Below are 288,358 nucleotides of genomic sequence, written 5' to 3'. Positions count from 1 at the left end.
TGCTGCACCGCTCTCTCTCTCACCTGGAAAAGCCTGGCAGCTCTGTGAGGATCCTGTTCTTCGATGTTTCCAGCGCCTTCAACACCATCCAGCCGCTGCTCCTGAGGGACAAGCTGGAGACTGCTGGTGTGGAGTATGACCTGGCAGAGTGGATCCTGGACTACCTCACAGACCGACCCCAGTTTGTGAGAGCCCGGAACTGTGTGTCTGACACTCGGACCTGCAGTGTGGGGGCGCCCCAGGGCACTGTCCTCGCGCCCTTTCTCTTCACCCTTTACACTGCAGACTTCAGACAAGACACGGACAGCTGTGTCCTGCAGAAGTTCTCTGACGACTCTGCCATCATCGGACTCATCACGGACGACGATGATGCAGAGTACAGGGGACTGGCGCAGGACTTTGTGGACTGGTGTCAGCAGAACCACCTCCTCATCAACGCGGGGAAGACCAAAGAGATGGTGGTGTACTTCTGCAGACGCCACCCCACTGCCCCCTCACCAGTGAACATCCAGGGACGGGACATTGAGAGAGTGGACTCATACAAGTACCTGGGTGTTCATCTGAACCACAAACTGGACTGGACTCATAACACAGACGCACTGTACAGGAAGAGCCAGAGTCGGCTTACCTCCTGAGGAGACTCAGGTCTTTTGGAGTGACAGGGCCACTCCTGAAGACCTTCTACGACTCTGTGGTGGCATCAGCTCCTGTACGGTGTGGCCTGCTGGAGCAGCATCACAGAGAGGGAGAGGAAGAGGCCGGACAGAGTCATCAAGAAGTCCAGCTCCGTCCTGGGCTGTGCTCTGGACTCGGTGGGGGACAGGAGGGTCCTGGCTAGATTCACATCTATGCTGGACCATGAGTGTCACCCCCTGCAGGACACTCTGTCCGCTCTGGAGAGCAGCTTCAGTGAGAGACTGATCCACCCTCGCTGTGTGAAGGAAAGGTTCCGTAGGTCTTTCCTTCCTGCTGCTGTCAGACTTTATAACAAACACTGTTAGTACTGAACACTCGCAATACTGACCTAACCATGTGCAATTCTGTCATATGTGCAATTGCTGTTGGAATTCATGTGCAATTCATGTGCAATTACTGTGAAATTCATGTGCAATCTATGTGCTGTCGTGACACATATTCATGTGCAATTACTGTCGTGATCACATGCAATGGTATTTATGTATTTATTTATTTATTTATTTGTCTATAGGAGTTTTTTTTTTTTTTTTTATTTATAGGAGATCTTCTACTGAAAGTGTTTTTCAGACTTCCTATAAGTGATCTGTTCTTCTGTATCTACCTCTGTATCTACCTGTGTTGCACCAATGAAATTTCCCCATGTGGGACAATAAAGGAATATCTTATCTTATCTTATGTTTCTGAACGCATGCTCTGTATGGCACGCAGGGAATAATAAGCAGCATTTATTATAATATATCAGCCACCCATATTATGTTTTCTCTGTATTTTGTTTTGGAGCGGGGCATAGTTTTCATATATTTTTGGTTCTTTTTTGCCGTCGTTTCATCATGTTTTTGTGTGTTGTTTCAGGGACGCTCCTCACTCACTGTCCCAGATTCCCGTCAGCAGAAGTCACACTCCAAACAGCACATCCAATTCCGGAAACTATGGCAACCTACACTACATTCACATTTACCATCCTGGGCCACTGTCTCGCCAGGGAGTGAATCAACACTGGGTTAAGATCACACATAATCTGAAGTCATTTCAGCAGCAAAAGCAACACATGCCAGTGAGATTATAACACCCATAACAGACTACTGTGAATAATTGTAAAAGGTTCTCAAATCACATAAAAACCTCTATGGCTTGAGGATTGATCGCATCAAAGTGATAGCAAATAAAAGTGCACTCATTGATTCTATATATCAGGCAGAAATGTCTGCTAAAAATGAAACATAATGCTTCCTTTTATCAATTTTTGAACACTCAAGCACACATTCATGCACAGCCCTCAATTAATTGTCCAATCAAATGATTGTCGGTTGTTGTTGGAAAAAGTGATGTCCTTCTGAACCACATTTACTGTATTGAGAAGCAGTTCATTTGAAATAAAAGGAAATATCTGCAACTGTCAATTAAAGAAATAAATATTACGCAAATAATGGCTTCTGTCTGTGTCAATTTAAGAATATATTAATACTATATTTTTGTCACAGCGACTGTCATTGTAAGAGAAAAGTAGTGCTGTAAAGCTTTTCCTTGGAGAGCCTCATGTAAGAAAGCGGTGGCGCTCTGAGAGACTGAGTGAAGTGCGAAGCAAAGAGAGAAGATTTATAGAGGAAGCCGCGCCTTGGTCCTGTCTGATAATCTGAAGGCAGTGGGTGGTGAGACAGCACAAACGTTATATTGATGGCACTGTTTACAGCGCGCTGCAGAAAAATGTCTGAAACACAGTCTGTAGGCTCCTGCTGCCTGCTCAGAGAGGCCTTTGTGCTCAGAGATGCAGGTGAAACTTTCAACTGACAGATGTCATTGTGAAACTACACAGATAAGTTATTGTTGTGAAACATTTGGAATTTATTAAATTGTTTTGGTTAACTTTAGTGGAATTGAGTAACACTCAACACAAAATTAATACAATTGTGCTTCACACCACGTTTACTCGAGTAATATATTTTGCAGTGAGAGCACTCTCTTATAGTCTCCTTGAAGATGTTTCATGCTTTGCCTGAAATATTCCACAATATTGCATCAAACCTAACCTACCTAGCTTTTATTTCATGTTGTTTTTATTGCTCAAAAAAAACTTGAAAAACAGGCTTTCTTACTGGGAGCGGGGTCTCCTCTCTACAGATCTGACTTGTAACTTGGCCTGGATGTGTCTCATGCGTAAAGATAGATTTATTTAATTATTATTGTGAAACATTCCAGACCGAGCAATAACATTATTATTTTTTAAGTACCAATGTACTGAACTGCGGTGAAAAAATCCTCCTCGACCCAGAAAGCATTTTCCCATCGAGTGCAATGTATAAACAAACTGCTCGTGTTCGGCTGACAGGGCAACTACAGCTTTAACAAAGGTCCTACAGGTTTCAAATCTTTAGCTTCAGCTCACTCTGCTTCCCTCTAGCAGCTCTCACTCTTATTGGTCAGAACAGTCATGTGTTACGTGAGCTGCTTCACATGACGTTACTTCCTGGCCAGACATCTACCGGATGTAGTTGCTAAAGGCTAAAGTGGTGTCATGCCCCAGCAGGCTCACCCCATTGACTTGAATGGACCGCCATCTTGCTCTCTAGGGGCTTGATCTGATATAAAAGATTTCATTTCGGGCAGAGTTTAAGAGCAAGAAATAAAGAGGAGTGGACAACAGTGGATGTGGATAGTGAAACTAGGGTTGCTTTAGCTTTTTTACTGCTATTTGTATTAGGAAATATGAGTGTCTGAAATCCTAGGTCCCAAGGCCACAGTTCGCCACTGTACTATACTGTACAATGCTGTACTATACTATACTATACTATACTATACTATACTATACTATACTATACAATGCTGTACTATACTATACTGTACAATGCTGTACTATACTATACTATACTATACAATGCTGTACTATACTATACTCCACAATGCTATACTATACTATATTATACTATACTATACTGTACAATGCTGTACTATACTATACTATACTATACTCTACAATGCTGTACTATACTATACTATACTATACTATACTATACTATAATGTACAATGCTATACTATACTATACTATACTATACTATACTATACTATACAATACTCTATTTATTTAATAAAATATACATTAAAAAAGACAAACTGAGGGACTCTCAAACACTTATGCCGATGTCGTATCAACATGTTTTGACGTATAACAGTACTACTGAATTCCTTTGCTGTATTTAAATTAATCATCACATGGAGACTTAAATCTGTACACACAGTCATGTCATGGTTTTGTTTTGTGAGGACCAAAAATCAAGTTTCAATAGCAGGTACATTCTTAAATCTATTAGGTTATGGTTTGAGTTCATAGGTTAAGGTTAGGCAAGAAATAATTATGAAGATTAGAATAAGCCTCTAGGAAATAAAATTATGTCTTTGCAATCTCCAAAAAAACGGAAACCTAATAAATGAGCAGTTGCCTCAAAAAACATATTTTACCAGCTATTTCCACATGTATTCAGTTCTATACTGGGTGGCTCTCAGTGTTCCCTGTTCACCTCCAAATGAAGTATTTAAATAATAGAAGTCTTTGTCATGAATAAATGCAGGTACACCCTTTTTACCAGTGAATGTTGGGTTAAATATAACGGTGATTATCTCTAATGTCTCCAGATCATTACTCTGTGAAGGTCAATGGCAGCACTTGACCTGGACCCACCTGTTACTGAGTACAGCACGCAAACGCAGCTGTGGATTTCCATTTGTTCAGCACCAAGAACCAAGAAGTGAAATTGGATTTTACAAAACAGCAATGCATGGAATTCAGGCCTATCCATCAAACTGAGACATGCGCTAGTTAACATACTGGGAGAACTGGAGGTCAAAGTAGCCACCAAGATCCTATCAACATCGCATTGTTTAAGAAAACAAGCATTTTTATTTCTTGTCAGATTGTTCAGAGATGGATCATTGAGGAAGAGAGCAAGCTCAGACTGAAAGCATTCCACAATAGTATGCTGAACAGGATAATAGTGGTTCCATAAGGGTTTATGTATCCAAAGCACTAAAAAAGATGTATGTGCCCCACACCATCACCAAAAGATATATTGGCAAAGAGTTAATTACAAAAAAGATTCCAAAAGTCATACTTTATTGACTAGAAACCAAAAGGGAAGAAACGGAAGGAGAAGTAAATGGGTAAAAGAAGACTTTTTTTTTTCTTTTTTTTGAAACACTACCTGGCCCAGGTAAACTCACACCTGTGCACACTCCCCCTGGCCCAGGTAAAGTCACACCTGTGCACACTCCACCTGGCCCAGGTAAACTCACACCTGTGCACACTCCCCCTGGCCCAGGTAAAGTCACACCTGTGCACACTCCACCTGGCCCAGGTAAACTCACACCTGTGCACACTCCCCCTGGCCCAGGTAAAGTCACACCTGTGCACACTCCACCTGGCCCAGGTAAAGTCACACCTGTGCACACTCCACCTGGCCCAGGTAAACTCACACCTGTGCACACTCCCCCTGGCCCAGGTAAAGTCACACCTGTGCACACTCCACCTGGCCCAGGTAAACTCACACCTGTGCACACTCCCCCTGGCCCAGGTAAAGTCACACCTGTGCACACTCCACCTGGCCCAGGTAAACTCACACCTGTGCACACTCCCCCTGGCCCAGGTAAAGTCACACCTGTGCACACTCCACCTGGCCCAGGTAAAGTCACACCTGTGCACACTCCCCCTGGCCCAGGTAAAGTCACACCTGTGCACACTCCACCTGGCCCAGGTAAACTCACACCTGTGCACACTCCACCTGGCCCAGGTAAACTCACACCTGTGCACACTCCCCCTGGCCCAGGTAAAGTCACACCTGTGCACACTCCCCCTGGCCCAGGTAAACTCACACCTGTGCACACTCCCCCTGGCCCAGGTAAAGTCACACCTGTGCACACTCCACCTGGCCCAGGTAAAGTCACACCTGTGCACACTCCCCCTGGCCCAGGTAAACTCACACCTGTGCACACTCCCCCTGGCCCAGGTAAAGTCACACCTTTGCACACTCCACCTGGCCCAGGTAAACTCACACCTGTGCACACTCCACCTGGCCCAGGTAAACTCACACCTTTGCACACTCCACCTGGCCCAGGTAAACTCACACCTGTGCACACTCCACCTGGCCCAGGTAAACTCACACCTGTGCACACTCCACCTGGCCCAGGTAAACTCACACCTTTGCACACTCCCCCTGGCCCAGGTAAAGTCACACCTGTGCACACTCCACCTGGCCCAGGTAAACTCACACCTTTGCACACTCCACCTGGCCCAGGTAAAGTCACACCTGTGCACACTCCACCTGGCCCAGGTAAACTCACACCTTTGCACACTCCCCCTGGCCCAGGTAAAGTCACACCTGTGCACACTCCACCTGGCCCAGGTAAACTCACACCTTTGCACACTCCCCCTGGCCCAGGTAAAGTCACACCTGTGCACACTCCACCTGGCCCAGGTAAAGTCACACCTGTGCACACTCCCCTGGCCCAGGTAAACTCACACCTTTGCACACTCCCCCTGGCCCAGGTAAAGTCACACCTGTGCACACTCCACCTGGCCCAGGTAAACTCACACCTTTGCACACTCCCCCTGGCCCAGGTAAAGTCACACCTGTGCACACTCCACCTGGCCCAGGTAAACTCACACCTGTGCACACTCCCCCTGGCCCAGGTAAACTCACACCTGTGCACACTCCACCTGGCCCAGGTAAACTCACACCTGTGCACACTCCCCCTGGCCCAGGTAAAGTCACACCTGTGCACACTCCACCTGGCCCAGGTAAACTCACACCTGTGCACACTCCCCCTGGCCCAGGTAAAGTCACACCTGTGCACACTCCACCTGGCCCAGGTAAACTCACACCTGTGCACACTCCCCCTGGCCCAGGTAAAGTCACACCTGTGCACACTCCACCTGGCCCAGGTAAACTCACACCTGTGCACACTCCCCCTGGCCCAGGTAAACTCACACCTGTGCACACTCCACCTGGCCCAGGTAAACTCACACCTGTGCACACTCCCCCTGGCCCAGGTAAAGTCACACCTGTGCACACTCCCCCTGGCCCAGGTAAACTCACACCTTTGCACACACACTGTAGTGGTATAGTAAGTGAAATAGTATCAGTTGTAGTAGTAGTTGCAGTAGCAGTACTAAAAGACTTCTTCGTTGTCATAGAGACAATATAAAATGTAATAACTGGGTCTGTATTTCACTGTAAAAAAATCTGTGCCAAAGTGTCTTTTTGTTGGTGTAGTAATTGTGGTAGTAGGAGTATCAGTGTAGTACTAATGTATTCAAGTACACTTTTGCTCACATTCTACACTTTGCTGAGACTCAAAGGTTGTCCTCCTTGGTAACTATAACCTTGTTCACTCTGGTGCCTCTGTGAACTCCTTCAGCCTGATTCAAAGCCCTGTTGAGCATCTGCCGCCTCGCGATTAAAGCTACCATTCAAGTCATGGCTAAATACTGGCTCTTGTCAAGGTCACAGCCACAATTTCAGAGACAAACTGAATTCTCGATAGGAATGTGAAATTAATCTGTGTATACATTTAAGCAAGACCGGCACTACTCTGCTGACAAGCTGTTCTTCTGTGAGTGAAGATAAAAGACTCAAAGACAATGCTTTTAAAGCTTTACACAGTGGACTTAGCAGTGTAATTGGCTCTCCGCTGCACGCTGGGGCTGGTGTACCTTTCTGCACCTCTTTAAAATGCAGCGCTTTGTTAATGTCTTTTTTATTTCTGGGCCAAATGTCCAAGTTTCTCCTCTCCCAGTTATAACACCTGAAGCAAGAGCATATCAAAGGAGGATATCAGAGAGAAAAAAAGTCGGCTTTTCTAATCGAAAGTACATTCCATGGAGTTTATTTTTAAAAAGGAACACGTTCAAAATGTCGGTCAAATATTGTAGATATTTGGGTTTTGGATTTTTTAAAAATTTGATTCAGCAGTTCAAAAATCATAATTTATTTCGATTTTTACCAAAAGATTTCATATTTTACCATCATACATGGTCTTCAGCTGGATCTCCATTTATCCGAACTGGGACATGAATTCCAGTTGGTATGTTTATTCATGTTGGTCGGGACAGAGCATGTTAATGAACGTACATGACACACATGCTGTAAACACACTGGATTATAGCCATGGGCTCATTCCACCTGTTGTCCCACATTCACTCTCACACTCTCATTCACACACCAACATATTATGGTACATGTTTTTAGTGGAAGGAGAAACCGGCGCAGACATGAGGAGAACACGCAAACTCTACACAAAAAAGTCCCACGCCGCCTGGGAGTCGAACCCACAACCTTCTTGGTGTGAGGGGAGAGCGCTTTTTCTTCTATATCAAACAAAATACCCAAAAAATTAAAATACAAATACAAGATCAACATTCTTTAACTTATGAATTCCAGTGGCTTTTCATTAATGTAATAATTTACAGTGAAACAATTATACACTCAAATAAACGGTTTGAAATCTGTAAAAAAAACTTGCTTTTGAGTGGAGCTGTGATTTCAAATGTTTTTTTTTTAAATAATATAATCTGAAAGCTGCATTGTATAAACCTTTAAAATCTCTTTCAAACTTTTCCCTATGCACTTTGAGTGACGTGTGAAGTGTAGAATGAAGTGATCCTTCTTTACACAGCAAATTCCAATGAAGAACGACACATTTAATCCTTGAGACTGGATCAACAAACATATCTTTTATGAATATAGTGAACCTCCAATACCTTATATGTAAATAGAACTCTCCTGCAAATTAAACTACAATTTCTACATTGTATTATTTTGCACACATCAGAATTCATAGGCCCGTGCCTTTAAACTCCAGCTTGAAACAGTCATTTAGCTGAGCGAACAGAAGCGTAGATTACCAAGACCCTTCATCATCTCTACACTGTTCCATAATTGATGGCGATGGTCCGCTTTGCCCAGAAATAACAAGCCGAAAGTGGTTTTGGGTTTGAAAATGAAAGGCGCCTGGTTTGTTCACATCAATGAGAGATTTCCAGGTGAGAAGTAAAAGCTGCACATTTAATGAAAGACAAGGAAATCGCCTGGTGTAAAAAGTCAAACTCTTTCTCTCGTTCATCAGACAGGAGCGACTTGGACACAGCGGGAGCCACCTATAAGTGATGCAAGTACTGTCTGCCTTGTTATCATCATAGGCATAGATCTTATCCTCCAAGGAGCAAAGGCAAAAATAATTACACAAAATGTCCAGCTGAAGGCTTCAGTTAAAGGATAAAGCTATAAAGCTTTAACTTGTAAAGAATTTGTATAACATTATCTGAGTTATTCAAACTACAATGGCTGCTGTTCTTAAAAAAAATAGGCTCGGTAACAGTCTGGTGTAACCTTGGATAAAAATTAAGTTTTGTGATGCAGATGTGAGGTTATTGGCTGCTGAAAGATGAAGATGACCAGCATTTTGCCCCCAAGCTCCTGTGTTATGGACTCAGCTCCTGTCCATGTTAAAGAGGTTGACACATTTAAAACGTTCCTCTTTGAAATAGCTTATGGACAGGCCAGTTAGGTACAGAAATAAAACCTAGTTTCCCAACTAAGATGCCCTTAGAGCAACTATGCTGGGGGAAGTATGGCAGCTTGAGCACTATCCACTGATTCTTCCTACTTTCCTAAGCAATATTTCATATTATATTCTGCTCATTGCTGTTCACATGTTTTTCTCCAGTGGGGACTATACCTTGGATCTCATGACCCTGATCTGTAGACCTGGATGCTCCTCTGCCTGGAGGGACACTCTCTACTCTAGATGAATGGCTCCTCATCTGCCTGGATAAACTCTATATTAGACGAACCACCCTCTCTCTCCTGAGTGGTTCTGACTCCACAGTCTCTATCTGCAAAAGGATGTCAGTCCTGGACCCTCTGCAGCCTGTCGGTGAGTTGGAGTAGGAACTCTCCTTGTGGTTCTCCCAGAGTTTTTTGTAGGGTCTAAGGAGGATCTAAGGACAGAAGATGCTGGAACAGTTATGCATTTGCTAAATTCTTGTGAACATTATTTAACCAGCTTCTCTATTATTCACCAATGGGCAACAATCGATCAATGCTGTTGTGATTTGGAGCATTATAAAAATGAATTGAATTGTACCTTCATGTGGCGCAACGTTGGGAGTTTGATTCCAGCAATGACAATTTGCTGAATGTCCTTTTCCAATCTCCTCCCCATTTCACGTTACACTGTCCAATAGGGCAACATTGGTCTGCTTTTCCTTGGATGTTTATTAGCTATTACGCTAGTCTGATACAAGCATCTCTTCTTGATGCTTAATATAATGACAATGTCCTAATAAATAAATAAAGATATAAATAAATGAAAAGTGTATATTTTTTCAGAAAACATTTATAAAAAAATGTCTATCAAATGTGAATTAAATCTGTTTAAATCCAATGCTATAATGAGGATTTACCATAACATTTGATATACGGGTAATGTAGATTCTTAAGCCAAATATCTAATCACATAGAGAGAGTGAGCTCCTCATGTTTTTGACTGAAATCAGTTTGCATTAACCTAGAAAGAGCTCTCTGATATCACGTGTCCTCAATATATGATCGCTAATGACGCCAGCATGCTACAGCTATTTACCTTTGACATAAAACTATCAAATTACTTAAACAGGTCCAGGACTAAACTATTATGTCTGAATCATTTTACACATGCAATTGCACACCACAAAACTGCAAAAACAGATAACAAAATATGTAACTGTAGGAGAGCTTCTTATTCAAAAGAATATTTCAAGCAATATAAATAAATGGAAACTACACTTTTTAGCGCTCTTGCATACAATTTATTACACACTCCACCAGTATTATAGTTGCATTAAAATCCTCTTTACACTGGTTCCATTAAGTGAAAATAGATTCTGTGGAGACACTGCTCATTAAATGTTCACACCTTGACATATTATAGTTAATTCTTTTTTATTTTTTTACTGTGTGTATGCCGATGGCCTATGGTGAAATTTAATGCCAAAGGATCACGGTTATAGACTTGGCTGCTTCTCAATTATTTTTCAGCGCTGAGAGGCAAACACTGCTATTCTGGTCGCAGGTATAAGCACTTCTTCCCTGTCTCAGTCATTGACCAGACATGCACGGCATATGTGAGAGCAAATCATTTCCTCCTCCTTCTTCTCCAGCTGAGGTGCAGTTGGAGCAATTGGATTCTCGAGCGGACCGGCTATCAGGTCCGATGCCAGGACTGTATGAAGGCCGAGGACGATTGAGTTTGAAACATGATAATAGAGTCCAGAGGGAAAAACCAATACATTTGTGCAGAAGGAAGGTGCAGATATTCTCCGGCTCACACTGGCAGACACAGCAGGACCAGCGGCGTGTGTCTTCTCTCAGCTGGAGCAGGGCAGGACCATTTAGGACAGGGAAGTACAGTCATTAAAGAGACTCAAAGGATAAAGCAGCACATACCGGTCAAATAAACAGGACATATTTTAAGTTAAGTTAGACAGACTCTTTTTTACAGATATAAAAATTACAATAGACAAGTCAATAATTTGATAATTTCCATCCATCCATCCATTTTCTACCGCTTGTTCCCTTTCAGGGTCGCGGGTGACTGGAGCCTATCCCAGTGACTTCGGGCCTTAGGCGGGGTACACCCTGGACAGTGGCCAACTTGTCGCAGTATTTGATAATTTGCGGTATTTTAAAAATATGGAGACATATTGGGTAAACTAGGGCTAAAACAAGTTAATCAATTAATTGCAACTAAACAATTATAGAAATAAACATCAACATTGTATAAAAAAAACAAAAAGGTACATGAACGTCACAAAGCTAGCAATTTTGTTCTATATATTTGTATCAATATAATATATGGAATAAGTCAGCTGGCTTTCAGGTAACATGTGGTTAAACTAAAAAGAGGGAGTGTCATATCCACCTGTTCATAATACAAGAACTTATAGTTGTCCCGAAACAGTAAACAAATATTTATATTAATTTAGCCTGTACAAAGTAGGTTAATAAAATTGGCTGAAACATTACAGTGTAATAACAGTGCTTTATGTACAGATCATATATTACAAGTTTAAAACCTGTTAAATTAATAACAAACTGAGCTTTTCAGTCTTCTAACATGTGTTATACGCACATATAAATCTCACTTTTCTGGCTGAACTTTTCTGAGGTCAAATAAAAAAACATTATTTACGCAACAGTCCATCTATGAAGGGCCCTCACTGTCTCTGTCAATCAAGCATTTAATGTCCAAATGTGCTTGAAAAGCAGAGTATGATGATGGCAAAAGGCAGTTTTTACAAAGCCAGGAGTGTGTGTAAACAGGGCAGTAGGAGCACCCAGAGGGGCCCCGTCAGTGCTGGACTCCTGGACGAGCTCTTCACGCCCAGGTCTTTGGCAGATGGGGAATGGTGATGACGCCCATGATGAGGGTCGTGATCGCTGGAAACATCTGGATTCACTGAGGAGAGAGAAGGATAGAGAAGGAGAGAGAGAGAGAGAGAGAAAGAGAGTGTGAGAGAGAGAGAGAGAGAGAGAGAGAGAGAGAGTGAGAGAGAGAGAGAGAGTGAGAGAGAGAGAGAGAGAGAGAGAGTGAGAGAGAGAGAGAGTGAGAGAGAGAGAGAGAGAGTGAGAGAGAGAGAGTGAGAGAGAGAGTGAGAGAGAGAGAGAGTGAGAGAGAGAGAGAGAGAGTGAGAGAGAGAGAGAGAGAGTGAGAGAGAGAGTGAGAGAGAGAGAGAGAGTGAGAGAGAGAGTGAGAGAGTGAGAGAGAGAAAGAGAGAGTAGTTATTAACATGTATAAAGCCACACGTCCTGCTCTGATGTGATGACAGAGGACACAGAGGACACAGAGGACACAGAGGAAAGACAGCTGTCTCAGGAGCAGAACAAGTGCAGGAGATCAGCAGCTAATGCTGGAGGAGACAATAAGATTCTGTGCATTAGAAGTGCAGCGTGTTCTAGAGGCTCTGCCACCTGCTTGTCCCAGCTCACAGTGACAATCTATGTTATTCATGTTGTAAAAATATAGTGCAATTCAAACACACTGTATCTCATATCATATGTTTATTTTCATTAACAACTTTTGTATATTTGATCAGCTCTGACAAAAAGAACAAGTCAAGGATTTGAATAAACACGTTCACACTGAATCAATAAAATGGCTAAATTAAAATACTAAAATTATGTTTTTATAATCGTGGTAACATCACCATGTGATGATTCCCGATTTAAAGTTTTAAATCAGTTTAAAACAGTTGCTGATCCTCCACTTCTAAAAGGAGACTGGGGTCTTTAAATGTAACATGCAATGTTATGTATAAAATAAGTTAGAGTTGAATTTAAATGCTCTATACATAACACACAAAAATGAAGAGCCTCCAAATCTTCTCCCTTTCCAATAGCAGCCTGTTGTTCCCAATTGCAGGTGTCTCTCATATATAAACACAACTTTTTGTTTTCATCTTAACCTTCACGTCTCAAACCCATATTTTCTGGACTCGAGCACCACTTGGGTCCGACACCTTTGAAATTACACTGTGACTGAAACTGCAACAACTGCACGGGGCCAAACTGTCAACATCCATCTTACTTCTTACATCAGTCTGAGCTGAAAGAAACAACACACCTCTTTGTGAGTGAGGCAGAGTTCACTTAAGCCCTGGTTCCTCAGAGACGCTTTTCACTGAGGGACGCATTTTGAAACATATACAGAGCAGAGGGCCCCAGAAGACTATATTTTGCATTTGATGTAGTTTTCATGAGCCAACACACCCTTATTTTAGGTCTGTATCACAATAAAATCAACATGATGTTTTTTAGGTTATTTCTTCAATTTTATAGTAAAAAGTACTACTTTTGGTTATTTTGGCCAATTTAGCAGGAATCCTGAGTGCCCCCCCCCCTAAAAAGAAAAAGAAATGAAATGGGGCTAAAAGAAATGAGTCTGAGAGGTGCATTTGGCCCCCGGCGCTTACCGTAGGACACGCCTGCTTTAGAATGACCTCATCCATGGTTCAGTCTCATTCTAAACTACACAGAAAGCCAAATATTAAGTTGGTGTAAAAGCTTGAGAACCACTGCCATAAGGTATTCAGACACAACTAAGTAATAAGCACTGGAGTAGTTTAAATTTAACTTAATAAATTGGCTAAAAATAAAGCAAGATCCACTAATGATTTTAGAAGAAATTAAAAAGTTCTATTTCCTATATATTCTGACCACAGCAGACTTGAAACATCTCACTAGAGTTTTGGAGATGATCAGGGTAAACGTCCATTAAATAAGTCAATCCTTCCTTCTCTTTAACACATAAAATACTAATACTTTGTCATTCACTTTACCAACGATCATTATGGTTTATTTGATTGATTGATTGATTGATTGACTTACAAAAGTGTGAACTGCACTGAAGCCTGAGCCCTTAGTCAACATTTAAGTATTCTCTAAGTCCCTCAAATAAGTATAAATAGACACAGTGTTGTACAAATAGATCAGAGCTTTTTTCTGAATCTATTGAGAAAAGTGCAACCAGAAAATAGAGTATTGATGTTTAGCTGAGAAGACCCCAGGACATCTATTGAAGACATACAGCTCACATATGGACTGTTGACCCAGGACTGAACTCTACCGCTTCAATACATCGAATACAGCGCTTTCATTCAAATACCAAGAGCTGCGAAGGGCCACAGCAGCAGACAGGAAGAAATGGCACACTACGAAATATAATTCTTACAGTATTGATCAATGTCCTCTGGCATGGGTTAAATCATTTAAAGGTGCACGATGTAACTTTTCCTCCATGGATACGTCATTGCTTTGCCTCTAATGTAGCCACAGTATGGAATTAAACGGTTTGTCAGCTTTGTAAAGTCTCACATTATTTTTACAAGGACGCACATGCATAATGGGTAAGTTTAATGCTATACTGTGGAACATTCCAGGCAGACCAGCAGGTAGAGTACCTCCACCAGAAAAGTTACAAAGTGCACCTTTAACAGTAGATATGGTATAGTACCTGCTTTTCAAACCACGAAAGGACAAAGTAGTTATATTCGATCTGTCAAACCCTCTGGCACATTGCTAGTATTCAAATTGTTCTAATTTTAGTCTCTAGCGCATAGGGATGGGACCATTCTCAAAATAGGTGGTGTTTCAAGCCGACTTTGACGTGTTGGGTTTGATTGTCACATGATTGTGGTGCAGTAGGAAAGGGTTAAGCTTGCTGTACTTTCACAGACACAGAAAGACAAACGATCCACACTTACACACAGGCTTTAGCAGAGGTTTGTTCCGTCACGTTTTGAATGACTAAAATACTCTAAGACTAATTTTGTATTTTTGTGTCATTAATTAAAGGTGCTCGAAGTTTTACTTAAAATACAACCTATTTGGACATTAATGCTTCTTGTGATTTGTTTAGTGGCAGTACAGAGGAGAGGAGACGGCTTTCTATTGTTTTTTTATTGATCAAGGTCAGATCAGAGGAGGGACGGCCACTGCTGGGGTCAAGACAAAAGAGCAGATACGAGAGAGTCAGGAGGAGGAGAGGTTTTGGTCCAATAAATTATCACAATTAATCAACGTGAAATGCACAAAATAAAGGTCAAACAGAAAGGGCTGACTGTGAGCCTCTGAGTAGCATATAGGGACAACTGCCTTTTTCAATGGTTAAAAATTCAGCACTTTAGCCTAAATTAAACCAAATAAACAATAAACTCCTGATTATCATATATTGAAAATTTTGGATTTTTTGCAACAGTTTTTGTTTGTCTGAGCATGGATCTTCCTCACAAGTTTGAAATAGATAAAAATGTTTTCTAATTAGATGAAAGCACAACGTTCTGCTTTTACAATACTGGAGAGAAAAACTGAATGTACTACTTAATGAGAAAAAAAGTTTGGTATTTCAGCTTTAAAACAGGCACGAATAGTACATTAGTTCCATCTCTGACCCTTTCGTTGAGATAAACTCTTCTTTTAATTGTACAGTACACAATCTTTTTGGAGTTGTTTCTAAACATTTTCTTGCTGAGCCTGTCTTCACAGCAAAAAACCCCAAACTAATTATAAAGAAGGACAACAACAAAGCAAACAATTTGACAAAGTATGGCTGTGTCTTCTTATTTAAACTTGTTCTATGTTTTTTTAATCATAAAGTTTGATTTCATAAAACTGTCACATACTAGGGTGACTAGGGGTCTTGTCAGTCTCCCTTTGGTATAATACTGACCTAACCTAATAGATGTTCATTTTAATTATTTTCAATCAAAGAGCAAAGAGCCACTGCACCAGGCTTTAACATAATATATGCAGAGGTGGATAAAACAATGCATTATAGGTAAATATGACGTAATAAATGCACATTGGCTTAAAGAACCCAATAAAAACGTGTATAAACTTAGCAGTTAGCTTGATGCTAATGTGTATTGCAAATGCTAATAGTGCTTTATATTTTATTGCAAATTTCACATGAACAACTTTTAGATGCTCAAATTGGTATACAAAAAATATGTTACCTCCTAACATTACAATACTTACAGACAGATATTTGGAAGTACCAAATGAGTTTAAAGGGCTCAAACAATCTAGCAAGTGACCGTAGACAAGCCTAGAACAATGTGGAAACTACTCTAATGTTTAACTAATGGAGATTTTAAGATATAAAATAATAATCTTAGTATTCATTTAAAAACATGCACCTTTTCAGCTGGCTACTAACCGCCATTAAAAGTAACAGAAGAAGCAAAAGAAGTATTTTGACACTATAATGTGATGAAACCATTTACCAGTGACCCTGCAATTGATCAGATCTGGAGGGCGAAGCAGGAAGGAATACTTTGAGGATCTCCTCAATCCCGCTGTCGCAGAGACTGAGCACTCGGAGGGCGACTCGTCCATCACCCAGGCTAAAGTCATTGAGGTTGTTCCTCTGTGACAAGGCTCCACGTGGAGGAGAGCCGTTCTGTGCCTTAAGTCTCTGGATGTTGTGGGACTGTCTTGGCTGACACATTTCTCCAACATTGCGTGGTGGTCGGACAGACTTGGACTAGAGGAGATATATAAAGACGACCCTGCACCTGAGGCGATCTCTGGTCTAGAAAAGATCTCCGGACTAACTCTTTGGAGTTAATGAGACGGCCCTGACCAGTAGATCCGGACGCTCCTCAGCTGCTAAGAGTAACACTCTCTAGTACTCTAGATGAATGCCTCTTCCTCTGCCTGGATGAACTGCCTCGCTAGATGAACTACCCTCTCTACTCCTGAGTGGTTCATGCTCCACAGTCTATCTACAAATGGAAGCGTGTCAGTCCTGGACCATCTGCAGACAGTCCGTCCGTGGGAGCAGGATCTCTCCTTCAGTGTTTGTGCCTGGGGTTTGTCTCTGAGGTTTTGTAGTTTTTTCATGCCAAGAAGGAAAGTCTAAGGACAGAGGATGCTGGGACAGTTATCATTTGCTATTTCCCTGTAAAAACTGTTTCATTTGCTTCTCTTCTTCACTGTCGTCCTTTGAAGCAACTGCTGTTGTGAGTTTGGGCATCCAAAAATGAATCTAATTGAATTGAGGTGATCTCTGGACTAGAGGAGATCTCTTTAAAAATGAAGTATGTGCTTATCTTGAATCTTGTTTCAAAAAACTAATAATAAATACCAATGCCCCTGTGTTATGGAATCAGCTCCTTACCCATGTTAAAGAGACGTTAAAGAGCGGACACAGTCTCTTCATTTAAGACCAGGCTTAAAAAAATTAGCTTTGAAATAGCTTTTGGTCGAACTTAAGAAAAGAAATAAGAACCACTATCCACTGCTTCCTCCTACTTTCCCTTTAAACAATGTTTAATATTGTAGTCTGTTCACATTCTTCTTCCACTGCTGTTTCAGGCACCGCTGATGCTCGCCTGTGGATCCAGATGCTTCCCAACTGCCTAGAGAAATGGTCTCTACTCCAGATGAACGGCTCTTCATCTGCCAAACAGCTCTTCATCTGCCTCGATGAACTGCCTCTCCTCCTGAGTGGTTCTGGCTCCATAGTCGTCCATGGGAGTCGTCCATGGGAGTCATGATCTCTCCTTCACTCTGGGTCTTCTGGAGGTCTCTCCTTTTCCCAAAGAGGTTCAGACGTTTACAGGGGAAGTTGGGATGTATGCAAATTGCCTATGAACATTGTTTTATCTGCTTTTCACTGTCACCCTTTGAGGCAACTGTTGTTGTGATTTTGTTCTACAAAAATATATTTAATTTAATTATTAGATGGTGTATAATGTGATTGTTAGTCACACAAGTAGTCAAACTATTATTCATATTATAAATTGAGGTTGATAGAAATTGTTTAGTATATTGTTTGATAAGTTACAATTTATAATTTGCTTTTTGTTGACATAATTGGGCCTTTGTCTTCGCAATGATAACAATCATTTATTTCAATGATTTATAGTGATTCTTTTGACGCTCAAAGGCATTACATTTACACTGCATTATTCATTTACACTACATTATTAATTTACACCACACACATGTTAGACAATGTGAATAAAAGAAAACTAAGTGTTTCACAGTTGATATGTCTTGGTGTCAATTGTGTCATCCCAATTGTGATATTTCTTCCCACAATAATCGTAACAGTAAAATGAGATATTGTGACTTCCCTGAACAAGTGAGAGTTCTGTTACAGCATAGCAGGTCACATGGTGTGTCATGGCTGCACTTCTTTTAGCTGTGATTGACAGGTGCTTTGGTCTCAATCGTTTCCTGGAGGAAGGAACGAGTCCATTTACCCAGAGAAATGTCTATTGACAAAGTGTTTACCTGTTGTCTGGGTCAAACGGGGGAAGGGTGAACGCAACACGGGCACCACTCACAACAGTTTTAGACGCGCTGATTGTCTAGACATTATTAAGCTTGATAAAGTCTACAGGTACATATTATTGATATAATATAAGTAAAGGACATCAGCATTATCATACAGTCTGTATTTTTAGCTGCAGGTTATTTTTTGCAGCATAAAATAGTGTTAACTAATAAACCCAATTATCCTAAATAATAGTGCTTGGAAAATACTTTGTTTTGCAAATGTTTGATTTTGAACAGCCAAGGACAAAATAATGCACTTTAGGTGAAGATTGACAGGAATAAAAATAATAATAATTTGGAAGGCTTTTAAGATAGTATGTACCATTTTGGAGGCAAGCAAAGCCGAAGAGTACAAAACAGAAACGGTGTTATTTTGATCTGTAATGAGAAATGTAATGAAAGACTCTTTCCTATGTTGTAACGTCATGATAGTTCATGTCAATGTATCGCTCTCGCACCTCACAGTCCGGCATTGTTGTGGCTGACTGTACAACTGAAGAGATAAGCCTATAACTAACTCTGATTCTGGGTGTATTTGGTCATTCGCAGAGTCCTTGAACAGGCAGTATTATTTCTTTATTGTAATTTAGTAGTTACATATCTGGTTATTATTAGTTACTTACATTACTCAATAACGCAGCGACTAAGGCAAGGCAAGGCAAGGCAAGGCAAGGCAAGTTTATTTGTAGAGCACATTTCATACACAAGGCAATTCAAAGTGCTTCACAGCAGGAAGAATGCATTCAAATCACAAAGAAATTACAGAAACAGAAATACAATAAAATTAACTAAATTAAAAATTATCAATCCAACTGATTTTCTAAACTAATAAAATCACAAACAAAAGAGAAGAGTGCAAAGAAAAAATCCTTTCAGTCATATGCGCAGCTAAACAAAACTGTTTTTAGCTTAGATTTGAACATTGTCAGAGTAGAAGCCTGTCTCACATCTTCAGGAAGACTGTTCCAGATTTTAGCTGCATAAAACTGAAACGCAGATTCCCCATGTTTTGTCCTGACTCTGGGCACCAGCAAGAGGCCGGTCCCTGAGGTCCTCAGAGTCTGAGATGGTTCATATGGCACTAACATATCCAAGATGTACTTTGGTGCTAGGCCATGGAGAGACTTGTACACAAGCAGAGCTGCTTTAAAGTCTATTCTCTGAGCCACAGGGAGCCAGTGCAGAGACCTGAGAACAGGACTAATGTGATGGTACTTCCTGGTTCTAGTCAGGACCCGAGCAGCAGCGTTCTGGATGTACTGCAGCTGTTTTACAACTCGTTTGGAGAGACCAGTGAGCAGGCCGTTACAGTAGTCTAATCTACTGGAGACAAACGCATGGATAAGTCTCTCTAAATCTGGTTTTGACATTTTTGATTTTGGCAATGTTTTTTAGATGGTAAAAAGCTGCTGATGTTATTGATTTGACGTGGCTATTAAAGTTCAAGTCTGAGTCCATTATTACCCCCAGATTTCTAATTTGGTTTGTAGGTTTTAGAGCGAGACTCTGGAGGTGACCGCTAACACTTTCTCTTTGTTTCTGTGGGCCAAAAACGATTATTTCAGTCTTGTCTGAGTTCAGCTGGAGAAAGTTGTTTTGCATCCACAAACTGATCTGTTGGATGCAGTGACAGAGTGAATCTACTGGTCCATAGTCACCTGCCGATAGTGAAACATAGATCTGAGTGTCGTCTGCATAATTGTGATAGGACACATTTTCACTGCGTATCAACTGACCCAACGGCAGCATGTAGAGGTTGAACAGAAGGGGACCCAGGACTGACCCTTGGGGCACTCCACAGGTCAGGGTCATGTGGTCTGAGACACAGCTACCAATTTCAACAAAGTACTTCCTGTCTTCCAGATAGGACCTTAACCAGTTTAGGGCAGTGCCAGTGATGCCCACCCAGTCCTCTAGTCTCTGTAAGAGGATCCCATGATGGACAGTGTCAAAAGCAGCACTCAGATCTAACAGAATTAAGACTGAGGCTTTGCCCGTGTCAGTGTTCAGGCGGATGTCATTTGTCACCTTGACAAGAGCAGTCTCAGTGCTGTGATGAGGTCTAAAACCTGACTGAAAAACATCAAATGAGTTGTTTATTAAGAGGAAATCTGTGAGCTGTTGGTAAACAACCTTTTCAAGGACTTTGCCCAAAAATGGCAGATTAGAGATGGGCCGGTAATGACTCAGTACTGCGGCATCGAGACTGCTCTTCTTTAGGAGAGGCTTTATGACCGCAGTTTTCAAAGACATTGGGAATGTTCCAGATTGAAGCGACATGTTAATTATGTGAGTGAATGGTGCTAACAAACTGTTCAGCACAGACTTTAGAAATCTGGTGGGTAACACATCAAGGCAGCATACAGATGAACTCAGACTGGTGATGATCTCATGGACAGTTTTGTCAGTTACTGGTGCAAAGTGAGTTAGCTCTAAGTGTCTTGGTGGTTTTAGGGTAATTTTTTGCATTGTGGGATTTATAGCATTTTTAATGCCCTGAACTTTGTCATTAAAGAATAATGCAAACTCATTACACTTGGATGTGGAAATGAGTTCTAACGGCAGCTGAGCTGGAGGGTTTGTTAATCTGTTTACTGTGGCAAACAGGACACGCGAGTTGTTACTGCAGCTTCCAATTATTTCAGAAAAATATCTTTCCCTAGTTCTACATAAGATTAGGTTGTACATGTTCAGCTTTTCTTTGTAAATCTCTTTTTGAACCTGGAGCTTTGACTTGCGCCATTTCCGTTCGGTCCTGCGGCACTCCCTTTTCTGTGCCCTGACCGAATCATCATTTCTCCACGGCGCCTTCTGCTTATTTTTAACCATTTTAGCTTTTATAGGGGCGATGGTGTCCAGAACATTCAAAACACTAGATGTAACAGAGTTCAACAAATCATTTACATTAGAACATGAGACATTTTCAAAGTTTATCATTTCCATAAACAGTGCACCTATGCCATCACTTATGTGTCTCCGCTGAACAACTGCAGGACCAACCGGAGGTTTGGGAGAAACAGACAGGTTAAAGAAGACACAGAAATGATCAGACAGAGCAACATCGATCACATTAACATTTGAAATATTTACCCCCTTTGTAATTATGAGATCTAGAGTGTGTCCTTTGCTGTGGGTGGGGCCTCTCACATGCTGAGTAAGACTGAAGGTTTCAAGGACAGCATTAAGCTCTTTAGCGTTTCTGTCACAAATATTATCAACATGCACATTGAAATCACCTGTAATGACCAAACCATCAAAGTCTGTGCATATGACTGAAAGCATCTCAGTAAAATCATCAATAAAACTTTGGCAGTGCTGGGGAGGCTTGTATAAAACAATGAAGAGAATGGATGGAGACCGTTTTAGCTCCATTTTAAAGGATACATACTCAAATGATGAAAACACCCCAAAAGACAACCTGCGGGTAATTATTTCATCTCTAAAGACAGCACAGACTCCACCCCCTTTTTTGTTTTCTCGTGTTTCAGATTCAAACTTAAAGTTGGGTGGAGCAGATTCTATTCTGGGCTTTATCTTTTCACAGGGAATATGAATCACATTTCTCAGATTGGGCCTGACTCGCATTTTGTTTTTCCATCTGTGTGATGATGTGACTACAGAAATAGCACTAGGGGGGGCTCTTTTTACATAGGGCCCCGGGTTGGTTTGATTTTTAATGTGACAATAAGTCCCGGCAACGCTGAGACCCAGTGCATCCTAGCTATGGGAGATACCAGGTAAAAGGCGAGGTTGGATGGGTGGTGGGGCTTTTGTAGCCAAGGAGAGTTTGGGACCAGGTGAGAGGCGAGGGGGGATGGGTGGTGGGGCTTTTGTTGGTGTAGTCGGCATAGCCCTTGCTATATTGGGCGTGAGTGGAGCCATCTTAATGCCTGATTTGATCAGACTTTCAAAATGGCTGGGAAGGCCCATGGGTGAGAGTGGAGATGAGAAGGAGAATGATGAATCTTTAGTGGGAGTAGATGTTGCAGGGGGAACCCAGGGCTGGTGTGAAGGCAGGGGCGATGACAGGGATGTTGTTGGGCTTGTCACAGATGGGTCCAAGGCCTTTGAAGATTGTTCCTTTGCTGGAGGCGGTGGAGGTGAATGTGGAGCAGCTGGAGCTGAATCCTTTGCTGGTGGTGGTGGAGCAGCTGCTGATGAATCCTTTGGTGGAGGCTGAGGTTGTGGTGCTTTTGATGTTGAAACATTGGCTCGGTCTTTGGCTGATGGAGCAGGAATTCTTCTCTCATTCCTCTCTTCTCTAACTATCTGCTCAGGACCCTGTCCAGGCCCAGTCCAATGCCTCAGAGCGTGGAGCAGGTTCTCTGTCAGCACCCTCACTCCACCTCTGCATAGGTGGGGGCCATTTCTCTTAAACAGGTCCTCTCGTTTCCAGAATAGATAGAAGTTCTCAATATAGTGTAGTCCTCTCGGGGAACACTCTTTGGACAGCCATGTGTTCAGCTGAAGAAGCCGGCTAAACTTGTTTATCCTCCTGTCGATGTTTGGAAGAGGTCCACTTATGAAAGTTTTGATTTCCATTTTATCAAGCACGTCGAATAACTTCAAGAAGTCTTTTTTCAAAACTTCAGTCTGTTCCCGCCGCATGTCCACTGCACCCACGTGCACAATCAGCTGTTTAGCTCCTCCATGCTTAGCCATAATATTTGGAAGGAGTGACGTTATCTCAGAAACAGTGGCGCTTGGAAAAGAATGTGTGTTTATCTTTTCATGCGTCACGTGACTTATCGCCCCGTCTCCTATCAAAACAATCCGTGTGACCTTGGCTTTTGGCACAGTTCCTCCTCGCTGTATTTTGGCCACGTCATCGTTCCTTTTTTCATTTAATTCTATCTCTGAAAGTGGTAAAAATCTGTTGGTGAGCTGTATTTTAGGTGACTTCACGTTATCTTTGTATCTTTTAGGCTTTGCTCCAAGTTTGTTCCAAGAAACAGCCTGGTCTTTCTGGTTTTTAGACAGTTTTGGAAACGACACAGAGTCACTGCGGTTTAGGTTGAAAGTAGCAGTTTTTCTTGTAAAAAGTGTGCTCTTCTTACCGTCGGTTGACACAGGAATGGTATCGTGAAGAACTTTTTCAGATTCCAAAACAAATATCCGTGTTTTCAGCTCATTAATTTCTTGTTGATATTTCCGACAGCGTTCACAGTCTTTCTCACTTCTTCTCCCGGACATGTCGCTGGCGTCAGATATGTCGTTAAAACTGGAAAAAATTTCTTAAAATCCTTGGTTTACTTGAAAAAGTCTAAAGCAAAAATGTTTGGAAGACAAAAACTGATTAAAAAGCAAAATAAATAAGGAAAGCAGCGATAGCAAGCGGAGCGAGCAAAAAAGCGTGTGCACTCTTCGGAAGCAGGTACTAGACTAATACAATAACTTTTGGGGAGAAGTAGCAAGTAACTATAATCTATAATAATTCATAATATAATAATAAATAACTACTTTTTTGAGGAAACTTGTCCATGTCATTCTATAACTTGCAGCAGATAAGCGCTCATATTAAAACTACTCTAGAATGATGATAAGTGAGTCTATATGAAAATTATAATATATAAAGTCAAATAATGACATTAGTAATTGTGTGGCACCCCTGACAATCTGCTATCTCCAATTAATTATGTAACAAGTTGTGATCACATTATATACAACTTTGAGAATTCTGTTACTGTTCTGTTTGCTAAAAATGTATTTAATTAGTTTGATTATGATAATGATTATTATTAAACAGGGCATTTTGTGGTATTAGCCGTTCCTTTGTCAACTCTGAACGCTTTAAGACAAATGGTTTAATCTCTCAATTTCTTGACTTTTGGAGAGGAGATGAGTGTCACAGACTTGGAGAGCTGTTTCATTGAGCCTGTCTCAAGGAGGTCAAGGTGTTTGAAAAGGAGCAGAGTGAGTGGAGAGACATACAGTAGGTCTGAGGGAGAGGCTTAGAGCTGAAGTGAAATCAATACGAGCTGATTCCTGAGGACTTGGAGCGGCGCTGATCGATACCACACTAACTGTTCAAGGAAAGAGCCACAGCCAGGGAACTGATGGAAAGTTCCCATTGTGTGGACATAAAGGAGGACACACCAAAGCGTTGGGACTGCGGAGGAGGTCGCATAGGGGTGATAGGAACAAACTTTAGGGCAGCCAAAAGCAGACATTGGAAAAACACACAGACAAGCATTAGTGTCTTATTAAGTTACAAAATGTAACTAATAACCAGATAAAATATCTACTAACATACAAAAAATAAATAATAAAAATGAAAATAGATCCACTGCTGCCTGTAGCTCTACTCAGCCTTATTTGGCGAAATCACCTAATACACCCAGAACCAGTGTTAGTTATAGACGTATCTCCTCCACAGAGCTCAAAAGCACCAAATCAACACATGTAAAATTGTACAGTAAGTCAAAGTAACTATAACAGTGTTATAACAAATCAAATAGTAATTAATTAGATTACTTGTTATTCCCAACACTGGTCATAAATAGCACACTGCTCACTCATAGCGCTATTACATAGCTGTTTAAAATTATCTACATTTTCACTTAAAAGCACAAAAACAGGTGGACATTTGGATAAAAACATATCTAATGTAATGACAAATATCTCTAGATATATGATTAGTTGAGCTATGGAACATGTGCCTGCACTTGTGTCCTTAATAAAGATGAAATGATGAGTTTCAACATACATCTTTATGGTTAAATAAATTATAGTGAACTGAGGCTCCAGAACAGATGCCCGAGGTAGCTCATCTCAAAGTGGAGGAGCAGCGGCTCTACTCTGAGCTCCTCACATGTGATTGAGCTTCTCACCCTAGCTCTAAGGGAGCGCCCAGCCACCTAGCGGAGGAAACTCATTTCGACTGCTTGTATTCACCCGAAAATACATAAAAAACATTCTCACACCTCTCCACAGATCTGACCAGTAACATGGCCTGGTTTTGTTACTTGCCAAAATTCTAGGCATAGCAGAAACATTGAGAAAAGCAGGTGGCCAGAAAAGTTACATAGTGCACTTATAAAATACAATCCTTATATCAGAAGTATTTTTTTCCAGTTGCAAAAATCCTTGTTGTGTTGCTTGGCGGATAGTACCCATGCCAGGCTCCTTATGGAGTCGGCCACAGGGTCGCCAGTTCGAATCCAGCTCCAATTTTCCTGCATGACCTTCACTCTCATCTCCTTTCACACTACCTGTCCTGTCTAATAAGGCCTGAGGGCCAGAAATATAAGAAGAGAAAAAATACTTGTCATATTAAATATGTATTGATGAAGACATATCTGTGTCGAAACGCGTTGGCTTGTCCCATGTAAGAAATAAATGACTTTAACTTTTTTACTAAACTAGTGCCTCAAACCATTTTGGCCACTTTTTTACATTTCCAAAGTAATTTTCAAAACTATAACAAGCATGGCTGTATTCACTGTTTGCTACAATATGGAGCCTTGTCCTTCACCTGTTTAACATGTTACTATGAGTACCATATGGAGCACTCACTTGTGTTTTAATGTTACTTGTTAGGTTTCAAAAGAAGTCAGAGTTTTGAGTGCCATCCGGAAGTGCGACTTTGGTTTATCATTTTCATTGTCTAAGAGGCTCAGAGGCACAGAGTAATAACGACCCTGTATTTTCTGTGTCGTAAAGGTTGAGTATACATTCAAAACCTTAAATATTCTTAAATGAACTCCAATAAAGTGATTTTGCTCTTTTGCTTGTGTGAGGAAGACCAGTTAGAGGGATTATAGCAGCATTAGATTCAAAAAAAGGTGATACAATTTACAAATCCCTTTTTTCTTAACGTCTGTGTGCCATCTGAGTCGAGTTAAGAAGTTCAGTAAATACTCAAAGGACATGTGCGAGCAAATGCAGTGTAATCCTAATTAGGATTCAAAAAGGATGATGATGCTTGTTTTGAAGTTTCTGTACAATAAGACCATGACTGAACCATGTTGTAATCTGCCGTGGGGACCAGGCCCGGATTGGGACTCATTTTCAGCCTGAGAAGTCTTTGAAACAAGCCCTCGTTCTAATTCTAATTTAAGGATTTTTTTGGCCCGTAGGCTATGTGACAGGACAGTGCAGTATGAGATGGGAATGAGACTGGGGAAAGACATGCAGCAAATGACGAAGAGTTGGATTCGTATTCATGACGTTGCAGCCTGCCCCACACAGCATGTGCTACACACTTGACCAATAGCGACACACAAATTCAAATTTGAATTCTGATAAAAAATAATATGTTGATATTGTTGGAGAATCCTGATAATTATAGTCAGGCAAAATTATATCAATCTAACAAAACAACAAAAGACATGTCTTTGAACATATGAAGCCCTTTTCCGATAGCAGTATTACAAATTTAACCGAGTTTAAGGACCTCGGGTAAATTTGTAATAATTACGATCATTGTCTGTGTTTCTAGTCCAGAATCAGACAAAGGTTTATTGCCATTTGTAGTCCATGTCTGTGAAAATGTGAAAATGTCTGTATTCTGTGTTTTGCCGTAGCGTGCAGTGACTTTGGGCAAACAGATTTGGGGTGTTCATCAACATTTAGCGGCTAACATTTGCATGCTAAAGTAAGAAAACCTGCAAGGATGAGTTTTGAACCAGAGTCTGCCGCAGGATGTGGTCTGTTGAGAGCGAGGAGGCTCTGAGGGACTGCTTCAGCACCACTGTCTGGACTGAGCTTTATGACCCACATGGGGAGGACATCAACACCATCACAGAGTGCATCACGGACTACATCAACTTCTGTTTTGAGAACATTGTTCCCTCCCGGACGGTGCGGTGTTTTCCAAACAACAAGCCATGGATTAACCGTGAACTGAAGGCTCTGCTGAAGGAGAAGAAGAGAGCCTTCAGGTCAGGGAACAAGGAGGAGCTGAGGACTGTGCAGAAGGAGCTGAGGAGGAAGATCAGGCAGGCTGAGGCCGGCCACAAGAGGAGGATGGAGGAGCAGCTGCAGCAAAAGAACATTCAGGGAGTGTGGAGGAGCCTGAAAACCATCTCGGGCTTCAAAATCCCCCCTGCCCAGACAGAGGGGATCTACAGTGGGTGAATGATTTAAATGCTCACTTCTTGAGGTTTGATCGGTCACCCGCCCCTCCCCCTGCACAGCTGCATGCTCCCTCTTCCACAGCTGGACAATGCCCTGCATCTGTTCCTCTTCGCTTATCTGGCCCGGACCATCAGCTCCCCACTTCGCCTGGACTCACCCATCCCCCCAGCACACGGTCCCCCTGCCAACCACTGACTGTCACAGCAGCACAGGTGAGGAGTGAGCTGAAGAGGATTAAAGTGAGGAAGGCAGCAGGACCTGATGGCATCAGCCCCAGGCTCCTTAAGTCCTGCGCAGATGAGCTGTGTGGAGTTATGGAGCATGTCTTCAACATGAGCCTGAAGCTGAGGGTGGTACCACAGGTCTGGAAGACCTCCTGTCTGGTACCTGTGCCTAAGACACCGCGCCCCAAAGACCTCAACAGCTTCAGGCCAGTGGCTCTCACGTCCCACCTAATGAAGACACTGGAGCGGCTAGTCCTGGACCACCTCCGCTCCACTGTGAGCTCAGCCATGGACCCGCTGCAGTTTGCATATCGGCCTGGCATCGGAGTGGAGGACGCCGTCATCTCCCTGTTGCACCGCTCTCTCTCTCACCTGGAAAAGCCTGGCAGCTCTGTGAGGATTCTGTTCTTCGATCTTTCCAGCGCCTTCAACACCATCTAGCCGCTGCTCCTGAGGGACAAGCTGGAGACGGCTGGTGTGGAGTATGACCTGGCAGAGTGGATCCTGGACTACCTCACAGACCGACCCCAGTTTGTGAGAGCCCGGGACTGCGTGTCTGACACTCGGACCTGCAGTGTGGGGGCGCCCCAGGGCACTGTCCTCGCGCCCTTTCTCTTCACCCTTTACACTGCAGACTTCAGACAAGACACGGACAGCTGTGTCCTGCAGAAGTTCTCTGACGACTCTGCCATCATCGGACTCATCACGGACGACGATGACGCGGAGTACAGAGGACTGGCGCAGGACTTTGTGGACTGGTGTCAGCGGAACCACCTCCTCATCAATGCGGGGAAGACCAAGGAGATGGTGGTGGATTTCCGCAGACGCCACCCCACTGCCCCCTCACCAGTGAACATCCAGGGACGGGACATTGAGAGAGTGGACTCATACAAGTACCTGGGTGTTCATCTGAACCACAAACTGGACTGGACTCATAACACAGACGCACTGTACAGGAAGAGCCAGAGTCGGCTCTACCTCCTGAGGAGACTCAGGTCTTTTGGAGTGACAGGGCCACTCCTGAAGACCTTCTACGACTCTGTGGTGGCATCAGCCCTCCTGTATGGTGTGGCCTGCTGGAGCAGCAGCATCACAGAGAGGGAGAGGAGGAAGCTGGACAGAGTCATCAAGAAGTCCAGCTCCGTCCTGGGCTGTGCTCTGGACTCGGTGCAGGAGGTGGGGGACAGGAGGGTCCTGGCTAGATTCACATCTATGCTGGACCATGAGTGTCACCCCCTGCAGGACACTCTCTCCGCTCTGGAGAGCAGCTTCAGTGAGAGACTGATCCACCCTCGATGTGCGAAGGAAAGGTTCCGTAGGTCTTTCCTTCCTGCTGCTGTCAGACTTTATAACAAAAACTGTTAGTACTGAACACTCGCAATACTGACCTAACCTAATACTGATGTGCAATTCTGTCATATGTGCAATTGCTGTTGGAATTCATGTGCAATTCATGTGAAATTCATGTGCAATCTATGTGCTGTCGTGACACATATTCATGTGCAATTACTGTCGTGATCACATGCAATGGTATTTATGTATTTATTTATTTATTTGTCTATGGGAGTTTTTATTTATTTATAGGAGATCTTCTACTGAAAGTGTTTTTCAGACTTCCTATAAGTGATCTGTTCTTCTGTATCTACCTCTGTATCTACCTGTGTTGCACCAATGAAATTTCCCCATGTGGGACAATAAAGGATTATCTTATCTTATCTTATCTTAGGAAGGCCAAATGCCTTTCCTACTGACACCTTTAAAGCAAAAAGCAGGAATTTCAGCTCTTATAAAATCGTCTAACTTCATCTAACTTTGAGTATTACATTTTTATCAAAGGCCTAGTATTAAATATCTACACGGTCAGAGGTGAAGAGACCCTCGACAATGCCAGGCAGAACTGCAGCAAGGATGAAGAATCTAAAAATGCTATAACGTGGTGTCAAAAGGTGCAGATATTACACGTTCATGTACTCCATTAAACTGCATTAATTACCAATAATGACCTGCACCTTGACCTTCAGATCAATCAAGCAGCATGAGTGGGTGTTCAAGAGACAATGACCACTATTCTCATCCAAGCGCAGAGAAATATATGTGTCAGGGTGCTAATGGTAAAGGTCATCTATAAAGGTAATCTTCTACCAATATGGTTCCGGTCAAAGATGTTCAGTCATTTCTTAAGAGCAAAGACACTACTTGTAAGTATATTTCAGATAGAACTTGCAGCCTTTGCAAAGCCATTTAGGTTTTAAAGAATTGTGTAACTGTGGTCAGCAGGGGTGGGCAGAGAACTCTAGTCAAGGGTTTCAAGCTATGAAAATGGTCCAAATGGTAGTTTTTATGTGATGATGTCATCCGCCCAGAGTAAAAGGCAGTTTCCTTTTTAATTATATAGTACTATTCACAAATACTGAACCTGATAGCACAGACAAACAAATCTACATTTGACATTATAAAATTTAAATGGCTGATGTAATAAATATTATTTGAAACCCAGTAAGCAACATAATATAAAAAATCAGCCTGTAGCAGACCCTGATGAACGCTCAGAACAATATGAACACATCACGGACACCAGGTGCCATTCTCGCAAGGCTATTGATCACCATGGACCATAGAGAGGTGTATTAAAAGACAGCTGTGGCTCCTTAGGCCCTGTCCCAATCCTCACACGATGCACAACACACTTCACTTCAAGTGTGCATGAAGTGTGTGCACCCTGCAGGACGCAGGGTGCACACACTTCACTTCAAGTGTGCATGAAGTGTGTGCACCCTGCAGGACGCAGGGTGCACACACTTCACTTCAAGTGTGCATGAAGTGTGTGCACCCTGCAGGACGCAGGGTGCACACACTTCACTTCAAGTGTGCATGAAGTGTGTGCACCCTGCAGGACGCAGGGGTGGTAAATATTAGAACGGAGTCCATACTTGTGAACAGGATAAGGTATCCAGCAACATAAAACATATGTTCTACTGCTAAATTTCAATTGAATTCATTACCAAGCCACAACCAAGCTCAAAAGAATAAAGAATTAGGACACGCTGCATCTGAAGTGCTTAAGCGCGAGGATTGGGACAGGGCCTTTGAGTTGTTCACCACCAATCGAAAATATGACAATAAAATGTGTGAGTGAGTGACTGGTCTGAGAGAAGTTTGGCAGGGCAGCCACAGTGAATGTAATACATGAAATTGTTAAGTGATTTTGAAAGAGAGGAAAAGGCGCAATAGACAAGTGCATTACTATTATTGATAAAAATCTAGAGATAACTAAAATGTTTTTCATTACACAGTATAATTTATCCAACTCTGAACAAATGGCAGACAAGGGCTCTTCATTAGGAATAAATGTTCCAACACAAATGACTCATTACACCTGGAGAGAGAGAAAGAGAGAGAGAGAGAGAGAGAGAGAGGGAGAGACAGATCGCTGATGGAGCATGAACTGAAATAATGTCAGCGTAAACAATGGGGCGAAAGGTAGGAGACACGCAGGAGTTTTTCTTCTTCTTTATTAATAACTGTCATTCATTGTGGTGAATTGAAGGCAGAACATCAGCCATTCCAAACACGCCCCCACATTTCATTTTTATCACAGCGCCATAAAAACACCACGACACACGCTGGCCATGCATCCTGACAGCGGCGCGTGAGCTTGCATCTTAATTCCTGTTTTAATCAACACCTTATATCTAACAAAGCGCTAAACAGATGCAGCATGACTCGTTTCTTAAATAAAGATGACAAATGCATATTTTCACTCTGCGATTGTTTGTTTACACTAGGAACTAAATCAAGAGGAACCACCTGAGACCTCATGGAGAGAAAGCAGAGTGCTCCCATTCTCAAACACAACAATTGAAAAACGCTCGACATCCTGCATTCAATTAGCAGCAGACACACAAAGAAAACTGAATAAATTAACTCTTTATCTTAACAAATTGTCTGATTTTTTGCTCAATTGGGTTTATTCACTCCATCTGTATAATTACAGAGTTAAATAAAAACCCAATTTATGATGATTGACCCTTGGAAAATGCCTTTATTTCACACTGTTGACAAAAAAAAAACAAGAAATATTCAACTGCCAACTATTTTAATGAGCACTAAAAAGAAAGATTGTTTTTAAATCATTGCTAATAATACTTAAACCACTGGTTCAAAATAATAACGAATAAATCTGTTCCATGCTTCATAAATTCAGAGTGATTTTATTGAGTGCAGTTATCCAAGTTGGTGTTATTGTTTTACAGCAACACTTTGGATAAATACAAATTAATTCCAAGTGTCTGAGAAGAACATCAATAGCATTTTGTCACTTTTTCCACTGTGTGAACGTTAATTAGCCTTTGAGACTTCCTGGCAAATTAGCACTGATCTGTAGCAATGGAAACGCTTTCAACTGAGGAAGTAATGGCCTATTTAAATCAACATCAACCTGCATGACAAAACACAAATCGATTTTAAAATATGTGATGTGTAAGCGCCCTAATTAGTTTTCAAATAGCCAAGGCAAGGCAAGTTTTTTCGAAGAGCACAATTCATACTCAAGGCAATTCAAAGACCTTCACACACCAGATAGAAAGTATAGGCTCATTTGTTTGTTCTGTGCATGTGAGTGGTCAAAAGATTCAACATAAGGTTTTTAATATGATAACATTTCTTCTTCCGTCTGTTGTGGTGAGGAAGGCAAAACTTCCTTTTGCCTTCTTCACCACAGACGGAAGAAGAAATGTCACAACAGACGGAAGAAGAAATTAAGAAATGCAAAGGAGGCAAAGCTCTCAATTTAATGGTCAGGAGCTTTGGGTAATGACTGAAAAGACAAAAAGTCATGGACCAGCGATCGAAATGTATCCACAGGTGGCTGGGCGCTCCCTTACATATCTAGGGTGAGGAGATCAGTCACTCAGGAAGATCTAAGAGTAGTGTTGCTTCTCCTCCACATGGAGAGCCTCCTGGACGCCTCCCTGGGGAGGTGTTCTTGGCGTGTTCCAACAGGAGGAGGAGACCAGGGGAAGTCCCAGGACACGCCGGAGGAACTATATCTCAATGTGGCCCCCCAGAGGAGCTGGAAGAAGATGATTGTTTCTATTTGATCTGGACCTTCTAATTGATCTACTTCAATAATATTTTAAGTAACTAGATGAGTTGGTGTAATCCCTCATTTATCAAGGAGTTGTCCAGTAGAAATAGTTTCAAATGTCATCTGGACACTGTAATTGAACTCAAGACATTATAAAGTTATTTTCAATCTGAAGGTACTGTTCTGAGCTAGAATTAAACATGCCCTGCTAAATTACCTTTGCTAAAGGAGGATTTATAGCCTACAACTATGTTTACTTTGTTTACCTGTTAGCCTCATTTGTTGGGTCATTCTAACCCTAATTTTCAGGGCTAGCTCTAGCTTCTCAATCAAGTATATTCAGATTGAAAATTACTTTTTGGATGGGAGTCAAAATGTCTTTATTTCCAAAACAGTATTCAAATGACTACCTGAGAAATCTTTTTTACCATGAGGAGTAGAGCTATAAAAGGCATATTCAATTCCAATTCAAATCTATTTAATTTGATAACACCCAAAATCACAACAACAGTTTCCTCGAAGGGCGACAGTGAAATAGAGAAGCAGATTAAACAATGTTCACATGAATTCCCCTGCCCTTAGACCCTCCTTCTCTGCAATGAAACATTACACAAAAACATTACACAGGAGCTCTGAGAAAGGACAAGCAAAGAGAGACACAGAGAGAAGACACGGAGAGAAGACACGGGGAGAAGACACGGGGAGAGGACACGGAGAGAAGACATGGGGAGAAGACACGGGGAGAGGACACGGGGAGAGGACATGGGGAGAAGACACGGGGAGAGGACACGGAGAGAAGACATGGGGAGAAGACACGGGGAGAGGACACGGGGAGAGGACATGGGGAGAAGACACGGGGAGAGGACACGGGGAGAGGACACGGGGAGAAGACATGGGGAGAAGACACGGGGAGAGGACACGGAGAGAAGACATGGGGAGAAGACACGGGGAGAGGACACGGGGAGAAGACATGGGGAGAAGACACGGGGAGAGGACACAGGGAGAAGACATGGGGAGAAGACACGGGGAGAGGACACGGGGAGAAGACATGGGGAGAAGACACGGGGAGAGGACACAGAGAGAAGACACGGGGAGAAGACACGGGGAGAGGACATGGGGAGAAGACACGGGGAGAGGACACGGAGAGAAGACATGGGGAGAAGACACGGGGAGAGGACACAGAGAGAAGACACGGGGAGAAGACACGGGGAGAGGACATGGGGAGAAGACACGGGGAGAGGACACGGAGAGAAGACATGGGGAGAAGACACGGGGAGAGGACACGGGGAGAAGACATGGGGAGAAGACACGGGGAGAGGACACGGAGAGAAGACATGGGGAGAAGACACGGGGAGAGGACACGGGGAGAAGACACGGGGAGAGGACATGGAGAGAAGACACGGGGAGAAGACATGGGGAGAAGACACGGGGAGAAGACACAGGGAGAAGACACAGGGAGAAGACACAGGGAGAGGACACAGAGAGAAGACACAGGGAGAAGACACAGGGAGAGGACACAGAGAGAAGACACGGGGAGAAGACACAGGGAGAAGACACAGGGAGAAGACACGGGGAGAGGACACAGAGAGAAGACACAGGAAGAAGACACAGGGAGACGACACAGGGAGAAGACACAGGGAGAGGACACAGAGAGAAGACACGGGGAGAAGACACAGGGAGAGGACACAGGGAGAAGACACAGGGAGAAGACACAGGGAGAAGACACGGGGAGAGGACACAGAGAGAAGACACAGGGAGAGGACACAGGGAGAAGACACAGGGAGAGGACACAGAGAGAAGACACAGGGAGAAGACACAGGGAGAAGACACAGGGAGAGGACACAGAGAGAAGACACAGGGAGAAGACACAGGGAGAAGACACAGGGAGAGGACACAGAGAGAAGACACAGGGAGAGGACACAGAGAGAAGACACAGGGAGAGGACATGGGGAGAAGACACAGGGAGAAGACACAGGGAGAAGACACAGGGAGAAGACACAGGGAGAGGACACAGAGAGAAGACACAGGGAGAGGACACAGAGAGAAGACACAGGGAGAGGACACAGAGAGAAGACACAGGGAGAGGACACAGAGAGAAGACACAGGGAGAGGACACAGAGAGAAGACACAGGGAGAAGACACAGGGAGAGGACACAGAGAGAAGACACAGGGAGAGGACACAGAGAGAAGACACAGGGAGAGGACACAGAGAGAAGACACAGGGAGAGGACACAGAGAGAAGACACAGGGAGAGGACACAGAGAGAAGACACAGGGAGAGGACACAGAGAGAAGACACAGGGAGAAGACACAGGGAGAGGACACAGAGAGAAGACACAGGGAGAGGACACAGAGAGAAGACACAGGGAGAGGACACAGAGAGAAGACACAGGGAGAGGACACAGAGAGAAGACACAGGGAGAGGACACAGAGAGAAGACACAGGGAGAGGACACAGAGAGAAGACACGGGGAGAAGACACAGGGAGAAGACACAGGGAGAGGACACAGAGAGAAGACACAGGGAGAAGACACAGGGAGAGGACACAGAGAGAAGACACAGGGAGAGGACACAGAGAGAAGACACAGGGAGAGGACACAGAGAGAAGACACAGGGAGAAGACACAGGGAGAGGACACAGAGAGAAGACACAGGGAGAGGACACAGAGAGAAGACACAGGGAGAGGACACAGAGAGAAGACACCAGTTGAACACGTATTCTCCACCAACTGGAACATATAAAGAAATAAAACATCCCGATGTAAAATGGCTAATGCACGCATGAGAACGGTATGTTTGAGTTTTTAATTAAGTTTGATAATATCTAACAATTCAAACAATGCTTTGTTCCCATGTACTCTCAAACATGAATAATCTATAGGACTTCAAGCATAAATCGAATGAAAAACCCTTAAGCAAATCATTAAACATAAAAAAGACGAGCAACTTGTCAAAGCTTCTCCAGGAAATGAAAGAAAAACATTGGTTATTTAGCCTCATCTATATGATTATTTATGATATTTAGCCTCATTCATATATATTAATTTATTTCTAAATATATATCGTATTCATGGGTTTCAGGAAAAAAATGTCCCATTCAAAAGATATAATATTTTGATTTAAATGTCATTGCTATAACAAAGACTGTTACTATAACAATTGTCTTCAAATCAGGAAGTGATCTTTGGCCTGAAACCATAAACAGCCTCCTCATTCCTATTGATAGAGGCAAATATTGCCCTGGGTTATTTCATAAAATGTCTGAAAATGACACACAGAAGTATGCCAACGCTCAGAGAAGGTTTTATTATCATTGTCCACAGAGTACTTATCCATCTCCATGGAGGCACGCAGGTGGCAATGCCAGGCCAAGTCACAGGTCAGATCTGTGCATAGGCAAACCTACTCAAAGTAAGAATGCATCATTTCCAGGTATATTTTGATACCTTGAAAGAAAAAAGAAATCAAAATTGAGGCTAAACTATAAACCTGGATAAAACCAGGACTCGGCCATGACCAAACCAAGTCTGCATCTGTGATAAACTAGACTCAAACCAGGACACACCCTAAAACACCCACAACAAGCTAAAACCCCTTTTCGTCCAATCCGTGTTCCTCTTTGTATCCTGAGTTAAGTAATGTAAATGTCTGCTGTGACCCTTAATAAAGCCAGCGTCCATCCTGTTTGTGCAATTTTAGAGCCAGGCACGATCAATGGAATGTAATTTAAGTCCAGGGCATTATTCTAAAACAGAGCAGCCAGTGATTCTTTCAGCAGGCCGCCAGCTCAATGATTAAGTGGCACGAGTCCATCCTCTGAATACCACACAACCAGCCCAAATGGTGCCAAATCAAGAGCAAGCATTTGTTATACTGACTTATCAAACATGTAAAAACGCCTATGTGTCTATAAACATGAAACAGAAACTGACACAAGGTTTATTATCTTTAGTCACAAAAATAACAACCTAAGAAGAATATTTCGCAACAATAATCAGAAATGTGTTAAAACATGCTTATAAATGTCTTCATCGCAAAAACTGTTGAATTGAACAATTAAACGCATTTTTGTTTTCTCATTATATACTCTCTCAATTCTACTTTTGATAGTTTTCTTATTTTATACTGTCTTAACTAATTGCATTTTGCCTTTTTTGTTGTAAAATGTGCAATAGAAATAAAGTGGATTGCAAAAGACATACTTGGTTCTATTGTGGACACCTTCAAAACAACAATAGTAGTGGCAACAGTTTTCAGCACAAAGACCATTAAACCATAAGATTAAAGGTGAAACAATGACTCATCCTGCTCTCATATAGACTCAAGATATACCATATTTTCTTAATTATAAGTCGCACCAGCCAAAAAAATCACTAGAGAAGGAAAAAACATATATAAGTTGCACTGGAGTATGAAATACAGGTTGCAAGTGTGAAAATAACAAATAATATCACATATAAGTCGCTCCGGAGTATAAGTACCTGTATAAGTATAATATAAATATAAGTTTAAGTTGCACCCCGGCCAAAACTATGAAAAATGGAGCGACTTGTAGTCCGGAGAATACGGTATGTGGATTGTCTATTATTTCTCTGAATAACAATACCTTGTCTATACATCTGCACTGACTACTGCCCTCCATCTGAGTTTTTGACATTATCAGATTCTAAAATGTGGGCGCACCTATTCAAACCCACGGAAAGAGAGAGAGAGAGAAAAAGGGGAAGGGAAAAGAGATTCATGTCCAGTATCCCATCAGCCCCTGGCCTATTACATCCACACAGCAGCAGTCAATACAGGGCTCCCTCCGCCACTCACTCAGCTCCGCTCAGGTTCCAGCACGCACACAAGCAGAATACAAATCAGACAGGACATCTCACAGCACTGACCCCAGCGTGTCCACACTTTTCTCTTTTTTTTTTAGCTCTGCCAGTAAAGGACCTCTTCAACCACACGCTAAATTGGACAGTCACTTCCAAGAGAAAAGCCTTAATCAAGATGCAGGCGACAGCATGGACAATTACAGTACAGTATGTGTTTTTAAAAGGTGCTGTAATTAGGGCTTGAATGCATAAGCACAGATAAAAGTCATATTATAAGATGATAAGATAATCCTTTATCTTATTATCTTATAATATGACTTTTATCTGTACTTATGCAGATAAAAGTCATACCCAACACACCTTTGAAATATTGTACATCTTCGGTTACAAAAATGTAATTGTTATTTTGGAAAACAGCTTTCAAAACACTTTAAATGTTAAATGTGCTTTAACCATAACCATATACATTATTTTCCTTGTATGTGAATTTGAAACTGGGTAAATAGATATATCCAAATAATCTCTACATAAGGTTGTAAAAAGGTGCTTTTCGACTTGTTTGCTATTGACAAGAGAGAACGCGGACTCAAAAAGCAGAAATTAATAAAAAATCCTCACCAAATGCTCATTTGATCTTGTTATAAACCCATGTTAGGTGTTAAGCTGACAATCTTTGCAAGAAAAAGCTAGCACATGTTAGCATCAGCTTATCGACGCACGGCATTCGTGTAAAGACACAAAATATTATATTTTAAGTGCATAATACATCTAATATTATCCAAAACCAACACAATTTCATTAAGAGATGTGACAACACAGCATATAGACACGGAGTGGACAAAATATGGAAAGATGTATACATAATCATTTAAAGGCGCAATGGACGATTTTTCGGCGATTTGAGAACGCAGGCGGAAGTGCGCATGCGCACTCCCCCGTGCGGACTGATACAACACACACGTGCGTTTGTTTATTAGCGCAACGGAGCGCATCACATCTCTCGTCTCCCGTAGATTTCTGTCCACTTCTGCGTCAGCTCGAACTGTCTTTCTCCGTCTTCATTTTGCCCCGTACACTGAGGGAACTATATTATGATAGATCCATGCGCTTAGGCACACGGAAACGTGGGGACGAACCGCACGCGGCTGCAGGTGAGCGATAGGTGCGTTTTATGACTGATACGTGGCAGGACAAATGATTTATCCACGCCACGAGAAAATATGATAAAAAATTTGCTGAAAATAATCGTCCATACCACCTTTAAAATGTAAATAATTACAATGATAAATCAAATTTGTCTACGGAATATTTTTTTCTTTTCCTTTAGAATTAAAAATAATAATCAAAACATAACAATAATAAACATTGGCCTGATTATTCATATTTTTCCATGTTAAATAAGTGACTAAATTCAACTACTGTTTAGTATGCTATGTAGTACACTGTAATGTGTGGGCATGCAGGGATTATTATTAATCTTGGTTATTTCAGATTAGCATGACTAATACGGGATTATGCCATCATATCTATTAAATTAGTTGTAATATATTTGGGTATGAAATAAATTGAAGGCAAACAAATGTTTAATCTGAGTGTTTGTTTACTGTAAGTGAGCAGCACATAAATAAGTCAAGAGCATAAAGGTGGGGAAGCGCAGCTAATATGCTCCACACAGAAATAAAGTCTTTGATGTATGTAGAAATATTTAAACTTGCCAAAAACAAATAAAAACACATTTCCAGTTTTTGGCAGGCGATAAAGACGAGTCCAAAACAAGTGAATTAATATTATATCAAATCAACAGTGTTAAGAAAAGAAGGGAAGTGTTCAATATTTCATATGTTTCCTTTTTTTCCACAGAGAAACAGCACACAGGCCTGATCAAACGAACATGTGGTGTTCAATCCAAAAGTATCATTGCTGCTTATCTCCTATGGGGACTTCATATCAGAGAGTTCACCCGATGGCCTCAAACACAATATAAGATATTTAGGGGTTTTAATGAAAACGAAACACAGTGCTTTTCAAAGCATCAATCGTGTGAGGGAGACGTACATTTTTAACTGTTCTGACTCAGAGTTGTTTTTAAGATATTTTTATAATGCAATGTTAAAGAGGAAGGGGCTTCTGGGTTTACTGAGCGATACATTATTGACTTTACTGCGCACCTTTGTACAGTGTGTTAAAATGTTCTTCTGCAGATGTGCTGTGTTCAAATTTTAAGAAATGTATGAAAGAATATGAGTGCATTAGACAATTACATGGGACCTTTTATGGACCACCTGCACCTGCACTGTGTTAACCTGCTGCCACTTTGCCTCTGCCCAAGGACTACACATGAACAATTGTTGCTATTTTTGTCTGTGCAGTATATTGATTGCACAATGCCAGGTCAAATAAATAAATAAATAAATGAATAAATAAATCCATAAATAATAAAATAAATAAATACATACATAAATAAATACTTAAATAATAAAATAAATAAATACATACATAAATACATAAATAAATACATAAATAGGCGTCAGTTCCAATGTACAGTATTTTCCTTCTCAACAGTCCTCTTGATGGATAACAATAGCCTTCAGCAGTTTGGACTTGCCAGTTGTGACTTGGATTTGAGTCAGATTTGAGTCATTATTTTTATTACTTGAGAATTGTCATGATCAAATGGACTCGAGACTTGACCAAAAACCCAGTGACTCAGGACATGACTTATTGAGTCTCGTCAAAAAATAGATGAGAAAAAAACTTTGCCGATACTAGAGGTGCTATATTTTATATGAAAATAATTGAACATTTCCCACCACAGTTCTCTTTTTTGACCTGGACATTGTTAGAAGGACAATTTACCAAAATCAAAGAAATGTGTGAGCTGTATTCTGTAGTTGTAGTTGACTTGACTGGACCTGCCTGATGAAAACTCAATACTACAACACAAAATAGATTCAAATCGCCCCTTTTTGAAGCCGGGAATAATACAAGCACTCGTGCTCCTGTTTACAGTAGGTGTTTAATTTTCAATATAAATGGTGACAAACGGAAATGTATTTGAGACTTTCACTGACCGATCAGTTCTTTTAGGTTCCAGACGTTATGTAATTTATTTCATGTTGAGGGAACAGAACATTAAAATATATCTTTACCAGTCTCAACACTTGGTACTTAGTATTTGAGAGGAACGTGCTCATCTGCTGTAGCCCCAACTAAGTCAGTATTTTATGGTCAATTTTATTTTAAAACTTAGGAGTAACAGAGCTTCACGACAGAGCAGTGCCTCCTGTTAGCTTCACATCCCCGAGGAATCCCTTGAAAGGTGTGTCATTTCAAGTCTTGCTTATCATAATAAATATTAATGCACGTTTTAGTCCAGGTTTGTGCAAATATCCCTCTTGCAACTCAATCGTTCATGCTGGAACCTTATGCATAGACTCCAGCCACGGCCTAGTAGTAAAACAGAGATAGATAAATGAATAAAATGTGTGAGTGATAACAGACAATCCAATTTCCCAACAGCATAGTAGTATCTATTTACTTGTCCTCCATAAATAGTCCCTATAATCCCTTCTGTTTCTCACTATGACTACAGATGCTGAGCTCGGCGTGACGTTTACTGCATCAGCGCCCAATTGAAACGCGGTGGCCTGGCTTTTGATGGAGTCGATATGAAACCACACAGCAGATAATGTTGTGCAAGAGTTAATTAAAAAGGGAGGCTCCTCTCTGCACTTGTGTAGGTCATAATGGAACCGCGCTATCCAGAGTATTATCAGAGTTTGACTAAAACGTCTGATAAATAATGAGATCTGCGCTCAAAATCTCAAAGGCGGTCCAATTTTTAACTCATTTACAGAAGCACTGCTCATTACCACCATTCTTTTAACGAAGCCTGATTTGCATAATAACATTTATAAATTTGCGGATTCTCTGTGTTATTAACCTTCCATTAACCTTTAGATAAACATAGGCAGCTCAGAGCAGTATTCCCTGGGATCTGGACGCACCACAAGGATTGGCCCAAATTCGCGGGACCAGCTGTGGAATCACTTCTGGACGATTAGGCCCAAGATAACGGCTCGCCTCACTGACTGTGCAGCTCTCGTCACAGGCTCAATCCAGCCAGTGCTTCCCGTGCATCCGCTCAGGTAAATGTGGGGATTTGGAGATGATCAGGAAGTCAATATGAGGGGGATACTCACTTGTGACACTTGTGAATAGAGGAACAGAAGTAGGACGGAACTATAATAAAACATGTGGTACTCAACCATGGATCCAGATTCATTCTTGATCAAGTAAATAATGTTGCATACAGCACATAACAGTCTTTCAGTGTACAAGAAATTAACTCTACAGCAAGAAAAAAGATAGATAATGCCCATGTACCCAGTTAATGCCCACTGCCCTTGATCAGGGACGGCTTGGGCCTTTGTCCCCTTAACTTCAAAGGAGAAAGAGTTTTATTAAGCTACAGAGACATGCTATATATTGTTGGAAAGCTTAACGGCAGCCATTTTAACCTCGATTAATTGCAGGCTTCAATTGCAATTCATCTTGATTAATCACATGTTTGAAAAGGTCAATAAAGATGTCCCTAAGACAATAGTTTAAAAAACACCTCAAATCAAACCTTTTTACTGCATTAGAAACATGACATCATTCATCATCAGCTATGAGCATTTGTCTGCAGTCCAAGTCTTCAGCATGTTGAACCTTCACACATGTTCCTAGTTCACCTCGCTTGTTTAGGTCACTTTTAATGTGGACACTACTGACAATGTTCTCGCCAAACCTGCCTCAATGAAATCTATCCTGAAAAAAATGATTACCGTAGATTCTGATCAACTAGATTCATTCTACATTGAAATTGAACTTTCATTAAAGTCCGTTTGACGTGTAGTTTATAAAGTTAAACCCGCAGCTCTAGACCACATCGCTAACCATTAAAGAAGCTGCTGTTACATTTAGAGTAGAAGGATTGACAAGGTGCCATTTTGGGATGAGATGTGTATGAAGCTTTGGGTCCCAGTGGAGATGGTTCAACCTTCTCCTTCAGTTCAAACCAGACTCTCCCTGCGCGTGCTTTGTGATCCATTAAGTGGCTTCATCCCCAGAGCGGGAAAAGTGCCCTCCGGCCTGGCCCCGAAGGATTATGGGAATCCCTACAACATCATGAAAGGGCCCACAAGGTGAACCACTGTGTCTGACTTCTGTAAGATGAAGGAAGTTGGAGAAATGAATGCAGACTTTCTGCACAAAAACATGACCTAAATAAAAAGCCAAGAAGAAAGAAAGAAATGCAATAAAATCTGCCAGTGACTTGTATGCCTTTAAATGGTAAAGGAAACCATGTGTTAAACTAAAATGAATGGATTTAGAACACATTCAGATCTAAAGATCTAAAGACAAAAACATCAGCCCATTTTTTTTCATCTGTATTCAACATGCATTAACTTCTCTAATAAAATATTTTGATCGGGGCAGGGCATATTAAAGAACATCTGTAACAGTTTAAATATCCAGATTATAGCACAGATGCTAATTTCCATCTGTTGTGCCTGGGCACACAGAACAGAAGGCAATTACATAACAATACAAAAAGATAACATATGTATAAAAGTAAAAAGCCAGAGTTAAAAGTGCCCACAGACTTGGTTTGGTCCTATTTACAATATGTTTTCATAAATATAGAGAAACGTTGAATGACGGTTAATTGTAATAGAAAAGCTAGAAAAGTGACTGAATACCATTAAAGCATGTAATATTTATTATTTATTACACACACATCCATTTATTCTCTGGAATTCAAACTGTAAAGAATTCAGTCAAGCCATCATTAAACCACCTTCAATTCAACAGGCTCACCACAGTGTCAGCCCAAACAGCCACCACTGACTTCCATCTGTAAGATAAGATAAGCCTTTATTTGTCCCACAATGGGGACATTTCAGTGTTGCAACACAAAGTAGGTACAGAAGTAAATAATAAAAAAAAAAAACAGAGTTCAGTGCTTTATAGTTCAGTGCTTTAGAGTTTAGTGCTTCAGAGTTCAGTGCTTCAGAGTTCAGTGCTTCAGAGTTCAGTGCTTCAGAGTTCAGTGCTTCAGAGTTTAGTGCTTCAGAGTTCAGTGCTTCAGAGTTTAGTGCTTCAGAGTTTAGTGCTTCAGAGTTCAGTGCTTCAGAGTTTAGTGCTTCAGAGTTCAGTGCTTTAGAGTTTAGTGCTTCAGAGTTTAGTGCTTCAGAGTTCAGTGCTTCAGAGTTCAGTGCTTCAGAGTTCAGTGCTTCAGAGTTCAGTGCTTCAGAGTTCAGTGCTTCAGAGTTCAGTGCTTCAGAGTTTAGTGCTTCAGAGTTCAGTGCTTCAGAGTTCAGTGCTTCAGAGTTCAGTGCTTCAGAGTTTAGTGCTTCAGAGTTCAGTGCTTCAGAGTTTAGTGCTTCAGAGTTCAGTGCTTTAGAGTTTAGTGCTTCAGAGTTTAGTGCTTCAGAGTTCAGTGCTTCAGAGTTTAGTGCTTCAGAGTTCAGTGCTTCAGAGTTTAGTGCTTCAGAGTTCAGTGCTTCAGAGTTCAGTGCTTTATAGTTCAGTGCTTCAGAGTTCAGTGCTTCAGAGTTTAGTGCTTCAGAGTTCAGTGCTTCAGAGTTTAGTGCTTCAGAGTTCAGTGCTTCAGAGTTTAGTGCTTCAGAGTTCAGTGCTTCAGAGTTTAGTGCTTCAGAGTTCAGTGCTTCAGAGTTCAGTGCTTCAGAGTTTAGTGCTTCAGAGTTCAGTGCTTCAGAGTTTAGTGCTTCAGAGTTCAGTGCTTCAGAGTTCAGTGCTTCAGAGTTTAGTGCTTCAGAGTTCAGTGCTTCAGAGTTCAGTGCTTTAGAGTTTAGTGCTTCAGAGTTTAGTGCTTCAGAGTTTAGTGCTTCAGAGTTCAGTGCTTTAGAGTTTAGTGCTTCAGAGTTCAGTGCTTCAGAGTTCAGTGCTTCAGAGTTCAGTGCTTCAGAGTTTAGTGCTTCAGAGTTTAGTGCTTCAGAGTTTAGTGCTTCAGAGTTTAGTGCTTCAGAGTTCAGTGCTTCAGAGTTTAGTGCTTCAGAGTTTAGTGCTTCAGAGTTCAGTGCTTCAGAGTTTAGTGCTTCAGAGTTTAGTGCTTCAGAGTTCAGTGCTTCAGAGTTCAGTGCTTCAGAGTTCAGTGCTTCAGAGTTTAGTGCTTCAGAGTTTAGTGCTTCAGAGTTTAGTGCTTCAGAGTTTAGTGCTTCAGAGTTTAGTGCTTCAGAGTTCAGTGCTTCAGAGTTTAGTGCTTCAGAGTTCAGTGCTTCAGAGTTTAGTGCTTCAGAGTTCAGTGCTTCAGAGTTCAGTGCTTCAGAGTTTAGTGCTTCAGAGTTCAGTGCTTCAGAGTTCAGTGCTTCAGAGTTTAGTGCTTCAGAGTTCAGTGCTTCAGAGTTCAGTGCTTCAGAGTTCAGTGCTTCAGAGTTCAGTGCTTCAGAGTTCAGTGCTTCAGAGTTCAGTGCTTCAGAGTTCAGTGCTTCAGAGTTTAGTGCTTCAGAGTTCAGTGCTTCAGAGTTTAGTGCTTCAGAGTTCAGTGCTTCAGAGTTCAGTGCTTCACAGTTTAGTGCTTCAGAGTTCAGTGCTTCAGAGTTCAGTGCTTCAGAGTTTAGTGCTTCAGAGTTTAGTGCTTCAGAGTTCAGTGCTTCAGAGTTCAGTGCTTCAGAGTTTAGTGCTTCAGAGTTCAGTGCTTCAGAGTTCAGTGCTTCACAGTTTAGTGCTTCAGAGTTCAGTGCTTCAGAGTTTAGTGCTTCAGAGTTCAGTGCTTCAGAGTTCAGTGCTTCACAGTTTAGTGCTTCAGAGTTCAGTGCTTCAGAGTTTAGTGCTTCAGACATGAATGGATCATGCGTTTCGCTGATTGGTTAATGGACCTGGCCTGTCAAACCACCATTTGAAATTGGGGAAACGGGATATGATTCCAGACCAAAACGTCTTTGTAAAGTATTGCGTGTGGTCTTGGCTAGTCAGACCAAATATTATTTTTCCAATTATCTCTCTATTTTCATGGGCTTGGGACTGGCACCAAAACCTCTGGTTGTAACAACTGTATAATAATTGTACTACAAAAATAACAATATAATAAAAAGGTTAGTTGAGGTCAGCTGAACAAAGTTTTGAGATTTAAGTTTTGTCTCTTATCCAAGAGAAACTTTCATATCATTTATCAAGTCTTCAGTCAGGAAATGTAGCAACTCGTCTGTTGTTCCATGGCTTTTTAATGTGACACGAGTATTGACTACAGTAAGGTCTTTTAACGCAATCAAACCATTCAGTGTTTGCCTAAAGCCACATATTGTCTCTAATCATCAGCATAACTAAGTAAATCACTTATCACGTCCATATTATATTCCCATTGAGCCTGTTTATGACATGTCATATGTTATATGTCGGCACGTTCCGAGTACAAACCACCGGCTTCATCCAGAGTTTGAGCCGTCGCACTGGAGCCAGTTCTACGGCTTCCATTTTAACATCTCCTCCACAAACCCAGGCAAGGTGTGAATGTGGCATGAAATGAGGTTCGGAAAGCGAGGCCAATTGATATTTAATTAATGCTGGGCAGGACTGCAGGGCCCCCAACTCATCTGCCGCGTGTCTCATCCAATATGCATGATTTACAAGCGGGCAACTCGCCATCGCAAACTTTCCATGCAATAAGGGGGCTATGTAAATGTAGTGTGGAGCGCGTGCCAACATGTGATACCGCCAATGCATAAGATTGAAATAAACAGAGCGTCAAGTTGTCCAATCTCCGTGCATCAGGATATAGATTTGTCTTTGAAGGCCTTTATAATTTTATTTTAAATATTTATGAGAAAAGTATAAACAGTTTGTGGTGTTTTGGTGGAGAGCGGGTTGCAGAGGACACCTTCCTTTTAAGCCCTGCTGTTTTATTAATGACTGCGGACTGGAGATGAATCTTTGTTACCTGAAAGAAAATTGGATTGTACCAACTGTCTGTTTGAGGGAAAGGCTCCTTGAACTGTTTGTCTTCGCTTTAAAGAAAATGCATGGCAAGTCTGAAAGACTCAAGTGCAAAGTTTAAACAATGAAAAATGGTTGTTCTGCACAAGGATATTTGGGATATGGTGCGTTTGCTGTGAATAATGATTTTGGGATGTTTAGTTGCTAAAAAGTCTGTTCAACTTTTCCTGATGACACCTAGAAATATGACTTATGTAACACTAACATAGCATTGTACAGAAAAATACATTTTAAAGATGAAAATTATGTAAAACATCTGAAATCTTTTACATACATACATACTACTACTACTACTAGTACTAGTAATAGTACAACTACTACTACTACTACTACTACTACTACTACTAGTACTACTACTACTACTACTAGTACTACTACTACTACTACTACTACTACTAGTACTAGTAATAGTACAACTACTACTACTACTACTACTACTACTACTACTAGTACTACTACTACTACTACTAGTACTACTACTACTACTACTACTACTACTAGTACTACTACTACTAGTAGTAGTACTACTAGTACTACTACTACTACTACTAGTGCTACTACTAGTACTATTACTACTACTATTACTACTACTACTACTAGTAGTTACCAGTAGTACTACTACTACTAGTAGTTACTAGTAGTAGTACTAATACTACTACTACTACTACTAGTTACTAGTAGTTACTAGTAGTACTACTACTACTACTACTACTAGTAGTTACTAGTAGTACTACTACTACTACTACTACTAGTAGTTACTAGTAGTACTACTGCTACTACTAGTAGTTACTAGTAGTACTACTACTACTACTACTACAACTACTACTGCTACTAGTACTACTACTACTAGTACTACTAGTACTACTACTACTACTACTACTACTACAACTACTACTAGTACTACTACTGCTACTAGTACTACTACTTCTAGTACTACTAGTACTACTACTACTACTACTACTACTACTACTACCACTTCTACAACTACTACTACAACTACTACTACTACTACTACTACTACTACTACTACTACTACTACTACTACTACTACTACTACTACTACTACTACTACTGGTACTAATACTACCACTACTACTACCACTACCACTACTACTACTACTACTACTGGATATTAAACAGTAATCAAGTGCTTTTTAATAGTATATATTGTGTACGCTTTGACTTTTGGCTGTGAATTGTTTAATTAACTCTATAGTTAGAGATATCTTTTCCATAACATTAAAAGTGCAAGATCCAAGTGACGCATTCCATTTGTAAACGAAAGAAAGTGAAAAACAATTAGAGAAGATTTAGAGTCAAATTATTTGTCGATGTGTTCTGAAACTAAACAAAAATCATTATTAGTGGAATTAAAATGTTATTTCTTACAGTTTTGAAGTTTGTCTAGTGCATATCTCCTTATTTAACTTTTGAAGAGGTTTGATTTTTAACTTCTGAGTAGAGGGAAGATCAAGAACGTCTATATTTTTCTAATATTGGAGAGTATAGTAGCCCAGAGCAGATATAAATGCAATGGCCGTCAAATGTAGAACTTATTTTGCTGAAAACTATAAAGCAGATGTTGTGCACACTGAGAAGAAAAGTTAAGGAGGGGATGTTAATAAGACCTCTGTTGTGGCATCTATTCTTCATTAAGACTTTTCTTCAATCTCATTAACTCAAATCGATGCATTGATTCTTAGTCAAATGTTGATTTTTGTCGTGCTGTCCGGTCGATCCATCGATCTTGCTCTGGCAGCACTAAAACACTGACCCTTTAAGTTTCCCAAAAGCATCTATCTTTATTCATAGGTAGTTTGAATGGCATTTCCTATCACGAAGGCCCGTTTTAGTGACACCCAGCACCAGATCATTGACACTATGTGACGTGTGAGTGACAGGAGCAGGATGAGAACAATGACTATGTCCCGACAAAAATGCATAAGGTTAGGCTATTTGCCATCCATCAAATAACTTACAAATGGCCATTAGCCAGCAAAATTAACACGGTGGTCTTCAAGTCTTCGAGTGCTCTGGGACATAGTCATAATCTACGAGTTTAATAATCAATAAGAAAATATGGTTCATTAATAGTATTCATTAAATGACCTTTAGCTATAGGTCAACGCAAAACAAATCCACTCATTATTCCTGACTCACTCTCAAATGTAGCCCTGCCTAGAATTGACACGAAAAATACTACTTGTTAGATGTTTCCTCAAACGTCTTTCTCTTGCTCATCACTCTGGTGTAATTTCTGTGTTTGTTTTGTAGTAGCTGTAGCGCTGCTGCCATTTGGCCAGGACCCACTAGTAAAATATATTCTCAATTTGTTTTTTTACTCTGGTTAAATAAAAGATTGATTGATTGAATGGATTAGAATGCAATCCTTTATATCCAGGTTAGTGTTAGCTTCACACATTTTGTACTGTTGTTCGGTTCATAGTGTACATTTTGCAGTTTATTTTAGTTCTAATATCGTATTTTGTGCATGCCTTTTATTTGATCTTATTTAACGTGTTACTATTGTGTATTCTTGTTTACCCATTGTTTTATGTTGCACTATTTCCTCGATGCACATTCCTAGTCTGTGAATTTTGTTGATTGACAATGGCAATAAAGCGTTTTATGATTCCGACAGTAAAAGTACTGTATTTTCCGGACTATAAGTCATAGTTTTGGCCGGGGTGCGACTTATACTTACATTTATACTTCTATACTTATACTCCGGAGCGACTTATATGTGATATTGTTTGTTATTTTCACACTTGCAACCGCATTTCATACTCCAGTGTTACTTATATATGTTTTTTCCTTCTTTATTATGCATTTTTTGGCTGGTGCCAACTTTTACTCCGGTGCGACTTATAGTCCAGAAAATACGAAAACAACCCTTTACATCTCAACTTGTCGTCACAACTACAGCACAGTTCATAGGTTTACATTCGTAGTCTTCTATCGGCCAGCACTGCACACTCCACTGGGACGATCCTCTCATTCGCGCATTCTGTAAAATTCCCATATTGCTGCCAGTTCAAAACAAAAACAGCTAAATCCCAACATGACGCACCTCATCCATATTCCACGGATTCAAAGATAATACGCAGCTATGGCGCATAGGCTTAAGCTGATTAATTATGCAGGGGTCTTCAGACAGAAACATGGACTTCCTGTCTCAAAGTCTCACGGTACGAAAGTTGTCTGCATTCCGTCTCCCAGTAGGCTTCAGTGTCAGCCTGTGGACAGCCCTGGAGATAACATTATAAACACTAACGGCAGCGCTTCATGCATATACAGTGCTTCGTATTGCTTCACTATGGTACATTTGGTGACTTTAAATTGTCCAGATCTCATGATTTATGCTCCATTTTCATATTTAAATAGATATGTGAAACTTGTTATCAGTTCATTTGTACGTTCAACCGATTCTAATGTAAATTTGATCTCTGTCAAATAATCACTGTCAGTAAGAAAATCTACCAAAATGGCAGGAAAAGAGTAACAAGAAAAACAAACATGGAGGCCCCTAAGGATGTTTTTAGATCACATAAGTAGGAAAAAGTGAGAAAAGCATGTATTTGTTTTGCAGCCTGTTCAAGACACTTTTTTAAAAGAGCTCATAATTGAACCAAGTGATCAGCACATGTAAGAAGTGATCAGCACATGTAAGGTTGCTACTCATCCGCAAGCTCTGAGAAGACATATGCACAGAACAACGCAGGAGACGGACAGAAGCTTCCATGCGTATTTGAATGTTTCAAGCGTAAAGCATAAATGAGCCTTTATCCAAAAAATAGCCTGTGCACTGGGGCTCCACAGAGGAATACACTGACATAAAACCATTCCCTCTCCTACACCACATTGGCCTAAGGTGATTAATTATGCAGTATTTTGCAGAAAGTAACATGGACAATCATCCTCGGAGCCTCGCAGTCAGACCCGTGTCTGCTCTGCGGCTCCCAGCAGGCCCCAGTGTCAGCCTGGGGACAGCCCGTGTGATAATGGATCGCTCTAATGGTCAAGCCTGGACCGCACATTAGGACACCCGCTCGATGCTCAGTATTGCACACAGGAAGCGCTGCCAGCAATCAATGCTTAGGCTAATGTGCGAAGAGGAGCAAGTTGAATGTCAGTGCAGCTGATCAATAACTATTCATTTTTGCCAACCACATTTCCACAAATAGGACACTTAATATTGCGAGATTGGATAATTACCATGCCCAATTAAGGTCCTCTGACACTAAGCAATGGATGGGCTTGGTGGGATGGATGGAAAACACAAGGTGCTAATGGAGACACATGCCAGACCCTGATCGACAGGCGGGAGATAGATGGTGATGTCTCCGAACTGTAGGACGCCAGCTGAACCTGAGGAGCCCGATAATCCGCGCTGCAGCTCCACACGTAATGGATGTCCGGCCACTCCCTGCTCTGACACAACACAGGCAAACAGGCGAGGTATGGGCCATGTTCTAATTGTTTGAGTGGAATAGAAAATGCTTGTGAAAGGGTGGTTCTTACAGGGGAATATTTAGAGATGATTAGATAAAGTGGGGCTGGGGAGTAAACGTTGTGATCTGAGCCCTGTGACAATCCGCTATTTGGGAGATATCTTCAGATTGTGATTCAGTGCTTGTTTTATACATCTCTATAGGCTCCATAACAGAGACACATATTTAATTTACAAATAAAAGTCTAATCAATTGCAATTGTGATCTAGAAAGTTGTGATATCACTTTTTTGGGAGGGGTGAAGTAACAATTTAGCCAATTTTGATGTCACGATGATGTTTAAAAGTACATTGTAGGTATCAGTGTGTTTGTAAGTGTATTTTATTTATTAGTAATCAGTATTAAAAACAAGTTTGGTCAGTTTCAATCTAAAGATTTGGAAATGTGATCTATGGTTTGTAAGTGTTTGAGGGAGGACATTTTTGTGATGTCTAAATGTGTGTTATGATGTGCAATTCCGTCATATGTGCAATTACTGTGAAATTCATGTGCAATCCATGTGCCGTCGTGACACATATTCATGTGCAATTACTGCAATTACTGTCGTGATCACATGCAATGGTATTTATGTATTTATTTATTTTTATCTTTATAATTTTTCCCCTCCATCCCTTGTTGGGTAATGGGAGGTTTTGTCTATGGGAGTTTTTGTTTATAGGAGATCTTCTACTGAAAGTGTTTTTCAAACTTCCTATAAGTGATCTGTTCTTCTGTATCTACCTCTGTATCTACCTGCGCTGCATCAATGAAATTTCCCCATGTGGGACAATAAAGGAATATCTTATCTTATCTTATGTGCATGTTATAATGATCTGCGCTGCTGTCTTGGTCAGGACTCCCTCGAAAAGGAGATTAGTGATCTCAATGGGACTTTCCTGGTTAGATAAAGGTTAAACAAACAAAAAAAGGCAGAGATGGAGTTTTAATTTTCATATGAGATTTCCCGAAGCCGTATAACAACTCATTCCGATCGCTCCCGGTCAAACTGCAGCCTTATCATTATGTACCTGCTGATAAAGTACTGAAGGTGTTTCATTCTATAAACTACATTCTATAAACACGTTTCCTCTGCTGCTTCAGGGAACACATGACATTCTCATGCACATGACAAGTGTGAGTACATTTTTTCCTTTTTTTTTAACAGGAATCCTCAGAGGTGTGAAGTGATGTTATCTGCAAAACTTAATGTCGAACCCTAACCATCTCTTCTGTGAATGTTCTCCAGCAAATCAGCAGGTTATTAATACAGTGTGTGATGCATAAATTATAAGAGTCACAATGCATTTAGTTACAACCGCAATTATAACTTTGATTGTGTAAATTGGCAAACTTAAATTTAATTCACAGCTCACCTACATTTTGTTAAACAGAGCAGGTGGTAAGAAGTAAAGTTGGGGTCTAATAATACATTCTGAACCTGAAATCATTTGCATTTCCTGAGCATGTTTTGAAAAGTTTTTTTGGACAAATCCTATACTGTGCAGGAAGTTTGAAGAGGTATTTTTCTGTTTGTACAAAAAGCTACAAAGAAACACGTTAAGGCATTTTAAAAACACATAACATTTTTCATTTCTTATACACAACTTTATATATATATATATAACAAACTTTTTTTTACAGCCTGACCGGTTTGAACGAGGACCAGCCTCCTGTCCCCAAAAAACGACCTCCTATAGAGTTTTCAGCGTAGTGTGGATTGAACGCAGATTGAATGAACATGTCGCTGGTTGTCATGTGAAAGAGTGACCAATCCGATAGCGATAGATACGTTTAATGCCAAACTGCGGGACATTCCAGACTGAGCCATTTCTGTGGTTTCTTCTGGTTTCCCCCATCAACCCAACAGGCACAACAGGAAAAATCCTAAATCCTGCCCACAGCTTGACAAGTCGCCGCAGAGGCACTGATCGAACCACGAGTCAAATGCAGAGAATGGATTTTCCTCACAGGGGATTAATAACGTTTACCTTACCATAAATGCCAATGCCACGATGCTGAGAAGTATTTCAAAAACCTCATGCTGTAAAGACAATGCTTGAGAAAATCATTAAGCATTCTGTACATAAAGAATCACTTTTTATACGTCTTATTTTAAGTAGAGACTTACTGTAAAGAGGGATCAGTTAATTGAAACAATATAAAGAAGAGGGATCAGTTAATTGAAACAATATAAAGAAGAGGGATCAGTTAATTGAAACAATATAAAGAAGAGGGATCAGTTAATTGAAACAATATAAAGAAACACCATCGATGCCATAACAATGCTCTGGTTTTGGCATTTGCACAATTCACACTTTCATTCAGTCAATGCAGTCATTCAAAGGCAAAATGCATGTTGGCAGGAGATGGGGGCATGTTCTTGAAAGACAAAAGGCAATTGCTTTAATAAGGCCCCTCCTGGCCCCTTCTGCTCAGTCTAAGCTATAGCTGCAGGCTTTGTACCTCATTATACGTTTTGTGTGTGCTGGAGGTAACAGGATGGTGCCAAAAATGCAGATAATCAATTTAAATGTAATCACTCTCCTCGTACATACTTATTGTTTTGTATACTTTCTTATGAATCAATACAATTCCTCCTTATACCAACTGTTCTAATTTATATAAAAGTATACTTTCATATACTAGGATACTTTCATAAGGGTCGGTTAAAGGCATAGGGCATTTTCATATTCTGGCTTTTTTACACATTTTGGAAACAAGCCCACGCAAAAGTGAAGCCGTATGAAAGTGATGGCACCCATAAATCACGGGTTAGTTCAACAAGGTGAGAAGCTACAGATAGTGTGCATACAATACTTAATGCTCAATTTTTATTTATGGCCGTTGTTTATCATTGCTGCTGGGCCATGGCAGCAGCATCGCCGTCTACAATGCATGGGTTTAAATTAAATATGAAGGTTGTAGATTTATTCTGAAACTTGCCTTCAAAACCTATGAATTGAACCTATGAAGTGCAGAGCCCCTCACACTCTGTATTCAAATCAGTACATCTAATCTCAGAAGCTACATTTGTATAATTACCATTGTTAAAAATGCATATGTTTCACAAGTTATGGAGCAATAATTTATGACATAGGTCTTGCCTGTTCCAGATCTGTTTGAAGGACAAATACATATGCAACACTAAACGCAACAATCGCAATTAACATCAAATGAAAATGTTACACACTGAAGAAGTACCAACCAAATTTATGATTGTTGTTAACAAACTCTAAATAGGGTGAAGGTTTTTTTTTAAGTAAAGGTGCAAGTTTAATACATTCACTGAAAATCAATAAAAGATGCAAGCTTTCTGAAAAGAAGTTGCGGCTTGAAATAAAAACACTGTAACTAACAAAGTGAGAAAGCGCACAAAGGAGAGAAAGGTCCATCCATCCATCCATTTTCTACCGCTTGTTCCCTTTCGGGGTCGTGGGTGACTGGAGCCTATCCCAGTGACTTCGGGCCTTAGGCGGGGTACACCCTGGACAGTGGCCAACTCATGGCAGGGCCAACACAGAGACATAGATATTACAGACAGCCATTCACTCACTAGGGCCAATTTAGAGTCACCAATTTTTGCCTAACACATGCATGTCTTTGGACGGTGGGAGGAAGTCGGAGAACCCGGAGAGAACCCACGAGAGAAAGGTATAAGACAAATTGAGTAAAAACATAAACATCTATATAGTATATAGAACAGTTTGGGATCATCAGTTAGCCTTATAAATTCTCCTAACTAATGGAGAATTTAATATGCTAAATACTAAATTCACCATTCATTCAAAAGTATTGTGATTAAAGGTGAAAGATAGCCCATATCGGATAACAGTTGTTGTCAAGTGTATAATCTATAATCATAACTATTATAAATGACCTGAGTACAAAGTGATATTTCAGCACATTTGTGGTTTCTTTTATGGTTCATTCACGTTTTGTGCAATACTACCACATTTACAGGCACATTCAGCACATCCCACCTCCACCCTGCCATACAAACCTCCCTCTGAGCAGCACCATCTGCTACGGTCAGCTTTTAAATGATTACATGGGATTAATGAGGGTCTGTTTATAATCACAATTCATTTTTGTGAGATTTGCAATTAATTACTTTTTTATTTTGTATATATTCTTATTGATTCCCAGCCCTAGTATTTACCAGGAGAGACCCGGGTTGTTCTGTAGCGCCTTTGTTCAGTAAACGTACTATTGCACTGTAGCTCTATGGACGTTTTACTGCTGCCGAAAAACATGGCAGTCAATAACAGTCCCCTTTTGGCATTAAATTCTGAGCTCTATACAGTTCTGTTATGACTTCAGCAATGTGTTTTTCTTCAATGTAAAGCGCCCAGTGGAGGTAGAAAAGTGCTATGTAAAGTGACACTTTTTACAACAATTAACTTTTAAGCATCAAGGACATGCCAGTCTCTTTATCATCACAGAGAATCCAGTCCAATAGCTGCTGCCCATATTGACACCACACAGACGTTGGCTTATCTGCTCCCCGGACGGCTCTAGTGCACATTCTACATACAGAGAGATACAGATCTGAATGACAGAGAGAAAGAGAGAGGAGAGAGCGAGGGACACAGTGGTGACATTCAATCAGGCTGCCGTGGAAGCAGAAGAAACAGCAGCGTCCCCAAAGGCTGAGCAGATCCTGACACATCTCGTCTGATAGGCCTGATATGAGCGTGTGCTTACAATGCTGTTGACATCTCTACAGTCTCACTTCCAGATGCTTATCACTGCCAGTGCATTCTGAGGAGCCACCTTTGCCTCATTGCCACTGCGTTTGATTTGTCCTTGCCTTTCTATTCACGCTGTGTATTAGAGGAGCTGGAGGCTGTATTAAATGGAGAGCTATAAAAGTCGGCTCTAGTTTTGCACAATCTGAGTTATGACCTGAAATGCAAAACCAACAGTTAAATTAAAGTGACACTATGATGTTAGGATCAAATACCTGAATTATTGTTTTGATTTTTGTACTGAGGGAATTACAGCTACTAATTCAAGTCACTAATGTATAATATGACTACAATTAGATTTCTCAAATGGCAAAAAATAAGGACACCCCAAAAACACACTATTTAAGAATCCCAGCCTTTACAATTTGCAAATGTCGTGAACTTTATCTCACAGTGGAGCAGTATGGGGGTAAGGTTACTGTCTATCAAGACGTGCCATGGGAAAATGAGTTGCATAGTTATCCATATTTGTGCATGACATTCATTTAGCATATTTAGATCTAAAGAATACAAATTCAAAAGACAAAGAATTTCACTTTTACGAATAGAAAAATGCACAAATATGGCCACGTTCACACTGCAAGGTATGAGGCAATACAGATCTTTTTGTTTAAATCTGATTTTTTTATGTGGCCGTTCACATCACACACAAAAAATGCGACCAGCGTTTGTGTGTGAACAGGAAGCAGTTTGACGTGGTCCACAAGCGCACAGAAGAACACGTCACACATAGCGCAAGTAAAAACGGCACATTACCCGCTCCTTTCATTGATGTCCTTAGCTTCTTTAAATTTAGCTTGAAGGCTTTTTATTTCTATTGTCATTACAGCCAGGAGAAATACAAATGTATATTTTAAGCTTGAGGTTTCTTCACTGAGAATACGAGTGATCAAACTGTCAATAGGACGTCACTGCTCAGAGACATTAAGGGTCGTGCTCAGACTCATGAATAGGGCTGACCGACTGAGGAAGAAAGATTCTACTTTAGTGAGGAAAATACAGTCAATTTATGCTCTGACCGGACAGTGGCTCACCATTGCTTCTCAGGCGTGTATCGCGTTGAGCTCCATCACCCGATTCAGACAAAGGCCTACGATCTCTGTCTGTGGTTGAAACCAGAGCCACAGCCCTGCGTACATGTGAGGCTGATGAGGCACAGTGACGGCCTATGGCAACGTGCATAGTATAAATTGGCGGTAATCTCTTCTCAAAATATGAATTTGCTAGAATGTAATGATGTTATTATAAATGCATGGTTATCAGCAGGTAAAAAAACAAAAACATCTCTGGTCTTGAATCCGGGTCCTCAGCACCAAAGCCTGAAACTTACTGTACTCTAATTAGTGTTTAGAGTATAATCACTATTACAGCATGAACTACACTCTAAATAGGGATTTCACTACTTCAGATTTTAGTCGTTATTATTGTGAGATTTCACGTTACAAAACGTTGATTTTACATATTTTTTGGGGTTTCAACTTGCAGATATTCCTGGGAGCCAACCATTTAATACAGCAAATTAATTTGAAAATAAAATATAAGGGCCACAAATGGATTAAATAATATAAATTCATGATTATTGGCACCACATTGTAGCTATATTAAAGGTGCCATAACGTGTTTTTTTTCACGTTTCGTAGTCTAAGTGTATAATTGATCATAATAAGGGTTGTGCAACACCCTTAACATAATAGTTAAGAAATATCACCCATACCTTGGACCCCCTCACCAACCCGGAAATGCAGACAGCTTGGTTTGATATTCGCCCCCACCCTTGCGAAGAGCGATCAGGCTCCCCCGCCCAACCCGTGACGTAGTCTCAGAGCGCGTGTGTGCCCCGCCCACCCGTGACGTAGTGTGTGCCCCACAGCTGTCAGCTCCGCGATGTGCCGCTCCGCGCGACTGAGTGAGAAAGAGTCTACTTTGAGCCTAAATAAATCTGTTGTTTATTCTACAGCGTGCGCAGAACAGATATATCTATAGATCTATAGATCTATAGATATATCTATCTATCTATCTATCTATATATATATATATATATATATATATATATACATATATATATATATATATATATATATATATATATATATATATATATATATATATATATATATATATATATAAAAGTCTTATGTCCATCGCGCTCTTATTTCCTGGTTTTTCGGTATCAGATAGAACTTCTCTCCGTTTATTGTCCCGGTTGCTGCATTAACTGCCACATAAACCTTCACCATTGTGATAATAGTAAAGAGTGCGATATCATTAATTAAGTTTTGGGCCTCTTTGAACCGTGTTTCGTCGTAAATCGAAGCTGAAAAACTCCGGGGCTTGTATGGTGAGAAAACGGGAGCCTGAGCAGCGCGGAGCCGGGGGGAAGGGGGCGGGAGGCGGCACACGGTAGGCGGGTGGGGGGTGTAGAGGGGGAGGGGGGATGGTGATGTGTGCTTGCCCTTATGACGCGGTCTTGCACCCACCGCCCGTCAGTTTGGAGATTCGCGGAAAGGAGATAGTCTGTACTATAGCTAAAAACTGCGGGAATCAATCAAAAAAACACTCTGGGTACATATATGAAGCACAAATAGCAATGTAAGAAGGTTAAAAGCTCTGAAAAGTCGATTTAGCATGTTATGGTACCTTTAAGTAGTGTATGAGTTATTAGTAAGATAAGGGAGACTTTGAAAAAGTCAAAAGGCTTTCCTAAATGAATTTGTGGCGCATACTATATTTACTTATAAGTTCAGTCTAAAACTTAGACTGAACTGACTCTATAGTTTTAAAAAGTCTGTACAGTGAACCCTCGTTTATCGCGGGGGTTACGTTCCAAAACGAACCCGCAACAGGCGAAATCCGCGAAGTAGAAACCTTTATTTTTTTACAGTTATTATACAATGAAATACTCCATAAAACATTGAAGCTCTCACACGTGCTCTCACCGGGCTCTCACACGTGCTCTCACCGGGCCGGGCTCTCACACGTGCTCTCACCGGGCTCTCACACGTGCTCTCACCGGGCTCTCACCCGCGCTCTCACCGGGCTCTCACACGCGCGGCGCCGCTCTCACCGGCCTCGCAAACTTCAATTTGGCAAGCGGTTTTACGTACGTGTACATATCAATCCATAAAGTTATTGACACAGGTAGAGAAGACGCGGAGAGACTGTTTAGCCAATCAGAATGCAGAACACAATGCATGATGAAATCCGCGAAGCAGCGAGACCGCGAAAAGTGAACCGCGATATAGCGAGGGATCACTGTTGTTGAAACTGTTCTGTGTCTTTGAACTCAGAATAAAGACTTGGTCAAAGTTCACAGCCTGTTCTGTTAGAATGATGGCAGGGTTAACTCTTTCACTAGAGCGTGATACTCAATGACATGAATATTAGCCATTATCAATAGTGGGCCAATATATCGGTGCATCTCCAGTTTCTTCCTCAGTCAGAGTTAGCCCCATCCATGAGTCTGAGATTGACGGTTAATGTCTGTGAGCACGGACGTCATATTGACAGTTTGATCACTGCTGAAAGTTGTATTCTTAAAGAAGAAACCTCAAGCACAAACAAATATTTGTATCCATAAGTTAGAAACATGTGGTGAATGTGAAATTCTATGTTTTTATAATACATATTATTCTCTTGAATCCCTTGCACAAAGACAGCTAAATATGCACACATTTTAATTTGGCATGCACGTCTTTATTGACAGCCGTCCTACAGCATAGAGCAGACATTTTTTCATGTGTAATCCTTGACAAGCCTTTTCACCCAAATCTTGTGATTAAAACTTAGGGAACCAATAGCTCAGAAATTAAATTTCTCTGCTAAACCGTTGGCAGCGCGATACCTTTTCCTGCCAATATGTTTTTGGGCAGGACACTTCACCCTCCGTTCCCTCAGACATGACACTGTGAGTGATTGTCTTGCCACATACACAGAATACTCAGTATTAGGGCTGGATATAGAGGTCATTCACGTGATGTCACACGACCCCCACGCTCCTCCACCTCCCCCAGGCTCTTTTGGCCATGTTGGTCGCCCTCAGTGCGTGTCTACCTATGCAAGCCCATTCAATACTGCCGTCTGTCTGCTTCGATTTACGACGATTTACGCCTGCCTGCGCTGGAGCTCCGGAGAATTAACGCAGTAGAATTACTTATGTGTAGGTGTAGACTTATTTAGGTGTAGACCCTTTGTTCAAAATTGGGCTTGGAGAAATCTGGAAGAGCTGGTGATTTAGGCATAAAATATGGATCTGAGTTGATTGATCGCAGCTTTTCTAAATATCGACCTCTGTGTAGCTCATCCAGGAGTTTGTGGACTCTGAAAGCACTGGGGGCTCCATAATTTACGTTTTGAGATCACTCTCCGCGCTCTATCAGTGCATAGCTGATAGAACGCAACTCTGGACGGACAAGGGGGCGGCAACGTATGACAAGGGGGCGGCAACATATGACAAGGGGGCGGCAACGTATGACAAGGGGGCGGCAACATATGACAAGGGGGCGGCAACGTATGACAAGGGGGCGGCAACATATGACAAGGGGGCGGCAACGTATGACAAGGGGGCGGCAACATATGACAAGGGGGCGGCAACGTATGACAAGGGGGCGGCAACGTATGCGATCACGTGGTTTTGTGACGTCGGTGAATGAGCTCTATAGCCAAGACCTTCGTGATACAATACGTATCCCGATACAGGGGTCACGATACGATAAGTATCCCGATAAATTTTTAAAAAGGGTCAATTTATAATAATTAACGTTATTTAAAAGTATCAATACTGTCACTCAGTATCGAAACCGGTTTCGATTTATTTTTTTTATCATTTTTTTTTAACACAACCCTATTCAGTACTTTATCAAACAGAATGCCTCTGAATTAGAGCTGGGACATATAACAAAACAAATTAAGTTTTTCCCCCACACATTGATTATCACAATTTTAGATTCAATTATATTTCACATTAAACACAAATACAAGGCTCCTTAATATTAACCTCTCAATTTAGAAAAGATAACACAAATTCCAACACCCAAGCTGATCACTAACGATTAGAAATTGCCGAATCTCTATTAAAAGTAAATGTATTGCACCGCCCAACACTGAATATATATTTTTCCTGTACTTGCTAAGGAAAAACATATGGCTATTAGCCCTCGATTTGGAAAATTCACACTAACTGCTGCTCGTTAATATGCACTGTCAATGTCAACACACAAATGAACACATCCTAACAAAAATGTCCCTGTGAATATTATAGTTAGTAATATAGGAATAGATCCAAAATGTCTGTAAGATAACAAATCCAAGAGAAAGTAAATATCCAGTCATTTTAATAAATAGGGTTAGGGTGGACCATACGGAAACAAAATAAAACCCAGCCACTGACAACAAATAAATAGCCACATTTCAAGTCCGGAAACGATCCTAATTAGCTCCTGCAGACTTCACAAACTAGAGACATTTCCAAGCTGAAAAATATGTCCACATTTGTGCTTGAACCTTAAAAAAGACACGGTTATACAGCTCAAAGAATCCGCGCTGAGTTCACCTCCCGTTACCGATTACAACCACAACAAAGCCACAAAGAGCTGGAGGTCAATAAACCAACACGCAGCCTTGACCGCGTCCAATCTCCCCATCTGCTAGATTTGTGAAGCGTCAGGGCTTTTGTGAGAAATTTGTCATAAATAAATGATTAGTGAGGTGTCCTGTAGAAAACTGCTGAGGCGGGTGTGAAAAAGGAAACTTGTGTGTGTGTGTGTGTGTGTCTTTTTTTTTCTTGGTGCAAATTAGACGCCTTAAAACTAAGTGAAAATAAATGCTACACAGTAATTAGCCGATGTCCAGGAGCATCTCTTCATCACCACTGAGAACCTTTAAATAAGACTTATAACGAGCCCCCCAGGTCTGCACAGTCACTGCAGTTCAAAGCAGGTTAGCAACATGAAAGCGTAGCCAGAAAATGTTAAAGATACCAGTATTTAAGTGATACTATCAATTTAGCACGGAGCAAAATACGCTACAACTCCATCTGTGGCCTACATAGTTATGACCTTTCTTCTGAAATTTCATACCCACAGAACAGTGATACAGACTGGCCATACGCATTTAATGAGAACAATGACATAGAATAGGTGTTTGTGCATTATTATTATCATGATATATATCTTTTTTCAATTAGTGTGTGAATTATGCTGCTTTGAACGGCCTGTCCGTCAGGCTTTTGACATATGTGTTTAAAATTAAGAATGTACAGAGACGTTTTAAAACTTGCCTATGTTGACTGTTTGTCTAGAAGTGCATTAACACCTACCAGCCAGTATGGGAAGTGAATTAATAATGAAAAATGCTATATAATCATTTTGTTTAGCTAGCAGCCAGGTGCTTCTATAAAAAGCTGTTCATTATAATTACATTGTGCAATACTGTAAATTTCAACAATGTTTATAGAGGAAGAAGTTGTAAAGCGGACTGAACATGCCACTCTAAAAGAAAGCAAAAATAAAATCACTTTATTTCTTTCTTTAGTTTCTTTTTCTAAAACTGTATCCGCATGTTAAACTGTCTGTTCGTGACCACAATAAAAGTCAAGTTGCTGCACTTGTGATGTTTCCTGTGCCTGGATCAGGCTTTTCCATTATTTCCCATCCATTATCGCTGAAGGTCAACTCCTAACATCCGCCCAAGTATATTCAGGCACCGTGTTCCTGTTGGCCAGCTCCGATTTTCCCCCGCTTCACCTGACGTGTTACTCTGAAATGCTGCGGCTTGTATATGGCTGTAGGAGAGATAGAAGGAGAAAGAAAGAGGGTAAAAGAAAGAGAGAAAAAGAGTGCGTGAGAGGGAAAGGTGAACTCAGGTTGTACAGTAGATGGTAGTTTTATTCAGCCTGGCAGGACAGATGGAGCCCCAGGTTGATGTGGCGGCCTGTGGATGCACTTGTAAAGGTTGACCTTGAGCTCTGAAGCTGCACTGAGTGAAATTTTCAGAAGTCATAAAGAGGAAGGAGACCAGTGCTGTCCGTCATGTGTCGCCGCGGTGACAGAAGCAGGGTCAGACGCAGTGTGCAGCCATAGGCTGAGAGAGGGAAGAGGAAAACACACTGAGCCGAAGTTCACAATGACAATAAAGTTTGAGACAGCAGGAAATGAGAGATGTGGACGAAATGGGGAAGTTTGTTGTACATTTGTTGTTTTATTTATTATTGTAGAATTATTTCAGTTTTACAGACAATTATCTTCATTGTCTGCAAAGCTCTGCTGGTATACATGTATTGCTATTTGCAACTCAGCAAAATATGGAAATTGAATTTTGCAGAGTTCAAAAACACATAAAAGTATAACAAAATGGAACCATTGTGCTTCTTTATTAAAAAATAAAAAATGTCTGTTACAAAGATGCACATGAATGAATTGGTTCTGCTCATCACTAAACTGGGGATTTTGACATGACGTGGAACTTGAGGAGGATTTGTGGCTACACTTTTAATTAACAGTCCTGCGGCTAACTTTAAATACATCTTAACATTAATTACTCAACATTAGACGGAGCAGGAGCAGGTCAGATAGAAGAGCGTGGACCTCAGATAACAACTTAACTAATGGAACTCCTAATGTTTTGTTGTTCAGTGAGAGTGGTTTAGTGGTTTAATTCGGCATTTTTTAACACTTGCATGCTGATGTTCTGTCCTTGCCTAAGTATACATTTGGTGTCTGAATTGCAACAGTGTGGCGCTTTGAGAAGCTTGCAAACTACAAAATTATTTCAACGATGTTTACAGTGTTCCCTCTTCGTTAGTTTACTCAAAGTTGTATGTTGATTCATGCACGTTTGAGTAATCCTGTATTGTACTGCATTCAAAAGCACAGAAATGTTCTGTTTTCACCGACCCCCTATCCCCACCCATTTCCCCTGTACAGTGAATTATAATTAATATTTGCTTTTACTTTTGTACTGCCTTGATTTAAATTGGAAATAACTTTGATCACCTTGAGTGTTGTAACGCGCTCTATAAATAAAGTTTGATTGATGGATTGAAACGTTAAGACTCTAAAAAAAACTATTGCTATTATCATAGCAATTTCTTTTAATAAAAAATCCACAACTATAGACTAGACCAGGGGTGGGCAAACTACGGCCCGCGGGCCACATGTGGCCTGTTTGTCTTTATAATCCGGCCCGCCAAACATGCCAAGTAAAATAAAAACGTTTGCTCTCAAGCATCTGTCTGCACTTGTATCCTTGATAAATATGAGGTGAAATTAATTAAATAATAGATTCAATAGCATATATTTGACATAAAAGTGATATTTAATTTTTTTGATTTAATTTTTTTCACACCAATGATCGCGGGCCAGCCCTCCGCTACTTGCCTGGATTCGAATATGGCCCTTGGAGGAAAATAATTGCCCACCCCTGGACTAGACTATAGCATGAACATAATCAGAAGGGATAAACAATTTTTAAATGTGGGCAAACTAGGGGCCCCATAAAGCCTCCTGCACGGCCCCTACATTCCTTCAGACCCCACCAGGTCGCACACAGACTGGTGTTTGCTTGGCTGTGCAGCTGACTCGGGTTGATTATTAAAACAGTTTACAAACTAATGTGCGTTTGCCCTTTTCATGCTTCATTAACACAATGAGGTGTCCTTCTACATGCAAACTGCAGCTTATTACAGTGGCCATTAGTGTGTGAATGCGATGAGAAAATGATGGAAAATGGGACTGCTCTGCTGTAGATAATAACAACCTAGTCTTGTTAAAAGGCCTCGCTTTAAAACAAACACCTGGGAGACAAATGATAAATACAATTCAGCTTTTCTATTATCTGAATAAAAATGTCATTATATTTACTGTGGCAAATCAAAAATGAATGAGTTTTCATTTTGATCCTCACACAGATTGCAGGCAATGTTACGCAGGTGGATATTTTATCTGCAGATTAATCTAATCTGAGCTGTGACCATATGTTAATATATAGCCAGCGCTAATCTCTATGGCCTTATCAGACGCTTTGAGGCTTACTTATGGGAAAGGGTAAAGAGAAAAAGATTATATTCAAGCATAGGATAGATTCTGATAGTATAACCTTGAACTTAAATATCATACTATCAATATACTTGTATTTAAAGTTCCAAAAGACATTTAAAGTTAAAATGTAGAAAAATCCAATATTGGTTTGCATTGTAAAAAGGCAATTAAGGTAACATAAAAGTAAGTAACATATTAAAACAGAACTAAGTTACTTTAGCAATTGATCCCCCTGCAACACTGTCAGAGAACAGACCCAAAGGTGCTTTTTTCCCCACCCATTTCTTTTTCAAATTGTTATTTCAAAAATTGAAATAAAACTGTATAATCACATACAAATTAACGTTGCCAAATCTAAAAGAGAACCAGCATTTCCCAGGATTGTTGTCATTGGGTCAATGTCGGCAAATGTTGCAAAACTAGTTTTCTACCCACAGACAGAAGGGGGCGCAAAGGGCATTTCAAACACCCAGAAAATACATATTTAATCATCACAGGAACTTGCAAAGATATTTAATATCAAATATTGCTTAGTTCTCCTCTAAGTCAGCTTCTAGACCAGGGATATCCAAACTATGACCGGGGGCCCGAAATGGCCCTTAACAAAAAATCTCCTTCTGAATTGGCCCAAATTATAATAGGTTTTACTTTTTATTACATTATTTCTACCTCTATAACCTCAGTAACAGCTCCCATTGTAATTATATTGTATGTTATACAGACCTAAAACTATTGTCCCAGGCCGTATTAACTGTACAGCGGCTCTGACAAAGCCATGTTAATTGTATCTGTATTTACCATTATCCGCTGGGAAAATATTTCAATATGCGGACCTCGATGAAAAACGTTCTAGACAATACACTCATTGCTATTGAGAATTATGTGCAGATTTATTGGTTATAGTGTAAGGCTGTGGTTCTCAACCAGGGGTCAGGACCACCATGAGGATCGCTTAGATGATATGGGGATTAATTAAGAATTCATGCAATAGTCTATGGTTTCAAATGCAGTGGTGAATGTTGATATGTGTTTGTTGATACGTGTTACTACTACTTCTGAAAATCAAATCACACATAAGACACAAGGCTACTTTATGATTTTGCAAGTAACGGTAGTTTTTTGTGTGTGTTTGGGGTTCACGAATGCCAACACTTTTTTTTATAATAGGGGGCCGTGACTGAAAAATAATAACTTTTTGAATTGAAAAGAAAACAGTTACTGTTGTTTTACGCACACATCTGAAAAGACAAAATATCCAATATGAGCTCATAATATTAAAATATACAGTAAATCCTGCAACAAATGGGTCTAAAGAGAGTTTATACCTTGAGCAAATTCCAAATGAATGGAGAGGGCTCATTAAAAACTGTACCTATCCACATGAAAAGCAATGTAGACACTTCGTTTTTGAGTATTACTGTATAATTTAAATCATCTGAAAGAAGATTTAAAGAAAGCAGCACTGCACAATTATATGGGCTGGATGCGCTCAGTGAAAACGGAGGAGGCATTCATGATGAGTCACAAGAGACTGATTATATAAAGTAATCCCACAGTGAAGCTCAAACCGGAACAATCTGCAACGAGTGGGAAGCAACGGGGTTAATATAGTGTTCAGGATCATTTAGTCATATATATGGGGCAATTCAAGGTAACCTACTTCTATTGGAAAACAACATCAAGGAGAAAAACGAACCCGATTGCATTTGAATATGTTTACCATAGAGACCCGCACACATACATGACTGTGGTAACATTAAAATGAAAAAAGGAGACATTTCTTGGTGTAAGAGACAAGAGTGGAGCGACTGAGGCCAAGAAAATAAATAGCCTGTTCTCCATAGAGCCATCAGGGTTTACTCACAGCTCCCAGGGCCCAACAGACAAGGACAGAGCCACCTCCAGCTCGCTCTAAACAATACTGAAGGACAGGGAGGAGACGAGACAATCTGCTGATGCCAAGTGACTGTCCCCAGACCAGAGCGCAGAGGCAGCCCACAACAGCAGAGTAATTAGCTGTCCTCAAATGACAGCAATGAAGACACTAACACAGCTACAAATGAACTATGCTGGTTTATAATTAGCATTGTACTGACCAAGACCAATGATCTCGATCCAGTGGAGTGTGTTTTATAACAAATATTGTTATCTGAAACCAAATCAAACGCGTCGTCAATTTTTTGTTAATGCAGTATGAGTAGAACAACTTAGACTAGAACCCAAAGAAATTACATACATGCAATATAAATGTTTTTGTTTGAATAAGATGACATGATACTCACACAACTAAAACATCCAACAATTTAAACAAACACTTTTTTTTATAGCATATTCTTAATTGCAATGTTGAGTATTGAGAAGCATCGTATGTATGTATGTCATAATGCATCAATCCGGCCGGTTTTTCAAATGTGAATGTGGAGATTTGACAGACATGGTTTGGCACAGTCGCATTCAACCACCTCCATTTGGCTGCTCGGATGCCAGAAGTGGGCAAGAAATCCAGGGCAGCTTTCCTCCACAGTTTCTTCAATAGAAAGCCTCCTTTGTGCTGGATAAGTGACTGAAAGTTAAAAGAAGGTGAATCACAATGGCCCTACTACAGCTATAGCAAAGCCTCTTTGTGGGGGCATTATTTCCGCGTTGAAGCTCTGCAGATGTTTGATGCATTTTTGTGTTTTAAAGTCTAACCACTGTACATTTAGGTAGTATCTCGCCTTCTGTTTTCATGTAGACTCATCAACTTTATATGTGCATATGCGTTACTCACATTTATGATCATTTATATGATATATATGATGGGCTATTTAAAATAATATTACTTTAACCGTTAGTGTGCATATGTAATGTATGTGACTTTCCAGAGTAAACAAAACCTGAACCCTGAAAGCATCTGTGCTCAGAAAGACAAGTTTTTGTTTTGTCGGACTGTACCTTTGATATTTAATGTCCGTACGTACATTTTTCCATGTATAGTTTTGTAAATGAGACCCCTGTCCTGTAACTTGGCCATGCAACAGTAACATAGTTTTACCCCTTTTATGCAAAGCAATAACATCTCCATGGAGACAAGCAGGCGATGGACCCGCCACCAAAAAAGGTACATATTGCATGTTCCACAAATTATAGCCAATATAAGCATAGTGTTATAGATGTATGTCAGTACTGCCATTACAATGAAAGAAGGCGCACCCAGAACATCATAAAGAATTCTCTTGGGATTCTGCGTTGATCGCCCGGGGCGACGCAGTAAACTGAAGAGCAGGGGAAGTATCATTGAAGACCACTAGATGTATCAGCAGCAAATTGACATCAAGAAGTCAGCGTGTGGAAAAGACAGGCCATGTCTTCTGATCACATCCAAAGGCCTGAGAGCAGAGGGACCCACGGGACACTGCACTGCATCAGCCCAGCTCATGTGATGCACAACCACAGTAATGAAGTGACTGGGAGACTGGGCGAGTGCAGGCACAAGTCCACTGGAGCAGCATCGCTCATGTCTGATATAAGACAGGAGCCTTTTATGTCAAGTTCAAAAGGAAGACATCCACATTATTAACTGCATGTGATTCCACGATGCTAACACTTAAAACTATATTTCAATATAAAAAAAAAATACTTCTTACAATCTATATACCAGTAGTTACTAGTTTCTATACAGTCTATATATTCTATACTTCTATACACTATAAATCACACTTTACATTGAAAAACATGAATACATTGCCAGAATATTCTGTATCCTGTGTATAATGAAGGGGTATCTTTATTTCATTGAAATGCAGCAGATGATTCCTGTTGCACTGTGATTGTTCCACCTACTTTAAAATCCAATTCAAACTGTGCAGCATTTCTTTGTTTTGAAGAGGCAAATAGAGGGCTGCCCAGTGGTCGAGTGGTCGGGGCACGGCAATGCAGTTGGGTTTGAATCCCGACTCGGACATTTGCTGCATGTCCTCCCTTCTCTCTCATCCCTCATTTCACACTTTGAAGTTTGACCGACTGGGCTTCAATATCCCTTCAGTGCTGAAATAGAAACACTATAGACAAGGCAGATATTATGAGGATTTAATGATTTGCTTTTCAAAAATCATTTTTGAAAACATTAAACTTAAACATTTTTGACAATGGAAATTTTTGTACAATCTTTGTACAAATCAGCACCTATCCTGACTTTGTAAAAAAAAAATGCAGTTTCGGGAATACATTCATATTAGACAGCACAAAACCATCCAGTGGGACTAGTCCCAAACTGTGACCAGCTGACACATACATCCAACATCAGCAGATTTTACCATCATCATAAGGAAAACTGGAGGTCAAAATGACCGTCACATTCATAGAGCAATCCTAATGGAAGGTTTCAGGGGGTAAAATGCTGATTAATCCTGTCCATATCCTATCTTTGGGTCCATGCGTTCCCCTCTCTTCATGGCAGATGGTGGCACTCGTGTCATCTATCTGCACAGCAGCCATTTTAATAATGTACTCATGAATACTTCCTGTTTCCCAGAGTCCTTGGCAGTCACCTCCACTGTCTCTGCTGTGGCTCAGGGTGATCGACTCCAGCAAAAATCAGTACTGGGTAAGTGATTTTAGATCTTTGGGATCAAGAGTTTCCATATCTTTTTAAAAATGACCTGTCCAAGTGAAAACTACAGCATTGGTTTTATAAATAAATAAATATATTTATATATACATCCAAACCTATTCAGGTCCACAAAGTGGTTCAACTATATATATACATATACATATACATATACATATACATATATATATATATATATATATATATATATATATGTATATATATGTATACATATACATATACATATATATATATATATATATACATATATATATATATATATATATATATATATATATATATACATATATATACATATATATACATATACATATATATATATATATATATATATATATATATATATATATATATATATATATATATATATACATATATATATATATATATATATATATATATATATATATATATATATATATATATATATATATATATATATGTATGTATGTATGTATATATATATAGTTGAACCACTTTGTGGACCTGAATAGGTTTGGATGGACTTGATCTAACACAATTGAGGATACAAGGGTTTCACCTGATTCCCAGCCGTGTTTGTTGATCCTGGTTAAGTCCTAGTTTATTAGTTTATTACTGCGCTAGAATTTGCTTTAGTCCTGGTGTTTTGTTCTAGTTTAATCCTGACATGACATGGCTTTGTTTTAGACATTCCTAGTTTTGGTTCACACTTAAGTGTTGTCACAATTTGATTAGAAAACTCTATCTAAGGAAAAGACTTGATATGCATTACAAATTACAATACCACAGTGATAATTAAAAACACCTATTTTTACAATAGAATGTCATTTATAACAAACCTTTTTTATAAAAAGCCGCACATTTATTTAACAATATTGTGTAGCTTCAGGAAAAGTCCAACTTTGTCACATACATTTTCAGTATCAATACCTGTTATTTGATTCTAGTATTCATTAGTAACTGGGTATCAATTTTGACAACACTAGTTCAAACTTGTAACTAGTTTGTTCGAGCGCTTACACACGCTTCATCATGGGTTAGTTCAAAATTGGATCTTATTTGTACTTGTATAATTTATACTTGTAGAACACATTTGCCCATTGTTGTCTTTATTTATGGGTTAGTCATGATATAACCAATATTTTAGAGCCACTCTGAGTCTTGGTGTGATGAGAACCATTGCTATAGATGGTCAGTAATGTCTCTTGCTCACTCAAGCCCTTCAGACACAATTATCCAACACTCATTTCCTCCAAAGTGATATTTCTCTGCTGCCAATGGCTCAGAGTGGCATTTCTGCACATTCTTGTCACTGGGCTTGATGAGAGTAGCCCAATATGGATTTCTGGGGACAGTTACGATATAAAGGAAGTTGGACATGCCAATTGCCATTATAACTGTCAATATACTGTATTTAGTGATAAAGTAATATATTGTTTATAGTAAGCTGATTAAAAGTGTACGTTTTTAAGTGTGGATTCTTTAGGCCAGTGATTGTTAACTATAAGGCCGGGGCCAAGAGTATGGCCAGGAGCACCTCCTTGAGGGCCGCACAATCAGTAAAATATAATACATTTATGTGTGATTGGGGCCTAGGTTACTTTGTCCAGAAAAGGTCAGGCCTTCAGGTCAAAAAGGCTAAGAATCCATGCTTTAGGCTATATTTACTGTTTGTCTGCAGTCCCTTTTAAAGACAGTAAGCATTTTTGCATAACATGTCTACCATGAAGTTGATTTATTAATGTGAGTCTAGTAAACACGGATACAGCCATAATAATTTTACAGCAGGCCAAAGTGAGAAGAAACAGGCAAGGTTTACTTGGAGCAGCCTTTTACTTTCACTTTTACCTTTCACTTGTCTAAGAGCCAACTAAAAAAAGAAAGAAAAGTAGAGCCAAACGGACACTCACGGCACAGACTGGCTACCTCTGATCCCAGTTCTTCACTTATGTTACGTTCACAGCAGTAGCAGGGTGTTGTGCTGCACTTATGGCAACAAGCCTCTCTCTTCTCCACACCGACACTGATCACACATATCAGGACAAACCAATCGGCCCAACTCTTAAATGTCTTCCCACATGAAAAACTTGAGTTAAGGCTTGGCCAATAGCAAACGAACAACATTCACTTGGTATACAGAGTGAAGTGAAAATTATCATGATCATTTAGTGGCTCTGCGTATTGATTTATCCATTACGTTTATGATGAATTGCAAGTATTCTGTGCCTGTGGGATGTATATCTGCTACTCAAAGAAATATGAATGCTATGTTAATATATTTTCAAGGCCAAAGAATTAACAGATAATGAGATTAAAGGGGGCATATTACCAGTACGTTAAATCAAGTTTCACGAGCTTTTAAGCATGTTATAATGGTGTTCCCTCAGTATTAGCTTAGCTGTATTACTACTTCAGTGCTTAGAGATGTTTTTTTCATCTCCACCCACAACCCTGTACTTCAAAAAGAAAAATATGTAGATAAGTTGCTTATAAAGCCATTTAAAATGCAATATAATGTATGTTCTAATGCATGATAACACTAAATACTAGGGCTGAACAATTTGGAGAAATAATCAAATTGCGATTTTCCCCTCCAATATTGCGATTTAATGTGCGATTTTTCAGGGGCTAGCTGCCGCAGGGCTAGCTAGCTCTGCCGGGGATAGCTCCGCAGGGCTAGCTCCGCCGGGTCTAGCTGCCGCAGGGCTAGCTCCGCCGGGACTAGCTGCCGCAGGGCTAGCTCTGCCGGGGCTAGCTGCCGCGGGGCTAGATAATATAATACATCCATGGGCTAGCTCTGCACTAGCTGCCGCGGGGCTAGCTCATGGGGCTAGTTCCGCGCTAGCAGCCCCGGGGCTAGCGCCCACGTTCTACCACATGACCACATTCTAATTGCGTAGGTTGCGATTAGCAAATCGCGTTTGATCACATCGCGATTTAATCGCAAATGCAATTAATCGTTCAGCCCTACTAAATACCCCAAGTTAACTGCAAGTGTAAAAAGTATTAGATAATCAATCAAGATAATCATACAAAAAATACATTACAAAACAATGAATATTTGTATTTTCCAATTATAGATTAAATTAAGCATAATAAGACTCTGTGACACAAAAAAAACTTTAATTAATTGCTTACTTATTCATTATTTTGAGGGTTAATGGGGCAATTATGGTCGACCTAGGAGTCCACTCAAGGTACAGCTTACTGGACAAAGGCGCTGGAGTCTCAGTGCTGTAAATGAGTTTGATCCTATTATTTGAGCACACGGGAGGCCGAGACACAGCAGGTGACCTCGTTTGATCTGACTGTGCAACCAGGATAAAGATCTGTATAATAACACCGTATTATTAGCGCCACTGTTTTGTAAATGGTTCCCAGTGAAAGGCTTGTTAGCAGGTTCCCAAACCAAACTAATGCAACTGTTTTCATGTTTGAAAGTACTCGTTTAGACGGCGGACAAAAAAAAAATCATAGCATCTGGAAAATTTGGCTGGCTGGTCGACAGAAGGCCCTTTGTGGATTAAAAGCCAATTACCAATGAATTTACTACAAAGACTTCTGTTCTGAAGGATGTACGGTACATTCTGTATTCTAACTTAACTGGTGAGAAGCTGTCTGTAAAGCCTAAGAAAATGACCGAATGCTTTACCATACTCTTCAATAGCAGTCGCACAGCAAAGTGGGGCTGTGTTTTTTTTTACTGTTTTCTACCAACATAAACATGACACATACACATTTCACTGAAACGTAGCAAACATGACTACGTGACAAGTTTATGATTGTACTTCATGGTTGGACATGGGCAGCAGATGTGATATTATACAGTAGGCGCGCTGCGTTCATGTGGTCCTCAGGAAACATACACATGACCACTAGCACAAGCCGTGAAAAGAACTTGGGAAATTGGGTCAAAACTGGACATCATATATCTGGACGTGAGAAGGACGAACATCAGCAGATTTGTCTACACATTTGTCAGGTTATCGTTATTTCACGATTGTCACATTCACTCCTGGGAATGAATATCTGCCTATTATATTGCTTTCAATCTAATTTTATTCTTGGCCATCTTGTTATTCTTATAAATCTAAAGTGTTGGTACATACACCATTTTGCAAGTTCATTTCCCATCAGTGTAATAGTAAACCGATGGAACCAAAAGTATTCTGACACAATTATGTGATAAATCCATTTACTGGTTGTGAACCAGCATTTTATTTTGCTCTGGCTGATGCACATGTTTTGCCTGCTTACAATAAAAACATTTAGGAAATTAAGCTAATGTTAATCTAATTATCAGCTTGGAGATTTTAAATCATCAGGTTTACAGTCAATTCTATGGCAGTTGAACAATGTGGGAAGAGGGTTAAGACTTTTGAACTAAATGTATCTTTATAAGACTGGAGAGGAGTCTAACAGTATGCAGCCGCTTATTGTCAGAGTTCATTTTAAAGACATGCAAGTTCACAGCTCAGATAACCTTCTAACACTCTCCTGCTGAGACACTATTAATTAATAAGAGGCTAACGTATCTTTACCTCTCTCACTTTGTGCTTACTCTGCTTGGATCGATCGCTGTCCTTTCTGCTGCCTCTGTGTCTGACATGTGTCTTTGCTCAGTCCACAGCTCCCAACGGCTCAACCTGCTCCACACAAGATGCCCCGAGCTGCCTTTTGGGGTTAGTCTGCTTTTAAAGTTTGTTGTTCTTTGCTGCTGGCACTGTGGACAGATGTACCATTGCATAAAGGACAGTTGAGCAAAACAACCCAGACTGCTGCTTGCATAATAAGATAAGATAAGATAATCCTTTATTGTCCACACATGGGGAAATTTCATTGTTGCAACGCAGGTAGCAATAACTACTATTTTCTATTAAATACATTTGTATTTGATGGAGAGCGGAGAGAGCGGAGAGAGAGGAAAGAGGCAACACAAAGACGAGCTGCACCGTGATACATCAGGGACAGCTATTCTCCAGAGAGGCATCATTTAAACTGTAACAGGCCCAGATCGTAATAATGTTCTCCTACCAACTATTAAATATAATGACCATTATTATGGCTTCAGGAGAGGAGCGAGCACAAAGTCCAGTAAAATCTGGTGTAATAGCAAAGTACCTTCAAATGCATTTACTTTCTGATTATTTACTGTTGGTAAATTAGTAACAAAAATTCTCAGCAATGTCTTTACAAATGTGATACTTCCATGTTTGTGCTCAATAATTGGTCCTAATTTTCAGAGTTCTCGAATCAGTTACAATATCTTAAATAAATAGTGTAGAGTAGCTATAAGTATATTGCTGAAGAAAATATAGACGATAAACGATAATATAGAAACAAATTTATGCCACAGATACAATTGCCCTTAAAATGGATCATCCCAAAATATTCTAAATATAGAATAGAATAATGAAATAATGTAGTACTTAGTTTGTATCTATAATGTCATACAAATTAGTAATTCAACCTTTCCTTAATGTAAAGCGATTTGAATGCGCAAAAGAAGGAAAAGCATGAAAGACATTGACTAGTTACCATTTTAGACAAACTAAAATCAGGGCGAATGCGGCTGGAGTTTTCCAGAAGAACAACAGATTTTTCTACAAAATAGAAAAAGTTCTAAAAAAAGCAAATAATCTCCTTAGAATGACAGTATAGGGCTCTATCTGACACTCTAGTGAAAATGTAGATATTGTTACTGAGTAAACATCTGCACATGTTATTTTGTGATATCACACACAATCATACACAATAGAAGATTTTTTAGGCTTTGATGCTGATGTTTTAGGTTTCATTTCCTCGTTCCATTGTGCTTGGTGAGTGACCAGAACTTTAAACCCAAAAATGTAATAAAATTACTTGAAAACGACTTACTTTTGGAGACTCTGGAGCCTGTCCTCTTGACTTCGCCTCCTCCTGATCCACCACAGCCGTCTTCGTCGTCACAGTCACCACTGTACCGCCCCTCCGTGTCACCACTTCCTGTTTCGATCTGGTCCAACGTGCCCAGTCCAACGTGCCGAGTCTTATTTCCTCGTGGCGTGGACTGCCGATTAGTCCTGCCACGTATCAATCATTAAACGCACCTACCGCTCACCTGCAGCCGTGTTTGGCTCGTCCCATGTTTCCGTGTGTCTAAGCGCATTGATCTATCATAATATATTATATATATACTAAGTTCCCTTAGTGTACAGGACAAAATGAAGACGGAAAAAGACAGTTCGAGCTGACTCAGAAGAAGACGGAAATCTACGGGAGACGAGAGATGCGATGTGATCCGTCGCGCTAATAAACAAACGCACGTGTGTGTTGTATCAGTCTGCACGGGGAGTGCGCATGCGCACTTCCACCTGCGTTCTCAAATCGCCGAAAAATTGTCCATTGCGCCTTTAAGGTTGACAGAAAATCAATACTAATTAATGCGAAAACTAGTATCAATACTATTTATTGATACTGGAAGAAAAATGACAATTTTGACCGCCCCGGTATAATTTAAGGATGGTCTTGATCTGTAAGGTTTACAATGACACAAGTAACATCAAATAAACTATTGTCATTTTGTGTTATAAATTACATTATTTTTGCAATTGCTTGAGAAAATGCAACTACACATCCATGCATTTGACTCCAGTAGATTAGACTGTAACGGCCTGCTCACTGGCCTCTCCAAACCAGCTGTAAAACAGCTGCAGTACATCCAGAACCTGACTAGAACCAGGAAGTACCATCACACTCCTAATCTCAGACTCTGAGGACCTCAGGGACCGGCCTCCTGCTGGTGCCCAGAGTCAGGACTAAACATGAACCGGCCTCCTGCTGGTGCCAGAGTCAGGACTAAACATGGACTGGCCTCCTGCTGGTGCCTCAGAGTCAGGACTAAACATGGACTGGCCTCCTGCTGGTGCCAGAGTCAGGACTAAACATGGACCGGCCTCCTGCTGGTGCCCAGAGTCAGGACTAAACATGAACCGGCCTCCTGCTGGTGCCAGAGTCAGGACTAAACATGGACTGGCCTCCTGCTGGTGCCCAGAGTCAGGACTAAACATGAACCGGCCTCCTGCTGGTGCCAGAGTCAGGACTAAACATGGACTGGCCTCCTGCTGGTGCCTCAGAGTCAGGACTAAACATGGACTGGCCTCCTGCTGGTGCCAGAGTCAGGACTAAACATGGACCGGCCTCCTGCTGGTGCCAGAGTCAGGACTAAACATGGACCGGCCTCCTGCTGGTGCCAGAGTCAGGACTAAACATGGACCGGCCTCCTGCTGGTGCCAGAGTCAGGACTAAACATGGACCGGCCTCCTGCTGGTGCCAGAATCAGGACTAAACATGAGGAATCTGCGTTTCAGTTTTATGCAGCTAAAATCTGGAACATTCTCCCTGAAGATGTGAGACAGGCTTCTACTCTAACAATGTCCAAATCTAAGCTCTAAAGAGTTTTGTTTAGCAGTGCATGTGACTGAAATGTTCTTCTTTGCACTCTTCTCTTTTATGTCTTGAACCGTTTTGTGATTTCTGTCATGTCTTTGTGATTTTAATGTATTTTTTTCCTGTTGTGTGAAGCAATTTGAATTTCCTCGTGAACGAATTGTGCTCTACAAATAAACTTGCTTTCTATGTAAAATGCTACAAATTACACATTGATTAAATGTTATTTCCGAACATGTGACGCACAAACATGTTGACAGCTCCTTCAGGAATCTGCTCTCTGAATATGGTAACTGCATGTCGACAGGGTAAATGGAATAAGGGTCTCTCAGATCTGGTACAAATACCTGTGTCTCATCTTACTGATCCAGGTTAATGAGGATGCTTCAATCACACTATGGAGCGCTCTTCTGTTTATTTATACCATTTACTGATCTGGAGTCAGTGCGGCTGTTGCACACCCAAGACTCATATGAGGATTATAATATAATTGAACAGTGGCTATATAACATTTTCATTAAACAAATTAATCAGTCCGCCAAAATGATCACAGTATAAAATATGTTTCAGTTAAGTGAATGAAGTGTATGAACTTTTGTAGTGCAAAATCCCTGTCAATACCAAGAGAAAATATAGTTTTTATTCGTTTGTTATGGCTGTATTGATTTAAAGATATGTAACTTTCCTGGCGTCTCCACGAAGATGTTAATGTTTTGCCTAGAATGTTTCACTCTATGGCATCAAACAGCGCAAAGTTACAGGTCAGATCTGCGAGGAGGTTACCCTGCTAACAGTTAGAACGCTTTTATATATATATGTATCATTATGTATAATTTGTGGTAAAGCATGTACTATATCTGAAGGTAAAATTAAAAACTCTGTTTATAATGACTATGTCATAATCTCCAATTAAAGGAATACAAATGTAAAAGTCTTCAAACCAGGCTGTGATATCGCTCACATGTATTTAAGTGGTTTTCTTGTGTCATATTTTGTGAGAATCAGAATCAGAATCAGAAAAGGTTTATTGCTATTGTCAGTGAACAGAATTCACAGACTAGGATCTTGCTTTGGTGATTCGGCACAACAGCAAACTATATCAAATAAGGCACGCGTCGAAGAAAAACAATATAAATGGATAAAAGATTAAAGATAAAAATAGACTTAGTATGTACACAAAGTTACAGTTAAATTTACAAAGTAGTGCAGAAGTGAACAGTGCAATGAGCGGTTGTTGATTAAATTATATTTTCTGAGGTTTAGTTCTGAGGCCCAGTTTCTCCTTTGAAATCACATAATGTTCCACTTTACTTTTGACTCATAATGTTATATAGTTAAGAAACTTTAAAAGGGTCTATGCAAGTGGGACATTCCAGACTCCATGGAGACAAGTGGGTAGCAAACCAGTAAAAATACCTTTAGGTATATTTCACTTCAGACCAAATCAAAATAACTATTTCAAGGTTACGTTTATTTGATTCATACTTTTGTCTGTCTTAATTATATGCATAATGAAAAAAACAAAATGATATCTGAATGAGAGTATAAAACTGTTTAGAAACCATTCCACAACCGCCTATTGCATTTGCTGAGATGTTGCAACATCTGCTCAGGCTTTTCTCATGGCATTTTTCATTGTCACAGCTAACTATGCTCTGGTGAATTTGAACCTGTTTGATAATGATTTGGTGTTGCGTCCTTTCTATTTTGACAGCATGACTATCAGCCTCCTTGATTAATGCCTTACCTCTGTGCCCCTGTGAGTCATCCACGTGGTAGCCAGTGTGGAGAGGTGCGGCTGATGCAACAGTCAGGCAAAAACTAGACAAAATTACTTTTCAGACAGGGGCAAAAACTGTGGAAGTGTTTGTACAACAGTGTGTCAAAAGTTGTAGCATACATCACTGTACTGCTACTCTTCAGTGTTTAATTAAAGCCAACGAAAAAGCAATCCATTTCACCGAAGAATTATTATGAAATAGCAATTAGTTACTACTGCTCATTAAGTCAAAAGCATTTAATTGCACCACTAGAGAGAAGTTTTCAGCATCTTTTGTTAATTAAATTGTCTCCGAAGTAAATGTATCCGATCCATACAAGGCGTTTGTGCACACCTTTGCTCTGCCTATAGGAGACACGTAGTTTATAATGAAGTGGAATTTAATCCCAGCGCTTACATGCTGCTCTGGACTTTGTTAAATTGAAACTGAATATGCTTAATTATACACGTTGTCAGCATACAGTTACCATCAGATTTTGCATGTTATGAAAGGTAGCAATGTCTTAATTATATGTTGTAAAACAGGATACATTTTTATAGACGATGTCTATAATAACATATACATGACCAACTGATATAATTGTCCTTGTACTGAAAGTTTTCTGAATTTGAAGTGTTTTTCAGCTCTGCAGGGAGAAAACAAGCCTGCGGAACAATTTGTATGTAATGAAAAGAAAATATCACTCAAAAATGTAATTGTAAGCCTAACAAAAGTCTGCCTTTTTTGTTCAAATAATACGGACATGTCTGGAGTGGACAGAGGGCCAGTCTGGGTCATGTTTAGTCCAGTGTAAATCTGTGCTCCTCTGGGTCCAGTCTGCAGCAGGTGGTGCCCTCTCTCTCTCGCGCTCTCTGTGTGAAGGGTCAGGCACCAGGGGACAGATGTAACACAGAGGTCAGCATAGACAGAGGGTCATAAATACCGCAGACAGCCCCATCTGAACTGTGACAGCGAGAGCGCCGCCCTGCTGTAATGGATAATAAATGTCACCGACTCCCTACAGCAGGAGATGAGCGATTGTTAAGCGGCTTCCCAAAGCAAAACGCAGCTAAAGCCCGGAGACAAACTGACAACAGCCGAGGAAACATTTATGTGGAGAGAAGGGCTTGTTTGGATGACCCTTCCTCCCTGTCCTCTCTCGCCTCTCTGTTGCTAAAGGCCGAGCGAGATAGCAGTGATTAATCAGGTTGTTAGCATGTGTGATGGAGAGCGGAGAGAGCGGAGAGAGAGGAAAGAGGCAACACAAAGACGAGCTGCACCGTGATACATCAGGGACAGCTATTCTCCAGAGAGGCATCATTTAAACTGTAACAGGCCCAGATCGTAATAATGTTCTCCTACCAACTATTAAATATAATGACCATTATTATGGCTTCAGGAGAGGAGCGAGCACAAAGTCCAGTAAAATCTGGTGTAATAGCAAAGTACCTTCAAATGCATTTACTTTCTGATTATTTACTGTTGGTAAATTAGTAACAAAAATTCTCAGCAATGTTTTTACAAATGTGATACTTCCATGTTTGTGCTCAATAATTGGTCCTAATTTTCAGAGTTCTCGAATCAGTTACAATATCTTAAATAAATAGTGTAGAGTAGCTATAAGTATATTGCTGAAGAAAATATAGACGATAAACGATAATATAGAAACAAATTTATGCCACAGATACAATTGCCCTTAAAATGGATCATCCAAAAATATTCTAAATATAGAATAGAATAATGAAATAATGTAGTACTTAGTTTGTATCTATAATGTCATACAAATTAGTAATTCAACCTTTCCTCAATGTAAAGCAATTTGAATGTGCAAAAGAAGGAAAAGCATGAAAGACATTGACTAGTTACCATTTTAGACAAACTAAAATCAGGGCGAATGCGGCTGGAGTTTTCCAGAAGAACAACAGATTTTTCTACAAAATAGAAAAAGTTCTAAAAAAAGCAAATAATCTCCTTAGAATGACAGTATAGGGCTCTATCTGACACTCTAGTGAAAATGTAGATATTGTTACTGAGTAAACATCTGCACATGTTATTTTGTGATATCACACACAATCATACACAATAGAAGATTTTTTAGGCTTTGATGCTGATGTTTTAGGTTTCATTTCCTCGTTCCATTGTGCTTGGTGAGTGACCAGAACTTTAAACCCAAAAATGTAATAAAATTACTTGAAAACGACTTACTTTTGGAGACTCTGGAGCCTGTCCTCTTGACTTCGCCTCCTCCTGATCCACCACAGCCGTCTTCGTCGTCACAGTCACCACTGTACCGCCCCTCCGTGTCACCACTTCCTGTTTCGATCTGGTCCAACGTGCCCAGTTTAGGGATGGATTTGCCTTGCAGCAGCTGGAGATGAATATAATATAGTCACATGCCAGAGACACTAAAGGGCGAATGCTGCGTTCATGTGGTTTTTGGGAACTCTGGAAAATGTGTTTCCGAGTTGAAAAATACACATGAACTCTTGCACCAGTTGGGAAAACAACTCGGCAACTCTGATCAAAAGTTGCTGCTCGACTTCAACACTTGACGTTAAATCAGCTGATTTGTCTATTTATCTTAAACATTTGAGCCCTCTGACTGAACATATTGAGGGGTTTACAGTCTCAGATCAAGAAGAACAGATTTGCACAATGCTACCAATAAGACCACGTTAAACGTTTGTTTACTCTAGCTAGCTAATGTTACATCGGTTATAAACCACTAGTATCTGGTCTTTCTTGTGCAAATCTGTAGTTCTTGATATAATATAATATATAAAATTACATATTTTATATATAATACAACACAATAATTCAAGTTTGATGCCACAGTGGGGATCATTAGAGACAAAACAATCAGATCTCTTAAAGGTGGTATGGACGATTTTTTTCAGCAAATTTTTTATCATATTTCCTCGTGGCGTGGATAAATCATTAGTCCTGCACAGACAGAAATCTACGGGAGACGAGAGATGCGATGCGCTCCGTTGCGCTAATAAACAAACGCACGTGTGTGTTGTATCAGTCCGCACAGGGGAGTGCGCATGCGCTCTTCCGCCTGCGTTCTCAAATCGCCGAAAAATTGTCCATACTGCCTTTAAGATAAGATAAGATAATCCTTTATTGTCCACATATAGGGAAATTTCATTGTTGCAACGCAGGTAGATACAGAGGTAGATACAGAGGAAAAGAACAGATCACTTAAACAATCAGATGGTGGTGTAGGTATACACTGAGAATGAATAATGAGTGTGGTGTCATTGGCGAGGAGCGGGACCCCGGACGTATAAAGTACCTACACCGGAAATTACATCAGAAAAGTTACAGTTATGTTTTTATTATTATGATACAGACTGAGCAATTATCTATAACATGCTAGTGTTGCAGCTTTAATCATACACTGTACAAGCTTGCAAATACATCCTCCTGTAACTGAGCCAAGGGGCCTTATCTTTTCAAATCATGGAACACATTTTGAACAAAGAAGATCATTTAACTAATGCAGAGAAGGCCAAACAAGTGTGGAGATAATTTGATCAGATCTGTACTGAGAAATGTGTGCGCACAAAGTGAATACATTCTTGGCTTACATAAAGTGAAGGGGTTCAATTAAAGGGTGAAGTTGTGACTCATTGTCTGATTCATTTTGTAACCTAAATACAAGCACTGACAAGAAATAAGTCAAAATGTGTTGATGAAGACAGCACATGAGGTAGAGTTCAGTTATTTAAAGTATACAAAAGGTCAGTGGTCCCAAACCATTACTCAATACTCAATTTAAGCCTTCTTTTAAAATCTGAAATAAACATCACTATGTATTCTTAAGAGCAATACACACTGTATCTTGTGAGTCCTGTTTTGAACCAGGCTGGCAAGAGACAGAAAATGTTCGAGGACTTTCCAACATCACATGAGACCAATTATTAAGAACTTGCATTGAACTGGTTTGTCTTACTTTGATTCAACCAAGAATTGGAGCCCTTCCACAGCTGGAGGGAGTTTTAAAAAGTGTACATTTGAGGATTGAGAAAGTAAAAGTTTTTCAAAATACAACACCAGAGGGAGGACACTGTAGTGTGCTCGATTCATAAATGATTTTAGAAGTTTTTAGCACTAGATAATGTAACCCAGCATGCACTTTAAGACCTCTCTTCACTCCCCCTTGCAATAATAAAGATAGATTAGACAGTACTATATTGGATTAAAATGTAAATATTTTCGGTTATACGGTCTTTACATTGCTTTTTGCATATTATCCTAACAAATCACCCTGATGACAAAACTAGCCATTCCTTCATTAGTGTGCCAGCTCAGTTCAACCTCTGCACTCTATAACTTTCTGCACCATCATCTGAATTAAAACAACCAGTTAACATTACACCTAGCTAAGGATTAGACTACAGGGCCAGGGACACTTTGGGCTTTATTTCCGCACTGCAAAGTCTCAATCAGAGCTCCTGTGAACTCGATACCGCGGGAGAAGCGCACCCTAATTGGCTCATTTAAATTCAGAGAGCGTCATTGGCAACAAGAAAGAAAGCTTTGTGTTGATCAGAAAGGTAGTGCCTATGCGAATTAGCTGGTGTGGTGGTTGAGTGCAGGGGAGCAGCAGTATCAGGGCTGTGGCTGAACAGGACACTACTAAGATTATAATGAGTTTGTCCATCTGTGGGCACAGCTCCTCAGCAAAGACTCAGAGAAAGAATAGTTTGGTTTCTATTTGTGCAATTGCAATGATTTTCAATTTCCATTTATGCCCAAATCCAGACCTCATTTACGGCGTGTTACCTGGAATAATGAATTTCTAAAGATGGGTAATTGAATCAAAGTTTGTGCTCACAGCTAAGTTCAAGCAAGTGAAAATGGGAGATGGAAAAAGCATCTGAAAGAGGAGTTTTATAGTCGTAATAATAAACAGCAATGAAAATATTTTTATTTCCTCTAAGACCAGTGTTTGTTTGTTTGTTGCCAAACCTTGACATGTTTCGACTGCTTGTCTGCAATCGCCCTCAGAAGAGTCACACGATGTTGCTGTAATGTGTCATGGTATGAAAACAAAACACTGGTATGATAGATGAAATAAAAGTATCTAAAATGAAAGATGACGAAATTAATCTTTTTGTATTAGAAATCAAAATCTTGGTGATTCTTTTTAAATGCTTGAAGTTTAATTAAAGGCAGTTTAATTAAGTTCCCAAACGTCACTATCTAAAACAATTAATGAATACACGTCATAAATTGACTGTTTTGCAGAAGTGACGACGAGAAAAGTCTTACTCTCATTGGACAGATTGGGTCTAACTTTTAGGCAAACACCACCAACTATTGGTCTGACATGTTTATGATCGCGCGAGTGCAATAATACATGTTTGTGTGGATGGATTTATAAAATACCCGCCTACGTGTGTACATGGCCTAAATAAAGTGTTATTCATATTTATCACAGGTTATATTTTGTATTCACTTAATACAGATACATTTAACTAAAAAAAAAAAAAAAAGCCACTTCCACAGAAATATTTTAAAACAGAAAATATGCACACTAAATATTATAAATGAGATCTTGTGTAAAGACAAATTCATTGAGATGTTCAACAGGTAAAATAGGATTTATTTAAATTGAGCAAATCCTGGTCTGTTTTATTCCATGCGTTTACTTAATCTGTAATCTTCCACATTCACTTCACACCTTCACAAGGCAGCATAAATTGCCATTTTCCACTGCATTTGTCCTTATGAGTGACAAAAATTGGATTATGAAAGCAAGAGTTGAAAGGAGGAACATATGATTTGTGTGGGTAAAAGAATTTAAGATCACATTAGACCATGACAGTTCAGGAGCCCACAATTGTTCCACTTTTAAAAGGACAGCAAAGTACTGTGTTACGGTGTGTTGAAAAGATATAGTTCTTTCTGACACATGAAAGGGGCCTCAACGGTTATTAACCCGTGGTGAATGACGTAGGTCTTTGTCTAATATTGAGTGAGAAAAGCCACAAAGCGAAAGGAGGTGGACGCCAGATTGTCAGGGCAAGGTTAAAAAAACAGTTTGACGCTAAATATTAACCTTGTTTAAAATAACTTGCATGATTTAAACCCACTAGACTTTAGATCTTATTATCACAGAGGGGAAATTCTTGCACTCAGCAGGGTCTGTTGGACCAGGAATGTGATGGCCGAGGGACCCTCCCGCTCTTGAGCCTTCTGTACTTCTGTCCTGAGGGCCGAGGGGTGAGGTGTAACTCTGTCCTGAGGGCCGAGCCTGAGGGCCGAGGGGTGAGGTGTAACTCTGTCCTGAGGGCCGAGCCTGAGGGCCGAGGGGTGAGGTGTAACTCTGTCCTGAGGGCCGAGCCTGAGGGCCGAGGGGTGAGGTGTAACTCTGTCCTGAGGGCCGAGCCTGAGGGCCGAGGGGTGAGGTGTAACTCTGTCCTGAGGGCCGAGCCTGAGGGCCGAGGGGTGAGGTGTAACTCTGTCCTGAGGGCCGAGCCTGAGGGCCGAGGGGTGAGGTGTAACTCTGTCCTGAGGGCCGAGCCTGAGGGCCGAGGGGTGAGGTGTAACTCTGTCCTGAGGGCCGAGCCTGAGGGCCGAGGGGTGAGGTGTAACTCTGTCCTGAGGGCAGAGCCTGAGCGCCGAGGGGTGAGGTGTAACTCTGTCCTGAGGGCAGAGCCTGAGGGCCGAGGGGTGAGGTGTAACTCTGTCCTGAGGGCCGAGCCTGAGGGCCGAGGGGTGAGGTGTAACTCTGTCCTGAGGGCCGAGCCTGAGGGCCGAGGGGTGAGGTGTAACTCTGTCCTGAGGGCAGAGCCTGAGGGCCGAGGGGTGAGGTGTAACTCTGTCCTGAGGGCAGAGCCTGAGCGCCGAGGGGTGAGGTGTAACTCTGTCCTGAGGGCAGAGCCTGAGCGCCGAGGGGTGAGGTGTAACTCTGTCCTGAGGGCCGAGCCTGAGGGCCGAGGGGTGAGGTGTAACTCTGTCCTGAGGGCAGAGCCTGAGGGCCGAGGGGTGAGGTGTAACTCTGTCCTGAGGGCAGAGCCTGAGGGCCGAGGGGTGAGGTGTAACTCTGTCCTGAGGGCAGAGCCTGAGCGCCGAGGGGTGAGGTGTAACTCTGTCCTGAGGGCCGAGCCTGAGGGCCGAGGGGTGAGGTGTAACTCTGTCCTGAGGGCCGAGCCTGAGGGCCGAGGGGTGAGGTGTAACTCTGTCCTGAGGGCAGAGCCTGAGGGCCGAGGGGTGAGGTGTAACTCTGTCCTGAGGGCAGAGCCTGAGCGCCGAGGGGTGAGGTGTAACTCTGTCCTGAGGGCCGAGCCTGAGGGCCGAGGGGTGAGGTGTAACTCTGTCCTGAGGGCCGAGCCTGAGGGCCGAGGGGTGAGGTGTAACTCTGTCCTGAGGGCAGAGCCTGAGGGCCGAGGGGTGAGGTGTAACTCTGTCCTGAGGGCAGAGCCTGAGGGCCGAGGGGTGAGGTGTAACTCTGTCCTGAGGGCAGAGCCTGAGCGCCTGACACAACAGGAGTAGAAAATGAGGAGCAACATAGTCCTTTTAATTTCCAGATTATAGCTGGCTTCTATTATGAATGTCTGTGACGTGCTGATCAAATGTAAGTGATGTATCTAATGTTACCCCGAAATATTTAAAAAAAAATTATTTTTCGGCGATTTGAGAACTCAGGTGGAAGTGCGCATGCGCACTCCCCCGTGCGGACTGATACAACACACACGTTTGTTTATTAGCGCGACGGAGCGCATCACATCTCTCGTCTCCCGTAGATTTCTGTCCACTTCTGCGTCAGCTCAAACTGTCTTTCTCCTTCTTCATTTTGTCCCGTACACTGAGGGAACTATATTATGATAGATCCATGCACTTAGACACGCGGAAACATGCTGCTCTCGGGGGACGAACCGCACGCGGCTGCAGGTGAGCGGTAGGTGCGTTTTATGATTGATACGTGGCAGGACTAATCGGCCGTCCACGCCACGAGGAAATGAGACTCAGATTTGGGTAAAAAAAATCATCCATTCAACCTTTAAGTCTGGTTGTTTATGACAATTGGTTTCTGAGGGGGACTGAATATGAGTTATTTTGTTTTACTGACGTTGAAGTGCAGGTGGTTGTCATCACATTTGTGAACTTTATTACTGTGTTGTAGTATTCCACAATCGAGTTATTGTTTTCCAGTAGAGCAAGGAGCGAGCAGTGTCAGAGAATTTGAGGAATTTTATGTTTGTGGTGATACTGATATTGTCGTTCATGTAGAGTGTATAAAGAAAATGGTTAAGCACACAACACTGCGGTGTATCGGTGTTAATGGTGAGGGTAGAGGATGTGGTCAACCCCAACCATACAGCCTGCTGCCTGTTACTGAGGAATGTACTCTGAGAGTAAAATCAATATGTACAAAGTTGTTTCCTCAGTATGAAATGAGAATTTATATCATGGTTCATTAAGATGAAATGAGATGGTCTAATACACTGGACACGGCTTTAGCTAATTTAGAAGAGCATTTAACACGGTACAAAACCCAGAACTAAATCCAAAACTAAACTCGGATCTAAATCAGGACTAGAACAGGATTAAACCAGGACTAAAACAGGAGAACTGGACCCAAACCTTGACCAAACCAGTTGTCGGACAGAGCCATGTAAGTTATTATACAATGCCGGTATCATGGACTTGAACCACAAACCTTGACATTTGTGGATTCTACACCAATAGAATCTTTGATCCTGGTATTCTTTGCCTTTGGGGCCCAAGATAACATGCAAGGCCATTTGGGTGGTCAAAAGCAGTTTGGTATTCACAAACTTTGTCTGTGAACTTAGTGGTTGTCTTCTTTTACTGCTAAATCAGTAGATGTTGTAGAATGTAGAACATTTCAACATTCAACAAGATTCAGGGGTAAACGTGTCAGCCATCTTTTCCTGTCTGCCTGTTATCAGCTGCTGTTTAGTGTTTGATCAATGAAGGGCTCAGAGGGAGTCCACACAGCTGCCTACAGAGAGGAATAATTAAAGCTGTGTATGTTTGGTAATGAGAACATGGGCACATCTGTAAAGAGCTGTAGGCTAACACACTAGCATGTTTACAGAGGTGTGCAGCGGCAGGTGTGGATGTTTACTATGATAGCCATCTTGGAGGAGCATGAGAATGATGCTAATGAGCAGCAGTCAAGCAATTATCCCAGTAATTACGGTGTATCCTACGGGGCACATGTGTCTGCCAGAAAATCCATGGCAGATTATAAACTTTAAGAGATGAAGATGTATAAAAGTTTCATCATAATAAACCAATCTCAAAACAATCTAGTCTACCCCAAGATTTGTGTTTCAACCTTACAATATTGTAGGAAAAATGATTGATGTAATTCTATCAACATTTTAAAAGTGGCCTGTTTTATGACCCTTTGTTTAAGTAAGAAATGGCAAACGACAAGGTGAAACTTCTTTGCCATCCTCTGGGATGATGCTAAAGCAGTCTAGAGAGGTAAAATTATAGCCATTGCCTCTGCAATAAAGAAACAAAGGGAGAAAAAGCTAAATAATCTACAAGGGAAAAAATGTAAATCATGCCAAGCAAGAAAATCCTCAAGTACTAGAGGAAATTAAAAAGATAAGAGGATAAATTAATTACTTGACCTCACAGGAAATAGTTAAGAAAATGCTCTTTACCAAACGGTAAAGTGAGAGTGGATTAAAAAAGTCTAAATCATTAGCCTCGAAACTTAGAAAACACTTTGTTGTTTTTTAATACAAGATGAGCAGAATAATGTAATTTTGACCGAACAAGACCAAATTCAATCATAATTGGAATCCTTCTACACATATAATTTCAGGAAATCAATTTTTTATTATGACCGAAGAGCAAAATGAAAAAATAGGAGCTGAAATAACAGTGTTGGGAATACAGGGTGCAATCAAGAGATTAAAGAACAATAAATCTATGGGTACTGATGGGTTCACCTCAGAGCTTTAAAATAAACACTTACTCTTTTATTTTTCTAAGAAAAATAATAATAATAAACATAACATTTTTCTCCCTGGTCGTGTTCTGTTCTGTGTTATATTATAACACAGAACAGAACACGACCAGAGAGAAAAATACAAATAGACATCAACTAAACATCAAAATAAACACATTCATGGCACATTTAATATAGGATAAAGGTCCCATTTGGTCCAAAAAAAAATCACGTTTTTGTTGTCGTCCAGTCCTTGATTGTTGGTGTGGTTTGTGTCACGCATTTCCTTGTGATGGCCTTTCTTCTCGCCGCCAAAAGTACCTTACTGAAGTATCCATTTATTGTCCGTGGCAGGAGTTTTGAGGCCCAAGTACATAGTTCTAAAACTGAAATTGGGATAGTGATGTCAAAAATAGTCGGCAGTGCATTGTCAATTACAATCCAATATTTTTACGCAACAGGACAATCCCAAAACAGCATTTTCTTGTGAATAATACTTTCTGCTTTTAACAATTTTTAACTGTTTTTTTTTAAAAAACAGTTAAATGCTTAACTTCATATGTGTAATACCTAAGAAGGGACGGACAGGCTTGATTATGCCTCATATAGACCCATTTCTATTTTGAATATGAACAATAGTATATACACCTCAATTATGGCCAAAAGATTGAAAAAAATACTCAAAATTTAGACAGGAAATCGACAAACACAAGATAACATAAGATGTTAGTATGGATGCTGAGAAAACATTTGACTCTGTTAGGTAGCTGTAGTTATTTAAAGAGCTGAACAAATGTCCAAAAGATAACTTAATCATAAAAGAATATTGGAGCTATTTACGATGGTTCCACTATCAAAAACAATTCATGGTGTTACAATTGACGGGACAGAACACAACATTACCTGCTGCGCAGATGAAGTTTTATTGTATTTGACCTAACATGAAATGTCCATACCTAATGTGATGCATTTCCTTCATAATATTGGTCCAATGTCTGGATACTAACTGAATGTACAAAAAAACAGAAATTCTATCTTACTGGCAACCTCCCTTGACTTTTAGAAAGACCTAATCAGAATATCTAAAATATTTAGGTGTAGCTCCCCATAAAGGACTGTCAACAATCTATAGCTCTCTTTTCTCCAACATAAAGAACGATCTTGAAAAATGTACTCTTTTCCCATACGTAAGTCTAAGTCAAAGGGAATAAGAAAGATTAATGTTTTGCCTAGATGTTTCTATCTATTCCAGACCCTCCGAATTTCCATCCCGAACCAGCTGTTGAGTGGAATGAAACAATTTCAAGATTTGTATGGCAAGGCAAAAAACCTTTTATCTGATTCAAAACTCTATAACTATTCAAAGAAAAAATAGGTTTGGGTTTTGAAATAAGTTTACCGTGTCTGAACTTTTCAGACACGGTAAACTTATTTCACCTCAAATCAGAGCATTGCTGTTCTGGTGTAAGGTTGTGCCAGTTCCTGTACAGGCTTTACTGGCAGATGACAAATGTTTTGTGTTCTTTATACATTCTAGAATAAAATTGTGTAGAACAACAGCAGAAAATAGAGGGTATGGAGTGCAGCAGCAGAAGATTTGGGAGTGTATCATGTGTTTAATCATCTTTTTACATATAAATACATGTTAACCCTTTGATTTTCAATAACTGTCACTGTTACAACTGTGATACTGTATGCACCTTTTCTGAGAGTTGGTCCAAAAACCCTCTTGTCTCAATGGAGATGCAACAGTAATGCTCTGCCTGGAAGTATAGCATTACATTTAAATTCAATTCAACTGAATTCCAAATCTTGGTCCATTTTAAGATGGACATAGAAACAGTTGAACATTAAAGAGATCCATCTTGCATTTATTCAATTACCAGTGTGTTTATTGCTCAAAAATACCCTTCTGTGAGCGGTGTCACTTCTCAGCAGTTGTGCCCTGTAACTTTGCCTGCTTGTATCCTTGGAGAAAAGTAACATAGTGCACCGAGCTATTTTTTTTATGCTGTTTAGGAACAAACTGAAAAATAGTCATGTGTTTCTTCTGCATTAATACTGACTTTGTTCTGTGCATTTATAAAACTTCCCATAAAAAAACTAAAATGTTAAAACAGCAAAAAACAGTGGATATATTATTATTAATTCAGCTTTTAGGAACTCAACCATCGGCTTCACCATGAATCACAGTTTGCAGGGAATATTTGACAGAGCACAATCTTGTTTGACACACAGACACAGACACACTCAAATAGACACAGACACAGACAGACACACAGACATACAGACACACACACACACACACACAGACACAGACACAGACACACACACACACACACACACACACACAGACACAGACACAGACACACACACACACACACACACACAGACAGACAGACACACTGACACACACACAGACACACACACACGGACAGACACACTGACACACACACAGAGACACACAGACACAGACAGATACACAGACACACAGACACATAGACGCAGGCAGACACACAGACAGACACACACACACACACACACACACACACGCAGACACGCAGACACACACACACACGCAGACACACAGACAGACACACACACACACACACGCAGACACGCAGACACACACACACACACACAGACACGCAGACACAGACACAGACACAGAGACACACACACAGACAGACACACACACAGACAGACACACACGCAGACACGCAGACACACAGACACACACACACACACACAGACAGACAGACAGACAGACAGACACACAGACACACAGACACACACACACACAGACACACACACAGACACGCAGACACGCAGACACGCAGACACACAGACACACACACACACACACACACACACACAGACAGACAGACAGACACACTGACACACACACAGACACACACACACGGACAGACACACTGACACAGACAGATACACAGACACACAGACACATAGACGCAGACACACACACACACACAGACACGCAGACGCAGACACAGACACAGACACAGAGACACACACAACACACACACAGACAGACACACACACAGACACACAGACACACACACACACACACACAGAGACACACACACAAACAAACATAAAATACACTGCTTCAGAAACTGCCTGGCAGAGCGGCAATGTGTCTGTGATATCTCCATTATGGCTGTGCATAAGGGACAGCCCAGAGCATCAAGGACAGCAGTGATCCGCCCACACACTGTTCTCCGCAAGCCATCTGCAAACAGGCACCAGTCTTAAATCACTGCGCAGACAGGAGCTTCCCACAGGTAGACACTTTAATGAATAGGCCCCGCAAATGCAAACACACAGATGTGAATCGCATATTTAATCTGCCGTACCATGGAGCCCCAATTTATTGTGAATAATGCACATTTCTGTGATATTTTTTTTGTTGGGTTAGTGATTGACTACTATGTGACAGGTGTATGTACAAATCTTACCGGTACTTTGGTTTTTTGACCAAGTCCCAGTTTAAATCAAGTTTAGTTCTGGTCAGTCGAAGTTTGAATCTGATCAAGTCATGGAACAAGACGTATAATCCCGGTAAATCGAGATTCTCAGACCATCTCATCAGATTGAAAATGACGAAATGAAGTCGAAATGTCTTGGTTGAATTTAATCAAACTCAGAATTACTTTACGGTTAAATATTTGCTGAAATGTTACCTCTCCTTAATGTGTATAAAATGTGCAATGAGAAGTGAATCCCATTTTGAAATCATAAACGCTACAAAATCACATTTCTTTACTGATCCCTCACTCTCCAACCTTAAGATCCTAATTCGTTTTGACAGCACAGCAGTTTTCCTCTCTCATATGTCTGATTTATTATTAAAATGTACATTTACTTCTGTTGAAAATGAACCATAAGAATACTCAAATATTGCCATTAGATTCTCTTTTCACGACACTGCCTTCACTAACATACTTTTTTCAGTGCCGCCCTATACATCTCTTCGGCCTCTTATCTGTAATATCTTTCCACTTATGTGTCACTTGCAATTAGCGACCTCTTTCCATTTCTCTTCTCTCTGTTCTTTCAAGCTCTGTTTGAACAAAATGATTGCTGTTCCTTCACTGTACCTCCATTTGTGCTGCCGACATGGCTCAAGTGACAAGAAACAGTATACAATTATAAGCAATTAAACCGGTGCTGCAATGAAAAGCCATTAAAAGGTATAGGCGCGATAGTGGGGTAATGCATTGTCTGGCTTTTAAGTCTCGTTATAGATTCCCTTTGAGGCTCTCTGCAGTAAATAGGGGTTAAGGCTGAGATCTTGCAGTCATCATATTTGCCAGTCAGAGGAGGGAAGTGTCAGGATGTGAATGTGCTCCCAGGACGCAGGCTGTCACTCTACATTTGGCTCATGGCAGCTACGGCTCTGACAGCACTCTTATACGGATCAGGGGGCACAGAGAGAGGCAGAAAGGCACGCAGACAAGGGCCAAGGCAGAAATGATAAATTGGATGTCTTTATTCGTGCATTTATAGAGATGAAAATAAAGATCTTGTCCAAGCATTAGTCTGCGGAAGTTAGATAAAGGTCGCGTCCGGATGTCCACACACTTGTCCTTAAAAGCTTTTTGATATGGTGTCCTAATGCACAGCGGGTTAAAAAAGTGTGCACTCAAAATATTCTATGAGGCATTTGGAAAGGCAATGGGTAGGGAAGCGTTCACTACGGATCACAGTGTTCTGCGAGATTCGCGGTGAGCAGCTGAACAGCGACAGGTCTTTGAGTGAAGGAAAGCAGAGTTTTACTGCACAATTGACTTGTGATTATGAATAAACCACTATTAAATAAAGCGTTACAAGGTAAAGTTGCTCGTGTTAGTTGCTCACCTAAGTTTTAGCAGTTAAAAGATCAATAGCTTCCACTTCCATTCAAAGGAAGGGATCTCAAGATTAGTCAGTTAAAGGCGAAATGGACATTTTTTTTGGCCCAAATCTGAGTCTCATTTCCTCGTGGCGTGGACGGCCAATTAGTCCTGCCACGTATCAATCATAAAACGCACCTACCGCTCACCTGCAGCCGCGTTTGGCTCGTCCCATAAGAGCAGCACGTTTCTGCGTGTCTAAGTGCATGGATCTATCATAATATAGTTCCCTCAGTGTACGGGACAAAATGAAGACGGAGAAAGACAGTTCGAGTTGTCTCAGAAGAGACGGAAATCTACGGGAGACGAGAGATGTGATGCGATCCGTCGCGCTAATAAACAAACGCACGTGTGTGTTGTATCAGTCCGCACGGGGGAGTGCGCATGCGCACTTCCGCCTGAGTTCTCAAATCGCCAAAAAATCTTCCATAACGCCTTTAATCGATAATTGGAATTATCAAGCTCACAATATAACTGTAAAAACAAAAAAATATCTAATGTTGAATTTCAATTCAATCTGTACTCCAAAAAGCATAGTGTTTTTCTGTGGCTGTTTATATCACAATAACTTTACTTTTGTACTTGATTTTTTTTATTAGAACAATAATATATTAGAATGAAAGAGATTTAAGCTTTGTTATGCACCAAATAATCATGAATAATAATATATAAGATAAGATAAGATAATCCTTTATTGTCCCACATGGGGAAATTTCATTGATGCAGTGTGTGTGTATATATATATATATATATATATATATATATATATATATATATATATATATAATGATGCTATATATAATATAATGATGCTTTCTCTCACAATAACCGTAACACTAAAATTTGTGACAGTTGATATTCAACAGATTATCTATTTTAATTCAAATGTGTGATTAATATTCGTCCATAAAATATTGCAGTATCAGTTGGTTATTTCTTTCAGATTATCAGCATGTCCTAATCGCTCTTTGAATGAAAGAGTCTAATTAGTGCGTGAGGGTTTAGGAGCTAAGTTAACCCCTCACTCTAATTAATAATATTAGCACAGATAATATTTTCAAACATTATCTCGTTTACTAATTTTCCAGGAATTTCATATCACAAAAAGTTGTTTTTCTAATATTCTAGTATTTCTAAACCAATACCTAAAGGAAATGGTTAATGTATTCCATATTTTGTAAGCAATACTAAAGCCTAATCGATTGTGCATATTTAGGTTAAAATGTAGAGCAGGGGTGTCTTTTTTCACAGAAGGTCGCATTTTGAAATTTATACGGAGCAAAGGACCACAAACAACCCAACAATGAAGTGAACCATTTGAAATTTTATATTTGACGTGTATAAACATGTTTGAATTTGTCCAATTTTAAAGTAAAAAGTTCTACTTTTTGTTGTTTGAACACCCCTGATGTAGTCAGTGGGTTTCATCAGATAAGTTGGGACGTTTAAAATGGTTCTTGATAATATGTTATAACTACCAGCCTGCTCAAAATGGCAAAATACACATTTTAGAAAATTATGTGCATGACATAATGCAATTCAGACAAGCCATTTTCTTCCACTGATAAAGAAAATGAATGCCATTTCTTCATAGTGCCTTCATTTAAGAAGAGCATGAGACAGCATATAATTATGAGCAATCAAACCACACCACCATCAGAGCAGGAATAAAGCCTCTGTTCCTCTACTCAAGCCTCTGTAGTCACTCACTCAAGTCCATTTTACACAGGTTTTATGCTGGAGCCTCATTTGAAATATTTTTTTCTTTTAAAGGGCAACAATGCATTGGCTGACTTCTACATAGATTCTGAAATAAATAGTAAGTCATTACCTTAAATTACACCTGCGTGCTCAAGAATCTATTGAGGGATTTTAAATTATCTTCAGTGCCATATATAGACATTTCAGATCTCAGAATCATCCGGTCTATACAACTGATGTGGAATCCGTTCCAAAGCAATACACAATCCAACTTCAAAACTTTTGAAAGATCAAAAGACGACAAACAGGTGAATGTCATGTGCTCAAAACCAATAAATTAAAGCTTTGCACTCCATCAGAAAAGTTCCATAATCCACCTTCAATATTTGAATGGATGACAACACAGGCTACATACAATATTTCCAGCAGTGGTTTTCTTTTGGAACACTTCTATTGTCAACAATGTCCAACTTTAATTACACAAAGAGGATTATGGGACTGGATTTTAATCTTAAATAAACAGCAACAATAATTTATTTGAGATAATTTATTATCTTCAAGTTTCAGCTTTGGATGTGCCTGGGTATATCTCCTGGGCATATGCTGCAGCCAATAAGAGCGGATTAAAACCAGCTCACTGTGCTGTTTGTCTAGCGTTACATTTCTTTCCCATCTGAGATTCTGCACCGGATAATAAAATTAATTTCTAAGCCTTGCGAATACAAGTGGTGCTTCAGATGTTTTATTAATGCGATAAACAAGGCAACACACATGACCAAGTTTGTTTTGCTCTGCTTTAAATGGACTTCTATCACAGTCAAATGTTAAAAAGAGCCATTGCCATTTATCAGCACTCCACAAATGCAATGTGAATATATATTCTAAGTGTTAATCCTTGGGAGTAAGAGGAGTTGGGTTCATGCATAATGCAGGGGCAAAACTGCTGGTCAACCACCACATCAATGACTAGTAAATAATTCAGCGAATGGGTAGACGGGCAGACGGTGGAGGCCATGATTGAGAGTCGCCGGGACAGGGCCTACTTATAGATTCTTGATGGGTTTTTACCACAGAGAGAGCAGAGGACAGCAAAAGCAAGAGAAGGGGGTCAACAAATAATTTATAGAAAAGTGGTGCTGATGAGCATGATGGTGAAATCTACAGTTGCGCTGAGAGCATGATAAATTTGTCAATAGCTGCGGTGCTGTTTTTATGTATGCTCTGCCTTTCGAATCTCGTGATGTAAAAAATTAATTATATATTTGCTATTTTCTTCTTCTTCTTTGAGCGAAATAGTGGAAGCACCTCAGTCTTGCATTTTTTTCCATCAAGGTCTGGGCCAAAAAAAGACGGGCACGGCTGATATGCAGAGACAACCTATGCACAAACTGATGAATCCCTTTGAGGAAAGTACGATATCGGTCTCAAGGACTTTTCAATAAACATATGTTAAAGCAGAACTTAAAGTAACTTTAGCAACAGAACTCCCCCTGCAGCTCTTTCCCATTCTTTATCGAAATAAGGACACGTTCACATTTTGGTCCAGTTTAGCCCTAGTTTAGCAATAAGATTTGGTTCAGATTAAGTTTAGGGTTTAGTCCTGGTTTATAATAAACATTGATGTGGTGACAACCAAGTTACATGGTGCACCTTTAAAGGCGCAATGGACAATTTTTCGCCAATTTGAGAACTGAAGCTGAAGTGCGCATGCAGCACTCCCCCCGTGCGGACCTACACAAGAGCATTGCCGCTAGAAGTGCGTTTGTTTATTAGCGCGACGGAGCGCATCGCATCTCTCGTCTCCCGTAGATTTCCGTCTCTTCTGAGTCAGCTCGAACTGTCTTTCTCTGTCTTCATTTTGTCCTGTACACTGAGGGAACTATATTATGATAGATCAATGCGCTTAGACACGCGGAAACATGCTGCTCTCGGGGGACGAGCCACACGCGGCTGCAGGTGAGCGGTAGGTGCGTTCTATGATTGATACGTGGCAAAACTAATCAGCAGTCCACGCCACGAGGAAATGAGACTCAGATTTGGGCCAAAAAATCGTCCATTACGCCTTTAACTAAGACGTTTTAAAACTATACATGACTGTATGAAGTCTCGTTGTGTCTTCTGTGCATGTTTTAAAATTAAATAAAGAAATACAACTTCTTTAATCTTTGGGCCATTTCATTCTGATGTGTTTAAACTTTTCTGAAAAAGTTTTAACCATCACTCATGGAGTCACGCAATTCTGAATCAGATCATTCATGCATTGAAACCCAATCAGATGGAAACATACTTTCAGACAAATATTGAATGTGTAAGTAGCAACAACGCACTGAAAGATACACATTAAGTAACTAAAATGATGCAAAGCTAATACAAGTTTATATGGAATGTGTTTTCATCTAGTCACTGTGTTGTAAGCTCTTTTACATACTCTAAGTTAGTCGTGCACTAAACTGTACAAAAAATATAACGGTGCTTTAATTGAAGTAATAAACATCTTGTCAGTGCTTTATTGAGTTTTTAACATGTAGCTATAATGATGACTGACAATGCTTTATTCTGACACAATGATATATTATTAGTCACTATGAGCTCACTTGTCTGCGTAAATAACACTGATTACGCTGTTACCATTCAAGTGTGACCTGGGGCATGGCTATTGATTTGAACCCTCACTTGGAATGGAAAAGAACTTCCCCTTTAACATCGCAGTCCTCTAAAACCCTTACAAAAATCTTTTACAAAATCCTTTATGAAAAATATCATCACTTTCACCACCCAATCAACCAACACTGGCATATTCAAATGTAATTTTGACAATGTATTTCTATGTATAGACAGTTCAGTAATACTAAACATCTAAACATGCTACATTCATTATAAGAGTGAAAAATACAACTGTTCATGAAGTGACACTACGGAGAGCTACTGGTTTCTTAGTAACACTATTTTCTACACTGCTGCTCCTTTATTGATATCAGGCAGCTGTGCTAAAATCCCACCATGCATTTAAACTAAATCACTATCCTAGAAACTAGATAAATGGAAAAATATATTTGTCCAGCCAGTGCACAAAAATAATGTCGGAACGGTTTCAAATCTGAAATGCTTTTGAGAGTTCAGCCCAACGAAACTTTAAGTCTTGTGGCCTTTAAAACATATTTGATAACAACAATAAAACAATACTACTTTATATTGACTACACTTAATTAGCCGTAATGCAGCATAAACAAAGACTTAATTCGTAGCGGATAAATTGTTTATTAAGAATGATTTATGTTGAGTAATTTGATTAAGGAGTTTCCCAGAACTTACACCAGGAGCACAACGTGAGCAGAGCAATAAGGTGTGGCTGCTGTGCTTGCATTATTTCGGCATTATCTAAATGAAATTTGACATTGTTAAGTGCATTCTATTTATCTAGTTCACTAATAGACATGCCCTGAGGCCCTGCACATTGTATACATTAGAGAACAGAGTTTGAACGGAATTTGGCAGTTTATCTTTTACTCTTTCCTGTTAAAAACTCTAGAGACGCTCAGTAGAAAAACTCCAACCTAATTTGAGCGATGCATAGCGTAATTTCACCTGTTGGACACGCTTATAACATTGCTGATGTAGAGTGAGGAAAGTAAGTATTTGAACACCCTAAGCTTTTGCAAGTTCTCACACTTTATTTATGGAGGGTTCTGAAATTTTCATCCTAAACGCATTTCCATTGATCACTCACAGTGGTATCATTTTTAAATGATGTATGATTTTTAAATGATTTATTTGTATGTTATTGCTGCAAATAAGTATTTGAACGCCTGAGAAAATCAATGTTAATATTTAGTACAGAACCCTTTTTTTTTACAATTACAGAGGTCAAACTTTTCTGTAGTTCTTGCACACTCTGCAGGAGGGATTTTGGCCAACTCCACCACACAGATCTTCGCTGAGCAACACAGAGTTTCAGCTCCCGCCAAAGAGTTTCCATTGGAATTAGGTTCTGGAGACTGGCTAGGAAGGGAAGGAGGGTGTTACCCAAAATTTTGCAATACATGGCCCTATTTAATTCTTTCTTTAATACAGTGCAGTCGTCCTGTCCCCTGTGCAGAAAACCCCCCGAAAGCATGATGGTCCCACCCCCATAATTCACAGTAGGGATGGAGTTCTTGGGATGGAACTCATCCTTCTTCTTCCTCCAAACATGGCGAGTGGAATTTATACCAATATTTTCTATTTTGGTCTCATCTGACCCCATGAATTTGACTCCTCTGATCATACAAATACATTATTTTAAAATCATACACATGTGATTTCCAGATTTTTTGTCTCTCGCAGTGAAAAAGCACCTACAATTAAAATTTCAGACTCGTCCATAATTTCTCCATAAGTGGGAAAAGTTTGCAGGGTGTTCAAACGCTTACTTTCCTCACTGTAGATTGTAGATGGTAAATTGTTACAGTTTTCATCCTCAGCCCAAGATAATGTTCTGATTTCATCCTGTCTCCATTTGGAATGTCTCTTTCCTCCATGACCCACATATTCTAATCGAGCCCTAGTTTTTCCATCTGCCAAACCATTGTGAAGTGACATGATTAACACTTCAGGACTACACCCCTTTGGAGCGTTTCACTCGAAAACCTGAGTGCCACATGTGACGCGTGTGGCACGTCCTTAAGGCACAGAAGGAATAAAACATGAGCTGCTTTCTGCAAATGGAGGAGCAGAGATGACAATTCAGGTCATGCCAACGCTGTCACACTAAAGCGCCCGCCGCTCTACACATTAGGACAGCTAACGAGACTTCTCCAATCAGACACATTTACAAATCAGAGTACTTTGCAAATCAGGTCCCAATGAAATGATAATGCAAACAACGTACGTACTGTCGTTGGGGAGCTGTGAGCACACAAGCTGTTTAATGAATCATAACAGATCTAGCACGAAAAGGATTCACACATACAGCTGTTGCAGTCACCATTTTCTAGGGCAGAGGTAACTATTTTCCTTTCATCAACATGTATTAGGGTTGAACAATATGTCACAATCAAATCTAAACTGCAATTTGAATTGGCGCTGTTAACACATCGCAAAGCCTGTAACTATTTAGATAAATGAAGGTTATTTGCAAATTAAATACTACATTTTTTAATAGAACAAAACTTGATAAGCCTGAAGTTTAGACATTTAAAAACCTGTTTTGAAATAAGCCTTGAATTGTGAACTTAATCCTGATTGGAACATATACATTTAAATCAGTCAGACAAATCGCAATTATATTAAGACACTTAAGAAATAACAACCAGCTGCTTCTTGGAGTTCATACGTTACTGTGATTGGTTTTAAAGCACTTGTCACTCACTCAGAGCATGACCGAGGCTGACAAATAGGAGGAGAATAGAGATTTCACTATTTGTGAATAGAGATGCTTAAACTGAATTACAATGTGACAATTTTACTGTAACTTTCACAGTATTCAGATAACAATTTAGATTTTTATCATCATTCTGCCCAGCTCTATGAATGGATTTGAGGATTACTGGGTTATAATTGTCTTGCTGTTCTCTTGTTTTACTTATTTTTGAGACATAATGACTGACGGGTGAGTTAAACCAGGGGCTTTCAATTCTATCATGTATTTATTTTTAGGGAGTGTCTGCAGTGCCACGGCGCGCGCCAAAACTGCCATGTTATTTTTGTGCCGGCCGCGCGGCGCGGCTCCTGAAACTGCGCCGCTATTTGACCGCGTTTTAGCGCCATTTTAGACCGCGCCGGGTTAAGGTTAGGGTTAGGGTTAAGGTTAAGGTTAGGGTCAGGGTCAGGGTTAGGGTTAGGGTTAGGGTCAGGGTCAGGGTTAGGGTTAGGGTTAGGGTTAGGGTTAGGGTTAGGGTTAGGGTTAGGGTCAGGGTTAGGGTTAAGGTTAGGGTTAGGGTTAGGGTTAAGGTTAGGGTCAGGGTTAGGGTTAAGGTTAAGGTTAGGGTTAGGGTTAGGGTTAGGGTTAGGGTTAAGGTTAGGGTTAGGGTTAGCCATAAGGCTATAAGGGAAATGCCGCGGTTCTTGAAACTCCGCGGCTATTTAACCGCGCCGCGGCTCTCCAGCCACGGCCTTATTTTTAAGTATAACACATAGGATGTTTTTGGTGCATGAAGTGTAAATGTGCAAAGTGTAAACAACAGAGAGCGGAGGATTATCATTATTAATATGCCCTGCGCTCATGTGATAGGTACAGCTTGTCGGTGCCTCGTAAGCACTGGGAAAAGAGAGAGTTCCTGCAGCTTGGAACTCCTTTCAAGTCGACTACAGGTTGGGAAAACTCTCGCTTAGGGGGTTTTGATCAATTTTTAAAAACAACGAAGAGAATCCTAAAAAAGGATATCTGTACATTTTAAATGTAATCTCAGTTCTCAGTCCCAGTAAGGGATCATCTCAAAATGGGTTGAAGCTGAAAAGACTTAATTTTTTAGTCTCTCTCTGGACCCCCTCCACCCCCCCAAAAGACTTAAGACTGGCTTCACATAAAATTTTACGTGTTGATAAAACAATAGTAGCTTGATAGACCCTGCTCACCTCTAGTGAACAGCTCTGAACATCCTTTGGTAAGTTTATATTTAGAAGTTATGAACTCTCCAAATAATGTCACCTGTCACGCATGTTTGTTTACTTAATCCACATGGTCCAGGGGCCCTGGGGGCCCTACCGCACATCCCATTCAACCCAAACTGTGAGATGACCACATTGAGATAGTCTCAAGAGGATGAGAGAGTGAGAAACTAATGTTTCTTGTCAAAACCTATAATGGGCAATTGCCTGCGTTTAGACCTTAGACATGTCAGAATGACAGAGGCAGGACACGTGCTTTTGTCTCAGTGAGAATCTCACGTCTTCTGTGATTGGCCGAAACCTCATGCGGGTTTGTTTTGTTTCCTTCTTCCGGTCAGTGTGTAGCACGTTACGAGAGCATAATCTCTTGATCATTTTCTGCGCCGCGTCTTGCAGCAAAAAAGCTTTTCCAACTTTTCTGCACCAGCCGCGTTGGCGACGGCGACGCCCGCCCCTTGCGTGGGCCACGGCGCGCCGTGCTCCCCCGTGCGCTCCCCGTAGCACCCGCGCACGCACCCGCCCCGCTCCTCGCACGCACCCGCGTACTCCGCGCACGCACTCGCCACCTAATGTTGGCCTAATGCTCGTTGCAGTTTTTTAACATTTCAAAACAATTACTGCCACAACGATGTATTGAAGCTTCAAAGCAACAAAAAGACGAAATGTAGGTTCCCCCCCAAATCATGGGTTCGATTCCTGGGCCAGTCTAACATCACATGATTTCTCTGAGCGAGATCTACATGTACATGTGGGATCTCTTTGGGTTCTCTGGCTTCCTCCCGCACTCCAAAGACTGGTAAAGAGGTCACATTGGCAACTGTAAATTGCCCAGAGCGAATGAATGTGAGAGTGAGTGTCTGTGTCTCTGTGTAAACCGTACGATGTGCTGGTCCCTGTCCCCGCCTAAGGCCCAAAGTCACTGGGATAGGCTCCAGTCACCACGACCCCTAAAGGGAACAATCTGTAGAAAATGATTCAGATCTTTCATACATTTGGTGGATGGAAACTGAAAAACACAAAGGCTTAAAATGATTGCATCAGATCAGGGTATAATTGACTCTAACAGATTCCTTTTCATCTGATCCTTAGAATCCTCAAATTATCTCACAATAATTGGTTTAATTACTCAGTATTTGTAAAGCTAAGAGATTATGCTCCCTAAACGTCTGAATCTGCCTCACAAGGTCAAAGTCTTCTTTAAAAAAGTGCTTGTTCCACGAAGTTTCACAGTTAAACTCCATTAGCCTTTCTTATTTGTTTCTCATTAAGAGCTGAAGGAAATTATACAAGTAGCTCGAAGCAGTGAAAGAGAAGTTTCTTTTAAACTTAACACACTTCATTAAAAGTTGCCTCACACACGACTGAAAATAAAACGCTACAGCACACTAAATCTGATGTAGGATACTTAGGGTTGTTTTGGAAGACTTTCAGTAACAGCTAGGTGTAGGTGCATATGTATATGTGTGTGTATGTATGTATGTGTGTGTGTGTGTGTGTATATATATATTTATATATACATATGACAGGATAATCTGGTACAGAACTCATGATGAGACAAAACGTTTTCTAGAGTCTGCTCCAAACATTGGCGTGTCAGTTTAAAAGCCCCAGAGCAATAACTGAGATCAGATCACAATGTATTTGAAATTTGCACTTTATAATATTTACAGTTTCATACTTGGAATGAAATGTGCATTTTATGGTACAAATATATATATATATCATATCCACACATACAAAAGAAGAAAAGTGCTACCATTTACCATTTACTGGGCAATACATTAGTTATTCTTGCTTGCTTCTTGTGTGACTCACTGGACGAGATCATGATAAATGTTTCAACAAAATGTAGCGCTCTAAGGAAAAAGAAGTCTAATGCTCAGACTCAAGAGATGACATCGGGACATTCACCCGATGCTAAAATGCTAAAAACAATGCTAGAACGTCCACGGCATTCTCCGCTCGCCCCTCCCCCCTCATGAAGCACGTCAGACAATGGGGCGGGGCTCACAGGGGGTCAGTCGTGATGTAGTGACGGAGCTTATGATCCAGCAGCGGCCGCAGGTCCAACCACAAAATTCAAATGTAGTGGCCACAGTTGAATCCAAAGAGGACAATGCAGGCACAGCTTCAGACCCAAAAGTCAGATTTTGCACTAAAATGACAAAATAAGGCCAGGGATTTTTATATGTATCTATTTTAGACCCATTTACACTGTAGTAGAAAAAAGCTTCAGTTGTAGTCATCTGGACTCAGTTAGAAAAAATAGACGTTTCGACTCTCATCCAAGAGTCATTGTCAATAAAGCCCTATGTAAAAAGAGCCCCCCCTAGTGCTATTTCTGTAGTCACATCATCACAGAGATGGAAAAACAAAATGCGAGTCAGGCCCAATCTGAGAAATGTGATTCATATTCCCTGTGAAAAGATAAAGCCCAGTCTCACTGAAACTAGTCTGAAACTTGCTGTGCTAAATGTCAGATCCTTATGTAACAAATCTCTCTTAATTAATAATTTTATTTCTTCTTATAATCTTGATTTTATGTTTTTAACTGAAACATGGCTTGACAAAAACACAGGAAATGCTCCACCCAACTTTAAGTTTGAATCTGAAACACGAGAAAACAAAAAAGGGGGTGGAGTCTGTGCTGTCTTTAGAGATGAAATAATTACCCGCAGGTTGTCTTTTGGGGTGTTTTCATCATTTGAGTATGTATCCTTTAAAATGGAGCTAAAACGGTCTCCATCCATTCTCTTCATTGTTTTATACAAGCCTCCCCAGCACTGCCAAAGTTTTATTGATGATTTTACTGAGATGCTTTCAGTCGTATGCACAGACTTTGATGGTTTGGTCATTACAGGTGATTTCAATGTGCATGTTGATAATATTTGTGACAGAAACGCTAAAGAGCTTGATGCTGTCCTTGAAACCTTCAGTCTTACTCAGCATGTGAGAGGCCCCACCCACAGCAAAGGACACACTCTAGATCTCATAATTACAAAGGGGGTAAATATTTCAAATGTTAATGTGATCGATGTTGCTCTGTCTGATCATTTCTGTGTCTTCTTTAACCTGTCTGTTTCTCCCAAACCTCCGGTTGGTCCTGCAGTTGTTCAGAGGAGACACATAAGTGATGGCACAGGTGCACTGTTTATGGAAATGATAAACTTTGAAAATGTCTCATGTTCTAATGTAAATGATTTGTTGAACTGTGTTACATCTAGTGTTTTGAATGTTCTGGACACCATCGCCCCTATAAAGGCTAAAATGGTTAAAAATAAGCAGAAGGCGCCGTGGAGAAATGATGATTCGGTCAGGGCACAGAAAAGGGAGTGCCGCAGGGCCGAACGGAAATGGCGCAAGTCAAAGCTCCAGGTTCAAAAAGAGTTTTACAAAGAAAAGCTGAACATGTACAACCTAATCTTATGTAGAACTAGGGAAAGATATTTTTCTGAAATAATTGGAAGCTGCAGTAACAACTCGCGTGTCCTGTTTGCCACAGTAAACAGATTAACAAACCCTCCAGCTCAGCTGCCGTTAGAACTCATTTCCACATCCAAGTGTAATGAGTTTGCATTATTCTTTAATGACAAAGTTCAGGGCATTAAAAATGCTATAAATCCCACAATGCAAAAAATTACCCTAAAACCACCAAGACACTTAGAGTTAACTCACTTTGCACCAGTAACTGACAAAACTGTCCATGAGATCATCACCAGTCTGAGTTCATCTGTATGCTGCCTTGATGTGTTACCCACCAGATTTCTAAAGTCTGTGCTGAACAGTTTGTTAGCACCATTCACTCACATAGTTAACATGTCGCTTCAATCTGGAACATTCCCAATGTCTTTGAAAACTGCGGTCATAAAGCCTCTCCTAAAGAAGAGCAGTCTTGATGCCGCAGTACTGAGTCATTACCGGCCCATCTCTAATCTGCCATTTTGGGGCAAAGTCCTTGAAAAGGTTGTTTACCAACAGCTCACAGATTTCCTCTTAATAAACAACTCATTTGATGTTTTTCAGTCAGGTTTTAGACCTCATCACATCACTGAGACTGCTCTTGTCAAGGTGACAAATGACATCCGCCTGAACACTGACACGGGCAAAGCCTCAGTCTTAATTCTGTTAGATCTGAGTGCTACTTTTGACACTGTCGATCATGGGATCCTCTTACAGAGACTAGAGGACTGGGTGGGCATCACTGGCACTGCCCTAAACTGGTTAAGGTCCTATCTGGAAGACAGGATGTACTTTGTTGAAATTGGTAGCTGTGTCTCAGACCACATGACCCTGACCTGTGGAGTGCCCCAAGGGTCAGTCCTGGGTCCCCTTCTGTTCAACCTCTACATGCTGCCGTTGGGTCAGTTGATACGCAGTGAAAATGTGTCCTATCACAATTATGCAGACGACACTCAGATCTATGTTTCACTATCGGCAGGTGACTATGGACCAGTAGATTCACTCTGTCACTGCATCCAACAGATCAGTGTGTGGATGCAAAACAACTTTCTCCAGCTGAACTCAGAAAAGACTGAAATAATCGTTTTTGGCCCACAGAAACAAAGAGAAAGTGTTAGCGGTCACCTCCAGAGTCTCGCTCTAAAACCTACAAACCAAATTAGAAATCTGGGGGTAATAATGGACTCAGACTTGAACTTTAATAGCCACGTCAAATCAATAACATCAGCAGCTTTTTACCATCTAAAAAACATTGCCAAAATCAAAAATATAGTGTCAAAACCAGATTTAGAGAGACTTATCCATGCGTTTGTCTCCAGTAGATTAGACTACTGTAACGGCCTGCTCACTGGCCTCTCCAAACGAGCTGTAAAACAGCTGCAGTACATCCAGAACGCTGCTGCTCGGGTCCTGACCAGAACCAGGAAGTATGAGCACATTAGTCCTGTTCTCAGGTCTCTGCACTGGCTCCCTGTGGCTCAGAGAATAGACTTTAAAGCAGTTCTGCTTGTGTACAAGTCTCTCCATGGCCTAGCACCAAAGTACATCTTGGATATGTTAGTGCCATATGAACCATCTCGGACTCTGAGGACCTCAGGGACCGGCCTCCTGCTGGTGCCCAGAGTCAGGACAAAACATGGGGAATCTGCGTTTCAGTTTTATGCAGCTAAAATCTGGAACAGTCTTCCTGAAGATGTGAGACAGGCTTCTACGCTGACAATGTTCAAATCTAAGCTAAAAACAGTTTTGTTTAGCTGCGCATATGACTGAAAGGATTTTTTCTTTGCACTCTTTTCTTTTGTTTGTGATTTTATTAGTTTAGAAAATCAGTTGGATTGATAATTTTTAATTTAGTTAATTTTATTGTAGTTAATTTTTATCTTTGCACTCTTCTCTTTTGTTTGTGATTTTATTAGTTTAGAAAATCAGTTGGATTGATAATTTTTAATTTAGTTAATTTTATTGTATTTCTGTAATTTCTTTGTGATTTGAATGCATTTTTCCTGCTGTGTGAAGCACTTTGAATTGCCTTGTGTATGAAATGTGCTCTACAAATAAACTTGCCTTGCCTTGCCTAAAAGAATTTAGATCGAGAACTCCGATATTAATACTGTTCTGTGGTAAGACCCGCCCATTGGGCGGAGCCTTCCTGAAGTAGAAAGAGTTGTTTGTTTCAACATAAACTCCCCCCTTGTATCTACCGAGCTAGCCTATTCAGAATTTTAATGGGCTATTAGAATCCTCTTTGTCTTTGTGAGACCCTGGCTCAACCACCCTGAGTACCTGATTAGCATCTAAATGTCCTGGTCCTGGTCTTCTGGCCGAAACCTCATGCGGGTTCAGAAGGGGTTCAGTCCCTTTTTTTAAATTAGTATCTAGTTCTGACACCAGTTTAGTGCCTGGGCTTCAATATTTTTTGACAACATAAACCTAATCCGCAGTAATAAGATGATTCAACTGAAGTGGAAGGACAAAACACGTCAACACACATAAGTCCTGACAGAAAGAGTCATCTCTCTTTTTGTCCTCCCTCTTTCCCCTCTCACACTCTCTCCATCTCCTTCACTCTCTCTCCGTCTCTCTGGGGGTTATGATATAGATTTATGTGCTGTGACACGCTGTAGATGGTGCGAATTAGACAGGCGGGCGAGCCAGCACCAGGTCAACAGATTTGGCCCGGCCTTGAGCCTTCAGTCTCCAAGAATAAAACCAGAGACACAAATGGCACACGAGGAGCACGCTGTGGAGGATTCGCTCTGCACAGCCCCCTGCAGGCTGCACCACTGCTATTTCTGAACTACAGAAGAGATAGTACTGTTGGTGCTAAGAAACCGTAATTTCATCACCACTATATAAACTGTAAAAACTTTCTGCACAACTCTCTGCTGTGAGTTGCCACAAAGTGAACATTTGCGCTATAATGTTGAATCTACAGTAATATTATAGGCATGATTGAGCTTTTTGATGATTGTTTATGCTAAAAACTTAAAATCACTGTTTTCAAAAGCCTAGATTACAACATTGTTCAGTTTTACTAGCTCTGATGATGAAAGGATGGATATTTTGTTACTTCAGGCAGCTATAGTTCTGGTCCTGTCACTCACCTGTCACTCACTCAGAATAAGACTTGTTCATAGTTTAGAGTGAAAAAAGTGACAAAACCTTAGGATCGTTGCATTTACAATTAAAAATGAAATATTCCATCTTCTAAAGGAGGGGTTACTTATACATGTTTATAAATACAGTTTGTCCCTCATAAAGTATAATGTAAAAGCAGCTTTTTGTGTCAAAATGATACCGCTGTGCACTGTCTGCATCTAATAATGAAGTATTTTATCAATCATAAACCTGAAAACAAAACAAAAAATAAAAGCATGCCTGGAATTGAGCATTGGCAGTCCAAACCAGCTTGATTTTGCTGTCCGGAAATGTCATTCAAAAAGCTGCGCACGTACCCGCAAAATCATGCATGCGAATACTAGAAATGGTTTACATGAGCTAGAAATAAGTGCATGTGGAAGATTGAACAACACATTTCACTAAAACGTAGGGAGCATGATTAGTTTTTAGTATTTCCTACAAAATGTTACCCAGTTGTTACCCCCACGAGCAGCAGATGTCATGGGATTGTTAAGTGTGACATCGCAGATCCAAATGTTCAAAGTTCCATTGTCTGAGCCGGATTAATTTAAGACGTATGATGGTTTATGGTATGAAGTTTATGCTGCTTTATACAAAACCCTGGAGCGAGTTCGAATCAAAATGCCGTTATAACAAACTGGGCTGGACCTGGAAGAGACATCATCACTTAACAATGCCATAGGTGGAGGTAATTCTACAACTGTTACCTAGCAACTATACTGTAACGCACACGCACACAAAAATCCTTATAAATTACACAATAGAAATGATTTGACAATAATAATTTCTGATAACACCTATGTTTTGTTAAATCATTGTTTAAACTTTCAGATAAATGTGTCAGTTGCTGTAAATTGTTTCTTTTTATTGAACGTCGCTTATTGATGACACAAATTCTGTTTGGGAACACACACAAAAAATACTTCTTCACAAACTACAACTTGATTAACGTGAAACTAAGATGAATACTGACCACATGTAGCATCCCACCAAATTAAGTAATGATAGGAAAAGCATGAGCACACTTTAGATCCGTAACTCCTTATTTGAGCCCAGTTTACACGCTTGCAGCACCCCCTACAGGCCGCCCTTCTGCCATTATACAGTCCCAGCAGAAGAACACAGTGTCATAACCAGTTCTAATGTGATTACAGGGATGTAAACAGCGCTGAGAGGAGCCGGACCTGCAGAGAGGATGCAGCCACAGAGGAGGGCCACATTGATTTTTGATAAAGAGTAGAAACATACTTTTGGTAAATGGTAAATAAGAGTCCGCATAAACCTAGACAAATGGCTTTATAAATGTGTAAGGATTGATTTTGTGTTTTTCGAAGGGCGTCAACTGCTTTCTGGAGTCAAGACTTGTTTTCTATCAGCAGCCATAATTTGAGACATGAGATAGATTAATTTAGACTTTATGAATAATATTGAGGAAAAGTGAAATGCTTTGAACGTCTCAAGTATAACTCAATAGACAGTATAAACCCCTGCTTAAGTGTGCCCTTCTTATCTCCCTAATTTCCTGTAAGTTTTACATCTTCATCATTCCAATAAAAATCTAAAGGGAAAATCCTGGATATTTTAACTGTATACAAGCATATCTCTCTTCTATAACCCATCAGAAAGTGTTTAACTAAGGTTCACCAGCAACTTTTTGCATTTCCCATTAAGACACAGGTCTAAGTGTGCCTTGTAACGTATTTATTTTGTACTTAAGTCCTTATCCAATTTGTCCCAGGCCCCGAGAGCACACCTGTTGTTCCCTGTTCTGCTCCATATTCAGTTGACGCCTTAAGGAGGAGTCGGTTTTAACAAAGTGAGAATCATAATGTCAAGTGGCATGTTTTATAATTGCTGCCAATTTCCAACAAAATAAATCTCAATCACTTCACGTAGAAAAAGGCTTACAAACCCCATGAGCCACTTCTCACAACAGAAGCCAGATAAACCTGTGAGGAAAACCTGCCTTTTTCGTGCTTGGAAGCTTGAGGTATTTCACTACAACATTTCTTATTCTACTAATCTCCTTTCTTTCGTTTTTCTCTTCAGCAACGCAACAGCAAATCACCAGCCTAAAGCATACAGGGATTTGCAAAAGGGTTTGAGATTATTATTTTTTTCTTACTAAACCAGATGCCCTTCCAGTTGCATTTATATGCGCTTGGGGCTAATTGGGGCAGAGTCGAGCTGCCGAGTCCAATCTGGTCGTTACAAAGGCGAGTATCACAGTTTCCGCTGACAGAACAGGCGCACTTTTGGCCACTTGTCTAAGCTGGAAAAAACTAGACCTTACTACGACACTGATTGGCTGATGAAGGTGAGTCGAGTTACTTTGAGAGCTACGGCCAAAAACCTTAACCTCAGATTTGACCTGATTTCCCTGATTTAATGACATTCAAGATTTTTGATTGTCACTAAGGTTTTTTTCACACTAACAAAAGTAAGGTCGACGAAAAGGACCTTTCACTCCAAGAACAGTGCGATTGTGCCAGAGTGAGCGTGCCAGCCACATTCTGGTGGTTTTTATCGCACTGTGGTGTGAAAGCAGCCGACCTCGGGTCGACCTAAACGTAACCACGCCGTCAGCGTCACGATGACATGCTTGGAATTTGATCAAAACTACGCGTTAACTACGTATCTTTGTATAAATGGGTGCTGCAGAGCTTTCCGTTTGCAACTGGCGCCTGACGAGGGAACCTTACATCCCTTCTGCCTCTGAACGCAGCTCAAGCTTTGTCTCTGCGCCAACATCACGCGTCTCTCTCACATGTATTTACTGAAAGATAAGCACATACAGCATCGGGGACTAAGTGCGTGCGTAGCACAGTTCACTTGAAGCTTGTTGTCATGGAGATAAGTGCCCCGGTCAGCTGATCACGTCTCATGGGGTTCATGGTGCGGGGTTTGGGGAGAATGAGGAGCGGCACATGTGAATAGGACCGAAGCAAAAGTAAATTAAACAGAACAAAATCTAGAACGCACTAACTAAATGACCTATCACAGTCCTATATTTTCATTATTTCACTTTGATTATCAGTAAGGCTGCCACGATGAATCGACTAATCATAACTAGTCGACTGTAAAAGATAATTCTAGTCAATTTTGATAATCAAAATTTTCATTTCAAATTACCTGAACTATACAGACGCTAAAGACAATTTTATCACAAAGACATTGGAATTATTCATTCAAAATTTCAAAAGAAGGTTTGTTACGTTACATCTATGAACATTTGTCTATCCAATAACGTTGGGCATTCATTCAGTCATTCATTTTCTACCGCTTGTTCCCTTTCGGGGTCACGGGTGATTGGAGTGACTTTTGGGCCAACACAGAGACATAGACATTACAGACGACCATTCACTCTCACATTCATTCACTAGGGCCAATTTAGACTTCTTGGGGGGCAAGAGCGCAAACCGCCTTTGCCACTGTGCACCCATAACGTTGGGCAGTTTATTGCAAAAAATAATAATAAAAACAATTTAAAAAAAGAGGTCCAAACTAAATTTTGAAAGAGAAATGGAAATTTCAATGTTTTCAATTGTATTTTCCCTATCAGGCAGTGGCTTCAAGGTTATAGGAAAAAGATTATATCAACGTATCCATGAGTAAAATAAGAGACGCTGAGAGGAAAAGAAATATTGATTGATTGTAAAACATTGTTTTAGGGCAATAAAACATGTAATGCCACATTACAATCCAGATAGATTAGCAAAGAACTTGCATCCACAACCTCCTCAATACTTTATATACATAATGATATATGGTTGTCATGGAAGCTGATAGGATTTGACCCGGTGTCCAGTGAGGCTCACCTGATTAATGTGCTTGAGTTTGTCGATAATCTGGTTTATGACGGGGTCCACTTCCTTCACTTTCACCTCTGGGTTGGTGCTCTGAGCTTTGATGCCGCTGCCCACCACTCGAAGCGTGTAGCTGTGGAGACACAAGGACCACAAGGTCACAAAAACACTCATGTCTGGAGGCCGTTTGCGGACACAGGACGTGAAATACAGCGCCAGCGTGCTGGGAAAGCAAACTCAACAACTTATTTGTGCTGTTGAAGAATGATCAATTTCCCAAAGTAGCACGAGGAGATGGCGTGTAGTTCATTTGGAGACGAGCCCTGGGGGTGCGGGTGGATTTGTGGTTCACCGGTGCCATGTTTCACCTGCGTCGGCACATGCATGTTCACCAAACCGTATCCGAGCTGCTGCAGGCGGCAAATTATGTGTGCATTTTATGGAGAGCTCTATATACCACAAGTCATTATAGTTCCTCTTGGAAAATGGCAGTATCAACTCTTGTGTTGTGAGCTGAGTATTCAACTAATCATTTATGACACCATTTATCATGTGAAATTGCAGCCTTGATCCATGTGCTAAAGTAGTTCATTTTTTGCTTTACTGTAGCTAGAAAATTGGATTGAGAGCCCTTCAGGGCTTCTTAGCTTGAATGGGAGACAATAACTGGCAATGATAAGCAAATAAGTCCAAGCTTCTATATGGTATATTTAATGAAAGTATTGGATAAAAACCTCTGAAATGAAAAAAGTAAATTGGAAATAAAAGTATGTCAGCTGCCTGTCACTAAAGCAGTCAATGTTCTTTATGAGATACAAGGTCAAGAAGAGAATGCATGAATAATTAAGGAGAAGGAAGTACGGTGGCGTAATTTATTTAAAAGAAAAGGTGGGTGGCAAATTTTTCATACCCACCGACGTTTTATCCTCCTGTTAATTCTTTGTTAAGCGTGGCTATTTTTAGAGAAGTATATCATTTCGACAGTTCTCTTCACAGTTTCCTCTCTCATCTTTTCGCCCCTCTAGACTTTGCTCTGGCGGTTAGTTCCTTCTGCAAGGTTTCAGCTGTTCAAATATTAAAGACAACATTTAAAATCAGTGGACAAGAGCATGAGCCTAGCATACCTCCTGTGTTTTGGGAATGACCACTTTACGGCAGGGAATTGATTTGAGTGGACTTTTGAGCAGCTGTTGAATACTGTTAGAAATTACAAGCCTTGATTACAGCGTCACCGTAGTGCTTCTGTAAAAAACACGAGGACAGTTTGCACCACCGCCCCACTGTGGCATCGGGCATTCTAGTACTAACCAGGTACTAACCATCCAAGTACTAACCAGGCCACAACCATCCGCTGGACGACCCATGATTGTGCAGGAAACATTTTGTTGTTGTTTTTAGTGTTAGTTTTAGCAAGTTATCTACTTTATTTAGTTGACTACATGCCAGAATACAAACGTACATCATAAATAATTCAAAACGGCTTTACTTAAAGCACTATAACTACTTAAAGTTACAAAAGTTGAGAGACAGATATGTTAAAACACAGTTCACTCAAATCTAATTATACATTTTTATAACCTGTTCTATGGAAAAAGTGAACCAGGTTTACACATAAACAAAGATTATTATCACACTTGCCAAATAAAAATTTCTTGTTCATCGCTTATGTACTATAGTATTCCATGACTTATTAAACAGGTTAAAAATTTAATGCAGAAACTGAGCATAAAATTGGACTCCATCTGTCAGTCTTTTTAATCTTGGCACGGCTCTGACACACACCATGTATCACTTTAACTGCTGTGAATACAAAACAAAGGTAATAGTAACAAAATAAATGCGCTGTTCATATGATGCATGGCCGCAACTTGGAAACTTTTCATTTTACGACTAATCTTTGAGAAGAGTGTGCCGCTGTAATGTGAGTTATAATGTAGAGACAAATGAAGGGCTGTTATCAGAGGGTGAAAAGCAGCTGCTGCACACTGAGGCAAATCACAATCATAAATCAGAAACAACTACCACTACACCCTCCACGACCTGAACAAGAGCCGAGGATAAAAGTCTTCTCAAAGGTGTATAAATGAGCACTTGTCTAGTTATTACAAGCGTGTAAGATCATTCAAAACTCATTCAATCCGTTTTCTGGACTTGAGCAAAACAAATTTATGGTAATTCACTTGACTTTAAAGGACACGTGTTATGTAAATATTTATTTTAAATCCTGACAGTTATTCTTAGTTCTTGGAGCACTACTTTCACTGTTTTTGAACTATTGCTCTTAATAGAGTGCATTTTTTGGCTACTCTACCCAAATTTAAAACAATGTCATGAAAACATTTTTAAAAGAAAATGATGCCAAACATCAACAAGTTGGACCATTGTGAACAATTAAATGGGTAAATGTATTTAGGACAAAAATCAATCTACTGCAACTGAAGAGATTTATCAAATTTAAGACCAAGATCTAATTTAAGACAAACTTCGGACAGAGAATCATACTTGAGATTGCAAAGATGAAAAAATGACAGGACTAAGAGCATTTTTGTGTTGGCACTTGTACTTCCTACAGTTTATAATCCGATAGTCTGCTTAGAGTTATGAAGAGCTGCACCTCGTCCTGACCCTCTCCTCGCCTCGTCCTCCTCATGTACACTGTGATTAATAGCAGCTTTGCCAGATTAGATGTGAGCCATCTGTGCCACTTCCACCAGATGAATATGTGTCAGACCCCACACCCGCCGCTCCTCCAAACGCTGTGGAGACATTCAGCCAAAATAACAGCACAGACACATGCAGCTATTCTTAGGGGAATCATCTGTATTCAACATATATCATCAAAGTGGGAATCTAAAAAGGTGGAAAACTAGATTGCACTGCAAAAACAACAGCAAATGTATTGCACTTGGGATCATACTTATTTTTTGTGCACCCTACAAACAGAGAATTTGCAGTGAAATTCTGGAATTCCATTGTGTTTCTGAGAATAACACACAAAGTTCTTTCTCCTAACACAGTACGGGGCTTTTGTTATAGCAAAAAAGTGCTCTTACCGTAAATACCAACAGAAGACTAGTTCTCTGTGGTAAACCCAAATTACCCAAATTCCCAAAAGATGTTGTTTCAAACCATGTATTGTTGATATTTTGTGCAGTGATTGTGTAATTGCACCATAATAGAAAAATTTCTTAATCAATTCATCTATTTTGGTGCAGACCGGTCAGCCTCTTGCAGCTGTGGCTACAGAGGTATGAGAAATGAATGAATAATGCAATGTAAGGTATGCTGAGTATCATGAAAAGTTCTAAAATCAAAGAATGATTGCCGGTGTGAACGTCCTCTTAGTCTGGGCCAGTTCATCAGTTGAATTTGAGAGACAATGGAATAGCATTTTTATGGAGATAGACATTTTGGGTCGTCTTTCCACCTCAATGGCTTTGTGAAAGGCAGCCGACAGGCCTGAATTCATCAGGGAAAATATAATCTGTATTCATGCACACTCACACATAACGAACGCTATTCAGAATTCACGAGAAATATATAAAAGCAGTGTATTTCATTACCCCACCGGGATCCATAAGCGGAAACACCGCCAATGCAACGTGGCCCCGCCTCTCGAGCACTCTCAAGGGAATGTGGGGCTACAAAATAAGGGCCCAATGCTTAAAGGTGTCAAATAGAAGAATCATTGATCATAGTCCTCACATATTCTTCAGAGTAAAGCTTACAGTAACATCAAGCACAGGCGGCATGAGGATATCAAACAGCCGAGCAATCGCCGGGTCTCTGAGGAGCAGCATAATCTATAACCCGCTCTCGAAGCAACACGCGCTTTGCATCTCATCTCTGCCCAACAGCACACTTCACACAAAGATTGGAAATTTATATTATTTTAGCGTACTACTAGCAACTACAACGGCCAGCGACCCACCCCCCCACCACTAATTCAAGTACAGTGCATGTGAAAGTAAACGCAATCGAACAATCAACATTTGAGGGCTCTTTTGGGGATTGTTTCATCACTTGGAGACAAAGAAGGATTGGGATGTCAAAGTAATTTATTCTCTTCGTAGATAGAAAGCGGACTTCCTTAATCCACTGGAGCGTACTGTGGTTTTGGCACAAATATAAAAGAATGATGTAAGTTATTGTGGGGGATTTAGAATTCATTTGGATGCAATGAGTCACGCTGGATGTTTTGATAAAGGTCAAAGCAATATCGAATTCACAAAGATGTTGCATAACCTTTACTGTCTGTGAAGTTGTCTTTTTATTTAGAGTTTGAATTAGAACAAAAGCCAAACCATGTAGAGTCATCAGTGATTAAACAGAATAAATGTACACACGCGGATCATTATTCTATATCTTTGATGTTTTAAATTGCAATATTAACCTAAAACAAATGAATAAAAGAAACAAATTCGCTAAATTCATGTTTCGTCCTTTTTTGCCACATCGTCCACACCCAGCCTGACTCAAAGTTATGTATCTGCGTTCAGGTCTAGGCACCACATTTCCATAGCAGAAAAGTTGGCTGTTGAAGTTGCGTAGTATTTTCTTGTATTTATTTACTGTCTGACACAATGACAGTCAAATGCTGTATTTTTGCAGCGAATGCCTTCATCAGAGTGTGATAGAAACAGCAGGCTCTTGAGATGAAGGAGCTTACGTCGTCGTGCCCGCTGTTCATGGTCCACCACGTAAGCCAAAACAAACGAGGAGCGCCGTTTTGGAGGATGCGAGACACTACTCTGATCTGAGCAAAACCGAGGGACAGAGAAGCTCCACAAGAGTCCAATACTTCAACACAGGGACAGAGAATAATGCAGGCAAAACGATTCAACAAATCTGGAAGTATAGCAACGCTTGATATCAAGGAAACACTTACAGTCTATAATCTACTGAATTAAGAAAACAACAAGTTCAATCAAGAAAAGAAAAAAGCGTTAGTATTGGTTTGGATCTGCCATTAAATAAAGCCAAAACACACATTTTAACTACAGAGCATTTGAAGTTGATCAAGGGCTACACATGTGAGCAACACATTTAGCCACACAAGATTACTTAAGATTAGTTTAAGCCTTTTCATCCATTGTTTGGTGGAAGTCATGGTTCAAAGGAGAGAGAGCCTAATCCTGAATGTGTAGTTTGTTGGACAAAAAGGTTGTCTTCTGTAATTTACTTTTTCCAACAATCAGTGATAATAAAGACCCCTTTTTACCATGTGTTTGAGTGCGTTGACCTTCACTCTTAGTGCAGTTCTTTCAACGGACATCCATCACTTTTTTTTCTATCAAACAATCCTCCCACTTTGAAGTTATTGTGATGTTTTAGGTCATTGGAACTGACAGAGGATGTTGAGACCTGTATCAGTTGTTGTTGTTGTTAAGACCTGTGTATAAAGAAATATTGAATATTCAGGGAAAAATATCCATCTTTGGACCGTTAAACAGCAAACCCAACCAAAGAATTCTGACCTGTACCCGCTGTCACATGAGCCTATTACATCCCACTCAAACCCAGTCATTTAGTTTTTTTCTGTTGATATTGTGTATATTCCACAATAAATGTGCTGATAAACACATTTAATTATAGTGTTAACAAGGCCAAGTCCCCGACACGTTAGAGGTATTGTACACCTAATAATTACCTGAGGAAACACAAACAGGCTCAACACCAGAGGTTATCTAGAGGTGAAAAAGAAGAAAAAAATAACTTTGTGACAGGTTTAAATAGGTTATCATCTCTATGAGCGATTGTAGTGAGATTAGGATGAAAAGGGTGCTAGGTGCAGGTCTGTAACATGGCGAATCTATCGACAGTTGTCCTGAATGCTGCTGGCAAAGATTTCCCTTGTATTCATTTCTGTTCAGCTCCTGAGAAGCCAGAAGCTGTTGTTGTATTGACTTGGGCCACAGAGACTCAGTTGTTTGAACAAGGTGCCACAAGTAATTAATATAGAGAGCGGCTGGTTCAGTGTGTGTGATGTTGGGCTGGGAATTTGCAGTTTATTTGGTAAAATGGTATGACAGAATATCAATGGCAATATCAGAAATTATCCACATAATTCATTGGAGATTGGATGGATAAACTGTTCATATTGTTGTAATCATCTGTTGTATCAAGCAATGTCTTCAAAATATGTTTATTCATCAAGCATTCTATGTACATGTACATTTTTATTTCCATTGACACCAAATAAGAAATGCTTGAGCTCAATATATATCAATATATTTTAGCACACAACACATTTCTTCTCAGCCTCTTAAGTAAAAATCGTGGAGGTTTTTTACAGTCTTTATACAGTATTTATTGTTTTTCCAGTGCATGGTCATCTCCATAAATTGACACACATGCAGACAGTGTGCAAAAATACAACATAAAGCAGTCTATGACTAACGGTTCTAACAGTTAAAGGTCAAACTGATGTATGAAGTATGATTAGTTCTCTGAAATAACAGCATCATATTCAGCAGCACCCATTTCAATGAATGTTTGAAGCTTCAATGCGCCATATTGGGTTGGATTTATAGATCATTTCATGGGTTTGGTGTTTTGAAATTAGTTAGTGTTCACTTGCTTCAATGGGCTTCAATTATCCAAATGAATGAATGAATATAAATAAAAAAGATAGCAAGGAAAGAGAGAAAGGAAGAGAAAAGGAGATACATTTTCTTATGTGTGACTATCTGAGCCTTGTCAAAGAACTTTCTGTTGCCTGCTGGGACAGACAACAACATTTACCAATAACTAATCTATTTATCCGGATAGCGTTTCATGATCTAAGTCACTCACATATGTTTTCAGGCGCACACTACACGCCACTCTTTGACGCACTCATGTATTCCTCGCAGGTTTCGCACAGACAAGTGGCAGCACATGGTCCGGTTACGTCCGTGCACAAAATGTCACCTCGCTCACATGTGCACAAACCCATCGTTTGCCTCATAAAGGGTGTATTAAGCACTGCATCACGTGCAACCAGCTAACGGCAAATAGATTCCTGAAGTCCTCAAACAGTGATGGAGCTTTATCACACCTCTTAAATATTTGAGTTTTACGGCGGTAATAAGGACAAATGGAAAAGTTGGCTATCGAGGAGGTACAATGGCCTCATAAAAGCAGATGGTCACAGAAAAGGGGGATTTTAGAGGCGCCAATATCCCGTAAGAGCGATAATACGGGGGAATTAACAGATGCGGTGAGTGGAGGGCAGACAATAAAAGGCTCATTAGGCATTTTATGTTATCACTGACCATCCGGCTGGTGTCCAAAATAATCTGCTGCTATATTTTCTATACAATGAACACGTCGTTTGTATGTTATCTCCTTCAGAAAAAAATAATTGACGACATTATCTCACTCGCTCTCGGCTTGTTAAAAGGGACAGCTGGTTTCTATAGTGACCTTGTAGATGGGAAACGGCTTGGGTTTCCATGCAGTTATCGTCGCCATGGATTTCAATTATTTTGTAGGGGATTTGATTTGAAGCTATCTTCGGTTCAAGAGTATGTTATGTACAACTTGATTCAACAAAGGTAGAGCCATTTGTTTGATTTTTCAGCATTAAAATGTGAATTGAACATCTGAAGTTAACACAAAATAACAATAACAACATTATTCTGTATTGAAGAGGATAAATAAATTACGTTGTTAGAACCTATATTCTTTTATTCTGTGTTTTAATTGTTTTTGTGAAGCACTTACTGATACAGAATGATTGCTTGATTTGCATATGAAAAGTTTTCATATTTTTCAACTTAATACTTGGATTGGTGGGATAGTACCTGTGGTGAATATTCAGCTTATCAGTTTACATCAGGTGTGTTGCAGTTTGTGGAGAAAAACATTTATTTTAATAAATAAATACAGTTTTGATCATTTTTCATTATGGTTGCTGGGTAAGAGCTATGGAAATACATACGTAACATCTTCCTGTGCTGACCATGGGAAGAAAAATTATACACTTTACCATAATTAAGTTGGATTTTTGTTGTTTTTTTATATAATCATGTTAATGTCAATCATGTTAACTACGCTTTAGTGAAATGAGTAGTCTAGCTTTTTTTGCACAAATTTTACTAATTATAAGCATGCTTTGCCTTTATGCCACTTTTGATGACGGTTCATTATTATCTTAGAACGAACAGCTTATTTAAATAGAACGTAAAATTGTTTGATAAGTAGCCGATTGAAGACCGTTTCTTACTGTCTTTAACGTGCAGCATGAACACGATGTTCAGCGTCGACCTCAGAAATAAAAATATTGTATTTTCCTGCATTTTGGACAGCTAGGTATAATGAAAAATATGAACCAAAAAAACCAAAAACATTTAAGTGGTTCATTACGAATTTATGAGCAGTGGTGTAAACAAGCATAAACAAACCAACAAGCAGAGTGAAACTGCCTCATTCCCCAGTTTTCAAAAAAAGGAAAGGCAGGCAAGGCCGCTGCTAAAAGTAAACACTTGAACGATGATTGGCCTTAACAACAAGATATGTGTTGCGCTGCCGTGGAAGTAAAGGAGTGCAAATAGACCATGATGACAGCATACAGGCCTGTTTAGCAATGTTTAAACAGAATATTAACATGTAATTCCAGCACACGGAGATCACACGTGTAACTATGGTCGAATGTGCAAACTCTCTCTCGCTCGTGAAGCTATTCGTGCTTTGAAGGGAAAAGAAGATGGTATAAAATATGCAAAGCACGCACAGAGGCAGCACGGCCACATCACAGCCAACATAAAACCACTGTGCGTCAATGTGTCATGGCAGATAACCGGCGACACACCAAATATAATGTAGGATTGTTTAAGAGTTGGAGTGACCACAGGCGAAATGTTGCAGCATGTTGCAGAAGTCGCTGCGTGAAAGTGACAAGCTGAGCAACATGACTTCGGCGACGGTGTTAAGTGCGACGGAGGCTTGAAAGAAGGCGGCTCATGGAGACGAAACGAGTTAGTGTCGTGTGCAAAGGTTGTCAATTTTATGGCAAATATACGCAACAGAATGTTCGGCTGTCATGAAAAACATAAAAACAAAATCTCAAAACATTGGGAAGATTTAATTGAGATTTTGACAGTCGATACAGGCTGCAGGCTGTAGTTTTAGAATGGTCTTAAAGTAATATTAGAACTGTGTACGTTTCTGTGTTTAAGATTCCAGTAAACTTCCTGCAGCACATGTATGCCAGGCTTCATGTGCAGCCGGCCGCAGTGTCGTGAATTCGATTCCCAGTTCCGACTATTTACGGCATGTCTTCCCTTCTCTCTCATCCCCATTTCATTCTCATCTGCACTGTCCAATAAAGCCTACGGGCCCCAAAAAAACGAAAGAGTTGCAAGTTGCTCAACATAATTGCATTGCCCTGGACCACAGCAAATATGCATTGCTCTAAAATAATACAATCAGACCCAACAAATGGCAATAACATTTATGAATCAGAAATTAAGATGTCTCTTCACATTCTTCATTATGGCGTTTTTCTCCATGGCAACAAGCAGGTTACAGAACCCTGCTCATAACAAGAATTATGAAGAAAAATACGTCTTTTAAGTATACTTTTCTTTAGGAATATAAACATCTGTAACTGAATAAACACTAGATAAAGAAGTTTAAAGCCAAACTGTTGAACATAGGCAAAGAATAACAAATACATGGAGACGAGCAGCAGAAACGTTACATAATGCACCTTTAACTTTAAACTCCAGATACTTATTTGTGTTATTTAAGACAGGAAACCACCACCTGGGAAAGATAATAAACTGTGGACACATTTAAAACTTAAAAAAGACTAAACACAGCAGGTGCTGGATCATTTGTGACAGAAAAAGTCCTATTACAATAAAGCTGTCAGGGCTGAAGACAGTTCACATGTGTCCTGAGTTTTCATGTTAAAAACAAAACAAAGTTGATATGCATGGATGATTAGTTTTGCTTCTTCAGTGCTGTCTCTGTCACTGTATCGTCCACAAACAGAAAAGTGGCCACATCTGCTTCTCCTCCAGCTCTTCTCTCTCACTCATTACAACTCCAATGCACTAAACAAGACGCTGGCAAAAGGGACGCGCTCTCACTGCCTAATCGCTGCTCTGATTCCGGTTTTGCATGTGTGCACTCTCAATCCAAATTTCTTTTCTCTTTGCTTTGCAGCAGATGATTTAGAGAGGAGAAGAAAGGGAAAACACAGAGCGGGTAATAGTGAGCCTCTTAGAGACTGGAAATCTCTCCGGGATGAGTGACAGATGCAGAACCAGGAAGCGGAGGGAGAGATTTGGGTGCTATTCAAAGCTTGGGCTCAGATTAACTGCAGTATGTCGCAAAATGGCAGACAGGGAGAGTCAGGGGGGGAAATGTGCCGCTACAGAAAGGCTTTTAAGACGAACAATGTCGGAATGTGTTTGACGCAGGGGAAAGAGGAAAACAGGAATAATATTACAGAGCTACTGTCAAAGGCCAAGATAAATGGTACATGTGGTTTCATCTGTCTAATTAACAAACGTCTTGATTCTAGTCTCAGAGATGTCATATAGATGCTGCATGTAACAGTGCAGCCTGATAAAGACAAGGAGCAGACAACAAGACACTAGACTGCATCCGGTAAGAGACAGTCGGGGGAATATCAGACGTGTTTGGACATCTACTACTTAGATCAGCGGAGAGTACAAGTCTTAATGTGAAAGTAAAAGGGCTGCAATGTGTGAAGTAAAAAAATCTACAATTCACGCTGCAGAGAGCAGATTCTCTGGAAGTAACACAGATCCCAGTTTGAAGGGAAAATCAATTGCTCCATGGAAATGAGAAGTTGCTTATCTATATATATATATATATGTTTACCAAGTGTGGTTATATATGCATATGAAAAGAGAAAAGTTTTGGTGCCAGAGCTCAATTACTAGAAACTCAATGCATAATCATTCAAGAAAAAATGCCTTGAGAGTGGATTGTCAAACAGAGTGATCTACAATGGTTCACAAAAAATAACTCAAAGAGTGACAGCAAAAATGAGCAGTTCAGCGGTGACAATAACTAGCTGAGGCTCCAACCCCAATTGTTTAACCAATGCAACCAACAATGAAGATAAGATGCATAATTGTTTCCAAGTGCTACCTGCACAAAAAGCCGTACCTAAAAATATGTCAGCAGAGTCTGCGTGACTTATTTTTAGGGGTATTGTATTTCCATAATCCTGACTCAACTCCAAGCCTTTGATCATTATTAATCCATATTTTTCACTAAACTGAGCCAGAACACACAAAGTACAGACACATGAAAAGCATTGTAAAGTTATTTTCGAGTGGGGTTTACACCCGTCATTTTAAGTAACAAGGAAGTGAAGGCAAGTGTGAAGTAACAATAAAATACGTGCGTTAGAACTGAATCGGTCCATCTTGCAAACGTGACCGTGAGTCCTTAAAAATAGATTAGAGATAGAATGGAGTTATAAAGTGTGATAATGGCTTTTGCAAAAATCGATTCATTATTTTAATGTTTTTATTTTGTCTGAATCAACTACAAATGTATGCCTTTTATACAATGACGTAACTGTAGCAGGGGTAATTCAAATGTTTTCTTGTAAATGTGTCAATTTTGTGTTCAAAATAGTAAGAGCCATGAGCAGCGCTATAGCATTGCCTGTTTGATCCACCACACTTTCACTTCCCTTTATGAAGCACACGCCCGAACATGAATACATGTGAATATAACGATGTGCCAAAGAGTTTATGACAGCTGGGAACTATAGATTTAAATATATACTTTCTCATTTTAACATTCGAAAATGAGGTACCCCAGGTTTAAATGCTATACAGTACTGGGATTTTTTGGGATTTTTTTCTAAAATGGCAGGGATTTTGTGCAGTGCATTCGAAAACTCCCAAGAAAAACGATCGGATGAGATAACACTTAACAACTAGAAGCATTCAAAAATGTAAACAATCAAAAGCTGAAGAGCGTTCAAACTGTTGAGAGAAGAACAGAGTGTAAAGATACGGTGCCAGTGCGAGGGGTTTGTTCAACATTTCTGTTTCATGTATATCTCTGATGTGTCTTCAGCAAAACTACTTGGTCTAAGTCAATTTTATAGCCGAGTGATCACGCGCTCCTCTGCCTCCACTCCGGGAGAGGCCTATCACTGTTTATGCTTCCTTATGGCATTACTCCACACCTGCAGCTCACCACAGAGAATAATGAAACTGCAATTGACTCCCATAACCCATATATGCCTTCTAATAGTGCAAATTCCCCCCGGCGCTACAACCCTCTCCACCCACCTTTCAATCAGGCTGAAGGTAAAATAGTTTGTTTTGTTTTAGCCTCCGGTTTAGAGCAATTAAAGACAACACCAACCACACACATGCATCATTCTCTATTCATTTTCCTCCCAGCTGTAGCGCAGTGTACAAAAAGCTTAAAACGACAAATGTATTCACTTATAGTGGGATGAGAAGTGATGAGCAGTAAACAAACAAGTGCGTTGTTGAGAGCAGGGAAAAGACTCGATGCACTGGCTTTTGGAGCTAATTTAGTATTAGCATATTCAACAAAACATTAACAAACAGCCGAGACTACATTGGATAGTGTGTGTTTATGAAACGGTGGCATAATTTGATGACGAGGGATTAATCCATCTATCTAAAACAAGAATTGGTTTGAGCTTTGAGCAGTTTCTGTATGGATTTGAGAGATGGTGCTTTATCTCCACTCGCAAAATAACCTTTTACGCACTATATACAAGACTATACACTGAATATTGTATAGCATCGATCAATAGGCTTTACAGCTCAAAAAACGCAATGTTTTGTGAGGTCTATACGTACAACACAGTGTATATTGCCTTTGACACTAAAGAAGCTTATGTGATTGTGCACAGACTTATCAGGTGTCATCCTCTGTGGCGTTGGTTTAATAAAATGTAGAAATAACAAGCCTTGGACTGGGCTGTGATCATTACGTCTCCTGATTTTACTAGAAGTCTCACCACTGGAGCGCCAATTAAAGATGGGTCAGTCCTTGGAGAAACTATTTACCAATGCAACGAGCTCCTGCTGCCGCACAGTGTCAAAGCAATTATAATGTCCAAACTAAGCCTCGAATTTCAAACCTGTCCATTTGAAAACGCACATAAAATCATTTATTTGTTGTATACATACTTGAACAATGAAATCGGGTTCAGCTTAAAATAAGAATCTGTTATGAAAGTTTATTTTGGCAGTATTCATTTGTACATTGATTCATCACCAACTCTAGAAGAGTGCTTCTGAAGAGTGCACACGCTTTTTTGCTCGCTCCGCTTGCTATCGCTGCTTTCCTTATTTATTTTGCTTTTTAATCAGTTTTTGTCTTCCAAACATTTTTGCTTTAGACTTTTTCAAGTAAACCAAGGATTTTAAGAACATTTTTCCAGTTTTAACGACATATCTGACGCCAGCGACATGTCCGGGAGAAGAAGGGAGAAAGACTGTGAACGCTGTCGGAAATATCAACAAGAAATTAATGAGCTGAAAACACGGATATTTGTTTTGGAATCTGAAAAAGTTCTTCTCGATACCATTCCTGTGTCAACCGACGGTAAGAAGAGCACACTTTTTACAAGAAAAACTGCTACTTTCAACCTAAACCGTAGTGACTCTGTGTCGTTTCCAAAACTGTCTAAAAACCAGAAAGACCAGGCTGTTTCTTGGAACAAACTTGGAGCAAAGCCTAAACGATACAAAGATAACGTGAAGTCACCTAAAATACAGCTCACCAACAGATTTTTACCACTTTCAGAGATGGAATTAAATGAAAAAAGGAAAGATGACGTGGCCAAAATACAGCGAGGAGGATCTGTGCCAGGAGCCAAGGTCACGCAGATTGTTTTAGTTGGGGACGGCGCGATAAGTCACGTGACGCATGAAAAGATAAACACACATTCTTTTCCAAGCGCCACTGTTTCTGAGATAACGTCACTCCTTCCAAATATTATGGCTAAGCATGGAGGAGCTAAACAGCTGATTGTGCACGTGGGTGCAGTGGACATGCGGCGGGAACAGACTGAAGTTTTGAAAAAAGACTTCTTGAAGTTATTCGAGGTGCTTGATAAAATGGAAATCAAAACATTCATAAGTGGACCTCTACCAAACATCGACAGGAGGATAAACAAGTTTAGCCGGCTTCTTCAGCTGAACACATGGCTGTCCAAAGAGTGTTCCCCGAGAGGACTACACTACATTGAGAACTTCTATCTATTCTGGAAACGAGAGGACCTGTTTAAGAGAAATGGCCCCCACCTATGCAGAGGTGGAGTGAGGATGCTGACAGAGAACCTGCTCCACGCTCTGAGGCATTGGACTGGGCCTGGACAGGGTCCTGAGCAGATAGTTAGAGAAGAGAGGAATGAGAGAAGAATTCCTGCTCCATCAGCCAGAGACCGAGCCAATGTTTCAACATCAAAAGCACCACAACCTCAGCCTCCACCAAAGGATTCATCAGCAGCTGCTCCACCAACACCAGCAAAGGATTCAGCTCCAGCTGCTCCACATTCACCTCCACCGCCTCCAGCAAAGGAACAATCTTCAAAGGCCTTGGACCCATCTGTGACAAGCCCAACAACATCCCTGTCATCGCCCCTGCTTTCACACCAGCCCTGGGTTCCCCCTGCAACATCTACTCCCACTAAAGATTCATCATTCTCCTTCTCATCTCCACTCTCACCCATGGGCCTTCCCAGCCATTTTGAAAGTCTGATCAAATCAGGCATTAAGATGGCTCCACTCGCGCCCAATATAGCAAGGGCTATGTCTTCCCTGCACAAGCCGACTACACCAACAAAAGCCCCACCACCCATCCCCCCTCGCCTCTCCAAACTCTCCTTGGCTACAAAAGCCCCACCACCCATCCAACCTCGCCTTTCACCTGGTATCTCCCATAGCTAGGATGCACTGGGTCTCAGCGTTGCCGGGACTTATTGTCACATTAAAAATCAAACCAACCCGAGGCCCTATGTAAAAAGAGCCCCCCCTAGTGCTATTTCTGTAGTCACATCATCACACAGATGGAAAAACAAAATGCGAGTCAGGCCCAATCTGAGAAATGTGATTCATATTCCCTGTGAAAAGATAAAGCCCAGTCCCACTGAAACTAGTCTGAAACTTGCTGTGCTAAATGTCAGATCCTTATGTAACAAATCTCTCTTAATTAATAATTTTATTTCTTCTTATAATCTTGATTTTATGTTTTTAACTGAAACATGGCTTGACAAAAACACAGGAAATGTAGTTCTGATAGAATCTGCTCCACCCAACTTTAAGTTTGAATCTGAAACACGAGAAAACAAAAAAGGGGGTGGAGTCTGTGCTGTCTTTAGAGATGAAATAATTATCCGCAGGTTGTCTTTTGGGGTGTTTTCATCATTTGAGTATGTATCCTTTAAAATGGAGCTAAAACGGTCTCCATCCATTCTCTTCATTGTTTTATACAAGCCTCCCCAGCACTGCCAAAGTTTTATTGATGATTTTACTGAGATGCTTTCAGTCATATGCACAGACTTTGATGGTTTGGTCATTACAGGTGATTTCAATGTGCATGTTGATAATATTTGTGACAGAAACGCTAAAGAGCTTAATGCTGTCCTTGAAACCTTCAGTCTTACTCAGCATGTGAGAGGCCCCACCCACAGCAAAGGACACACTCTAGATCTCATAATTACAAAGGGGGTAAATATTTCAAATGTTAATGTGATCGATGTTGCTCTGTCTGATCATTTCTGTGTCTTCTTTAACCTGTCTGTTTCTCCCAAACAGCCGGTTGGTCCTGCAGTTGTTCAGAGGAGACACATAAGTGATGGCACAGGTGCACTGTTTATGGAAATGATAAACTTTGAAAATGTCTCATGTTCTAATGTAAATGATTTGTTGAACTCTGTTACATCTAGTGTTTTGAATGTTCTGGACACCATCGCCCCTATAAAGGCTAAAATGGTTAAAAATAAGCAGAAGGCGCCGTGGAGAAATGACGATTCGGTCAGGGCACAGAAAAGGGAGTGCCGTAGGGCCGAACAGAAATGGCGCAAGTCAAAGCTCCAGGTTCAAAAAGAGTTTTACAAAGAAAAGCTGAACATGTACAACCTAATCTTATGTAGAACTAGGGAAAGATATTTTTCTGAAATAATTGGAAGCTGCAGTAACAACTCGCGTGTCCTGTTTGCCACAGTAAACAGATTAACAAACCCTCCAGCTCAGCTGCCGTTAGAACTCATTTCCACATCCAAGTGTAATGAGTTTGCATTATTCTTTAATGACAAAGTTCAGGGCATTAAAAATGCTATAAATCCCACAATGCAAAAATTACCCTAAAACCACCAAGACACTTAGAGCTAACTCACTTTGCACCAGTAACTGACAAAACTGTCCATGAGATCATCACCAGTCTGAGTTCATCTGCATGCTGCCTTGATGTGTTACCCACCAGATTTCTAAAGTCTGTGCTGAACAGTTTGTTAGCACCATTCACTCACATAGTTAACATGTCGCTTCAATCTGGAACAATGTCTTTGAAAACTGCGGTCATAAAGCCTCTCCTAAAGAAGAGCAGTCTTGATGCCGCAGTACTGAGTCATTACCGGCCCATCTCTAATCTGCCATTTTGGGGCAAAGTCCTTGAAAAGGTTGTTTACCAACAGCTCACAGATTTCCTCTTAATAAACAACTCATTTGATGTTTTTCAGTCAGGTTTTAGACCTCATCACAGCACTGAGACTGCTCTTGTCAAGGTGACAAATGACATCCGCCTGAACACTGACACGGGCAAAGCCTCAGTCTTAATTCTGTTAGATCTGAGTGCTGCTTTTGACACTGTCGATCATGGGATCCTCTTACAGAGACTAGAGGACTGGGTGGGCATCACTGGCACTGCCCTAAACTGGTTAAGGTCCTATCTGGAAGACAGGAAGTACTTTGTTGAAATTGGTAGCTGTGTCTCAGACCACATGACCCTGACCTGTGGAGTGCCCCAAGGGTCAGTCCTGGGTCCCCTTCTGTTCAACCTCTACATGCTGCCGTTGGGTCAGTTGATACGCAGTGAAAATGTGTCCTATCACAATTATGCAGACGACACTCAGATCTATGTTTCACTATCGGCAGGTGACTATGGACCAGTAGATTCACTCTGTCACTGCATCCAACAGATCAGTGTGTGGATGCAAAACAACTTTCTCCAGCTGAACTTAGACAAGACTGAAATAATCGTTTTTGGCCCACAGAAACAGAGAGAAAGTGTTAGCGGTCACCTCCAGAGTCTCGCTCTAAAACCTACAAATCAAATTAGAAATCTGGGGGTAATAATGGACTCAGACTTGAACTTTAATAGCCACGTCAAATCAATAACATCAGCAGCTTTTTACCATCTAAAAAACATTGCCAAAATCAAAAATATAGTGTCAAAACCAGATTTAGAGAGACTTATCCATGCGTTTGTCTCCAGTAGATTAGACTACTGTAACTGCTCACTGGCCTCTCCAAACGAGCTGTAAAACAGCTGCAGTACATCCAGAACGCTGCTGCTCGGGTCCTGACTAGAACCAGGAAGTATGATCACATTAGTCCTGTTCTCAGGTCTCTACACTGGCTCCCTGTGGCTCAGAGAATAGAGTTTAAAGCAGCTCTGCTTGTGTACAAGTCTCTCCATGGCCTAGCACCAAAGTACATCTCGGATATGTTAGTGCCATATGAACCATCTCGGACACTGAGGACCTCAGGGACCGGCCTCTTGCTGGTGCCCAGAGTCAGGACAAAACATGGGGAATCTGCGTTTCAGTTTTATGCAGCTAAAATCTGGAACAGTCTTCCTGAAGATGTGAGACAGGCTTCTACTCTGACAATGTTCAAATCTAAGCTAAAAACAGTTTTGTTTAGCTGCGCATATGACTGAAGGGATTTTTTCTTTGCACTCTTCTCTTTTGTTTGTGATTTTATTAGTTTAGAAAATCAGTTGGATTGATAATTTTTAATTTAGTTAATTTTCTTGTATTTCTGTTTCTATAATTTCTTTGTGATTTGAATGCATTTTTCCTGCTGTGAAGCACTTTGAATTGCCTTGTGTATGAAATGTGCTCTACAAATAAACTTGCCTTGCCTTGCCTTGCCTTGCCTAAAGGGTTTGGGTTGATATTAGGAAATATTTTAAAACAAAACCACAAAGACAATTAATTGCTAATAATAATGTTTAAGAGAGATTAGAGAGAAGCTACATTTTTATTTTAGATTATACATGATATTATTGTGACCTGCTTTGATTATGGTGGACTTTGTTTGGTAGCGCTTTAATATAAGGTCCCTTAGAAAACTATTTCAAGTGCATTAATAAGCACTAGTTGTTAGTTTATAAGCGCTTGTAAGGCATTTGCTGGCATTTGTCACTTGGTTATTGAAAACAGTTCCATAAGCAGTCTATAAAAGTTCTAACAAACATTTTGTGTTTTGGGTAATAGCTTATAACTGTAATATCTATATTGGTATTATAAGCCATGTACATATGCTGGTAAGTGTTTAAGTGCTTATAAACAAATAACTAGTGTTTTTTAATGCCTTATAAATAGAAAGGAACCATATTTGAAAGCATTGCCGTTTGTTGTTGTCGGCACTATTTTCCATTGAATTTGACGCTTAGTTCTTTTGCCAAATCTCGCATAAATCAACATTTTTGAAAGCAGTGATGTGTAAACAAACGTAAAAATCCCTGCCAGAGTATAGTGAGCAAGGCACTGCAGTATGAATTCCAATGCTGGCTAGTGAAGGTTTTATAACACATACCAAAAAAAATACAGTCGGCCTTGCAATAGAGTAAAAGCGTCAGAGTGACAAATGGTGCGTACATTTATTTGGGTTTGCTCATTTCTGACTGCAGCCTCTACACAGCTCTTCTTCACAACCTCTTCACACTCGCTCAGCTCGTGTCAACAGCAGTGCGAGACGGTTAGCCATTCATATGCTGCTGCAGATGGCACCATCCCTCTTCCTCAGCCCGGCCCCCGACATGATTCATGGCGTGAATGTGTCTTGATTTAGGGCATGCTTTCATATTTCTTGTAGCCTAAAGCAGAGATGCATTTCTCCAGCACACAGCCCCGGAGGCACTGACCCTGGTGTTGCCCCGCGTCTGGTCCAAACAGAAACAGAAGTCAGCTGAGCAAAACCGGACCAGACATCCCATCAAACAAGTCCTGCTCCGCTGCGAGTGAGGCACAGTCATTGGGGGAACTACACAGTGTTTAAGTAAAGGTGAGAAGGGACATATCAAATGTAATAGGACTGTTATTTTACACCTTTTTATTTGAACACTCTGAAGCACTTACTCTATGCAGGGTTTGTCACAAGTAGTTTTAAGGACACAACAGTTTAAACTGATTTAGAACTTCAGCAAAGTAATTATATGTTATCTAAGAAAAGACTGAAGATGGTTAAATTTTTGTATTTGATAAAACACAATTTAAATTGGTCAAATTGTGTATATATAATGGGGAATACATTTTATTCAAACAGTCTGCAAACTGTATCAGTGAAATAGCATATACAGTGAACAGTCCAGGCAAAGAAACATCTCCATGACAAAACCCCCACCTTCAGAAAAGTTGTAGTGCATCGTTAAGAGTTGCATTTAAATCAGGTTCAAAATCAAATGTGTGCTGATATATTTGAGGTCATTTTAAATACTGTCCCTTTGTCTTTTAAAGGAACTTTATGTAGCCGGAGCACGACTGAACCTGTGTTGTTGGTGAGTCTCTCCTTCTTATAGAAAGGTCACGTCTCATGTTCAGATCAGAAGCTCTAGAAATCGTTCCCTGAGCTGCAGAGGCTGCACTAGCACTGCTCCATGACTGATGCTGGGTAGTGACCATTCAGATCGGAGAGAGGACGCATAGGTTTAAACACACTGGATTTCAGCTTTGAAACTGGCAACACAAGTGAGGCTCATTCTGTCTTCTGATTGGAGAATAATCTTTAGGACCAAAACACTAAAACAACTTGTCACGTCCAATGTTTTTGTAATTAAAAATAAATCAACATTATAATTCTTATCAGTAATCACTATATTTCATTTGAACATCTTGAGTTTATATCTGTGGTACGGACATAGATATGTGACGTTTATCAAATTTAAAATCAAAACGTACATACTGTTCTTTTAACTAGAAACATGTTCTTACTAAAACACAAAATGCATGACAAACTCCACAGAAATCATAACACAAATAGTAAGAAAAAACAGACATCCCAAGACCTTATCTCCAGTGCGATTATTGCTCTCAAAGTTTGTGGAAATGCACAGAGTTCAGATAATAAAGCAGTCGTCACCTCTGATTGTTCCCCCGTTCAATCTCACTTTGCAGTGTTTGGATAATAACTGCCGCTCCGGTTGGCTTTCTATCTGCAGTCAAACTGTTCCTGCGCTTTGGTCTCTATGGGCCTCAGATTGCCCTGTCAGAGAAGAGTAGGAGAAAACCCTGTACGCACCACTTCCTTATCACCAGCAGTAAATTACCTTAGGATCTGATACAGGCTGCCAACTCGCCCAAACTCCACTCAGCAGACACCAAGAAAGAAAAACTAGCAATGAGCCTAAGAACGAGGGAGAAATAGTGACTGGACATGCTGTTAGGTGCAGTGTATGGCCCCCATAGAGATTGATTGTAGTGGGAGCTCTCAAAGGTCATGTGGTGTTATCCAAAGATCATCTACAGTCACAGTGTCCGCCTCTTACAACCCGCTCAGCAGCTGGAGTCAAGCACCTGTCAATCAAAAGTCTCATAACGGCAGCAGAAGGACCGAGCCTGCCGTTCCCGAAGCGTAATCACCTCGAAGGCTATTTCCAGACCAAGCAGCAAATAAAAAGAAAGCGGAAAAGAGGCGCCGAACAATTTCACCAGAGGGAAAATATAATAATAATGATGATCTTTCAATCATTTCTATCATTGGTTAAAGTGAGGATATAAGTACAACAGACAAAAATAAGAAACTCAAAGATAGAAAAAAACAACAATAAAAAAACATACTTATTGTGCCTAAATGAAAATGCATCAAACACGTTGACAAATTTTATCTTTATGAACTTAAGCTTGACTTTTTTGGTTTGCAACAGTATGGCATCAATAATAACAAAACTAATGTGTGTTTTTGAAGGTATTTTTGAGCCAACACCTGTAATTCTCATGCTACACAGAGGAACTCTCCCTGAAGACAAGCAAATGGCAGATCTCCCAACGTTACATAGAGCACATTTAAACGCGTTAGACAACGTTAACATTCCTTTCAGTTCTGGAGGATCATAAATATGTGCTTGATTATAAAATTCACTTTGTTTTATAGTCTTTTGTTCTATGTTTCAAGCTGTTTTATCTTACGGTTGTACACATCAGTTTAACTTGTATGATGTTTGTACCTATAGGGGCTTGTATGCTAATGCAGTTATTACTAGTCTCACCACAGCAAATCTCTTGCTTAGATTTTACATACAAGGTGATGAACTTTCTGAATCACACTCCGCTCTATATTCTTTTGTCCAGCATGAGCCATGGACGTTTTGATGACTCACTATTGTCTAATTCAAAAGGCCAGATTAATAATGTTTATCAAACAGAAATCTTTTGTTGGCTGCATATTGCATTTTAGGCAAAGGCACACATTTATTATTTGAGCTTATTCATGGGTTTCAGCTTCTTGATATATGTAATATTGTGAGGACTTTTGCCCATTCAAACGATATCATGTTTAGTTTTGACGTTTCAATTGCTATGGCAACATCACCATGGATAACCCAGCCTCTTCAAACATGAAAATACATTACAATACAACAACAATTCCATTTTCTTTCTAATGGAAATCACCCCGCTGAACATGTGTGCATATAATGTTTGCCTTTTGTCTTTTTTTCTGTAATGTTTTGGAATATCTAATTACTTTCCCTAGCTAAGCAAATGGCCCATGTCCACATTAGCACGTGTTGGCTTCAGCGTTTGGACGGTTCACTGACCACAAATACTCTATTTGCATTGCCCACTGTCGTAACTGCCATTCCCTCCTGGTGCGGGACACATAACATACAGCCTTGGAGAGCACTCACTTTTGTGGCGTGTATGATTAAACTCACACTCATCTGGTCGCCGCGGGACACCTGCGCGCGCCAACGGGAGCGCGCCTCGCCAGTGCCCCAGTGCACTGTGGGATAGCGGCTCCAGCCCGGTGGAACGGAGCAGATGGCGAACGTATGTGGCGCTCGGGCGTGTCATCATCACCTTCATTAACTCAAGGTGACATATGACATCAGCTGGCCCTCGTGCATTAGGCCGGCCAGCAAGACCTGTTTACGGTTTGGTTTTTCAAGGGGATTTTGGTGGATGATGAGGAAGTTCAAGGTTGATGGGAGGTTTGTAATGTTACTCATATCAGTGCTTCTCAAATAAAGTATTTAAATATTGTTTACTTAAAGTTATGGAAGCTTAAAACTTGAACAACTTACTTTAGTTTGTTGACCAATACATTTTGAGGGTCAATATTCTTAGTACTATATGTGGGGGACTTTTGTTTAATTTAATTCTGCCATATATTTGTTGCAGCTAGGGAAGTTATGATTTGTTCTTCCATTCACGATGTTTTTAAAGATTATACTTCCTCAATAGCTTAACGACATTTAGAAAAAGTTTCAGTTGACAATATCATAACTTTTAGAAAGTTTAATTTCTTAAAGATAGACAGTGTAATCCCTGCAGATAGATATCTCAGAGTTCTCAGACTAGATCTGCAGATTTAGAATGACTCTTAGATGAGAGTTGAAACGTCTTGTTGACTACAACTGAATCTACAACTCCTGGAAAAATGAGGGATTACATAGACTAGCTTGAAGAGATTAAACTTTCTGAATGAAAAGGTGATATTGTCCCATTAACAACCTAATAAAAAAGTACTATATGCTTAGTTTTGCTTTTTCTGAGTATGGATTGAACAGAAAATAGGCATATGATTGTTTCTCAGCTATATTTTCTTCTGCAATAAATCCCACTTCTTTTTATTTATTTATTTTTATCATGACAGGCTTAGTTTTATCGTGAAATAACATGATACTTGTATAAATCAGATAGCAATTTGATGGTTTTCTTAAAAATGTGATAATGTACCCGGTATTCTCAAAACTGCTATTACTTTTATTTTACTATAACAGTAATATTGTCACTATTACAATCATTGATCTTTGTATGCACCAAACTGCCTTTTGGGAATGAACTGTTTCAATCATTCACAAAATAAAATAAATGAATCAATAGAAAATGTCCACACAAGGAATGATAAACATGCTATAGAATGATATAACCGGTCTATTGAGGACATCAGATTCAAGTAGAGCAGAAACCTCTCACAAAAGTGTCCTGAAAGCTGCATTAAAGCCCTCTGAAACTAAAACTCTTCTGGTAAAAATACATCATACATTGTGTATTTGTGGTGAAGAGTAGACAGCTGTGTTCTTATGCCTTATTATTTATTACTTCATACAGTTCAAGGTTGATGGGACGTATTATGAGTTAATTCCCCTAAAACACTTCCTCCTTCAGCCTCTCCCCATGCCTGCAGCGGAGAACCAATGAGCACGCGCCACTGAGTGCAGATGCATGTTTGTGTTGCTCCTCCCAGAACCTCTCTCGTTTATCTTGGCTGTCAGGTAAAGGGCAGTTTGAGGGAAGGTGAAAGTTTTCTCTCTATTTTTTTTTTTTTTTAATAAACGTGGTCTGGTTGCCTTGGAAACTGCAGGACAACATTTGCTGCATTCATGTTGAAAAAAGCACAAAACTTGGATCAAAAGCTGCTGCCCGACGTCAACACAGGACATCGCCTGCTGTGTGGGGACGGACGAAAGCAGCTGAATCTTTCACATTTGAGCTTGTGGACTAAACATTAATACATTTATGGTCTTATGGTCAATTTGATGTTTGTATGTTTGTATTATCTAATATGGTAAAGTTAATGAACATGTGTAGTCCCATTGGCAGGTTAATTGATGCATTTGTAAGAGATGCTAAAAATAGAACCTAGTTCACGTCGATCAAAATGTATTTTTACATTGTTTGATTACACATACTAAAATATTTTAAAATGTAAAAAAAAAAAAAAGTACAGTAGATTACTATAGCGTATTTTTCTTGAGTAGATTTTTTATCGGCTAAAAAGTAAGATTTGTCATTGGTTGTTCTTGTGTCTTCATGTTTTATTTAATACTTTGTTTACATCTTATATTCATATTGCCTTTGCTTTGTTCATACGACAGAGAGTTGTATTTAGATTCATTTGCATTTCTAGCCTCCAGACACAGAGCTTTTACTGTGGGAGGTGAGATTAATGAGAGCGGATTCACAGCGGGCCAGCAGCGCGGGTCAGGAGCTAAAAGGTAGGTTTCCACTTATAAAGAGGTGCTGAGTCTTCGGAGCGTTCACACTCAGATAAAAAAGGCCCGGCTGACTATTGTGCTCATTCTAGGGAAGATGTAATATAAACTACCAGTATAAGCTCCTCACTGCTATTAACTGCACTATTAACAATCCAGAACACCTTTTACCCCTAAATATATCGTATAAACCCGATTAAATACTGCCGACTTCTTAATTTGTTGTACTATTGTCCCCTTTAAATCTAAAACTAAAACCAGTGCCAGTGCTCCCATTACGCCCATAACGTGCAGTGCTTATGGCATCATGCTGAGGGGCACCAACCTGACCAGGCAGTTTGGATTGAACGACAGAATAGGTATTTATAGCCGTTAAATTAAATGGACAATAGGCAAACTCTGTCTTTAGTTCCTTATTATTTCAAAACTAACTCTAGGACTAAAAATCTGCCTCCTATTCAACTAAAAATAGTGAAAGAGAGCAAATGAAACAAGACTAGCGCAGTGAACCACAGAGCCGAAACAAAGTGGTTCAACTTCTTACAAATGTCTAAATCTTGTTTTTGTAAATGCAGCAGAAAGTAGTCAATAGTTTTCAGCCTGTAGTGTTTTCTAGTTAGTCTGTTAATATTGCTTTGAAGATGCTACAACTTTGAATATTTCGAACATTGTTCATAGGAAAAAAATATACAAAAAGAGTTTATAAATGAAAAGGTTATGTTGTACTTGTGGGATTAATTTAACAGACAATTTGTATTTGTCTGATGATTAAACTTCAACAAATGTGTTTAAACACATTTCTGTTGGACTGACAAAATGATTGACTACAAAAAAATACAGAGAAAGCCATTTTTCTCAATATGACCCAACCCCAATTGAAAGCCATTTTTATTTGCTGTTAATATGCCAAACTTAATATAAAACACGAATCATTTTGCCAGGGTTAACACCGTAGAACTGTTTAATTTTCAGAACCAACTAGAATCACACATCTAAAAACCTTTCTTACAGACGAAATAAACGACAAAATTGCAAATCTGTATCAACAAGTCAAATTCATGGTACTAGTTTTACACTCCTGCCAGTTTAATAACAGGCAGAACACTGTTTTAGAAGCAATTGTGTTGTCTCCAATCATCGTATTAAGACAATGGTGTGATGGCTGGCGATTAACTGCTTCATGAGTGATGGACCGCGTGGCAGTTTTATTGGCTGTAACAATGTTTGTATGGTAATAAATAACAAACCAGGCGAGCCCCATAAAGGTTGCTTTCTCAAGTTGTCAATATTCCAAGTGCGAGCCACCTACGCGCTCAGAAATCTCTCCAGGCAAGAAGCGCACACGCAGAAAGAAGCAACAACCTGCTCAGGTAATGAATACTTAATGACTACTACATTCTTCACTTTGTCCCTATAAATGGGAAAGCATGTTTAGTTAACAAATGAGCGTGAAACAAATGAAAGAGGAGCCGCACACGTATTGTCAGAAGCCTGCCGCGGTGTGATAAAGAAAGAAACAATGATGCGCAGATACCGGGCACAAGCGCACGCCACTGCAGTGGGAGAGAAATGGAGTGTCTGAAGCACAACACTACATGGCGCAGGTCCAGATGTAGACAATGTGAAGAGCGGAGCGTGATAAGGAGGCATGCAGACGTACAGGGGCTGGCACACTTCATTGACTGTCTATTGTGAGCGAGTAAGAGGAATTTACAGCGCTAAACGAACGGAGAATGACATGGCGCCGCCTGAATAAGTCGCTGACTGAAATAGCCTTATGCAACGAATGAATGAGAGAATGTGGAAATGTTGTTGGTACAATAGGAACAGTATATATGAAGTGCTGTATGGGCTGAAGAAGACATGTTGAAATAAAAATCCTTGATGTTGGCGTTGTGTGTGTTGTGTCTTTGGGTGGGATACTGAACATTTCTTGCAATATGTTTGTTTTCTTCAGTTTACTACAGGTTTTGTTTTATTTTATTTATTTTTTTGTCTCACTATTGTGGACTATAACAGATATTTGCAGCTACCAGTAAAAGGACCATACATTTATATTACGTTATAGTAAAGTTCACAAATTAACGTTTATTTAAAACCGTCTCTGGCAAGGAAGATTATTTCTAGCCAAACTGGCCTCCTATTTCTATTTCTATTCTACTCATGGAGTCTGTTCAAAAAGTCAAATCTGATGCTCTGAGGATGAACTGGGGATGACACATGAGCACTCACAGACTGGGGCAGTGCAGTGCAAATATCAGTTCCAAATACCGGTTACATTTTCCGTTTGGACCGATAGCATAATCTGGGTAAACACTCCGATATCATAACTGATATAGCATCCCTTATAGGAATGTGAGAATGTGTGGGGATTTATAAAATTGTAATTTTAGATACTGCTCTAGTTTTACTCAGGTTTTTCGACGTTTCATTGTATTTTGAGCAATGACAATAAATATCCGTCTAGCTAAAGACGGAGAAAAATATAGTAATAATAGTTATAAGGTCAAGGCACACTTTATTGTTTACATTTGACCCATCCTTCAATGCCACATGGGGAAACCTGTCAACAGCAGTTGGAAAGCGCAGCGCACCTCCAGATCTTGAGCTAACAAGCAGTTTTTTTTTTTTAAATTGTGCGTGTAATAAGAGTCATCGATATCAGCAGTGATGGGAATGGATCTTGCCCCATACAATCTTGTAAGATAAAACTTCCACCAGATTGTGCACACAACAATAATATGCTATATGTGTATATATATAGTATATATATATATATACATAGTATATATATAATATGTGTTTGGAAGAGATTTAAAAAAAAGGGCTAAACACTATATTGTGTCTCTATGAAAAGCCATAATTTAGAAAAATAGTGTTTAAAGAATTACATCAAAAACATAAATGAATAATACACTGAATTATCGCCTGAACAGAGTCATTTATGTATTATAAATTCTGTAAAAATCGTCCTCGTGGACCCAATCACGTGTCTCATCTCGTCTTGTCTTGTACTATTAACAGCAGTAGATAAGTAGCAGGATTGCAAAAAAAATGGGGTTCTTATTGTAAATGTTAGATAATTTCAGTGGAATCCCTCATTGTTCAGGAGTGGTCCATGTTAGAAAAGGTTTCAAAGGATCAAGACACTCAAAAAGCATTGTTCAGATGACTACCAGTACCTTTGTACTTCTATTTTACAATCAACCCTATACAACAACTGTGTATATATATAGAGAGAGAAGACTTGCTATTGCTAACGCTTCAAGCTCCCATGGTTTTGAAAAAATATGGAAAAAGACAAAAAATATGTTATGTATCCCATATGCATTTAAAAATATATATATTATTGTTGAAAAACCCTCATGGCATTATTTACTTACTATTTACTGGCACATTGTCATGGTTAAAAATTGAGTGAAGCAGCATGTGTTATCTTAAGATTAAATCTCAAGACGGGGCTTTTTATCAGCTGTGTTTTTATGATGAAATAATTAGAAGTGCTCCAAACGCGAATGGTGTCTCTCTGATGTAATGAATGTTTTCTCCACCTTTTTAAGAGCCTTTAGTTTTGGGATTGTCAGCGGGGTGTGATTTATGTTTAAGACACATCGGGACAGGGGGACTCGTGTTTTGGGCAGATGAAAAAGACAAGCTCCTGTGACACAGTGGAGGATTTTCGACAGCTCATCAGAGGACAATAAGGACCTGGATGTTAATGTCCTGCTCCCTGGCACGGCAGCATGGGGCCACAAACTGCTGCAGATGCTGGAGGCGCATATTCAACATGGGCTCACTGAAAAATGAATGGCTCGTACAAATACACTCGAGTGGGCTATAGTACAGCGCAAAAGCCTTCCTATAGAATGTTTCTTCAAGTATAAAACTAAAAGAGAGAATGAGACGAATACACCAAGGCACTATGTATTTTCAGTAGTTTAAGGGCCAATGTCTTAGCTTCATAAAAATATACCCGGGCACTCTGCAAATGAGTAGGGCTACAGCCATTCTTGGTTGAGAATACTTGCCCTGAACATTGATTTAACAACTAAAAAGCTCATTGGCTCCCAAGCTCAACTTCTCAAAAATATTAGGATCTCAGAAAAAACTGTGTACAGAGAAGTACTAAACAGAATCTATCGGTGAAAAGGGCAGATGCTTTATTGTTCATCATATAAATACTTATAATCCAAGTTAAATAATTAGTTGACTACTAAAAAGGGCTTGACTAATTGATTAATTGATTCATCAATTAATTGTCTAAACCAGTGATCCCACAAGGACAGGTACAATCACAAGATTTGTTTTCTGGGACCGGCTGAATGGGGCAGAGCACAGTGTAAAATGTGTACAAGCCCTTCTATAGCTTATAAATAGCTTATGTTCGCTGTTTATTAGGTTAATTGGCTCTATATTCCCATGGTATATAGAGTATAGAGACATAGCTAAAGACTTTAAATCAAAAATGATAATATATAGTAAGACATAGGTTACATTAGCCTCTGGGGACCGGTAGCAGATGGCCCGTGTGGACAAAAAAACGTGTTAATTTAAGAGATAATCAGGTCTCTCTGGGCTTAGATCGTCTTCTGCCTCATTTCTGAAGCTCCTACAGGCAATGTTCAGAGTTTGTGGGCCAGAATGCACATTTCTATGTAAAGTTGTATTTTTATAGATCACAAACTTAATGTGGGAAGTCACGTAACATTTCTGTACACGTGCAGACCTTATAAATGAGACCCCTGAGCCCTTCACTGGTTTATACATATTCACCAAATTTATTCTGATTATGTTCCTCCACTTAAGCATTCATAACAATTACTCCCATTGTTTTCAGCGTCGACTTAACCTTCTAGACAAGGCAGCCATAGCGCCCTCTACTGGCATTTTCAGAAGACAAACCTCATGCCAACTTTGAGGTATTTCCAAGACACACATAATTTCTTCATATATTTTTTTAAAAGCTTAAGAATTGCTTGGTAATTACCATCGTTGCCATACCAACTTGTCAATGCCAGATCTCGTTAGATCTCAGAAGCAAAGCAGGCTTGGACCTGGCTAGTATTTGGATTAAGATAAAACATTGCTGGCACTTGCAGTTAAATGACAAAGGGACAGAAGGAGCAAAATGAGACTTGTATAATGCACCAACAAGTCCAAATTCACTCCAAATCTGACTAGCAACATCATGGATAATACTGGAGCGCAAATACATGAACTCTCTCTTTCCAGACGGCGGGATTGAAAATTTATCTGTCCAGAGCAATCATGCATAATTTGAGAAGGGGCTGGCAAAGCTCTTAGTGCCCCACACACGCACACACACACACACACGCACACACACACACACTCTCTCTAGCGGGACTTATGAACTCAATTTAGTCATGCTGCTAGACTATACACTTCTTGATTCTGTCACTGGGGATGATCGTCAGGATGTGGTGATTTGACCGAGCCCTAAGTCTAAACCGGGCCAGGATATAAGGTCATGTTATAGTGACACTGGAGCCCTGCAGAGCCCAGACCTCAAGTGCTCCAGTGGTCTCTGTGGTTATCTGCAGAAGCCAGCTGCCGCAATACAGACGAGGGCCTCAAGAACGTCCCCTCACTCACTCGCCCACTCACTTTACGTTCTCTCTCTCGCACTTCTCAATCAGGACTGACCAGCCAACTCTAAGTGCCCCATTACAAATTTGTACAAAATAAAGGACTTGCAGCTTGAAAAATGGTCAATTGTTTTTCACTACTGCTTCTGCAAGTTTTAAAAATAGCAGGGATTTGTAAATACACTGCATATTTATCATTATGTTAAATTTTGCACATCTTAAATTACAATTTTGATCTAAAACAAGACTTCTGGGTTTGAAATAAGATTACTCAAATATGCATGAATCACTCTAAAAGTATTTTCAGTGGTGTTTTCAGATTCTACCTCAAATGTTAAGGGCAAATGATCAAACTTTATGACTTATTTGAATTTAAATATTATTTCTCAAACTGTAATTGTATCGGCTGCGCATGAAGCACATAGACTGCAGCTGAACAAATATTGAATATTAACTGAACTTACGCAGAAGAATTGATAAAACACAAATAATTTAGTATCAAAAGACCAACTTATTTTCAAACTATGTGAGTTGCTGTTGTCCTCTGTTGTCGTTCTTTCATTATCTTTCTATCAATTTTGTTTAGTTCCATTTGTTTGAAATTAAATTTGTATTTTTTTTTTTTTATTTACAGCTACAAGTTTGTTTTACATTGTTATTATGTGCACTATCTTGTTTATAAAATGTGCTGCACAAATATAGTTGGATTGGATTGAAAATAAAGCATTATTCAACTACAGTAAATTAATACTTTTTGCACAATGTTTATATATAACTCCATTCATCGTCTTTCGCCCATATGAGGCCGAACATAGAGTCTAAGAAGAGATGCCTCAACTTCCTTTCAACGCACTCTTTCCCAACTATGTTTTATTCGAGTATAGATGTAATTCTTTAAGCAAAGCCTGCACAGGATTCTAGCATTCACCCTTTTCCCATTCTATTCACATTCATTCACAAAGCGTTACCTATAAATGCATGTTTGCACCATGAAAGAGGCAGGAGATGTCATGCCACACAAGAGGACCATTGTTAGGAATTGTAGAGAAGCAAAAACACATTTGTAATAGTGATAAAAAAAAGAGACCAACACAGACACTGAACACTGAATTCTAGTTTAGGTTATAGTATTGTTGAATAGGTCTGATTCTGTTGTTTAAAATGAGGGTGGTTCATCACTCCAAAGCAGAGGGACGTAGTGTCGTGCTGAGCTTTGTTTATCACTTAAAGCCTGTCGGTCATTGTCAGGGAAAACATGGATAAAAACTCCAGTCTGAGGCATACATCGTGGAAAGGGTAAAAGTGAGTGAGTGCCACCTAATGGTCACAGAAAAAACAGACCCTTCGGCACATACAGAACAATGATGGGTTCTTCAATTAGACATAAGTTATATTTAGTTGCATGTATGATGTTTTGGAAGAAAAACAAGACAAGTACTGATTCAGTACCTTAGTGGCATACCTTAGTAATGTGGTATTTGATCACAAAATCTAGGCTTTGAACTTAGAAAATAGAAAACACAGCCCTTGTAGTGACTCCACGTGTGTTTTTTCTCTTTCTAATTTGTGGTTTTCTTTTCTTATAAATAAATACATAACAAACAAAAACAAAAGGGTGTTTTAGTCTTATGTTTTTCCACAATAATATAATACAACTCAATGTGAAATCATTCAGAATATATTCAAAAAGTTTCCTCATTTCAGCTTCGATACTGAAAGAAGAATGTTATTAATATATATGTATTGTAACGTCAGAAGTACTATAGTTGATAGTATATAGATATATAGATATAGTGGTAATTATTTGTATAGCTACCTTCAAAATTAAAGAACTATTTATGTGTTTATGATAAAGTAAAATGATTAGTAGCAATGGAATCAGTACCAGATATTGTAAATAAATGAGTAGTAATGATGTTTAGTAGCCTATATCAGAAGAATAAAAGCATTGTCATATTGTTTACAATGCAAACTTCTTCTGGTGGTACACGGACACCTCTTCAGCTCTAGTATTTGTTCATTTAGAGTACAATACATTTTCATTTTGCTCTTCCTTGAGTCATTTCTAAGTTAAAACAACTGTGACAGTGGTGTAATACTACATAAGACCTTCTACATTGCCATAATCATAACTAATCTCTCCTTTAAACATTGACATAAGGCTGTAATAAAAGAGCCCATCATTTGGAGTGCGATAAAAATGTCAATAATGGATTAGATTGCTCAAAGTATAGTTCACTGCAAATGTATTAAACCGATGTGGACTGAGTTGAGAATATGGTGTTATGTTGTGTGTACTGAGGTTGGTGCTAGCGAAAGGTCTGAACTGTTGCTAAATTATTCATATTTAATTTCCTTTTTATGTGTTTTCTCTGCAGTTCTTTTGTTTGGGAATAGCTTTTTTGTCGGCTATGGCTGTGGATTTTATGGCCCAGTTTAAAACGCCTTCAAATAAAGCAGTGTGTTCCCTGAGTAGGCTGGGATTACCTAAGCTCTTGATGCTTCTTCAGTGGATTCCTATTAGCAGAGCTTAAAAGCTGTCATTTCAGCTAAGCCTGGGCAAATTACCTGAGCTCCACATCAACGGTGAGGGGGCCGAGGGGGAATCAAAGACATGACATAAAGGGAAAGGCATGGAAAGTGTAGGATGTACCGTACAGAACAAAAGTACTATTGAAGTGTTATGGGTCCTTTAATGTATGTACAATTATAATGTTCTTGTTTTATTCACATATTTTTACACCAAATTCCTGCAAAGACTAAGGGGACACGGGCAATTTGAGTAATCTGATTCCTCTATAATGTCAAAGTGATCTTTAAGTCATTCTTTTTCCCTCGACAGACAGTTTTATGATACTTGATAGCATAATCTTATCAAAAACACTGTCTTGTTTCATCTTGTATCTAGACTACGAGGGAGAAAATTAGACTATGGGAGACCAGCTCTTCTACTACTTAACAGTTATGTTGAGTGATTTAAATGTACGTGTTATTATCGAACAATCAGTGCCCGTGTTCAGCACTTTTTCAGTGGGCTAGAAATAAACTTGATTTGACGGAAAATAATGCCACTGTCACTCCAAATCAAATTAATTAAATGCAGAAGTGACAACATTTGCTAAACTTGTCCGATATGATTTATGTTTTGTTTATTTAAGGATTTTTTGGCCCAAAATCCTTAAATTAACCCTTTATTAGTCACGATAGCACCACGTGAAATGCGGAAGGGCATTGCAGCAACCTGATTTATGTTTTTCAAAATACTGTAGTTTATTCTTCGGAAATACAGGAATTTTAGGATTATTTTAAAGTGCACTATATATACTGTATACACCATTTGTTGTGGAGGATCCGTCCATGGAGATGTCATTGCTTTGTCTAGAATTCCACCGTAAGCTTGTTTATCTCCATGGAGACAAGCACTAGGCAATGTCACAGGTCAGGTCTGTGGAGAAGCTACCGCACTCGCAGTAAGAATGCATGTTTTTCGAGGTATTTTTCAAGAAATGCAAACACCTTGAATAAATGTAGGACATTCTAGGCAAAGCGTAACATCTCCATTGGAACAAGCAGGTTACCTCGTGCACCTTTAATTTTTTGTCAGTTCATTTCCATAAACCTGGTGTTTCATCTCAACAGTTACTCAATACTTAAATGCCAAATGCTGTTTTTTTCCTCTTACTTGAGTCATCATTTGGTCACTACTTTTTACTTCTCCTTAAATAATACTCTTTTAAAGTAACTGTGCTTTTTAGGGTAGTGATGGTCGTGGTCATTTTGCGAAACAGGAGCAGTGGTTTCTCATAGTTGCTTCTTCAAAATCTTTTCTTTTTTTCCCCCGGAACTGCACACGCTCATTTCGATTCAGCCATGATTGGGTCTCAGCCTTTGACTTCTCATCCCTCATTACAGTTTGATTAACCTCTTCAGAGTGATCCGGGCGGCCGAAACATGAGAAAGGTCAAGGGTCGCTGCTCAGACGGTCGGTGCAGCATGACAGGGGCGGCCCATTAAAGCAAAGGCCAGCTTCTTATCTGACTGTCTCTTATTACACACACACACGCACACACACACACACACCTCTCGCTTGCCCTTTCGTTCTTGCACCTATAGTCATCATTTGCCGGCAGCATGCAAGGTCAGCTTTAGTATTATTGTAAGAATTAAACTGTTGTGTAGCTCCACTCAATTAGAACAAAAAGAGGCACTTTGGAAAACCCGGACAAAGCCAAACACCTGGTGCATGTTGGCAGACGGCAGGTGGGGATGAATTAAAGCGCTCTGCACCCAAGGAGGTAATCATGAATAAAACATTACGCTCCAGAACTTATGGAGGCTGTAGCCTTTTTTACAGCTGCAATAACTCCGATGGCTGCTTGTCTCCGACTGGCAAAGAATGCAGAGAATAAAAGCATTTCTTAATTATAATAATTTTTTTACATGCACAATATGTCGCAAAAGAATCACAATATTGGCTGATAGTTTTTGTTGAAAATGTAAAAAAATATATGACTTTTCCTTCTTAAATTAGTCTTTGTTTTGTCTCTGATTCTAATGTAGTTCGACTAATAAATTAATGCACATATATTTTTATTTTAATACAATTGAGATTATTGTGTCAAAAATATTGCAATAATATCGATATCGCAGAACTTGTAAACATTTCCAATATCCTGCAGCCACAAATCTTGTATTCTGAGGTAAATTTGTTAACCTTTGAGACACAAAACCCTTGTATCTCACAGTGAAACCGAATCCAAACAAAAATGTACTTTGTGGGTACTTTTGGCAGGTTATTTCAGCTGAAATTGTAATCTTCAAATTTGCTGCTTGGTCTGGTACTGGGTTTTCATGAAATTTAATTAGATTAAAAAAGATTTGAGTTGTCTTGTAAATGACCCAGTCAACAGATACAACATTATTGAAATAATAGTTTGGTCAAGGCAAATTTATGAAACAAAAATGTGGAAAGCCAAGAAGCTCATTTTCTTCCTGCCTTATTTATGACTATTATTCTCCCAAAGCTCATCCCTATCTTATTTATTCTGGTCATTGACAATGGCAACGCAGCCTATTCTGCTCCAAAAACTTTCATTTTGTCTTCTTTTGCAGAGTGTAACGTCCCATTTGAGACGCCTAGCAATTTCTCTGGGCCAAAATCACCTTCACATCGCAGAGCTTTTTTTTCTTTAAACTTGTATTTTTTTCTTAACCTGTATTCTCGATGTCTCTGTTCCTGCATTGACAATATTGTTTCTTTTACAAACAACTAAAATAAAATGTTAAAAAAGAAGACATATGAAAGGCTTGTAGTTGGCAGTTGTGTAGAAAGCCTATTCTGGTTTGGATCCTTCAGATTCCACATCAATTCATCTGGAACGGGAAAAAAGTCAAGGAAAGTCCAGTTTTTGCATGAGCTAAAAGCATAGCAACAGAGTAGTCAGAGGCCAGCTCGGACACTTAGCCGTTCTCCGTGCGAGTGATGGATGGCCAAACATGTGGAGGTGTGACCTTTGTGCCTGGATGAGTCCTGACTCTGCTGCTGCCAAGAGCCACGCGCCACAATCTAATGTTTTATCTCTCACTACATCAATCACAGAGGAATTTTTAATTAGCCGCACAGTGAGACCAGCGCAGGGTCAGAAAGAAACATAACCGCAGCGACCGGGCCAAAGAGGAGAGGAGGAAGTGTTTTACAAGGACAAACCTCCACAAAAACTACATTTAGGAAGAGTCTTAGTGGAGTGTGCGAATGATTGGTGGATCGTGCCAGAAATAATGTTGCTAAGCATTTTCATCAGTTTGATAAAGATATCATTTTGGCAGCATGATTCTAATTTCATTCATGGCCTGTTGGAATAAAAAAAAAACATTCATACCAAAGGGCTAAATTTCTGTGAATGTTTTCTAATTAATTTACATTGATTATTGATTTTGTATTTCAGTAATTCTGTAATTCTCAAACCACTTCAAAAACGATTTGGTTTTTAATGTACTGCCTTTATTAGAATAAGCTTAGCCTGAATTTTGGGTCTGAATCTGAATTCCACCAGATCTGAAATAAATAATTAAAAATCTTTACATACACAAGGACTGAAGCAAAAGAACTGGGGTAAAAAGCTGAATTAAAGCCCAACTAAAACAGAATAAATCTATGACTAACCAATAACACTTAATCGGTACATACCCAGGACTAAATTGGGTTCAAGCAGAAATATATCTGCACAAAATCAGGCTAAAACAGGACAAAACAAAGGCCAAGCAAATGGCTCTGCTCTAAACCAAATTCAGACGGTAATAGATTCCTCCCTCCACAAGTTTCAATGTGATGAAAACGTGGGACTATTAAATAACAAATAATAAAATATTTTGTATTGTCAAAAACAGTCAAAACGGAGCCAATAAACGGGAAGCTTATACCCAATACTATCACCAGAATCATTCCACATGTTGAGAAGGACTTTACCAGTCACACTGTACATGAGTATTCACCGTCTGGTCCCTGGAGACAAACACATCAGACCACCAGATGAAAGCCTCTCTGCTCGTCTCCATCTGATTTTCTTTTATCTTGTTGTTTACAGGCACTGCGATGAAGGCAAGCCTTAAATCTGCTGCAAATCTGCGAGCTCCTGAGTCACACTGCTGCGTCGTCCAATTTCATTAAATAAGACAAAGCATTAGAGCCACTCGCAAGCTCACTAAGACGTAAAACAATCACGGCTGAACCACAAGGGGCTGATGTCCAGCTTTGATATAAGGTTTTACACACAAACTTAAAAACGCCTGTGTGTTTTCAATTGGCAATAATGCAAAAGAAATATAAGTAAGTATTAGGGCTGCAACAATTAATAATCAAAACATTGTTATCTGGACTACGCAGTCTCTAAAACACAGGGAAACATACAATTTATTACAAAACAGTGTCGTATTAAATCAAAATGGCAAAAAATAATAAATGATTTAAGATTTTCACATGGAAATATGTTCTATTTAGAATCCTTCATTCACCATATTTCAACATTTATTTAGTTGAAAACATGGATATAATCATTTGACTAGTCGACTAATTGGGAATGGGGAAAAAATAATCACTGAGTTGTCGACCAAAATAATCACTCCAACAAAGTATCAGTATGTCCTCTTAAGGTATATCCACAGACTTAGGTCCTTTTTTAAGGTATCACAATAAGATATGTTATTACCTTGGTTACCTTGGTCTAAGTTTGTGTATTCTAAAATAATAGTAAATATGCATGCTGCTTTACTATAACTATATCTACGTCACAAAGGCGCCGGTACAGCTGGCAGCCCGGTGTTACGCTCCGCTCTTTTCTCACACTTTTTTCACACTTATTGTGCTTCATCTTTTGTATTTTATAAATATTTTTTCTACTTTACTTGTACGATAGGGATACACGCTGGAATCGCTTTAATTTAACTTGTTTTTGACTTTGTTCGGCTGGATTATTGAGTGTTTTCGTCGTGTCGTCGCGATGTGCCCTGGCTCCGAGCCCCCCCGGCCCCCCGGCCCCACGCGCCCCCTGCGCCCCCCCGGCCGGCGCCGTACCTCATGAAACTGCGGAGAACCATCGTCTTACCCGGAGATCGTTTTTGTCTATAGGAGTTTTTGTTTATAGGAGATCTTCTACTGAGAGTGTTTTTCAAACTTCCTATAAGTGATCTGTTCTTTTCTTCTGTATCTACCTCTGTATCTTCCTGTGTTGCATCAATGAAATTTCCCCATGTGGGACAATAAAGGAATACCTTATCTTATCTTATCTCAACAGAAAAATTGTACATATAACTAAGAAGATTGCCATTTCAAAATAGTTGGGATTTAAGTAAATTACGACGATGTCATATAAGAATTATAAACCTAAAAAGCATCCAATATGTCCTGTTCAAACTACTTTTATAGAGGTACTATATACTCATAAAAGTAACTCAGGTAAATAAATATAAGTACTCTCCTTCACAGTTCACACTCGCCTCTACAAAAGGGGAACCGAGCAATCAGAGAGGCCTCTTTGGGCTCAGTAAGCTCCTGTAAATCAGGCTGCGTTTTATTCGCTCTTTCTCTGGTGAATGTTGGGTTATGACCCGAAGGCAGCGGGTTATTTATTGCTCTAGTCTGGACCAGTGTTGACTCTGGGCTACTCATCTATAGTTGGAGGCTAATAGAAAGAGAGCCACGGGAAGGGTGCTCAGCTGCAGGCACCCAGTTCAATAGATTTCAAGGCCCTTTCTTGGTTAGATTGGTAATATTTTTCAATTTCTCCTCTACCTTTTTGCAGGAAAAAGAATAAAATGCCAGTGAGCTCACCTGCGGTGCTGTGGAGAACATTTGAATTTAGAGGAGCGTGATGGATGTGACTATTGTAGAAAAGTTTAAGGTTTAGTTAGCTGTCGAAGGTGACAATGACTAAAATCAATATCTTTACTTTTATCCTTTGTATCACGATAACAATGTTCCAACCATATGTCAATCCAACTGTAATTTGCTTTTACCCACTAAAGTGCAGAAATAATTGCTTTATACCCATATCGGGAAGTTTACAAGATTTTTTCTTCATTTCGTATTTGAATCAGCTCTTTTGCAGCATTTTCTATATAAACTATGCTTGGCATCCATATTTTGCATAAAACTCTAAAACAGCATTTGGCAGTGATTTGGAATAAGTTTTATGTTGGATGCTGCTTCATTCATTCAGCCATGTATTTTTCTGTGTTTAAAAAAAAACCTTCAGTACTCAGAATAGTACATAGAAACTACTATTACTGTGTAAAGAGTTTCAAAACAAAATAAGACAATTTTGCGGCACTTGGGGGAAATGCTTTGGTTATACATGTTTTAAATAAATAAATAAAAATGTAAAGGTGCACACTGTGACTTTTCTGAAGGTGCAGTTTGTCTCTGTGAAGATGTTATCACTTTGGCAATATTCCATAGTACGGTCTTAAACAATTCTATTATTGCATTTGTATAGCTAAAAAAACAAAATTTTTGGTTATGCATGGTTGTGCGACTTGCTTGTCTCCATGGAGATAAAAAAAAAGTTCAACGCTATACAGTGGAACACTTTGGCAAAAGGCATTCACACTTTGGTATTACACTGAGCAATATAACACAGTGTTTCTCAAACTCTGGTACATGTACCATGGTGAGCTCTTTCAGGTGGAGCAGTTCAATTTGCTCACTTTAGAGTCACTTTAACATTTGACATTTTTGTTTAGACCTTGTATAGCAGTTGTGCATTCCTGTTTCAGACCAATCTTAGCCCTTGTTTAGACCTGGAATAGTCCCATTTATAGATGGGTTTAGAGCTGGTGATGCTTGGAAACCCAAATACTCCCTTAGGTGGTACTTGAAGTAAAAAGTTTGAACATCTCTGATAAAACATCTCCATTTAGTTTGCAACCGCCTCCAGAAAATTTACCCAGTGTGCCTTTAACTCAATCTCAAAAGACAACATTTATTTCACTTTAGTAGAAGCCAAAATCCAAGCTGACTTTTCCTCCTTTTTCTTTTGCTGAAATAGTCCCTGTTGAAAGAAGCGATGAGGATGGAGCGACTTGGTGTGCAGTGAAAGTGCACGGCCCGTAAGCACAGAAGACAGAGCTTTGGCCTCAAGTCTGTATTCTCAGTGATGCCTGCTGCCTTTGTAAAAGAAACTCAGTGTGTTATGTTTGGAAATAACAAAGATATAAAGCTGAAATTGTCAGCCGCCAAATGGAAACTTGACCTTGGCGCACGGTCTCTACAGTAACAATGGTTTTATGAGTAACTGAGGGCTCTGACCCTTCCCTAAGGACTGTATGATTGTGTCCATCTATTTCATGAAAGAGCATCTACTTTCCCCTTACATCTGTCTTACCTTCACATAGCAGACGTGAAACGCTCTCTACAAGGCTGTGTTTTTTTACAATGCACCTGCTAACCCGAGTGCCAACCCCTGCCGCAGTGTACTTTGATATACAGGCCCAGCTGCCATTTCAGTAGCTCTGACAGCCGCTGAGCCGCTGGTAAAAGGAACAACCACCGCCTCAGGATATATGACGAGGGCCTTGAGCGAAGGCGGGAGGGGGAGACCTAAAGAGCACTGGAGACTAGGGAAAGGGCTCTGCTGCTAGTGTGGTAGTGTGGGGCTAGTGTGGGGCTAGTGCGGGGCTAGTGTGGGGCTAGTGTGGGGCTAGTGTGGGGGGGCAGTATCTCCAAACGTAGAGAGTACCACAAATGTTGTTTTGGAGAAATGCTAAATTTGAATCTCAAGTTTATTGTTTCTAGTTTAAAAAATTCTACAACGAGACGGATAGATGGATCGATAGATATAATAGATAGATATGAATAGATAAATAAATACAAATCTATGTAAGGGATAATCTGACAGTATTTCTGCATTTTTGTGATACATTTTACAGACATTTCACATTGACGGTATGTTTTAACTCCTGTTTGATTAATATCACATTGTCTGACTATTATGATTGGGATACGTTTTCATTTTTGTCAATATCGCCTGGCCCTAGTTACTCGATTGTGATATTAAGGGAATAAACTAACATAAACACAATTAGTTTATGTAAGGCTTGGTATTATATTTCTGTTCTGATATTCTAGATCAAGACCATTCTAAAACTATGAAATATGTAAGTGAAATATGTATGATGTCAAGGTGAAGAATCCAACTGCATTTAGATTCAGTTTTTCTCGGTGAACCTGTTCAGAGAGGTGAAAATTAGCATGTCGCTATAATTTGGTACATCTGGTCAGTTTGTTCTGTTCCAGTCCTGGTTTAGTCCCGGTCTTGTCCAGGTTTAGTTCTGGTTTAAATCCCAGTTCTGTACAATTTTGATGTGGTGTTTATTAAAGTGTGAATATTCCCAGTAGAACATTGTACAAATAAAACATACCGTACCATTCAAGAAAGGTCTTTTTCCCCAATATAAATAGTTAGTATCTGGGTATCTTTTTTCACACCGCTAATACATGCTCACTAAAATTGATCCAGAGAGATATTTTGCATAAAACGATTGTTGGCGTCAATAAAGATTAAAAAAAATGATAAAATAGAAGTGAGAAAAACAAAAGATTAATTTCTGGTGTGTTTTTAAAGAAGCAGATATTAAAGTCTAAAACAGAAGTTCATAGTTACATAATACATTAGTTAACTTTATCTTTTTCAAGCCCTAGAGCCATTGATACAAAACTTGTATTCATCTTAACACTTCTAAATTCAAATGATATAGTGCTTAAACCTTGAAATGCCTGAGAAATATAATTCAATAAAAGAAATGAAAAATGCAAACCAAAAGTTGCTTGATCTTCCAAACGACTCATCACTTATTAAACTACCACAAAATTCACCATTGTTTTCCACTTCCAGTCAGTAATTTCTATTAAATACGAAGCCTTAAAACTTTCTTAAGCCTTAGTTACCGAAAAATTGAAGGTTAGAGACCATGCAAACATATTTAATATGCAGCTTAACTATAGCGCAGGTATTGTCTGAAGCAAAGCGTGAGATTATACATGTATTTAGAGTCTCCCAGGATTAATCTTATTCTGAAGGACTATTTGAAAATGTCAAACCTCCTGGAGATACAACTATTGGCACTCACTCTTAAGTCTATGCATATTCATTCACACTCAGTTTAACTTAAGGCAAAAACAAGAGCTGTCAAAAATGTAAATATGTTAATTAAGTTTAGATGGGATTTAGTGGCAGGAAGTCTGGAGGGCGTTTGTGAATGTCTGAATTATAGACTCAAGGAATACAGTAAGTAATAAGGATGCAGGGTGGAATAAGGAAAAAGAGCAGCAAGAAATCTGTTCAGTTGGCAATGTCTTTAACTTTTGATTAGAATGAATGTGAAACTTGAGTCTAATTCTTTTCTGTCACTGGCACTGATTCTATGCCAGGTGTATAGTGGCATTAATCTTGTTTAGGGCTGCAACAATTACTCGAGTAAATTGAGTAATTAGATTACAAGAAAACTTGAATATTATTGTATTGCCTCGCTGATTCGTTTAATTTACATACTTAATTAAAAACATGTGAATCTGAACGACTTGTGGTGCTTTTCTTTCACACAGAGCTTGTACCTACAGGAGCTGAAGCTGAACAGAGAGCGCCGTGTTTTAAACTCATGAGTGCGACTGGGAAAAGATTTGTTGTGTGAAAGAGCAAAGTGTTTTGAGCTGCAGACATTTTGCAGCATTAGCTCCGTGAGCCGTTCACTTTAACCTCCGTGAGCCGTTCACTTTAACCTCCGTGAGCCGTTCACTTTAACCTCCGTGAGCCGTTCACTTTAACCTCCGTGAGACGTTCACTTTAACCTCCGTGAGCCGTTCACTTTAACCTCCGTGAGCCGTTCACTTTAACCTCCGTGAGCCGTGTTCACTTTAGCCTCCGTGAGCCGTTCACTTTAGCCTCCGTGAGCCGTTCACTTTAACCTCCGTGAGCCGTTCACTTTAACCTCCGTGAGCCGTGTTCACTTTAGCCTCCGTGAGCCATGTTCACTTTAACCTCCGTGAGCCGTTCACTTTAACCTCCGTGAGCCGTTCACTTTAACCTCCGTGAGCCGTGTTCACTTTAACCTCCGTGAGCCGTGTTCACTTTAACCTCCGTGAGACGTTCACTTTAACCTCCGTGAGCCGTTCACTTTAACCTCCGTGAGCCGTTCACTTTAACCTCCGTGAGCCGTTCACTTTAACCTCCGTGAGCCATGTTCACTTTAACCTCCGTGAGACGTTCACTTTAACCTCCGTGAGCCGTTCACTTTAACCTCCGTGAGACGTTCACTTTAACCTCCGTGAGCCGTTCACTTTAACCTCCGTGAGCCGTGTTCACTTTAGCCTCCGTGAGCCGTTCACTTTAACCTCCGTGAGCCGTGTTCACTTTAGCCTCCGTGAGCCGTGTTCACTTTAGCCTCCGTGAGCCGTTCACTTTAGCCTCCGTGAGCCGTTCACTTTAACCTCCGTGAGCCGTTCACTTTAACCTCCGTGAGCCGTGTTCACTTTAGCCTCCGTGAGCCATGTTCACTTTAGCCTCCGTGAGCCGTTCACTTTAACCTCCGTGAGCCGTTCACTTTAACCTCCGTGAGCCGTGTTCACTTTAGCCTCCGTGAGCCGTTCACTTTAACCTCCGTGAGCCGTTCACTTTAACCTCCGTGAGCCGTTCACTTTAACCTCCGTGAGCCGTGTTCACTTTAGCCTCCGTGAGCCATGTTCACTTTAGCCTCCGTGAGCCGTTCACTTTAACCTCCGTGAGCCGTTCACTTTAACCTCCGTGAGCCGTGTTCACTTTAACCTCCGTGAGCCGTGTTCACTTTAGCCTCCGTGAGCCGTTCACTTTAACCTCCGTGAGACGTTCACTTTAACCTCCGTGAGCCGTGTTCACTTTAGCCTCCGTGAGCCGTTCACTTTAGCCTCCGTGAGCCGTGTTCACTTTAGCCTCCGTGAGCCGTTCACTTTAGCCTCCGTGAGCCGTTCACTTTAGCCTCCGTGAGCCGTTTACTTTAACCTCCGTGAGCCGTTCACTTTAACCTCCGTGAGCCGTGTTCACTTTAGCCTCCGTGAGCCATGTTCACTTTAGCCTCCGTGAGCCGTTCACTTTAACCTCCGTGAGCCGTTCACTTTAACCTCCGTGAGCCGTGTTCACTTTAGCCTCCGTGAGCCATTCACTTTAACCTCCGTGAGACGTTCACTTTAACCTCCGTGAGCCGTTCACTTTAACCTCCGTGAGCCGTTCACTTTAACCTCCGTGAGCCGTTCACTTTAACCTCCGTGAGCCGTTCACTTTAGCCTCCGTGAGCCGTTCACTTTAACCTCCGTGAGCCGTTCACTTTAACCTCCGTGAGCCGTTCACTTTAGCCTCCGTGAGCCGTTCACTTTAACCTCCGTGAGCCGTTCACTTTAACCTCCGTGAGCCGTTCACTTTAACCTCCGTGAGCCGTTCACTTTAACCTCCGTGAGCCGTTCACTTTAACCTCCGTGAGCCGTTCACTTTAACCTCCGTGAGCCGTTCACTTTAACCTCCGTGAGCCGTTCACTTTAACCTCCGTGAGCCGTTCACTTTAGCCTCCGTGAGCCGTTCACTTTAACCTCCGTGAGCCGTTCACTTTAACCTCCGTGAGCCGTGTTCACTTTAGCCTCCGTGAGCCGTTCACTTTAACCTCCGTGAGCCGTTCACTTTAACCTCCGTGCCAATACTTCCATGGAAACAATACAGAGCACCGCGATCATGAAACAGAAAGTCCGTGATGACAGGGCGATGACACAGAGGCTAAAGTGAACGGCACACGGAGCTAATGCTGCAAAATGCAGTTACAGAAACACCAGAATCACTGGTCTCAACATAAAGTTTTACAAATAAGTTTCTTATTTTAAGGCTACAGTATCAGTTTACAAGCAGTCTGGTGACAAGTCCTTTATATATATGCTTTGAATACAAACAGAACAGTTTGCACTGGTGAAGTGAGATGTTTTAGGGACATACTTATGTGAAATCAAGAATAAAATGTGTTATTTGTTTATTACTATAATGTCTATTTAAAAATGATTTAAATATGTTTTTTATATAATTTATGAATATACAATGAATAATTGTATGAATTATTGACAAACCTGTGAACAACGCTGGTGCCGTTCCAGCAGGGCGTCCCATCACTTCGAGACAGATCGCTCACGCACAACTGATCCGCCAGGCCACCGTAGTACGTTCGGTAGAAACGCAGGCCGCTCAGAAAATCTCTGAAAAAGAAGACGATTTAAAAAGTTGCAGGCAGGATAGTAAAGATAATCATAGATTTTTATTCTATTATAAATAAAACAATCAAGTTTTTTTCTATACTTATTGAAAGTGCCTCAAAATAAACTACAACGTATTTGAAGATAGCAACATCTAATTCTTATGTTTCACTGAATTAGCATTTTGAGAATAATTTACCGTACACAAAACTTTCACAACTTTTTGCTAGGAAAAAAAAAGTTGCACATTGATTTCTGTTTAAATATCACCCCAAGCACCTTTTGTGTCTCACCCTTAACTGGTAAGAAACAAATTACTCACTTCCTCCTTTGGGCGAGAGAGTCAGCCGTCAGTCGAGGTGCAGCTTTGAGGGGCAGTGGGTCTTTAACCGCGCTGAGCTGAATGCTAACAGACTGAGATGGCCTTCTGTTCGGTAAACCACACAGTTTGTGAGCCTGTTGACCAGACACAAGACAAGAATAAGTCTAATCTCTGAAATGGACATCTAATATTCCTGTTGCTGGTTATAAACACAATGACAGATTAAGACGTTGTAAATTCTTGTTGTGTGGCACGTTAAAGTTATTGAACACCATTTAACAAATTATTACAGAGAACTGGCACAACTGCTGTGACAGTCTGGGCCAGAGTTGCACAACACTACTGTAACTAAACACTGTTTTAATAACTACTGATAGATTAGATTTTTGTCAGAGATAACATACAAAATGGTTTACCAACATTGCTTTGCAAAATTGCCCAACCAGAATTATACTAGACTATTATCAACAAGGTCTGAACCAGGACTCAGAATCCAACAAGATTAAACCCAAGACCAAACCAGGTCTAATCTAGTGCATACCCAGATTTAAACCACCATCACATATATTTGAAAGATGGGCCGTGGGCCGGATTAAATCGCTTGGAGGGCCTGAGTTGGTATGTTGAATAGCCCTGTTCTAATCCAATTGTGTCTTTCTGTTCAAATCCAATTGTACCTTTAACATGTTAGCCCTTTGTGTAGGCTTTGGTCACTATCTAAATTCTGTTATACCTGACTGTTTCTTGGATAAGAGTAGATTTTTATGTGTGTTGTAAAGGGCTCTATACATAAAGGTTGATTGATAAAAGTGAAAGATTTGAGAACCACATCAGACCCCTGTCACCAGTGGAAAGGAAGTGCCAGTTTGCAGTAACACGAGACCACCACTAGATGGGGATGTGGCTTTAAAATTGGTGGAAAGCTTAAAGTGAAGCCACATTATAACGTTGTAAATCACACACAGCTTTTATGACTCTTTTATGTGGTTGTTTGTGAAAAAGCACATTTAGCTTTAGAGAGTCACAAAGCTGAGTCACAGGGCTGCCAAGAAATTTATAGCAATGTATTTTATTGAAAATTTGGCTGATACAAAACAAAAATATTGTGAGTGTTTTTTCATTTTACAAGAATGCAATTTATGTCAAATACGGCGTAAATCAGTGCAGTCATAGATCATGATAAAAAATGAAAATTTATATTTTCTTTTTGTCACAGGCAGTGTGAGTATTTGGTAATATGGACAACATTTGTTTTAAGCACTTTCAAAAAAACTTGAATTGTAATTTGATACATTTATGTCACAAACTCTCTCCTGACCTGAGTTGTGATGCGCTGTCTGTTCCTCTGAGCATTGCCCACGGCGTCGTGCAGCAGCGTGTGAACTCCCAGCAGCACTTGCTCCAGGTCCTGAGGGCCCTGCATCCGAGAGGACAGACCCTCCAGCGAGCGCACAAACTCTCTCCAGTGAACGTCGATCTCTGCCAGACTGGCCAGACAGCCCCGCATCACATTCAGACAGTAGCCCATGCACGGCTTGGACTCCGTCAGGCCCTGCGGACATTGTAAACAGAAAATATCATTATTGTTGGTTGCTAAAGAAACGGTCTTCTGTTATTGTACAGCAGGGATGGGTGATAGAACTGAATATGTTGTGGCCTATTGCCCCCTCTACTGTAAAGTGTCCCTAACTGCTTGATAAAAAAAAAAAAAATCATGGAAAAGTATAAGGTGGTCATACAAATTTGAAGAAAATGTTGCCATATTTAGATTTTAGATATATAGAGATATAGACTTAACATAATTCTACTATATTTTCTTTTAGGTAAGATCTTTATGTTGCTGATTATTTTGTTAATAAATAATACAAGGGCCTTTCAAATCTTACAGCTCAACCATTGACTTTAAAGGTGCCCTATGCACTTTTTATGTGGGAGTTTTGACCTGCTTGACTCTATGGAGGTGCTATTACTTTTACTGAAATGCTCCACAGTGTGACATGTTCTATGTGTCTATCTCTATTCAGACAAGCAGGAGACGCCACCAGGCTAAGTCACAGCTCAGGGGTCTCATGTATAAAGCGTGCGCACGTTTAAAAATGTTACGCACTTGACTTTCTACATAAAGTCTGTGTCTATAAAAAGACAATTTGCAATCCGATTGTAAAACACTGAACTTTGCATGTGTCGGCTTTCAGAGGATGATTTGAACTCAAAGAAGAGAGATTCTCATTTAAGTCAGCAAGTTTGAGAGAGAATGTGTTCTGTCAGAATGCCATGTAAAGTTTTATAAAATGAGACCCCAGATCTATGGAGAGGCGACCACACTCGCTAAGAATTCATGTTTTTCTAGGCCTCTTTTTAAGCAGTATCACCAGTAGTTAGACACGTGCCTATAATTTGAATGCCATACTGTGGAATCTATTAGGCAAAGCAACAACACCTCCAAGCACCAGAAATGTTAGTGTCAGACTTTAAAGGTGCACTAACAAAGGTAGAGCTGTAAGAGTTGAATTAAAAGATCAAATGTATAATTCATGACAAAATAACAACTAAATATTCTTCACTATGACCCTATATAATGAACCTTTGTGCCTGCAGACCTGACAGTGTGGGCAGTAGTGCATCTTGAGCAGGGCCCGTCTGCACTCGCGGCTCAGCTGGAGGTGGTCCGTGGTGTTGATGACCTCGATTCCCAGGTGCAGGGCCTGGAGCAGCAGTTTCCCCGACATCCCCGAGCGCGAGATCTGGTCCGTCAGAATGTTAGGGGCCTGTCCGAACGGCCTGACGTCCCTCCTCGCTCCTCTCAAACACTCGGCGTACGCTGGGGAGACTTCACCGAGGCCAGGGTTGATCAGATGAGTGTAGAAAAACGGAAACAGAGAGTCAAAGAAGCGCCGCACTAAGTCGTCTACGTTCAGTTCCGATCCCAGCAAGAAAAGGCTGATGTCGGTGAAGAACTCCTGGACGGGTTCCATGGTGTGGTCCGCCATGTTCCGATAGGACTCCTTCAGGACTGAGATGGTGTGGTTTTCAGCCTGCTTCATGAGCTGCTCGAAGATCTCTGTGGAAAGAGAGACAATGCGATGACGTGTGTTGGGGTGAAACAATAACTGCTTTTCAGACTAAAGAATATCAGGATCAATGTTTAGTCCACACAGCGATTACACCATATTTTAAAAAAGTGTTTCTCAAATTGCGTGTTAGAGAAATAGCCTTTGTGCCCTCTGCCAGTCAAACAGTGTCAGCTCTTTTTATCTCGGCCTACGTCCTCGGAGGTTCATTACTGCCTACAACGGAAGCATAGCCAGGCTGGACTGGACTAGACCAGAATGCACGTACTATCACACTGTCTTCAGGTTCATGTCTCCAGGTCCCGTACTAATGGTAAATAAACTTCTCCTGCGATAGAACTCCAGCCTCATGCCTCAACTCTCAGCTACAGCAGTATGTGCACCTCCTTCTGGTGGTAAGTAGGTATTTCTGCAGTTCTAGTCTTTGATTCATTTTGAGTAAATTGTATCAATATTTATGTCCTCCATTGACTTAGATTTAGCCTTAGTCCTCTTTTAGACCTTATTTAGCCCTGTTTTAGTCCTAGAATGGTCATTTTATAGACCAGGTTTAGATCTGGTGGTCCCCGGAAGTCCAAATATCTTCTTAGGTGAGACTTGCCGTTAATAGTTTGACAACTGTTTAAAACCATGTAGTTCAGTTAGCATTTGTATGTGTTTAAATGTGCACTATGAAACTTTCTAGGGAAAGTCTGTCTCCTACTGGTTTGCATTGCTTCTTTCAATCAATCTTGCATTTATTCAATACATACATGTATTCTTTAAGTGAGTGGGCTTGCCTCTCCACAGATCTGATCTGTAACTTGGCCAATGCAAACATTGATTGAATCATTTAACTAATATGTTCAACTTCGTAATCTAGTTTTTAAAAGTAGATTTATTAAAACAATCACTCGGAAATTGTTTTTCAAACTTTATTAGCTTCTCTGATTAGCTTCTCGGTTTAGCTGGACCGTGGCCGTCCTGGTCGTCCTGGCAAATGCAGTAAATAATGAAAGGAACTAGTAAGAAGCCGTTCGTTTATTTGTTTTTCAATTAATCTTTTAAAAATTGGTTCTGATAGAGCATTCAAATAATTTGTTTAAACTATTATCATAAAGCATTTGTTAATTTATTTATTAAATAATATTTTAAATATTATTTTAATAAAAGCTTTAACATGGCACTCAGTGTTCTCCATGATCTCCTGTGAATGTGTTAAAAGATCAGCAGATGTATGCTGTCTATAAAGAGCCGTGATAATTAATGTGGAGTGTCAACAGACAGAGCTAATGAGTCAGTGTCTTGCAAATAATACATGCAAATGAATGTTTTGACACCACACATGTTTGTCATTAACATGTCTTAAATCTGAATAAATGGTTATCTATCTATAGCTAATACACACAGCAAAACAATACTGAACAAACTGCCAAACACAAGCTATATATCGACTTATGCTAGTTCCACTATTGAGTCCTTTGACCATTCTGAGGGTAAAGATCACAAAAGATGAGATGTTGTGACCCAGAAATTCAACTATTACAGTTTAAGCCTGTACAACTGCAAATTGTTTACTAGTTCAATATATCTCACATACACTATCAAGGACTAAATTTGAACTGAATTTTGCGATTACGATTTAAAAGGATTCAAAGTGCACATTGTAAACAACTCCAGGAAGATTCAAATTTGAGAGAAGCCTGAAATATGAACTATGAAAAATGAATCCCATAAATTTCAGCACTTGTTTGTAAAGGTCTAAATTACAGGTACAGCATATGTTGTTCTTTGCAGAGGACATTAGCTAAATAGCTGCAGCGTTTGAAATTTGATTATCACACCAATTTAAATTGCAATTTTGATTCAATTGCAATTTATTGTTGGATTCATATTAATTTATAAACAGTCATTCTCATTCTCTAAAAGGGACATTACTCCGTTGTATGTACATATATATATATATATATATATATATATATATATATATATATATATATATATATATATATATATATATATATTATAAAAAACTGCCAAAGAGAGTCTAAAAGCAATTTGTTTTCTGATCCAAACTTGAGCAGACAAAGAAAAATGGCTGACCAAGAAGTACAATATATCAAAGTGTGAGCGCTATAGTTCCTGTACTTTATTAAAAGGGAGCGTTTCTACACCACAGCAGTATTGTCTGAGAGCACAGAGCAAAGGGGCTCTTATGAAACTGCAGTGCTGATGTCAGGAGACTGTAAGTGGATGAAGCAACGAGGGAGGAGGACCTGACAGCAAAGAGACAGGGGTTAAGAGGCAGGTATTAAAGACCTAAAGACTTCAGAGACACACCAAATGGAAATTTCCCAAATGAAATTCACAGTGTACTCACATTCATATTCATGGATGCTGTATATGCATTAAACAAAGTGTGAATTGTATGTTTGCAAAAGAAAATGATTTCTCAAAGACGGTTAGGGTGAAAACGTCGCTGCTGAAGGATGACAGCACCAACAGATGATCGTGGATTTATGGATTGTCATCACTAACTATTCAAGATACATTGTAGTAGATAAGATTATATTAGAAAAGAATTAGGTTACCTAAAAGAGAAAACGGAATATTCTACATAAAGCATGTTTGCATTTCCAATACAGCTCGAGAATATGTAGTAACTAGTAATACCACAACATATCCAGTTAGGACTAAACAAATTGAAATGTTAGGATGTTAACTACTTGCATTAACATTAATTTAAGAATGAATAACAGTTAACAGTTTTTTATTTTATCTTTTATAAAGATTGGGATATTGATTTTCTATGGATGTTGTTGACAGCTACAAACAAAGAGCTCATTTCCCCCAAAACATTCAATTTATGTTTAGTCCTGATCTCACTGTTCAATAACAATACATCAATATATCCACCCATAATAATAAATGTATATATATGTAATGAACATAAAAGATACGATAAGCCGCATGCATCTTTCCATTGATTATTACTATTACAAAAATGTAATGATTGGTGATTAAGCATGTTTTCACTGATTTAAGAAAAAGAAACAGATTTAATGGACTATCAGACAAAAGTAGCCTTTGAGTCACAAGGACACAATTCCAATCAGTTGACCTAATTAGTGCAATAACTGTTTAACACAATGACCTAAGGAAACCACTTTACTAAGAACGGTTCAAAAACATGATCCCAAAAGAAATCCTTCAGTTGTAATCATCGCCGCCGCTGTGCTTTGGTCTGTCTGAGCCTGAGCTGAGCCGGGGCCACACTGACATCATGTGCTGGTCATGAGTATGGGGCCAAGCCTGGGTGAGTCCTGGAGCCGCCTTTAGGGGCCGAGTAACTGGAGGCAAGAAGCCGAGAGACCAGGCTAATGGACGGTCAAGAGCAGCACAACAAACAACAATGTGGAGGGTTAAACCAGGTCCGGCCTGTCCACAAGTCAACAAAGAATGCACAGATAAACCGTACGGCAGCAGACGCGTGCCACGGATACAAACAATTACTTGTGACATGGTCTGGGGCAATTTTGGAGGAAATGATTGTATTGTTGGTTGCTGTAGCGTTTAGATTTGCGATTTATGCTTCATGTCAGCATTTAGTTCTCTGGAGGAGAAGATATAAGGTGCTAAACTGATACCAAAATACCAGGCATTTTAGAACATGTTTGCAGAGGTCTAGACTAAAGGTTTAGCTGCTGTTGTTTTTGGGTTTGGGTTTTTTGTTTTGTTTTTCTCAAAAAGAGGGGACAGTTTGTTGTTTGCTGAGAATATTCTACTACTAAAATAACTGCATCCTTTGCTATTGTTGGGCTTCAGATTACATCACAATCTTCTGTAGGCCAATAATATTTAATGCAGCCTGGGGGGAACTAAAATGTATACAGTATTGTTAAAAGACTGATTTGTGTTGTAATACAGAAAGTTCTTGGGTCTTGTCACCAATAAATATGATTGGGCCTTTGAGAATTTACTTTACTTTTTATATATATTTCAGGGAAAATACAACGTTGTCAATAGGGAGACGTGGCTCAATATGTTGTGTTCACGGCATCGCAACGTTCCAACAGCCAATAATAAGATAAGATAAGATATTCCTTTATTGTCCCACATGGGGAAATTTCATTGGTGCAACGCAGGTAGATACAGAGGTAGATACAGAAGAACAGATCACTTATAGGAAGTCTGAAAAACACTTTCAGTAGAAGATCTCCTATAAATAAATAAAAACTCCCATAGACAAATAAATAAATAAATACCATTGCACATGAATTTCACAGTAATTGCACATGAATTTCACAGTAATTGCACATACGACAGAATTGCACATCAGTATTAGGTTAGGTCAGTATTGCGACGGGATAACGTGGCGATCTCCGGGTAAGACGACTGTTCTCCGCAGTTTCATGAGTTCCTCCTTTGTGTAAACGCGGTACGGCGCCGGCCGGGGGGCGGGGCCGGAGCCGGGGGGCGGGGCCGGAGCCGGGGGACTCAGAGCCAAGACACATCGCCACGACACGACGAAAACACTCAATCCAGCCGAATAAAGTCAAAACAAGTTAATTTAAAGCGATTCCAGTGCGTGTTCCGATCGTTCGTGAAGTTCCTCTTTCATATAAACGTGTATATAAACGTGTATATAAACGTGTATATAAACGTGTACCGACGACACGCCGTACTTTAGCGCGGCTGGAGGGCGCGGGGGGGCTGGTGGGCTCGCTCGGAGCTAGCTCACGTCACAACAACACAACGAACGCAACGAAAAACGCTCAAATCCAGCCGAAAAAAGTCAAAAACAGTTGAATTAAAAAACTATTCCAGCGCGTGTCCCTATCGTACAGTAAAATAGAAAAAATATACTAACTATATTTACAAAATATAGGAGATAAAGCACAATAAGTGTGAGAAAGAAGAGAGAGCGTTTACACCGGGCTGCCAGCTGTACCAGCGCCTTATGTTTAATACAGATGGAGGGCAGCTAGAATGTTGTTAATGTGCAGATTTTTGTTGATGAGTTCTCTGGTCTAGTCACGAAGAGGAATCATTTGTGAATTTGCCTTTGAGATATTTCATGGCCAAGTCCAATGCAATATATAGGAAAAAGTGTCTCTTGCCCCCCATTTGAGCTTATGACATCATCAAATGAGTGAATATTAAAATTGCTATTTAAATTTGACATTGTAAAACAGGGGAAATGCCCATCTCAATAAATAGGTTAATCTGGTTCAGGTTCAGCTAACTTTATTCATACTCAAAGGCAGAATTGTTCACCTGTACAGTAATATCTTCTCAGTTCTAGTTTCACTTACTCTTCTCTAAAAACTAAAGGTGCAGCGCCATCCACAACATGTACCGAGTTTGATCCTGGTCCGCTGTTATCAAACCCAGACGTGGGAAGTTTAACACAATCTGAGAGACAACGATGTTAAATTTTGTGGAGGAGGACGGCAAAAGCTGCACCTCCTACGCTGCGAGCCGCCTGGTCACAGACAAAACACGAGCAGAAAACATGGCAGAGAGTGGCAGCTGTGAGTGTGGGCAGAGCGTCTGAGTGTGAAGGCGTTCAGAAGTACGGAGCAATACAAGTGTTAGACATGACTGCAGCTCTCCATTCAGGTTATGGAAGTCACACAAGGATTATAGGGCAGTGACCACATTAAACTGTGCTGAGTTATTGGGAATCCATCAAATAAAATACGGCACTGTGTAGAAATAAACTCCTCTTATTCTAAAATTGTAGTACTGTTTTATCTAATGTAGTAGTAGACTAAAGTATAAGCTGGGTTTGTGTATGAGTGTAGTTTGTCTTCTAGAAAACAGACATCGACTGGCGAGAGAATGGTGAAAATGTACTCACAATAAACAAAATATGAAATTAAGGTACTCTACATTTTTGAAACATCGTGGTTCACAAGATTATAAAACCCAGAACTCTAAGAAATCTTTGACAATAATTTAATCAATGAATTAGTGGCTGTATTGGCTGGTTGTATTATTATAAATATAAAGCATTAACTGTTTTCATCTTTAATTAGTCATTGTTTTAATTAGTAGAGTAGTATTTACAGTATTTACTCCAAAAATGTTAACTTGCCAACATAGTCTCGTGTAAACTTGTGCAAAACATTGGATTTGCAGTTTTAATATCATTGATACACATTTGTTGCTCGCTGAACGTGTTTTTGAATATACATGTTGTAGAGATGGGCAATATATTGACATTTTGTTAATAAGGATCTTGTTTAAAAGATATGTAACTTTTCAGCATCGAGTATATCGTTTATAGTGAAAAATGCTACAAAAAGAGCTGATTAAAAATGAAAAAAGACATATATATATATATATATATATATATATATATATATATATATATATATATATATATATATATATATATATATATATATATATAAAGATATTTCTGCACTTTTGTGATATTTTTCTACAAGCATTTCACATTTTTTTTCTGAGAATCAAACTTCAACTAATATGTTTAAATACATTGACATGATATCATCTAAATATTGTTATCTGCATAGGCCAAATATAAAGTTCAGAGGCAATCATCAGAGCTTGTGCTGCTGTTAGTCTGCTGTGTCAGTGAAATGTTCCTCAGATGCAGGTGTCCATGCTGTGATAATGATGTTCACCAAAAGTGTAACACGGTAGATCTCAGTCAGAGGCCTGGACCTGCAGCAGCCTCCTGGGCCAGCCTCTGGATACAGCAGGGAATTACACAGAATTATTTAACACCACACTGCCACGAGGCCTACAATGTTTGAAAGATGTTAAAATTCGTTTTAAAGGTGGAAGGATATATGCGTCTTAATTTTGTTCACAAGGCTGACAGATTACAAACTCTCATACTGACTTTGTGAAGGTGGATTATGAATGGACAGCCCCTAAAGCAAGAAGAGATCACAGCGAAGTATGAACTTTCAGATGAAGCAGATGATTTAAGTTACATTCAAATAAAGAGTACATCAACTGTAAAAAACCAAAATAGCTGGTACATACAAATTGGTTCTTAACATGTGAAGTATGCCTTTGTAAAACAGCTGCAGTACATCCAGAACGCTGCTGCTCAGGTCCTGACTAGAACCAGGAAGTACCATCACATTAGTCCTGACTAGAACCAGGAAGTATGATCACATTAGTCCTGTTCTCAGGTCTCTGCACTGGCTCCCTGTGGCTCAGAGAATAGACTTTAAAGCAGCTCTGCTTGTGTACAAGTCTCTCCATGGCCTAGCACCAAAGTACATCTTGAATATGTTAGTGCCATAGTGAACCATCTCGGACTCTGAGGACCTCAGGGACCGGCCTCCTGCTGGTGCCAGAGTCAGGACTAAACATGGACCAGCCTCCTGCTGGTGCCAGAGTCAGGACTAAACATGGACCGGCCTCCTGCTGGTGCCAGAGTCAGGACTAAACATGGACCGGCCTCCTGCTGGTGCCCAGAGTCAGGACTAAACATGGACCGGCCTCTTGCTGGTGCCTCAGAGTCAGGACTAAACATGGACCAGCCTCCTGCTGGTGCTCAGAGTCAGGACTAAACATGGATCGGCCTCCTGCTGGTGCTCAGAGTCAGGACTAAACATGGACCGGCCTCCTGCTGGTGCCAGAATCAGGGCTAAACATGGACCGGCCTCCTGCTGGTGCCAGAGTCAGGACTAAACATGAACCAGCCTCCTGCTGGTGCCTCAGAGTCAGGACTAAACATGGACCAGCCTCCTGCTGGTGCCAGAGTCAGGACTAAACATGGACCGGCCTCCTGCTGGTGCCAGAGTCAGGACTAAACATGGACCAGCCTCCTGCTGGTGCCTCAGAGTCAGGACTAAACATGGACCGGCCTCCTGCTGGTGCCTCAGAGTCAGGACTAAACATGGACCGGCCTCCTGCTGGTGCCTCAGAGTCAGGACTAAACATGGACCGGCCTCTTGCTGGTGCCTCAGAGTCAGGACTAAACATGAACCAGCCTCCTGCTGGTGCCAGAGTCAGGACTAAACATGGACCGGCCTCCTGCTGGTGCCAGATTCAAGACTAAACATGGACGGGCCTCCTGCTGGTACCAGAGTCAGGACTAAACATGGACCGGCCTCCTGCTGGTGCCAGAGTCAGGACTAAACATGGACCGGCCTCCTGCTGGTGCCAGAGTCAAGACTAAACATGGACGGGCCTCCTGCTGGTACCAGAGTCAGGACTAAACATGGACCGGCCTCCTGCTGGTACCAGAGTCAGGACTAAACATTGGGAATCTGCGTTTCAGTTTCATGCAGCTAATATCTGCAACAGTCTTCCTAAATATGTGAGACAGACTGACAATGTTCAAATCCAAGATAAAAACAGTTTTGTTTAGCAGTGCATATGACTGACAGGATTTTCTCTCTTATGTCTTAAACGGTTTTGTGATTTCTGTCATGTCGCTGTGATTTTAATGCATTATTCCTGATGTGTGAAGCACTTTGAATTGCTTTGTGTGTGAACTGTGCACTACAAAAAAACTCGCCTTGCCTTTGTATTGTAATGTTTTATTGTATGTTATTTAAATGGAAAAATGGGGCAAATAACATAAGATTGCTCTTCTTTCTTCTCCTTTTAATTCATTTTTCAAAAAATAAAGTAATAGAAAACACTGGAAATGCCATTGAACTCCACAGAAACCATAGACTGTTTGTGTTAATGAGGATGTGTGCACTGGTTCAATCAGCTCCCAGCAGAGCCACAGCCAGGGCCACAGTTAATGAGGTGAAGAGCTCGCAGCAAGAGGGTAAAAGAGTGAGAGTGGACAAGTCAATCTGTCTGCAGACAAACAACAGGGAAATAACAACAGTATTCTAAATGTGAATCTAGAGTAAAGAAAAGCCAAAGTGAAAGATAACATAGCTGATCCTCAGGATTCAGGCGCATTGAGGATAAACAACAAGCCATTATGTTTTCATTATGATTTAAAGTATGTATAACTAAATACAAGTTAAACAGTTAATGTTAGTTTCACAAGATAAGAAACACATGCTCATGCAGCATCCCAAAATGTAGGACTGCCTTTGCGAGACCTGCCTTTTCTTTTGTCTCAATGAGCCAATAGAACATTGAACTTATTTTTATTCTAATATTGCATTACTGTTTTATGTATTGTAGTAGGAGACTAAGGTGTAAGCTGTGTTTCTGTCTGATTGTTGTTTGTCTTCTAAAAAACTGACATCAACTGCTGAAGGACTGGTGAAAATGAACTCTGCCTTTTGTTTTGTCTCAATGAGTCAATAAAACACAATGCTAATAGTGATTATTACTGTACTACTGTACTTATTAATGTATCACTGTTTGTTTGTGCATGATGATGCTGTTTAACAGTTTTATTAGTGCTTGATCTGCGGGTGGGTTTATTTATATTGCTATTAAATAAGATATGTAAGTGAAACATGCATAATCTATGATGATCTCCTTTTTTGTCAACATTGTATTAATTTACACTTCCCCTATACAAATAAAAACATACCATATAAAAACAGAAAGGTACAATAATAAATCTGCCTAAGGCTTACATCTTTTCAGATACCATTTTTAAAACCTTTTTTTCTGTGCCTTTTTAAAACTGATCTCAGTAAACATACATTTCTATCATAACATGATCTGGATACGATGCCATGCTTGATGTGTAGCTCTTTTAACAATATCACCAATTTCAGTGTCCATCTGTTAGTGCACAAATCCTGATAAATTAATTCTGAATAAAACCACCAGTCAGCTCTAATCCTGATATACGGCCAATTACACGTTTACCACAAAGGCCCTTTTAGTTTCAGTTCCCAGCAGCAGTATGTCTAAAAGGCTTTTAAATCTGATCCCATTTTCTTTTCTTTCTCCTATAATTGCTGTGCTTTTCATTTTCTTTAATGTACAATGATCTGGTTAAGTGTGACAGGGGGAGCTTATCCACTGATGAGTTTCTTTGGAGGTCAGGGACTGAAGCGAAAGAACAATGGACGTGCATATTTCAACTGATAACTGAGAAATTTATATTTTTAAGGGTGCTATAGGAGGAGATTGTGAGTTTAACGTGGCTGTGACAAATACGTTACCACTAGAGGGAGACATTTAACATTTTCAGATTGGTATCAAAGAAAATACAGCTCTATTTGACTGGTTCTACAATCTCACATTGATGGTCAATAACACATAGTAAAATTCACAACTCGGTGAGTAAATCCCCATATGGTTACTTTACAGATTATCAAATTGTGAAATCCAGACCCTAATTTTGTAATTGTTGCAAGTATTTAGGCCTGAAACATTTTGAAGCGCAATAGATTGATACAGGAAAAATATAATAATAAACTATAAAACTGACAGCACTTTATGCCATTGAAACAATAAACTTAAAGCCTGAAAATATCCCAAAAATATTTTCTAAGTGTGTCATTTACAACAAATAAAATGCCAAATGAACATGTAAATACTAAAATAATCAGTTATAAAAGTTTAACTCTCTACAGCTCAAATCTTAATGCAATACAATAAACACATGATAAAGGGTGCAGGGTGGCAGAGAGGTTAGCCCTCCCAAGAAGGAGCTCATGGGTTTGATTCCCGGGGCCAGACCAACATCACATGATCGTCTGCATGTTCTCTCCGGGCTCTCTGGCTTCCTCCCACTGTTCCACTGTCCAGGGTGTACCCCGCCTAAGGCCCAAAGTCACTGGGATAGGCTCCAGTCACCCGCGACCCCGAACGGGAACAAGTGGTAGAAAATGCATGTATGAATATATGATAAATAGTGAACTCCAAACGATATTGTTTATTGAATGATAAGTTAATAGACAGGACAACATGCATTGCATTCAAATACTGAGACCACATCATGTGTCATGTGTCACAATCATGTCAAGTGCTTTTATACTAGTCCTGATAAAGCTTAAGATCATTCGGAAACTGTTCAGGGAGGCTAAAATATTGGGCTTTTATGGCATTTTTAGTATCAAATTAGTATCTAGTTCCAAAGCTAGTTTAAGTTTTGAAGAGTATTTCATTTCCGATACTTTTGACAATCCTACTTTGTTTTATCATTTGTAGAGAACCTCTTGTAAAATATTGGAAAAAGTATACACATTCTTGGCCAGCTGAATATAAAATGTAAAACCCAATGGATTTTCTGAACTGAATAGCGTTTGAAAATGCTTCCACTCGAACATTCTGCCCTCTAGAATCACACGTGTGCACATGTTTTTGAAGCTGGAGTCTCAAACACAAACACACACTTGAATAACAGAACCGATAACAGAGCATCCCTAAACCTTTCCACAGCTTTACCCCATCAGCCGCAACAAGTCCTGCTTTGAAGTTTCCCAGGTCTGAAGCTCTGAAATGCCAACAGCTGACCTACGGGTGGCTTGTATTAATGTGATTCATCCTGTGTGAATGAGCGCGACCACAACAGAGACGCCCGGAGACACACGATAGGCTGCTGAAAAGGCCAGCGTGCGTCGGGACGGGGCTGAGTCAGACAAACAGGCAACACAATGCAAGTGAATGAGCTGCAGGGGTGGCACTGGTTACAGTCAACACACGGGCACGTCTTCATGTGGGACACGGACGGATAAAAGAGGCACAGCGGCCTTTGTTTTTCGGGTAGACTTTGAAGGAGAGCTTTGTTTGGGAACGGTTGATGCTGCGGATATCAATTGGGAATGGGGGTTTTCTGGTACCGTGATGCAGAGATATTGAAGTGATGGTACTGGAGAGTGAAAGTTGTTCAGGACATTATAAATTTAGCAAATCAGCATCGCAGTTGTTCAGATTAGGGCTGTGCAACTTGATAATACATGTTGAAATATGGTGACTGAACGCTTCTAAATAGAGAATATAGTCTGTATAGTCCATATTACTACTACGACGATCAAAATACAATGACGATTATTTTTCCACTAGTCACGGTTAGTTGATAATGTGCTATGTGCTACAAATACATTTTAATTGTAAATTCTGTCACTTCAATTTGTCAATGATCAGCTTGGGTATTTTAATTGAGAGGTCTTCAGTGAATCATTAAAGTAGATAATCGTTTGTGGTAAATTGTGCTGATAAAGTCTGTATTGTTTATATTCATTCCCTCTAACTTGTTTTTAATGGAACAAAATAAAACTTTATATTCAGTATGAGGAACAAAAATTGTGGCATACACTTCAAAGATGTATGAAGAATATTGACATGAAATAACAGCACTCTTTCACAAAATGTACTGTTTTACAAGGAACCAAGTTGGTCCAAAGATAAATGAAAAGGGCTCTAACAAACAAATCAATATATGAATCCCGACCAACACAAACAAGGAGACACAATGGAAAAGGTTTATAGTGCATGGTTTTAACGCAGTACATGCAGTTAATGGTTGTTTTGCGATCAGGGGTTTGTGTTCAGCGGTTACAAAAACTGCAAATATGAACGTTTAAAACATCATATGACTCGAATCGAATTAAGCTTTTATGTATTTCAAAATTGTGTACTGTTATTATGTCATGTGTGCAATAAATGTGTTTTTGTAAGATGTGGACCCCAGGCAAATTGGTATTTAACAAGACAAACAAACAGAGATAAATCAGACACATCAGATTGAGATGGTTCGGATGTGCAGAGAAGATGCAGCTGCTGATACTGTGCCTGACATTAGAATATAGTTGAAGAGAGGATTAATGTATTTGTTTTGAGAATCTAATCGTGACTCTACTACTGTATTTAACCCATCCTTCAACATTAGCCTCGGGGGAACATATCAGGAGCAAATGCAGCGCTCCCAGCTGTATCTCCAGATGTTGAGCTAGGTTCATGGTTAGGAGCAATAGCCGGGTGATTGACCTATTATATATGTTTTGTGTTGATGGGGGGACACCGAAGTGCCAGAGGAAACCAATCCAGGCTTAGGGAGAACATGCAAACTGCTTAAAAAGTCCCCACGGTGCCTGGGGACCTTATTGTTGTGAGAAAACGGTAGCCACTCAGCACAGTTTCGCGGCTCGTACCGTAAAAGTACAGGAAAGTGTTTTACTGTGTCCACGTTTGAAGAGAAAGGATCGTTAGCCCTCAGACTCATTCCACCAATAAAAGAGAACTTTCACACCACGGTTGTAAATGCTGTGTAACTGCAACGGGCAAATACACAAATAGACAAGAAAGAATAACAGCTTTGACAACAAATGATTGATTAAGGATGTCATAAACTATAAATTACTTCTGCTTTTTGTAAAATCCTCTAACTTGGACAGCAAACTTCCCTATTCACTTTTAATTCTACATTATGTCAATATTTGGTATGTTAATGGGGACCCTGTTGGACTAGCATAACATTTACACTGTAATAAATAAGGTACAGTACATTTAAACCCACAGACTGACAGCACCTTCAGCTGTACAGCCAAGTAACGCTAAAACACCAACAAACCTCAAGCCTCTTCACAATTTAAACCATGTTAAATAAATCTCTGTAGTGTGTCTGTACCACGATGGCGGCCGTGCGCTGTCTGTCAGAGTTCAGATAAGAGTATTAAACGTTCATGTATTAGCCACTCTGGCACGGCTCGTTTTCACAGCAGACTGTTATTTTAGTGCAGGGGAACACGGAGCTCTCTTATCACATAGGTGCACGGACGCAACGCCAATGTCTCAGGGAAGCGCTCCAGGTCTGAACAGCTGAAGGGTCTAACTGGCTAGAAACAGGAAAATAACAAAGATGACATGACAAAAACGGAAAGAAAACATACATTGCATTGTCTGTGATTTAAATTGGTTTTATTTTAGAACTGGTGGATGAGATACAGGTGGGCATTGGACAGTATTTGCAGCCCAAATATGTTTTGCACTGATAAGGTACAGTCAAAACAATCAAAGCAGGGAAAGTCTCTGCACTGAAAACGTCAGTATCGCGACTGAAAAAGCTGAGCATCTGTGCATTTATTCTTAAATCTTAATACACATCATTGAATACAAAAATAATAACAAGTAGGGCTATTCATGATTATCTAAATTATCATTGAAATCACAATTTAATAATAATTTGCTAAGAATTAAAGAATTAAGAAGAATAAAAATGGGAGAAAAATGAAGAGACTGAACAGATGAAATAAAGGTGACGTAGAGGGCTGTAAGTTTTTTATTTCGTCGATTAATTGGTCGATGATGTCTTAGTCGACCAGCATTTGTATTGGTTGACCAATTATTTAATTTTGATTATAAGGATTTTAATTGGACAACCGAAAGCTTGTCTGAAGACTTAAGGGCCAATCATGAGTTTATTCAACCTTTTGTTATGTAGATATGCCAATTCCTTCTAGTTGTCTGAATAAACATTTGTTTTAACATGAACTCTTGTGCACTTGTGGTCTTTTGAGTGCAGTTTGGCTCAGATACATGGTCAAATCATAAAGTACTGAAAGGTTCTATAGCTTTTGCCAGTTTTGCACCACTGTCCTGTTTAGTTGACTAATACATCGACATGTCTTTGGTCGACCAAGAATGTCTTTGAACAACTACAGCTCTAATGACTATTACACAACATTTTCACACAATTAGAGCATAAATCCTGATTGTAATTCCATAAATTACACAGTCCTAATAACAAGTGTCTCCTTTTATCAGTTAATGTATCGTCTTCTATCCAGGCTTGGGACCAGCACAGTAATCACACTAACTTGTTGTTGATTAAATAAATTATGAATGATTAAATGTGAACATTGCTTAGAAAGTGTTATGTCAGTTTGCTGCAATAGATCACCCACCAAACTCTTGTTGTTGTAAGAAAGCTTTGCACAAACAAATCCGAGGTTAGAGGTGACTTGATGTTCGCACGCTCATGAACTACATAAAAACTGCGATAACTAGGAAGTCTAAACTTGTCCGATCGTATCACGGCATCGCAGTTGTGTCTAGCCACTTGGAGACGGCCCTGGCAGAATAACAAACAGAACAGCCGATCTGACCCGGGCACACTGCAGAGGTTTAAAGAGCCCGCTAATGTTTTCTACCTTTTTCTGAACAAAGGGGGCATTGTGTCCAAGTGAAAACAGTCGGCCGCATAGAGGTGTTACTGTGTGTGCTGAGGAGAGCACGAGCGCGAGCGAGAGTGAGAGGTGAGGTGAGATGTGATTTATGTGAGACAATCCAGACTTAAGAACATAAGACATTTGGCTTGTAGTCGTCTAATCTGGGAGCATATCCTTCATCAACAAACACACCAGCTACATGAAAAGAGTAGCCAAAACTAATATATTCAAGAGTATCGGTACTTGGTATTGGAGTATTGGTATAGGAGTATTTATACTAAAATATGCACAAATAAGTAAACAGGAGAACAATGCACAATTTTTAACCAATCAAAAATCTTACATACATAATAAAGTATACAAGAAACTTCTAAACATTCTAATTTTCAGCATAAAGCTTCTGACCTGATCATATTATCGTCTACTATGTATTGGAAAAAGTAAATGTATTTCGTTTGACATCCTAGGTGGGCAAAATATGATGATGTTGTGAATGTTGTTTTGAAGATTTGAATAGTGAGCGTATTGTTTATAGAAAAAACGTATAAAAAGAAAAGTTGCAAAAGGAGCTAGTCAAACATCTTAAAAGAAAAAAATATAGAGTGATATTTTTTGGGCAATTTCACAATCTTTACATATTTGTCTCACATTTTAACCTCAACTAAAGCAGTTTAACAAGACATAATATGGATTTGTCTGCTAGAGATTATAATCTGATTCTCGTGTATGATTTTCTATGTTTTGGACATTTTAGATTGCAATATTGATCTTCCACATCGTAATAAAAGGAACAAGTCCAAGGATTTGTCAACATCGCCCACCCATATGAACCAGTGACCAATAATATAGTATTTGAAGGTGGCATGCAGCCATAACAGCCGCACTACTTCACCTACAGCTGCATAAACCTGCTTCCCGTCTGTGCTCTGAGTGCTCTTTCCTCCGCGAGGCTTAAAAGTCAATATTTGATGATCTGCTGCAGCTTTCCAGCACTTCAAAGAGCACAAGGCAGCACACAGTACAGACCTTAATAAAGTGCTCAGGAGGAGATGCAAGTGAAGTGAGGGCCAGTGAAGAGGGGCACAAGTGGGTTCTCTAGTGGGATGAACAAGTCAAATACAAGAAAAATATAAAAAGAAATACTCACATGGTTTGTAAAGGATTTGTAAAGGGAATGGACTTTAAAGCTGGGGTATGTGACTTTTCCCCCCTCTATATAAAAGCAGAATAAAATCACTGTTGCTCGCTGTTTGCATCTAATAATTAAGTGTTATAATTTTTTTCAACCCGTAAGAGCCATAAGTAGCACTCTGATGTATTCACTTCGCCGTCTGAAAAAGCTGTTCTAAAGCTGTTCCCACCTCCAAAAATTCCTGCATACAAATATTAACAATGTGCCTACGGGTTTGCAAGATCTAGAAATAGGTATATTTAAATACATACTTGCTCAGATATCCCAGCAATAGTTGGACGTTACTGCATGAAGCACTATAGTGACCATACAATATGTATTAAAGCCAATGAAATGCAGCAAAATATAATACTAACTGTAGCAAAGTAACCAAACAAGAAATAACTCCAGTCATCTTTTTAAGATGATGCAGGGCAGTAGTTCTTAAACTGTGGCACATGAGCTCCTTCAGGTGGGACACAAGCTCCTGAACACTACAGTTTGTTTAATTTTGAGTAATAATTTTCATATTTTGTATATATCTTGTTTAGTAATTGCAGTAATGTTGTAGTCCTGTTTTAGACATGGATTAACCCTAGTTTACACCAAGTATATAGTATAGATTTAGATACCGGTAGGTTGAATGTATGGGTCCTGAATTTATGAATAATCCAGCATGAACTAATGATATATTCATGCACGATTCAACTGAACAATACAGTATTTCCGTAGTAGTAGTAGTACTTTGAAAACCCAGCCAATGACGTCCAACGCTGACTCTTACTGGAGTTACAGCAACCTGGGCTGCAGGGAGAGAGAAATCATGAGTGTGGTAGAATAATAATATCATCATAACATGCTCAGAGCCACTCAAAGGTGGCTGTGTTGGTCTGCGAGAGCCGTGGGGAGCCGTTAGACGCTGGGGCAGGAGCCAACAGGCCTGTCATAAGCCTGGAGGAGACGCCTAATGCACAGCACGCCTCTGATTACACTATTGAGCCGGATAATTACATTAGATCTATACTGCGATCATATGGAACGGCGGGTTCACGGGTCAAAGAGATGTTGACTGGTCCACAAAGAGCCGTTATTATGTTACTCAGGAGCCTCAGGTTGTGATAATGTATGAATGACTGACTGTAAAAACATAAGCTTGTGAGACAAATTGTGAAACGCTTTACTGTCGCTTGGAGATGGTCAGTTATACTTACTGCAAACTAGGCCTTTTATACTGAAAGACTGTACTTCAAACTGTGATCAAATTGCACTTCCAGACAGCATTAAAACATAGTCTTTCATCTTTTTTGGGGTCAGTATAAACAGCCACGTGCCTCTTTTACAGTGGGATGCAGAGATTCTTGGCATATTGATTTTATATTACGTCAGATGCCTTTCCTGGAACACCACCACTCTCTTTTCTGTATTTGTGTTTATGCCAACTATCCATAGCACAAATAAATTTTTGGTAACAGTATGCCATCTTTATTATAGATGCCTCTTCAGAATATCATGTCACTTTAGCTATAATTTAATCTACCACTCACTGCACTGCTCACTTTCTGCACTACATCTGTAAATTTGACTGTACATTTTGGGTACATACTAAGTCTATTTTAATCGTAGTAAATTGAAATTGTTTTTCTTTAATGTATGCCTTATTTGAAATATTTTGCTTTATTATAGTTAATTGTTGAACAGTATGTTGCACTGAATCACCAAACCAAGTTCCTAGCCTGTGAATTTTGTTCTCTGACGATGGAAATAAACTGATTTACTGATTCTGATATAAATATAGGGCAGTATTATTGTCTATACCTCATGATACAGTGCAGTGCGTAACCTGATACAGAGCTTGAAACAATATGTGTCCAGATATGTGGATACCCCTTAAAACGCCCCTGTTAAACGTTTACTAAAATGATGTTTGATTGTGTAGAAAAACTAAATGCATTAGAAGTTCATGTTCACAATGTCTTTACTATCAGAATACAATTGTCCTGTGAATAATGTAAACTTTCAGAAGCAGATTTAGCCTTAATGCAGTAGTCATCAGGTTAATAAGTGTAGAACTTGGCAATTTATTTAAAAAATATATGTTTATGCATTTCTGTGTCAATACGCTTATTGTAAGTTTGTCACGATAAATTGCCGTAACCATATTTATAGTACGGCCCTAACGAAATGCACCTAATAATGATGTAATTTTACAATCCCCGCTTGTCTTTTGAATTGGGGAAAATGACGTGCTGTAATTTGGAGATGTGAGTAAGACATTTATAAAAACGGAATGGTTTGTGAACAGCCTGCATCACATGGCGCTTACAAAGGAGGTATAGTTAAAATGGCTTTAGAGCGCCGTCATGTCCACACTAGGGGCATTGATACAGGCCAGTGTTTGGGTCACCTGTTAAAACAAGGCTGACATGAAGTAGAAGCTGAAGTTGTATCTACATGTATTACTTTCAACAAAACTTAACATTGACTGAGCTTTGGAGTTTAATTCTAAAACGTTACGGTCTATGTATCTTTTTTATTGAAAGCGTGTCTAGTCTGTAACACAAACATGTCGGGCTTGTCTTTCCCCTTCAATAAAGTCTTATTACAGGAGTCAGACGAGGAATGCGTTTATTGAAAAGATGTTTTCTTAGGCTCAACCCGTCCGGCTCCTAACTCATCGTAAGCTTCCTGTACAGAGATAAATGTGAGCTACTTTGTGATGTTATCGCTGTAAAGGTCCTGCAGTAGTCAAGGTGTTTCTCGAAATGTTGTAGTCTGCAGTGTGAGGGTGGTTCATACCTGAGAGAAGTTATATATATTTAAGCAAACAATATATTTCAGATAATTTTTAGTTTTATAATCTTGCTGTGAAGTAGTAGACATAAATCTTTAGTTTCAACTGTTGAGGCTTTAGTTTTGTTGTTGTCCATAACTACATCTGAAGTACCGTAAAGTGATTGTTTTTAGATTTGCTTCTGTTTTGTTCTTTACAAATAGACATAGGTTAGTCTCAATTCTGTTTCTTCTACAACTTCTACAAGTCGTATATTTTGGAAAGAGGTACTTTGTGTTACAACACTATATCGCCACCACTTGTTATCTTTTCAAAACATGTGACTCAGCGTTCTCCATAAAAATGAGAAGACAACATTTTGACTAATTCATTGTGTTTTTAGAAAGAATGCTTTTGAACGTCAGATCTGTCCATCTTTAAGAGTCTGGACTTGTTCTCCTCATGAGTGACTCACTGCACATGTTGTTGACAGAAACTATGGCCATAACAACAATGACAGAATGACCTTTGAAGGCAAGTGTCAATAAATCTCCCCAAGTAAAAAAAAGGGAGAATCCATCAGGTTTTACTTTCAGATATAAAATAATGTGTCCTTAATTCCACCTGTAAACATTAGATTCATCACAGGTTGTGCTTCTGTGAGTCTTTAGGAACACCATTGGAAAGAGATCCTTCCTCCACATCTGCACCACTTCACTGGGAGGATGTCCCGTCTGTTAGAGCGCTGCTGCTCTTTTTAAAAAGACAGACTCTTTTGGGCTGAAGGCTACATTTGTAGTCACTGACTGTGAACTGAAGAGTGTGTGGGTATTGACGTGTTTGTGGCCGTCTGCTCTTGATGTGGATGTTTCTGTCCTTTACAGCAGAACATGAAAAGAGTCAGACATGCTTCATGTATTTTAATCTTTTTCCTGTGTAAAACAAAAATACTTAAAAAATATTATTCAGTTCCTGCTTTTTCAGTGATAACAATATTGTTACTTGAGTATTGAGTCTCTGCCTAAAGCCAATAGTATTTCTTTCAAAAGCATCATCTGACCCAAGTATAGAAAACAAGATTATTATTGGCCTAAACTTAAATCAGTATAATTGATAATGGTTATTAAGATCTGCATTCATGCAGAACAAAGTCTAATCCAGAACTCTGTACCATTTAGGTTAGAAATACAATTATACTATAAACTTAATTTGAATTCGGGGTTCCATATTAGTTTCCAGGCTTATCGATGTTAAATACATAAACTGATATACTTATATATACTTTAAAATAACGAATAAATAAGCCTGTACTCTACTAATTTTCAGTGGAATTCAGATTTTTTTTTTTTTTATAAATACAAATGCGTAATGAATGAACAATGTGCTGTGAGGAAACCCAAAGCAAACATACATAAGCCAAAACCATCATCATTATCTGAGTAAAGCACAAGAAGCAGCTATCAGAGGACCATGTGTATTTAACAGCGTATCAGTTTGCATTATCAATGTGAGGACCAGGCCTGCGACAGTAAAACAACATCACATTTGTTAGTGAGGGCAGGAGCGCAGTGATAAGCAGCTCTATTATGACATTACCGAGCCCTATCCAGACGCGGGACAGGAAGAGGCTGAGGAAGGCGAGGAAACAGGACACGGCAGGCACCACAGCATCATGTCTCTGTGCCAGACGAGTGCGGCTTAATCCCTCCAGACTCCAGCTTTATACTCAGGAAACGCTCCCCACTGACGGACAAGTTATGCTCTCTGTTTACAAGAATGACACACAAACAAACGTAGCACTATCTGGCCTCACATCCTCCTTCCTACAAACACAGACATCTACAGTCATGCTTCTACAAATATACAGCCTGAATAGTTTCCCTTGAGGATTAATAAAGAATCACTACATTATTCAGATGTTTTTTTGTCACCTTTGACCAAAACAAAAAGTGACAAAACGAGTCCAGGCCTCAGACGTGAGCATGTTTTAGTGGCAGAGAAAAACGGGAGCGCACAGAATAAACCACACAATCCTGGGGAGCGTGTGTTCATTCTTTGTCCAAAAATTGAACCCAGAATCTTCTCACTTTGGGGCAAAAGCACAATACTACTACACCACAGCGCAGTCATGGGACAAGCACAAAAGTCTACATCGTGTTGACTATGGGCAGTTTTCAAATATGATATGGTTGTCAAGAATAATCACAACTTTCAAAACATGACATTTTGAAACATGACCATTGTCTTAGCTTTTTGATGCATCTTTTCACATCCTTAAAACAGCCCTGGACTTGCACGGTATTGTTAGTTTACATTGAACCGCGACCGGCCCTTGACTCGTGCATTAAAGTAAGTTGAACATTTGAATTCACCACAACTGGCTTATAATTTGAGATTGACCATAAACAGGACATTAAAATTATGTCAGGAATGCTGGTTGGGTCCGGTAATGACCTATTATACCCAAAAACATTCACTTAACATACCAAGAAATCAAAATATCTTGGGTTTTTTTTGTGAAAAGGGAAAGTATGTTTTGGCAGTACACGGCGGCCAACTGTATTTTGTCTGTGCACAGTCAGCTCCTTTTGACAAACATTACACTTGGATATTACTCCAGCGTCCTCCTATCAGCTCCTCACTATAAATCACAAGTAGGAGAAAAATATAAATCTGTTGTATAGATAGAGTTTGTGCTGTATAATCATAATTGGGAGAATGGCCCTAAGACAAAAGCCAAAAGCAATAAATCTCCATTTCAAAGACAACACAATGTGAAGTGCTGACAACGGGTAGTATTATAAGGGCCGTGTCTGCGGGGACAAACAAAGCAATATGTTTGAAAGTGTGTCGTAGCAAAACAAAAAGTCTATTTGTGAGTAATGCGAGAAAATGTTACTTATGTTGATTATTTTGTTTTATTTCAACTCATAAATGTCTTTCGTATGGTTATATATGAAAATTGAATGGCACCAAGAAAGCAAATTTTGTGTAGATAAATTACTGTCTGGAAGAAATGTTTTGGAAACTTAAAATAAATAAAATGATGTCAGGAAACTGGGTATTATGAAAGACAACTTTCTTATTTAAAGCAACAGTACGTAACTTTCTGGATGTGGCGTGTCACCTGCATAATTCCATAAATCAGAAAGTTAAACCCATACTTCTGAACATTCATCATGGTTTTATCTCATATTGTTGAATAGTATAGTCAAATACATTTCCATGGAAACAAGCATGTGGAGACTACTTCAGGCCAAGTCAGGTTTGTGGAGATGCAAGCCCGCTCAAGGAAAGTACAAATGTTTTTCTAAAGTTTTCAGTGCATCAGTGCATATTGGGCCTTTAAACAAGTTGTCATGCTTAAGTTATTGATTATAATGATTACCGTGTAGCGCTCTGAGACCTACTAATTTAATTTATGCTTAAATGTGAACTATGTAACATTCCTGCTCAGGCCAAGTTCAGGAGTCTTATATTTAAAGTGTGTTTCTATGTACAAAATGTTGAGTTTACACTTCTTTTCATAATTAGGACTAAATGCTAAAAAGTGTAAACAATAACACCCCTGTATCGGTCAAACTCTAGATCTGATCCGCCCTCATTCTCTGAGTGACAGGCGGATTTAACCAATCAGTGAAGTCAATCAGAGTGTAGCTTTATTTACTTCTTAGGCCTAGATAGCATGTACAAAATGTAATAATATAAAGCTCTGATAAAAGTATTTTGCATTATTGCCCACTCCTACTTGTACTTGATTCTTTAAAATGTTTTGAAACAAAGAAAACCAGCAGAAAGTTAGAGACACATCCCACTGTGCGATTGTCTCTCACATGGACTTTTAGACTTGATTAGATCATCCGGTGTGAACGTTTAACAAAGCTAAAATGAAGTGCAAAGGTTTTCCAATAAAAAGACCAAAAAAATAATATACAAATGTAAAATAGATGTAACTTGATATTTTGGAGCCGTCGTTCAGTTCCTCATGCAAACAGCCCCTGGTCTATTGGTCTATTAGTTTGTACTGTCCACGGTAGAACTGTGCTTCGTTGTTGACCTGATTTCAGACATTGGACTCTATAAAGGAGCGCTTGGGTTTGATGGGCGCCATGTGGAGGGCGGGGTTATCTCGGGTCAGGCTCGGCGGTCTGTGTCGCCCATCTGGGAATCGGAGTTGAGACTGCGAAGGCCGGGCTTCACGCTGCTGACCGCTGCTCCCGCAAATCTGGTCCTGGAACGAAGCGCGTCTGTAGTCATTGTGCCCCTGAAACTCCATGACCGACATGCCAAAACTGTCCGCCGCGGCCCCTCGCTCGGGACGGCTCAGGCTGGTGCTCTGCTGCCCCTGCACCCTCACCGATTTGTCCATGACCCCCATAAACGGGCGCGGTTTTACGTCCGGCTTGGCTTTGAAGCTGCCGCTGCTCTTGATCGGGCACGGCGCTTCCTGTTGGCGACCGCTGTCCGAAAGATTCCCGCTTGAAGCTTGACTCGTGAAATGTGGGGATTTCCATGTTTACCCAGTTTATCATTTATGAAACGACAAATGGAAATGAGTGGTTCAGACCTTCAATCCTGATGTGGGACTTTCACAGACGAGGCAGAAGTGACTGTAAATGTTCAGTGTGAGAACGAGTCTGCGTATTCTTCTGTCCATAGATTGTCCGTCATCAGCGGTAACCGAGGGCCCGAGGATGCATGTGTCAAATGGCCCTCCACAGCAGTAAAGTGCACGGGCTGGCACAATGATTTAGAGTCAGCAATTACAAACTCAGACTCTCTTTAAGCTCTCAAGGGTTTGTGGCTATTAAAAAGTTATTTAAAGACAGAGACGACATAAAACTGCAGTTTACTTGCTCGGGTTTTGTGGTTCAGGACTGAACAAATAAAACAATGAAGAAAATATGCATCTCGAGAAATAGGAGAGCATTAAATATTTAAAGAGCATTTTAGGCCAAAACAGGTTCTGTCGGGAAGCACATTCTTAAAAAACAATCTTTATCATTGTGAAATAAGGTCAAAGACATCAGCTGAAACCACACAGCGACAGAAGTAAAGGGACATATTCCTTTTTTGTAGAAAGAAATATGGGTGATTGTGATAAAATGTAAATATATGATTATATTTCTGTGATGTATTTTATCTGCATAATAGTGATATGTTATCTGCATCATTAGTCTACGAGAAAAACGGGTGTGTGACAAACTGCATTTGTTTGTGAAGGTGTCGTAAAGATGGAGCAAAGAATGTTTACCCTAGGGAGGGGGTGCAACAGCCCAGGGGAGTTAGATAAACATTACCCAAGGCTTTATCTCTATAGACTGTTGTAAAAGACAAGTGCCTTGATGTGAAGCTGACCAATGAGAAATGTGACCCGCCTATTCCATAATATCTAATAAAACCAACCTGCATGAGAAAAAACGTTGTGAGACGCAGGAGGGTCACCAGGCTGCTTACAACAGCCTGGCTGACACAGCCCGGCGTTTTCTCCCATGCATGCCATACAAACGTCTGATATTTCTGTGCTGTTTCCTATTCTAAGTTGAATTGTGTTCTCTGTGTGTTAAGGAATAGCATTGGTGTATGTCTCATTCCATGACAGTGATTCATAGGTTTTCAACCATACATATTAATCGATACTAAAACTATTATATGAAACACTCCTTTCAACAAGTATTGATACTGGGGAAAAAAATACTTGAACAGGACAAATTGATCCTTTCCTCTGGAGTTTTAGAATGGTCTTTTTAATATCACTGTAGCATCAGTATTGTGTATCAAGTATTGAGCACTGAACTTTAATATCAAAAACATTATTATACATTATAGCATAATTATAAACTAGAGCTTCAAGTAGACAATATATACAGCTATAATTTACACAAGATTATGTTAAAGATAATAAATATAAAGCTATAGGAAGCTATAGTGTGAATAAAAGACCCAAAAAGCCATGTTAGCACGAGTGGGTTGTGATTCAACTGCAGTTTTTGACGGCAGAAAACGACTGGATTGTCTTGGGGTTTGACTCTGAATAATCCTGCTTCCCTCTAAATCCTCTGACTTCAAAGGCTCCGCAAAACGCCAAAAAAAAAAACTGTGAATAGGTCCTGGCGTCCTCCCAACTCTCTCTCTCTCCAACAATCTCTTATTCTTGCTTTTCTTCGATGCATTCTTCCTTCCTTTCTGCCTGGATCAGTTGTCCAAACCCAGAATCACAAAGCCCGATCTGGGATTGTATGGGAAAACTCGAATAGGAGGCCCCCATGCCATCACACACGCACACACACACGCACACGCATAATATAACACACTGCTACTCTTGTAAGCAGTGACAACAAAGACATGTGGACCCCATGGACAAAGAAAATGAAAGGTCGTCCAAACAAAGCGCTATAGATCAGGTTAGAGGAGGATTTGAGGGCGAGTGTGAGAAAACCCTATCCCAAATCCTCAAACAGTCACTCAGCACATTCAATATTTGCAGCTATTAATCACACTGTTGCTCTTGACGGTGCTGTAAGACTGAAATAGTGCAGTTTAAATAAATGCAATCCTTTCTTCACCTGCCGCCTGTGGATGGACAAATGGTCTGAGGGCAGAGGGTTACGGAGTCTAGTGGAAACATGGAGACGTAGATGCTGCTGTGGAGTCGAAGGAGGTGTATCTGGATTTTAGTGCAATTTTGTTCAAGGTGAATCTATAACTGCCGCTCAAATGAATTGCCCCTGCAGGAATAAATTTAATTTATCTGAATAACTAAGATAATCATTTGCAACATGTTAAATTGTAGTTTTAACCTCAGCTGTTATGTTGGATCTTTTCATAATTAATAAGGGTTGGAAAGTAGTTGTTGTAGTATTGACATGACTTTTGATTGTGATTAGATTTGTAATTTTTTTGTTGTCAGAACTGAAGAAGCTACGTTGATGAGAGGCAGAACGCGTTCACGCTCAAAAACCTCTGTCCAGTTGGCCCTAGTGAATGAATGTGAGCGTGAACTGTCTGTAATGTCTATGTCTCTGTGTCAGCCCTGCGACAAGTTGGCCACGGTCCAGGGTGTACCCCGCCTAAGGCCCGAAGTCACTGGGATAGGCTCCAGTCACCCGCGACCCCGAAAGGGACCAAGCGGTAGAAAATGGATGGATGGATGGATATTTTGCTATTTTATTTGATAAGGCAACAATATATCACTATAGAATCGAAATCTCAATTTCAAATACCACAGAGGTCGTACAGAGGTTGCAATGTTTATGTAATAGAATTTAAACAAATGATTTGATAATGATTTGTTCCTACCCTAAAATATCTTGAGTCATTCTTAGTTGTATTTCATGTATTATCTTCCATTGCATATCGTCTTTATTTGAGTCTCTCCGGGGTGAACTCATGCAGCCCAGACATATGCACTTATTTTAGTTTTGTCAGAATAACTTTACCAATGCAAGATGCTTTGTTTGCAAGTGTCGGCTCTCAAAGTGTAGTTAGTTTATGAGAAGATATTGTAATAGCAAGAAAAGCAACAATAAATAGTTTAAGACCTTTCTATGACAATTTACATATGAAACGTAAAAAATCTAAATAACTGAATTATTGAGTTTTCCATAATGTTTTAAAATAATTAAACCACAATGTGGGACATGTTTTGAAGACAACAGTGTGCATGTTTCCAGAAAAGACAAAAGATCCTAAATGCAGCGTCCTATAAAAGGGAGCATATTTTCTCAGGGAGGCGTGTGTCCAGATTGTGACCAACATAGAAGGTTTACAGGAAAAGTTTACTCTCCAGCCCATAGAGCAGAAACACTGGGCTGGTCTCACAATGTCTGGTACAAAATGACTGTTTTGAACTTGAAATTCTTGGACTGAAAGAGGCAGTTAGGTAAGTGTGGCTGCAGATGGTTTTAAGGGCTCATTTGTGCACAATAAGCCGTAAGAAAAGCTTTGGATTTGAACTCAAGTCAAAAGCAATGGCATCCACAAACCGCTTCACGTCAATAGGCTCAGGATTAAAAATGAGCTTACAAAACACCTTTTAAATATGTTGTACTGTTGTGATGCTATTAAAACTTCAAACTAGATGTAAACACTATAGTAAAAAGGTTCAATAATGATTTCGATACCACATTGACAGGACTTTTCCATGTAAAAGAATGCAAATTCCCACATTAAATGGTAGTTTCTTTCATATTGTCTATGCAAGGGTTATGAAAAGTTAGTACAATTGAAATAGAATATAAATATATATCATATCTTTTGAATGGTCAAATGTTTTCAAAATGTTTCATACAAACGATGATCAAAACTATTCTAATCTGGAAAGGTCAAATCGTGTACAAAAGAAAAATCTAACTTCCGATACTAGTTTTAATATCAAATCGGTATATTTTTTGACACATCATTCATCAAAATCGAATCATATAACAGATGATCTGTACCCACGCAATAACCATGACTGCAGCCAATACACTGATGACAAATGCAGAAGGTAATTGTGACATTTATAGCGAGGCTCCAATCAAATACTGCTTTATGGATGTTGAAAGTAACGAGTGATGACCTTGCTGTTCCTTTTGTGTTTTGTCCTACTGTCTTAGTTAATCAGTGGAAGCAATTATATATTCTACAATTCAGTCTCCCCACTTTTAACTGAAAATGGACAAGAGTAAAGGGCAATTACAAATACGAAAACGACATTTTTACAACATGATTAACCTTAAACTAATACAACGAAGTGTCTGTATTATGAGAGTTCTATCCTATTTAATTTTATCCAACAATCAATGCAGCACTATTGTTGTCACGATACAAATATGTCAAACTCGATTTTTGATATTAAGGAATAGGCTTGATCCGAAATGCTAATTCCAATACCACAATAATTAAAAAGTGCTTTGTTCAGGTGAAGGTTTTAGACAATAGACTGACATTTTCAACACAAAATACTAGTAGTACCTTCTTTATGTTCCCGTGTTGTCTTATACTACCTCTAATTAAGCTCAAAATCATTCTAAAACACATTTTGTCCTGTTTGTGATTTTTTTTTGTCAATATTTGCTCCAATGAGTATCTATTTTTGAGACTAGTTTTAATGTTGATTAGTATCGTACGGCTGATTTTACATCTTTTTTTCATTTTTATAAGAAAAGTATTAGTTTGGAAATTAAGTTGCAATCAAAACACACTTTCAGGATCAGTTAAGAAATGCCTGTGGATTTGACAAAGTGGTCTAAATTAAAAGAAAAACTCTAAATCTAAATCTCATTTCTGGGGCACTTGATTTCCATCTGTGAAAGGAGGAAGTAGGTATTTAAACTTGTTAACTTGTTCCTAGCTTTCATAAACCCTTTGACACATTTGCTAAACACATGCATTCATCTTTTTGTCCACTTTAAAACCTTTTCATGACACGATGCTGACTGTTCAATACATCCCAGACAAACAACAACAAACATCACAATCAAGGCCCAATCTATAGAGGGAAAACTTTAGCTATTCCTAAAAAAGAGACATTTTTTTAATGGAAGCATGAAAAGCTGTCACATGTTAGTACAGAAAATAACAACATAATTATTGCTGTTAAATTATAGTTTTTAATAAACATAAAACTGTCAGTAGCTGGAAAATCGGTAGCCAATAAAAAGTGTGTGTTTCTTGTTGTGTCGGCAGAACTTCTGTGCCACGCTGAGTTACCCACAATGCCACGTGTTAACGATTCAAGCCACAGACATCAACAGCAACATTACATTTATTACAGTTAACACCAACTTTATCACGTTGTAATGCAATTCAGGCCTCAAATGAATAATAGGATGGAAAGCTTTTTACTGTCTCCTATCTGAAGCACAGGAAATTAAAGTTATTCTATCAGCAGAGGCTTGGTATTTATAAATGTACGACTATAAACAAGCAAAATGAAATGTCAAATGATGCCTCACCTGGTACTGTTGACCACGGCTATCAAACATCTGCAATGAATTTGTTCGACCTCTAACATTGGCCAACAATCTATTCTGTTTTCAATATAACATGACAAATATTGAAGGCATTTCTGTCATTATTTTATACAGTAAAGATAGAATGTTATCTTGAATCCAAACTTAAGCTTATTTCTTAATGAAAAAGAGCACGTTATACCGTATTAGATAAAAATTTGATTTATGGTATAGTTTAAATACTTATTAATTTCATTTGTGACGGCAGCTTTTTATAATTTTTCCTACTGTTTTTGTACTTTGTGTTGCAACACTCAATTTAGTGGGAAAGATAAACGTTCTCTAAACACTATCTGTTTGAAGTAATAAAGTGAAACAGGTAATGTAACTTCTCATAAACCAAATCCTCCTTTAAGAAACTTATTTGAAATCTGTAAGACATGAAACATGAATATAATATATGCTTAAAGTTGTTCAACATTGTAGAATATCTTTTAAGATATCAGAAAGAAGATTCTGCAATTCATTTCCTCCAGGTCTGACATAAAAACATGAGTTTACCTTGATCTTTAAGCATAAAAAACACATAAAGAACCATTTTTACCAAATCTAAAAGCTAAATTTTGGGTCTTGTGCTTCGCTGCTGGTCCAGATTCATCCAGTATATTAACCTTCTTCCACCCACTCCTATGAGGGCACAAAACACTTATTATATTTATAGGAGCTGCAGCAGTTTAAATCCTCACTCAGCTGAAAGCTCCACTTGGCTCCAAATAAATCCTCAAATCAAAGTGCTGCTTCAGACCAGGACTCTGTTTGATCTCAGAGTTTTTCACTGATTTTTAACGCCTCAACTCAAGCTATTTCTAAGGCTTAAACTTAAAAAAACCAAGTAACATTGCAGAAAATATGTGGCTCGTTTGGTAGTTATGTCTTTTATGGACTTTGCATTGACTAAACCTTGTCTACTCTCAATTATATGTTATATTATTGTGTCACAATAATCCATTTTGATACTATGGAAAAGGCCCAATACCAATTTCAATACAACACATTTGAATTATTCTTTAACACATAGTACCATGTGATATTACACTAGTGATAAAAGATCAAGACTAATCCAAAACTATAAAGTAGTAGTTCAGTTTGGTTAGATGTATGTGTTTTGTTTTTTTCCCAGGATAAATACCTTAATGAGAATCTAGTTTTGATAGTAATTATAATCGATTAGTATTAGTATCTACTGCCATGTTAAAAACCTTAAAACTTCTACCCTTGACCAGCAGCCCATAAGGACTGAACCACAACAAAACCAACAGAGTTAAACCAAGATGAAACCTTAGTTAAACCTTCATTCTGTACAATTAAAACTACATTACAAAAAGTGTTGGTTTTTTGTGTGTTTCCTTGATAAAGTATTTTATAAACGCAGTATTTCGTGACTAAATAAGACCATCTGTTTGCTTCACTTGCTCGTCGTATGCAAGACAACATCATAACCAAGCAGAGGATAACCTACTTGACTAAAACAAGACTAAATCTAGACTAAGCAATGTTACGACCGAAATAATACTTGCTCTATGGTTTTACGAGATTTTTGAGTACCATAAAAAACGTGTGCCACCCAATTTGAGAACCACAGCATATTCACAACATTTCAAACTATTTAACTGCTATGGCAACGGTGCTAGATGAAGCCCATGGATAAAAGGGCACTGGCAAATTGTTGCTCTTTTTTGCAATAACGTGATGGCATGAGTCGTGCAATGTGAAAAGCGCTGTCCCCTGAAGCGGGGCTCAGGAGGCCTCATACTTGAGCGCTGTGTGGACGAGCGCTGAATGAAAATATGAAGTCAGGGCAGGACAGACAGTCACAGGACAAAGGGAGAGAAGTATCAGGCCAGACTGACTCCTTATCTCAAAAAGCATTAGAGCGTAGCATAAAACGACTGACAATCTAAATGTACAAAGACCAATATTTGACCAATATTTGTTATATTCAAATGGGGATCGATTTGAAGCCTAAATTGAAGGTATAGGGTTTAATGTTACATCTCCTTTTAGATTTTAGCTCTTATTCGGCTTGGTTTGTAATACTGTGAAGGTATTAATAATAATATTCTTATTTAGTAGCATGAAATCTGATTTGATAATACAAAATGTTTTAAAATACATAATAAACTATGATGCAACAGCAACAAAGATCATATTTTGGCAATACGGCTGATACATTCCTGTTTGTTTGGGAGCAGGAAGTCAAAACTGTCTTTAATCCTGCCCCCAGCAAAAATCTAGAAATATAAATAGTTGTACTGAACAGAAGAAAACCTAAATGTATTGTTGTAGCTCATGTAGGAGTTTTAAAGTTTTTGCCCAATCATTCACATAACAACAATACGTGTAAACCATTTTGTTAATGTATTTTGAGCATAAAAGAGCCCTTGAAGAATGGTTTGGTAATTACAGGCATCAAACTATATGCATAGTGTCCCGAGGGAGAGCAAATTTAAATAGCGTTTTACAGCTTTGTTTTACGTCGCCCGTCTCCTGGGTGTTTCAGACTGTTATCCCCCTGCTCTCGGCTACTTCATATAAAGATGTCTAATTGAAGGCTGAGCACAAAACAAATGACTACATTAGGCTGCAGTCCCATTTAGCTCGTCTTTCTTCTCGTCTCTCACTGTAATGCGCTGTGTACTGCACTTGGCTTGTCCTGTTGTCATTTAAATTATAGCGCACTGACTAAAGACTAGGGCACAGGTTTTAGAACAAGCCCACCCAAACCGAACAGTTTTTGAAAAAAATGTGGAGGTCAAACGTTTACCTTTGTAGTCAGTAAGAGATATGTTTTCCCATTAAAAAGTGCCTAAAAATTCTTCCGCACCTGGAATACACTGACGTCACAAAATCACACTCAGTTACCCATTGTATTATCTTATACAAATAACTATACTGTTAAAAAATGACTGCTTAAAGGGTAAAACGCAACATTAATATGAGATCAAATATGTCAAATGAAACGTATCTGTGCAAACACAGTTTCCCCAGAGTCTATGGGAAACGCTGATGTATCAATATAATAAACATAATCTTCCTTCATTATACATTACAGTATCATTATTGACTGTTCATTATAGTGTTTTTTGTCACAGACTTAGGGAATCAAAATCAAGATCACTCTGGCTTTTAAATCTTACTATTTGGATCCAAAAAATAAAAACATTTGAATAAAATCAAGTTGACTGAATTCGATCATAATGTACATTGATTTTGTCTTGATTTGATGCTCAGTATGTGAAGGCATTTCTATTGTTGCCATCAGTTAATAAGCTATAAACAAAGGTTGGTTTGGTAAATAATACTATACATAGACTTACTCATCACATACTCATCCTTTGGCATATATTGTTAGCTAAATTTATGTTATTACTTGATTAAATCTATGACATGTGCAATCAAGTGTGTGACCACCATGAATACCGTCTCTAAAGTAAGATTTCTCACATTGTGTTTCACTTCTGCAGGTGCACGTTTGTGAAACCTCAAGCGCTTTGAAATCGATGCAATTGAAGGTCTGACAAAATTGTAATAAAAAGATTCTTTGGGAAGAGTTTTGACTCACACTGGCAGCAACACAAGACAGACAAAGGCCAAGAATGAGTCAAATACCCAAAGCATTGAACAAAACTATCAATCTAATATGAGGAATGTCGTGATTTATGTCCTTTTCACTGACTTCTTTACACTGTTCAGTTGATCTTTATTGCAATGCTATATTTTTGGCAACACGATCTTATAGTGGCTCGGATCCAGTGCTATTTCAAAAAGAAAACCTCTCACAAAGCTAAATTGGCTCAGGATTAGTCAGTAGCATATAGTAGCTTTACTTCAGCATCACTGAGCATTCCCTGGTTAGAAGTTAGATGCTTGATGTGCACTTCTTTTATGCACAAACACCACATTTTTCCTTCAGTACAGGATCCCTAAAGACTTTTGTCCCTCAGTGCAACCCGTACATGTAACAAAGACTCAAAATCTCAACAGCTGAAAGGACAATTCACTGTGGGTGGCGCGGTGTTAACTGAAAATGAAAACTACTGTGACTGAGATTTGTGGAAAGTCACTGTAGTCGGTGATTGTTTCAGGGAATAAATGAAAGATTAGAGTTTATTTTGGTAGAATTGTTTATTTACATGTAATATATTCCAATAAATAATGATCTACAACTGCTTTGTAAACAGTTTTACACTTGTTTGCATTGTGGAACTGTACAATTATTTCTGTAATAAGCATCAATGGCATATTCAGTAACATCATTTCTAATCTCTGAAAAGGGTAGAAATATGCTTTAACAAATGACAGCAATGAATGAATGCCTTTCTATACCTGCGTACTGGTACCTTAAACATGCAAAATAAATAATAATTAAATAAATAAATAGGAACTGGGGACGTCCATTTTAACTTAATTACACATACTTTACACTACACATACATTACACTTACTTTAACCCACTTTAACTTACTTAAACTCACTTTAACTTAACTAACTTACATAAACGTAATCATACCTGAACTTATTAGGCTGCTCGATTATAGCAAAAATTATAATCATGACTATTTGGCTCATTATTGAAATCCCTGAATTATTTTTTTCAAACTATTACAGGTACTTTATTGTCAAAATGAACCAGTTGAGAAAGTTTAAACATATTTTTTTCACTCTTATCTTAATCACAATTATATATTCAATTATTTCACAGCCCTAGCGTCAACGTTAATATTTCAAGCTGCAAAAATAATACAAAAGTCATTATGTTCAGATTACATGCCAAATATCCTCGCAAACATGACATAATGCCTTCAGTGACATGTAACACTTGGAGCAGGCAGATATTTCTCAGAGGAATGAGCTGAGAAACCGCTGCCATTTGCTCAGCAGTCTCAGGGTGTGTTGACTGATCGAGGCTGATGTTGACAGGGAACTCTGTTTGGTTTGGCGCCGGTGTTTCTCACAAGAGCGGACCATCTGAGCATGTTCAGAGCGCTCCTCCAACGCCTCGGCCTAATTTGACTCCTCCCCCGCGCAAGCAAAAACAAACCTAATCCCAGTCATTGACAAGTAGTTCTTGTAATTATTAGTATTAGCGCAGTGGATTGGTGCTGTTAGATAAGAGAAAGCAAGCGTACAATTGAGATCGACCGATATGGGTTTTTTCATGTCCGATGCTGATGCCAGTTGTTGAGAATCCAGAGAAACCGATGGCTAATGAGCTCTGCCACTATTTTTGGGCTAATATGTAGGGCTGATTTTGATTGTTTTCCTCAATGTATATGTTTCAAACCTTACATCAAACCCTGATTTACCACAAACCCATAAGAAAGCAGTGTATTCCTGTTTTGAGCAGTGCCTTCTTCAATACAAAACTTAAAATAAAAAGTTCTGTGTATTCTTTAGGCAGCAGGCCACTATGTTTAAAGATCCTGAACATTAAACATTAGGTTATTTTTGGACACCTTCTGACACGCGTTACTTAGCAGTTTATTCAGGGGCAGTGCTAGTTGCAATTTTTTCTTGGGGGAGAATCCAAAGACCCCCTCCATCCATTGAGTTTAGCTTTTGTATGTAATTTCTCCGAAACAACCATGCTGAAATAAACTGCTGGCTGAGTGGTAATGAAATGATTTCACAGCAAGTTATGTTATGGTTTAAAAACAAAAAATCACATATTTTTGTTGTTTTTCCTCTGCTGTTGGTCATTTAATCCAAATTCTTGTTTAAAAGGGAATTAAGCTGAAATTACTTTTGCTGTAAATGCACTAAACTAATCATGTTTCAACTAAGAGCAAGTTTAGACACATGGCCACATCTTACTCCGAACACAAGAGTCCATCCAAGGTAATCAGACAATAACAACCCTCAGAAAGTTTAGATCTCAGATTTCATAACATCATAACATTTTTGTTTGGTCATGTTCGCACAGACAAGCTCGTGTAACGTCTTTGGCTGCAGTAACAAAGACACACCTCCAGGGTAACAATGTCACACACTTTTCCGTGCCACTTTATATATTTGACCTAATTCTTTATGTTGACGTGGGCTGTGCCGCGCAGCGAGGCTCACTTAAGGCCTGAGGCTGGGAACAGCAGACAGAGCAGGCTAAGACACTTCAGATTTGGCATTAATTTCATTTTACTGACTTTAGGCCGTGAAAAGACTACAGACATTTTTAAAGGAAAGGGTGAAAAAAGAATGGAGAACTGGTGTCAAAAAACAAGTGCAGCACTTTGAGTAAAAGGTGTACAAAGAGTAAACATCCAAGGCAATAGTCCTGTGTTACAACTTTAAGAAGATATAGTGCCTTGACAACTTGAGAACTTCAATTCTATTTCATGGGTAAGTGAAGATGTGAGACAGGCCTCTGCACTGTTCAAATCTAGACTCAAAGCAGTTTTAGAAAAGGTTTTTTATGTTTGGGTTTTAAAATTACAAAACAAACAAAATACAACATTTTGTATATTTTGTTGTTTTGTAAAGCACTTTGAATTATTTGTAGGAGTGTTCGAAATGTGCTCTACCAATAATATTATTGCTTTGCCCGGAATGTTCCACAGTATGGTAGTAACTTATCAATCTCCATGGAGACAAGCAGCTTACAGAACCAGGCAATTGTACAGGTCAGATCTGTGAAGAGGCCAAACACATAGCTCACTGCAAGAATGTTTTTTTTGGCTATTTGTACATGAATAACTGTAAGGTTTTTGCCGTACTGTCTAACATTCCAAACAAAGCAACATCTCTATCAGCAGATGAAAAGTAACAAAATCAAGCTTTAAATCAATATAAAATCCACACTTTGAAAACCTTTGCAGAGTATGACTGTGCAAAGACAAATTTAGCTGTGGTTCGTTCAAACTGTGACAATTTTCAACTTCAAAAGAAGTGAATCATCCGATGACAAAAACAGGGCAATCCCAGTGCAAAGTGCTAACCACAACTAAAATATAGTGATCAAGAGACTCTCCCTGTGTAATATCATAGTTCAGGGGGGAGGGTGGGAGGACCTGAGACAGAGAGACATTGGAGTGAAATGGCTTAATGATACGTCTGAGAGCTGTACATTTAAGTCATAAGCCGCCTGTTTGTTGCCCACCTAAATGAGCCGTCATGTGACAGCCATCAGTGCGAGTGGGCAGAGAGAGAGCGCAGACGCAGAGTAGTTGCCTGTTTCAAAGATAGGGCCTGTACGTGGGAGGGAAATACTAACAACAAAATGCTTGCTTAGTGGTGCTTGCAAAATCTAAAATAAAGGGCAAACTTTATGTTGAAGCTGCTTTTTAGTAGTGGGAGTTATAATAAACTATGAACAGGGTAACACAGGCTAGATCTAATGGTTTCTTTACGAATATGTTGTTGATTCTTTATCAATGAATTCAATTTATTTTTGTAATGCCCAAAATCACACCAGCAGCTGCCTCGATGGGCGAAGTATTGTCTGCTTTATTAGTCTGACTGGTAGAGTCTATGTAAGACTTGGTTGGAACTGAGCTAGTTTTAGTTCAGTCCTGGTTCAGTGCTAGTTTTTCACTGATTTTGTGCTGGTTCTCCAGGTTTAGTCCTTTATAAGCAGTTCATTTCTGTATTAAACTCACTCATGTGGTCAGTTCGGTCTTTATCCTGTATAGTTTGGCTCATACCTGATTTATACATGGAATATAGTCAAGTCAGCCTAAATTTAATGAGAGTAAGTCCGGCTTCCGGTGTCACATGATGATATAGACTCAAGAGAGCCAATGTCAAAAGTGACTTTGTTGTTATTAATTCTCGACCTGTGTATGCGCAAGGATGATCATTCAGCATTTTATGCACCGGCTCTGGCGGTCAGCCGGGATTCATAGAACCGTAGTTACAGTCATAACTTTTGGTATAGGTATGCAATATTGGCCTTTTTAGTAATTTGAAGATAGTATTTGAAGAATTGTTGATCTTGTCAGAATCCCTGAAGCTTATCTGACTTTGGTACCACACTTTGAAAAGACAGGACGTTGCGTGCTTGGTTCTAAGTGGATCCTGACTCGCTGCTCCCACACAAACCCAGACTCTAACCAAATGTACACAGCAAAGTAAACTCTCTCCAGCACCCCTGCAATCATACAGGGAGCGACACTAATAGTAAGACAAACAAGAGCAGCAGAGAAGAACCTTTGTCACACACTGTTTACAAAATCACTCACAACTCAACCAAAGTCCTAAAATACACCATGCAAGCATACAGAGCAGATATACAGTATTTAGGGGTCTAAATTTGGCTTACTGTGTCATTGACAAGTTGCAGCATTCAATTTAATCTTTTCCATTCAGTGTACCCAAAGTTTAAAAAAAACATTAAATTAACCTTAAAACAATTTATAAATACGTAAAGCAAGACAGAAACATCTCCAAACAAGGGAATAAAGTGATATTTCTGACTAGGGCTGCATAATATATCGCAAAGGTATAAATATTGGCTGACACAATGATCCATATTGCAACAACCTAAATATATCGCAAAAGCACAATGGCCTTAAATAAGAGAGAAATGTACTGTTTTTATGTGTTTATGAATTCGATCGACATATTTTATTTATTATTTTTCTCAAGTCCTAGATGCACATTTAAGTTTCAACACGACTGAAATTATTGTGTCAATAAGTATATTAAAATATCGCAATAACACCAAGGTCAGAAGGGGAAAAAATTGTCTAAATTGTCCTTCGTCTAAATTAGTCTTGATTGTATTTCCGTTTTGTCTCTGTTAAGTTTTCCATTTTGTTTTTAAATTACAGTGTCAAAAATGCATTACCGGTATATGAGCCTTTCTGTGTGGACTCTATGTCTCACTATGTCCGGGTGTGTTTCCCCCGGTTTCCCCCATCAACCCCAAAAACATGCACAATAGGTAAAACATCCTCCAGCTACAGTTGTCCTGACCACGCCGAGCACAAAGATCTGTAGAGCACTCATCCTGACGTGTTGCCCCAGCGGCTCTGGTAATGCAGAATGAGACAAGAACAAATTTCCCCCGATAAAGGCCAATTTAATCGAATCTAAATATCAGCACATGATTTCTAATATCGTGCAGCCCTCTTTTTTCCCTTTTTTTGTTCATTTTGTGCTCCATTCACATTTAGTGCGACACTTTAACCTCAACCAAGACATCTAAAAGGCTCATTTACCACATTCCTGATATTGTTAAAACACTGTCTGAAGATTGTTATCGAGTATTTATAATGCAAACAAAAAACAGCAACATTTTTGTCAATGTCAGACACCTATTGACCTTAACAACTGAAAAACTGAACCTTATTTTAGATTTGCATGATAGTGTCAGTGGTACTCTTTTAACATACCAGCACTTTGTCCGCACACCATTTAAGCCCATTTCAAAAAGTGTTACCTTGAAACGCAGCCACATTTCTGGAGATGAGAAATTTCAGACTGGAGCTTGACATCTGCAGCAGATTTTGAATGTCCCGTCGCGCTGCCATCTGGTACCTCTCCTCCATCTTTTTAGTGCAGCAGGTCAGATTTGTGGACGTGCAAACTTGAAGGTCCGAACCTATTTGAAATAAGACATGTATTTAACATTAGAGACAATTTGAGATCTGTGCATAATGACTTGACCCATATTAACTGAAAAGACAAGCTAAGTGGATTTGAAGCTCTGAAGTGCCTCAAGGTATGAATAACATGGACTGTCTCTAAGAATGTTCTGCCTTGTCCATTAAGATAGAACCAGGTTTTTTTTCCATTTAAGATCTTCCATATTCAGTAAAGTGAAAATTGGAGAGTTAACTAAGAGTGCTTAAAAGGGTAGGATTACATGTGCTGTAAATATAGTAAGTAAACCTGTGGTAACATTTAGTTGGTACATTCATTTATATGATTTAATGATACTATATTCATGTATAATTTCTTGATTTATCCATGCATTTCTATGCCATGATTTATTAGGAATTACATCGATTTCATGTCCTTTCACAGATTCCTTCATTTTGTGGATTAAACTACTAACTACCATAATGAAATAATATGAAAATAGGAACCACTTTACAATAATTACACCTTAATTGGCCATGATAACGTCTGAAGGAAAACTTTGTTCATGCTTTATTAAGGCAAGTAGGGCTGCAACTAACAATTATTTTGCTAGTATTAAAGTACAGCAATTCTTTTCATTCGATTCAGTGTTTAGATTGTGAAAGTTTGACATTTAGACTAACATTGACCATGATTAAGCTAATGTAGTGCAGCTTAAGGACATCCTGGTGCTGTTTAATGTGTTTTTTCATCAAAAACACTAAATGCATGTTTCCTGTGTCATTTTTATGTAATTCCTGCCATGTCTGAATTATAAAATATCTTCTAACATGACATGTTTTGGAATCTATATGTATAGTCCAGATAATGATTATTTGATTGCAAAATTTGTTGACGATTATCTCAATAACCAATTAGTTGCGATGAATTAATTAACCTGTTATTATAAGTGTTATTCTAAAGCGTTGAAAATCCCTTTGATCAAAAATCTTAAAATCTACCATGAATACTACATAACATGAATCACAACTTATTTTTTGGCCTTTATCGTTGTAAACATAACCTTCGCTGACCCCTATGGATGTTCTTCAGACAAGTTATAGTTTCTGACAGAGACTGCAATAAAGAGCAAGTCGGAATAAGTAAATCCGACAGAAAATGTTGTTTTCATTTCACAGAGATATCTCGCATGCTCCAATGAGAACAATATGTGATCTCACACTGATATGGGGTAAATCAAACATGGCAAAAGGTTCAACAGTCTAAATGCCTGCCTGACAAGTCGAGACAGAGCGCACACAAGCTCCTCCGCGGTTCACTGAGGGGATTTAAGCCCCAGCGATGGTACATGACACGCGGAGGAATTTAGGTGGCTTCACATAACAAAAATGAGAACTTTTTAGATTGAAATATATGTAACTTTTCTGGTCCCCACTGAGGTGCTATTGCTTTAGCGACAATGTTCCCCAATACTGCATTAACACTGTATCCATCCATGGAGATAAGCAGGTAACCCCACAGGCCAGGTCACAGGTCAGATCTGTGGCGAATCGACCCATGCATGTGTTTTTCAAGGTATTTAGAGCAATAAAACCACCTGTAGTTGTGTTGGACATTCAAAGCAAAGCATAACATCTCCAAGTGGCATATCCCTGACAAGAAAAGTTACATAGTGCATATTTGAAGCTTCACAAAATCTTTTATTCACTTTGTTTTTTCCTGTTTGGGCTGATAAGACTTTTTCTTGTGTATGTTATGACCCAAATGTGTGTCAGACAGGCAGTGGCAAAAGATTTTTTTAAAAAAAGACTTGTTGTGGATTCCTGGAATTTTTCAAGGTTATTTTTCAAAATGTCCACACTAAAAAGAGAAATTGTGCCAACATGTGTTTTCTTTTGGAGTGCTTTACAGCAAATCATCTGTCTTCAGACATACTGCAATTTGCACATTGATTTGGATAATAAACTATGCGCTAAATTATACAGGTTTGGGAACGGCGCAAAGGACACAATTTTGATTATTTGTTTTTGCATGGGGAAATGTAACTTCTCTTGCTGTTAGTATTGACTAGCTTTGAATGTCATGGGTCTGTTGAGTGATGGTAGCTGTAACAACAGCATGTGAGTTGCACAGCTGATTGTTCATGGGTTAAATTGACACAAAAACAACAGTATAGTAGCTAAAGTTAGATAGTTCCATTCAAGTTTAGTTAAAAGTTAACATGATGGCAAAATGATCCATGTAACATCATAATAGATACTGTGTTTGTCAGATCCTTAAGTGTAACATATTGCGGGGCAGTATTCAGTTATAAAAGTCAAGTGACGTGAAGTTTGTGACTTTGTTTATCCTTCCAAGAAGCTTCAGCCAGATCATTAATCCAGGCAAACGTTTCACAACCAAAGCAGTAGCTAGTAATCTCTTTTCACTGGAGTAAGTTCTGTAAATGGGATAATGTAAGAAGGCGAAACATTGTGTACTGTTTACATGGCATAGTACATTACATAGATACAAATCAGACAACTAGAATAATCAGATAAGACAATTATTATATGTGTGGTTGCATTCATATTTGGAAGACTAAGTACAATTCACTTTAAATATTTTCTTTCATTTTTAAGCCTTTATTTTTCCCTGCAACTGCACAGTATGAACAAATCAGATTACTAACGTTAATAACTATTTATATGACAATTCAGTGATCTGATAACTCCAGAAGTCAGATTAGAATGACAATTAAATGAGCATTTGAAGAGTGATTGTAATTCAATGAATGGATCCAGCAGTTATTGGTTTGATTGCGATCAAATCTGTTGGTTGTATAGCCAATTTGCAGTTATAGCCAGTGGGTTAGAATATATAAAATAAATCAGTCTGGTCCTCTTTTCAAATGGTTTTCAAACTGCAGAAATGGGAACAAATATCTCACCTGGCCTGGGACTCAGCGGTAACAACTGACTCGGTCCAATTTGTCCGAGCTGAAAAACTTTGCGGACTTCGTCACATTTGTTCGGGTTCCCCAGTAGCGATCCACAGAAGCACGCCAAAACGAAGAAACAATTGGCCCGCAGTACATCCATTTTCACCCGAGTGGCGCTTAAATCCGAGCGAAACGTTCCCGAGTTGTAGTTTCTTTTGAAGCGCGCGGGTCGGCTCAGGTGGGTTCCGCGCACATCGCCGGTTCAGGAGCCAGTTTGGACCCGGACCATGTGGCACTTTGCGTGGGTAAGCGGGTCCAGTTTCACCACTGTATCACCGGGAGGCCGCGGCAGAATAATGTGCGCGCTCTCTTCCAGGCGGCATGTTGTTGGCCAAGTTTGTGGTTGGACCGAGGACAGAGGCGGTACCGCGGGATTACCTGCGCTCATGTGCCACTGGACAGATGCTCCAGCAGTGCGACCTGACACCGCCATCTAGTGGACTAACGGGGGTATTTAAGCCTGCACTCCTAGTTCTGTTTAGTGCTTGGGTAAAGGTTTACGGTTTGCCGTCAGACTATTGTGCCTTTTGTAATAAAAAGGTGTACGGTCTTAAGAAATTGTGTGTTCTAAATTTGGTCTAGTAGACCAAAAGATCCACAAGTGAAATTGGCTTGTACTGGCTCTCAATTTACATGCTTCAGCAGCAGCCCATGTGTCAGTAGCTATTAAAAAGCAAGCTAGATACTTGCATAATTGTCCTCTCACATTGCACAGGCCAAGACCAAAATAATGTGTGGAGGTTAAAAACAACTGTACGGAAAGTATTTGGTTTCATTCCTTTTTTAAATTTTAATATGCAGTATTTTGCCATTTTTTTTATGTTGTACCTCACAGAAAGTTACTAGTACGTGATTCTTTTTCACTTGCAATAGTAATGAATAGTTCCAGAATTAAGACACATAATGTAATGTTTATTTGAACACAATACAATTAATACTTCAGGCAATAAGAGAAAAACAGTCTTTTGTCTGCTCCATCCCTTCACAGGCCGGGACAAGTGCAATACCTTGAGGAGCACAGCATTGCTACTAATCCCCACCTGCACAGAGGACGACACTCAAGACCAGAGTACACAACATCAAATCAAATTGAGGGAAGGTGGTTCAATAACCTAGTCAGTTTTGCATGGATTTGCACAGCAACACAAGTTAAAGCTGAAAGCAAACCATCAAAACTCACCTGGTCATGACAGATTGCTTAAGACATATCAGATGGCATTAGTTAGAAGTACTTCAAGTGCTTACATTGCAGTAGATAGAGAACACTACCTGCACTATAAGCACTTTAGTACTGCTGAAACTTCAACTCAAATCCTGGACAAAAATGTCAAAAAGCAACACATCAAAACAAAAACCTAACAGGAGTAGAGCAAGCAGGCCACCATCAGTTTTGCATAGATTTGCACAACTCATCTATTCTTGTAGTGCAACTATGCAAAACTAGCAGAGAACTGCAAGAAATTTAGGCCCAATTAGGATCAAATTGAGTGGTGGCGCATATCACAGCCCCTTATGCCAGAAGGAGCACTTAGGGCAGTAGGTGCTAGTCTATGTCACTATCTGCACTAGATGCACCTTAGCACAAAGACAGTACTTCAGTCACATGTTACATTGAACGCCAGTGTCAGGGTATTGCTTTAAGTGCCTCCATTGCAGTAGGTATGAAGAACTACCTGCACTGTAAGCACTTTGACAATACGCAAGACTCACAGCACCAACGGGTTCAACTGCAGTCTACTCTTCCAGAAAATCTCCAGGCCACAGGACATCTACAAGACGACAAAAAAATAAAGCACAAGTTAAGACCTTGAAAATCTTTAACATGGAGCATCACTGATAAACTTGTCATTTTAACGATACAACACTTTATGTCCAAGAACATGATGTTATGATCTTTATCAGCAGCACGAGGTCAGTAGAAAACATGAATGAGCGAAGAGGCTGTGGCCCGCGTTCCTCGCGCCTGTGTGCGCATGCGCAGAGCACGCTGTTGTTTACCCCTCCCCCACAGCCTTTAACATGGCGCCTCGAAGTGCGCCAACCTTAGCACAAATTGCTTATAACTTGTCAGGTTTAACTGTAATTTGGTAGCGAACAGCGCGACTTGAATTTGCAGGCGATTCATTTCAAAAGCGAAGCCACAGCCTGGTGTTTGAGTCCTAGAACACGAACCTTATGTCGGTGTGCGCGCACGGGTTAGCGACTAACAGCAGGTAGCTTAGCTGCTGTGGCTAACTTTAGCTTCTCGAAAACATGGCCAATCTTGTATCAGAAAGCCTGTTGTACTGCACCAAGAAACACTCACTCGTTCTGTAGCGAGTTCAATAAAAGGAAAAAGCCTATAATGATAGAAATGTTGACCGGGTAGTTTTAACAACATTGACTTGCAGAGTCCTCAATAACATCGCATGCACTTAAATTACAGCACGGGTACATGTGATGTTATTGGGCTCAGTCTGTATGAAAGTGCTGGGGTTGTAAAAAGTGCATTTGCATGGTAATATGGGAGCACAATAAAGTTAAGTTTGTGCGGCTAGGCTAGCTGGGCTAGCTCGCTAAATGGCGGGGCCTAGCACTGCCCCATGTGCTGCTGCTTTGTTCTGGGGGCACTTTAACTCACACGCCACTGCACTCGAGGCTGAGCAGAAAAATAACCGTGTTGACAAACTTACTTTTGAACAGCGGATTTGATATAACACGAAAGTTGCGAGTATTGTTTAAAATAAACATTGTTTTTGGAACTAGTTGAGCGCAGCCCAGCTTTTCAAATCTCCCTCATTCCCTCAATGGAGGCTGCCATGCGCCTCACGCTGCACTGTTTTCATCGCCAGCATAACATTTTCTGGTTGGATTTTTTTACACACCCACGGCCCCACGATTATCATAAGTGAAAACAAGACTAAAAACAGTCAAGGCTGGATCTCAAAATCCAAACGAAAGACTTTGAAATAACCCCAAACCCGACTTCCTTGGCGATAAACATGCGCTCGGTAGACACTCACCAGCCGAAATCCACCATCTTCGCTCACTTGCTTGGGCTGCAGTCTTGCCTCTTACCGACAAAAGAGAGAACTAAATACGCAACTATCCCCCAAACTTTACCACAGACACGCGGAGGAGAAGCACAGCGTAAGATCCGAGCCGACCGCGAGTCCATTTCACGCCAGCTGCGCCTGTTTAAAATGATTAGGAGGTGAGTAAAGTGGCGCGAAGGAAGGCGACCAGTTGGTGGTAACCATGTGGGTGAATGAAGGGCGGCTCCCACTGAACGTAAATATCTAGCTACAACCCCCAACTCCCCCATTAGCATACATAAACTACGGTACTTCCGACCCGCATCTGCAGCCAAACAGCTTCCCCCTTCCGTCCCCAAGAAAGCAAGAAAGGAGACGAGTCCCGCCGAGTCGGGGACAGAGCCGCGGGAAACGGAGCCGCGGGAACAGGGGCACGGTTCAGAGCCGGGCCGAGTGCGTTTACCGGAGGCGACACGTTAGAGCGCGAATGTAACGGGAAGAGGCTTAGTCATACTCTTAATGCACGATTAGCTTTACATTGTGAGAGGAAGATTAGTGAGGAGCGGGAAAGATGGTGAGGAGGGATAACGCGTGTCTGACTCAAATGTACTGTTATAAACGCCTTATTACCTGTTGCTGCTTAATATTAGACTAATTATGAACAAGCAGGGGCACGGGACCCCAGGGATGCTTCAAATGATTTCAGAACAAATGAATACTGACAAATTGAAAAATGTTTATTATTATTCTTGTTAGTATTATATTTTTTGTGAATTGGAGCTTAAATGATTTGTTATAGAAGTTTGGCATAAATACAATTGAAATATGTTTTTTTTTTTCAAATAAAGATGAGTGTAATGGATTTACTCTTGATATGAACACGGTTTGGAACTACTGATCATTATAGCCTAAAGTAATGTAATCATCTCATAATTACAGTACCAATTGTGTTATGTGTATTAGTCTACTTTGAAAAGGTAATAGTTTAAGAAAATGCAACAAGACTGTTTGAGTCATTAAAGGTTCAATTAGATCACATGCAATGAATAGCAACTGACATTGTCAGTGAATACAAATTAGAAATAGCCTAATAGGCCTAATCTTTGACCCTAAAACAATCACATAATCAAATAAACGTCAATATTCAAGCAACAAGACCAAAATTTGAATTGTTTACCCTAAACACAAAAGAACAGAACAAAATCAAGCTTTTCCAAAGGATGTAAAGTCTAGACTTCACCATTACATTTTAGATGCTTATTGTTCAACCATTTGTCACAACAGGACTATATAATATTCTGTAATGCTGGTAGTTTATTTAAGTACATGTTGAGTTTAACCACCAAGTCATAATTTTAAAAATAAAAATCTTTAGGTCAATTTGATTACTAAAACTTAAAATGTTCATTCTCAGTCAAATGTGGAAAATATGACCAAACTTCTCCTTTCATATAAAATGTCAAAGCTAGCTGTACAAACGCCACTTGTTAGAAAGATGATACTTTATTCTATAAACGTATTAGAGACCCTGCTTATATTCTGTGCACAGTTCTAGGCCTGTGCACTATGGAATCTATTGTCCTTTTCTAATATTATACTCTGGCTTTGCTTCCAGCTCTGCTTCACAATATTCAGTAGACTCAATGCACATGATTCCTGTTGAAAACATTACACATTCACCTTGCTGCTGTGCTGTTTCTAAGACAAAGACAAATGCATTCAAATGTGAGAAAATGTGTTTTTTATGTTCACTGCATTAGTGGTCCGATGACACCGAACACCCTGCATGGAGTCAAATTCATTACCGTGCCAGACAAAATCAATATATGGATCTGATTGAAGACTTGGAAAAACTACACCCGCCCGGCCTAACCATTACAGCATTTAGCCTATTGATCATATGGAGGAGGTGCCTTCAGTATTTCATCCATATATATGCAGGGTCATATTCTTTATTACAGAAGTTTGCCTTGACAGGTATAATTTATGATTACTGGCCAGCAGAGGGAACTGGCAAACTACATACGAAACAGTGTATCTTGTTAGCTTTTTAACTTTAAGAGGAAGCGCTAAACTTCCCCATCTCTGCAGTTCTGTGTTGTTCAGAAAAACACATCTCCATGCAGCACTGAAAGCAACAGTCCACCTCCCCCTGATCAATAGTTCACATTATTAATTATTTACAGTTTTTTTCTGCTTGCTGATGCTGCCCTTTTCCTCCACTAAAAGTAAATTTGTTTGCTTATTTCCAGGGCATTGCTGACCATAGAATCACTGACCAGTGCAGTGTCCCGGGCCTGACCACATGTTCCCCCTTTCTCAGAGGAGTTGTTCGGTGGGCTTGTGAGCACTCAGTCATGACCCCCAGCCCCCCAAACACAAAGACAGCGGTGGGGCTATCGGCATACAGAAGTGAGATGGGGGGTGGGTGAACAGGAGGCAGTGGTCTTCACATCGTCCCATGGGGTCAGATAAAAACTCACAGTCTCTCCACCAGCCTGCCCCCCTGTCTCAGTAAACGCTAACAATTAATAACAAAATTATGCAAGCAGGTACTAAACTAGGATATTTTGTTGTCAAAGGTACATTTTCAACTTAAGTTTCAAGTCCTTGTTTGACACTGTTGCTCTTTTAGATTGCTCTTATTCAAAAAAGATAAAAGAACAATGTACCTAAAAGTGTTCAGATAATGACCAGTAAGTGAATTGTTGGGAGAAGTTTATTCTGTTGACCTATTTGATTTTTTTCATGAGAAGAGGGAAACATTTTTCAACAGAAGAATACACTAGAGAACTGTTACATGAAGTGATGCACACCCTTAAACAACTCAAAGGATGGTTTTGGCAGCACTTGTGCCAACGAAACCTGTACTTGTGATCTAAAACATCCCACAACAGGCCCACCATCATTAGGCTCCGCCCACACAGAGGCCATGAGACTGGGGGCTTCTGTTTTGTCCTGCCTGACGACCATTGTCTTCCCGTGACCTCAGGGTCAACTCAACGCACATCAGCGACCACCACCATTCACCCGCAAAGCTCCATATTGACCAAAACATCTCTAAGAGCCAGGAGCAGTTCATACGAGCGGGAGGAGGGACACACACATGGCTTTAGACAATACTCTGGACATGTGCACCTGTTTGACTGGATCAAAGGGTTAATTTGGGCTTTATTGTTTTTATACAGTTACAAGACAAATAACAATGTCTTTAGTAGAACAATACAGACAGCCTTCTCTTTAATGGAGAAGAGCGTCGTGTTTCAATCAGGCCACACAGGTTACAAGCCAGTGTACACCAAGCTTGGATGAACAAGAATGTCTAATCTTGATTTAAGATGAAACTTCTGGTTAAAAGTTCCTTTTTTTCTTTCTTTCTTTCTGTCCATGCAAAACTTTTTTCACCAATTACAGTAAATTGTGCTTTATACTCATTTTTATTTCCTCGCAGTTAATTTGTCAAATAGTATCTACAAATAACTATCAAAAGATTCCTCAAATATTTGGTTTTCTTAATGTTAAAGCATCCCAGTTGAGATTAATATGTTTTTAGTTTTTATTTCCATCATGGGGTCTGAGAATCAAATCATTGGCACAATCTGTAGCTTTCATTTAGGCTTTCATCTTGGGCTGGCGTCCTGAAAGAAAAAAGCACAGTCTACAACTTGACTCAGGTTGATACTTGGTAACATGTTGAATACTTGAATATTTTTTTTAAAGTCTGCCTTGTTCAGTGTGCAGAGCTTTTGTCCTCAGGAGCTGCTCAACCCCTGGTGCAGAGGCAGATCACAGACGCTGACGGCTTGAAAATGGCATGATGTGGCCGAAAGAGCGTGAAATATGTTCATCCAAGCACCAACACACCGGAGAGCTGAGACAATTAAGTGCTGACTGATGTGAATCTGAGCAAACAGATCAAGCTTTTCAAAACCCAGGTCAAAAAATAAATCAATCAATAAAATAAGATTTTAATAATATTGTTGTTTTCCTTAGAGCAGTCACACCACCAAACAAGAATAACATTATGAGTACCGATGAGCAACACTAAATAACTCTTCATCAGGGGTTCAGCAAATGTATAGTTTTTTTTCCCTCAAAGTTCATGTGTTCGCACGACAAGAAAGATTTGAGTAACAAGAGTTAAAAGATGGTCTGGATAGAAGGGTTTAAGATGGCCATAATATTATGTCTGATTGGTGAATTTGATTTTTAATATGTTCAGACTTTCTTTTACCTGGAGTGTACTCTCACAATACAATTTCCCAAGGACTTTAGGGAGTGCAATAAGCTCTACAATAGTTGAATATGTACATGGATGTATTGAAAATAAAATTAGATTTTTTCCCAGGTATGCACACTGACGGTGCAGTTACCTGCGGAGTGACAGACCTGTTCCCAGGAGCAGCATTAAGAGAGTAATGAAGAGAGAAGGTCCTCGGAGTAAAGACTAATTTCACGCATCCGGCACCCCAAAATTCATCATTCACATTGTTTTACATCAGACAACAAAAGAAACCAAAGGTTGTCCCACAAGTAATGAACAAAGTAACAGTCCACAGAGTTTCAATTTCTTCATAAATGCTTATTGCAAAAGTTTACAGGTTACTAATACTGCATCCAGCGAAAATCAAATTGAATGTGACAATAGTGATATAAACTTTCAGTTCCCCATTTTTTTTCACTTTTGAAATGTCGTTACCATTTCGGTTTCAGTTTAGGAAAGGATTTCAATGCATTTGAATATTGTGAAAAAAATCCATAATTAATCACTTTATTGTAAAAGTGATTAAGATATTACTCATATCTTATCAATGCACACGAAGGAACTGTGTAATTTCTGTGCCACTCTCAAGCCTGGGTAAATACACCAGGAAGGTCATCTGAATAAATACAGATTCTTGATTATTCCAACATGCTTCCAAATGTTAACTTGAGTAGCAAAATGTAGTTCACTTTAAATAGCATTATTGAAATATTTATGGGTAGTTACATAAATACACAGATTTTTCCACAATATTTTGACCTATTCTTATTGTTATAAAAACTATTTCCAAAGTCACCCGAGTGTCAGTGTTATTGGTATATGGAGAAAACTGGACTTCAGACTTTGTAGTAGATGTTAGTTGGTGTTTGTGGCATAATCTCCTGGACGATATACACTGGTGGGCCGTAGTCGCTGCTCAGACGCTCAAAATGACGACAAATCATGCTGTCCGACGCCCTCAGAGGGAAGACCACATCACTGCGGTCCGACCCCATGTCACTGCTGATACTGTCCCGTTTGGGCACGGTCAAAGTGTTGAGGGACAGAGAGGCGGACTGCGATCTTTCTGAGATGCAATGACCACGCCGCCTTTTCCACAAAACCACAAAGGAAACGATGGAGACGACCAGAAGGAAAAGCACCGCGCCAGAGACGAGCCACGCGATCAGGCCTGGATCGAAGCCATCAACGCCACTGGGGTTGGTTTGTCCCGCTTCTGAGGCAAATTCTGTCATTACAAAGAGAGGAGAGACAACAAGCATGGGTCAGTGAATTAGGACAAGTAACAGAGGTTTGTATTGAGAGCTATCTGCACCAAAACTAGCTAAATAATACTAGCAAGGCGAGTTTGTTTGTAGAGCACATTTTGTACACAAAGTCTTTCAAAGTGCTTTACAGAACGAGAAAGACCCAGTAACATTACAATACAAACAAATACAAACTAATAATCATTACAAAATTAATTTAAAAAGAGAAGATTGCAGATAAAAACCTTACAGTCATATGCACAGCTAAAAATAACTGTTTACAGCCTGGATTTGAACATTGTCAGAGTAGAGGCCTGTCTCACATCTTCAGATTAGATTTGAGCTGATTCCCCATGTTTAGTCCTGACTCTGGCACCAGCAGGCCCCTGATGGTTCTGATGGTTGGAGATGGTTCATTTTTTATGTCACTTTACTTCCTACGTCTCCTATTCGACCAAAGATCAGAATGTATGCAGTGTTTCCCATTCATTGTCTCCCCCAAAGCCTAACAACAAGTCATTTTTCTTAAAAAAGAACCAATTAAATATTAAATAGAGGCCAAGGAAAAAGCTTTATTTTGTTGTGATTTCATCTGTAATCCTTGTTAGTATTTGTCATGTTCAGTGTTTCCAGTCTGTGTAGAAATGTTGTGTATATAAATATTCCCAACCACAATGTAACAAATAATGACACATGGCACATGTGGCACAAATTCAAAAGAGTTGCTTCATATAACATACATTTCTCTGCAGCTTTGACCTTCATGTCCAGTTACAGCCAGAGAGTCTGTGGTGATCTACTGTGGCATCGTGATAAAAACATGTTGTGTTCACATACGACATTCAGTCAGATTGAGTCGCAAACGTGAGGCGCTTGAAAAGAAATGTCAAGAAAAGAACTAGGAATTTGTGGAGAAACTGTCAGATAGAGCAACAACATAAAAATGGACTTGAATGGTAGAAAAGGTTTCAAAGGTAGTCATCGGGACAATGCTTTATTTTCTAATTGAGAACCTTTTCTTTGGACAATTACAATTTCACTGACTAGTTCATATAGACTTAAGCAACATTTTTATGGATTTTGTGCCACTAAATTAATCAGTTTGGTTCGGACACAATTAACTGTGACTTTTTGATAAGCACACATGCTATTAACATTGTTACATCATTCCATTAGCAGAAGCCACTCATGTATAAACTTTAATCTTAATACTGTTACTTAAAAATACACTTACTATATTTTTGCTGTGGCTTTTCATTATATGTCTAAATTGGATTAACGCTGATTGATTGAACGACTATGGTCCTGCCCTGTGATGACAGTCTTACCCTTGACATCGCTCAGGTCCGGCTCCTTGGCCTTGGACTTTGGTCGAGTGGGTGGGAATCTGGTGGGAGAGTCCTGAAGTGTTACGTGCGGGTCTGAAGAATCTGGAAAAACAACAACAACGCACCAGATTTGTTGCTACACGTTATTTCAGGGTGCGATCGAGGGCTCCGAGATTATCGCAATCAAGTCAATCAATTGCAATTCGAACAGTCGCTATTGGCAAATCGCAGCAACTATTTAGCAAACTTGTAACCTTGTAGTTTAGACCTCTACAAACATGTGCTGAAATACATGTGATTATTGGACTAGTTTAAAGTCCAGTTTTCCCTCTCTAATTAGTTCAGCCTTTGAACACTTATTAACATCTAACTAGCTGCTAATTTGCCTACATCTACCGGTAAGTGGTTTTAATTTGATGTTAATTCATTATTTCGCCCCTTATTGTTTTATTCTGCTGCTAATTATACATTTGCTAACTCTTTTAACTCCTTGTTACTGCTTATTAATATGATGTTAATGAATATTGATAGTAAAGTGTAAGTAAATATTTAATTAGCAGCAGAATAAGGTTATGTGGAGTAAATACTAATTAACATTGAATTAACCAGTTTTATGAATGCAAATTAGCAGCTAGTTAGATGTTTAAAAGTGAGCCCTAACGACCGACAATATTTGATTATATTATGAGTATTGGGTATTTTTAAACATAAATAGTGGAACGATGATGGAACCTTTTCATGGCCACATTATACGTAACTGTTGGTCATTTTGTTCAAAGAAATACAATAAAAACGTTTTTGTAAATCTAAATTAGGTACAGTTTCACTTCGAGTCAGGCCTGGAACATTTACTATTTATTGTTCTGGAAAATGTCTTAAATCATAACTTTTTCCACCAAAACATAAATGAAAGTAGTTAATGTATTCAGTGGTTTGAATGTGGGGAAAACACAGAATCGTATCAAAGTTTTGGTGAAACAACTAAATGACATGTCAAAATACCTGCATCTTATTCACAGAAAGACAGCATAATTCACATAGAGATCAAAACAATAATAATGATAATCTTACAGAGCAAATAAAAAAATCTTGGTATCTTGAAAGATGAAAAATGAAAAATTAGCATAGTTATCAAAGCGATTAACAATTTGAAACTAAATATTACATGTTTGGAATGGGAAAAAGTCCTCAAAATGTTGCATGTAAAGGCTCGCTGAAAGCCATGAATACTTTCAAAGACAGTCTTGACAGATCTGGCTCTGTGTGGCCAAGAAACCTTTACAGTCTCGTAAGGCTCGAGTCCGTAGGGATATTGAAACGTGTACAATATCGCAATAAAAATATTTTAAAAGGCTGCGAAATGGAATGGATTCAACATCAAACTTGGGGGTACTAAACTGATATTTCTGCACGTTTGTGGTTGCAGTTCTTTCATGTGTTGAACTTAACCACCGCAAACATGTCTTACCACAATTCTGATGCCATCATTCATCATATGTCATCTTAACATCGCCATCGGGACACTTTTTATGAATAATACCCACCTTTGAGCACATGGAAAAGCACTATAAAGCAGCATTATTACATGTAGTTGGCTGTCACCTCACTTTCCTGGCTTTGAGACTGGATATAATAAATACTGTAGTAGGTTCTCCTTGACTCAACTGTGGCCCTCATACGCAGGTACTTCAATGAAGATGGATAAATGGTTTTCTTTCTAGTAGTTTAACAACTTACAGTATTATGTTCACCCTCTCCTGGCTTCATATTTCACCACAAGCAAGAGTGTGAGAGCCAAATCTGACTTATTCATGTTTCCTCTCATTTAAATATTGGTTTACAGCAGTAATGTTGGTAAACATAGTAAGCAAACAGCCACACGCTTTCATGATCAGAACTGAAACACTCAAAATGCTGATATTTCATCTCCAAGTCAAACTCTGAATTATGAATTATTATGAATTATGTATATTGAGATTTTCTCCTATTGCTGGCTTAAAACGACTGCATTTTTGTTTGTTTTTAAATCAGTAGTGGTGCATGGAGAACGCCGCACCTAAATCCTATGGAAGCGTATGTGTCCAGAATGTAAGCTGATTGATGAGCTTAAAACATGTTTTGCTAAACTGGTGGTGCACATGATTGGAGCGCACATTATGATGCATAAAAGGTGAAGCTTATTGACCTCCTCCAATCCACTGATCACATGAGAACACGCAGATAATACGGTCTTTAAGCTGCCAGTGGTTTGCATTAGGAGAACTAGATCAACATCGATGTGTCCTCAAATTACTCTTAAAGGTCATGAGATGCTATGAGGCAGTCCCAAGTCCAGATGAATGGATTGTGTCAGGAAGGGCAGCTGACTTTTAAGCACTGCATGTCAACTCTATGTTAGCGTGGAATTATATACATTTTTAGATTTGTGATAGTAATTGTAGTATTAATATGTCGGTGTAATCCCTCATTCGTCCAGGCGTGTTCCATAGTAGAAAAAAGGAAAAGGCTTCAGTTGTAGTCATCTGGACTCAGTTTGAAAAAATAAACGTTTCGACTCTCATCCAAGAGTCATTGTCAATAAAAGAATTTAGATCGAGAACTCCGATATTAATACTGTTCTGTGGTAAGACCCGCCCATTGGGCGGAGCCTTCCTGAAGTAGAAAGAGTTGTTTGTTTCAACAGAAACTCCCCCCTTGTATCTACCGAGCTAGCCTATTCAGAATCTTAATGGGCTATTAGAATCCTCTTTGTCTTTGTGAGACCCTGGCTCAACCACCCTGAGTACCTGATTAGCATCTAAATGTCCTGGTCCTCTACCTTTCCAGGGGTTCAGTAACCCATTATAAATAACAGGAAGATTAAACCTTAGCCCTACATTTCTGTTTAAAGAAGGTCTTTCTTTTTTAACAAAAATAGCTTCCTTGACTCCTCTTTCAAACCATCTTTTCTCCCTGCTTAAAACCTTCACCTCACCGTCTTCAAACGAGTGATTAGAGGCTTCAAGATGGAGATGCACGGCACTCTGAGGTCCTGAACTTGTATTTCTTCTGTGCTGATAAAGCCTCTTGTGTAGAGGCTGTTTTGTCTCACCTATGTAACGTTCTTTACAGCTTTCTTCACTGCATTGGATCGAATAAACTACATTGCTCTGTTTTTGAGTCGGCAACTTGTCCTTAGGGTGAACCAGTTTTTGTCTTAAAGTGTTTCCTGGTTTAAAATAAACAGGGACTTCGTGTTGTCCAGGAAACAGGAACCAGGAAACACTTTAAGACAAAAACTGGTTCACCCTAAGGACAAGTTGCCGACTCAAAAACAGAGCAATGTAGTTTATTCGATCCAATGCAGTGAAGAAAGCTGTAAAGAACGTTACATAGGTGAGACAAAACAGCCTCTACACAAGAGGCTCTATCAGCACAGAAGAAATACAAGTTCAGGACCACAGAGCGCCGTGCATCTCCATCTTGAAGCCTCTAATCACTCGTTTGAAGACGGTGAGGTGAAGGTTTTAAGCAGGGAGAAAAGATGGTTTGAAAGAGGAGTCAAGGAAGCTATTTTTGTTAAAAAAGAAAGACCTTCTTTAAACAGAAATGGAGGGCTAAGGTTTAATCTTCCTGTTATTTATAAAGGGTTACTGAACCCCTGGAAAGGTAGAGGACCAGGACATTTAGATGCTAATCAGGTACTCAGGGTGGTTGAGCCAGGGTCTCACAAAGACAAAGAGGTTTCTAATAGCCCATTAAGATTCTGAATAGGCTAGCTCGGTAGATACAAGGGGGGAGTTTCTGTTGAAACAAACAACTCTTTCTACTTCAGGAAGGCTCCTCCCAATGGGCGGGTCTTACCACAGAACAGTATTAATATCGGAGTTCTCGATCTAAATTCTTTTATTGACAATGACTCTTGGATGAGCGTCGAAACGTCTATTTTTTCAAACTGAGTCCAGATGACTACAACTGAAGCCTTTTCCTTTTTTCTACTATAGTATTAATATGGTGATTATATGTGTTTTTATGTTTTAAAGTCAAAACTCAATGTATGTTTTTCACACGTTTGTTTTTGAAGGGGAAATATCATTATTATAATAAAACTGTTCTTGTTATTTTAGCATTTGCCGATATAAAAAATGTCAGGTGTCCAGTAGCTTTAACATTTAAGAGAATTCTGAAATATTACCAGCTAAACAAAAATTCAATGCATTTCAGGTTTATATATATTTACTTTCGACATAAGTGGTTCTTTTGTACTGTTTGAAAAAGTTAAGCCTTTGCTGTTTCATTCATTTGATGTGTCAACATTGAATGCTAAAACTGAAAGAAAAGTGTACTTCTGGGCGGTGATCTAGAGATACTGGTTGAGGCTGGGAACCACATTTATTCCAGCAGCTGTGAAGCCTCTTGATGGCATTTTGCACTGGATCCACTTGTTGTATTCTACCTTTGGGTTATTTCTTGGGTTATTTCTTTCATCTTCATCATCTTTGTTTTGTGCCTGTTCGTTTAAAAGGTTATAAAGTGTTGCAATTTCCGCTTGTGGTACAATAAACAGAACTTGAACTTGAACACATTCATATGACGAGGTAATCATTGTGTTTCGGGTTTGATTGACTTACTCTGCCCAACTCTTAGCACCAACTTCATTGACTTGGCCCGGCACACTCCGCCGTTCATGTTGTCCAGTCCTTGTAGAGAACCCGTCGAAGTGGCTGACCAAGCAGAGGGGAAAATGTTAAATAATCTACAGGAAATGCAATCTTCACAAACATTACCAAACATTGCATCACAAGAGGGTACAACAAGTTTTGTAAGTGTAATCTTGAGTGGACACGCGTTCATACATCCATGTTCAACTCTGCATCACCCCTGTCATCATCGGCAGCTTGCAATTAGGTCACATAGCAACATCTCACAGGCTACAAGCTTCGTTGTCATGAAAACTCGCATCAAATCTGCCTGATGCTGTACAAGCCTTGAGTGATTTGGGGCATGTAAGCCTGTGGAATCGCCCTGGACACGACCGCGGCTCTCCTCTGTACGCGCTTCTGTATTACATGCATCAGTTGCCACCAAGACAGCGCACCAAAAAGAAACACACAAAAAACCAAGGCCGAACAAGTGATGGTAAAGTGACGGGACAGGGTGAGAGGGAGCTAAAGATGACTGCTTCCTATTCCAGCGCTGGGGGGGAAAGGGTTGGTGCCATTGACGTGAATGTAGCGCAACTTGTAGCAGCTTGTACAACACTTCTGCATTATTTATTTTTTAGAATTACACAGTGGGAAGTAAGGCTGGGCAATATGGCAAACAAATGAATCACAATTGTTTCATTCGTGTTGGATTGTGATTTTCAGTTTTGTTTTTGTTTTACATAAAATGGTTTGAAGTAATTTCATAAACAAGCCAGGCTTTTAATTAGTCAGAACTCCAAACAAACTACAAACTGGGCTTTTTCTGACAGAGGATAAAGACCTGCCCCATGCTTGTCATTGAGCATTTGAAATTATTGCATCTCAATTTGATTAATTGGCCAATTAATTGCGCAGTCCTAATGGTAAGCAGAGTGGGAGAGAGGTTACCGCTCCTGTCATTAGAAAAGAAAATTAATCTTTGGATTGGCCAACTACAAGTTTTTTATTTATTTTTGTTTTTCCTGCAACAATGTTATCTGCTTTCAAAATTGTTCATGCCCACCTGAGCCTTAGTTGTTGGACTGTTCTGTATCAAGAAAAACTAAATATTGAACTGAGATAAACAAATCACTGCAATCTGTTTTCAGTATTTGCGTTTCACTTGACTTAAGAACTTTGTATCTGGGCCTCAAAACTTCTGCCATGGACACAATAATTGGATACCTTAGTTTTGAGCATGCGTTTGGCTCCAGAAAAAAAATGGATGACACAATCTGCACCAGCAATCAAGGACTGGACTGAATTTATAACTGACATATGAAAAATTAGAACGTTTACCTTTTTGATTTTGACAGATTTTGGACCATACACTAGACTAGATGTGCCTTAATTTGATTTCACTGTGTTACTTGCACCTTTTAGTTTTTGTTTTTTGTGTGTTTTTCCACTCTCTTTTCTCTTGTATGTCATGTTTTATGTTCTGTATTAAGTTGTGAATGAAAGACATTGTGACGCAGACTCACATGTGATATAGTAGTCCTTCCCTTTGAGAAACTCCAGGCCCCAGAGGTTAGGGCTGAACTCCTGAAACTTGAAGGTGAACTTGACGTCTTTGTACGGTTTATCACAGTTCAGTAAAGGAGTGTCAGACTTCTCTATGATACATTTCTCCATCTGCCTGCGGGACAACAGGTAGACACGGTAAAACTCCTCCTGCTCCCCTGGTTCTGATCTGGGGCAGACAATATCCATCTTGTCCCCAATTTGAGGGTAGAGGGTCAGACCTTGTCCACGGACAAACCTGAGAAAAGTAATAGAGAATCATTCAAGAGAACATTGACAGGAAAATACAGCATTGTGAGAAGCCAAGTCTTATTTTGGAACTTGTGATTAAGGCCAAACTGAAAGCATTAGATCAACTGCAGTGTGTGGGGATCTGTAAGATTTGGTGGCGAATCCTCTTACAGAGCAGAGTAATCAGATAGACAGGCAAGAGGAAGCACAAACCCGGAAAAACATGTTTCCAAAGCAAGTGTTAGCGTAAAACACCAAGACAGGGTCCAATGCACAAACATTTGCATTTCAACATACATTTTTATTCATATGTAATAAAGTGGGAATGCTCAAATGCAACGAGTTTTACAAATAAATACTTAAAAACACTGCAAGTCTTTTCAGATCCAAATGTTTGTCCATCTTTTGCCCAAAGCTGTATCACTGTAAAGTTGTGCGTCCATCCTCACGCGCACCTGTTCCCTGCACTTACTTGGTGTTGGAGCTGCTCCAGTGGATGGACTCCAGAGTGATGGCACGACACGAACAGACCAGAGCCAGAACCAAGACGGGACCACCGCGCCATGAGACTGTCCCCATCACCGGAACCAGCGCGAGCCTCTGACTCCGACTCCTCGGGATCATGAAACAGAGCGCGCTAAAGTCTTGAGCCTCCGCATGCCTCCACTGACTCCCGGCGCACGCGGGACAAGGTGCATCCTGGAGAGAGATCCGAGCGGAGTCTGCCCAGACCCGCGCGCAGATGAAATGCTCCACATTGTGCGTAATTGGCTAGAAAATCATTCCCGTAACAAAATCCATGTATTGAGGGCAGAGATAGTGAGAGATATTTCAGTCGTCAGCTGACTGGACAGTCCGCCCACCCACTGTACCCTCTGTCCGTGAGGGAGAGGGACAGGAGGATCTGTGAGGAATGCTGCACATACTCCTCAGTTTACAAGTAGAATTGTTGATTGGGGGGGAAATGAATGAATGAACACTTTTAACAAATGTTCAGACAACTCACCCATGCACTTTATTGTGTTTGTTTTTACAACAACAATCCAACAACAATTAACTTTATTTTTCAAATGTTATATGAGAGTTATGTTAAATTCTGCATTAACAGTTTTGTCACCATATGTTGGGATTGAGGCATCATCTGTTAAATCCTGGTTATTAAGCCATAAGCATTCATTTTGAGGGAATCTGAACTGAAATGGTTTAAAAGATTACAGTGTTCCAGGCTTTAGACATGTGACCTCTAGCATGTCCAAAAAGAAAACGTTTTGTTTCAAAAGAGTAAAATAAAATAAAAAAACACAAAGTCAATGTTTAACATTTGTAACTTTATTGCAGAACATTTAACAATTACATTTTACAAACGTAACATAATATTTTATAATTCACCATGTGGCACTCCTCATATGGACAAAATAAGTAAAATATTTTGATTTCCCCATTTGACCCCCTCATTTTTATCCCTATTTGCAGAAGCCATTATTTCTAATGGTGCCAATTTAACCACAGAGGGTGAATTAGCCATGGCACTGAGGCAGATAATAATCCATTATATGACTCACAGTACAAATAATACAGAGAAATAGCAGGGAAAACCCCTTTTCTAATTCTGACTGTTGTAGATTATAAAATAAGTTGGTTTCTGCACACCAGCAATTAAACCACGTGTAATTTAAAATGATAGCCAAAGTGAAGTCAATCAACACTTAAAACATGTTGCTGGAACAACAACACTTTTCTAAAAATATCATGTAAAAGTTTGGATGAGTAAAGAGAATTATATTTTAAATAAGATACAGGAATGGAAAACGTTAATGTTGATAACTAGGCTATTGTTATTTCTAATTGTTGTAGTTATTCCTCTAATTAAAGTTAAAGGTCTATACTTCTCTGCTGCTAGCAACAGCCCCAATAAAACAAATATCCTAATTATAGTTCCCATTGTTCAAATCAAGACAATCATCATGATGAAAGAATCTGTGGCAGATCTTCAGTAGTTTCTTCAGAGTCGAGAACTCCCACAGTGATGATAATGCTTCACATGGCAGGTGTTTGGAAAGAACCCCTATCACGTCTAGCATTAACCTCACCATGGGACAGTCCACACCAGGCCCACTGGGGTTTAACTGGGCCCACCTCCAACTCCACTCCTGCCGGGGCACATGCAAATACTCATTAGAAACAACATACAAAGTGTTTGGTGCTTATCCACAATTTGTTTTGCCTCAAATGAATGGTTCTGTTGAAGAAAGTATTTTAAACATTATTGAGGCATTAAAGCTAAAACTTTAAACTCTGGGGAAACCCCAATTTCTTTTAGATTTGGAATTGAAGCAGATCAAAAAAATAAAAAGCTTCAACTTTGATATAGATTATTGTCATTATTATTTATACAAAGAAAGCCAATATTTAGATTTTTGCTTCAATTTTCACAAAGGATACTTTTTTTAAAAGATCATTTTTATAGATCAATATTAATTACCACAACATATATCCAGGCTTGGAACCAGCACATTCATTATTTTTTTTTATCCTCTTTTGCATTACATGCATGGAGTAATTTAACGCCATAAATTTGATTTCATACAGGCAGTCAACAAGTAGTTTTACCATTTTGTGAGCCACAAGCCAGAGTAAGGAGTAAAATATCATCACATGACATGAAGTGCCACACAGGATGTTACAGCGGAGTCTAAAAGTGTCACAAAGCTCTCTCAGGAAATGTGTTGTGTGTGTAGCGTGTTTATAGTATGTTCGTGGCTTTACTCACCTGCTGTCATCCAGCACTTCCTCTTTCTGCTCTGTCTCTCATTCAGAAGTAAACAGCGACAAGCACCACATGTCTTATATAGCGGCCCATATGTATGACTCATGTAAAAATCCCTTAACAGAATGAGTAAAGCAAGAGAAATCACGCACTTCGTTTGCAGTAAGATGCTTTTATCTCTATGCAAATGCAGCCCACATAAAGCAGCAAATATCATGCGTTTGAACTGTGCTGGGCTTTTTACACAAACGTCAGAGTGATGAAGGAGTAGGCTGAAGAACTGACATCATGAAACTAGAGGTGGATTTGACACATTATGCAGGAATCAACAGAATTGAACTTTAAACATATATTTGCGTTATTTGAGTTAATTAGGGAATTATAATCCGGTGGTATAGTTAAGTGTTTTTTAAGGTTGTGTCATGAAGGGCATCTGGTACAAAACCTGTGCCTTACACAGCCCCAAAGATAAAATAGAATTAAACTGTACCGGTACTTGCTTATAGCGCAGGAGGAACCATCAGGAACCAGCAGGAGGAACCAGCAGGAAGTCATCACAAAAAAAAACAGAATGTCTTAACCAACACGTTCAAGATCAAACTGAGACACTCTTTTTAAAAGATTTACTAATCAAAAATATACGTTGGTCAGTTGAATTGATGATAATATGTTGTCTTGTCGTGATTAAAAAGACAATTGATCAAAGAGTTGGTTTGCATCAGAACTTCAATACTTTTGTGGTCAGTGTGGTATGTGCACCAGGAAATTCAAAATCAGCAAAATAGTAAATATGAATCTTCTTACTAGGGCAAAGTATGCAGTAGCAGTACAAGTCACCACAAAGAGAGCAATGTCTATTATTATAAATGACCCACCCTCCCACGTCATCCACTGGAGTTTTGACTTTTAAGTCTGATTTCTTATCAAGCTGAATTTATAAATGATGTATAAGCAAAGATAACTTTGGTATAAAAATAAATAAAACATGTCCTTAAAGAGGAAGCTATATATATGGTACAGTATAGTACAGTGCAATGTCAGACACAACAGAAGAAACATTGAGAGCAGTTCTACTCATTCCATCTCTCACATGAAAACAAAAGAGACCCCCTTCTCATCAGGACACCTGTGCAGGGACCACAGGATGAGTGTGCAGGCCACAAATGAGTTGAACTTTCAGTATTCTGGTCAGGGTGTGGCACTGAGGGGCTTCTCAGAAAGACCTCCTTTCACTAAATGAGTGTGCCCCTCGACATAAAACTGCCTGAGAACACACAGCTTTGATTGGCCTGAAATCAAACTGTATTATTTGGTTGTTATGGCTTAGTCATACTACACGGTTGTCGTCTCCAGCAACAATTGTCCCCAAAAACAGAGCACTCCCGAGAGCCGCTCTAGAAAGGAAACAGGTCTGCGAGATCACGTGATCTAAAGGAAAAGGCTGCGAGAACATGAGGAGGCGGCGAAGCAGACCAGACACACAGGGACCCCCCCTAAACTCGGGAAATTCAACATTAAAAAAGCACAATAATATTAAATTCAAATTGTCTTCTGTCATACACTTTGAGTTTCCCCTTTTAAAATATGTACTTATATTAATCATGTTTAAGTGGAAATAGATTTATGTGGTTGGCTATAATCTTTACATATTTACATAAATGATGATATGTATGTATTGTCCCTTTACAAATACATTGCTAAATAAATAAGAAGAAAATTAAGGCATAATGAGTGTCTTTGTGATCAAATTTGAAAAAGTATTTTGGGAGTTTAAGGTGATCTATGGAGGAGTTTTCTGCAATATTCTATAAATATTATTGGTATATAGGTGTCCTCTGATATTTAGACAATTTAAAAAATAATAAAACCTAAATAGCAAAATGAATGGATGACAATGGAAGTGAATCTGGTATGAAACCTACACCAAAACAAAACACTAATGCTAGGCAAGAGATAAAATTAGGTGTTACAATAGTTACAATATACAAAATGGAAGGAAACTTGGAAATAAATTCACACTTTGCTGTACAAGTTCAATTTATAGTCTTGTAATAACTGTGCCAACTGTGTTAATTATACATAATTAAATGTAAAAATAAAAAATTTAGTACTTTTATTGTTATGACTCGTGCTGCAACTAACAATTATTTTAGTAGTCTATTGGTCAGTGATTATTTTTTTCATTAGAAAAAAGTCTAAATATATTTTATTGTACATTGACACTTTTTAAATACATTATCAACCAAATAAAGGTTGAAATATGGCAACTGAGGGCTTCTGTAAAGTGAATATTTACAAAAAAGCATTATTTATTATCATTATTATGTTATTGATTCAATCCAGAACTAGTTTATTCTTTTTTGACATTTAGGTGTAATAGTACCGCTTCACAAATAGAGTCTGTGTTGTCCAGATAACAATTACAATGATCAATATACCACTATGGATATTTTTTATAGTCGCGATTAATCACTTAATTATTGCAGCCCTAGTTATGACTTCTATAAGTTCTCATAACCTCACCTACTTTCGATTTACTCTCAATTAGCCATGAGTAAAAATGAAACAAAAGCTCTAATTGGGGCCATGCTTTCCTTTGTAAATGTGTGGGCATTTAGGAGCAGACCTCATAGACTTCTGATTTGTGGACAAAAAGCCAGACAGCTGACAGAAGTTTCTGTAAATCCGGTGGCATTTCTGTGATTTGAGTCAAACAGTGACAAATTATATATCACTGAAAAGTGAAAGTTATTAGTCTCATATTTCATTCCGGAGACTTCAAATACTTTGCAATTTGGTAAAAACCATGTAGAACCATGTAGGTAAAAAAAAAAAGGAAATCAGGAGAAAGAAAAATGCCAAATTCTGTGTGACAACAATAAAAGATCAAACTGCATGTTCTCAAAAAACAAGATGTGAATAAATGATACAGCAGGCTGGTTCAGATAGATTGTATTGCAACCTCTCAAAGTTTATTTTTATTTTGAATAACCTCCACACAGGGGGTTTCTCCCTGTCATTGTATCGCCACATGAAACTGGGAATGTGTTCCACCAGAAAGAAACCAGGACCCAGGGGTTTAATATTGGATCCAAGCATTTCATCTTTATTCTGCATTCAACACCATCCTCCCCGCTCTGCTCCAGGACAGGCTTTCCCAGCTCAACGTGCCTGACTCCACCTGCAGGTGGATCACTGACGTCCTGACGGATCGACGGCAGTGCGTGCGGCTGGGGAAGAATGTCTCGGAGATTCGAACAATCAGCACAGGATCTCCACAGGGCTGTGTACTTTCTCCTCTGCTCTTCTCCCAGTACACAAATTGCTGCACCTCCAGCCACGCCTTCGTAAAACTAGTCAAGTTTGCGGACGACAACAACAACCTAGAGCTCAATCCCCCCCAGCCCCCCTCACTATCACAGACTCCCCCATCACCACCTTAGAGCCCTCCGCTTCCTCTGCACCACCATCACCCAGCACCTCAAGTGGGAGCTCACCATCAGCTCCATCATCAGCTGAGATGATGGTGCAGTTCTACACGGCCATCACCGAGTCCATCCTCACCTCCTTCATCACCGTGTGGTACGCTGGAGCCACAGCCAGGGACAAACAGAGACTACAGCGCATTGTGCCTCTGCTGAGAAGGTGATCGGCTGCAGACTTCCATCTCTGCAGGAACTATATGTCTCCAGGACTCTGGGACGAGCAGGTCGGACCACAGCCGACCCTTCTCACCCTGGACACGGACTATTTTAGCCACGCCCCTCAGGCAAGAGGCTACGGTCCATCCGGACATCAATGTATACTTATTTTTATTTTTTATCCTACAAAAGATTTAATCGTTTTTCTTTTTTAGGTTGTTTTATCATAGTTCATTGTTCTATGTTGCACTGAATCATCAAAGCAAGTTCCTATGTTTGTGAATTCTGTTCATTGTCAAACCTTTTCTGATTCTGATTCTTTAGGGCAGACCAAACACATTTTCGTAGCTTGTTGAGATTGATGGATCCCTCTTTAGATCTGCCTCTCCAGATCACCCCAGATCCACCACCAAACCACTCAAGCTGAATGATTCTACAGCAGCAGCTTATCCAGACCCTGATGAAGCTTCACCTGGTTTCTGAAGGTTTAGTCAGACACGCTGACAACAGTGGTCTGCTGCACAAAGGCGCAGGCACCTGTTTTGTTCGAGGGTCAGGGACTTCTACAAGAAAACAAGTTTGTGTTTGACAGTACTAAATCATGTGGCATCATCCTCTTCCGTTGGTAACACATGTGTCTGGTTTCCCTGATCTAAACTCTGCACCTAAAATTAGAAGCTCTATAGGAAGTGTGGGTGCATCAAACATATGTGAAATATTCCGGCATCACACCGCAAAAGGTTTGACTGAGAAGCCTATGGGAATCAGATCAGTTTGTCTATAGTTCAACTCAACCAAACACTACAATACAAACAATAATTCTAACTCACACAAAACAATTATTCTAGACAAAAAATCATATACAAAATCCTTGTGGTTAAAAACGTTAATTGGGAGAAAATATCAGCCTCAGGAAATATAACCAAAGATGAGATGCAGGTGGAGCCCACTCTGGCTCTCATGGGGAGCCGCACTGCCCTCTAGTGTCCAATTCAACACACTGCATCAGACTGTACCATCCGGGGGCAAATCAAAACTCTAAAGACACCACATCACAACTAGGGCTGGGTATTGTCAAGACCCTCGCGATACGATACGTGTCCCGAAACAGGGGTCACGATACGATCCCGATACTTGTATATTCCGATACAATTCCCTCATTACAATACGCATCCCGATACATTTTTGAAAAAAAGGTCTTCAAAATTTACCAAATGGGTAATGTTTTTACTCTGGATAAGAAAATGTATGAAATTTCATGTTTAACCACAAAGCACTTATTTATTAATCCATTCTGCTCTAATAACTTCATACATCCAACCAACTGATCCAAATAGAAATATAAGTAACACATTTTAGTAAAGTATTGCATGTTTCATGGTCTGAACATGCTGCTGCAGCTTCTTCTGCACAGATCAGCTTCTGATCAGGTCCACAGCTCCTTCTCACCTCGGCCGAGAGGAGCGCGGCACAAACAGCAGTTCAAAAGTGCAATTCCACCTCGTTTGAAGCCTGAATCCCATGTTCTTTGATTATGCCCTTGGAAAATGTATTTGGTTTTTATACCAATCAGACTTTATTACTTACAACAAATGGGTCGATGGGTCAGGAAATGTGAAGCAGGTGCTCGGATACAACAAGGTATAGCAATACTTAAAGAGGAGGTAATCTAAAGCCACTCAAATGTTTTTTTTATATATTAGGACATGCCAACGTGATTTTAGCCTATAGGCTTCGACATTGTGAAATGGAAATGAGACTGGGGATGACATGCAGCAAATTGTAGAGAGCCGGATTCGAACTAGTAACGCTGCGGCCTGTCACACACCAGGTTTTTGTACAATCCACTTTGCATATTCGACTTTATTGACTTACTCTGGGGCTCTGAGCTGCTCCTAAAACTGGCAAGTCTGCTAACATGATAAATATATTGAGAATTCAACCAGATTCAGGACAATTAATAAAAGAAAGTTACACACTGTTTTTTTAAATGTATAACACATAAAAACAAATGCATTGAAAGAAGACGAGAAAGTGAACAGACATAAATCATAAAACAATAGACATCCAACAAATAGTAATAATAAAACAAGCTAAAATAATGTTGCACCAAACCCAAAGAAAACATCACATTTATTCAGCAGTCCGTCAAAATGATCAATTTTCAAATTAAGTCCGAATGTAATATTTCCATTTTGAAAGTACATATATTTATTAATAAAACAAACCCATGCATGGGCATTGTACGAAAAACCATGCAGCAAACTGCTAGAGTCAGAAATAAAAATGGTTTCTGGGTGCGCCTCCATAAAAAGTGTTATTGTTATTATAGTTTCCTTGAAAAGTCACAGTATTATCAAAGGTTCCTCTCACTAGGCAAATAATGTTCAATAATTTCACAATTACAGTCATGTCAGTGATATTTGCAGCTGTGTTGTAATGTTGTTATCATACAGGAAGGAGAGCACTAAAGAGCTGTAAGTCACTCCCATTACTGAATCACCCTCTGCATTTCTCAAGCCACACACGGACATTCAAGAGGTAAGATCCACTCACTTATCCCTTACCTTATTCCAATCCTATCATCTGCATAAGTCTCTGGCATTGCTATTACGTTCACTTCAAATGTCTCCTCTACTTCTTTACGAGTTTATTATAGCTACAGTAAATCAGCAAATATGGCATTGCAGCAGAGCTCTATCATTAACAAAACTGTTTGCACTGACTTACACATTAAAAAATTAAAATTCTGTATATTCAACACACCCGGTCTAGGCATTCATTTAGTGTACCTGCAGGCATAAAAGCAATAATCAAATTCTTTTCATGTTAATCATTTGTGCGACAGGTACAGTCAAAGCACAGCATAAGCGTGAATCACAGGGAGGAGATCACAGTATTAAGAGATCTACTGGCACAAATGTTTACATCTATGAAATAAGATGTTTAAAGCGTGAAAGATCATTTAAATTTGTTGTGTAAATGATAGAAGCATGTGTGAAGGTGTAATTACAAAAACACCACAACCAAGCATAGTATTTACTTTCACATTTGCAATGTGGACTAACAGCATTAAGATGGAAAATCTGACATAAAAAAACAAATGTATTTTTATAGAACTTTTCAAGTTCCAGAAAAGATGTTTGGACCACAGAAGTCAAGTATCAACATATTTACACACTTAGGTTCCCTTTTTTCATAAACTTTCTAATATTATTGCCTCATCTAAATTTAGCATTTCATCTGAGAAAAGTGTTTTTTTTTTCTCATGTAAAGAAACAAATACCAAAAGGAAAGAAGGGTTGAATGAACTGCGGGTATTTGATATTTTTCAAATATATAAATCTATGTTTTCATCCCGTCACAGCCTGAGAGCAGCTCTGATGGCGGTGAATCACTCTCAGACCACAGAAGCGAACCAGATCTTATCAAACAGCTCAAGGTCGTGGCAAGACGAGGCCATCAAAGGAGTCCAGATCACTGCGACTCTCATCATCTTTTTGGTGAGGACCCTGCTTTCTGCAGCTGAGGCCAGGGATACTGTATGTTTGTACTGTAATACACAGTACAATCATGTGTTTTTGTGCATTTGTAGGTGGGTGTTCCTCTAAACGGGCTGGTGGTGTGGGTGCTTGGACTGCGGGGGAAGAGACATCTGAGAGGCAGAGGCAGCACAGAGGAGACTCGGGCTGCCAGTGGTTTCCGCGTGTATGTCCTGAACCTGGCCCTGTCTGACCTGGTCCTGCTGCTGCGGACCCCGCTCATGTTGGGATACCTCGCCCATGATGACAGCTGGCCCTTTGGACGGGTGCCGTGCCTCCTGGTGATGTTCCTGAGGGGCTTAGGCCTGTACGCCTCTGCCTTCCTGCTCTGTGCCGTGGCCTTAGAGCGCTGCTTATGTTTGCTCAGGCCAGTGTGGGCACGCCTCAGACGCCCCTCCTGGGCAGTGCCCCTCGCCTGTGCCCTCATGTGGGTGTTAGCTGCTGTCCTGTCTGTTCCTTACTTCCACAGTGCAGTAGATTTGGATGTGAAAGGAAAACACTACTGCTTAGATAGTGGGCAGTTTAACATGGGCCTATTTGTTACAGAGACAGTCGCAGGCTTCATCTTTCCTCTGGTCGTGTTTTTGGGGAGTAACCTGGCCGTGCTGGTCACCATTCACCAGGCTTTGCCCCCTACACCCACTTCCTCATCCCCTTCCATGGCCCGCAGGATGTCGCGGATGTACCACGTGCTGTTCTTCACCATGCTCATCTTCCTCACCTGCTGGGTGCCATACTTTGTGTGTCGCTTCCTAAAGGCCCTTGCAGTGGGACGTCCCCACAGAGCCGCCCTGTACTTGGGGGCTTCTCGTGGGACGTACGTGTCCCTGTACTTGGTGTACTTAAAGTGTGCTCTGAACCCTGTGCTGTACGTGTTTGCAGCTCGAGGCCTGAGTAAGGCTGTGAGAGCTTCACTCGTCTCCACCATCGAGAGACTCTTCAATGACGACTCCTCAGAGTCTACACGGCGAAAGTCACTTAAAAACTCACAAATGTAAACAAAAACTCTTTTTTAACGAGACAGCGGACAACAATGTCATAAAAAATGTTACGCTTGTGATGACTCCCACTTTAGTTACAGTGTACACACAGTACATGGAGTACAGAGTTTAATGTTTTCTTAAGTTAAGCTAAACAAGTCCCCAATGAGCCATTACAAATATTTTGATTAATGAGCTCTAAATGATGCCTTCATGAACTGGATCAGGCCCAAAACATCTGCTACTGTTTCAACATGAGAAGAATGGTGCAATTCAGTGACATAACTTCCTTTCATGAAACGTCTTGTCTCTATGTTGTGGACACATTAACATTATTGCTCAAGGACTTTGAGGAATGTGGCCCCAAAAACCATATATTCAAAGACTAAATGTACCTACATTATATATTGGATATTACTAAGCATTAATATAAGTATTAAAATGGCATTAAGATGTGATTAGGCAGTAAAGGTGTATTATTTACACAATTATTCATGTCAAACATAATGTATTTTACAATATAGACAGATGAAACCACTTGCGTCTTATCGCCAAAAGGCGTAAATGTCTCTGTAAATCGTGATCCACGTGGACTCAGATTCCCTCTAAACAGTGAGTGATGGTGACTGGGTTGGAGTCCGGGTGGAGCAGCTGATCCACTTGTTTGTGCGCCAGTGCCAGCAGCTCCTGTGCATCCTGGAGGCTCTCACGGTTTTGGAGAATCTCTCCCAGTTTGCTGGCCATAGTCTCAGCCTCACAGTCTGGTACTGCTTGCCTCATTTTAGCCTTAAGAAATATAGAAGATGACAGTGAGGGCTGAGCAATAAATGGTGTTGCGTTTGATTTGTGATTTGAGAGGATTTATGAATCAATATTATTTTATGTTATATAGCACTGTATATTTGTATTAAAAAGGAAAAAACAAAATGTATGTTTATGTACACCAAAAAAGAAAGGTTGCATTCAATTCAATAGCAAGTACATTAATCAATAGTAATGTAAAGATTTTACAGTGCACTACTACCGTTTACTCTGACTTTATTTCGACCAAGAAAATACTGAAATTCATTATGACTTTTCTTCATTAAAAATGTTTTATTAAATGTAAACCTCATCATCAGTTAAATAAATGCTTGAAGTATTCACCTGTAAATATGTGCAATATCAGTTGAATAAATAAACCAAAACAAATTGACATTTTTGTTCAAGGCTTTTGTTTATACAACAGATGAGGTGATGTAACGATCCGTTTCATCAGACCCAAAATATTTCAGTTTTAGACCCCTTTTCTACTAATTTAATTTTTTTAAATATTGAAGTTGAGTTTGCATGAGAGAGGAAGTCAAGCTTTTCCGGTTCCCCACAGAGGAAATGCTAAGTATGAAATAGTATTAACATGTGGATTATGCAGCGCTCAGGTTTACAAATTCATAAAAATGATCATCGTGGGAGAAAACGCAGACCTTCTGATCTCAAGCTCTGGCTCTCTTGTCTAATTCCCATGAGCAAAAAACATGTATATATAAATTTTATTCAAATAAATTAACTGTTCTCACCGCTAATGTCATCTCATCTTTAGAGGGCTGGAGAAGGTTGAGAACGGATTCCTTTTTCTGAAACACCTGAGAGAAGAATATAAAATTAAATCATTAATAGAGAGAAGTAAATATTAGATATTCGTCTAACACAATAATCGACATAGAAACAAATGAAATATAGGGCTGAAACACCAATGTTCTCCACATGAAAACTAAAAGAAACAGTTTCCTTACAAGTCCTAAATAAGCCTCGATCGTCTTATTTTTTCACTTAAAGTTTATATTTTGAGTTTGACGGGTAAATAAAGATATGCCCATTTTTGTTTTAATATAACTGAAATGATAGTATTATAAGTATCGTAAAAGACTGCAAATACTACTGACAGGTTTTAAAGCCATAATGCAGTTCAATTAATTTCCTTCGCAGTTCAATTAATTTCCTTCAAAACTCTAAATGTGTTATGAAGTCATCTCTACACTATGTACATGTTACAGGGATAAAAGAATGAATTGGTCATGACCTCGTCGGCTTCTTCCTCCCAGTCTTGCAGTCTGTTCCTCAGGACACTGCACTGGTGCTCCACTGAGTTCATCTCTTGTTCATTCTTCTCTAGTGCACTCACCACAGCCATCAAATTCTCCTGCAAAGCAAGAATTAGTGGTTATTGTAGTCGGCAAGCTGCTACTCGTGTCGATCAGTTAATCTGTCAGTTAATCTGAATTTCTTAAACAGTTCTAATGTTATCTTTGTGCAGGCTTAGGCAATATATTACCTTTGTTTCCTGCATTGCTCAATCACAATTTGCCATTTTATTATATTTTGTCCTCTTAAAAACAAATAAAATGCTAATAAAAAATACTAACTTCTAGGGAACCCAGAGTTTGCTTTTCACTTCCTGATTTCTTAGTTTCTTCTTGAAGACGGTGAGCTGCACCTTTGGGTTTCTGTTTGTGACTGGGGACTTTAAGTGTTGAACAATGATCAAGAAATCTACAACAAAATAATACAATAATATTATCTTTATCATACAAAGGAACTGATGAAAGACGATTCATTAAACTGACCGCTTTTTTAGAAGGTTTAGATGGTCCTGAATCTCTTTCTTGTCTGCCCGCTTCCCCACAAGGGTCGCTCTAAATAACATAAATGACTTTGTTATAACCACATTTACAAATAAACGTACCGATGTGTGAGATCGGTGCTTACAATATTGACAGATCCATGACTTTCTCCAAATCTGCCACAGATGACACCTGCATCAGCTTCCAGTTCTCTTGTCCTTTTATTTTTGAAGGTAGAGAGTCAGCTGCACAAAACAAACAAATGACTTTACACATTACAAATTATTTAACTGTAACAAAAGTAGAAGAACTAGATTCAAGGGGGCAACCGGATGGAAATTGGAGTAGACACATTTTCAATGATTAACCGACATTAGACCTAAAATGGAAATAAGAAAATAAGATGAAATTTAGGATTTCCAGTGTAGAAATGTACAAAAACAGTCTCATATTTGTATTTGAATAGGGATGGTGAACATCAATATTTTTTGCAGCATCTCACACAAACAATATTTCAACAATGCATCAGGAATGTGCCGAAATGTCAGATACTGCATAAAACATGAATTGACCTTAAAATGAAACAAAAAAGCTCAGTAATATCACTTTATATCCTTGTTTGGGCGATTACACTAAGTTGTTGTGTTTTCTTTTTTGTTTTTATTAAAACAGTTTTATTTATTGACAATATACTTTCAACATTTCTCCAAGTATTTGCCAAGTAAAAAATAAAGTAACCTAGTTATAATCTCATATGAAACAAATAATGTAAAATAAAATTGCAAATGTATTTAACCCGAGCTCAGTGGTTTTCATTTGCCAAAACCACATTGATTATTCTTTTCTTTTTTACAATTTATGATATTCTATTCTTTACTTGTCCATGGGATTTTTGCATTATGTTCCTCCACGTCACGTTTGCCTTTATTCCTGGATTTGGAATGTATTTATAAACTTTTAAAGGCTCATTGGCATATTTAAAACAGTTCAGTGATTGCATTACCTTTTCTCTTTCGTGAGATTTTGGGTTGCGTGGTTTTGCTAGGCGCATCTTCATTGTCCTTGTCCTAACACAAGCGACTGTAAGCGTTAGGACACATGGTAATCCTTATTATAAATGAATATTATAGTACATTTCACCTGCTTGTTTGCTTCCTTTGCGCTCCTTTTCTCGACAGTTCCTTTCTTGCCTTTAGCCTTAGTGTTTGGTGCTTTCAGTGCATCCCGATGGGATCCTCTCAGTGGTTTCATAATTATTAGATAAACAAATTAACTTAACTAGCTGTCGTTACGTGAATATTTTCTATGCTTCTCTTAAACGCTGCAACGTTGATCAAAACTTCAAAATATCTAAGTCTTTGACGGGGTTTACAAGTCCTATTTCGGTGCATAAAAACAAGATTATTCAATTGTTAACGATTAAAATGTCCAGATGCTAAAGCTAGATGTTTGGATTCGCGCTGCTGTTCGAAACATTTTCTTCTTCATGTGTTTCAAAGGCGCATTACCGCCACCCATTGATAAGGAGTATGAACTGGAACGAGTTACAAAAAAATACATTTTAAAATAGAAATAAGTAAATTAATTAATCAAATCTGCATCTCCCCCAAAACGTACCTAATTAAAACAAATAATTATTTCAATGTTGTAATATCAACTGCGCATGCGTTAAATGAGATCTAATGTCTACCGTTTTGCCTGGATTTGCTTGAAAAGCAAAAATGTGATGTAATCAGCAAAATAAATGTTCCTGTGTTAAAAAAATATTTACAGTATTGAATGTACTTTCTATTAATGAGTTGCCATAATTTTAATGTATAAGCAATGTAATGCATTGTGGGTTTAGATGCACAAAGGAAATCTGATAAAAATTTGTTTTTTTCATATCATTCCTTTACATTTTTCATCCGTTTCCACGTCAAAACCAGCACAGTAGTGAACAATCAGAAATAAATCAAATGTAACAGTGTATGACGTTTAAATAATGTGACAACACCAGAAATAAGATAATGATTTGAAAATATGCTTACACCCTTTTCTTAATAATAATAATAATAATAACTTTTATTTATATAGCGCTTTTCAGTGACCCAAAGACGCTGAACATAATAAAAAAGGGGGGGGACAACACGTACAATACACATTAATATACAGATAAAATGAACAAGACAGAAGAAGTAGAGAGAAAAAGATGGGGATGTAACAGGGGGTAGAAGTGTAGGCAATGGGGTAGAGGAGGCTAGGGGTAGGGGAGGTCATAGGCTTGGGTGAAGAGGTATGTTTTTAGGCGGGATTTGAATGTTGTGAGTGAGGGAGAGTGGCGGACAGGTTGGGGGAGGGAGTTCCAGAGTCGGGGTGCTGTTCGGGAGAATGCTCTGTCGCCAAAAGTTTTGAGTCGGGATGTTGGTGCAGCCAGGGTGAGAGAGGAGGAGGATCGGAGAGCTCGGGAGGGGCGGTGGGGGATGAGGAGGTCAGACAGGTAGGGGGGGGCAAGGTGGTGAAGAGCTTTGAAGGTGAGGAGGAGTATTTTAAAGTTTATGCGCTGCTTGATGGGGAGCCAGTGGAGAGAGCGGAGAACGGGAGTGATGTGATCACGGGACCGGGTGTGGGTGAGGAGGCGGGCAGCGGAGTTTTGGACCATTTGGAGTCTATGGAGGGAATGGGAGGAGATGCCAGTGAGGAGGGAGTTGCAGTAGTCGAGGCGGGAGGAGATGAAGGCATGGATGAGGGATTCAGCAGCGGGGAGGGTGAGGCAGTGTCGGATTTTGGCGATGCGGCGGAGGTGGAAGTATGAGGTCTTGACGATGTGGCTGACATGGGGAGTGAAGGAGAGGGTGGGGTCCATGATGACACCGAGATTGCGTACCAGGGTAGAGGGGGTGATGGTTGAGGTGTCGATGCTGAGTGAAAAGGGACCAGTTTTATTGAGAGTGGATTTGGTGCCAATGAGGAGGAGCTCTGTTTTGTCACTGTTCAGTTTGAGGAAGTTGAGAGTGAGCCATGATTTTATTGTAGAGATGCAGGTTTCGATGTGGCTGAGGGGAGGGTTTTGGGTGGATTTGGTGGTGAGGTATATCTGGGTGTCGTCAGCGTAGCAGTGAAAGTCCAGGTTTAGTTCTTCCCTTCCTATAGACAGTGGTGTACTAAATAATACAATTTCATTCATTGTTTCAATTGAACTCAAATTTTAATGGTTCATCCATCAACGTCCACAGCATTTCTTTCCAAATATTAACTACACACATTGTACATTTATTTGACTGTAAATAAAATTACCCACAAACACAAATATACATATGTCAAAAAGGCCCTTTGAGAGTCTATGTTTTAGACTCTGCCTGGGAGGTGAAATTTGCCTATAAATCGTCCATTGTTGCGTATCTCAAAAGGACTCAGCACCTTCCGAAGGCCCATCATATTTCCCCGTGCAATGTCCTTAAATGTCCAAGGATTTTGGTTGTTTTCCTCCCTCTCGGCTTGCTCTTTGTGCATGGCTTCAAGGTTCTCTCTGCTCATCACCTGCCAACGTATAAAGAAACTGTGTATCTGTGTGAATCTAAATGCAAGTTTTTTTTTTCTTTTTTTAAATCATAATTTTCATGCCTGGTACAGCAGTGTGGTGGACAGTTCTCACCTTGGCAGGGAATGGGAGCTTCTTTGCCACTTCTATTAGTATATGCTCAACTTCTCCAAGCTCTATTTTTCCACCAACTTCCACAATCAAACGACCATATTTGACAGGAGTTACGTAGTGGTCAATGGCTCCTTTGCCTCCTCCCATGCGCTGTCCCAGACCTTTGCGTGTGACAGGTTTGTAAGGAGCATTGATTCGCCATCGGGCATACATAGTTTTAGGATCCATTTTTCGGTTGATGGTCAGACGCATCATCTCCATGTGACCCCAGTGTAGATAACCCCCTCCCAATGCCTACATCAGGAATACAAGAAGGATTTTTATGTACTAATGTAGAACAGAACTTTAAAAACATACATTTCCTCCAAATGTCTATACATGTCAGCGCTTATAAATAATTCATGGAGCATACTTTACTTACTACAATGCCATATTTCCCTGTGGTAAATGTATTTGCCGCTTTAGCTGGACCTTGAATGTCACGTAGTTTCTTCATTTCCTTCTTGGCTTTTTTAAAGTTTGGCACCTTATTCAAAAACTTCAGTTTAGGTTTCTCTGGTAAGAAAGCATCTATAAAAGGTTTAAAAAAAAAAGAAAATCAGACCTTGATTAATATACTACACAATAAACAGAGGTCAGGGAACACATTTAGTAAATATATTATTGGTACCCATTACCAAAAAAGAACAGTTTAATTATTGAAGTCCTATACTTCAGCTTTTAATACATTTGGCATTTGTGTGTGTATTTTCGTATTCATAAAATTACAAAAAGCTGAACGGTCCTGTCGTTTTCTAAAGGTAAAGGTGCCCTTTAATGTTGCCAACAAAAGATACATAAACAATACATTCATAACATAATCTCTTATGAAGATATTGATCTAAAGTCGTTACCGCTGAAGTCTGGAGGGATCTCATATGTCTTCAGTCCAGCACTTAATACTTTCAGTTGACTCTGTAACAGACCTGTAGGGGAAATCTAATTACAAGATGACGACACATCATCTGCCTCATGATCTTAATCCAGGGGTGTCCAAACAAATGCAGCCCTATTTAAAATGTTGGCCCCCATCCTGGTGAAATACTACTCAGTATAACAAACAGCAATAACAAACATTGCATTGTGGTACAAACTTGCTCAACCTTAAGTTGTTGTTAATAGCCTCTAAACCATGTACAGTATCCTCTTCTATAGTCTATGATTCAAAAGTTTGGACACCCCTGGTTCAAACCTTTAAATAGTTGGACAGACATACACATTTACACAGTATAGTTACATGCTCGGCTAATCTTACCTGTTCTATGAGTACAAACTCCAGCCAATCCACCAACAGCGGCTTTGAAAAGGGAAATCATTGTTGCAGTGATCACTGTGTGCTAGACTAAATTTTCCGTCATTCTGAGTTATAATAAAATCTAAGATAATGGAAACCTAGCTTCTTTTCTGCACCATGCTGCGGCTATTGAAGCTACAAGGTCGCTGCGGCAGTGATAACTTCCTGTGGAAGAAATGCCACTTCCGGTTTATGATCTAAACTATTTTATGAAGCTTCTTCATGGACGTATTAAAATAGCTCCTTGTGCTTTAATAAATCAATGATATAACATAATAATACAAATAATAATAATGATTACATCTGAACAAGATCATTAAAAAACAATAAGCAGTTTGAGATACCTATCGCACTAAAGAGATGTTGATGTCTAACTTATAAGATAAGATAAGATAATCCTTTAATATCCACACAAGGGGAAATTTCGTTGTTACAACGCAGTAGAACAGGAGGAAAGGACAGATTATAAGAAGTTTCAAAAAACACACTCTTAATAGAACTCTTATGAACAAAAAAAAACTCCTCACCTATCTTAATAGGGAATGGAGGGGGGAAATAAAATAAAATAAATAAAAAATAAAAAGATAAAGGTAAAAATAAAAATAAGATAATAATAATAAAATAGTGATAATAGAATTAAATAAAGTAAAAATAGCAAGCACAAGACTATGTAATACTATTAGCAGGTAAGTAAACAGAATAAAAACAAAATAGAACACTCTTATTTACAGGTATTGCACATGGTTACATCAGTATTGCACATGTTCAGGGCTAGCAGTGTTTGTTATAAAGTCTGACAGCAGCAGGAAGGAAAGACCTGCGAAACCTTTCCTTCACACAGCCAGGGTGGATCAGTCTGTCACTGAAGCTGCTCTCCAGAGCGGACAGTGTCCTGCAGGGGGTGACACTCATGGTCCAGCATAGATGTGAATCTAGCCAGGACCCTCCTGTCCCCCACCTCCTGCACCGAGTCCAGAGCACAGCCCAGGACGGAGCTGGACTTCTTGATGACTTTGTCCAGCTTCCTCCTCTCCCTCTCTGTGATGCTGCTGCTCCAGCAGACCACACCATACAGGAGCTGATGCCACCACAGAGTCATAGAAGGTCTTCAGGAGTGGCCCTGGCACTCCAAAAGACCTGAGTCTCCTCAGGAGGTAGAGCCGACTCTGGCTCTTCCTGTACAGTGCGTCTGTGTTATGAGTCCAGTTCAGTTTGTGGTTCAGATGAACACCCAGGTACTTGTATGAGTCCACTCTCTCAGTTTCCTTCCCTGGATGTTCACTGGTGAGGGGGCAGTGGGGTGCCGTCTGCGGAAGTCCACCACCATCTCCTTGGTCTTTCCTGCGTTGATGAGGAGGTGGTTATAAACCTAATTTCATAATTCCAAATAATATAGCAGTGTTCGTGTTGGATGCAAAAGTTGATATGAGTAAATTAACACATCTGGATATTATTAAATTTATTACAATATTCTTTTCAGCAATGATTGACAGATATTTCCATGGGAAACATTTATAATACAAAACATTCATTAACATGAAATACATAACAAAAAAGAACTAAATGTCATGGTACAGAAGATCATATTTGGGCACATTTCTCGGGTCTATGGGGCTGTGGACAATCATCTTCCCTCTCATGGCTCCTCGGTAAATTACTTCAATCAAGTCCATAAAATCCTGTTTGGTCTTAAAGCTCCCAACAAACTTAGTGTGGTCTGGAGAACTAGAAGAAAAACAGATGTAGTGAGCCAAACTAAAGCATGTTTTAGTGTTAAACAGTACAAGTTTAAAACACAAACAGCAAAACCAGTTGATTAGGCATAAAGAAAGCCTTTATGAGCAGCTTCAATACAAAAGGTGGGAGCCAACTATAAAGAAGTGCATATCAACTGTAAGACGTGGATGCAAACAAGAGGAATTGAACCGTGGACTATTAAGAGTAACATGTTTTTGTTTTCAGTGGTTGTCTGACCAGCCATTCCCAACAAGTTTTGACAGACTACTTTACAAAATATAATGTGGGAGGGACTGGCCAGTCAGGTAAGTACAGTGGTACAGGAAACAGCTAAAGAGCTGGAGTTATTGTGTGTCAGAGCTGAAGATTTTATAAATGTCAACTGGAATTACCAGGACAGGATTAGTATTGAGGATATTAGATATTTCAGATTTATATATGCACTGAAAAAAATTATGAAGCTTTCTGAATATTCAGAAAAGGGCAGGGACAACCCAATTGGTAAATACAGTGTAATACTATTATAATCAGCATGCCATTATAAAATAAATAATTTGTTGCCTCATATTTCATACATAATGCAAGAAAATCTCACCCATAGTCCACTTTCATGTGCTGCCCATTGAAAAAGAAAACCGTGGAAGGGATGTAGCTTATGTCAAAATATCTGGTGTAAATGGGAACTTTATCCACATCAACGATATATATAGACGCCATGTTACTCAAATCATGGAATGTTTTTGAAAGCTAGAAAATAAACAAATTCACCACTGTTAATTGTGTTGCATATTGATCATGAAATCGCCCAAATAAATCCTTACGATCTCATCCAGTTGCAGACAAACTGAGTCCTCGTCTCTCCCAAATCTCAAGACAACGACCTTTTCAGCAACACCTTTAATGACTTCATCTATATCTTTTTTGGACAATAATTTAGGTAGAAATAAACTCATTTTCACAGCTAAATGCTTAAACAAAACAGCGTCTACACAACTGCTACACAACGATGGTTATGTGGTTCCACGCTGAAAAGAGTCCGTGCGGAAACACCGTGTAGCAAACAGTTTTGTTTCACTACAGCACATTTTAACGACACACCACAACAACGTGACCTTTCAAATATGAGCATGATTAAAACAACGTGATGGAAATCGGCTCAAAACCTTCTATTTTTTTGAGACCTAGCACTATGTCGGCATCAAATGTGGGTTTTCTTCTTCCTCGTTAGATGTGTCCAACCTAATGACCACAATCACCATGCTACGTTTCATCTGTGCCCGGGATTTGTGTTCAATCTTCAAGCGGAGTCTTCTTCCTGTGTCAAGTCTTGCAAAGAGACAGGTTAAGCCTTATTCTCTTCCTCAAATCTGCATGTGCGTTCAGAGAGTTAATTTCTTCACAAAAAGCCCCTCCAGAAAAGATGCCTCGCTTCCAAACCCATGTGTGCCTGATGAACCTCAAACATCTATAGACCTGGACAAATGGAAAACAGTCATGAGATCGAAAGCAACACCAGAGGAGAAGATACCAGTGGAAGATGATGACGACGATGATGATAAAGATGAGGAGGAGACAAAGGGCGACTTGACGCTTGAAGCAACCCGTGAACTTGTTTCCATGTGGAGACTGGCTGGAAAACTTGTTCCCCAGGAAATCACTGATGAGGAGCTCCAGACTCTTGCAGAAATCACAACAAAGTCAGCAAGGAAAAAGTACCTAAAGTTTCTGGCTATCAAAGAGGGTCACAAAAAGTCCAGAAAGGAGAAACAGCAGAGGAAGAAAGCGGAGCGGGAGCAAAGGGCTGAAGTGGAAGGAGATGGAGAAAGCGATGCCCAAAAAGAACCAGAATTGAAGAGTTCTTTAATCTTACAGTTTTGGAGCCGGTCCCTGGACAAGTTTTTGGCCTGGAGGAGCGCCCAGGCTATGCTCTTTGGCCAGCCTCTGATTTTTGACTTGAGTTATGAAGGCATCATGTCAAAGCGTGAGGTCGAAAACACCGTGTCCCAGCTCATGGAGGTGGAGGCGTGGAACAGGAGAGCCACTGACCCGTACCATCTGCACTTCTGTAACCTGCAGCCGGACAGCTACTACAAACAGCAGCTCCTCAAACGCTACGGAGAAGAAACCTGGGATCGACTGTTGATGACCAGCACCGACAAGCAGCATATCGAGGTTTTCCCACGAGAACGGCTTGTGTATCTCACCGCAGACTCTCCCAACGTCCTTCGCACCTATGACCATGACAAAGTCTACATAGTTGGGGGGTTGGTGGACCGCTCAATCCAAAGAGGGGTGTCTCTGGCGAATGCAAAGCGTCTGAAACTGGCCACAGCACGTTTGCCTTTAGACGAGTTCCTTCACTGGGAGACGGGGGCTAAGAATCTGACCCTGGACCAGCTCATTCGCATCCTGCTGACCATCAAGGAGACGGGGAAGTGGGAGGAGGCGCTACAGTTTGTGCCGACAAGGAAACATGACGGTTTTCATCCTCATCATCGGAAAGAGACAAAAGCTGTGATGAATAAAGGCGAAAAGACATTTAAAAGCATCTCTGTGAAAGACGTGATGCTGAACGATAGTCATTTGAAACCTGGATTAAATAGACCAAAGACTGCGAAAGACAAAACGGGAAAACCAAAACAAGCAAACAAAAATCTAAACTGGTGGGAGGATGGTTGAGGACAAGACCACATTTAAAGATCATGTAAAGCTTTTATTTTCACATTTAAACCTGATAAAAGGCCAATCTCACGTTTTCAGAGCAAAGAACACTTCCGAGGCTAAATACAATCCTTGTGTCCATTCTTTAAATCTCAACTAATACAGTTTGATACACAAAAATAAATATGCTTAAAACATTTGTATCGCCTTAATTATTTTATTTTTTTTGTTCTTGTTATAAACACTGCATGAAACTGTTCGAGCTTCAATGTTCGTGTGGGTTACTATTGTTCAAAGTGTGTAGCCAAGAAGAGGCACTAAAATTATTGCAACATCTCTCACAATGACATCATTATTTATGCCATTCCAAAAAAAAAAAAGTAAAATAAAGCTATTAACAGCAGCTTAGAAGTTCAAGTATGAATACGCACACAGCCGTCCACAATATAATCTTAGAACAATGTTTCTCAAACCGTTTGCTAACTTCAGGTTATATCTCGGCTACATTTTGTCCTCTTTTGGGTTAGTCCTTGTTAACAATTACTATATCAATAGGGCAGTTGTATTTTAGACATGGTTTAGACCTAAAATAATATTTTTGTATGTTGTTTAGGCCAGAGTTTAGTATCTATATTTTCTTAGGTGGTACTTGAAAACCAATCCTTTGTTCAAACCGTATTTAAATGTTTATCCTCACCATTACCATGCCCAGGTTTACAGGGTGTAAAAAGGTGCACTGAAACCCCAGTTATAAATATTTGCCCCTTCATTTGAGGCAGGTAAAAGAATGAGACTTGATGGAAGAGTATTTGCACCTCTCATCGTTTACCTTACATAAACTGCTGTGTGAAAACTGAAGAGGCAGGTATGTAAAAGGCTGGTCAAGAGTTCATTAAAACCACAAAACAAACATGTTTTAAGTCTCCACAGTAGCACTTGTCTTACAGCACCAGGATATCCCCGGAGCAGCGCTCACAGCAGTTGAAGGTAATGTTTTCATATCGAGTGTATGGATGAAACCTCCCTATGCTCTTCTTATTATGGAGAAAGTTTGGTGAGGAATCGTCGCTCAAAGGCGTCTCAATCTGATCTTCGGCATGGGAAATTGGGTCCAAGATCTTAAGCACCTAGAAGACAAATGAAATCTTTGAAACATTTCCGATTTTACGCTTTTGGACGTTTGTATTTATTTATGTACCTTCTCTGCCATTTTTTCGGCCGGTGTGCAGTGAAGTTGTTCCGGGCCGGTGTTGCTGCCCTTGGCCACGTTGCCGCGCGTGTTTCCGAGCAGGTGAGAGTTGATGGCGTCGGCGAGTTTGTGGTTCGCCGCGGCCAGTTCTCCGGTGCTGAGAGGCTGAGCGCTGGGGTAGTACGTCTGCTGCCGGCCCCACTGAAGCGACACCAAGAGCTGCTCCAACGACCTGTGGATTTACACACCAAGGATTAAGTTCACGTTCATAAATCAAACATTTTCAGAACGGTTTTGCACTGCACATTGAGATATTTGTGTCAGAAATGACCACAGACACCTTAAACCATATACTCATATAAGTTTTTGACTAAATCTACTAAGTATTGTTATTACGTTTAAGTGTTTGTTTGGATAGAAAGGAGCATTAATATTTGAGACTGAAATATGGACTGCTAAATTAATACCAGAATGTTATACACTTTAGTCTAAACTACAGGGCCAGCTAGTTTTGCACATAATAAGACAGGATTTTTTGTTTGTTGGCAGAAGAAAATATGTTAATAATTGTAGCCCTCTTTGCAATTTGCTAGTTATGACCATTCAAGTTGCAAAATGCGATATTTCTAGCAGCTACCATAAACCAATATCTTGACGCGACCATCTATTCCCGTTACCTGTGCGTTTGGACCATTTCTCTGGAGAACTCGTCTCTTTCCAGCAGCAGATCTTGGATTGCTCCTTGGGCTTCTCTCGTTTGTCTCTGCAGAGCTGCTCTGGCATTTGTCAGCTCCTCCGCCATCACTCTGAAGGATACAAACAATTACACATTTATGAGCAATATATAAAACATAAACCATTTCTACACTTTGGCTTATGTTATGGTGTTGTCTATTGTTTGTACCTGCTGGCGAGGAACTTGCTCCTCCAGACGTCACACTGGATGCTCATGCGCTCGAGCTGCTCCGCCGTGTGGGACAGACATCGGCCCAAAGCCTCGTTCTCCAGGATCAGCTGGTTCTTCTCTCGGGCCAATCTCTCAAACTGGTACTGGAGATCATCGCCCACTGAGGCCACAAGCAGCTTCTTCAGCTCACGGTTCACCTGTGAACAAGAACCGTAAACTCAGATATGATGGTTATTTGTACACATTTCACATTATTTGTTTTGCTAAACTTATTAATTACACTGTTGTATTATTGGTGTAAAAAGTATCTTTAAATCTATAGCTTTATAAATGTATTGCAACATCGCTAAACCGGTTATAAGTGATTATAATACAAAGTCTAGGATTAATCAACTAATTGTGACTAGTCAACTAGGTAAAATTATCATAATCATATTTTGATCATTCTAAATCGGCATCTGGACTCTAAAAAGCATATAAAAATTACTTTTTTTTAACAATAAAGACAGAAACTTTATTAAATAAAAATGATTAAAAAGAAGACTGGTTGATGAATCGAAAAAATTAATTGCTGAAGTAATTGTAGTCACAGCCCTACAGATATATGTTTATATATTTGCAGACTTACAGAGTCCTTACAGGTTCCTTTAATTGTTCTTAAGCAAGTAGTAATTTTCTAAACCTGTTTACTGTGTGCTTACCTCTGTTTGCACACGTAACTGATTGCTCAGTCCTTCTTTGTCCTGCAGCAGTCTTCGTTCAGAGTTCTCTAGTTTTTCCAGTTGTATTTTCCAGTCTTCCACCAGGGGCAGAGGAGGCAACGGCTGCTCCTCTCCCTGTTGTCCTGACTCTCCTTTACCTTCTGCAGGGGCTTTGTTATGGCTGCTTCTGCTTATCGCGGCCCGGGGCACCACAATCCTCACCGCTTCTACCTCAGTACACGCCTCTCGACTTACTTTCCCCAAATGTAGCACTCCAGGAGACTGAGGGGAGGTGGGGGGGTGCGAGACGCTAGACTTTGAGCTACGTTTCAGGCTGGCAACTTTTAGAAGGGGAACGTTAGAGGTTAGAGTTGGTGACGGCGGTTTATCTGTGCTAATTTCTATGATGGCTTTTGGTTTTTCAGTTTCCATGCCATCTCCAGGGCCCCGGACAAGCACACGGGAGGACGCTGCAAGATAAACAAAGATAACAAATTAAAGACTGTAGACAAACATATTTAGGATAATATTTGCTATACAAAGGTGGTTGGAGTAGAGAGTATAAGTACAAAGTAGTGGTCAAAGAAGTTACATGACTATAGACACAAAAACACATGACTTAAGACCTATTTATTAAGACAATGGAATTATAGGCACAAATGTTGATATATTGTTCAAGTAAATATCATAAACCATAATATTGAAACTACTGGTATTTCAACACAATAACCCAAAATTCCCAACCCTATTCCAAATTAATTAAATTGTAAAAGTCTTGATGAATAAAAAGAAGAATAAAACACTTCAGTAGTTAAAAGCATTTACAAACAAAAAGATTCCTGTTACTGCAAAGAAAAATATACACAATACAAATTTTGCCTCAAGCTTTACCTCCAGCTTTCATTTATTGAACGACAAGTCGATATAGATTAATTATTGAGACAGGCCTATGGAATTATCAAATAAAAATGTCAAAATAGAATGAACTATTTCTGATTTTCATAAATAATAGACTTCATTTTCGGTATCAGAAAGGGGTTATTTCCATTGTCAATGAACAGAATTCACAAACATACATAGGAACTTGTCTTGGTGATTCGGTGAAACATTAAAACAATGAACAATGAATAAGTCACCACATGAATACTAAAATAATCGTTTGGTGCAGCAGTAAATAGGTATTTGGCGAAACTGCTAGTCAAGTTCAACTGTCTGGACATAACACATGATTAATAATTTGAAGTGGATTTGTTTGGGAAAATATGCGCAAAAGACTCAAAAGGAAAGATCACAAAAATGAGAACAACTGAATTATATCAGAGGGAGCTGTGCAAGAAACACCAATCTTCGCAAATCATGTCATATTGTCAACATAAAGCCTTTGTCTCTTGTAGATTTGTAGAGGAAGAGAAACCAAAACGTACCCCTCACGGCAGTCGTCATGGTGGTGATGGAAAAATCTCTTGTTCAAGGAAAATTTGGGTCCAAGTCTTTTGTTCCCTGCAAGAAAAATAATCAAAGGCTGTAATTACGAATGTAATAGATCACGGTGTTTACAAAAGAACAAATAACCCCGTCAGTCAAAGGCCGCACTGATAACGTGGCTCAATAATTGTAAATGTATGATCTGGAGCCAACAATGGACCACGGATTGTTTGCAACGAGCTTAATTTCTGAGGTAAAAACATATGTTACTTGTTTGAATATGTAATCAAACTCAGAGTACACAGGTTAATGACACATTGCGCGCATTGTAAGGCCACAGTTTTGATCATAACATACCCCAAGTTTTTCTTCTCCGTAAATACCGTAAGCTGCTTTTTCAGTCACCCGGACATTGCTGGCGTCAACTGTGGGAGGTAGAATAAACCCCGAGTTTTGTTTGTCAGGTGCTATTTTACATGGAAAAGAATCTTGTTAATTGAATAACGTTTACAATCTTCTCCCTGACTTATAGTTTATTTTATCTTTGAATTTTTACTTTAGATTTGCTTGAGCTAGTATTAATAATTTGATTTGATCTTTATTTTAAGCGTTTCAAAACTACCTTCAAGCCTAGAATACAAAAGTTAGGATAAAATACTACTTTCCAAATCGTTTCCCATACATCGTTTTATTTATTTTGCAAAAAAATCTACCATGACGTGCATTCCCGTCGCTCCATATATTAACATTTGATTTGGTGTTTGATTGTTTTTATGTTTTTGTTTTTAAATAATAACCAATAATTACTGAATTACTTTTTGCGGAACGTTTGATGGATGCCTACAATCCTACACGGAACAAAATACAGAGAGCACAACGTTATTTGAAGGCACTTTCATAACTGGTGTCCTTTTTTATGCAATTTTAGAGTCCAAAAAATGCAATGAAATCACCAAAATGGCTGCAGTTTATTTTGCAGTTGTGAAATAGACAAATTGTTCTTGAAATATGGGAGTACACGGACTTTGGCGACTCCTGGAAAGCACAAGCAAACCCATCAACCCAGAAACATTGGAGGGAAAGATCCTTGCTGTTGGTATCCTTTACAACTGATTTATTCAAAATTATTATTGCTGATTAGTGCTCTCAAACTTTCCATGTTTCGTAAATGATTGCATTATTTAAGTGTGAACTAATACATTCAGTGTTGTAGAGGACTTGGGTTCTTTGTAAAGCAAAATCCTTAAGACCTTTTCCAGACATCAGTATTTGGCTGAACCAGGCAGTGAAGGGTGTGAGGGACAGACATGGAAACAGTGTCCAAAACGCCCACCTGCTGACCCTCTTCCATCGCATCTGTAAACTGCTGTTTTTCCGCATCAGGCCAGTCTTTGTGTTTGATGGAGACGCACCACTGCTCAAGAAACAGACCCTGGTAAATCATAATATTCATAATCTCGTGGTTTCCCATTAATAGAGGAGACTATGGTGGCACCTTGTTGTCTAAAATTTTCCCCCATAGTCTAAAAGCAACCTGGTCTATACACTGGTATCACAAAATCAGAAAAATGACTGCTTAAATAATAACTATAAGTAATAAGCAACATTTACACTCCTCATATTTTGAGATTAAACTCAAATAAATGTTTTTTTTAATTCAAATTCAAATATATTCAAACAAAATAAAATATTTATGACCCCATTGTGTTCTCAGAATCTATGGAATCAATTTGTGTGCATTTTGTATGATCGGTCTAGAGTTGTAATTGTCCTTCCTTTAGGCTCTGAGGAGGCAGAGAAAAGAGGAGCTAAGTCTGGAGTCCAAACAAACCAATGAGAAACTCCTCAGGACTTTTCTGAAAAGACAAGCTCTAAAAGCTGCACTTGGAGATCGAAGGTAAACTGTCTCTATGCGTTGAGTTTCTTTACTGTTGTGTGGTTAGTTATGGCTATTCTTATGCATTTGTTTATTTACAAGGGCAGAAGGCTAAATAAATTATTGGTATGCCCTTTGTGTCGAACTAAAAGGGTGTGTGGCAAAAGCTCTCAAAACTATTAAGTATCCTTATGATCTGACCAAATATGAGACAAACTGCGCCACAAGTTCACAGGACTACGTGCAACAATAACAATCTCCATCCATTTTCTACCGCTTGTTCCCTTTCGGGGTCGCGGGTGACTGGAGCCTATCCCAGTGACTTCGGGCCTTAGGCGGGGTACACCCTGGACAGTGGCCAACTTGTCGCACAATAACAATCTGTTCACAAAAAAAAAATCATGTGTGAAAAAGGCAGCATAAACTCAGTTCCTTATAATCCCAGTAAAATAATTTATCTGTATATGAAAAACTTAATCGTTCAGTAACTAAGCAACTAAAGATATACACCTATATAAAATATACCTACACATTGCTGCATTTGTTGTATTTGATTTAATTCATTTGTTATACACTTTTGTGCCACAGTCAGGAGCCTTTACCGAGCCTCTCCAGTGTGAAGAGAGATGAGGTGGACGACATTTATGTTCTTCCCGCGCTTCCTGCTGCAGAGGAGAAAGCAAAAAGCAGGTACATTTCACAAACCTAAAAACACTTATCTTCGCATTGCATTGTATTATTATTCCTTCGTTCTTTACAGTTCTGAGGAAGAGGATGATGAATCTTCAGGCAGTGCAACTCCCAACACATCGTACCAGGTATAATTTGAGAAATAAAATAAAATTAAATAAATCATAGGGTCTCGTAAAATTGATTGATAATAGTTCCAAACTATTCCATTTTGATATTTACTATTTTCTTGGCCGTTCAAGGATGATTTTTATGAAGACCCAAACTCTGTGGACATCAATTCAGAGGAGTTTTCCAGTCTTCCTCCTGAAATGAAGCACGAGATATTAAAAGAAATGAAAGAGTTTTCCAAAAGACGCCGCACCCTGTACCAAAAACCTCCTGAGGTTCAATTTACATATAGTTATTACCATGTCCCTTCTTTACTCTTCTAATTGGGAACTTTATGTAATTTTTTGTAGCAATCTGGAGACTTCTCCCAGTATCAGTTGGCCGGTTTGCTCCAGAAGAATAAGTTGAACCAGCGTTTGGAGGAAGTGCAGAAGGAGATGAGAGAGCGCAGTGCAGGCAGTGCTCCTCAGATCTACGGCGATCAACAGAGTCACAATGTGGAGGCACAAAGGCTGGTTTCAGAGGACAATTCCCACTACATCTTAATTAAAGGTAATTCCAAATATTAGGACTTTATGATTGTGAAAATACAGCACAATAATGTTAAACAATTTATTGAATAGATGCTCATGATTTCCTGTTCTTCATGTTCAGCACAAAAACATACATTATTTCAAAAACTTATCTTAAAAACTAAGACTTAGTTTATAAACCTATTGCATTACTTTTTTATTTTGACATGACAAATGGTTAAAATATTTTAATCAGATCTGACAATAATTTGTTGAACTTTCTGCAATTTTACAAAAAGGTGGTGATATTAATAGTATTGATATATTTTTTGTGTTGGCTTAATTACTTAGATTTAGTTGTTTAGCTTATAATACACTGTTATATGTTACTCCAAAAGAAAGTTCCTTGTTTGCAAATTGTTCCCTGATGATGGCCTGTGAATAAGAGAGTTTAACTAAATTAGACGGATGAAAAACAATTATATCAATGTTTCATATTGATATAATTGCTGCTCTGTCAGATAATATGATAATGATAAAAACCTCTTTTCTCTGCTCATGGAACAGTTTGTTCCAGTGGTGGAACTCAGTTTTCAAAGTCATATAAAAAGTATTTGGGCAGATTTATTTACTTTTTATTTGTATATTTTAGTTTGCTCAAAGTCAGGACAGAATGTCAACATGAACTCGTTAAACCATAGAGTCCTTTTCAGTCCTTTTAAAAGATTTAGTGGAGTAGAAAGTACAGATACCTGCTCTCAAATGTAGTGAAGAAAAAGTAGAAAGTGTCAGCCCTAGTTAATAACGAATATTCTAACGTCCGTCCTTTATCCATACATCTGATTTCAAAGGTGCCTCCAAACAAGAAAAAGCGCCACAGAACCAACCACAACCCGCAGCAGCGCCTTGGTCCGGGAGCTCTCTGTCCGGCGTCAGGAGTCGAGCCGCGGACAAACCAGAACCACTGTGGCGTCCCGTCAGCGAGGAGGAGGAAAAACAATGGGGTCCTGTTATTCACGGCAAAACTAAAGCCCCCAAACCCTCCGTGTCAGAAAAGTCTAAAGACGATGCGTTGCCACCGTCGCCGCGGACTCTGGAAGCTATACAAGCGGCTTTGGATGAAAACTCTGATGAGGAAAGTGATGCTATCAATAAGCATGGCAGTGTCTCTCCACGCACATTGGTGGCAATTCAACAAGCTTTGGCTGGAGATGGGGGTGACGATGAATTTAAAACTAGAAAATCTTATGGAGCACAATCTGTTCCGCAAGTAATTATAAGTGATTCAGACGAAGAAGCAGAATCAAGTCAAGTGGTTGTCGATTCAGATTCACGATGTACGACTTCAAAAGGGATTGACTTGGGTGTAAAAGACAGTTTATTATTGAATAGTTCTGACGATGAGATGGGAGACGTCATTGAACAAAGAAACAAAGCCCTTTGGTCCGCAGCGCAACCATGTGAATTGCTTCTAAAGCTGGAAAAGCAAAATGCTGCTATACTGTCAGAGAAAGTGAGAAGAAATGAGTCATCAGATAAATTAGATTCAGTTGATGACATTTGCAGCGAAAGGACAGGCACTGAATACTTTGAGATAAGCAATTCAAGTCTGTCAAATGTGGAAGCTATTGGGATTTCAGATGAGCCAAAAAAAAGCTCTTCTCAGTCCTTGGTACCTGAAGTGATGAATGTTGAATTTACCAAACAAGATGGCAGTGGAGGTTTTGTAAAAGCTGAAGAGGAGGCAATCGAATCAGAAGGTGTGTTTTTATTTTTCAAATCAAAGTTATTATATTTTTACCACTTAAACAACTGTAAATGTATGTGTTTATTTACAGAAAGCTTTGTTGAAGTGTCAGACGGAGAAAGTTCAGTTGAAGAGATTGAATCGACTGATGAAAAGAGCAAAGAAAAAGAAGAAACGGTCGATGACAGTTTATCAGAGACGACCAGTGAACCAGAAGAAGGCTCAAAATCTGAAGATGTTCAACGAGCAATTCAAAAAGGAGAGCAGACCCAAGAGAAAATGGACACACAGCCTCCTGCATCAAATGAATGGGACCAAGTGGATATGGTAAGTCTAATATAAGTCTAATTAAGTCTTAAGTCTTTCTACTACATAAACCAGTAAGTCTGTTCCTTATACATAAAAAAACTAAATTATGGCGTAATCTAACAATTTTCTTAACACAAATATTCTTCATTTTGTACATAATAGATTTGACGTATAACGAAAAATTCAAGTTATATGCTATTATTGGAAAGTGGAAAGATTCATGATTTTTTCATGTTTCCCTCAAAATAAGTATTTTACAGATTTGCTACAATCCAGTAGTATGTGTAGTAGTATCACTGTATTCTACAATCATACAGAAGTTTTATCAAATTGGAATTTATTGTACATGTATCCATTGCCATAATATTTTATTTTCAGTTGCTGATTGCTGTATCTTCAATGGGCAAAAGTGCTCAAGATATCACCTATAAACAGGATGCTGAAACCCATGAATTAGCATCATGATCCCAATAATAATAATAATAAGTCAGGTGGCCATAATGTTGATCATATGTAACAAAATTGTACAAAGAGGTTTTTGACTGTCAAATGTGCCAGATGAAGACCTCGGTGGGTGCTTATGTGTGTTAGGAGGAGCTGGACGCGCTGGAGAGCTCTCTTCAGGTGCAACAGAACCAGCTGAGGGAGCAGAAACAGCAGCAAGAGCGGATGGCCAATACCGTCACCGGGCAGATGTGTTTGGAAAGCCAGGTACAAAGAGGAATTCATTTTATTTGAATCCACTGGTAGTCAAGTATTCTATTCAAACACGTGATAATGGTTTAATTCCAAAATGTGATCTTTCTCAGGAGCTTCTGCGTCTGTTTGGGGTCCCGTACCTGATCGCCCCCATGGAGGCCGAAGCTCAGTGTGCGGCTCTGGATCGCTCGGACCACACACACGGGACCATCACAGACGACTCGGACGTTTGGTTGTTCGGAGGGCGACACGTCTTCAAAAACTTCTTCAGCCAAAACAAATATGTGGAGCACTATCAGTACAGTGACCTACAGAACCAGCTCGGTGAGCGGGTCGTAGTAAAAATACTTCACTAGATAATCGGCGGTACCACTTTATAATAACTACACCTTTATTTGACTTATTAAAACATGAACAAATAGTTTAATAAGAATAATTCAGGCTTAACGAGTCTGGGTGTTAATCAAGGGAGCACTAAACCTGAATTCTCAATGTGTTCATTATTAATTAAGCCTTTGTTCGTGCTTTTATTAAGGCAATTAAAAGTATAGTTATTATAAAGTGTTAGCCTTTGACCGAGTATGTGGCAATGTGAGTATGTGGAACTCTTTCTATTCAAGGGGTGCCTCTGAGTTATTATTTAATCATTTCCCTTGCAGATCGGATTCTGATTCACATACATTTTTCCCACAGAAAAACTTTTTTTTTAAAAGTTTAAAAAACACATTTATTTATTTTATGCATTTTTTGGCCTGTAGGCTTTATTAGACAGATCAGCTGAGCATGAAATGAGGATGAGAGAGAAGGGAGAACATGCAGTAAATTGCAACTCAAAACTCAAAACATTGCAGTAGCACACGGCCTTTTAATTATTAGTTTAATCTTTTTGGATATCATCGCATTCAGTAATAATTTTAGTTATTGCCTGAAATGTGTAAACAATATGCATTTGTCCCCTTGTCTAGGTTTGGACAGAACTAAACTCATAAACCTGGCGTATCTTTTGGGGAGCGACTACACCGAGGGCATCGCAGGAGTCGGATACGTGACCGGTATGGAAATCCTCAACGAGTTTCCTGGATCAGGCCTAGAGCCACTCACACAGTTATAGTGAGTATTTGGTAAAACATAAAACCATCTTATTATCGGTGGCTATGTTTACATGTGCAAGGGAACAAATCTGATTTCTGGGCCTTAATGATAATTCAAATGACACGCAAACCACAAAATCTGATGTGAGTAATAAGCGGGACCATGATCAGAAATAAATCAGATTACTTGCATCAGATTTAGCTGTTTGTAATTTTACTGATCTCATAACTTTAAAGAAAATCAGATAATACATTTTGTGTGTGCATGTAACTGCCACCATTGCAACTCTGTTTGTTTTTCATATTTTACATTTACATGCAAGTCCTACCAGAAAAGGGGCTGTTTTTTAGTGCACAGTAAAATGGTACACACATGATCTTTGTATTTTATGGTGAAAATTATGTTTTGGTTCAATATTGTTTAATATTAATGTTTGTCATCAATTACCCCAATAGTGATTGGTGGGCAGAAACTCAAGAGAAAAAGCGCTCGATGGAAAACCCCAAAGATACAAAAGTAAAGAAGAAAATCAGAGGACTGAAGCTGCTGCCTGGATTCCCAAACCCTTCTGTGGCTCAGGCGTATTTACATCCAACTGTCGACCAATCAGAGAGCTCCTTCGGCTGGGGCCGCCCACAACTCGACATGATCAAAGAATATCCTTACTTCAGATGTAGTGCAAGTTTGAGTAATTGTATTGTGTTGTATTTCCTTGACTGTTTTGTTACATTTTGTTTGAGTCGTTTCGGTTGGAGCAGCAGCAAAACTGAGGAAACTCTTCTGCCAGTGATGAAGCAGCTCGACACGCAGCAGGTAAAGTGTGAAACAAACAAACCTTTGTGCAACAAATGTAAAGGTATATCGTTTAGCCTTGTAATATAACTGTATATAACACTAAACTCTCGTATCACAGTATAATGTGCTACAAGAAAGATGTAAAAGCTACTAACAGGTAGGAGTATATAAGTTTATACTTCTTCCTACTCCTTTTTGAGCATAAATACATAACAAATGCAGCATACTGTAACAAACTTGCATGATGCACAAATAAACAAACAAAATTGAGAAAAAAAGATTAAAAATGGCTTGGTTATTGAGGCAAAAATATATGATTGGAATAAGGATTTAAAAATAATAAATATAAGGATATGGAAATTGAAAGCCCTTAATAATTATTTTTTTGTTTCTATTGTAGACACAGTTGAGGATCGACTCATTTTTCCGTATGGAGCTCCATGAGAAGCAGGCGATTCGAAGCCAGAGACTCCGACGCGCTGTCACCTGCATGAAACGAAAAGAGCGAGAGGGCGACGTAGAGGAAGAAGAGGACGAAGAAGAGGAAACCGTCTCTCCCTCCAAATCCAAGAAAGGCAGCTCATCCAACCCGACACACGCGCCAGGCAAAGAGAGGAAAACGGCATCAGGAGGAGGGTTTTTAGCCTCACAAATGATCACGGAACCAACTTTTACCCCTTCAAAAGAAAACACCAAAGACATTGAATGCACGGTTAAGACTGGCAATGACAAAACCAAGATTACACCGCAAAAAAACCTGAAAACAAGGAGCAGTAGCAGCAGTAGCTCCGATAGTGATGGTGGGGGGCAGGTTGCGATGGTCGTAGCTAAATCAGTGTTTGAAGGGAGTCGAAGAGGACGAGGGGCCAAAAGTACAAGAACGAGAGGAAGAGGGGCAACAAGAGGTAATGCAAAGGGGAAAAAGAAATGATTAGCTTGTGATGAAGCAGAATAAACAGAACTCGTGCCTTGTCCATTCTGCAGTCGTCCAAACACAGGATCATCATTCATATTAAATCATCAGTTTACTAAATTGGCATTTTCTCAAAGGCTGGAGGCTTTTGTTGCAAAGTCGATTAATCTGTCAATGGATTTTATTTTGTCGACCAAACTCTTACAGTCGTTGATAAAATGCAAATTGTGACTCAAATTGTTTGCCCAGGACAAAAGAAATGCGTGGAGAATTTGGGATACAAAGCAGCACGGTTTTACAATTGGTGACACATGTTTTTTCAACTATATTTGCCACCAACACAAAAAATGTCTTGTGAGTTTATCCAGTCTTGGGTCCAGCCAATTTACTGATTATGTGTAGGTATTTTTACGTATATGTTGTATGAATTCATTAGGTTTGTACTTTGTAAGGAAATAATGTCTTGGAAAAAAAAGATGTGAAAAAGTATTTGGGATTTTTTCTTAAATTAAATACTGCCACAGTGATATCAGCTAAGCTCGTGTTTGTCTTTTGTCATGTAGTTGGCAGCAGTGACAGGTGCAAGTCTCTGCTGCTGCATGCATTTCATAGCTTTGGGGCAGTATTTTATTTCAGTTATGGTTTGGAGTTAAACATGTATTAATATAAAGCCTTGCATCGCATGTAGAAGTAGATTGTGGTGATATAATAGTAAGAAAAAGCAGCTCATGTATTCAATGCAAATCCATTTTATAAGTCATTAAGCTTCCTGTGCTCTTCCTGCTTTAGCTCGTGTTGGTTTGTACTGAGGCAGCTGCCGCCGTCACTCACTGTTACAGCAGAGTGTCAGTCTAGACTCTTCAGAGGATCGCTCTGGTGCTGGGCCATGAAGCGTGGAAACACTCCACTGTGCTGGTGCATATGGGTCATTTAAAAGTCCAGACAATTTCAACTAAAGACTGAGATCCAGAAACCATCTAAGATCCCAAGGAAACTTCATCTAGGACTAAAAGCCAGGCTGCATTCCCGGATGGAGACGGATTTAACTTCAGGCATGGAAATGCGACAGGCCAAGACAACCAAAGAGAAAGGTAAGACATTACATACAGTAACATGAAAGAAAAATATTCAAGAAATGTTAAAAACTAACTTTAAGCTATTTTTGCATATCATTTCAACCAAATCAAATGCGTTTACATTAACGTTAAGCCATGGTTCACAGATTCAGTGCTTCAAAAATGTCATTCAATGAAATTAAACTATAGAATGACAAGAAACTAAGCATAATAAGCATAATAAAATAGCCATTTCATCCTAAAGCTTAAAATAGCATTTCATGCGTTGGCATAACTGAAGTTTAAATTATCTCATAGTTTCTAATAAATAAAATGTAATTTGTATTAAGCCTTGCACGCCCCTTGACCTCAGCCTCAACCTGACTGTAAATCTGTGGGCGCTCCTGACCTTTATGCTGTGGTTTAGTGTGTCAAATACATCACTGCCCGATAAATGGAGCCACAAACAGAAGCATGAGGTAATTCTAAACAAAGTCGGATCAAAGTGGCATTATGGGCCCAACTCTGAAACTTTTATGGACTGTGAAGAGAACTGCTAAAGCTGAGATGACAAATACGGTGGTGATATGGATTTGAGGGCTTTGGGGTTGAGATTCAGGGCTACTGTGTCATATCAAGGTCATTGATTATTCACAGACAGTTTTGGGACGAATACTTAATAACTGCATGTATGTTGTTACATGATCCAATCTCAGTACAGTCTTACTTTTACAGTAAAGTTATATTATAGTGTAAAAACTATAATGGTGGATTAAAACAGCTTTATTTTCTTTATACTTTTCTCTCTGTCACCCTGTCACTCTCTCAGATCGGGACAAAAGCTGACAAATAGGACAAGTATAGATGGGGAAAGTGTCTGTTTAGCCACAGAGCTTCATTATAGATTGAATAGCATTGAATCTTGATGACGATATAAAAATAGATAAAGAAAAAAGCAGTTAAGACAAAGGGTCAGATCACAGTTTAACATGATCTGACCCTCCAGCCTTATTTCCCCAAGCACAGATGCAGAGTTTTTATGCTTATTATAATACCTGAATATGGTTTAATATCCCACATTGTGCAAAGGCCACATAAACATTGCACTAGTTTAAACACAGCTTGAGAATCTAAGCTTGCACTAAGCTTGAGAATCTAATTATCATGTAGTTGCTCACTAAAAACAACATGCAGCACAGTAAAAAAAAAAAGAATTCCAGTCTAAAAAATGTTTTTAAATGCACAGTTGCTTCAGACTTAAAACCTTTAATCAAATAGACCGTCTCTGCAGAACAACATGTGGAAATAATCTCTATTTGTTTACATTTGACTTGGACAATAAAAAGATTAAACGCTGAGGAATAACACTTTGAGAATCCATAGTTCCAAACAACAGTGCTACAAATACAGCAAAAAATATTAATTAAATATGTTATAATACAATTTTCTGGTACTAGCAGTATTTTTTTTTAAATGTATGAATGAGAACAAAACGTATGTACTCGTCTTAATATGATAGTTTATTTGAATATACGAGTAAAAATATGCTTATTGAATAGTAGTTGCTTGTATTGTTTTATGAGTACAGTTTATATATTCTCCTTCTTTGCTCTCCCAGACGCTTCCACAGCTGCAGCAAACAGTGAGGATCTGGCCAAAGCCATAACCGCACATCGTATCCCTCCTCCTGTCACGGGGTCCGAGGCCTGGGAGGGATACAAGTTTTCAGACCTGGAGATCCGCATCAAAGAGTCCACGGATTTCTATGGAGCAGTGCTTTGGCCTTCTGTATGTAACGACTCTTTCAGTCTTTCAGTCAAGGAAAAGGTGTTTCTTATTTTTTCATCAACAGGCAATGGTCTTGTGTCACTTCTTGGAGGAGAATCGAGACACCTATAACTTGGTCGACAAAAACGTGATAGAACTTGGAGCTGGGACTGGACTTGTCACTATAGTAGCCAGTCTTTTAGGTATGGTAACATGAATGTAATCAAACTTGCAAGTAAATGGCTAAAGTTGCACTAAAAATAGATTGGGTGTAGGAGGAAGATACTTTTAATGACTCTAACCATTAAAAAAATGTGCATAATAAAGTTAGGCAAAATTTTGATATTGAAATTTTTGATGACAATAACAACCAAAAACGTTTTTTTTTTGCTTAAATCTTTTTATTTATAATTTTAGACAACAAAACATGTGTATATTGTTATACAAATAAATGCAAGGAAAAATGGATTTAATAAAATAAAATACATGGCCAATGTTTTAAAAGGGCGAAGGCAATGGATTTCACTGTAAATTTATTTTTAATCAGATTATTTTGCAACAAACAATTTTTTTCATAATAGATTATGAATTCATTGTTCTAATTTAGCTAAAACAGCCATTTCTGTATAGCTATAATAATGTATAACGTATAATGCATTTATAAATAACTCTTTGACAAAGTGGTTGATACTTTTTCAAATGTTGAACTGGTCATTGTCCAGAACCTTTGGGTCCATTTGGCTCCAAAAACGAATGAACGTCCAACATTTTCATTACATTTTGACTATTTGATTTCACTGTAGGGGCTAAGGTGACCTCCACTGACCTCCCTGATTTGTTGGGAAATCTCCAGTATAATGTACAGTGCAACACCAAGAATCGGTGCAAGTACATCCCCCTGGTAAGTTTTCCTCTCACACAAAGACTTTCGAATTAATATCATCATAACTAACAGTAAATATTCCCACAGGTCACCGAGCTGTCTTGGGGCCCACAGGTGACGCAGCGCTTTCCCCACAACACACATTATTTCGACTACATCCTGGCAGCTGACGTGGTTTACGCTCACCCGTTCTTAAATGAGTTGTTGGACACGTGTGAGCATCTGTGCCGAGAGAACACGGTGATTTTGTGGGCCATGCGTTTTCGACTGGACCCGGAGAACAGATTTGTGGATCGATTTCGGGAGCGTTTCCACCTGGAGGAGTTGTACGACCTCCCGACTTTAAGCATAAAACTGTACCGCGCCTGGAGAAAAGACACACGGACTAATGGAGTTTAATGACGTGATCAGATACAGGGAACTGTTGTTTGTATTTGGACTTCACGGACACACTGAAACCTTGTCTATGGACCATTTGCTATAACAATCAACATATTTGTATTTATTTGATTTAAATTAACTGCATTGATAAGTCTTTTTTACTGACTTGTAACATGTGCCTTTGTCATTTACATTTTCTACAAACCAAACTCATCCTCTTTCACTTTAATATAAGAGAATAGATTGTTTGAATGTTTTTTTTTCTCCATTCACTATCCCTCCTGAACATGTAAAAAAAAACATTGGGAAGCCGAGGGCCAAACCTAATTTTTTGTTGCATTTAAAACGTTTCTTTGCAAACGGCAGATGATTATTTTTTTCTTTTATTAACATGTTTTTAAGGGAATAGGCTTGATGTGGTCTCATTTCAAACTTGGACAGTCTTTTCAGCACAAAATTTCATCAAATAGATAAATCTGAGCACCTAGGTTTGGCTCACGGGCCCATTGCATTAGACTGTCAGTGTCAATACAATGTTTTAGCTTTATTGTAAGAATTTAACACATGCCCTTCTACTCGCATGTTCTGCTGTGATTTTAATCTCTGCTATTCAAACAAAGCTTATCCAAGTGGTATTGTCTTATTGTCTTAAATGTCTTAAATATTATGGTAGATTTTTTTTCTTTCAGTGGCCATTAAAATACCCAAGCTTTATTTTTGTCTCATTGTTTCTCAAACTACAAATGTGGGGGAAAGGGTAGGACAAAACTAATGGAAATACAATTTTGGAGACATATTTGTCATTTTAGCGTCCTCCGTTCCTCTTGGGATGTTGTCATGCGGTTGCCTACTAAACTTGATATAAGTTTAAGAGCCAAATCGTACTGACATTTTGGCATCTATTTTCTACTGCAGGGTCATTCCTTGTCATTGTGCCCGGTGACAGGGATCTGCTTTGGCTTTAAAGGGGCTCACACAGGTCAGGAGGGGTTATCCAAACTATAAATCAACTCTTACGACGTGATTAAAGTAAATGTTCAGATGAGATGCGCGTTGTAACGCGTTCTATTTACGATAGCATTTACACCATATTTTTAAACAAATTGCACTTCCCCGACTAGACTTACTTGATCAGCATTAATTATTATAACAATACTTGGATAAGATATACAAGATACATATTACATATTTGAATCTATATTTCATAACACTTTTAGTAGAGACTCATCTGTAACTTTTTTTTTAGAGCGTTGCATATATATTGCCTTCTTTTCGCTTTGATCCCGGGAAATATGATTTTGCACAGCAGAGAGCAGAGGGAGCTGAGAGGAGCAGCAGAAGGAGCTGAGAGGAGCAGCAGAAGGAGCTGAGAGGAGCAGCAGAAGGAGCTGAGAGGAGCAGCAGAGGGAGCAGAGAGGAGCAGCAGAGGGAGCTGAGAGGAGCAGCAGAAGGAGCTGAGAGGAGCAGCAGAAGGAGCTGAGAGGAGCAGCAGAAGGAGCTGAGAGGAGCAGCAGAGGGAGCAGAGAGGAGCAGCAGAGGGAGCTGAGAGGAGCAGCAGAAGGAGCTGAGAGGAGCAGCAGAAGGAGCTGAGAGGAGCAGCAGAGGGAGCAGAGAGGAGCAGCAGAGGGAGCTGAGAGGAGCAGCAGAAGGAGCTGAGAGGAGCAGCAGAGGGAGCAGAGAGGAGCAGCAGAAGGAGCTGAGAGGAGCAGCAGAGGGAACTGAGAGGAGCAGCGAAAGGAGCTGAGAGGAGCAGCAGAGGGACCTGAGAGGAGCAGCAGAGGGAGTAGCAAAGGGAGTAGCAGAGGGAGCAGCAGAGGGAGCAGCAGAGGGAGCTGAGAGGAGCAGCAGAGGGAGTAGCAGAGGGAGCAGCAGAGGGAGTAGCAGAGGGAGCAGTAGAGGGAGTAGTAGAGGGAGTAGCAGAGGGAGCTGAGAGGAGCAGCAGAGGAAGTAGCAGTGGGAGCTGAGAGGAGCAGCAGCAGAGGGAGAAGCAGAGGGAGTAGCAGAGGGAGTAGCAGAGGGAGCTGAGAGGAGCAGCAGAGGGAGTAGCAGAGGGAGCAGCAGAGGGAGCAGTAGAGGGAGCAGCAGAAGGAGCTGAGAGGAGCAGCAGAGGGAGCAGTAGAGGGAGTAGCAGAGGGATCTGAGAGGAGCAGCAGAGGGAGTAGCAGAGGGAGCAGCAGAGGGAGCAGTAGAGGGAGCAGCAGAAGGAGCTGAGAGGAGCAGCAGAGGGAGCAGTAGAGGGAGTAGCAGAGGGATCTGAGAGGAGCAGCAGAGGGAGTAGCAGAGGGAGCAGCAGAGGGAGCAGCAGAGGGATCTGAGAGGAGCAGCAGAGGGATCTGAGAGGAGCAGTAGAGGGAGCAGCAGAGGGAGCAGTAGAGGGAGCAGCAGAGGGAGCAGCAGAGGGAGCAGTAGAGGGAGCAGTAGAGGGAGCAGTAGAGGGAGCAGCAGAGGGAGCAGTAGAGGGAGCAGCAGAGGGAGCAGCAGAGGGAGCAGTAGAGGGAGCAGTAGAGGGAGCAGTAGAGGGAGCAGCAGAGGGAGCAGCAGAGGGAGCAGTAGAGGGAGCAGCAGAGGGAGCAGCAGAGGGAGCAGTAGAGGGAGCAGCAGAGGGAGCAGCAGAGGGAGCAGTAGAGGGAGCAGCAGAGGGAGCAGCAGAGGGAGCATCAGAGGGAGCAGCAGAGGGAGCAGCAGAGGGAGCAGCAGAGGGAGCAGCAGAGGGAGCAGCAGAGGGAGCAGCAGAGGGAGCAGCAGAGGGAGCAGCAGAGGGAGCAGCAGAGGGAGCATCAGAGGGAGCAGCAGAGGGAGCAGCAGAGGGAGCATCAGAGGGAGCAGAGGATATATTGAACATCCCTATCCAACAACATTTTAGGCCTGGATTTAAACAGTTGCAAACATCTTATGGAGGAACAGCAGGTTAAATATGAGCTGTTTTGACCTGGGAGCATCACTATTTTGTTTTTGAGGTGATGCAGTCGCCGCTCAGGAGTGTAAACACCTGAGGTCAAGGCACATGGTCAGCTCCTGTTGAAGTGTGGCCGGTGAAAGGTTTAATTCAGGTCAGTGTTACAGGATCCCCTCTTCTTAAGTTAGGGCTGGTCTCACAGATCTAGTTTCACTCCATGTCTGGAAAAGCAATTTGGCCATTAAAGAAAAACATGATTATAAATATATAATATTTTTTGTATTTTTTAAATGCAAAAATCTGTCACTCAATCACTTCATTAACCACGCTCAGAGGCTTACAGTTTGACCATTAATAATATGTCAAGATAGCTCTGAATTTAATTCTGAAAAGTATGTTTTCATATGTTCCCACATTATTCTGAGGCAAAACAACAAAAAATGTTTAAATTTAATAAAAGACAAAACAATGTTTTTGAATTCAAGACGTTTTGACTGACAACCCCTTTAGATTGAAAATGACTTCCAATTGTCAGTCGAAACACATTTGAACTGTGAAAAAAACATTTAGTTTGAGCCTTTCTCTGTCATAATATAACCCGGTTTCTCTTGTTTAAATTGCATTGCAGGAAGTCAAATCTTGCTTTGTTTTAGTCTTACTTTTGTTAAAGTATGGTTGTCTATTGCTTAACGTTTTAAATTCCAGACAGACTTATTAAGCAATGTTTGCTCTGATAAAGTCTTGGTTTAGTTCTGCTACTAAAAATCAGTAGCACAGAATACCAGTGTATTTAAGTGTATTCATCATTTTGTTTCCAACAAAGACGTTGTAATGCATCATGCTAAAATATTTAAGGAGTTTAAAAAGATAACCTGAGCACTTTCAACCCAAAACAGTGAAGTTCATTGGCACAGACATGTTTTGGCCACTCTGTAGTACCTCCTTGGCCTCTGTACGTGCGCTCTGCTCTCATATCCTCAGCGTATGTTTGTGTCGCAGTTGCATTAAAAATAGCCCCATGCCCTTCTGATGATGTTGAGGGGTGTGCCCACTGGATGCTCAGTATAACCTTGCATTTGGGGGTTCTCTCGATGCACTGCTGCATCACACACTTGAAGAACTGAGAGAGGAGGTCAAACACAGGTAGGTCAAAAGGTTGCATTCAGGACAAGCCTATAGAAATGATTTCAAATGTGACAATTTGTTGTAATAATGCGAGTTTAGTTTTGAATTGGCACATATTTAGGTGTGTTTACACTGCTTGTTTGGCTCAAAACTGAGCCCATTTTAGTCCAGATGTAGACTTTGTTCAGTTAGGTTCCTGTCCTTGTTTAGCCCTGATAAAGTTCAGGTTTAGTTATGGGTTTAGTCTTAGTTTAATCCCAATTTCAAAATGTTAATGTGGTGAATGTTTAAGTGAAAATGCGCTCTTAGAGTTAGAAAGTGTTCCCACTTTCTAACTCTAAAAGGGACACAAACTGATATGAAAATCACAAAATGGATTTAGGTTTAACAGAATGTCTGCTTAGAAAAGAAAACTTTAGGTTAGTTTGAACTTATAGTTCAAAATCACATTCAGAAAATATAAACCTTGCAATGGTGAACACATTTAAATGATAAAAATGATTGCATATTGAAATAAATATTTGTCTATTCAACAGTAAATCGGGATATAAATGGAGGCAATATCCTCATATTTGGAGGAGGAACATGACAGCAAGTACAAAAGTGAGGAGGAGGAGGAAGACCAGAGTGGAGTTCAAGAAGATGGTAAGTTCTGCCATACAATATACAATACACAGTAATTCATATTTAATAACAAAGACTTGACAAATAATGAGACTTTTATATAGTAGATGCGCCACTCAAAGAGGAGTCATGCGTCCAGAAACAGCAGAGCTCCTGGTCTCCCATGTTCTTCTACAGAATGGACAGAGAGGTGTATCACTTTGTGGGACAGGACATTTTAATACAAGATGGGTTGGACTCCTACGCAGCTAACACTTGGCCCGGGGTGAGAGATTTTCTGCAATCTTATCTACGGCATCATTACCAATATTTGCTGGGATGATCACAACATCCATGGGTTTCAGAGATAAGAATAATGTGGACCACTGTCAAAAGTTAAAATGAAATCCTTTGAATGGTAAAAATCCCTGGAAATTGTGTCTTGTGACTGAAACCATCATTATAGGACCATATTATTTAAGTCAGGAGAGGGGAGGAAGTAAAACTATTATTAATGTGCAGGTATTGCTGGCATCTAGAAAGTTTAAGGAATGGTCAGAACTGATTTGTAGATGTGAATATTCCTTTTGAAAATACCATGTAATAGTCATACATTTTGGCTCATGGAGGAGGATAACGTTCTATTTTAATTGGAACGTTTCAATCTAGAAACAACCCATTTGTTAAAGGCCTTGAGTCGGATCAACACAGTTTAATACTTTACAGGAAATTAGCACACACACACACACACACAGGAGCAAGCCTCTTTTGAATCTCAATCATTTGACCTCAGTTCACTCAACCTCCTCCAAATAAACCATCAGAGTTTAAGGAATGTAATGATCTAAATTTACATGTTTTATAGACACCAAAACATATTAATTACATTTTATGACTTTCATATCTTTGGGGATACCACAAACACGATTCACCTCATTTAAACTCATGGCACACGGTGAGCCTCCTACTTTAATGCTCACCCATGTGTTCTTTACTTTGAACACATTTACTTAACAGACAAAATATTAACTTTCAGCCAACAAGTGTCAATATAAACAATACTGTGTTGAGCGCAAATAGTTTATCTATAGTTCAACCATTGGATTGGCACATTAATCCTGGTACCAGCATTGTAAAGTGCTGTTGTGCTTTTTGGACCCTCGTTCTGCCTTGAGTACCGGTATACTGTATACTTGAGTACTGTATATTGTAAATGTGTTGAGGACATGTCCAGCACTTTGCCCCAGGGACGTAAAGGCAATATCTATCATTTTCTTATCCAAAGTACGAGTTTGAGCTCACACTGTTAGGCTTGCATGGCACCATCTATTTGATTGTTGAATATAGGAACGTTTACACACTTGATTTTAATTTTTAAGTCCCTAGCTATCTGTAAATACCTGGAACGCCACAGTAAAGAGATGAATCTTGTGGACAAAGCAGTGCTGGAAATTGGAGCGGGAACTGGACTCGCGGCCATTGTTGCAGCTCTTCTTGGTATGAGAAAGAAAAAGAATGAACAAAAAAAACTAGGGCAGCACAATAACGAACAATACTGCGATACAGGTGTCAAGTACTATGATATTGATATAATTGCAATATTTGAATATCATTTTTGACACAATAATTTTGTATTATATTAATACAAAAATGTTCATGCCATAATTAACAAGTCAAACTATGTCAAAATAAAAACTTAAGACGAAAACTAAAACTAACATGGAAAAAACTTGAATAGAATCTACCTTTTTTAACTTTTTCATTTAAAAACACTACATTTCTTTCAGATAAAGAACCTTGGTGTTATTGCGATATATTTATTTAGTTGCGATGACGGTTATTACGTCAGCCAATATTGCGATATCGATACTATTGCGATATTATTGTACAGCCCTAACAAAAAAGCTGTTATAAAAAAGGTGTAATTACCACGTTTCCTTTACCATTAGGCGCCTGGGTGACTGCCACCGACCTCCCAGACGCTCTGAGCAATTTGAGAGCGAACCTGTCGAGAAACACAAGAGGCAGATCCAGACACACTCCGCAAGTTGCTGCTTTGCCCTGGAGCTTCAACCTGGAGAGCACTTACCCCACGTCCGTTTACCACTACGACTACGTCCTGGCCGCCGACGTCGCCTACCACCACAACTTTTTCGACGAGCTTCTTGCCACGATGAAGCACTTCTGTCAACCGGGAACTACGCTTTTGTGGGCCAATAAGATGAGGTTTGCAAACGATAGGGAATTTGCGGTAAAGTTCAAAAAGACTTTCAATACAAAGCTGCTGGTGGAGGATGGGGAAATTAAGCTGTTTATGGCGACGTACAGAGAAGACGGAGGGGAGATGGATACAGAAGTGGAAGATGTGCTGCAGGATGATGAGGTTGAATCAAGGAGTGAGGTTGAAGTACGGAACGATACGGAAAAGATTGAAAGTGTGGCAGTTCAGTGTGAGGAGGAACCATTGACCGACAACAGGAATGGTGAAGAGACAGAGGATGATGAAGAGAAAGGTGAGGAAAATGCAGATGTTTTGAAATAATGTGGTGGGGATAAATCAACACTTGTTTGTTTGATTTAGGGAGTAATGTGGAAAACGTTGAAGTAAATAGGAGAGAGGAGGAGAGTGAATTGAGCGACAGCATCGAAAAGACTGAAGATGAGGAAGAGGAGGATGAGGACCATAGTGATGAAGATATGACGGAAGAGCCAACTGACAGTATAGAAGACACACAAGGTCAGTTGTGACGCATAATAGAAACTTAAATAGAAAAAACAATGCCATTTTGTCACAATACTAACATTTCAAACTTGATTTGGATACTGGCTCCTTTAAAGTGCTAATGACAGGTTCTCAAGTTTTCTAATTATTACTCAGTTTGGCGGGATGATAGTCCAAGTAGTAAATATTAATCAGTCAAGTGACAAGTCGAACCCCGGATTCAGGAGGAGCAGTGTGGTTTTTGTTGTGAAACACTGGAGCAGCTCGAGGGTTCATGGGAGTTTGTCCAACCAGTCCACATGTGCTTTGTGGATCTGGAGAAGGCGTTCGACCGTGTCCCTCGGGGTGTCCTTTGGGGGGTGCTCTGGGAGTACGGGTCCGGGTACGAGTCCGGTCCCTGTATGACCGGAGCAGGAGCTTGGTTACAAACTTGGTATCTGAGAAGCTCATGTGGTCAAGTTTAGAGAAGCCAAAAATGTTTTGAAGCTATTTCAAAATTACTAAGGGGAATCTGACCCGATCTCCTCACAAATCAAAGATGCATTAAGTTAAACGGATTAATTAAAGTGTGGAACATGTTGCCATATTTAAAATTAAACAACAATTTGTTTTTTTATTTATTAAATAACAATTTATCTACACAGGAGAACAGACAAAATCATTAACCTGGACTCCCAGCATAATCTCTAGATTTAATAGAGATCTTTATCAGTACGTGGGGACCGATATTGATATTCATGAGTCCATTGATTCCTATGGAGCTGTGATGTGGCCAGCGGTAAGTGCCAGTCATAAAAACATCAATATTTACTTTATTTTATTAGAAAGTCCTACTAACTTGAGTATGTCTGCGTTACTGCAGGCTTTGGCGCTTTGCTCTTTCCTGGAAAACAACAGGGACATGGTGAATCTCGAGGATAAGAACGTTTTGGAGCTTGGAGCTGGGACTGGCCTGGTGACCATTGTAGCAAGTCTTCTGGGTGAGTCTCCACAATAGAAGCAAAGCACAGATATTTACAGCAGGATAAGATTATGAACACTGAAACGTTAAGTATTTCAATGTAATCTTATGTTATTCTATAATTGCCAGATATTTTGATAAATAGCCAGGGTGCTCGTAAAAGTTTGCCATCAACAAGGATATTAAGCAAAAGGGTCGATTTGAGAGAATGAACTGCTTTGACCAGACTGGCTGTGATGCTGGACAGGAGTCTTTGTCCTGAGGGCTGTTACTTTCCTCAAACTGCTTTGACACACGATCTGCTGAAAAACCCTTGCAGTTTTTTTTTTTTTTAAGATAAACCTTTTTCATTGGACTATTTTAAATTAACGTCATTCAAATCAAAAAATATATATATATATATATTTTTTCTCTCATTAGTTGATTCCTTTTTAAAACCTGCACATTCAGAATGAAATCAGATTACTCACATCAGATAACCGTTTACATGACACAGAGAATAGTAATTTACTATTTGTGGTTTAGGAGCCAGAGTGACGGCCACAGACTTACCGGACATCCTGGGGAACCTGAGGGCCAATGTGATGAGGAACACCAGGGGCAGGACCAGGCACTTACCCCAGGTTTGGCCCCTGATTTGGAGCTTCGCTTTGGGACATACCTACCCCTCGCCTCTGCACAGGTTCGACTTTGTACTAGCCGCCGACGTGGTCTATCACCATGACTACCTGGATGAGCTGCTGGCCACCATGGTTCAATTCTGTCATCCCAGAACCACCATCATCTTGGCCAACAAGATTCGGATGGAGTCAGACAAAACGTTCATAGAGAAGTTTAAAAAGGAGTTTAACACAACGATGCTGGCTGAAGATGGAGACATGAAAATAATGATGGGGAAATTTAGAATGTAAAGACTTTTCTGCGTATGCAAAGCTTTTGTATTATTATTGTATAGTGTTTTACAAGGACTAAATTAGTCATAGAGCAGTTTCCTGTTTCACTACGAAAAACATCTGCAAAGATTTTTTAATTTAATAACAAAAATGGTGCACAAAGCAGAGCCTGGAGCTTTATGCTAGGAATTCTTCAAAAAGGAAATAACTGGGTTTTGCTATTTTTGCAATTATGCTTTTTGAATTTTGTAATATTTTGCTACAAAAATAGAGATGCATTAAATTGCAATATATGGAAAAAGTCTGTTTTAATATTCTATGATCAAAAACATGCATTATGGATGATTTTACTTAGTAGTCTAATAAGTGGGGAGAAATATAACAAAGTTATGTGTTCCATGAAAAAAATAAGACTCATAATTTTTTTTTCTAGTCATTTATTAAGTGTTGCTTCACTGTTATAACGCAATCTTGAGATCACAAAATGTGAAAGTGACAGGAGCAGTCACTAAATCACCCAGGAAGATGTTCTGGGTATAAAATAATCCTTAATGCATACATACAATTTTATATAATAACAAATATTGTAAAATCTTGGCATTTTTAACTTTTAAATTCAAACTTTTTTCCTGATACAAACAAAATGAGAAAAATGTAAAACGAATTAAAAAAAAAAAAGACGGTGTAGTTTATGTGAAAGTTAAGGCCATTGGAGAGATAGTTAGCAATCGATTCTAATGCAAAGCTCAAGCACACAGGCAATTCAGACAAGGCCATAACTGAAAAAAACTTCATTAAGAACTGAAAAGGTTTGACTCTGATCTGTGAGAAAGCCTGAGCTGACAGAATGCAGACCCAAGTCAAAGCTATTAAACAGGCTGGCCAATACCTCTGGGGAAAAAGGTGATACGACTCTTAAAGATCCAAGTCTAAAAAAAAAGATCCTCAACTCCCAAGAGACACAAAAGCCCTGCACTTAAGAGCGGCTGCCTCTACATTCCCCGGTTCAACAGAATTGCCAGAAAGTCTGTTAAACTTAAGACGGTGTAAACAGTACAAAAAGATTTAATGACGAGTTCCTTACTGCTTTTTTGCAACGGTTTAGCAGTCTTTGTCTTAAAATATTGAAACCTGTACAGTATTTGATTTATTTAATCATATTTAAACACGATAGGAAGATTAAATAATGTTAGGCCTTTTACCGTTTCAGCCAAATTTTTAGCTCATCATTTAAAATGCAAACAGGATGTGGGCAAAAAGCACCACTAACTGGGTTTTCTTTATAAAACCAAGCATAACTAATTAACTATCGCTAGAGCCACAATAAAACACTAAGCATAGTCAATGCCCATTTTGATCTGTTGGCCATGATTTCCAATATGCCAGTACATAGTAATGGCTGAAATTAACCATCACAGTGAAGATTAAGTTTGCTTTTGTATCATTCTAGCATTTAGGACACATTTAAACACATCTTTTTAGTATTTATAGTATTGGGCCACATATCTACCTAATTAAATGGCTTTTGTGTCACTTTAACGACATTAAAATAAACAAGTACAAACAACCATTCAGACACGCTCTTGAACAGGTATATTACTGTAATAGGGATTACAAATCTATAATAAAACGCGTCCAAATAAAATTCCTTGATTCTAGACGACATGCATAAATGCAAAATACATCGATAAGAACATTTGACTATATACCTATTGCATTTGTATAATTGTACGTTACGTGTATGTACAATTTGACACTGTGTACAAGTTACAGAAATAATACATTGAACAATTTACAGTGAAATGTGATAGAAAGTAAAGGCATCTGCATTTTTTTCTGTTAAAGTGAGGTTTGTGAGCAAAGACAGGTCAGGTACAGAGCAAGGCACCTCAATACAGCTGTGTTTTGGATCCGAGTTTGAGCTGAAAATGGCATTGACTTAACGTCAACTTACCGTACATACAGATACAGGCCTAAAACAATAAAAACAAAATATATGAAGCATTATAATAGCCTGTTGTTAATACAGGACAAGGTGTAGGTAGGAGCGTGATGATTTAAACAGTTCAAAGTGCAGACAGCAGCGAACAGTTGTCAATTGGATAACTTGTTGAGTGGACATTTGTAATAATATAGTGAGTATTACATTTATGACAATAGGCAGATCTGAAAACTTGAATGTGCTCATGACACCAAAAAAAGCAGTGTCCAAATTTCTTTAGCATCAAAGTGTGACGATCGAAAATGTTCGTTGCATTGCTGGCATTTAGGATTGAGCCAAGGCTGTGCTACTCAAAACAGACCCCTTCAGAAAAACTACAAATAATAAACTGCATTCCCTTGACCTCTAATGTGTTGCGATTACATGTGAACAATCAGAGTAAAACTTTCTGATGCTAAAAGTCTGGCACAAGTTAAAAAAAAACCCTAAGAGACCCTGAGGGGCTTAGTCTCAGAGTGGTGGAGGGCCATGCTGAGGCTGTGTGTGTCTGTGTGTCTGTGTGTCTGTGTGTCTGTGTGTCTGTGTGTCTGTGTGTCTGTGTGTCTGTGTGTCTGTGTGTCTGTGTGTCTGTGTGTCTGTGTGTCTGTGGACGGACGGCGCATTTAAAAAGGAGAGTAGTCGGCAGGATACATGACGGGGAGCCAGTTCTCACTGTAGGTGGCGCAGTGGGTCCATTTCAGGTTATTCATGAGCTGGTAATGGAAAGAAACAGTTAATGCAGAGAACAGACTACATAAAAAACATGAAATAAAGTAGAAGAACATTTACGTTAAGTGTATTTCTATTGCACAGTATAGTTTATAGTTCCCACAGGAAAATGTTAGCTTTGACATCATTACATGAACCCTAATCAAGCCCGAGTATGAGTACCAACATAGGTTTACACATTTCTAATAGAAGGATTAGCATTATCGTATGGAAATGTACCTGAATGCAGTTTTTCATGTTTTCTTTACTGGGCTTCTCCTCTCCCATCTTTGTGGCAAATTTCAAGGCTCTACCGTACATCTTGTTGGCCAAAGCGTGTTTGTATGAAAACATCAAGACCTAAAAAAAAAAAAAAAAAAAAAAAAACAGAAAAGAATAAGAAAAAGGGATGATGAACTGTACATCACTGAATTGAGATTTTGAATTGTAGCACAGAAGCACCAAAAGGTAAAATGAGTACAAGCTCTGTTAATAAGAGCCAATTTCACCTTTGAGTCAGTGAGATCAGCCCACTTCTGCACCTCCCAGAAGGCATCCGACAGGGCTTTGGTGACGGCCTGCACGGTGTCATCAGAGCTGCTGGGGGCCGGGTCGACCCCCTCCTCTCCTGGGACCTGTCCCGCAACAGCTCCGTCCTGAGAGAGGGGCAACAAGAGCTGATCGGCCAGAGCACAGCCTTTTCTGCACAAGGCATCCAAAAGAGAGGACTTCTGCTTCTCCATGTCACTGAAACATGCACACAAAATGAGTTAGAATGCCCCAATAACCGCATGGACAGCAGTAGATTTGATTTATACAGCGAAATCTACCTTTTGATAGAGGCAGCGTCCGGCCGAGGGTCTGTCTTCATGGTCAGATAGACAGCCAAAGCTGTTTGATCAATGCGTGAGATGACAAAGTCAGCTGCTGAAACGACCTCCTTGAGACGTTTAGCGCGCTCCTACAACAAAATAAGTCAGTAATGTCCATGATCTTTGTGAATGTTTTCTTTCTGACTGTACCTTTTCAGAGTCGAGCTGATGCAGTCTCTGGACATGCAACGGAAGGTATTCTGAGTAGTTTTCCATCAGTTCATCATAAATTGAATTAGAGTCCAATCTAAAAGACACATAGTGATGAGATAATTAGTAATTTCTTTAATTTTATAATAAACAGATTTCTAAGAAGCACTGTTACTTTGTCATCCACTGTATCTTCAAGTCCCTCAAGGCTTCTGCAAACTCTTCTTTCACGTCTTTCTCTTTCTCTTTGTCTGTGTCCTTGTCCTTCTCTTTTCCATTCTTTGTTTTGTTTGGAGCAGGAATGAGGTGGTACACAACTGGCACAATATCCTGCGTGAACACAAAGAGGAGACTTGATGTAATTAAACAGCCACATGAATAATGAAACTGGCAGTTTGAATCAGCATTTTCCCTAAAAACAAACAAACATCTAAAATGTTTTGTGCTCTATGACCCAATGGTAAATATAAATCCCATTTAAGTGATTTATTGACCACCACTTATGTTTTCCATCTTCATTATGACCATGTTTGTGGAGTTCAAACACTCTTATCAACAGTGAAATGCTTAAATATATGACTGGCAGCTGCAGATCCCATCTCAAAGTAAGAAAAGGCCCTTTCCTAATGGCAGGAGAGCAGAGGTGGTTCTGTTGTACAGTGATCTAGCTCATCAAGTACCTTTTTAAACTTTCCTTGTCGTTTTGCAGAGGCCTGCCCCTGGTGGTCAGAATAACACACAGTAAGGGAAAGGACAACAATAACACACTCGCTCCTCAGTCATCTTTGAACTGCACTCACAGGCTGTTTACCAACCTGTGCTCGAACTTGAAGTGCGAACATATACAAGCAATGTGTTCAAAATGTTATGTAATTAAGATCCAGACATACTTGCATTCAACACACCAACATACAGACAAACAGTAGACAAAAGAAGGTCAATTATATTTTCATTTCTAAATGAGCAAAGACATTTTAAGAGCTGCTAACACTGACCAAAAGGCAAAAACAAAAATTAAAAAAGCAATGCATAAATTTAAGTTTCAAATGTTAAGTGGGAAGCGGTAAAGAATCAGGAAACCACTGGACTACAACAGGAGAATGACACAAGACAAGACAATAATGAAGATAACTGCCATGCACAGAAAGGAAGCATGTCCCTCATCTTAGCAGTTGAAATGAACATGGACAATAAAGATTTTGTTAACTTCTAGACTATGAACTAAATTACCACTGATTTGATAATGTGAAATGCCACTCACTGCTTTCTTTCCATATTCACTTTTGGGAACAACCAGAGATCCTGAAAGGTAACAGCCTGGACTTGTTCCTTTAGGGATCCTGCAAGAAACAACAAAAAGAAGATTCAATGGTAAAAATGGCCATTTACATGTGAAAATGCAGATACTTTTTCCTCATTTTAAATCGGCAATGTCTTAGTATATACAGAAGCTATCCACATGCAACTATACCAGTATATATATATGCCAAAGACGTGGAATCACTGACAAAAACAAAATTTAACGTTTGTCAATTTTCAGGCCAATTATAGTTATAAAGACCCCTACTAACAAAATTTGTATTCTTAAATTCTTATGTCATGAAAGCACCCTATTATACAGTATTTAGGGTTTAGTCATTTCTAATAGTCAAAGATGAGTTTTGGAAAATTAAGCATGACAATTTATTGTGTTAAATGGCAATGATTACAAGTCTGTATTGTTCATGTTTAAGAAATTAATATTGAAAGCTTTTTGTAACAGGACAAAATAAAAATAAAAATCACGATTGATCAAAACGAGTGAATAGTTCATAATTCATGATGGTGCTTACTTGTCATCAGGCAGAGAAGTGACGTAGAAGGGCTGTGTGGCTCCTGGGCACAAAGTGATGGAGTTGGCCTTCTTCTTGGCCATCAGCGCCGCACGGTGGGATTCATATATGTCCAAAGTGAGCGTGGTGGAGAGGCGATGGGACACCACGAAGGGCAGATCTTTGAGGCGCTCGAGTTCACTGGACTGTTCATGACGGACCTGCAGCCTCAGCGTGTAGTCGCCCTTCTCCAGCTTCAGAGAATACTGGACAATGTGCGAAACAAGTCAGAGACCAGAAGAAGAGTAGAAAATGTTGTTTGCATTAGAAAATGTATTAATAATAAATTATCTTCAGGGTTCTATCTCCAACTCAAATTACCAGGTGGAACAAACTCACTGAAATAATCAAATCATGTTGCTCTCGGGTTGTAATGGACATGAAATATTACAACTTAAAATTGTTATTATACTTCATTCAAAGTCATCTTGAAAATGAACATTTAAACCGAATTGTGCTGATGCAACAAGCATTATAAGCAAGAATAATTCACCAATACATTTTTTAACCAAGAGTTTACCGAGTTGAACTTAATTTGAAACCTATCAATAACCATGAAAATAGTTTAATGTGTATTATTAGATGCTACAAGAGTTTAAAAAATGTGTTACTAGTTCCAGTCGTTTGGAGAGGTTGGTAAGGTTTTACTGTGCGTTTACAGTGTAGTGATCACGAGTACCTGGTGCGGGTACGCGTCCCCGGAGCCCAGCAGTCTCTTGTTCTGATCGAACAGCATCCACAGCTGACTGTCAAACTCAGACTCGTACAACAGCTCACAGAGCGTGGGGCAGCTCGGAGTCACCTCACCACTTTTAGGCTAAAGACAGGGAGATGTTAAGAAATATAAATCATCAGTAACCAATACCACTACCTTAATTTAAAAAAATCATGTCATATCAAACTAGTTTCAAAGCACCTGGTGAAAATTGTAGATGAGAACAATCTCATAGAGCTGTCTGCTGTTAGGAAGAACGTCCCTCGCTCCTAAGGCCTTGACCTTAGAAGTCAACGGTCTGAGAAAGTCAAATTTATTAAAACATTGTGACAAATAGATGCGTCGTAATGGGAATAACTGTACAATAAAATACCTGAGAGGTTGAACCCATGATTTAAGGGTGATAGTTGGAGCCACCTCTTCATATCGCAGAGGAGAGAAAACATCAAAGTTTGTCACTCCCTCAGAGGCATGCTGTTCAAGTAAAACAATTAAGTACATTTAATTATATTTTTGATGAGATATAAACGGTGTGCTGCGCATTTCTTACTAAGTGCAAAGGTGAGGGAGATGTGCTAAGTCCATGGAACGAGATGCTATAGTCCACAGTAACGTCTCCAAGACTCGCCCACCAGCGCGCGATGCACAACTCTACTATTTTACCCGACTGGAACAGAAGATATACACATTTCACTTTATGTGCATAATTATGACACTGTTCAGTTACATCTGAGAGTTGATTAAGACTTACCAGCACCGGAAAAGCTTCAGTTAAGGACCCCTTTTCTAATAGTGAGGAAAACTTGTAAAACTCATTAGCTCTGTACGCTCTCTGCTTGACTAGGTGCACCGCATGAAGAACAAACTTTGAAGATACGTCTCCTGAATGAGAGGTCAGTGTGATCTCTGCAACAAAAAATAAATAATATTTGTCTTCATAATGAGAAGAGAAAACAAAAAACACTACAATCCTATATTCTAAAAACCAACGATCCATGTCCAAATTTGCTATTTGTATTTATTTTTTTAGCAATCCAGGGTAGAGATTTTTGACCACATTTTTAATAGTTTTGTGAACGGCATTACTTTATTTTATTTATTTCTTGAACATTTCCTTTGAAAACAAACTCACCTGCCCAGGAGGCTCCCTGAGGTACAGTGATAAAATGGCGTCTGATTTGGCCTGGTCTGAAGTGGACGTCTGTGAAACACACCTCCTGATTTCGACTCTCTGGCACCCTGGAAATGTAGAAAAAAAAAAAAAAAAATTATATATATATATATATATATATCAGAACCTAGTCTTATAAAACGCTCATATTGAATGCATTCTAAAGTCTTATTACTTAGTTGGTATGATGACGGTGATGGGGACTCTAAACAGTGGGCCACAGGTCGGTGCTGCCGTGTCATAACCACAGACCTAAAGATGAACAGACATTTCATCATTTTTTGAGATATACTGCGGAGATGATGGGTAATAAAGTAGTTTTACCTCTGTGAAGTGCACTCCTTCTCTCAACCCCACAGGGTCGATGCGGACGTTAACATGACGACACTGATTCATTAACTCTAAATGGGAAGGACACTGGACCCAGGGAGCGGTGCATGTAAGGGCCAAGTGCAACTGAAGGGAGATACGCTCTGAATTGTCTGGAAGCGAGAACACAGTGTCAAAGAAATCCAAAATGTAAATGTACAAGACAACTTTTGATCTGTAACTACCTGTGTTTTCAGGGAAGATGGGTTCAATTCCTACCCCATGATCAGAAGGTGCAAGAACTTGAGATGGATCCCTGAGGTAGATGCCTCTCTGTGAGCCCACTGACACAGAGAAGCCCAGGTGGCTTGTGGGTAATGAGGCATGTTGAGTGAGGTAGTCTAATGCTCGGTCCACCTTTGAAAAAAAGAAAAGAAAATGACATCTACCTTAATCAGGTTTTGAAGAATTTGCCTTTTAACCTGACAGCAGCACTGAAAGATACAAATGCAAAATAACAAGATTGTATAAATCAATTACCTGGATAATCCCATGACCCTGTGCAAACATCTCAATGTCATCCACTTTAATGGCTGTGTTCTCGAGCGCTCTCCTCACGGCCGGTGCTGAATGAAAAATCCTGTTCTGCTTCAGACCTTAAACCAAAAGGTAACGTCACTCAATGACTCCAACATAGAGAATTAAGAGCATACAACGTCGTAATGATGCAAATGCTTGACAGAAATATCATAATTTGATTATTTTCGTATTAGTTTATCAAGTAATAAGCACGACTACAAAAAAAAAAAAAAAAACAGTATCCACTCACCTGAGAGGACCAGTGCAATGCCGCCACAAGCGTTTGGGGAGGACATGGACGTGCCATTCATTAGTTGGGTTCCCCGAAGTGTCCAGTTTGGGACAGAGGCGATGGCACCACCGGGGGCACTGATACTGACCCCGAGCGCTCCGTCTGTGCATGGGCCTCTGGATGACCACGTGTACTGGTTTGGAGGCAGTTTCTCCCTCAAAGAATACTCTGCAACCATCATGTCAGGGGTCACATAGGCACCAACACCTGGGAAAAACAATATACATTAATATTTTATCTAAACTCTACAGGGAGGTTGAATATTTGAATATCTTACCAATAACACTATTGGTGGTTCCTCCTGGGCAACCAACCGTTGAAAGACAAGGACCATTGTTTCCAGCACTTGAAACAAAAATTACATTGTGCTTTTGAACAGCTTCTGTGATCACCTCGCATATCCTCCTGCAAGAGAAAGAGGAAAATATTATAATGTGAAGTTAAGAAGTCATTCAAAACTAAGTGCTTTAGTACTGACCCTGAATTAGGCCAATGGGTGGCTTCTCCATAGCTATAGTTGACTAGATCACATTTGTAGTTGATTACTTCAATCATCTTCAAGATGGTAGAAAAAAACAAAAAAATAAGTACCACCCTCCATAAGACTATGCTTATGCCTCCGGTCTAAACTTTAGGCTTCTTACCGCACGGATGAGTCCTGTGCCTGTTTCCATTGTGCTAAGGCGAGTGTCACCAATCTTTAGTGCGAGGATTTGAGCGCCAGGTGCCACACCATTGCGTTCTGGTTCATCTGGAAAGTAACCTGCTGCGATACTTGCTACATGTGTCCCATGGGCCCCTTCAAGAAAATATTCAGTCTATGTTAAACATATCTCCTGAATCCTTTGTGTTTGATGTAAAGCCTAGAAGATTTCATGAGTTCAGTTCCCTGAAAGTTCTCACCTCCACTTGTGACGATGCAAAGAGTGTTTCCATCATCATAAATATTTACAGAGTAGTTGAGCATCTCAGCGTTCCCCAACGTTGCATACTCCTGGCTCTCTTTGTAGGACGTCAGCACAGTGCACTGGGCTAGATCTCCACACTCTGAGGTGTCCACTATCGCCCTGCAGCAGATGAAAACAATACATGTGATGGTGTGACATTATTTTTATGAAAATTAACATTGAAATTTACTATCCTACCTCCATGTTGTGCCATCCTGCCAAAGCACACAGTCATAGACCGGACCTGGATCACTGTACTTCTTTTCTATTGTTGCCAACAGCTCTGACTGACTCTGCAATTCTTCTTTCTGTAGCTTTTCCATCTATGAAAACAAACATTGTGAAATTAATACTTGATATGACTGCTCTGTAGATAAACAAACTTCGGTGTCTGACCTGAGAGGGTGAAGGATGTAAGAGATCAAATTCTTCTGTCTTGCGGGAGGCTTCTGCGAGCACTGCCCTGTGTGCTGGATCCCACTGTTTTTCCTTACGCTCTTTCTAAAATAAAAATAAAAAGCTCAATTACAATTTTAGATGTAAAGTGGATAGCAATACAGCAACATATGAATATTATATTCAAGTGCACATGACGTGACACATTTTTTCAATCATTTCTTTGTTTGGTGGGATTATACCTAATTTTGAGAGAAAAAAAGTTGAAAAGGACATATGATGATGCCCAATTCTTAAAAGTAAACCCCGTCTCTTTATGTTATCAATTATGTGTTTAAGATTTATAATAGAGGCATAACGAAACCAATTAGGTCACACCACTTGTTAGTTTGAATAAGTTAAACATGTTAACTTTCAAAAAATACATAAAATGTGCGCAGTTGAAACTTGTGTATAAATGCTTGCACCAGCAGGCGCCGCAGGTTCTTGGTGACTTGATAGTTCCTCTCAGAACAGAGAGCTCAGTCATCAGAGGAGCCCAGAGTGGAAACTGTAGAGTCCCAAGGCATAAAACAGCTTTTGGACAATCAGCTTTCACTGTACAAGGCACCAATGGAAATCTTTACCTGCAAAACTGAAGGGAGAAATAAACTGGGTCTTTTTCAAACAAGAACTCAAAGACTTTTTAATCAGAGTCTTTTGTATTAAATTCTTTGTCTTTTTATGTAAAAGCCAAACTGATGTGAGAATTAGCCCAGGCAAAAATGTTGTAGTGTGTGACATGAGCTCACGAAAATCACTTGTCCATATCAAATACCGGTAAATATATACCAGTAATTCAATTTCCATCGAAAATACTAGGAACATTTCTACGAGCAATGAACAAATTCTTCAGAGTCATCTAAGAAATTAATGGTGCTGTATTTGTATTAGTCAAATGTAAATTAGACAAGCTTTGGCCCTTGTTTACAGATCAAGTGGTATGACACAGTTATAGAATCATCTCTCGTATTCTGCCCATGTCCAACCAGGAAGTAAAATTATGAATTTCACCAAAATGATCAAATCTGAAATATAATAGTTAACTATGGTTTAGCAAATTAGTAGTCAAACCTGTCATATGCACTTTAATAGTATTCTTTAACCATTTAAATATTTTTGAAATATTACAAGTGTAACAAACGTTTAACTGCTATAGCTAAGAGGAGAGTAGCCACCCTAATAACAGAAGTACTGGTAATAATAGCGGCCTGCTGTACCTGTATTCTTTCTTTGAGGGCCTTAGGGAAGAACTCGTAGCCATTTTTAACTCCAATGTGGTATTTCCCTGTTGGATTGACCCAGGCAGGAGAAATCTACAAGACATAAAAGACAAAAGGTAAGCGGTATAAAATAAAACAAAATTAAAAAAAGGTAGTTTCCTGCAAATGAAACAATACTGTGTTTTCTACCTTGAGAGTTCTTCCAGAGAGGCCAGCGATTGTCCCTTCTTTAGCCTCTGCCACTGTGCTCATGTTTACGTCACCGCTGCCCGTTGTGTCAATGATATCGATGATCTTTGGCTTTCCCTCAGTGGTGACCTGGAAAGTATCAAGCAGTGGAGGTATAATTTAACAGGCTGAAAATCTGAGCTTGCATGTTTCTGGTCCTCTTCTGCCCAAAGTCTGACAGCTGCAAGTATTTGTTTACAGCCAAAAGGATTATATTCTTTGTACATGAAACATATGAGATTGAATAAAACGGTTATCATTTTCTAACACATAATTTGCATACCAATTAATATTTCTATCTTGTAATAGATGAATGAAATAACAGGATAAAACTCAGTGTTAAAGGACATTAAACTTATTGTTCAGATATTTTGCCTCAATAATAAATAAGTCACAATAAATGTAATAACAACAATGCAATAAATAGAAGCAATACATTTGAATAATGCATTATTTTACGACAGCTTATTTGCTTGGATTGCACCAATTATTAACCCTGATAAAATGTAAAAATAGAACAGCGAGCAATCATTATAAGGAAAGGATCTGTTTATAGATTTTTTTCAACGTGAACCACGTGTTGTCATACTTATATTTTATCGTAAATATGTGATTTACTTTGCTTGAATTAACCAGCATGCTAACAGAGCTAAAGCTAAGCGAGTTACCCTTTAGTGACAGGGCACAAATAACATGAATGAGTCAGGCCTTTAGCTTAGCATGCTAACTAGCCATTAGCTAACTAATGCTAAGTACCGGTCAGATTTACCTGCATGCCGGGGGCTCCGGGGTCCACACCGGTGTCGAGGATCGCAATGAGCACTCCTCGGCCATCATGCTCCGGGAACCGGGAGAGAAAAGACGCAGCCCCGGTCTCTTTTTTAGGGAGCAGCCCGTGGAAAGGGAAAGGCTCTTCAGCGGAATGAGCAGCCATGATCAAAAGAGCTTCAATGAAAACAAAGCGACGAGATGAGGAAGACACAAGGAGGAGGAGGTTAAAGGGACAGTTTCAAGAGGTGGCAAACTTTATGACAAGGTTTGTTATTTAGTAACAATTTGCCGGTCTAAGGTGTAATTCCTATAGTTTACCGTCTAGATTAATCATTATTATTGGCAGTATATTTCATCTTGACTTTTGTACAAAACACGTATCACTTGTGATTGTCTTTATTTCTGCGACCATAAAGAGTCAATAGATCAGAAATAGCCCATCTCCACGCGCCTATTTACAGCAGCCAGCCTCCTTAATGACTCTTGGTTCAAGATTTTTTTTTTTAAATCACTTTGAACTTATGCAGACGCGAACACAATGGTGAAACATCTCCGCACACTCACTGGGATGCTTCTAAAGGAGTTGTGTGAGTTAAATGATTGCCATCACCTCAACTAAAAAGAAACAAAGGCAGAACAAGCTTACTGATCAGCAGGACAAACTAAAACTGTTGACGGTTTAACTCGCCAAGAAATAAAGATGAGGCAAACAGGAAACACGTTTTAAAATTGTCTTTACCAAACAAAGATATTATGATATAATATAATATATATTATCTTTTATTTATCCATTTTGTTTTGTTTTCTTTTCCCTCCATTCCCTATTAAGATATGAGAGTTTTGTTAATAAGAGTTTTTTGACCCTGCGACGAGTTGGCCACTATCCAGGGTGTACCCATGGATGTATTATATTGGGTGTACCCCGCCTAAAGCCCGAAGTCACTGGGATAGGCTCCAGTCACCCGCGACCCCGAAAGGGGACAAGCGGTAGAAAATGGATGGATGGATGGAGTTCTTTGTTTTGTTTATAAGAGTTCTTCTATTAAGAGTGTTTTTTTTTTTAAACTTCCTATAATCTGTCATTTCCCCCTGTATCTACTGCGTTGTAACAACGAAATTTCCCCATGTGTGGACATTAAAGGATTATCTTATTTTATCTTATCTTATCTTATAATTGAGTCCATCCTCACCTCCTCCATCACCATGTGGTACGCTGGAGCCACAACCAGGGGCAAACGGCTGAAAAGGTGATCAGCTGCAGACTTTTAAAGGTTTCTTTCCCTCTGTCGTTGGACAAGAACACTTAACACCTGCCTTGGCAGCTTGGCTTTCCTCAGCTGCAGCAGGAAGTACATCCTCTGCTGGGCCTTCTTGATGAGGGATCTGAGGGTGGGCTCCCACTTGAGGTCTTGGGTGATGGTGGTGCAGAGGAAGCAGGAGTCTACAGTGATGGGGGAGTTTGTAATAGTGGACTCATCCCTGTCCAAGAGGAGCCTGATGAGGGTGGTGTCATCTGCAAACTTGATCAGTTTTACGGAGTCATGGCTAGAGGTGCAGCAGTACAGGAAGAAGAGCAGAGAAGAAAGTACACAGCCCTGTGGAGAGCCTGTGCTGATAGTTCGAATGTCCGAGACGTTCTTCCCCAGATGAAAAGCCAATGGAAAGCTTTGATATGTTAAAGGAGTCCCTAAGCTTGAAAAAAAAGGACCTATATAGGTATTTACAAATTATTATAACCAAGAAATTAAACAAAGAAATGATCATTATATCTCTCTAACTGACCTTTTATTAGGGCAAATAAATCTGAAACTTTAAGGGGAATAAGGTCTAAATTATATAAAAGCATTAATAACCTGGACATCTACGAAATAACTGGGAAAGAGAGGGTAATTTTGTTTTAACAGACAGCTGCTAGAAAAAAAAAAGTGTTTTGTACCACCCTGTCAGTGCCCATTACTCGCATTTAATGCTAACTGCTGGAGAATCTGTGGTTACAACTTGCCTGAGATTAACAAGGCAATGCAATCAGTGTTAGACATTGGCATCCCACTTGATTTTCAGAACTATTTGTGCCATGGACGCTGTAACATACTTCTGTAACATACTTCTGGAACATACTTCTGGAACATACTTCTGGAACATACTTCTGGAACATACTTCTGGAACGTATGTTGGTGTAATCCCTCATTCGTCCAGGCGTGTTCCATAGTAGAAAAAGCTTCAGTTGTAGTCATCTGGACTCAGTTTGAAAAAATAGACGTTTCGACTCTCATCCAAGAGTCATTGTCAATAAAAGAATTTAGATCGAGAACTCCGATATTAATACTGTTCTGTGGTAAGACCCGCCCATTGGGAGGAGCCTTCCTGAAGTAGAAAGAGTTTTTTGTTTCAACAGAAACTCCCCCCTTGTATCTACCGAGCTAGCCTATTCAGAATTTTAATGGCCTATTAGAATCCTCTTTGTCTTTGTGAGACCCTGGCTCAACCACCCTGAGTACCTGATTAGCATTTAAATGTCCTGGTCCTGGTCCTCTACCTTTCCAGGGGTTCAGTATTCCATTATAGATACCAGGAAGATAGAATCTGAGCCCTCCATTTCTGTTTAAAGAAGGTCTTTCTTTTTTAACAAAAATAGCTTCCTTGACTCCTCTTTCAAACCATCTTTTCTCCCTGCTTAAAACCTTCACATCACCGTCTTCAAACGAGTGATTAGAGGCTTCAAGATGGAGATGCACGGCACTCTGTGGTCCTGAACTTGTATTTCTTCTGTGCTGATAAAGCCTCTTGTGTAGAGGCTGTTTTGTCTCACCTATGTAACGTTCTTTACAGCTTTCTTCACTGCATTGGATCGAGTAAACTACATTGCTCTGTTTTTGAGTCGGCAACTTGTCCTTAGGGTGAACCAGTTTTTGTCTTAAAGTGTTTCCTGGTTTAAAATAAACAGGGACTTCGTGTTGTCTAAAAATCCTCTGCAGTTTTTCCGACAGGCCAGACACATAAGGGATAGAAACACCCTTCCTTCTCTGTTCAGTTTCCCTTTTGTCCTGCTTCTTGGTTCTCTTCACTCTGTTGAGGGCCCAAGCGGGGTAACCACAGGCTGAGAGGGCATTTCGGATCAAGAAATCAAGAAAGGCCAAGCGATTCTCCTTAGCGTCTTCTCTTGTAAACCTGATATGTGGGATATTTACAAGAGAAGACGCTAAGGAGAATCGCTTGGCCTTTCTTGATTGTTCCACGATCAGAGGAGAGGACGGGAAACTCCAAATAGAAGTATATAGGAAACCTACACACACGGACCAGTATCTGCTCTTTGGCTCCAACCACCCACTACAGCACAAGCTGGGTGTGATCAGAACCTTACAACACAGAGCTCAAGGCGTGCCCACCAGCTCAGAGGGCAAGAAGAAAGAGGAAAAACATGTCCGAAATGCCCTCTCAGCCTGTGGTTACCCCGCTTGGGCCCTCAACAGAGTGAAGAGAACCAAGAAGCAGGACAAAAGGGAAACTGAACAGAGAAGGAAGGGTGTTTCTATCCCTTATGTGTCTGGCCTGTCGGAAAAACTGCAGAGAATTTTTAGACAACACGAAGTCCCTGTTTATTTTAAACCAGGAAACACTTTAAGACAAAAACTGGTTCACCCTAAGGACAAGTTGCCGACTCAAAAACAGAGCAATGTAGTTTATTCGATCCAATGCAGTGAAGAAAGCTGTAAAGAACGTTACATAGGTGAGACAAAACAGCCTCTACACAAGAGGCTTTATCAGCACAGAAGAAATACTAGTTCAGGACCTCAGAGCGCCGTGCATCTCCATCTTGAAGCCTCTAATCACTCGTTTGAAGACGGTGAGGTGAAGGTTTTAAGCAGGGAGAAAAGATGGTTTGAAAGAGGAGTCAAGGAAGCTATTTTTGTTAAAAAAGGAAGACCTTCTTTAAACAGAAATGGAGGGCTCAGATTCTATCTTCCTGGTATCTATAATGGAATACTGAACCCCTGGAAAGGTAGAGGACCAGGACCAGGACATTTAAATGCTAATCAGGTACTCAGGGTGGTTGAGCCAGGGTCTCACAAAGACAAAGAGGATTCTAATAGGCCATTAAGATTCTGAATAGGCTAGCTCGGTAGATACAAGGGGGGAGTTTCTGTTGAAACAAACAACTCTTTCTACTTCAGGAAGGCTCCTCCCAATGGGCGGGTCTTACCACAGAACAGTATTAATATCGGCGTTCTCGAACTAAATTCTTTTATTGACAATGACTCTTGGATGAGAGTCGAAACGTCTATTTTTCAAACTGAGTCCAGATGACTACAACTGAAGCTTTTTCTACTATACTTCTGGAACATACTTCTGGCAGCAGAAAAAAGCCATCCCAAAAAATGAAAGACACAAACAGAGTTAACGATCAGGGACTGGACTGAAAATAGACATTTTGACTTAATTTAAAATAAAAAAATTTTTGCAAACTTTGGCCTAAATGGGACATTTATTTTGAACAATGTGTGCCTTGATTTCATTGTATGTCATTTGGATGTCTGTCTCATGTGTGTGTTACATTCTGTTCTGTAAAAAAAAAAAAAAATTATATATATATATATATATATATATATATATATATATATATTAAAAAAGTAGATATAAAAAGTAATTATACAATCTCAATAATTCCTTTAAATCTCCACTAGGTTGTGCTGTAATACAGCTAGGATTCTACAAGATCTTATGTCGACTTATGTCGCCTGTCTCCATTCAGAAATACTTGCATACCTTGCATCTCCCAGGTTTGGATTACTGTCTAGTGTTTACACTGTAGAGAAATATTTGCATTACTTTTCCCCCTATGACATTATTGTGTAGCCTTTCTGGAGGATTTGTGCACAAACATCACCTCTTACTTTAAAGACTCATGGTCTTTTCTTTTGTTATAGAAAAGTTCAAAACCTGCCAGCCTCACTCTATTGACATTTGCTTTAATCGCAAAGGTCTTATTTTTCTCTGTAAAACAGGATTAACTTTGCACATGCCAATCACCATCTGTCACTCTCTGTCTTTGTAGAACTATTCCTGATGTAGTTGAAGATGAAGTTGCATTTGAATTATTCCATTAATTAACTTGCCTCCTTGTAGGCAATGTATTTGAATTGTTGTTAGTCATTTTGCTGACTGTTTTTATACACTTCCATATACGCAAGTTTGTGGTTTACCACAGGGCGTAGCCCCCAATACTGTCATACATTTTTATTTTTTTTGTATGCACTTCAGATAGGCCTACTTCAGCATGCTATAAACTGCAAGTAACTGAAGCTGATCACTCTAGGGCATTAAATGACATGGCACAAATTACTGTAAATGTTGTTCACAGTGCTAATTGCACAGGATGTGCCACACAAGGACCTACATTATCACTCTACAGCTGATAATTAGACAGATGTTTTGGTTTCTGAAACTGAGTGGTGGAGGACACAAACACACAAGGGTCCTGATGATGCTGTTGTTCCCATGAGAAGGCTGAGACAGATTAGATTAGAGCAGTACTAAAGCAGGTAATAATCCCTGCCTACACCTGACCTGCAGAAGCACTTGAGCTACATGAGGGCTCCTCACATGTTTCCCACATGGCTGTTCTCCCTGATCCTGTTCAGACTCAGTATGTGGTCCTCTTACTCCTCTCAGAGGCATGGCCCTAAACTCAAACACAGGACACTGACTCTGGTTTCACCTGAATGGATCCAATATCCTTTTCTACCTGAACACATCTTTGTCTAAGATCAATGTCAGCAGCCAAATATCTCAGTTGTGTTAGCCTCTGTTAGCTTCTTCTTTACATTATTTAGCAATTCAACCTAGCTGTTGATGTATGTTTTCATTTTCTACAGGTTGTTCCCATGTTTACCCCTGCCTGGTCCAAGACAAGACATCCACATGGCAACACACCTGAGTTAATGCCACGCACTATAGCTTTAGTCCTAGTTATAAGGCTAATGCAAAAAATATGCAAATAAACAAATCAAGGTTCCACTTTTGGTCCCTCTGAGCCCTGACCACGCCACGAGCGTCATGCCAACCAAGGGGACACGTGTGGGCGGGGCATAGCGCAGAGCCACGCCCCTTGTCCCCGCCGCCGCCGCCGCCGCTGCTGCTGTGGGACCAGGCAGCTCGTTCCTCGGGCACGGAGCAGTGATTAGCCCGGAGAAAGCAGCAGCGCGGCTCGGATACAGCCTAGATGTGCACAACCTCTGGAATAACCTCGCGCTGGAGCAGCCACAACAGACCCCCCTGGAGGAGCGGGACTGCGTGTATCTGAGAAGGGACCGAGCCACGGCGCAAGCATGGCAGTGGAAGAGGAAGGACTCCGGGTGTTTCAGAGCGTTAAAATAAAAATAGGTAAGAGAACAAATCCCTACCCACCCCCCCAGTCTGAGCGCTTCAATGGATCGCTCCACATTTAGGGGCCAAAGCAGAGAAGAGACCCAGAACCAGAGCAGATCCGTCTGGTTTGGAGCTGGTGGTTTTGTCATTCAAATCACACTCTCTGCTCCTTTTGACTGAATATTCTGAGATGGAAATGAAAATGAAGACATTGAGAAAGAGCTTTGTGGAGAAAATGTGGCATATGTGCAATTCGGGTGCTTATAAATATAAAGAATATATTGTTTATAGAATACACTACAGCAAATCCTAATAGTTTTTTGTAATTGCACATTTTGGGGGGGACTCCTGTTCAAATCAAATTATACCCCTCCTTTGCTCCTCCCACGTCCAAAAAGCTGTCCCCTCATTATGGACTAAAGCTTTTGTCTATTTTGGCCTATTTGAATATGTTTAACATGGTCACCAGTGTTTAACCCGGTTTGTGGCATGTTGTGGTTTGAGATCAGTGAGTAACGCCATGAAGAGGCCTTTGGGGCCATTGTGGAGAGGCAGAGTATTTATGCAGATCTGTCTGTAGAGTCCATTGATCTTGACTCATGCAGTTTGCCTCATACATTTTAATACGCACCTCCAACTGTATCTCACGAATAGTGAATCCTAATTAAAAGGAAAAATTGAATGGATGGCAGACATCTTCTTTAATACTTTAGTTTGATTGAGATATAACTTAACAGAACCTTTGTGTGTCCCACAGTGTTGCACTGTTTAGAAACAGCAGGAGAATAAAAATATCCAATCAAAAATAAAGAAAAAATACTATTCTAATTACACTGTTAATTCAATCTAACAATTTAGCTACTATACTATACTACTAATATTTGAATGGACTTAAGTTAAGATACAGAAAGGGTCAAAATAAAATAAAATGCATAACTTTGATCAGATCCTGTGCAATGTATGACAATTGTTTTCGTTAGTGGCCTGTCGTCTTTCCAGATGCAACCTTGTCTGTCTTTAAACATGGGCTTGGAATACTGACCGACTTAGCCCATTCAACAATAACATTTCTTCTTCTTCCACAAGAGTTGACAATTGGATTATACATATTTAGCTGTTCATGACTACTAAATGTTTTATATTTGTAAATGCTGTGTTGTAAAGAAATGTTTAATACTAAAGCCACCATGCATTAAAGTTTTCATCTCCATTGTCAGTAGCTTTTAACGGCTTATCATCTTTCACATAAGGCACATTTACTGGGCAAAGTCTTTATCTGCAAAGTTAAGTCTTCTATTTCTAATTTGATGATTTATTGTGCTGTTAAATATTGATATTACTTGCATATTATGGGTGTTGGATGTTTTTACTGGCTGTCCGTTGATCTTGTCTGTACAGTCTGCATTGTTTTGAGTCCAAACTTGCGACAGAAGGGCTGAGCAGAGGAAGGGAAAACGACAACAAACAGACTAGTAGCGGGATGTGGGGAGTGTAGTGATGCCAAGATTCAGTAAATCTCTGTTGCTCTCAAACTAATACAATGTGTGATAATAATGGTGCAATGAATACAGTGCTGGTCTCTGGAAAATTGCTTGTGACAAAGAGAAGGAAGAAAGAACAGCAAAATATTTGATATTCAGAGGAGAATTGTAATATTTAAACCCCATAGGACTTGTTAGTGCCAGTGCAATTTTTGAATGACGCTAGAAATCAGTTTTGTGAATGGACTTCTTGCATTCAGAAATGTAAGTGTTTGATTCAAGGATGTGCTTGAGTCATCATCAGTGAATAACATTAAAAACAGGAAGGCAGGCAAAATGCATACTTAAACTATCTATTGATTATTGTAGTGGCTGCATTTTGTCTTCCTACAATAATAATGGGAACAATCTGGTTTCATAGTCCTGACAGAACTGTGGATCAACACATCCACACGCTTGTCTCTGCATATCTCAGTCACTTCTCGGACACGATTTACCATCATTATTCACGACAGCGTCATGAAAATGGTGTGTTTAGTTTCCTAGCAGCGACTGTTCAAACATATTAGTCTGATTCCCGTGGCTCTCTGCTATGTTGTGTCTGTGTAACCCTTGCATCACATTGTTTTCATCAAAGTCAGGAGTGGAGCGTGTCCTTTGGCATGAGGCCGGGGCTTCGGGATGACTCACAGCGAAGAATCTGCCATGGTTTTTAGAGAGCGAGAGGGGAAGAGCGAGATGGAGAGAGTGCAAGAGCATAAGAGAGCAGGAGAGAGATCATGCATGTCTTGTTGTAATTGGGAAGAGACCCATTTCCCACAAGGCGAGATAAGGAATGAGATTGGGTTTTAGAG

The 288,358-nt window shown here is 39.7% G+C and overlaps 13 protein-coding genes across 20 annotated transcripts in view; 6 read left to right on the top strand and 7 right to left on the bottom strand.

Annotated features, from left to right (window-relative positions):
• Positions 1 to 80,441: 80,441 nt before the first annotated feature.
• On the bottom strand, positions 80,442 to 202,291 carry gpc5a (glypican 5a). Its single transcript, XM_072464621.1, has 9 exons — positions 201,936 to 202,291; positions 198,864 to 199,025; positions 160,067 to 160,527; positions 158,785 to 159,018; positions 157,467 to 157,600; positions 157,022 to 157,147; positions 112,391 to 112,511; positions 81,030 to 81,192; positions 80,442 to 80,455 (listed from the first exon to the last, which is right to left on the bottom strand). Exons 1-9 carry the CDS (start codon positions 202,084 to 202,086, stop codon positions 80,442 to 80,444), a joined length of 1,566 nt encoding a protein of 521 aa, XP_072320722.1. The 5' UTR covers positions 202,087 to 202,291.
• Positions 202,292 to 209,985: 7,694 nt separating this feature from the next.
• On the bottom strand, positions 209,986 to 219,073 carry LOC140381101 (ephrin-B2a-like). The gene is made up of 5 exons (XM_072465125.1): positions 218,731 to 219,073; positions 217,988 to 218,265; positions 216,450 to 216,542; positions 211,840 to 211,941; positions 209,986 to 210,492 (listed from the first exon to the last, which is right to left on the bottom strand). The coding sequence occupies exons 1-5, from the start codon at positions 218,880 to 218,882 to the stop codon at positions 210,101 to 210,103; spliced, it is 1,017 nt and encodes a 338-aa protein (XP_072321226.1). The 5' UTR covers positions 218,883 to 219,073; the 3' UTR covers positions 209,986 to 210,100.
• An 8,956-nt stretch (positions 219,074 to 228,029) lies between these two features.
• Positions 228,030 to 229,585, top strand: LOC140381592 (C5a anaphylatoxin chemotactic receptor 1). Its single transcript, XM_072465658.1, has 2 exons — positions 228,030 to 228,169; positions 228,262 to 229,585. Exons 1-2 carry the CDS (start codon positions 228,050 to 228,052, stop codon positions 229,204 to 229,206), a joined length of 1,065 nt encoding a protein of 354 aa, XP_072321759.1. The 5' UTR covers positions 228,030 to 228,049; the 3' UTR covers positions 229,207 to 229,585.
• A 174-nt stretch (positions 229,586 to 229,759) lies between these two features.
• cenpq (centromere protein Q) lies at positions 229,760 to 233,075 on the bottom strand. Its single transcript, XM_072465659.1, has 8 exons — positions 232,929 to 233,075; positions 232,792 to 232,855; positions 231,934 to 232,033; positions 231,792 to 231,860; positions 231,591 to 231,717; positions 231,248 to 231,367; positions 230,745 to 230,810; positions 229,760 to 229,974 (listed from the first exon to the last, which is right to left on the bottom strand). The coding sequence occupies exons 1-8, from the start codon at positions 233,037 to 233,039 to the stop codon at positions 229,783 to 229,785; spliced, it is 849 nt and encodes a 282-aa protein (XP_072321760.1). The 5' UTR covers positions 233,040 to 233,075; the 3' UTR covers positions 229,760 to 229,782.
• Positions 233,076 to 235,019: 1,944 nt separating this feature from the next.
• mrpl16 (mitochondrial ribosomal protein L16) lies at positions 235,020 to 236,921 on the bottom strand. The gene is made up of 5 exons (XM_072465488.1): positions 236,717 to 236,921; positions 236,316 to 236,387; positions 235,844 to 235,992; positions 235,423 to 235,716; positions 235,020 to 235,307 (listed from the first exon to the last, which is right to left on the bottom strand). The coding sequence occupies exons 1-5, from the start codon at positions 236,775 to 236,777 to the stop codon at positions 235,116 to 235,118; spliced, it is 768 nt and encodes a 255-aa protein (XP_072321589.1). The 5' UTR covers positions 236,778 to 236,921; the 3' UTR covers positions 235,020 to 235,115.
• Positions 236,922 to 238,212: 1,291 nt separating this feature from the next.
• txnl4b (thioredoxin-like 4B) lies at positions 238,213 to 239,519 on the bottom strand. The gene is made up of 3 exons (XM_072465118.1): positions 239,314 to 239,519; positions 239,088 to 239,239; positions 238,213 to 238,480 (listed from the first exon to the last, which is right to left on the bottom strand). Exons 1-3 carry the CDS (start codon positions 239,443 to 239,445, stop codon positions 238,315 to 238,317), a joined length of 450 nt encoding a protein of 149 aa, XP_072321219.1. The 5' UTR covers positions 239,446 to 239,519; the 3' UTR covers positions 238,213 to 238,314.
• Positions 239,520 to 239,604: 85 nt separating this feature from the next.
• On the top strand, positions 239,605 to 241,352 carry trmt10c (tRNA methyltransferase 10C, mitochondrial RNase P subunit). The gene has a single exon (XM_072465908.1). The coding sequence runs from the start codon at positions 239,735 to 239,737 to the stop codon at positions 241,169 to 241,171; it is 1,437 nt and encodes a 478-aa protein (XP_072322009.1). The 5' UTR covers positions 239,605 to 239,734; the 3' UTR covers positions 241,172 to 241,352.
• Positions 241,353 to 242,067: 715 nt separating this feature from the next.
• Positions 242,068 to 245,492, bottom strand: blzf1 (basic leucine zipper nuclear factor 1). The gene is made up of 6 exons (XM_072465909.1): positions 245,375 to 245,492; positions 243,951 to 244,420; positions 243,247 to 243,446; positions 243,020 to 243,148; positions 242,352 to 242,574; positions 242,068 to 242,280 (listed from the first exon to the last, which is right to left on the bottom strand). The coding sequence occupies exons 1-6, from the start codon at positions 245,391 to 245,393 to the stop codon at positions 242,095 to 242,097; spliced, it is 1,227 nt and encodes a 408-aa protein (XP_072322010.1). The 5' UTR covers positions 245,394 to 245,492; the 3' UTR covers positions 242,068 to 242,094.
• Positions 245,493 to 246,274: 782 nt separating this feature from the next.
• On the top strand, positions 246,275 to 254,391 carry ercc5 (excision repair cross-complementation group 5). 2 transcript variants are annotated; one of them, XM_072465907.1, is made up of 15 exons: positions 246,275 to 246,471; positions 246,635 to 246,810; positions 247,157 to 247,272; positions 247,840 to 247,941; positions 248,012 to 248,069; positions 248,184 to 248,327; positions 248,403 to 248,604; positions 249,416 to 250,324; positions 250,403 to 250,638; positions 251,212 to 251,331; positions 251,430 to 251,643; positions 252,285 to 252,429; positions 252,867 to 253,069; positions 253,142 to 253,224; positions 253,607 to 254,391. In XM_072465907.1, the coding sequence occupies exons 1-15, from the start codon at positions 246,384 to 246,386 to the stop codon at positions 254,135 to 254,137; spliced, it is 3,327 nt and encodes a 1,108-aa protein (XP_072322008.1). In that variant the 5' UTR covers positions 246,275 to 246,383; the 3' UTR covers positions 254,138 to 254,391. The 2 variants fall into 2 exon arrangements, with proteins under 2 accessions (XP_072322008.1, XP_072322007.1); XM_072465906.1 differs by having other exon boundaries at positions 252,867 to 253,224.
• Positions 254,392 to 254,991: 600 nt separating this feature from the next.
• On the top strand, positions 254,992 to 258,853 carry mettl21e (methyltransferase like 21e). 2 transcript variants are annotated; one of them, XM_072465911.1, is made up of 5 exons: positions 254,992 to 255,210; positions 256,805 to 256,962; positions 257,027 to 257,144; positions 257,745 to 257,842; positions 257,912 to 258,853. In XM_072465911.1, the coding sequence occupies exons 1-5, from the start codon at positions 255,150 to 255,152 to the stop codon at positions 258,221 to 258,223; spliced, it is 747 nt and encodes a 248-aa protein (XP_072322012.1). In that variant the 5' UTR covers positions 254,992 to 255,149; the 3' UTR covers positions 258,224 to 258,853. The 2 variants fall into 2 exon arrangements, with proteins under 2 accessions (XP_072322012.1, XP_072322011.1); XM_072465910.1 differs by having other exon boundaries at positions 256,793 to 256,962.
• A 3,295-nt stretch (positions 258,854 to 262,148) lies between these two features.
• Positions 262,149 to 269,794, top strand: mettl21ca (methyltransferase 21C, AARS1 lysine a). 2 transcript variants are annotated; one of them, XM_072465691.1, is made up of 9 exons: positions 262,149 to 262,244; positions 262,763 to 262,871; positions 262,958 to 263,115; positions 264,209 to 264,326; positions 264,779 to 265,342; positions 265,411 to 265,566; positions 266,196 to 266,329; positions 266,414 to 266,531; positions 267,038 to 269,794. In XM_072465691.1, exons 2-9 carry the CDS (start codon positions 262,778 to 262,780, stop codon positions 267,421 to 267,423), a joined length of 1,728 nt encoding a protein of 575 aa, XP_072321792.1. In that variant the 5' UTR covers positions 262,149 to 262,244; positions 262,763 to 262,777; the 3' UTR covers positions 267,424 to 269,794. The 2 variants fall into 2 exon arrangements, with proteins under 2 accessions (XP_072321792.1, XP_072321791.1); XM_072465690.1 differs by having other exon boundaries at positions 262,955 to 263,115.
• Positions 269,795 to 269,951: 157 nt separating this feature from the next.
• On the bottom strand, positions 269,952 to 279,878 carry tpp2 (tripeptidyl peptidase 2). Of its 2 annotated transcripts, XM_072465688.1 has the most exons (29): positions 279,656 to 279,878; positions 278,848 to 278,976; positions 278,656 to 278,751; positions 277,397 to 277,501; positions 277,199 to 277,323; positions 276,957 to 277,120; positions 276,698 to 276,852; positions 276,532 to 276,608; positions 276,331 to 276,458; positions 276,012 to 276,260; positions 275,723 to 275,838; positions 275,428 to 275,599; positions 275,198 to 275,355; positions 275,049 to 275,125; positions 274,835 to 274,941; positions 274,454 to 274,608; positions 274,253 to 274,369; positions 274,076 to 274,176; positions 273,904 to 274,000; positions 273,667 to 273,804; positions 272,949 to 273,193; positions 272,378 to 272,456; positions 271,797 to 271,835; positions 271,292 to 271,446; positions 271,117 to 271,213; positions 270,925 to 271,055; positions 270,604 to 270,841; positions 270,335 to 270,454; positions 269,952 to 270,099 (listed from the first exon to the last, which is right to left on the bottom strand). In XM_072465688.1, exons 1-29 carry the CDS (start codon positions 279,818 to 279,820, stop codon positions 270,010 to 270,012), a joined length of 3,825 nt encoding a protein of 1,274 aa, XP_072321789.1. In that variant the 5' UTR covers positions 279,821 to 279,878; the 3' UTR covers positions 269,952 to 270,009. The 2 variants fall into 2 exon arrangements, with proteins under 2 accessions (XP_072321789.1, XP_072321790.1); XM_072465689.1 differs by lacking the exon at positions 271,797 to 271,835 and having other exon boundaries at positions 279,656 to 279,877.
• Positions 279,879 to 285,769: 5,891 nt separating this feature from the next.
• rasa3 (RAS p21 protein activator 3) overlaps positions 285,770 to 288,358 on the top strand; it is a 54,117-nt gene continuing 51,528 nt past the window's right edge. For 3 of the 4 annotated variants that reach the window (XM_072464701.1, XM_072464700.1, XM_072464698.1), the window contains exon 1: positions 285,771 to 286,038. In XM_072464701.1, the coding sequence (XP_072320802.1) occupies positions 285,984 to 286,038 (55 nt within the window). In that variant the 5' untranslated portion in view covers positions 285,771 to 285,983. Of the gene's footprint in view, positions 286,039 to 288,358 lie in introns of all 4 variants that reach the window. The other variant, XM_072464699.1, reaches the window with a different exon arrangement.

Source organism: Eucyclogobius newberryi, unplaced genomic scaffold, assembly GCF_026437365.1.
Source record: "Eucyclogobius newberryi isolate DKJ021-1_F unplaced genomic scaffold, fEucNew1.0.hap1 SCAF_5, whole genome shotgun sequence".
Classification (NCBI taxonomy): domain Eukaryota; kingdom Metazoa; phylum Chordata; class Actinopteri; order Gobiiformes; family Gobiidae; genus Eucyclogobius; species Eucyclogobius newberryi.
Note: the sequence above shows the minus strand (reverse complement) of the source record. Positions and strands in the feature narration are given on the sequence as shown.

Coding starts and splice junctions, on each gene's coding strand:
- gpc5a (XM_072464621.1), bottom strand. CDS start 202,086: ATGGATGTACTGCGGGCCAATTGTTTCTTCGTTTTGGCGTGCTTCTGT. Junction 157,148..157,466: donor TCTCTCGCCCAAAGGAGGAA/GTGAGTAATTTG, acceptor CTTCTTTTTCAG/AGATTTTCTGAGCGGCCTGC. Junction 81,193..112,390: donor AACTCAAGCACATTAATCAG/GTGAGCCTCACT, acceptor ATTCATCTCCAG/CTGCTGCAAGGCAAATCCAT.
- LOC140381101 (XM_072465125.1), bottom strand. CDS start 218,882: ATGATCCCGAGGAGTCGGAGTCAGAGGCTCGCGCTGGTTCCGGTGATG. Junction 211,942..216,449: donor GGTGCTAAGAGTTGGGCAGA/GTAAGTCAATCA, acceptor TTGTTTTTCCAG/ATTCTTCAGACCCGCACGTA. Junction 210,493..211,839: donor GGACCTGAGCGATGTCAAGG/GTAAGACTGTCA, acceptor TTGTAATGACAG/AATTTGCCTCAGAAGCGGGA.
- LOC140381592 (XM_072465658.1), top strand. CDS start 228,050: ATGGCGGTGAATCACTCTCAGACCACAGAAGCGAACCAGATCTTATCA. Junction 228,170..228,261: donor CGACTCTCATCATCTTTTTG/GTGAGGACCCTG, acceptor GTGCATTTGTAG/GTGGGTGTTCCTCTAAACGG.
- cenpq (XM_072465659.1), bottom strand. CDS start 233,039: ATGAAACCACTGAGAGGATCCCATCGGGATGCACTGAAAGCACCAAAC. Junction 231,861..231,933: donor GTCATGGATCTGTCAATATT/GTAAGCACCGAT, acceptor TATGTTATTTAG/AGCGACCCTTGTGGGGAAGC. Junction 231,718..231,791: donor CTAAACCTTCTAAAAAAGCG/GTCAGTTTAATG, acceptor ATTTTGTTGTAG/ATTTCTTGATCATTGTTCAA.
- mrpl16 (XM_072465488.1), bottom strand. CDS start 236,777: ATGATTTCCCTTTTCAAAGCCGCTGTTGGTGGATTGGCTGGAGTTTGT. Junction 236,388..236,716: donor AGTTTGTACTCATAGAACAG/GTAAGATTAGCC, acceptor TTTCCCCTACAG/GTCTGTTACAGAGTCAACTG. Junction 235,993..236,315: donor GATCCCTCCAGACTTCAGCG/GTAACGACTTTA, acceptor AACCTTTTATAG/ATGCTTTCTTACCAGAGAAA.
- txnl4b (XM_072465118.1), bottom strand. CDS start 239,445: ATGAGTTTATTTCTACCTAAATTATTGTCCAAAAAAGATATAGATGAA. Junction 239,240..239,313: donor GTCTGCAACTGGATGAGATC/GTAAGGATTTAT, acceptor TTTATTTTCTAG/CTTTCAAAAACATTCCATGA. Junction 238,481..239,087: donor CACATGAAAGTGGACTATGG/GTGAGATTTTCT, acceptor TTTTTCTTCTAG/TTCTCCAGACCACACTAAGT.
- trmt10c (XM_072465908.1), top strand. CDS start 239,735: ATGACCACAATCACCATGCTACGTTTCATCTGTGCCCGGGATTTGTGT.
- blzf1 (XM_072465909.1), bottom strand. Junction 243,149..243,246: donor AGCAAGTTCCTCGCCAGCAG/GTACAAACAATA, acceptor TGTATCCTTCAG/AGTGATGGCGGAGGAGCTGA. Junction 242,281..242,351: donor CCGAAAAAATGGCAGAGAAG/GTACATAAATAA, acceptor TTTGTCTTCTAG/GTGCTTAAGATCTTGGACCC.
- ercc5 (XM_072465906.1), top strand. CDS start 246,384: ATGGGAGTACACGGACTTTGGCGACTCCTGGAAAGCACAAGCAAACCC. Junction 250,639..251,211: donor AATGGGACCAAGTGGATATG/GTAAGTCTAATA, acceptor TATGTGTGTTAG/GAGGAGCTGGACGCGCTGGA. Junction 251,332..251,429: donor AGATGTGTTTGGAAAGCCAG/GTACAAAGAGGA, acceptor GATCTTTCTCAG/GAGCTTCTGCGTCTGTTTGG.
- mettl21e (XM_072465910.1), top strand. CDS start 255,150: ATGGAGACGGATTTAACTTCAGGCATGGAAATGCGACAGGCCAAGACA. Junction 255,211..256,792: donor CAAGACAACCAAAGAGAAAG/GTAAGACATTAC, acceptor TTGCTCTCCCAG/ACGCTTCCACAGCTGCAGCA. Junction 257,145..257,744: donor TATAGTAGCCAGTCTTTTAG/GTATGGTAACAT, acceptor ATTTCACTGTAG/GGGCTAAGGTGACCTCCACT.
- mettl21ca (XM_072465690.1), top strand. CDS start 262,778: ATGGAGGCAATATCCTCATATTTGGAGGAGGAACATGACAGCAAGTAC. Junction 262,872..262,954: donor GAGTGGAGTTCAAGAAGATG/GTAAGTTCTGCC, acceptor ACTTTTATATAG/TAGATGCGCCACTCAAAGAG. Junction 266,330..266,413: donor GAGCTGTGATGTGGCCAGCG/GTAAGTGCCAGT, acceptor GCGTTACTGCAG/GCTTTGGCGCTTTGCTCTTT.
- tpp2 (XM_072465688.1), bottom strand. CDS start 279,820: ATGGCTGCTCATTCCGCTGAAGAGCCTTTCCCTTTCCACGGGCTGCTC. Junction 275,356..275,427: donor CATCTTCCCTGAAAACACAG/GTAGTTACAGAT, acceptor TCTCGCTTCCAG/ACAATTCAGAGCGTATCTCC. Junction 275,126..275,197: donor AAGGAGTGCACTTCACAGAG/GTAAAACTACTT, acceptor GTTCATCTTTAG/GTCTGTGGTTATGACACGGC.